At 36.4% G+C, this 288,358-nt stretch overlaps 1 protein-coding gene across 5 annotated transcripts; it reads right to left on the minus strand.

Moving 5' to 3' along the window:
- Positions 1–5,990: 5,990 nt before the first annotated feature.
- klar (klarsicht) lies at positions 5,991–231,983 on the minus strand. 5 transcript variants are annotated; one of them, XM_067790871.1, is made up of 18 exons: positions 231,076–231,983; positions 212,206–212,529; positions 211,976–212,137; positions 64,876–65,352; positions 52,196–52,396; positions 50,136–51,074; positions 42,119–43,144; positions 40,589–40,789; positions 26,478–26,657; positions 25,346–26,399; positions 24,297–24,444; positions 23,768–23,994; positions 23,292–23,689; positions 23,085–23,190; positions 9,013–9,188; positions 8,069–8,520; positions 7,773–7,995; positions 5,991–7,699 (listed from the first exon to the last, which is right to left on the minus strand). In XM_067790871.1, exons 1-18 carry the CDS (start codon positions 231,916–231,918, stop codon positions 6,818–6,820), a joined length of 8,019 nt encoding a protein of 2,672 aa, XP_067646972.1. In that variant the 5' UTR covers positions 231,919–231,983; the 3' UTR covers positions 5,991–6,817. The 5 variants fall into 5 exon arrangements, with proteins under 5 accessions (XP_067646972.1, XP_067646973.1, XP_067646974.1 ...); XM_067790872.1 differs by lacking the exon at positions 50,136–51,074; XM_067790873.1 differs by lacking the exons at positions 40,589–40,789; positions 42,119–43,144; positions 50,136–51,074; ... (3 more) ...; positions 212,206–212,529; positions 231,076–231,983 and adding an exon at positions 35,052–35,209.
- Between the last annotated feature and the right edge of the window lie 56,375 nt (positions 231,984–288,358).

Here is a 288,358-nt window from a genome sequence, read left to right on the forward strand (position 1 = left end):
AGGCGATTCTCTGAAGGACCCGTAAAATTTACGGCTTGCGCAGATGTCGTTGACGTGCCTTCCAACGATTGGCTCTTTGATGGATCGGGTGCTTCGGGATATTCAAACCTGGGCAGTAAAATATCGGGTTGAAATTAAACGCGGAGAACACGGATATGGTCTTTTTATAATTAGGAGGGGTGACCCTACAGGATAAATCTTGCATAAAATATCTAGGAATTATTCTAGACAGTAAGCTGTCATGGAAGCTCAACGTGTAGGAGAGGGTTAAGGCCTCAATGGCACTTAATGCATGTAAAAGAATGATGGGGTGTACGTGGGGCTTATCGCCCTTTTTTCTCATTGGGTTTTTACAGCGATTGTAAGCCCTATTATATACTATGGAGTTCTTGTTTGGTGGAAAACGACACAAAAAACAACCTACCTCAAAAAAAAAAAAGATCAATGCTTAGCATTACGGGAGCCCTGAAAACAGCCCTGCAACGGCTGCACTGTATGCCATTCTGCACATTCCAGGGTGCTCAAATGGAGGACGAGGCGATACATGTGTACACAGATGGTTCCAAAGTAGTGGAAGGAGGAGGGTCTGCAGTATACTGTGCTGATCCGGAAATAAACAGATCCTACAGGCTGCCAGATTACTGTAACGCTTTCCAAGCGGAAATATTAGCCGTAACCAAAACAGTAGAAATACTGGAAGAGAACAGCTTAAACTGCAACCGTGTTAACTTTTATATTGACAGTCAAGCAGCAATTAAGGCAATAATCTCGCTTAGCACAGCATCTAAATGCGTGTTAGGGTACGCTTGCACAGACACCGATAAACCGAAAAATTGCAATCAGCTGATGAAATCGGCCGGGCTGGTGTTAAAATTGCTTCCGATTATCGGCCGGCAGCTTTTTTCTTATATTTTACTTTTTCGCAAAAATACGCTAGTGTTTATGTGTTTATGTGCTTATCCCATAAAGGTCGCCTGTTTTGCACACAATTAATCAATGTTTCAGTCCATCGCACAAATAATTAATTTTTCACAGTAAATGCACGCAATTTATCGGACGATAAAATTGAGCACGCGCGAATTTATCGGCAGTGAAAAACGACAACATTTGACCTATTGTTTACTATATAGTTTGGCAGCTTAATTCGAGGTTATGTTGCGAATAGGGTGGAAGGCACTCGCAGGCCGTGAAAATAGGCACTCGAATGGAGTGGAATGAAGAACAGTAGGAAGACCAGAGTTGCATTGGATCAATCATTGCATCAATATTAAAGATAAATTTAGAAAAAATAATTAAATACTTGAGTATAAGCAAACATTTTCTTTCAATTACTGTAATTAAGGTGTCCTAGATGCTATATATTCCAAATTTATAACATTTTATGTCTGTTTAAAAATTTAACTTCAATTTCCCTAAGATTCCGTAATATGGCCATTAGTGATGTTTGTGTGTGTGTGCAAATTTTGAGCGATCAGCTGTTAGTTGCGCTACTTGGTAAAGTTTACAATGATTTGACCAACTTTTACAAAAAATTTTGCCACTCATAACGAAGCGGGATACAATAATGAGAGAAGCGATTCCTCCTCATCACCGCCTTGCTTTAACTTTGCGCTTTCTAGCTAGTGGCAATAGCTTTGAATGAAAAAGCGTATGAACTAACTAAAAAGGACGCAACGCTTGAAGCTTGCTCCGTAGACGTCCCAATTAGACTGGGCGAGATTAAGCGGGGGCTGTAAAGTGTCGAAAATTATGTGTAGGTCTTACAACCTTAGACTAACAAAGTTGCTTCTATCATTAAAAAGAGAGGACTGTAGACTCATGACGGGTATTCTGACTGGACACTGCCTTCTGGCGTCACATACCTTTAAATTAGATTTGGTCAGTGATAGCAGATATAGGAAGTGCGGGTTGGAGGAGGAAACGATCGAGCACGTTCTGTGATCGTGACCTGCGCTTGCCAGGCTAAGGCTCCAACTGTTAGGAGTGATACACCTGTCAGATCTAGAAGCAACAAGTAGTTTAAGTCCTAGGAAGCTTCAGTATTTGCTAAGAGGACGGAGTTATTTTATAACATAGGTAATGGTTTTTCAATTTGGTCGTTAAAACAAACTTCTGGTAACACTACGTACTCATTCAGTCTATGTGAGGTCCTCATGGACCGGCCAGTTCAACCTAACCTAACCTAGTCTTTATGACAGCATCACGAATGTCGATCGTTCGTTGAATAAAATATATAGCATCACATATATGTCAATACTCCTTTATTGCTAATAGAAAATGGTCGCAATGTGTTTTGAATTCGAAATCAAAACAAGACAGCCTATAAAATTTTTGTGAATTTAGGTACATTCGATTATTGAATACAAAAGCAAAAACGTTTAAACAGCAATATATCGGCACTCTGATGTTTGGAAATGTACCTAGCCTTTTGTAGCAATATAGGAGTATTACATATCGTTAGCTTAATGTGAAAATGTGCTAAGTCACTTTTTACGAATTTTACAGGAGACGAAAAAAACTGAATAATTTTTGAAATAACCTTCTTTTTCCAAAACTGTGAATGAGGATACCTTAGTTGCAATACTTTTGAGTGTAGCTTTGAAAAAGATAATAAAAATCATGTATGCTAACCCAGCAGCTATTTTATGACTTATCACAATTTCCTCACTCAAAAAAATTGTTTCTCCTCACTTAGCACTTTTTACTCAATATGTTTTCCCATCACTTCTCGCTTATAATGATTGAAATAAAACACTAAAATTATATATATTTCACAAAAAATACTATTTATTTGTGAAACTATTTCTAACTATTGGCGACCACCGTGGTGTGATGGTAGCGTGCTCCGCCTACCACACCGAATGCCCTGGGTTCACACCTCGGGCAAAGCAACATCAAAATTTTAGAAATAAGGTTTTTCAATTAGAAGAAAATTTTTCTAAGCGGGGTCGCCCCTCGGCAGTGTTTGGCAAGCACTGAGAGTGTATTTTTGCCATGAAAAGCTCTCAGTGAAAACTCATCTGCCTCGCAGATGCCGTTCGGAGTCGGCATAAAACAAGTAGGTCCAGTCCCGCCAATTTGTAGGAAAAATTAAAAAAAAAGGAGCACGACGTAAATTGGGAGAGAAGTTCGGCCTAAAATCTCTTCGGAGGTTATCGCGCCTTACATTTATTTATTTATTTTATTTCTAACGGTTCTGATCTGGACTCTTGCCGGATGGTGCGAAGACAATATGTAACTTATTTTTAAATTCAAACAAATGCTGTGTTGTGTCTTATTCCATAAAGGCAACTGCCACATACTTTATCTACAAACTAAATGCTAAATCTTTTAATCGTTGTCAAGAGAGTAAAGACTTGGTTGTAATTCTTGACTCCAAACTCTCTCTTTCTAGTCACATTGATTTCGTTGTTTCAAAATTTGTTGCAATGGTTGGGTTCAGCAGACGTAACACCAGTGACTTTAAGGACCCTATGACGTTGAAGGCACTTTATATATCCTTGGTCAGAAGTGGTACTGAATATTGCTCAATAATATGGAATCCTTTCTATGAATCTAACTCCTATAAAACTGAGAAAGTTCAAAAATATTTTACAAAAATTGCTTTACGTATGCTTCACTGGCCAGACGGCCTCCCATCATATACCAGCAGTCACAAATTGCTTGGTCTTCAGGCTTTGCATGACAGAAGAACTTTTATCTCACTCATGCTTGCCTATAATGTAATAAACTTGAGCATAAATTGCTCTGATTTATCTACTTTGTTCATTCCATATATTCCACTGCGTGATCTTCGGCATGATAGATTATTTATCGAAATAACTCATAAAACCGAATTATGCTATGAATGAACCTATAACTAGGACTATACATCTAGCAAATCGATTCAGTAGTGTTTTTAATTTTAATAACAGCTTATATATTTTTAACTAGTCTGTAAGAAAGCATGTGGTTATCGACATGTAATAATTGAAGTAGATTATAGTAATTGCAAAGCATTTATCATACACCAAAGGCATGCCTCAATTGGGTAAATCCAATTTCGAGGGGTTGCCAGCACAATATATAGCTTCTCCAACCCAATCGTCAACTCACCTAACCGTGACGAATCCTGTTTCATTGACAGCCGAGGCTCTGGCGACCCCAAGTTCCTCATGGAACTAGGGGGTGAGGAGGGCGGGATGGCCTAGAAGGTTTAATGTGGTCATATAAATCGTTCCCGAGATGGTCGAGCTAGTAGTAACTGAATAGTGCTTTGTTACCGGAACGTAACGGATCTATACCGACAATGGGCCATGAACATCGGTAACACTCCCCAAAGCCTTCGGGAGTGTCTTTATCGTTAATACAACAACAACAACAACAACAACAACAACAACAGCAAAGCATGTACTTTTAGACTGAATGAATTAAATAAATAAATAAAATGCGCGCACAAAGAAATGACTAGTAATTCAGATTGATATTATTGACAGGTTGACTTAGCACATTTACACATCATTGCCCACAGCACGTAAAAATGAAAAATTTAAATATGATTTTTTTGTGATCGATGTATTTTGAATTCAGTTTTAAAACTGCATTAAAATACAATTTTTCAAAAAAAGTGACTTAGCACATTTTCACATTAAGCTAACGATATATGATTGCTCATCATTGGTAAATCAAACGCACCAAAAAGATTTTCACTGCGTAATTGTATCAAATTATCATACTGAGGAGCAATTAAGTAGCATTATTGCAATATTGATGTAAGTGGGCGGATCAAACACACCCCCGACGTCTTTTCTGGCCCCTGAAAATACATGCACGAACGTTTACTAAGCTGAGTCCAGTAGATCAAGCGAGAAAGCGTATAAAACATAATCACTCAAAAACTTTGTTCTTCGTATCGTTCTTTTTAGACGATGAAATTTTAATATTATGAAATCGGCCTACTTAAAAGAAATGGCAGACGTAAAGCGACGGCGTCACACCAGGGATCTTACAATAAAGTAACAATGGTAAATAATAAAACGAAAATAATCTGTAGGAAGTCCAATGAAAAGTTCAAATATTTTTGAACTGTGTTATTGATCGAATCTTCTGAAATAAATACGCAATTCTTAGTGTCTTCATTGTAAAATAAAGTTTTAGTTGTTTTTTATTTTGTTTTTCTTTTGTTACAAATGTTTTGCATTGCCCATAGAAGTACATACGTATTTATTTACCTAAGAAATTTGCTGAAATATTGAAAATTATTTAAGTGTTGTAAATACGGCAGAAATTCGCAGAGTTGTTCATACAACAATCGAAACTCGACATATATGTAACAATAAATTAGTATGTAGATATGTTTATCGCTAGGAATTACTGTAAATTTAATAGAAAATTCATCAATTACTCATACATAGAAGCATAATTTCAGTAATTAATTTAATATTTAATGTTGTATTAAGCCAAATTTTTGTAAATTTTTTTTTTTTTGCTTTTGTATTCTTTTCAATTAAATAGAAATAAATCATCTTCAAACTGAACTCAACTTACAATATATACGGATTTACTACACATGTATGTATGAGTTGTGTCATTATTCAAACGCAAATCGATTTTGCTAAAACACGATCCGTTGCAACTTTTTTTAAAATAAAATAGAAAAGGAAATTTTTGCGTTTACTGCATTGAACAGCTTAAATTTGTGGGCGTCCAAAGTAGAATGTCAATCATTCGCAAAGAATTGATTATATTAAGTCATGATTTGATTGCTTATTATCATTTTGTATGCTTGTATATCCACTCGCAATTTGCTCTTTCATTTTATTTAATTTTCCGAGGAACATTTAACGGGAATAAATTTTTTATACCATTTCAGTTGTCGTATCCCAGGCACTTCAGTGTTTTCGAAACAAAAAAGTGGCTTCATAAATTTGTTGGTAATAAAAATTTTTATTCATAAAAAATTGTAACGAGCTGGAGGAGTAACTCATCAGATTGCCATGAGCTTAGAAGCCCTCTGGCTTTTAATAGTCCGTTTTTTTCTCTGCTAAACCCATCTTCGATTTGAGAAATTTCAGTATTTCGTCGATTATATTAATGCTATCGGATATCCAACCAGCAAACCGATTCTCCAAACCTTTCTGTTTATTTAACTTTATTTAATATCTTAAAATAAATAAACCTCAATGTGGGAATATTCGGTGGCATTCTACGCCTAAAATATTGTGACGCACATAAATTCGCTTAAATTTATATGCATGCAATTTTCTTCAATATTTTCGACGTCAACAAATATTACTTAGGCAATTTTATTTCTCAATGTACTGACGTTGCATAAAAAACATAAACATTCGCATTTTCCTTTTCCCATTTACTTTTAAAACCTAATTAAATTAAAAGAATTCCCATTCATTAAATTAAGCTTCCTTCCCAAATCGCTTATCATCTACTCCAATACTCTACGCATCTTTAAGCGCATCCATGTGGACATTGCCAAGATGACTTGGCTCTGTTTGAGTGGCTAGTTAGGCATCCAATGGAGGATATGTAAAATTATTGCCCTTCGTGAGCTTCTTCTTACTTTTTACATCCTTATATTGAGCCGTAGCTGGACGTACAAACTTATCGGCTACGTTAGTTTCTTTAGCCCCCCCTTAAAAGCAACCAACTCAGCAACCGAATTGTATTACATCCATGCAACGTATAAGCACATGGGTTAGTATGTATGTAGTATATCTGGTGATGGTTGATATGCTGTTGAATATTGTGTTGCACTATTTACTGTATTTGGTTTGCTCGTTTGTGCCCAGAAAAACCTCGTAGGACACTGTTTTTGTTTACCTCAAATTGGTGGAGGACCACGAACATATCGCAATTGAGGCGTAAAACTCATTGATAAGTTGTTGAGGTTGTCACAGCAATTGGGCTGCATTAGGCAAGCCGCGCAAAAGAATGTGATCAATGCCAATTGCATGGGCACTGCAGCTTTGGCAATACGCCAAGCCCAGCTATTTTGTGAAGGCTTACCCTTATCATCGCCTTTGTCCAAATCAAACTCTAGATCTGGGTCATCGGCAGGATCACCTGAGTCAGGCGCACCAGCAGCCAAAAGCGAAGAGTTTGCTTTACCATTGGCGTCAATATTATCTGATGCAGTGGCATTGTCGTCGGAATTACTACTGGAACCATTCTGATTTCTATTATGCTTGCCACGGCCATTCCTTTTAGTTGTAGCCTTTTGTTTCGGTGAACCTCCTTGGCCATGCTGAGTAACGCCAACCTTTTTCGCAGCGGCGTGTCCATTAGCATGCACATTTTCATCTACTTTGTGCGCCTCACTGCTGTCAATTTCTTCACCCAGTACTGGTAGCGGTAGCGCATCTGTTTGTTGTAATTGCTGCAAGATTTTCTTGTTTTGATGTGTGGCAGCTGTGCGTACAATCAAATCACGGCAAGTATTCTGTAAGTTTTTAAGTTCAGCTTCAGCAGACTCCATGCGTACTGCGATGGATTTCATAGCATCACTGCCAGGTGCCAAAGCCAACTCAAGTTGCTTGACTAGACGTCGTAATACACCAAGCCGACGCTCACGCTCCGATAGTCCACCATCAGATGTGGCGCCACCATCGGAAATTCCCGAGTCGGAAAGTGAACCATTGGAAGCGGTAAACTTGGCAATATGCAATATATGATTTGGATCTAAATGCTCTTGCACCGCAGTAAGCTGTGGATAGAAATATGGTTTTTAATTTTAAAAAATGTACTGTGAGTATTTGCAAATCGTAACGGTTATTTACCTGCTCTTGGCTAACATTAACTCGCTCCGAAAGTAATTTTGCAACAACTTTAACGTTCTGAGCGAGCTCAACAGGGGTTGCTTGGCCTTTATCAAGAGCGCCCTCCAGTCCTTTCAACGTACCACGATCCTGCCCAAGCGCTTGCTGAAACTCATATAAACCATTCTCGAGTTGTCGCCAGGCGATCAGCGAACTTGTTAACGTATCCAATTGTGTATTAATTCTGTGTAAGAGAATAAAGATAAAATAATAATAATTAGTCTGAAAATAAATAAATTAATTTGATTAAAACGTACCTTGCGTCGGCATCATCCCATGCGCTGTACATATCGCTGACTTCATTCTTCAAATGATTGTGGAGTTCATTCTCTGATTTGATTAAAGTATGTATGTCAAATACTTTGGTGTTGTTGATAGTGGTACTCGTACTTGTGCCGACCGTTGTGGTCATAGTGGCTACACCAACGGTTGCACTGCTACCAGCAGCTCCATTGAAGTCTATTGCTATTTCAAGTGATTTTTCTTCAATGTTCTCCAGGGTTGCGTGTGGCCCAAAACTTGAGTCTGCATTCAATGATTTATTTTGTTGTTCAATTTGTTCAGCGCGAACTTTCTCACCAGCCTCCTTCAATTGTTCCTCAGCCAATATATTCTGTAAACGTCTCTCCTGACGTGTTAGCCAACTGTGAACGCTGGCATTTAGGCGGAGCATATTTGTGCGATATGTTTGTAGTTCCGTTTTTTCATTCTACAAAGTACAAAAAAAAATTATAATAGTTTCATTTCATTTCATTCATTCATTTGCTGCCGTCCATAGCAAAAAGGTGGTAAAGTGTAAAAAGTTAAATCGGAGAAAATTTAATTTTTGTTTGGGAAGGCCTTACTTCGTGTTTCACTGCGAATTTTATACTACGTTTCCACCAAACCCAAACTCCGTGCTTGCCAGTTTCGTAAGACTGTTAAAACATGTCTAAAAATATCGCGAAAGCTATCGAAAAACGCGTTTAAACTTCGGTATCAATAATGCGAAAGCAAAAATCAAAATTTGCATTTCTGCCAAGAGATATTTTGCATAAAAGAGTAGGCAAACACGGAGTTTGGGTTTGGTGGGAAACCTAGCATTAAATGAGTATTTATTTAGTAAATGAGTGAATTAAAATTCCTAAAAGGTAGTAAGTGTATTTTACTGCCTTTTTGCTACCGGCTGCAGTATGGTAAATGAATCTTATTTTCAGCTAACCTTAAGAGCTTCAATGGCGATTTGTATTTGTGGTTCCGTATCCAATAATTCGAATGTTCCTTTATTGCCCAACTTGTTTAGCGAATGCTTCAAAATTATCATCTCTTCTTGCATTTTTCTTGCAGATGCAGCATTTTCACTCCAACCCAATAAATCCCCCCAAGCGGCTAATAAATCTGAAAATAATTAACAAGTTAAACGTGTTATTTAAGATGTTTCCATTAAATTGGATACATTGCTGTTAAACAACTATTCAAGCGGACTAAATAATCAACAAACCAAATCGGAGTAAATTAAGTTTAACGCTACTCTTTGAAACGGAACGTTAATGCTCGAATTACGCTACCCATTTGATTATGGTGAATTATTATTAAATATTATGCTAGATATTTAATGACTGCAAGGTTCACAGACAACTACCGTGATACACTGGGTATTGTGCTGAACGACCATAACGAAAAGGAAATCAAGGGGTTGATAAGCGCAATACAAAGCTTTATAGCTTCACAGCTTCTGTCAACCCCACCTGCCTGAGGGCGATCCTGTAGTAATATTTCAAGACTGGCATTTCTGACTTGGGTACGGTTCAGGACCATTTTCAGTACCTTTCTTAAGTATGTATTATTCTGGCGAAACAGGTTCTTTAGACTACCTTGCTACAGTTTTTTTTTGGTTCTTAGAACCACTTTAGTTTTTGTGGTTATACGAGTTTAACATCGGATCTTCGTTTGAATTTCATATGACATTTAAACAAAAGACTGGGGCCTACGAAGTAAAAAACAAAGGAATAATTTGAAAAACTGGGTGTGGTGGTAGCGTGCTCCGCCTACTACACCAAAGGTCCCGGGCAAAGCAACATCGAAAATTTGGAAAAACGCTTTTTAAATTAGAAAAAAAGGTTTTCTAAGCAGGGTCGCCCCTCGGCAAAGATTCGACAAACACTGTTTTCAGTCTACATAGGTCCCGTCCCGCCAATTTGTAGGAGCAACTCGAATTGGAGAAATGCTCAGTAAAAATTTCTTCTGAGGTTAAACGCGCCAAGTACTTATTAATTTTCTTTAAAAGATTTTTGACAGAAGAGATATGAACTAAATTTAGTTTAATTTCGATTCACAATTCGTTAACGACTCAAAATGGTAAATTATTTTATAGAAGACACACGAATCTTTATCCTGGTTCACCAATTTATGTCTTTGTCGAATTGTGAATAGGAAATAAGTTAAGTTAAACTTGAAGATTTGACAAAACATTTTTTCAGTTACAACCTCTTTAACCAGTCTCCTGATATACGACCTTATTGACGACTTCGCTCAGATACGGCCTTCTTAACAAAACTTTTAAGTTGTGATCTTTCTATTAGGATAGGTGGAATCATCTCACTAACTCGTATTTTATTTGCCTCAAAGGTCTTTCAACGTTTCTCATACTACGATTTTGAGCTCAATTAAAATTCATATAAGCTTAAAAAAACGAACAAAATGGATCGCGGGACAAAAAATATGTCTGTTTAAACTAGATTCCGTTCTGTTATTGCATTTCCATGATTATTTCAATTTTCCCATGCAGCGTGAATACCCTTAGCAACTTTGTTTCATTACGCACGTTGATCGTGTAAAATAAATTAAGTATTTAGCTTTCACCCAAATTGTAAATATGCATTTTATTACCTCCATTCACACATATGTATGTATATTCAATATAAAAGCTTATACATACAGAAGAGTCAATGCCAATTTAAATAAGTATGTACATATGTATTCGCGATGTGTACACTTTTTGTTTATAAGCAAATCAAAGTCTAAAGAACTTAAACGGATTTAACAAAAAATGATTTCAAAAGAGATATTAACAGATATCGCCACAAAGCGAAATTTCACAACCACACTTGGCAAGTACCAAAAACTCACTGGACGGCTATAATGCAGCTGAACTCCAACGAAGCTTTGCTTATTAGACGATGCAACAAGTACCCCGTGATACGCTCACATGCGTCTCCGAACATGAATATGGAGTGTGGTAGGCATGGAGATGGGCGCACCTTCAGTGCCAAGTGCAGGCGAAAAGAAAATACAAGCCAATGCCAAGCCAACAACCCACCGACAGCGTACAGCCAAATTTGGTTTGCTGGTGGCAGTCAAGCGTGTTTCGAGTAAGCTAAGGTGGATTGATGTTGTTTAGGCACGCATTTCGAACCAAGACACAACAAACTGCACAGGCAATTGAACAAACGGAATTTGGCTTTGCTTGTGCTCATACAAGGCCATACTAACCATAAATGGAGTTATGATCTTTTGGACGCATTTTTATGCAATTACCAGTTGTTGAACTTGTTGTTGTTGCATGCCACACCGGTTACAGTCATGCGTAAATCAAAACAATCGGAACAGAGGAGAGCGGAAGGAAATACGTTTTTTTCCTCTGATATGGAGGGAGTTTCCGATTTGCCAGCTAATTTTCCAAGCCAATGACTTCAGGTGATTAATCAGTACATACAACAAAAAGCGAATAAATGTTGAAGTTGCTGCAATTACCCATACAATGCTTCCGATTATTTAACTGAGCGGCTCTGCTTCATGACTGACTTCGATTAATGAGATTTTCGTCTTTAGGAGTTGTAACGGATATGTACATAAATACCTGCTATTAATATAATTATAATTATATGGGCATTAGGGTGACCCTTATAAATCAAAATTGGGCTTTTTGCCAGTCTCACCTCTTGATCGAAACCGGTTAATGGGGTGTCGCACAGTGATTAAAGTTCATATTTTACTATATTGTGTCATCTGAACTGTAACCCTTTAACCTTTAACTTTAACCATTTCTAATCGGGATCAAAAGCAATATCTGATAGCTCCAACTATCGAATTTGGTATTAGAAAACAAAAAACTTTAAGTAAATAGAGAAAAAATTAATTAAATAGAGAAATCTTAACATGGAGCCCTGTGCGACATCTCTTGTCTCCAATAGGGACCAAAGTTTATGAGTGATATTTTTGCCCTTGATATTACCGTGTGAGAGGGGATAAAATCAGAAATGTGATTTATGAGGACCACTCTAATATAACTTAAACATAATTATCATCATAACTGCGTTAATATGAATCAATGTCCGTTAATGCCATAAACCTGAGCAAATGATATATTTAAAATATTGCACTTTTACAGGGTAAGAGTGAACAAAAATTAGGGTGATTGACTCGGTTTTTTCGAACCAGTTTTTTCAAAAAAGTACCCTTAGATATGGAATAAAAAAAAGTTTCGTAAATGTACTGCTTTCATGTTATACTTGATTAGGATTTTTTATGTTTGAAGAAATATGAACAATCCAATGACCCTCTTGGAATACAGACTGATGAGTACATAGTTTTCGATCTACTAATTAAATATGCACTTTCCAGTTATAGCAATTTCCCCCTTTAATTTTAATTTAGTGTGTACTTTTATTCGCTATTCCCGCTCCTGTAATAAAAAAAAAATACGTTTTGTCCGCGTTTTTCAAGATTCTAATACTAAATTGAACGCTGCGATGGGACTATTAATTTTATAAGTGCGTGAACCACGTTTTTGGGATACAGTTCAAATTGCACTGTTTGGAATGTATTGTGCTGTGCTACGGCAGCACTTGGTAATAGACCCACTGTCGTCTGAACGATTTCATTTGACCAAACCGGTCCTTCCTGTGGTTTCACGTCTCTTATCTGTTTGATTCACAAGATCCCCGCTATTGCGACTTGAAATATGGCTTAACATCACTGTCGGTTAGAGCTTGCGTTTTCTCGAACTTGTTCGAGAAGTGATTTCTCACAAGCCTCGCCTTCTTGAACCTCGAAATTCTCACAAAGCTCAAGAGCTTCTCGGCATTCAATTTAATCGATGCTTTGGCTCTTTTATTCTAGAATACAAGAGAAAATTTCCACAACACCACGATTGAAAAACACGGAAATGCATAAAATACTGACAATGTAGCAACTTAGTTAAATGTCGAGAAGCTCCCGAGCATTACGAGTATTTCGAGGATCTCGCGAGAAGCCGAGTTCTCGTTTTCTCGATAAAAAATTAGATTCATTGTAAACCTTAACAAGTAGCGTAACTAACAGCTGATCGCTCAAAATTGGTACACACACACAAACATTACTAACGTCCATCACGTTACGCAAATCTTTAAGAAAATTCAAGCTTTGTTTTTAAGCAGACATATACTGTGAAAATTTTGGAATATATAACATTTTGGACACCTTGTTGGCAGCAATAAAGAGAAAACGTTTGCTTATATTCAAGTATTTAGTTATTTTTTGTACATTTATCTTTAATATTGATACAAATATTGAAGATATATTGATACATGGCAACTCTACTCTTCCTGCTGTTCTTCATTCCACTCCATTCGACTGTCAAATAATATAGTAAGCAATGATTAGAATATTATGAACAAAATTATAAAAACTTTCGAGTGAATTATCATTGGAAAGGCAATATAATAAACAAAATAAAAAAAAAAAAAACAGAGTGTAAAAATACTGACAATAAAGCGACTAAAATAAATGTCGAGAAGCTCTCGAGACGCCATAAGAGCTTAAGATAAAACATGGGCAATGACCATTTTATCAAGAGTCGATTCAGCTATGAGCATATGTATATACCCTACAGTGAACCAACAAACTACTCAGAAAAAGACCAGTTGAAAACTACAGCTTTCGGAGTGACACAAACTAGTTCGAAAAAGGGGAGTATTCGAGCCGCCAAATAATAACAGCAGTATTGCTAAAGTTCTACTTAATTGACGGAACGCCAAAAAATATTTTTTTTTTTTTTTTTTCAAAAAACTCGAAAATTATTTTTTTGGGTATGCATAGTGGAACCTTTTTTACTGAGCCCAAATCCTATCGAAAAATCGATGGCGCGATATCGGTTAATAAATCGACCCAGTCTAATATACATACCTACAGTGACGAGCAAAACTCTAACTCGTTATATTACCTTGAACTATAGCAACTGTTCTCTCTTACAGGCTCCTTCGAATAAAATGTTTTGATACATGGTTTTAGTGGGACATCAGTTCAATACCAAAATAACAAAAACTAAACAGGTGGCACCCAAAATTGTAAAACAATGCGAGTGTTACAGTCATTGTGGATTAGGGCAAGTGTTGTTGACTTTTTTCTGAAAGGCACTCGATTAAGTTAGCATTACGGGAAAAATTACGTTGCCATTGTTGTTTCAGTTGAAAACGGTCAATTAGGGTTCTATGCGGGGACGTAAAACATTGAAACAGGGCTTACGTTGACATAAAAGTGATGCTTTGCTCCACAAGATTTTATGTCGTGGCGAAAACGCAACAACAACGTATATCGGTAAAATATTTTCATGGATTTCTACATGTTCTATGGTAATACAAGAAATGTGGTAACATTTCTAAATGGAAAAAAAAACAACAATGTTATTGCAGAAAAAACGTATTTCATAATAACTTAACATAACTTTTCTTCACATGCATATTTTTGCCTGCTTTTTTAGTTTATTTCTACACTCGGAGACTTTCACAGTGCCGTTAGTTAAGGCAGATTTGCAAAGACGCCTTGGTAGTGTTGCTTCGATCTGACGCTCTGACAGGCCCTTAATATAAGAGACTCCCTGCCATTTTCTTCGCTTTGAAGCGATCAAAGGGTTGTTAATCTTCCTTTGACAATTTCTCAACCTTTTGTTTCCCTTATCATTCGACAAACTTTGCGTAGAATATAGTGTGACCATAAATTGAACTCATCTGTCTGGCGAGCATCGCAACAAAAGACGGATTTACATAAAATATGCAAAGTTTTGATAAAATAGGTGAAAATGCAACAGAAAAGTAGAACAATGTTGTTCTTTACAAAAAAAGTGCATTGGTACATTATTTCGCTTAACTCACAAAAATTTATGCAGTACTAATTGATACATGGTATGCCTTGTAAATTGTTTTTTTTTTTTTTAATATCATTTTATTTGTTTTCAATTTTGTGGTCAGTTTCTGCATTTCATCCCAGTGTAGTCTAGCCGCGATACGTCTGGGTCAATCTGATAGATAACGTTGGGTGAAGAGCAGATTGTTGTTGTATTTAAGAATATGTGTATATCATTTTAATTCCTTAGTGTAATATCTGTCTAAATTCCATTAAAGTATATCACTACACTACAAAAAATTGGTATTTCAATTTAAAATTTGGCTATCAGTTTTCAAATTGTTTTTGCTATATACATTTATATTGTTCAGAAAAAAACATTTACACAGCAATTTCAGATAATAATAAATGGAGTAAGGACGATCGACTTCGTTAAATATTTTCATATCCACCTCAAAGTTTAAACATTTAAAGATCTATAAAGCTACATGGCTGTCACCCGATCGAAAAATACGGCACAGAGTATAGGAAACATTTTAAGCACGGGTCAAATTTCTGTCAGAACAAAAAGGCAATCTGGTAAACAAAATTCAAGAAGTGCTAAGATTCTAAAGGGAAGTCGTCTATGTCTTCTTAAACGGAGGCAGCGTTGAAGCACCCAGCGATGTTGATAATGTTCTACCCGCTCTTCACAACAATTGCTACTGGAGTATTTCACGGTTGGTACGGGACAAATCGTACACATTTTTTTTACTTTCTAGACCTTAACTAAAGAAAAACTTTTCAGACAAAGTTTTTAGTGCATTAGTATTGTATGGTACATGTGTAAATTACAAGTAGAAACCTGATCTTGAAAATCGCAAAAAATCATCCGTTTGTTCGGGACACATGCGGACATCAGTCTGGAGAAACTTCAACGAAACTATTAATATTAAAAAAAAAAGAAAAAAAAAATACTATATTTGGCAGTTGTATCAATGTTTATTAAAATCACAAATTAAATTTAGATACGTTTATTCGATTTCCCCTATACTATATGTCGTAGCGTGCTCCATTTCATCCAAAAACCCTGAGAAACAAGTTTTCTCGATTAGAAAACTTTTTCTATGCGGAGCTTCCCCTCGGCAGTAATTTCGAGTGTATTTATGCCGTGGAAAATTTCTCAGTGAAAATTCATATGCCTTGCAAATGCAGTTCGGAGTCGACGTAAAACATGTAGGACCAGTCCCATCCTTTGTAAGAAAAATTAAAAGGAGCACGACGTAAATTGGAAGAGAAGCTAGGCCTAAATTCTCTCCTGGAAATTTACTCCAGTATACTTATATTCACATACATATTCCAGGTACAGACTTCGCCTATGTACAGAAATGAACATTCTTTATTCTTTTTTCAGCTAATTAATATGAAAGAATAAAAAAATGGCTGCTAAGCAATGTTTGAGAATTATTTGATTTTTCAACAAAATTTTTCTATACCAATCTTTTTTAAACTTGTTTTTTCTCAAGCTGATACTAATTTTAAATTATTCCCCCTTGTACGTTGAGATGTGATATATTTAAAATATATTAACATTGAAAATTAATAAGGAGGCAAGTTCGAAATCGGCGAAAATTTACGATTTTCCATGGAATGCTCGTACAATAGACTTTTTCCTTGTACTTCTAAGCCAGATTTTTATTCGCCACACGTAAGACAAATACGTTTAAACAAAATCGGTTGTGGCTACCAATCTTTCAAATACGAAATAAACACTAAAAAACACTTTCTCAGAAGATAAACATTGGAGGGATTTTTTGCAGAAGGCAAAGAAATTTTTCCTTAATTTATTCGATGAATTTTTATAATAATGAAGAAAATTTCCATGCACATTAGAAAGAAAAAAAATTGTTTGAGTGTAGAATTGATAGCTGTGTCACAGATTAACAGCTGGGATGGCTTTTGGGGCGGAGGGGCTCTCCTCCAGTCCGCTCTCCCCAGTGGATCCACCACTGGTGTAGAATGATGATGAAATTTCTCATGCAAAGAAAACCACTACCATGTCATAAGCAAAGCAGTGAAATGCTAACTCTCAATTGTTGACATAGAAACACATAGAAACACACACATACATAAGCATTTCTCGCTATTTGGCTTAGCTTTGGTTTGTCAAATCAATTTCTAAATGTGATTAATTGCACTTTTGATAGTTTAAGCTAAAAATTCCCGCTTATATTGATAAACTTAATTAATACATATTAATTGTCGATACACAATACTATATACAAAACATATGTATATATACATACATATATGTATACCAACCTAGCTCGATTTGTATGGACGAAAGTTAGCCTATATCGCGCCATCGATTTTTCGACAGAATTTAGGCTCAGGAAAAAAAGCTCCACTACGCATACCCAAAAAAATAATTTTCGAGCCTGCAAAAAAAAAACGACCAAAACACTCCCCAAAACCCAAAAACAATTTTTTTTCTTCAAAAAACTGTTGTAAAAACGTTGGCGATAATAGTTTTTTGAAAAAAATATTTTTTGGGTTTTGGTCGTTTTTACGTCATTTTTTTTTTTGCATGCTCGAAAATTATTTTTTTGGGTATGCGTAGTGGAGCTTTTTTTCCTGAGCCCAAATTCTGTCGAAAAATCGATGGCGCGATATCGGTTAATAAATCGACCCAGTCTAATATATATACATACATATATGAATGCAGTATAGTGTTGTGTGGTTTTGTTATTATTTAACGCTATTAATTTTACAATTTATTTCAACTGACTTGTAAACACTTTTTAAGTGCTATTTAATGTTTGTACCTTGTTCGGAAGAGGAACGGGATGTGGCTGATGAAGAGCTGGTTGAGATCATTTCCGAGATGTCTGTTTGTACTGCTGCGTCAGCTTTCATTTTTGATTATTATCTTGTATGTAATTATGTATGTGTTTAGATATGTGTTATTATTTAAGTTGAAATTAATTACAACAAAAAACTTCGATTAAATGTAAGTTACTTTCTTCACTAAGTGCTCAACTTAAATATGGGGTATATAAATTTTCTTTGCTTTTCCTTTATTATTTATGCACACTTTGTAGGTACTTTGTATTGCGCGATATTTAGTGCTCACATTTGATATTTAGTTTTTATCACACGATTCGATTTTGAGCACTTGAATAATTTCATAATTGAATTTGTTTTTTGTTTTACTATTTTTTGTTAGTTTTTAATTGATAAATGAGTGGAGTGGTTCTACATATGCTTTAAAAAGGAAATGTATTGAAAGGGCTGCCACTTCTATTTTGTTTTCATAGCGCTTGTTGAATATTCTTATCAACTTCCCAAAAAAATATTTGGTTAAACAAATATTTGTGGTTCTCATGAGCGTTGTTGTGGTTGTGGCAATCCTTAGCACATGGTCTATATTTGTTTTTCGTTAATTAGTTGGTTTCGTTGGTATTGTTGTTTCAAGTAGCTTTGTATATGTAAATATTTTTTTTCAGTTGTTGTTATTGCTTATGAATGCAAAATATATGTAAACAAAGCCAGCACACCAAATACAAACACAAATGTGGGCTTTGAAACTTCTATCGGTACATCTTAATACACACACATATGTATGTATGATTGTATGTATATATGTGTATACGACGTACGTACCACAGCACATCTAAAAATATGTAACGTAATTTAAATCAAATCCATTTTCTGTTTGCCAAGGGGATGACGTCGTTCCACTTATTGCTCCACTTCGTAGGTCGATTGGCAATGAAAATGGGGTGGTTTCTCTCTGATTCTGCGCTCTCAAAATGATATAAAACGTTTCTGATGTCACTGCGACTTTTTCTGTTTTCGTTAATTTCTTTTATTTATTTTTATATAAATTTACTTTTTATTATTTACAGCTACGTACAAATATCACAGTATTATTATTGCGTTACAAAAAAAAAAAAAGAAGGAGATATTCTTAAGTTTTATTGAGGTAAGTTTATTAACCTTTAATCAGTGGTCATATAAAAAGTGACCGCTTTAAAGAATAGCGTTGACCCGCGAACATCCATCTACTATGCTAACGTGAGGAAAAGACACTGACGACTTTGGGGTGCGCAATAAATTGTTCCACCATACAATTTACAGTTCTAAACAATTTGTTGTTACTCGCGTGACACAGCCACTGAGTAGCAGCAGTTCCCAAACTTGTCAAAAAAAACTGTCAGCACTTAGCACAAAATAAAGTTAAATCTACTCTAAAATAACAAATCGGTTACGCAAAACTTCGTGAACTCAGTTCTGCTGAAGAGCTCCAAGAACCTTTTATACCAAGTAAAACAGCTTAAACATACAAACAAACAGACAGACTCAACTGACCCTGAAGACCAAAACAAACTTACAACATAAATTTAAACAAATTTACATAAGTATTCTGTTAAATAACATGTTAGTAGAGCTTTTCGGTCTCACATTGAAAAAGCTAAGAGCAGAGAACTTGTTAACATTTTGTTTACTATACAAGTAAAGAGAGACGTTCTTGGTTTCTCTGGCTTATTTTCCCAATGTTATAGTTTTTGCTCTTTTTTATTATGATACAGTGAGCTCGTACATATATACATATGTATATACAAATATGTCACACATCCATACACATATTCTTAAATATGCACGTACAATAGAGTGGGTCGAAAAAAATATACGAAAGGCCGCCGATTAAATTTGAACCTTATGCTGAGAGATTTTCTGACCAATCTTTTTATTTAATTTTTATCCTTGCAGATGCAGCAGGAACCGTTTTGGCCGAGCCACAATTAAGTTTTTCATATAGATGCGTTCAACGCAATCTTATGCATGCCACTAACGTCGCCACAATCACGCAAGATGTTCCGTTTGTAAATATAAAGAAGGTTTGGGCTTAGTAATGGTAAGTTTATTTCGCCTTGCCCATTCACATACAAAATTTCGCGAAGCACTGTTGTAAACATTCTCCCTATACAAGAAAAATACTTGCTAACATATTTTGTGTCCTATTCACTTGTTAAATTGCAGTTTTTAATTGTAAAAAATGTTAAAAAAGTAGCAACAAGTGGGAAAAATAATTTCACTTGCAAAGTGTGAAAGCGCCCTAGGTCAAACCAAATGTCAAATTCTTCTTCTTATGCTTTGCTTGCATAAAAAGTTGGAAGTTGGCAACTTTTTTATGTCAGATGGTGCCATTGTCGCTCAATCTGCCATAAAAATACGTGGAATGTACTCATAATGCATAAGATTTCGCTAAAGGCAACAAACTCCACCTTAAGACCAAAATAATGACATATCTAATAAAAAAAGGATATCCAGCAAGTTAGAATAAAATAGCCAATTGCTGCTGTGTTTGCTAGAATCAAAAAAATTAAATTTATATTTCCGAAGCGATTCCGACACAAGGATTTGCTACAGTTTTTTTTTTGCTTATGGGGACCGGCCTAATGTACATAAACATGTACATATAGCAAATTTTAAACACTTTGAACAAAATTATGTTGCTTTGCTTAATTTACAAATTTTTACCGCTGCTATGTTCGTTGATTTATTGGACATTGATTAACCCAAAAAATATTGTGCTGCCTAAACTACCCCCTCTTGAAAATTGGCGAACCAACGAAAAGTTTATGATTGAGACTGATTGGTGGCAGACAAAGCTGCGAAAAATGGCTCTTCTCTTGCTTTATAGCCAATTATATGTTAGTTTCGCCTGCGTGTTTATTAATGAATGTGACTAAGGGATAAGGTAAATTCAAAATAAAAACGACCTTCGTTAGTGCGATATTGTTAACACAACAACTCGAAAAATTGGCGAAAGAATTAATTAAAAATGTTGTTGTTGTGCAAGTTGCGTCAGTTATAAAAATACAAACGAATAATACTTACAACAACAAAGCTCTCAAATATGATTTATGCGACTGAAAAGTATTAACGACCAACTTCCTTATATACCTATTTTTACTAACACTTTTCGTTATTCGCATTGAAAACTAGCACAGTACGTTTTGTATGACTGAACCTTCAAATTCAGCAAACTAGATTAATTTAAACGGACACTGATACAGATTATCTAGTTGTTCGTATACTTTTTTAATATCCGGTTGTCTTGACAGCAACGTTCATTTTCCTTTTTTCCAAGTGACTTGCGGTTTAGTTACGGTTTCGTATTGTTTTTTTTTTTTTTGAAATTGCAGTTTCAGTGGGAAAGGGAGGCAACAGGTGGACACCATAGATAGAAGGTTTTAATATGTTCTGAGTTACCAGCGACTCCCAGAAAGAAGAAAGAAAACAGAAGCTTCATAGTCAGAGAAGAAAGGCTCCGCGTTCATGGAAACAGCCATTGCACGTCAATCGAAACTATGTCTAGAAGGCTTTAACATTTTGCAAAATCTACGTATCTGGCATTTGAGAAAACGTTTAGAATTTAGTTAAAAAATAAAAACTCACCAACTCTAAGGCAAGTAAGCACTTCTAAGTGTTGGGTCATCAATTATATGCTAACCTCATTATACAGAACCGTAAGTGAAAGTTCTCAAGGCAATTCAAGTCGATAAGTCAAGTTAGACCAAACCGCAAGAGACAATTCTCAACCCCAGTTAATGCTATGAATAGTAGTGCCTGTGTCGCGTCGGGAAGCGTGACCACAGAGCATCATGCACCATTCTTCGCTGAACTGTTTGTTTCTATGCTTCTATGGGAACGCGATAGATTTCTGTGATACACATAACTTCCTTAACTGTATTTTACAAGGTAGCAAATCAGGGTAAAATCTTATTTCAGTTTCTTAAGATTCTAATATTTATTTTAGGAAAACGAATCACAGCTGTCACGTAACATTTATAAAATCCATGTAACCTCTTTCGAAAAATTGCTTATGTCTTAGTTAAGAAGTATTCGATATATCATTCTATTGAAGATTAGAGATTTATTTACCATAACATTTGCTCGTTTACGGCGGAACTTTCAAAGATTAATTGACGCCTTACCTGTCTGCATTTTTAATTTGTTTAAAGAAAATCGTTATTACTCGACCTCCATTCAACACACAACTGACACACTAACAGCTAAACTGTGACTAACAAAATGCTTACGAGGCCAAATTGGTGGCAAAGTGTAAATATTTGTTATTACAATTTATATGTAAGTATTTAAGCTGTTATTTTGATGGAATAGATAACAGTGGCGATTACTCATTCGGGTAAGGTATACATAATCGAAAACTCAAATATCAGAGCGATACTCTTTACCGATACCTTCAAATGACTAATTGGACAAAACATACTAAAAAGGAAATGTTAATATAATATTAATTAGTAGAATAAGTCAATGACACATAGTGTTAATAAAATTTACAATATGTTAAAAACTATATTAGCTCTTCAATATTATGCTTACAATACGTCTACTATAAGTTTGGAATGCACAACTGTGGGCCCATCACCAACTCTTCACAGCCTTTTTAGTTAGTTTGCAATTTAGCATTTGTAATATGTAAATACACATGTGAATGTCAATGGTGAGCTTATTTACAAATGTACATTTGACAATACACATGAAGAATGAAACAAGCACTACGATCAAATTAAACTTAACTTTAATTATATACATAATTCACTCAAACTAAGAAGAAATCTACGAATGCATTCAAAAAATTAAACACCTAAAAATCATTTTTTCAAAAATATGCAACATCTTTATTGATAAAAAATTTAAATCTTATAACAGCTTAATAAGTTCGAACATGCTTGTCAAATTCATCGTAATAATACTATCATATTTTGTATTTAAGTCAGCCCTCTTTGTTTTACAAACAAATGTGTGCATTACATTTGGAAAAAAAGTCCATAAACAATTTTATCTTACATATATACTTAGTGGGAATGTAAATGGGTCTGGTACATTTGTATAAATCAATGATTAAAAAAGTGTAAATGATTAAAATAAATTTTAAAGCTACAGTAAATAGGCTGTGGTTGGTTTATTTGTTTTCATTTTCTTTTTAGAAAAATCTTCTGAAGAATGGCATGCTACAGTTGACCAACGAATACAAGCTCTTTAAAGTATTTATAAAAAAACGATAAAGCGTAAAATACATCAGCATGTTACTTAAATCCATTATAAAATCTATTGTTCGCGCTATGAAACGTGTAATGGGCGCACACTTGCAATTTAGGTGAATACAGAGAGCCAACTCACCTTTTGTTTGGCCGGCACATTGTGCAGAAAGTACCGTACCAGGCGGACCGTGCAATACAGCTTCTAGACACCGTATATTGTCACGACAAGTATTGATGATCTCCGTCTGCAATAAGAAAAAAAAAAAATATTAAGTATGTGCGTTTGGTTGCTCTTTTGCGGTTACATGAGGTGAAATAAATATAACAGCAGATATAATTAACTTACATAATCCTCGGGACGTAATAGGTGGCAACGTGTTTTCAATGCGTCGGTATCTTCTAATCGATTGCGGCTTTGATGTAGCAAATTACGCATTTCTTTTTCATCATCCGAGTCATCACAGCTGGACGAAGAAGTGGCCGGTATGACTTTTATGGTTTTATCTAAATTACGCGAAGAGCGACGACGATCATCAACTCTACGACGGCGTGTCGATGTGTCACTTTCGGATGTGCGTCGTAAGGACTGTGCCGAATGACTCATGCCAAAGTCCAGTTTGCGACTAGCCGTGTCGGTTTTTATTTGCTGATGCGCTTTCTCAATACCAATTTTTGGGGTGATGGCATTAGCTGAAGAGGACAATGACAGTGTGGGACTGCGTGTATTTTGTGTATCAGTTGATTCTGAAAGAGAATTATAAATTGAAATATAATCAAAATGTGTAATTTAATATGATGATGTGCATACCGCTGTGATCTTACCTTGACATGATTTGCGACGAACCTCTAATGTTTTACGTCTTCTCTCATATTCCAAGTCAAGTGCACGGCGACGTCTAGCATGATCCACACTGTTGGATATTGTGCCTTGCGTGATAGTTTTAGTGTCTGTTTGTGGTAAAGAATCCATACGTGGCGGCGACAACGAATCCAAATTGTTGGCAGCTGACAGTGAAGAGCAACAATCTGACTGGGAATCGATGAAATTTCTAGGAGAGCAAATAATTTATTTTTAGTAGCTATTCAGATACATACTGCCGAACGATAAAATTGATCATTGCGAGCAAAATGAGCGGGCAACTCAAACAATTTCTTATTTATGCATCAAGGTTAAGGTCTATTGAGGCTCTTTCTATGATCGTAAGCTATTTTACAAGGCCGCAGAAATGAGGAATAATTTAGTTTGCACGAACGTTTTACAAAATGTTTGCCGTACAATAGAATATTTGTACATGTATACATACATACATATAAATACGCACGATATGTAAACAAAGAAAAGTTCACTCACCTATAATCGTCGCCAAATTCCATTAGTTTTCTGGCGGCATCCGAATCAAATCCCTCAGAATAGTTCTCTGAGTTATATTTCTCTTGGTAGTTGTCCCAGGCTGTTTCAGAAAAACTGCTATGATGATCCTCTGTGCCAGTTGTATATTCTGTTTTAAATAACAATAACAGTAATATTTACATTATTTGATGATTTTTATAGTTTGGCATTCATAAGCAACACAAATAGCAAAAGAATAGTATTTATACATATAAAACAATATGCAGGCATACATATAATCGGTTCAAGTACAAAATCATTTATCAAACAACCATAAAGTTCTGTAACCGAATCCAATGAAAAGATATCGATAAACAAAAGAATACAAATACTAAAAGGATTGAGAGAATATTGTTTAATAATTAGATTTCCATCATTCGTGAGTAAAATTTTTTCTTAATTTCGTTCCAAATGCTTATTTTCAATTACAGTACCAACAGCTGGGGTTAATTAAATGTTGATTGGGGCTGCAATTATCTTGCAGTAAGATAATTTAGGTAACTTTAAAAAACTTGAACAAGTTTTCGATGCAATCTTGCACCTTCACGGACTATATGCATATGGAAAGTATTCATAGAAAATAATGCATCATCTCTCAAAGAGGCATAACTACAATTTCTTAAATTTATCGCCTAATGTAATTTATATTGTGACTTATGTACATGCCTCAATTTTGAAGAAAACATTACTTTTAAATTTTTTTTAGTTATACCCCTTTTGAAAATGATGTATATATGTACATTTATGAACATATTTGTACACTGACATATTTACAAATTTCTACAAATTGTGTAGATATATACCTCGCTGCTTCTGTGGCACTGGTGTGGCAGCTTAAAGCATCAAAATTAAAAACAAAACAGTGTTAGACAAAATTGCAGACGAAAAATGATTTAGAACTTAGATAGTTAAAGCTTATGATAAGAATATCAAAATTGCAGTGCAACTAAATCAAATTAAAACGATGACAATTGTTAAGTAATCTTGAGTAATTGAATCGGCGGACTAACCTCCTTGCTGTTCTTCTTCGTCGTCATTAATGTAGGTGGCCAAAGCAGCCAATGATCCTAAACGCTTTTCATTGCGCATGTATGCTGTTGTGTAGGAGCCCACACGGAAGTTGGGCTTCATCAATTGAGCCTCTTCGCCACTATCATTATGTTGCTGTTGTTGTTGCACTGTGTGTTGATGAGACTGCATGTGTGACAGTGTGAATGCGTGCTGTGCCTTAGCGCCGCTACTACCGGCCACAGCACCTTCGTTTGACATTGTGGCATTACCACGTTGTAAACTCAAGAGCGCGCTCGTGATCTCACGAATTTGATGTGCAGTCATCGACTCGCACGATTTCATTAAAAGCGTTTGCGTGAGTCGTGGCACCTCAGTGGTATCCTCTGATCCGGACTCTAGCGATTTCTTGCCTGCCGAATGGGAATTCGCGGCAGCCAAAGCAATATTTGCACTGGATGACATTTTCTTTTTACGCGTTTTACGACGTTTTAAAGAACCCTTGCTATTGCACGGTTTAACTTGTGTTACTTGAGTGGTGGAAGATGATGAGGCTCGTTGACGTCCGGGCGAAAGCGAATCGAGTGCTGATTCGCTGATCGAATGAGTGGCGAGACTAGTTTGGACATTGCTGGCAGTCGCCACAGCCGCAGCGGTTTGCACTGTTTCGGTCGTTAATTGAGACAAACACGACACTGACCAAGGTCGTTCGGATTTGCGACGTGTCTGTGAACGTTTAACAATATTTACATTTAAGCTTTGATTACTGCTGCCATAGCCAAGTACAGTTGTTGGGCTAAGTATGGGCTCGGCAGAGCCGCCAAAGCATTCAGTAGAGTTGCCGCCATACGAATTTGTGCTGGTCTGCATGCAAGTAGCTATGGACTCTGTAAGTCCCTCTGAGGTGTCTGAACCAAGTTGTGGAACTGAATCTGTTTCAGATGCTTCACCCGATGCTTCACAGTCATCGCCCGCTCTTGCATTCACACTGTGCAGTTCATCACTAGGATTTCGATGCAGTTGAGTTGGCGTTGATGGCTGATGTTGAAGCCATTCCTAAAATAAATAATACGAGACAATTAGACCGAGAATTGTGTAAAGTGAGCAATGAAAATTGAATTTGACATCACTTGCCTGTACTCGTTGTTTGATTGGACCTGGCATGACCACCTCACGTTTTTTAACTGTTGACGATAATTTGATGACGGAATGCTTCTGTTTTTGCTTGATCGGCGTCTTCAATGCTTCGGCGTCACGAACTAAATGTTCTGCCTCAAGTACCAGCTGTTTGATTGATTCATGTGAGAGTTTGCCCTGAAATTAAAAAGAACACGCGAATATATAAATAAATAAGACGGAGTAATAATAGTAGTATTAAATAAATTTAAGAAAATTTGTACTAATGAAACAAATAGGGCTGGGAACGTTCTATACTATCAGCGAATCTGCATGTGAATGTCAAAGCTGATAGGCAAATCGTGAAAATAAAAGGGGAATATTAACGATATATTGGTGTGAACCCAATAAACAACACAAACGAAACTCTCAATGGTTTCAGGAAGTACTCAGTTTATCATTATAAATCATTCTCATTTCTGGGATGGGATTGAGAATATACAATTTCTGAATTTGAGTACCAACAAAACTGTCTTAATAAAAATCTGCCTTTTGGTTCGAGAACTAACTTTTCAGATACGATAACTTAGAAAATCTTCCTTGTGTTTAGATTGAACAAAAATGTTTATTGGGTATGAATCTAAATGCATATTTACATAAATGCAGCGCTGATGGGAGAGTCGGAGTGATTGTGCAGTCTATCTTATCGGTTGTTTGAGTTTGCTGTTTATCTGTAATCTCGGAAAGTTATTATGAATTCGTGAAACATTTGACGAGCAAAGTTTTTGACTCATAATTCTAACACTCATGCACATACATACATATATAGTAAATTTATATATGTATCAAGTAGCCTTTTAGGAAATTTTACACAGAAACTGCAAAATTAAATCATAAAACTCATTACTAGCACTTGAGATAGAATGCCAAGCCAAATTTTATTCCTTTTAGAGAAATATTGGTTCGCATATAGGAACGCGCTAGAAGTATTAGACCATTACAGAGCTGCAACGGATTTTGATATACAACGTACTACTTCAGTATTATACTTCTTTTTTCGGATTAGAAATAGAAGAGTTTCAGCACTAGAGGACATTAATGATGAGGTACGATTTTTGAAATGGTGCGGTATACAACACGGGTTGAATTCCAGGTGCCAGACATTGTTCAACTTCCAAAGAATGGTACTCAGTCGTTGGCGTTAGAAGACAAAATCAAAGCGGTAGCCGAAGACAGACTGCATGTAATTAATTTGTTATCGATATGTTATCGAATTATCGACGACTCATCAGGTACAGAAAAACTTCAATATAAAATCCATAAAAAATCTCTAAGGCGTCGAAAACAAGCCTCCCATATTATGAGGACCAATGATAGAAAAAGCTGCTAATTGTTTTCTTTTTAAGAACAATAAAGCGAACTAACCTAAAAAAAGGTCTCACTGGTTTGCTTTTTTTAATTAATTTTTCTGGTCGGGTTTTAGTCAAAAGTTCAGGATAGGATATTTGCTGTTCTTACAACCGTACTGAAATTATTTACTTATGTACTTACGTTGAATAAACAGAATCAATAAAAATTCGATATAAAAAACGTTCTCCAAATCGATAATATAAAACGACTTATCAGTTTCGAGCTCTCAAAACATTTCATGTACCCTCTTTTACTTTTTTGTAAAGCAATGTATGGTTATTTGAATATTTTTCTAAGAAAATAAGACCAACAGGTCGATAGAAAGGAATTCGAATTTAGAAAATTTGAGTCAAAATATGAAATGTTCTTCTTACTTGGTGAGTTAGATTTAAGGCCTATTGATTTTTTGACGTTCAGCCATCAAATGTCCTTCAACTTTGGGTTTGAACGTCAAAAAATCTACCAGAAAATTACTGATCTAAAAGTGATCCCGATTTTTAGATTAAAAACTTTATGCTTTTCTTAAATATAGATTTTAGAAATCGACTACGGAGTTTTTATTTTTACTACAATTTTGCTCTAGGGTAGTTCTAACTGGTCTGGTCTCTGTTGCTTTGTTCCATTTAATGGAAGTTCTACGATTTTTTGTTATTTTTCCCGGAAAGAAATTATCAAATTTTTCAAGTGTCGGACTCACTTGAAAATCGCCTCGACATCGAAAATTGAGCTATTTTTTTGAAAAACGCCGCCGAAAGACATTTAGCATACTAAAACCGACTGAATTGAGCAATAACACTGTTGGGCGTAAATGGGTTAAAACATATGTCATAATCTTATTGAAGGCAGCGTTGCGGTAATTACGCACAGAGAAAAAACAATTGTAAATCGAACAAAGTTGGCTTAGTTAAATAATTTTGTATGGGGCCTAAGAAACTTGTACATCCTACCAAAGTACTTACACAATTTATGCTCGACAATGGAAACAAAGCTTAGGCAATTTATTACCTAATTTATTTATTATTTAATAAGATGATGAAAAAACTTAGTAGGTTAATTATGCCTAAGTCTTAGTTGTGGTATACGCGATTTTGAGTTAATTTTACAACAATTTTTCTCTGTGTGTACTATCCTTATCATGCAATAAATCGATTTGTCAGAAACTAATAAAAACACCTCATTAGTATGTTTGTACATTATACATATAAAAATATATAAGGAATAGTTAGTTGGCGGAATAATTAAACCAAAGCTTTGTATTTAATGAGTTCATAGTTTTTAACAATCGGCAATTTTAAAATAACTACATTTTTCTTGTGTGTAATTGGGTCAAATAAAACCCGTAATGACATACTAGAACCACATGCTTGCCGACACGGGTTCAATTCTCGTCATTGTTCGGCTTACCCTTTATGAAAATTTAAATCACCAGCAAGCTTTCACGTTTGAAAATATGGATGTAGGTTTCCATTGGAGGATAGGTTGGCTATATCCGTTCAAGGCGAATTCGTGTTAAATTATTATTAACATAACGTTTATTAGGTAAATTGTGTGCATGTCAGAACGGAATAAATAGTAATTTTCATTCCAAAAACAACTAGAGCGCAAAGTTGTAGATTTAGAAAATTTAAAAAGGTCAACAAAAATGTATTAAAAAAATTACGATAATTACCAGTTTTAATGATACTTCTGAAAAGCTCTATAGAATAGTTTGGCATTCTGCTACTATGTATGTAAAGTTATTGTTGTAAGCTGTAGTGAAAGCATATGACAGTACTTATATGTACAGCAGCGAACACGAAAATAGCAGTGGCAATTTGTCGTCGATAAAATTCTTTTTTTTTTTCGGTAATTTAAGAAAAAACTTCTTTGAATTTTGTAATTGAAACCATGCATACCAATATCCAAAACCTTTTCCATAAAATTCAATAATTTGACAAAATGTCGAACTTTTTATTTCGATTTTTTTAAATTTTTGAGTATATAGTTTTAGGTCAATAGAGTACAAGTGTGGATATTCACACCAAAACGAAGCATTTTTATATCAAAATCATTTACAAATGCTTTGTTGTGGTGCGGTTATAAGTCTCTTAAATTTCGTGTTGATTTTTGACAATTTTTACAATAACATAAATAGCCTTATAGTCTCTTCCATACTAAGGGCACATATCTTTGTAGACTAAAATTTATGGAGCGCATGCTCAAAAAAATTCAATAAGCACTAATTAAAAAAATCCAAATTTCCTTAAAATGTGATTGAACTTTAAAATTTTTTGAACACGATTTCAGATTGGTTTGTATAGTTTCGGTTACAAAATTCAAAAAAAATCTTTCTTAAATTCGAAAAGGAGTTTTATCGACAACAAATTGCCACTGCTATTTTCGTGTTCGCTGCCGCCGTTGTATAGGCCGCCGTGGTGTGGTTGTAACGTGATCCGCCTACCACACCAAATATCCTGGGTTCAATTCCCGTTCAAAGCAACATCAAAAATGAGCAGATCTCACAGAGTATATTAACTTTGATTGGATAACGGTTGGTTGTACAGGTATAAAGGAATCGAGATAGATATAGACTTCCATATATCAAAATCATCAGTATCGAAAAAAAATTTGATTGAGCCATGTCCGTCCGTCCGTCCGTTAACACGATAACTTGAGTAAATTTTGAGATATCTTGATGAAATTTGGTATGTAGGTTCCTGGGCATTCATATCAGATCGCTATTTAAAATGAACGATATCGGACTATAACCACGCCCACTTTTTCGATATCGAAAATTTCGAAAAACCGAAAAAGTGCGATAATTCATTACCAAAGAAGGATAAAGCAATGAAACTTGGTAGGTGAGTTAACTTATGACGCAGAATAGAAAACGGAGAACGACCACTCCCACTTTTAAAAAAAAATTTGTTTAAGTCAAATTTTAACAAAAAATTTAATATCTTTACAGTATAAAAGTAAATTATGTCAACATTCGACTCCAGTAATTATATGGTGCAACAAAATACAAAAATAAAAGAAAATTTCAAAATGGGCGTGGCTCCGCCCTTTTTCATTTAATTTTTCTAGGATACTGTTAATGACATAAGTCGAACAAAAATTTAACAATCCTTGTGAAATTTGGTAGGGGCTTAGATTCTAGGACGATAACTTATTTCTGTGAAAAAGGGCGAAATTGGTTGAAGCCATGCCCAGTTTTTATACACAGTCGACCGTCTGTCCTTCCGCTCGGCCGTTAACACGATAACTTGAGCAAAAATCGATATATCTTTACTAAACTCAGTTCACGTACATATTTGAACTCACTTTGCATTGATATAAAAAATGGCCGAAATCCGACTATGACCACGCCCACTTTTTCGATATCGAAAATTACGAAAAATGAAAAAAATGCCATAATTCTATACCAAATACGAAAAAAAGGATGAAACATGGTAATTGGTTTATTGACGCATAATATAACTTTAGAAAAAAACTTTGTAAAATGGTTGTGACACCTACCATATTAAGTAGAATAAAATGAAAAAGTTCTGCAGAGCGAAATCAAAAACCCTTGGAATCTTGGCAGGAATACTGTTCGTGGTATTACAAATATAAATAAATTAGCGACAGATGACAGATGATGTTCTAGGTCACCCTGGTCCACACTTTGTTCAATATCTCGAAAACGCCTTCACATATACAACTAAGGGTCACTCTCTTTTAAAACCCTCATTAATACCTTTAATTTGATACCCATATCGTACAAACAAATTCTAGAGTCGCCCCTGGTCCACCTTTATGGCGATATCCCTAAGTGGCGTCCACCCATAGAAATATGGCCTACTCCCTCTTAAAATACTCTTTAATACCTTCCATTTGATACCCATGTCATACAAACACATTCCAGGTTTACCCTAGGTTCATTTTCCTACATGGTGATTTTCCCTTATTTTGTCTCTATAGCTCTCAGCTGAGTATGTAATGTTCGGTTACACCCGAGCTTAGCCTTCCTTACTTGTTTCAATTAGAAAACAATTTCTTTAGCGGCATCGCCCCTCGGCAGTGATTTGGCAAATACTCCGAGGATATTTCTGCCATAAAAAGCTTCTGAGTGAAAACTCATCCCATCTTGCCTTGCAGATGCCGTTCGGAGTCGGCATGAAACATGTAGGCCCCGTTCAGCCAATTTGTAGCAAAAATTAAAATGGAGCACGACGCCTAAATCTCTTCGGGGGCACATCGCACCTTGTATTTATTTTTATTTATACAAGAAAAATACTTGCTAACATTTTATTTTATTTATTATTTGTTGGGGAAATATACAATATTACCCTAACAGTTTTTAGCACGCTGGCTGCGAGGGCCTTCGGTACTTCATGCTTTACATATGGCTTATTACTAAGTATTTTCATATGTTAATATGCGTTAAAAGCTTATGTTATTAGATGTATTCTAACATATTTATACATTTTATGAAGTTGTATATGGTAATCACATTATTATAGGTAACGTTTCTTAATAGTGAGGATGGTATTGTAGTTCCAAATGTCGTTTGTCGTTTTGTAGTTAGTGCTGGGCAGCGATCAAGAACGTGGTCAATTGAAAATAGATGCCCGCAGAACCGACAAGGCGAAGGTGGCGTACCAAGTAGTATATGTTCGTGGGATATTTTGGTGTGCCTGAGCCTGAGTCTAATAAATATGGTGATTTGCTGCTTGGAGAGTCGAGCTGGGTATATTGACTTTTCACCTAGTGGATTTAGAAGGGAATATGAATGGTTAAATTGGGACCACTCAACTGTTTTTTGGTGTGACAGGTGGCAGTCGATAGTTTTGAGAATATCGTTTTTGGAGCATGTGTTGAAGGAGAAGGTGGGATTGTAGTAGGTACTTTTGGCAGCTGAGTCCGCATACTCATTGCCGGGGATACCTATATGGCTAGGTATCCATAAAACTTTTATCTTTTTTGTCCATTTTATTAGTTTTTCCCTAATTTGGGTAACAGTCTGGTCTTCCTCGTTAAATATGTTTTTTAATGCTTGGCAGACAGACAAACTATCTGTGCAAATTAGAAATTTGCCTTTGTTGCTTGCTGCGTACTCTGAAGCTTTAAGAATAGCCAGTGCCTCGGCTGAGAAGATTGAATTATTTGGTGTTAAATAGCCGTTGGATATTAGCGAACCGTCTCTGTGTACTACCGCGAATGTTGTGCTAAGGTCGGTTTTAGAGCCATCTGTGAAGATCGGTACCCAATCTCTAAGACATTGCGAGTGTATCAGTTCCTCGTAGCGTTGCTTGAAAACTAAGCTGTTCGTATTAAGTTTACGGTGAGCATGTAGATCAATGTTTACTGCTGTAGGAGGAAGTTCCCAGGGCGGCTGACTGCTACCTATTCATTTGTTAAAATGCAGTATTAAATTGTGAAAAATGTTCGAAAAGTACCGAGTGGGAAATAATTAAACTTGCAAAGTCTGAAAGCACGCATAGGCAAAGAAATATCTTATGCTTCTTCTTATGCTTTACTCGAGCGCAGCTGAAAACCATTTTTAAACGGTTTTATTTAGTTTGACTTGACAGGCCAGCAGGCCGGCCGGTGGTAAAGGTGGTTTGTTAGCTGACCTAATCATGTGAAAACGACTTCATAGCTTAAAAGAACATTAAATGGAAATGTGAAGCTTCTCAAGGCCAAAATAATGACATATCAATTTTAAAAATCGGACGTCAAATAACCAAGTTACAACGAAAAAACATTTTCGGCTGTATTTCGAAGGATCAAAAAAAATAAAAAAAATAAAATTTTCCGAAACCCTCAACATAATCTTCAAATTTAGAGGCGGACATTGGGAACTTTTTTTTCGACCCAGCCTAATGTATATTCTATCATCTTTAGTATTGTACATGTATTAGAGTGATCAAAAAAAAAATTGATTTACTTTTTCTTACAAATTTTGGCTTTGATGTAAAATATGAACTTCTAAAATATGAGCTTACAATATTTTATAAGATAAGTTCGCAAAGCTATTTTGGTAAATGCAAACATAAGGCGTCCATATTCCAGCAGTTCACTATTCACGAAGCTTTTGAGCCTGTTTGGGAAACAAATATTGTTTTTTTTTTGTCAATCAGCCGAATGTACATATGTGCATGAGTGAGTACGTATGTAATACTATATATTTATCTATAAATTGTACATTGATACAAAGTTTCATACCAGCTAATAAAACCACTTGCAGTAATACGATAACAATTCGCATACAAGTGACCAAACCAGGATTACTTGAATGTTTGTTTTTTTTATGTTTTTGCAGGCGACGACAATAAACGGAAACAATTTTTCAAAGCTATATAAAAATTCGAAAATGTTCAATGTAATAGCAATAATTGCTAACGCTGGCAATGGCGAACGCCTAAGCGTGTAATTGATAAATCAGTGACCAAAGTGAAAATAGTCTGAGGACTTGCAAGAAAGACGGAAACAAAGGAAAAGAAACGAATCATTGAGATATAACTATGCGAATATCAAATCAAACAAAAACAACAAGCATGGACATGTGGCGATTGGGCGGCTACGATAATTACAATTATTAGTTAAACCGTTGGACAGACTTAGACTTGGCTAACACAATCACCAATTAAGCCACTGAACCAATATTTCCTACCAATGAACCAAGCAACCATCTGATTGTATTTCCCGACCCCCACATATTGGCGACTGCACGAAAAGCGATTTGGCAGATGCAATTTTGAAATTTCCTTTGCTACCGAAAAAACGCTACCTTGTTCTTGTGCCAGGTAGTGCTGCCTCCACAAGGAAATCCCCAATTTAATAGGCTCGAGTTTTGTGTAGCACGAACATCCGAAGATCGGCTGATGTTCACAGCCGGTGACAGCTGAAATTTCTCATTAAAGTTTTTAAATAATTGACCAACTTAAATAAGCAATTTGGCCCCAAGCACGATACAACTATTAACAAATGTCCAGCCTATGTGGTACACATATGCCCATACAAATCTACACACACAACTAAAGCTAAAATATGAAAACTCAGATCCTGTGATTGGTTGTCTAATTTAATTGCTTGGGTGCACGCAAATTAAACCGAAACTTTTAACCGAAAGCGAAATCGAAACATTTCGAATTGCGAGTTACCATGAAAATTGAATTTGCGATTATCACATGAACCGTTTTAAAATAATTGGCTCACCATTCATATCCTACTTTTTAGCCTAGTTAGGTTTATGCGAATTATTATTATTATTTTTGTATTTTTGTTCAAATACAGTTGGTTTGGCGTTGTTGGTTTTCCCTTTTGCAAAATTTCTTGTACAACTTTCACAATGAAATGGAGCAGACTAAACGACAGCTGTGTGACTTTGCAGCCAGATACCCGAAGAGTTGGCAATTCGAATAGCAATCGTTTTGCAAATGTACGTAATATAACTTTTGATATTTTTTTATTTAATTTTCATTTCGTTGACTTCGCATTAATAATAAAGGGGTATATATATAGTAAATATTAATAATAAATATGAGCGCATATTGCCAAGTATTATTAGCGCGTATTGACGATAAGATAAGCTAATAAAAAACGATACATGAACCCACACTTCGAGAACATAGGGCTAGAAATTTAGTCGTACATACATACATACACAAGCCCATATATATATACTCACGACATCTAATTTAGAAAACTTTTGCCGTTTGCAGTTCGCCCTTTTATCAGTCACTTTTAACTACTAACGACTTATGGAAGATTTTTTTAAATGTTTAAATTTGCTAATTGCGCTGCTTGTTATGGCAATTGAGGATTCAATCACCTGGACTAATTAAAGGCTCATTGTGATTCAAAAAATCCAAACTTGATTTGGGAAATATATTCCACAGCGTTTCTTGGACGAACTAAGTTCAATCAAAGGGAATCTACAGATGCTATCCCACCTGAAAATTGGCAAATATGCTAATAACTATTCCACCTTCATTACCGACTATACCACCACCCACCCAACATGTAATTAGTAAGTCAGATATTCCTTTTCAATTTACGAAACCGTTTTTATAAAAAAAATTAAACTTTAAGTTAAATAACTATATGCACCGAATTAAGCATCATAAAAAAAGTTTTTTTCTCATAGGGCTTATGATCTTTCCCTAATTAGCACGTATGATCATTAATTATAAGAAGGAACTCGGAAAAAGCGAAAGAATCCAAGGTGTACTCCTACTATAAATATTCTGAACATGATCTATCTATCTAGCGGACTCAAGTTAAGGTTGATTTATATGATGACACACGAAACAAGAGTAACCCGTTATTAGCAAAACTATGGACTGTTTCTTCTGAGGCAGCCCGTAGAGAAATATTCCGACTTAAAAATGTTAGAGTTAAACTGAATGGGGATACGATTTTTTTGTCACAATTTAAGTCGTTACCCACATTCTATCTTGATCTTGGGCAATCCACATCCAGGACACATATACTCAAAAATGGGAATAGTTTTTCGCAGTAGGATTTTTTTCCTGTCTTTATATATATACATGGAAATTTCTTATTTAAATAACGGAAAAAATATTCTAAGACTGAGGACAGAGTGGAAGCGAGACAAGTAGCTATAATATAAACATAGAATGTTATGAATAGAAAATTGTAAAAGCTGTCACCGTGCCAGACACGTTTTAAGCTTGTAAAACATATGCAAATAAAAATTGCGTCTCTCCTAGCATATCTTATAGCGAGCACTCTACCGTCATCCTAATACTTAAGTAATGTGGTTTCAAGTACTTTATGTGCGAAATATGTATACAAGTTGAAATCATGCTTTGACTAACGAAATGTGTCGCAGGTTAGGGGGCTTAGAATATACCAGCGGCAGGTATGCCTGTTGTAAGAGGCGTCTAAATTACCCCAATGATTCAAAAGGTTGCCAGCGCAATTTATAGCATCTCCAACAAAATTGCCAACCTCACCTACCCGTTGAGAATCCTGTTTCTTTAGCAGCGGCTGCTCTGGCGACCACAAGTTATATGGAACTAGGGGCGGGATGGCTTAGAAGGTTCGATGTGATCGTATTAAATCGTTCCCGAGACGGTCGGGTTTGTATCTTAATGGTGCTTGTTTTCGGCAAACGACCATCAACATCGATAACACTCCCCAAAAACCCCTAGGGGAGAGTTTTTATCGCTACAACAACAAGGTAGGCATACCAGCTAGTTTGAGCCGTAGGCCAATTCAGGTACATAAGGTAAAAGATCACAAAAATCTTTTTTTTCGCAAATATCCCGCATAATAAGCTTTAGCAGGTTTTTCTTCCATCACAAAGTTAAATTGTTCGTGCCGTCAATGGTGCCGCATGGAAACCACATTATTATACCTGTAATTACCGTTAAAATGCAGTTTTTGCTTTGCACATAACCTTCAATTCATCTCAGCAAAGGTTTTGTTTTTTAGGAGTCCCAGGTCTTAATAAGGGGTCATTTGAATTGGCATCGACAGCAAATGGTGGTATTTCTGTGGTTTTATTCCAGTATATCGTTAATCTTGGATATCCAATTGTTCCAATTATAATTGTTTTAGCCCATTAAATTCAGAAGTTCTTCTCTTGTGACATTAATTTCATTCCCAGTATTTAAAAACGAAACATGATTCGTTGCCCGAACAATAGCGTCAACAAAATCATATGGAAAATACATATTTTAAAAAGTTTGAAACTGGAGTTAAGGATCTGTTTTGGGATAGATTGGGGCGAAACGAAAGAAAAATATAAAGATATTATGTGTTTACAGCAATAGTTCCCTCAAGTTTATCATGAACATTATAAGAATCTTAAAAAATTACTCTCTTCATGACTAACCAGACGCAAAACGCTCTATTTCAGACTTTACTTCTTCTCTTTCTAACAATGTTTGACTCAATCCTACAAATTAAATAGATTTTCATAAGAGCTGTAAAGAGCTTGAAAATTTATTAGGGAATATCATTTAAAAAATCTTTATAACCTCTCGTATTTTTTATAAATAGTGGGGTTGTTGAAAATAATAAACTGAAACAAGACAAAGCCAATTTGGTGTACGTGAGAGGTTAACTTAGTTCAATATAGCACTTGAGAGTTTTTCTCTCTCATCATTATCTAATTACTTATATCTTGACACATTTTGCAATTATAAAAGAATTTTGTTCAGTTATTATTTTCGGTAGAGCAAGAAGTTGAAAATTTTATCTAACTGAATGTTGGAGAAAGATAACAGCAAATAAATATTAAGATATACATACATACATATATACACGTACTACAAGTGTATAGCGGGCAAAAAAATTTGTAAGCGATAATAGATACGAAAATAGAAAAATATTTAAATTTTGGCACTGGCTGTAGTTTACTTCGGTTTTTTGTGGAGGTTTCAAGGTTTTGATTTCGATATGGCCCGAGGACAATCGGCTGGGGAAATAAAAGCAAAGGATTTCAAAGTTTACAGCCAAAGCTGCCACAATGTAACATCTCCCAAGGTATTGAGGTTGATTTGGGATTTCAATCGCTGGAAAGACAGCATCTAGATACTTTAGGCAGAGCTGTTCTAATCCAGCTCACTTCTCGGCAGTGACTTGAGGTGCCCGTCCCGCGAATTTGTTGGAAAAATTAAAAAGTATCACTATGAAAATTGGAAGAGAAGCTCAACCCCTCTGAGGTATATCGTGTCAATTTTTTATAATCTAAGTATTATCTTACTATAAGCCTTATGACAAGTTCGTAACATTCATACTTGTTGTAATAAGGCCTCAACTAAGCCTTACATTACATGACCCATCAGCGTTATGGATAAGATAATGGTAAATAAAACTGAACACCTTTGATCAAACGAAATGCGATTAATAAATATACAGGTGCGAGTTTTTGTTGGCGGGTACGCAGTTAATTGTTTTGCTGTGCAACTAATACAAATGCAAATTAAGTTCAGCAAATTCATCACTCTAAGGATTTTGCGAGGTGGTACATTTTTGATAAGTCGATGTTAATAAATCACCGGTGTGGCAGTGCACAAATAGGTATGTATTTAAATATAAGGACCAGTTTTTTCAAAGTAAGTTTAAGTTCTACTTAAACCTTATCTCAACTCGAACTTGCTATTTTAGTCGTGTGCCACTGTAAACCTCATCTTATCCGAAGTGGTGAGTGAGTATGCAAACTTAGATTGAAATTTGCACATAAAAACTGGGTCTAACTTCTGCACATACAGACATACACCTGTATACCTACATACGTACATATATTTGAATTTTCGAGTTAAAATGGCCAAAACGCTTGTGGGCTTGGCACTTGATCACGTTTGCAAGGCCTGTCAGGCGGAGTGTCTACGACTTACAACTTGATACTCAACAAACACCGACTTGAACTGGACTCGTTTAAGTGCGTGCCATAACCATAACGCGTAAGCTCACACATTATGCATCACGAGCGAGTTTTCCAATTACGCACTTTTTTGCCTTCGGTCAATTGCAGGATTGCATCAACATTGAGTTGTTGCTTTCTTTGAATTTTTGATTATAAAATTTGTTAATATTGAACGATGATTTTATAAAAATAATTGCAACATGCAATTTGTTGTTTTGCATGGGGGAATGTGTGAAAGCGACCACTTTTGTTGTTTCATTTGTTTAACAAGTACAGCGCCGCCGTAGGCTCCTCGGCATTGTGTTAGATCAGTTGTCAAGACCACAAGCCAGGCTCACCACACCGCACGCAAGAAAGCCAAACTATTTCGCAAAAGTAAATATTGTAAATAAAATCAGCAACATTGGTGTACAATAGACCACCAACCGTGAACCACATACTGCCAACTTAGTGACAGCAAAAAAGATTGCAACACAACAAGACATTATTTCGCTGTCAAATCAATAAAGTTAACACACAGCTTACAAAATGGTGCGCGAGGTGCGAGAGCAGGGATTTGGTGTGACAAATAACATTACGATTGTTATTTCTATTAAATAAATTTTTACAAAAGCGAATGCTTGTACACATTTAAATTACAGCGAGCTTATGAAGACGATTCAAGGCAGAAAGGATTAGCCCCATAAAAGTCGTTTAATAAAATTTCCATAACAACTTGATACTATTAAATTCGGGACTTTTTTAGGAGTGGACAGTTAAGCCCAATTTACAGCAACCTAATGATGCGTGCATGTGTATGTTTGGAAAACCGCAGTAAAAAAATACATGGATTTATATCAGAACCGAATAATGAAGCAGTAATGACTTGCTCATCTTTTGGGTACAATAACCGAGCAATCCAACATGTAGTATTGTTTCCTCGTTTATGCATACATTTTAGAGTAATATACGAACTAATATATGCATACGAATGTTACTCCTAATGTATCAAGGAGATATCATAATTGCTAATACTTGTTAGGGATGTCATAGGAATTTAAAAATTAAAAAATACTCCCTTCTTCATCCGTTTCGAACTCAAATGGAGAACTCGCCTCGTAAGGATAGGCTATGTTAAAGGGGAGTACAAAATGTAAGATGTTCGGAGCTTTGTGGAGTAATCGCTTACTCGTAAAAGAGCGATCAACGATTAATCGTTGGATGATCCATTTTTTTGCTGGGAAGTTCTTAGAAAAGCGAACTTGTAATGAATACACTTTAAATGCAAATTAAACTCTGTATTCTACAGAAAGAATTGTTACAAAAATAACTCGTTTTGTTGTTCCTATCATTTAGCAAATACATTTTTATTTACCTTTGTCACGTTAGTTGCACTGACGCTGTCATTCAGTTGTATCGACTTCAGCGTTTTTGTCGATTTATTATTTGGTGAATGTGGAGGAAGCAGAACTTTTCTGACATCTATCTGTTGCAATTGTTGTTGTTTCTTTGGGGTTTTGTTTGCCGAAGAGCTCATATGCTTATAATGACAGCGAACAGCAGACGGTCGTTCATTCTAAAATAAAAAGAGAAAACAGTTTTAATTCTGAATGCAGCAATGTCAATTTGCAATTTTTTGATTCATAATATTTCTCCTAAAGCTAAAGATGCATTCACATCTTGCAAGTGAAAACAGATTTTCAATTTTAGACTCTAATCAAAATTTCACTTTCAAAGTCATTTTGAAATGAACTTGTGATTACAGCGGTAAGGTTCTTGCAAACATTTTTTTTGCTTTAGTATATCACGTGACTGATTGTCCGGGCTCTCCGTATTCTTCCTATCCCTGTTTTTGCCATCTCATTCTGACCATATTTTTGCTAACGTATTGCTTTGCTCCGCCTTTGCCTTTCGATCTTACTGCCCAAGTCGCGAACTTGGGTTTACCTGCGTACGTCTTTGAAAATAATTTGAAGAAGCTTCTGGCGTGAGCTCTCACTATTTTCTCCCCCTTTCCTTTATCCCTACTCTCTTCGTTTCCTACAACTTCTGTTTCTCCCTGTGCTATGTTCATCTTCATACCAATCTCATACCAATCTCTATATACTATCTTTCTCCCCTCCTTCTTTTGGCCCCTGTTCCGCCTCTATCTCTCATATTCCCGTCTCACTCTCTTACTTTATACGGGTCGCTCAACAACAAATTTCCTGAGCATTAACCTTGCCAAAATACTACTTGATAATCATTTTTCAACCAACCCGATCAACTTTCCGAAAAAAGTATAACAAAGGCAAAAGGGTACCTAAGGACTGAATTTTAAGCGCATCACACCATAAATAAGATCTGGTCAAATTCCCAGAAACATGGCTATTCCATAAAAAGGCCAAGGTAATAAAATGGAAAGCGAATCGGTTAATTATTGTTAAAAAAAATGATATTTAAGATTTTGATTGTATAGGAGTTGTCATACCCCCCAAATTTTAATAAAGTTTTACCATGCCCATGACTTTCCTGGAAGGGTATGCAACAAGTTTACCAAGTTTCATTAAAATCCGATGTATATTTTGGCAGATTTTTAAAAACGTACAAACTAGCAAATATTCAGTTTTTAATATATGTATAAGACAGGCGAACCCGCGGGCTTTATTCTGTCAGAAATCTCGAAATTTTCTATTGTTTCCATGATAACAGGAAGAAACTAAAGACTTTCCGACATACAAGACTTTTGTGAATTGATCTAATATTTCAAATAGAAGTCCCCTTACAGGATTCAAAAACAAATTTAGTGCAATTTGCAGATTCATCTTCTTCAAACTTTATCTAACTGAAAATTTATATTCTACATGAAACCTCTTTACATACATATATTAGAGATGTACATATAATTGTAATAAAAGTCAATCACCCTTTGTTTATTTCCATTTAAAATGTCGATTTGTTCACAATACTGTAATTGTTGTTGCTTTAGTTGGAGTTGTTGTTGTTGGTATTGATGGTTCATCATTTCAGCATATGAATTATTATTGGCATTAGAGTTGGCATCTTTGTCCTTGTTGTAAATAATATTATTGGTGGTGGTATTGTTGTTATTTTTGAAATTATCAATATCATCATTTATTTTATTGCTATTATTATTACGTGAATTACTAATGATTACACCATCATTATTGGCAGTTGGCTGTGCAACGTCGTTCATCGTCGTCATTTGTTCAGATTTGTTACACTTATCAGCAATCGGCAATTCCATTTCGGTGCGATTCATGCGTTGAAAATGCATTTGTGTAATTTGTGTTGTTGTTGTGGCCGATGTCGTCTCGGTAAGCAGATCATTTGATGAACAGCTACTACTTCTGGTGCTGTAACTGCTACTGCCGCTCCCACTACCGTAACTAACGATGCCGCCGCCACTTTTTGTCACAAATCGAGACAACGATGACGACGACGATGGCGATGAAGTTGAAGCTGAGGTTGATGCTGATGCGCCAGATTGCTGTGGCGATGAAGTTTTTGTTGCCTGCACAGAATTCAATTGAGTTTCGGAATATGCGATTTGTTTGAGAATTTGTGACGATGATGAGTTGATGGTGGAAACTTGTGACGTTATGGGGGCCGGTGGAGTTGGTGGCGTTGCACCAATCAATGCTGATGCGTGGGCTTTCTTATTCTCTTTATCTGAATCGTCACTATGGATGCCAATGATTGCTGTTGCTGTTGTTGCTATTTCAGTACTAGATGATGATGATACGGTTGACGATTGAACTCCGTCGATGATGATTGTTGCAATACAGTTGTTGTTGCTTTTTGTGTCGTTTCCTTTATTAGCACATTCGACATTAGCCACCTCGTTTATTATTTGTGTCGGTAAAACTGATGAATACAACCAACCGCCGTCGTCGTCAGATGATGCATCAGCAGATTTCAACAAGTGATGCTAAATGAGGTAAAACAATCATTTTGATCAGCGTTAAACAAACAAATAATAACCGTAAACTAAAAAAAAATGCAAATAGTACATACAAATAAACATACATATAAATAAACAGGCTATAAATGCAAAAAGTTAAAAGCACTGCAAGGAAAATGCCATAATCATAAATATATAAAAAAAAATTTATGCAACCGTGTGTGTGTGTGTGTGTTTATAAGTGCAATAAATTGCATTTAAGTCGCAGTGCGATGAACGGACAGCAGGAGAAAGAGCAATGAAATATAATTAGCGTTTCTGAGCAAATTGTGCATGAGCAATGGCGTTCGTATTCTCGCGCGGATGCTTGTTTCACAGCGAAATCTAACATTTCCATCTAAAAAATAGTCGACATTCACCATCAACAATGCGATACGTTGCACACGCGCGCCAACAAGATCGCCACGACAAATACTTAATTCATACTAAAGATACCCATCATAAATGGTGTGAGCGATTATAAGAAACTTACAGACCAGTCCGACCTTTTTTTTTTTTGCCCTAACTTTGGTTTGACCAAATAATGGTAACACAAGAAGCCACTTTAAAAAAAAATATTGGTCTTTTTATGTTTCTAAAATTCGAATCAGAGTTAAACTTCTTAAACTTTTTTGTACTACAAATATGACCAAACCAAATTTTGTTTAAAATAAAATTATTTGTAGAGTACGAGTATGAAAGGCTTGCTTTCAATTTAAAATTAGAGAAGTATGCACGAGCAGTTAAAAAAAAAAACAAAAAAAAAAAAAAAAACACGGACTGCACGTCGTTAGAATTTGTATTGTCCGAATCAGAGTTGTGTGTTCTACCCACTGAGATATGAAATCTGTATAACAAAGCATATTATAAAACTTTATATGTTTAACCAAGGCGAATTCAGTACCAGGTGTTGTTATCCCAACAGCTGATTGCTTCTTCTTGATTATTTTCCATACAACGCCTTCTACTTTAATATGTCAGTTAATCGAAATCAATTAAAATTGTCTTTTGACTTTACGTTCTTCTGCATGGCGAATTTGTTCAATTCGCTTTGCCACCACCTGGTATGGATTCGCCTTGTGTTTAACCAAGTCTTGTGAAAAAGAATCTATGACTTGAAATATTTTATTTTTAGCATGATAAAAATATTACAATGTAAAACCGGTGGGAGGCAAATTACGTTTAAAATTTTTTTTTTAATTTTCACAGGCCTTCTTAATTTTTTTTTTTTTTCATTTCATTAAATATTTTCAGATAAAGCTTTCGAATTTTTATGTAGAACGTCATTGCATTTCATTACTGGTGGTGAAGCAACCAGAACGGCCATGCGCAATATTAACTCTTTCGCGGCCGACCGATTTTGTGCCCAGATTCGGCAATATGACTCTCGATGTACAAAACAAGTACTAAAGAAAGAACTGGCCTGCCAAAACTCCGAATTCCTGTTATTAAAATCGCATTTTCGGACACCAAAGAAGATTAAAGCACACTTCACAGGGAGATACGCGTCACCCTGTCCCAGCTTCGATATTGATGTATGTCCCTTGTGCGGTATGCCTCCACACGACAAAAAAAAAAAATTATGCAATTCTTATCTGGAACCAAGCTCTTTAACAGCAACATATGCCAGCTCTGTTATAGCTGCTAGTTTCTTTGTATTTCCGTTGGAGTAGTTTGGGGACAATTTATTGAGCGAAGCGAGGCATTTTTACAACAACAATATGATGCTTGGACTAGAAAAAGGCTTCGACGCAAACTTCCGTTGGTGCTGAAAGCAACTTCTTTTAAAGTAAACTAAAGTAAAGTTGGTCAGTTGGGAGGACCTGGAAGGTCACTGTTTTTGATGACCACCTTCTGGGCGTATTTTGGTCAAAGAGAAGGTCTACACATATGCCACATGGTTAATGAACGCCAAGACGAAATTTGAAAATTTAGTATGTACTGTTGAACCGGTTACGATGGTGAAGTTCTAAACCGACAATATATCCTCAATCCCTCTGACAATAGCGCCAAACCTCGAAAAACCAAACCTGCCATCCGCACCAGAGCAGTGAAAAGAAAATTTTTTCGTCCTCTAAATAAACAAAATTACAATAAACCCGAATCGATTGTTTTATTATAAATAATTTATTTGGCATTTAAAAACAACAAACATAAAACAAATTTCGTTTGATTTTCAGCAGTAAGTTTCAACTTTTTGGGTTTATATAAATAATGGAAATCTCTAAAAATTAAAAAACCTAGTAATAAAACGAGAGGTTTTAACTGTAGCTGAAAAAATTTAAAATTTCGCGGCTAACAAAGCGGTTGCAGATTACAAGTATATTTGAACTCATATATCCCCTGAAGACGATCTCCGAAGGAGGCTGAAATATATCGGGGAAAAACAAAAAAACTTTGCGTTTTTTAATACTCGAGTTCCAGTTTTTACAAATTATGTTCTATAGGAATTAATAGGTCGCTGAAGAAATACATATTTATGAAAAAACTTTAGTCCATGAACAATAAATCTAGGAAAACGAAAAAAAAATATATTCGATAAATAAAAATAAGTTTGTGTTAAACTTCCTAAGGCGAGCACTGCACATAAGACGAGTAGAGTAATGTTGCATACAAATGAAATGCCTCACAAATTTAAGCGTTTTGGTCAAATGACACCACAATAACTATAAGCAGAAATTTTTAACGGGTTTTGTAGAAATATATGTATGTACATATATTAATGTATGTGTAAAAACAAAATATTTGCCGCTACTGTGACTCGAAAGCCAAAGCTAAATAATTAGTCAGAGGTGATTGCAATTTCCAAATCATGTTGCGCTTTCAGAGCTTTGCACATTCAATATCGATGGAATAGAAAAGTGGAATTTGATATCTTCATAAATTAACATCGTAGTATATTACCAAGAGAGCCTCACAAATGACCTGGTTCTTTGTATAAATTGATTAGTTTCAATGCACAAAATAATTTAATTCAAATTTTATATGGGCTTGCAATGAATGCATTCTTACAAACAAATTAGAGCTTAGAATAAAAGTAGTGCATTTCTCCTTTTCTTTGGATATTTAGTTCAGATCATATGATCAGTTTCAGATCGTAATATTATTTATGTAGGTATGTTGCACTTATAACCCCACTTAATTGAGTAGTGGAATCTGATATCTTTATAAACGGAAAAAATGGACTGCCTTTTTAGTGCTGAAACAAAGTTTAAATTAAAACATACATATGTATATAGGAGGCGGTATTCTTAATTTTGCCCTGAGTCCACTTAAAGCGAGCCACTCCCAATTAAACTTGCACCCTCGATGTCTTGCTTTATTCGTTAACAAATTACTTCGAAAATTGCAAAAAGATTATTTAAAGCGTAATGTTTTCGTGAAGGTCAGGATAGACTAGAGTTCGCAGTAGTGTGTTCATTGAGTTAAGTCAGTTCAAAATGAACCATTATTTAACTTTGGATGTAATATCCATCAATAGCTACTTTTACATTACAGATCTGGAGATCTCAAGAAATGCCGATGATTTTGAAAGAAAAAACGTTTGAAGATACATTCCCAAATTGAAAATATAGTTACTTTTTTTGGAAATTCAACGGGTTGATAAGAGGGACGTACCGGATCTATGTATATTCCGCAAAAGGGCATCAACATCGATAACACTGCCCAAACCCTTTTAACTCCAGAAGCTAAAAAACAAATAAGCTTCGCCTCAGAGAAAAAGGTGATGTTCAAAATGCGCTCTATTTATTCGAATAATTAAAATAATAACACAGCAGATAGTAAATTTTACGCGTTGATGAATATTTAAGCGAAAACCTTTAGTTACTCGATTACGCTTCTGACAGTAAAGTTTGGCAAAAATATGACCAAGATGTTTTGTTCCTGAAATTGCTACCCGCAGACAAAACGCGCGGTATTTTGAGTAGGGCACGAAATATCTGTTCATATGTAAGATTTCAAAAATCAGAAATCAAATAAGTAATAGTAAAAATAGCGGCTTTCCACGGCAGCCAGTTCTACGAACCGGAGAGCACTCGGGATTTTTCCCGACCAAGGCTGTCATTACAGTGTAACCCCTTTTAATTTGTTGCGTCCAGCGGGTTGTCAAAATAAAATGTAATGTCCAAATTTTTTTCAAGGCATTACTAATCATAAATAATAAAACTGACACAGAACAGCGCCCATATTAGGTTATACGAGCCGTGACACATGGGAGTTAGCGTTGTTACGGTCGCGAAACGTTTGTGTAAAACCTTAATTGTTTTATTCAAAAGGACTTCAAGAAGTTAGAAATATAGTGAGATCAATTACAATCTAAGAAATTAATTAGTATTGACCAGGAAAGGTCAGAGAAAACCGTAACGGCCCCAATATTACAATACTGATAAATTGTGGAGAAATAATTTCCATACCATACATAAGAAAATTATCCCAACTAAGCTCACTAATTTATCTTACCATATCTAATTTTGAAATCGCATCTATTGTGCGATCAAAGAAAAATTTAGTTTTAACTAGTTTTTTTAGTGTATATTTGGCGATATCTTCCCCACGGGTAGTTGTATACAAACGAAATGCCTCCTATCTTGACTGTCTGAACAGCTCCTTTCGTGTAATAACCATATTGAAGTAAAATATTTTAAGGTCATCCAGGTCCAAACTTTGGTAAATATCTCGAAAACGAAGGCTAACATAGAAAAGTGACGAGAACCACTGAATTCAGTGGACTTATTATAGTTTACTCTGACCCATTTTCCGCTTGGTCAACAAAAAAATTCAGATCTTAGTATATTTGAGTTTTCAGTTTCAACGAAAATGTACTAAGTGTTTTACGGCCGCGATGAGTATATAAAGTAAGAGATAAATTAAACGGCTTTAACTTTCTTAATGAAATTTCCGATATGTGAACTAGCGACAAATAGTACTTAGATGCATAACTTATAACAGTTTTTAGAAATAGCTTGACAGTTGCATAGTTTTGGTCTGACTTTTTTTCGTGATACAATCTAATGTACAGTTTCTATATTAGCTGAGTTCCAATGAACACTGATCCAGATCCCGAAAAAAATTTAACATGCAACAACAACGTTTTGATCCTGATCAATTTCGGATCCACAGGGTGGCTCTGCTAATTAGGTTTTTTGACTTTTTAACATAGTAGCACTTAAAGACATAAGCATTAGGGTGTCCGTTCTTTAAATAAATAAATAAATGTAAGGCGCGATAACCGCCGAAGAGATTTTAGGCCGAGCTTCTCTTCCAATTTGCGTCCTGCTCCTTTTTAATTTTTCCAACAAATTGGCTAATTTTAAATTTTTCCTACAAATTGGCGGGACGGGACCTACTTGTTTTATGACGACTCCGAACGGCATCTGCGAGGCAGATGAGTTTTCACTGAGAGCTTTTAATGGCAGAAAGACACTCGGAGTGCTTGCCAAACACTGCCGAGGGGCGACCCCGCTTAGAAAAATTTTCTTCTAATTGAAAAATCTTATTTCAAAAATTTTGATGTTGCTTTGCCCGGGGTGTGAACCCAGGGCATTCGGTGTGGTAGGCGGAGCACGCTACCATCACACCACGGTGGCCGCCGCTCTTCACCGACTTTAATAATTAATTTTAACTTTAAGCCTGAAAACAAATATTAAGGTCATAAAATAACTTTAAATTTATTTCAAAACCATGCTAGAAAAAAAACAATACATTTTCCATTTCCGTATCTACAAAAAAATGTGAAAAAAGAACAAAATGTGCAACTGCTTTTTACACATATCTCCTGACAGAAGAAACATTTTTAATATCAGCCTTCGGACGATGTTCAATATGCGCGCTTAATTTCTATCGCAGGCAACAGGATGTTTTAATTTCTTTTGTTGTACTACCTAAAAAAAATTAATATATTCAATAATATGACCGCTTCGAATTAAAGCTAGCACGTAATTCCCATGGAAAACTAAAAAAATTAAGGCACGATAACTTCCGAAGAGATTTAAGGCCGAGCTTCTCTTCCAATTTGCGTCGTGTTCCTTTTAATTTTTCCTACAAATTGCCGACTCCGAACGACATCTGCAAGGCAGCTGAGAAGCTTTTCATAGAAGAAATACACTTGAGAGTGTTTGCCAAATAACTGCCGAGAGGCGATGGGGACCGCTTGAAAAAATTAATTAATTTAGTAGCATTAAGTTATGAAATACCATTTATATAAATTTCTTTTTTGCTAAGATATAGCTTATTTTACTCGTCCACTACCCTTTTAAAAATCTTTTACATAAAAGTGGGCGTGGTCCTTAACCGATTTCGTTAATTTTTCTGCAAAGCATTCCTTACAGTAAAAGCAACCTCTCTGCCCAATTTTGTTACGATAGGTTTACCGATTTTTGATTTATGATTAATATTTGTAAAATTGATTTTATCACAAGTGGGCGGTTCCACGCCCATTTTAAACTATTTTTTAAAATTTTTATCGAGAGTCACAATATCAGTCCACACGTCAAATTTCAACATTCTAGGTGTATTATTTACTAAATAATCAGGTTTTTTGTGTTTTCCAAAATGCTATATATATATAAAAAGTGGGCGTGGTTATCATAATACACTCTGTGTGCAAAGCACGCTTAGTATAATAAAATGTTAAAATGAATCCGTGCATAAAAACTGTCAATATACATAGTATAGGAATAAGTTAGAGAGGAGTACATACATACATTCAAACACTTACATACATATGTAGTTATGTATATCATACCATAACTGAATTAAATACTAGAAAATAACGAATGTTATTGATTCATAAATGCATTGAGGTAGAACACAAGCGGTTAAGCGGTTAGTATTACCCTAAAGCACCGAACACCAACCCAGCTAAGTAACGACACACACCTTTTGTGTAAAATACCAAAAATCAATATAATTCAATATCCATTAATAGCAATAAACCACTACTTGATGTTTGGGGCTCGTACTCGTACGAAATACTTACTTCGCTGGTTTGTGAAGTCGATGATGACAAAGCATCGGGTTGGGCATTTAAATCGGTGGCATCGCCAACACTGCTGCAATTCGTTTCGTTGTCCGTGTCCAAGTGTTTAAAGTAGAAAACGGCACAATTTTTTGACTTGCGATTCGATCGATTAAATTTGGAGATGTCTATGTGATGTTGTTGTTGCCGTTTGCGTAACACAGGCGGTGATTTACTGGTGTGACTATTTGGTGATATGACGGCGATGCTCTTTTGTTTGATCGGTGTGCTAGCAACCTGTTTATTATTGTGCAAAGTTTGCAATTTTTGTTGGGTCTGCGTTGCCGTCGATGTGGTATTGGCTATGAAGGTAGAAACGGTTGTACCAGTGGCAGTGGGGTGGACAGAGGACGTGTTCATTGGGACTAACAATTGTTCATCGCCATTTCTGTGTAAGTTATTCATTTTCGTTTTCATCGACATCGATAATACATTGGCGGATGCGACGACTTCCCGCTGTTCAGAGACAGCTAAATTTTCGGAATCGTCTTGATGTTGTTGTAAATGGCTACATGTAGCAATGGCAGAATTATGACTATCAGAAGGTATTGGAGTACTTTTACTATAGCGGACTTCTTTTCCGAACGCTGGGCTGCCGCCGCAGTTATTTGAATTACTTAAAATTGCTTCCAATTGTTGTCTGGAACCAAATACGTTGTTGTAACCTTTGCGCTGGGTGGATAATGGGTGTTGCGTTGTCTCCCAATCGCTACTTTCTGAATCAGCTTCGAAATCGGTTAGGGTGGTTGTCCTTGCTGAGTCGCCGCGACTGCCCCGTTTGTCGAATGTTACCAATACGGTGTTATAGCCCCTGCCTGACCAACCAATTCTGGAACGACCAAAGTCAACTTCGTCTTCGTCCTCTTCTTCGCCTTCGTCGTCTCCGTCTTCGCAGTCACCCTATATGAGTTCGTTCGAATTTTGATTGAGACAGATACATATGTATGTACATTTTAAACATAAAATGATAAGCGAAAATATGGTTTGAAAAAAAATAAATAAATAAATAAATAAATGAAAGTTTCTCAATTTATTCAAATTGGTGTCGGTTGCGTTCAGGATAGAATATCGAACGGCAAAAAGTAAGAAAAAATATTAATTGGCAACTGTATTAAACGGTTTCAGAGCATGCGCGCCTTTGTTTGACTTTGAATTAAACATTAGAATTTTGCAAGTGAAAATTTTAGCATTTGGGGCGTTCAGGATTTTGTGCATATACATATTGTATGTAGTAGTATAATTGGTTTTGCAAACTAGTGCAGAATATTTAACAGATTTTTGCCGGTTTCAGATCCGATTTTACAATAAAAACTCAAAATATTTTCTTTTTTATCGGTTTAGGTTTCTCAAGACCGTTAGGTCTCCAGCGTGGAAAATTTATTTACGTCCGCGCTGTGTGACGTTAAGTTGTTCACAATAAAACAAAAAGTGAAAAGAAAAAAATCACACGGAAAAATTTCTTCACGATCAGTGTATCCTCATAGAAATCTTATATAAAAGTTATTTTTGTATTTCGTTTTTATAGATATGTATGTTTATATGTTTTCTTATGACACTTTTACATTACATATGTATATCCGTTTTTTATTGCTAGTAGTATCTCAAATCTACTATGGGGTATATTTCCACTACTAAATGCACAAGACTCGGAACTGCCTCTTTTTTTAAAATAGGCATCGTGAGCTATAGGAAATGAAATATTTTTAATTTCTGAGCACCCAGCATACAACATATTTGAACAAAACGTCATTAAATTTTCTTTAAATCCTCATTTTTTCAGCTTTAAGGTGTTTATGCTGAGCACGCAAATTTCGTTAATATTTTCATTTGATTCATTTCCTATTTCGGGAATTGAGGTTAGTCAAATTGCCACACAAACAGCCCTGTTTTCATCAAACAAACAAAAAAAAAACAACAACAAAATAACAAAAGTCTTACAACACCATTTCATGCAAAAACACATAATGCAAGAACTTAGATATAATATACAATCGTTTTGAGTAAATGTAGAAGAATGTTACCTTAGTGACGTCACAATCGACTTCGGCTACCAAATCGGGACAAACCGATGATGAGTTGCGAGTTATGTCACTATCAATTCCGGAACCAAGAATATTTAAATCATCTTCTGTTGCAGCAGCTCCATCCTCATCGCACTCTGAAGAATTGCAATCTAAATTGATATCGTCGCCAATATAATCCGCTCCATCATCAGCAATACTCTGTGATGAGGAAAAAATAAGACAAAAATATTAAATTAAATGAAATGAATTTTTTGGGATATGATTTGCTCCCTCACGGGATTATAAAGTAATGCCTGCGCTCAAATGATATACATATGTATATGAAAATATTCTGGCCTGGTAGCAACATTTCAACGGTTACGAAAATTGCCAAGCAGTTTGACAGTATTTCGTATTTTGCCGGTATTTTACATAAGTTGTGAAAAAAATCCAGTGATTGTGAAGAGAAAAGTAAAAATTGTAAAAAAAATGGATTAACATGTTGGATCAGCCGATTTTTGACGGACCCCAGAAGCTCCCCGAGATTTAAGAGAATGCATTTTCCTTTTTTTTTTTGTTTGAACTGCTTAGCCTATCAGATCCGCCATTTTAAATTATTTAAAAAAGACTTCAGTTTTAAAGTTTTCGTTACCCCGATTTAAATCCCGAGGCATACTTTAGGCGCTATACCCCGAATAAGTAGCAAAAAATACAAAATCAGCAAAGCCCGGCTTGCATAGTGGAATGCTCTATTTTCAAAAATAAAAATGATGGCATAAATATTTCTTTTACGATTTACAATCATGTTCAAAGCTACTTTCGATTCATTACACGAGATATCGTGCCCTCTGTTGGTGAGGAGCATCATTAGGTATCATTTCGGGAAAATTTCAAAACCATTTCGAGACTGCTTCGGGACAATTTTAAGACTATTTTGAAACCATATCGGGACAGTTTTTTTTTACCGCAATTCTACGGATATGTTTATAGGTTTCGCCTTTATTAACTCTTAAAATAAATACACATGCCGGCTATCCTTTCATATCGTATGCCTAGATAAATAGGGAGCTAACTCAAAAATCTGAAATTTAGAAGCTATGAGTATCTCCGGACTTCCCAGTTAGGTGTGCGGTATGTATATATGTATGTACATACGTGACCTTGCTTTTCTACTCTCAAGTTCTAGTTATTTCGTAACATTTAGGAATATAATTTTTAATTTCTGTACTATAGCAATTTAAATGTCTGTTTATAATTAAGTTTTATTTAAATCTTCCGTGAAAACAACTTAATTGGATGTTTACATAATTTATGTATTAGATATTATGTACATTTTTCGGCTGATCGACAATTTCAGCAGGTTTTTAAATCATGTACCTCACTCAATTGGCCACTGGAAGTAAATGCTTTAGTAAGGGATACATACATACAAACATACAAATAAATCTACACCTCACGCCTTCTAAGCGAAACGATAGATCAAACCACTCTTGCCGGAAATACTTTATGATCTTGAGAATTTCGTAAGAAAACGTAAAAATCAGCATGAAAGAACCAAAAGCAACCTTGAAAACTATTATTTTAATATTGCTTTCTCACATTTTAGAAGAAAACCTACGAGTACATACATAATTAAATAAATACAGGCATGCATTGGCGTACAGCAGCGGCCGTTGTGCGTTTTCCGTAAAGAAAAATAATAATTTGAAACTAATTAAATCAGTACATAATTATAAATGAACAAAGCAAATCGATTTAGGCGTAAAAGTAATTTACATACATTTAAATTTGGGCAATTAACAAGGCGAATCCATACCAGGTGGTGTCAAAGCGAATTCAACCCATTCGCCGTGCAGAAGAATGTCAAGTCAAAAGAAAATTTTAATTGATTTCGATTAACTGACATATTAAAAAAGTACAAGGCATTGTATGGAAAATAATCAAGAAGAAGCAATCAGCTGTTGAGATAACAACACCTGGTACTGAATTCGCCTTGATCAATTAATGGAAAAAAACAAGGCAATTTGGACCAACAATTTCCCTTCAAATTGTCAAAAAAAAAAAAAAAAATACCGAACTTTATTATCATACTTTTAGTTTTTCCTGAGCGAACGTATTGTTATGTAATAAGCATTAGCATTTTTATCCGCCTTATTCGTTAGATGAAGAAATAAAACTACGAAACATTAAGCAAATATTGTTTTAGTTCCACATAATAAAATTGGTGAGAATACCTTGATTGATTCGACTAATTTCAGTTTGCATTGAGTTGGCTGTAAATTGACGAGCAGTTAAATTAATGCTTTAAGCATTATACAGTTAATTACAACACAAAAATCCCGACACGAATCATAATTAAATAGAAAATTGGCGATGCAAAAAAAAAAACAAAAAAACCAATTCCAATGGAAGATTGAAGACATCCACTAATGGAGAAATTTGTTTGCTATATAACAATGATGTTTTTGCCAAAAACTAGAAAAAAACGAAAACCGACAAAAAAGCAATGATGTTTCCTCACCAATATAACAAATGAGGCGTTTCAACTGACAACAGAAATTACAAAACTCCAACTTAAAAATTACCTAACTGTGATTTGAAATGCCAAAACAAATTAAAGTAAATAACTGAAATGTGGCGGAACAAGATGAAAAATTGACGTTTCTGTTTTTTTAAATTAAGGCTTTACATACATAATTAGATATTGAAGGCAAGTAAAAGAAACAAACAACAAAACGTAAACGTTTTTAAAACTCTTCAATCCATCAATTGTGAAACATTTTTGAATGTTGGAAGTTACAGGGCTTAAAATAACTCAATAAACTTACTTGAATAAATGCTTAGGTTTGAACGTCGGACTTACCTATTTAAATATCGAAAAAATAAAAAATAAAAAAACAAAAACAAAAACAACTTTTTCTTCTTCTAAATACTTTTATATGTATTCGTATTTAAGTGGTTTTTCATTTTCCCAAACGTGTCTAAAGGTTTTCAACGATCTCACAAGCACACCTCGTCACAAAAACATAAAACTTATAACGAAACTGCAGCATCATTATTTTATAATAAACTGTGAGTGTTACAAATGCATGCACGTAACTGTAAATGCTGTTAATAATGACATAAAATTGAGCAAAATAATCGAGTATCACACAATATTCAACAAACACTTCGCACTCATCCGCCACCCCCACTCCCACAAATGATTTTAATCCATGTAAATTAAATATTAACGATATTTTAAATATGTAAACACATACTTGCACAAATGTTTGTTTTTATGTGTGTGTGTTTATATGTGAGTTATCATCCCCTCCTAGGCTTCCGTGTCGTGAGAAAAAATATCAAAAACGGGCAAAAAGATCATTGCCGCAGTTGGTTAAGTTGGGAAATCAAATAACATTGTGAAAATTGTAATTTTTTGTCAGAAATTGATTTATGGGTTCACAACAACAACAACAACAACAACAAAAACGCAGCATCAACAGCAAAGTATTGTTTAACGTTTGCAACATTAGCTTTGGCGGCTATGTTGCAGCATTTTTATGATGTGTGTGTGTGTGTGTGTGTGTGTGTGTGTGTGTGTGTGTGTGTGTGTGTGTGTGCTGTTGCATAGCATACCATTGTTCACTTTCTTTATTTTTTATGCTTTTGCTCTTGTTTACATGAAATTTATATTTTTTTGTGAACATCGGAAGGTAATAGCTTTACAAACAAACTACAAAAAATTGCTATCGTGATATTTTACTGAGTTTGTTTTTAAATTTACGTACTTGGGCCACTCCATCTTAAATCGTCAAATAATGGGTTAAAATTATTTTCGACTTTATGATACAGAATAGCATATCAAAAATATAGATCTCCATCCAAAAAGATTTTTTGCAAAAAAGATATTAATTGAACTTTTTAGATTTTTTTATTTTGTAATTCCATTCGAAAAGAAATGCGATTGGTTTTTTTTTTTTTTTTTCAATTTCGAAAGGCACAGAATAAGGCCCCAAGGCCCGTGTCATGATATCACTAGGTTAGGCGAGACATTTAGCTCACCTTGAGAAGTCTGTGAAAGAGCTGCGCTCATGTAAGCGACCCTATGTCAATTAACGCCAAAATCCTTAACCATGTACAAAGAACTTACTTGTATCAGCCTCGAATTAGTTAGTCTTATAGCAAGCAGAGACCTGGGCGAAAGCAATAAACGCGGTACTGCATACATATAAACAACGTAAGAGCCACTGCGAATGCGAACAACAGAAAAGCAGGATAGAAGGTATACTTGATGACCTATCCCTTTGCAGTGTTCTGAAAACATGACCTGCGCAAGTGACAGAGGGGATACAGTCCCATGTGGCCGTGGGAGAAAGAGAGTTCTACACGAGTACCGTAATGAGTCTTAAAAATCCTGGACAGTGCATTAATCATTTCCTCCCTCCACGAAAACCAAACCAGAATATAGTAATAAAATTTTATTTTTTAAGAAAAAAAATCTAGAAAAGATTTCGGAAATAAATATCTGCTATATACTATCGCCACATAACCATGTCGCGGTATTATTTTTTTTTTATCATAACATCTGGAGACACAACGCCAAATTTCCCAGATTTTCATAAACATTTATGCTTAAATTGAAAAATTTGCCAAATCGTCTCTACATTCTAAAACCAATGAAAGCTTATGACCAAAATCCATAAAAATCGGCTCAAGTCGATTTCCATCTCTGATCGATTTAATATGGAATGATCCACACATTTTTATATATATTTTGATCGGAAGCATTTAAGTGTACTTTATCCATTAACTGGCTCGGCGAACCAGCACCACGTTAACTAAAATAGTTCAATTATTTACAAATATTTTCTATTATTTTTTTTTAATAACGTTTTTAAGTGATTTCTCTTTAATACTTATTAAGCGTTTAAAACGACTTACATATACGCGTTGCATTATGATTTAATTTGTTTTTCTGTCATATTGACATTAACGTGAAAATATTAGATGGCAAATCGGCGTCTACTGCGTGTCAAAGCCGCATTTGATTTAAGACCTTGTGCACATCAAAATTACCAAATACAACCACCCAACCAGTTCAACACGCAACTTAACAGCGCAAGTCTGAGGTCATCGATACACTCATTTGCCCAGCATAATTGCCAGACATCAAAATCTAACAAAATCTTGATATGTACTCACTCGCAATCAACTCAGATCAGGGCTCAATTAATGGCTTTGGCAACAACCAACGACTGCCAATCTAAACTCTGACACCTAACATACATTAATGTCAGCGTAATAGCTTTTATTGGCTAACAACAACAATAGACATCTACAGCTTTATGGGCCAAAGCATAAAAACAGCACAAAATCGTTGTAAAGGAAATTGTCACTTTTGTTTGATCGCCTTGTACGCAAAGTCTGTGCGATAGGTAAGGGAAATTGTGACCGCTGTTGCTTTCGTTTTTTATAGTTGTAGTCGATTACCAACTTGAACAAGTGTAATTTAAGTTCATTAGCCTGTCATTTGGCTTCATCTTTTATATCTTTTATATTGAATAAATGAGAGTGACATTCGATCTGGGTAAGCTCTTCCCCAATGATTTTGCGGTTAATGTTTTGTCGAATATGTACACATACATATATACCATACACATATATATATACCTATGTACTTTGAGTGGTCTTGTGCTGGATACACTTCATATTGATCACTAAACTTTTACTCTTCAATCGATCAACCATGCCAACCAAGCCTTGCCTCGCAGTAAAGCCTTATAAAACTGTGAAAGTTTTGGCCGAACCAAGTCTATTGAATGTGATTTGATTGATTACATATTTGCCATCGTGTGAGTAGAACGTCGGCTATCAAATGGCAAAATGAAAAGCGAAGCTTCAATTCTTAAAAATCACTACATTTAAAAGCGGTGAAAATAACACCTTAGAAAAGCGTTATTTCGTCCCAGCGGCTGTGAGCAAATGCGAAGATAAATGCACTCAGTAAAAACCTGTTAAAATCACCAACAGCACTAATGGAAAAATATTTGCAATAAATGTGGAGCAATGGAAGTTAGTGCACATTCATGATGCAGCCACACAAACACGCATATGTATGTACATACACTGAAAGAAATGGTGCTAGTAAAATCAACAAATCTGTTCTGTTGTTCTTAACTTAACGGAGATTCGGTGAAATTGATCGAATTACGGTTAATTCGACCGAGTTCTTTGTCCAGCGAACAAATTAGTTTAGTCATTTTAACCGAAGAGAAATTGTCGCTCTTAAGTTAACTAAATTCTGTAAAATTGAGAGATTCCTAATCAATCTGATTTTTTTGTTAACACAACTGATCTCACTGGTCATTTCAACAGCGATCAACAGTCAATACATGAGCAAATTTCAGAGAGAATTTTACGCTCACTGCGCTCTCTACTTTGTACTTGTTAAAAAAAAACACCAAAATAAGAAAACCACCAATCGAAAAACACACAAAATGGGAAAACAACAAAAAACTAGTTTTTCAGTTATCAATACAAAACGAAAAACACTTTTTTGAATTTACTGTGAAAAAAATTATGAGATACCGGGACACCTATTTATCGGGTACAATTTGCAACTTATCCTCCAAGCGAAATACAAAATTGCGCCCTCTTGTTGCAAAAGTTGTGTTTCAATGAACAGGATTTTACGAATTTTCACTCACGTGAACGTATCTAATAAGATAATAAAAAAAATTTCTTTTTTAATGTTGATGTTTCCGCCAACATAAAAGTTTGAGTTGTTTTGGAATCATTTCAACTTAAAGTGTTACGAAAATTAAACTTGCCGAATTATATGTAAAGTTACTCCAGTGGTGAATTACCTTCCTGCGATTTGATTCTTTACTTTTCTATAACTTACAAGTTCTCTATTTAAAATGTTATGTCAAACATTTATAAAAGTTTTGTTCGGAACAATCAAGTGTGGCAACTACATGCGAGAGAAGAAATTGGGAATGAGCTGAGCTGCAACCGAAAGAATTGAGAATCAGTTTTGTGACTACTATTTTCATTTCTATTTGCAAAGCGAAGTTCAAAACTATAAACTAAATAAATTATAAAATATAAAATTTGGTGAAAGTGTGTTTAATAACACAAAATAATAAAGTGTATGTTTAATGTGTGCCAGCATATTTGTTGTGCGCCCAATTGAAGTTCGGTTATTAAGTGCCACCGTGGTGTGATGGTAGCGTGCTCCACCTACCACACCGAATGCCCTGGGTTCACACCCCGGGCAAAGCAACATCAAAATTTTAGAAATAAGGTTTTTCAATTAGAAGAAAATTTTTCTAAGCGGAGTTGCCCCTCGGCAGTGTTTGGTAAGCACTCCGAGTGTATTTCTGCCTTGATAAGCTCTCAGTGAAAACTCATCTGCCTCGCAGATGCCGTTCGGAGTCGGCATAAAACAAGTAGGTCTCGTCCCGCCAATTTGTAGGAAAAATTAAAAAGGAGCACGACGCATCGATCTTAGATCTCGATAAATAACCTCCGAATATCGCGCCTTACATTTTTTTTTAGTAAGTGCGTACATATGTATGTATATGTAGCAAGCATGCGTATTTATGTGTTCACATATTTACGTACATATGTATGCATATGGCAACATAGGTACTTTCGTACAAAGCTATCGCAAAATTTTTTTTTGTTCATTTGACTACTAAAACGGTCAATTCCCAATCAACGATTTGTCCGCAGTTGATTCAACATCTTGTTGCGATGGATAAAAGTTGGCAGAAATTTCGGTTGGTTTTGCTAGTCTTTTTCTTTCAGTGTATGTACCAATACCAACAAAGGTGGATAATAAGCGGGCAAACAAGGCACATAAATATTTAGCGACGATGAACAAATGGCTAGAAGTCGATACAGCATACATATTATTAACAACAATCATGTTAAGTGTGGGCTCCGTAAAAAATTGTGCCACTTTTGATCAGAGCTATTAGGCACCGACGGGGATTTGTGCATTTATGAGCAAACAAAATCAAAAGCAACCTTTAAAGCATTATTGAGAAAAAATCTAAGCTGAATAACTTCGAGTCCGCAAAGGCTAATCTCATCGAATGTCTAGTAATAATTTGCTTAAAGCCATATAACCAGATATACTTAGCACCTTTGACATTCTTAATGAATCCATTTCCAGCTAAAATAAAAACTGTCTGCAAGAATATACCATCCCCAGTAACTTTGGCAACGGCCACTCTCTCTTTATCAAGGGAAAGTAGTCCTTGTGCGAATCGCTGCTAAAAACAACGTCCTAATTTGACTGAGACTCAAGGATTATGCTGAACTGACACACCTTTAGTATAATAAGGAAATACACCTGGAACAAGAATATTAAACGCAGATCACTGATGGTAATTTTTCTGCGGGTTTAGGACCCATACCCAAAATAAGTTTAACATATATTTGTGAAGTGGGCAGTGCAACCAGCGTAAAAGCATTATATAGAACAAGAAAGCCCACACAAGGGCTCTCTTAGTTAATGTTAGCGGAATCGGTGCATCAGTTCACACGTGATGATATAACTAAAGAAAATAGGGATTCATTTTTATATATGAGGCTTATATCGTCCATTATTCCTACTCGAAAAGCTTGATATCTCCAAAAATAATCAAAGGTGGTGAAAATGTTGTCATTGTAGAGTACATTATCTGTGCACAAGGAGTGACCGTATTGCGATTATAGACGGTGTCGAAATATTACTCTTATTTAATTCCGCTTTTTTCATTGATTATTAAGATCGCCAAACCTCAAAGTACAAAAAAAATTTTTTGATGATTCTTGCAACATTTTTACCGACCTTATCAAAGAAAAGATGGCTGTGGGCAGAGCTGGGTAAATTCAATTCCATTACATTACCCATTACATTCCTCAGTAATTGGAAAAAGTAATCAATTCCTTTCCTCCACAGCAAAGGAGTTGATTACATTTCAATTCCTCAAAAAAAAAAAAAATAAATTAAAAAATACCAAAAGTAATTTCGTTTTTTTGAGGCTCGAGTACAAAAAATTTTTTGTTTGTAATTGGAAAAAAAAAAATACTTTGCGCAATAGTAATTTCTTTCCCAGTACTTTCAAAAGGAATTGCAAATGTAATTGAAAATTTTCCAATTACATTACAAGGAATGGAAAAAGTACTTTCGAATTTCTCATTCCATTCCTAAAGGAATTGCGAAAGTAATTGAAAAACTACAAGTTAGTTTGTGTATAGGAACTTACTCCGGTTGATATGGGTGACTTTTCGGGTCACACTTTTCATTATTTCATCAGATTTTTCTTGTGACTGGTAACTGAAACCATTTGGAAACAACAGTGATATAAAATCGGTATCCTCTTAAAGTTCCCAGCTAAGTAAGGGCATCTCCCTTCCTTCCTTGCCACATTGTTTAAACAAGTAACAAGTGGCGAAAATCTTTCTTCTGAAAAATCGCTGGTATGAGGCACCAAAATATAGTCGCTCTCTTAATTTCAAGATATCTCAAAAATTTAGGCACTAGTTTGCGTTCAAACAGACATACGGATAGCAACAGTTCCCTATCCTGATCATTTCGGTATGCTTATTTGTTTGTTTTTCTCTTCTCCTTTAAGGACTTACAATTTCCCAGAACCAGATCGAACTTATATACCATTTAATTTTCATGAAAACAAAAATATTGGAATAGATTTTGCAGTATTTCAAAAGGTCTGCTGCTAGAAACTCTCGGCACTGCAACCGGTACTAGTAGGAAGAAACGTCGAATGGCAGAATGAAGAGGCAATGTTCGGCGGAAGGCGAAAAGTCTGCTTTCAAGATTCTGAAAGGACCTAGTCCTAGAGCAGCCGCATAGACAAGATAAGTAGCTGTAGGACAGGTGGCCCCAATAGCGAGAGAGCAACTATCTCGAAAGCTGCAAGTCAGAGGAAGGACATCAAAAGTGGCGAAGTGCCAACTAGGGAAGGAGAAGATAAGCCAAAGGGAGATAAAGCTAAGACTCCGACTTTTCCCGAGAAGATAAATGATGTGGCAAGGTAGTCAATGACTTTGGCGCTGGTTGATCGTAGGAATCCTTCCGGACAGATGACTCTTAAAGGTGGAGATCTGTAGAAAGGGAGCTTATTAATTTAATGCTTAAGATGACACGGGAGCAACCACGTAAGGCCCTGGTGTGAAGACGAAAGCGTCCGCGAGCTTGCTGTGGCTGGAGGAAGTGGTTCCAAACCTCCAAAGCCAAGGCACGAACGCGAAGTTCGAGGTGGTGGATAAAGCGCAAATCCCCATGGTACCAAAAGTTAATGTATGGATACCATGCGTCCTGAAGTCGAGGGATACACTGCGACTTCTGCAGAATCAGAACCCGAATATACCGACACAGGATTGGACATTGGATCTATACATTGATTTCCATTGTGCTGCAATATCACCAAGCTCAGCGCTATGATTCTAGCTCCCCTTATATATGTTTCAAAATTAATTAAAAGATTTTGTAAAGTCTTTATATAACCCAAAAAAACACAATGATAATTTATCCATCGTCTTTGGCGATACAACTCTGCTGACTCGAAGACAGGCGTGAGCGGTTTTTGCTGGCAATTTTGAATGCCCGGAATTTTTAATTCCCCGGATGAGGGGAGCATAGACACAAACACGACGTGTGACCCGTTACCATCACCCCACAGATGTTGAAGAAGCCATAAAAAGCCAAACCTTCTAAATCAATAGGTCCAAATGGAGTAGTCATGCCAATGCTAAAACATCTTGGCGCTGAGGGAGAAAGCTACCTGACGCACGTTTTCAAGCCTGGGAAACCGGCTAACGAAGGTGAGTTATAACGACCGGTATCACTCCGTTCACCAGTAGCGAAGACATTGGAAACCTTCCTGCTCCGTCAGTTTAGTGCGAATCTTCGCCTAGCCACTCATCAGCATTGCTTATGCAAAATACATAGCACTACGAGCACTGTCAAAAGCTTTTGACACAGTCAACCACGGTACTATACTCCAAGATATAGATAGAAGATTCATTCACCCTTTCCCCTTTGTATAAAAAGATAAACTGCAAATTATCTGAACCTAGCCGACCAAATCCACGGTCACTGTTTTGCGACGTGGAATATTGGACGTTCACGTCGATGGTGTTGTGCTACCGATTGTCAGCCGTTAAAATATCTTAGGAGTAACATTCGGTCACACTTTCACCTTCAAGACGTATGCCACCTAAAGTACAAAGCCGCAACAAAATCCTCAAGTCGCTTGCCAGTAGCACTCGGAGAAAAGATGAAGAAACGTTGCTAGCCACGTACAAAGCAATTGGCCGCCCACTCCACAGCAAATCTAAACTAAGATGATACAATCTTACCATAACCTTCCTCATATATGACGAGAAGAAATTAATTGCAAGTCATTGAAGGCAGTGCTTGTGTTAAAAACATTTTCTTATGGTCCAAAAAGTTACTATGGCCTCATAAAATCACCGCTTGAATGGCAAACATATTTTTTAGACAAGAATTTTTCAATTACTTTTGCAATTCCTTACGAAAGTACTGGGGTAGAAATTACATTTGAGCAAAGTATGTTTTTTTTTTCAATTACAATTGTTTGTACTTGAGCCTTAAAAAAACGAAATTACTTTTGGTATTTTTTTTTTGACGAATTGAAATGTAATCAATTCCTTTACTGTGGAGGAAAGGAATTGATTACTTTCCTCAAGTACATGTAATGGGGAATCGACGGGTATTGATTACCTAAAGTAATCATTACTACCCAGCTCTGCATGTGGGGACATACGGCTGATTTGACAGGTGCCGTATTTCCTTATAACGTTGGCGGAGATGACTTCTTAAGTCCCTGGGAGGCGGGGTCTCTTCAATCAGATGTCTGTTGGGATGCCTAGGTTTCTGGCTATCCAACAGAAATTGTTTGTTCAGCATTTCGTTTCTCCTTCTAATGGAGAGTACTCTCGTCTTGGCAAGGTGCCAGAAAAGATTTGCAGAAATGACGGGGTCGACGGATGTGGGGATCTAGCCCAAAACACCCCGTGCGCTGCAACCGTCCGTTGCACGTGACACACTGTCAAGAGTTTGACCGGCACACGCAGCAAAATAATTTTTCTGGACCGGAACCAGATTCTGGGATGACACCTTAGGGATGACACCTTAGTGCCAGCCCTTGGTCGGGAAAATCCTAAGTCGACCCGGTACATAGAACCGGTTACCTTTGGGTTCCATCGCACTACAGCGTAATAGCCAAAAATATATAAAAATTGACGTTGCCCCACAAAGTAACTTTTACATTTTTCGAAGGGGATAAATACTTTTTATTTTACGGACCGATTCGATGAAACTGTAGCATGATGGAACGCGAAAACTCCCAAGAAAAAATAATTACCAAAAGGGCTTAATGGAAAACATTTTCCGTTTTAATAGGAACCAATATTCTATCATAATATACAACAGCTGCTTAGGTCCACTAACAGCGAGGCAAAGTGTTCTTTGTAAATCAGAGATGGCTTCTCAGGTTAAACTCATACCATTTTGACACATTTTTTAATTAACTTTGAGATAAAATGATAACTTGCCGTTCTGCCAGTTTAAACTAAATTCAAATAATAAATAATAAAAATTCGTCTACCGAAACTTGCTCTTTTCTGTCGGTTAAGAATGGCGATTATGACTGGATGTTAATAAGTAAACTTACATTATTCGATCCTTTCTTACGCAGCAAACCATCCAACCAAAGCTGTACCTCGTATGCCTTTAAATATAACGAATAATAACGGTTCTGCAAACGCTCCAAGCTATCATTAAAAGTCTTTGAACTCGATGCTTGTTCCGGACTTCCCGAATTTGACCTGATCGGCGATGACTTCTTTTTCGGTGATAACAATGACTTTTCTGCGGTTTCAATGCCACTGCTGCCGCTGTCGCTACTCAAAAATTCGTCATTCGCTTTTTCAGTTGATATTTCATTCGTTGTTGTTGTTTCCGCTTCGTTGGATGTGAGTGATGAATTACTTTCTTCCGCAACGGTTGTGCTACAACTATCGATCGATTGCAGCTGTTGTTCCTCTTCTTCTTGCTGTTGCAGATGCACCTGCCCTTGATGCTTTTCTGATGCAGTACGAATGCAAGCGCTCACCACTCGTGCATGTGATACAATTTCATGATATAACACCTGAAAAGAAATGAAAGTGCAGACATGTTAAATTTTTATAGAAAACAAAAAAAAAAAAAAACACAATGCGGAAAGTCGATGAATGAGATATTTAACTTAAACTCGATAAGAAATGCACATACATAAATACGAATATATTTTTGCAACGAGACATCTTCAAGAAATGAACTTTTACATAGATTTGTTGGTTAATTATTACGGAAGATCCGCTGGCAATTGAAGAAGATATCTTCGCAATAACCAACCTAAGGCATGGACGGACACTAACGGGGCATTTCATAAGTCCATAATACATACAAACATCCCCGCAAATCGATATTTTATTTCAACAACTTTTATTTGAACACTAAATCAGCTAATCGCATCCCATCGTTGTAACAACCCAACGCCCACCATTCGCCCCCGTATGCAGTTATTCTTCTTACTTAGGCTCACCTAAGCCAGGCATGCTTAACCAACGAAACGATATCATTTCGTTACGATAATCAACGTTAATAAACGAAACGAAGTCATTTCGTTTCGTTTATTAACGTTAAGATCGTCAAATTAACGAAATGATTTCGTTTCGTTTTCTGCCATATCAAAACGAAATCAAATCGTTTATGTTGATTATTAATTTCAAACTATGCTGGCAAAGCTGATTGATGGCGGAGTCATTAAAGGTGAAAGCATTATCCAAGCTGATTGCAACTTTTCTCATGAATTTTGACAGTACGAACATTTCTCAGAGTATTTTTGACATTACCACCAACGAATTACACAAACAAATTACATAGAGTTTGTGTGTGTATGTGCGCTCGTTGTTGCCACCTTACGGCTTCACCATGGCTATAGCATTGCCAGCACAATTCAAACATAAAGTATCACGTTTCTGTTAACGTTTTTAACGCTAACGAAAGCTTTTCGTTTCGGTTAAAAACGAGAGACAATTTATCTTGATAATTTCTTTATCGATAATATTTCGAAGTGTTTCAACGGAAACGGTGGAAATTTTTTGATAAACGATTAGCTTAACGTTAAGGTGCATCCCTGACCTAAGCTTTCAAAGAGCTTAAGTATCATGCAATAGATACGTACATACATACATTCATACATACAAAGTACACAGATATGAAGACACAAACTACGATTGATTGTCTTGTTTATTGGAGTCTTTCATTATCTTCGCTCATTGTGTAAGCACAATTTGACCTTTTCAACTCTTGCATCATGATCGCATATTGAACCCTGACAATCATATACAAGTAAGAAACATAACAATTCATTTACCATTTATTTATATTGTTACATTGTCAATGGTTGCCGGAAATAAAAAGGTGAACAAGCTGATATACGATATAACCCATTATGACAATCGCAATTGATGACCAAACTATGACAGTAATAATGAGTGCGGAGCGATGGTGGAGTATCTTGCAAGTGTTGGGCGCAGCTGTGTATGTCATAATGTAAATTTGAAGTACATACACTTATTTAGTAACAAGCAGACCCGGCAGACGTTGTTCTGCTCTATCTGAGGCCTATCTGAATAAGTTTTAAGAAGTTGTTACTTTTTACTCTATCTCCCCATTTTTCTTGTCCTTTTATTCACTCCTGGCGGCCACCGCGGTGTGATGCTAGCGTGCTCCGCCTACCACACCGTATGCCCTGGGTTCACACCCCGGGCAAAAGCAAGATCAAAATTTTAGAAATCAGGTTTTTAAATTAGAAGAAGATTTTTCTAAGCGGGGTCGCCCCTCGGCAGTGTTTGGCAAGCGCTCCGGGTGTATTTCTGCCATGAAAAGTTCTCAGTGAAAATTCATCTGCCTTGCAGATGCCGTTCGGAGTCGGCATAAAACATGTAGGTCCCGTCCGGCCAAGTTGTAGGGAAAGTCAAGAGGAGCACGACGCAAATTGGAAGAGAAGCTCGGCCTTAGATCTCTTCGGAGGTTATCGCGCCTTACATTTATTTTTTTTTTTATTCACTCCTCCCTCTGCCTTACTCTTTCCCACTCTTCGTTTTTCCCGTCATTTCTTTTCCGATGACAATATCTAACTCTTATCTCTTTCTCAGTCAATTTTTTTACTCTTCCATCTAGCTCTTATTCTTCTCCATTCCTTATTCCCAGTCCCAGTTCCAGTTACAGTCCCAGCCCAAAAGTCCCAGTCCCTCTCCTAGTCCCAGTCGGTGCCTGGTGCATTTTCCGGAAAAAAGTGTCGTAAATACTAATCTAGGCAAAGGACTATATATCAAATTTCAGTCCAATCGAACCATGAATAGAATTTGTTCGAATAGATCGGCACTGGTCCCCTTTCCGGGAAGCAACTTCACAGGAACACTCTTCGGTTTGCCATGAAGCGATCCTGCAAATTTGAATAACAGAGACAGAGACATACCAAACATACCTAAGAAAACGTTTGTTTAGAATTCTAACGAAATGTTTAAAACTTTTAAGGAAAGAGTATTTTTCAAAGATGTATGAATGAATTCGTAACCATTTATATTGCATTACTCGGCAACACGCATAAATATGAACATACATATGTACATTAGAGTGGTATTAAAAATTTGTTTTTCGCAAAAAGACTGCACCGGCCCCTCAATTTATTCCTTTGTATGTAAGTAATAACTATCACAACTCCTGGGCAGATTACACCAGTGTAAGGCGTGGAACATTTCCATTTAAAGTGTCAAAACTCATTTTTTTTTCGAGAATAATGCCCGACAAAATCTTATAAAAAGTTGTAAATATGCTGTTTTACTTACAGTGTATTTATAACAAGAAAATGAAAAAGGAAAACAATTTTTGGAAATAGGCGTGGCACTTCCCATTTTTCCGTCAAGCATTTTCCTACGTTTCGGGAGACCATGTATCAAGTCAAAATCCGGTACACAAATTTCTCCCACATTGGTTAAGGACCACGCCTATTTTATAAACACTTTTTTTTTTTAATTAACGATCATAGACCAATTAAAAGGTATTATCTTTGCCAAAAATATCTTCATATCAATCATATTTTACTTTCAAAATACCATTATAACAAAAAATTTAAGAAACTAAAATATTTGAAATAGGTGTTTCACCACTCCTTCTTCGATCATTCATTATTCTGCGTTTCGATAATCATTACTGGCAGAAGAATTGAACTACATATTGTGAAGAAATTTTGTATCCTTATTTTTTATGAAAATTTCTTACAAAATTGGACAAAATCATTTAACAAACACCTCCTTGACGAAACTGAATGTCAAAAAACTGAAACTAAATGATCTGTACGTCAGGGCAGTACGGTTATGGCCGTCCAATAACGCGCCAATCGATTCTTCGCACAGCCAACTGGTCACAACAACGGAGTTTAAACCGCTTTACATCTGGTTCGGTCCTTCCAGCGGAGTGGGGGCCGTCCTCTTCCTCTGCTTTCATAGGCGGGTTCCGATAAAAAAATATTTACTTGACCGGAGCGTCGTTTTCGCGATGTCATTCTCATAACATGACTTGGCCAGCGTAGCCGCTGCGTTATATTTCGCAGGACAGCTCATAATTAAATCTTCTTCGGTACTCGCCATCGCCAACGCGTAGAGGTCCGTAAATCTTTCTAAGAACTTTTCTCTCGAACACTCCCAGAGCTGCTTCATCTGATGTTGTCACGGTCCTTGCTTCTGCACCATATATCAGAAAGGGTACGATAAGTGACTTGTAGATCATTATTTCTATTTGCCGATAGAGGACTTTACTTTTAAATTGCCTACCCAGGCCACAGAAGAATTTATTGGCAATACTGAGTCTTCGCTGGATTTCAGAGCTGATGTTGCTGCTTGTGTTAATGCTGGTTCCCAAATAAACGAAGTCTTTTATTATTTCGAAATTATGGCTGAATCTTTGCTCGATGACAGTAGGTACATTTTTTTTGTCCTTATTTGACATCAAAACCATCAATTTGTTGATTTCTAGTCTTTAGTTTGGCAACGCTGACTTTAATAAACCTACTTTTTCAAAAATAGATGCCGCTGCCTGGCCTTTAGCCACATGTTTTAAATGGAACACAACAGTGATACCCGCCTATCATAACTCATTTGTACAAAAATATTACGACCTCTGTTTCTCCAGTCTCCCAATAATCCGGAGCATTCTCGTGATAATTGAGCGGGATACGGAGCTAGAAAACTCACTGGATGATGGCTTATATGTGTGAAAAATTATTTCATATGTATATCTTAAACAAAAAAAGAAAACACTTTCAGAAAGATTCCCAAATAAATGAGGTTAAGAATTAATCTGATGCAAATAAGTGTCAAAATTAATGGAGAACCACAATACAGTTTTAACAAACATGGAAGAAGAACAAGAAAGATTGTCTAAGTTCGGGTGTAAACGAACGTCATATACTCAGCTAGAGATCTATGGTACAGTTCTTTTATTTCAGTATTTTTGGCCCTAAGTATTATCGAAAGAGGTGTGTTTATTTAATGATTTTGGGCGCCTAAAATATTCCTCTTTGTACAGGAAATAAATGTAAAGAGATTTTTCACAGTAGGTCAATTCTTCTTCATTGGTCAAAAGAGGTTGCCACGCCCATTTAAAAACGTTTAAGTTACGTCAAACGGTCTTCGGGTTATGGCTTCAGAAACGGTACGCAATGCATGATCAAATAAAAGGCGCTGCAACGCCACTTTTCAAAAATTGTTGCCATTCATTTAGTTGCTATAAATACACTTTAGAAGAGAAATAGTATAATAACAACCTTTTATAAGATTTTGGCTCTCGAAAATTACAAAAAATCTGATTCTGGGTTTTTTTAATGAAAGGTGCCACGCCTTAACCTGAACTTATATGCCCAAGAGTTTGGAATTTCATTACCTACATACAAAGGAATAATTTGAGGGGTTGGTACAGCTTTTTCTTAAACATTTATTTATTTTTTTTTTTTCATAAAAAAAAATGTCCAGTCTAATGTACATATATCAAGCTGACATGAATTGAAAATACATCAATACACCCATACATACCCATAAATGTACTCCCGAAGTTAATAATAAATAGCGAATGCTTTGTATGGACGTATGTGATGCATAATGTTCCACTCAACGCAAGTTTGCTTGCACAGTTCACAGCGAACAAACACACGCACTGCATTTTTTGGCAAAAATGTTACATTTGTTAAAAAAAAAATCTTGCTCATATAAGAAAGGAATCAAGTTTTTTTTATGCAGAACGAAGGTAAATATTTCAAAGTTTTACTGCAAAGAAGAAATATTCTGATCGATCCATCCATTTTGAATTTATAGCTGTGTAAACAAAAAATTTTATGATTTTTTACTACATTTTGGCATTTTGCCACGTCCCTATAATATATATCTTCAAATTATCTTGAAAATCTCATGTTGCTAAGCTTTCAAACGCAAAAAACCGTTTTAAAATCGGAGCGTTCTATGTGAAGTGATGGGCATTTATAGATAGATATAGATGAAATTGCACAAAAAAAGATAAAACAAATGATGACGTTTGTTTTTATTTTTGTTTCTTATTTTGAACCGGTTGTTATGTAGTTGGAGAGATTTTGGTAAAAAAACACGATATTTCAGAAGTTTAGTTAAAAACTCCATATCTCGGCTGCTGACGCAATAGATTTTTATTATAACAGGATGATTTTAAGTTACATTTTGATATGGGAAGTTCTTCCAATCTAACGAAAACATTTGGTTATTACAACAAACAAAAAAAAAAAAAACACTCCGTTTGCTTGCTTCTATAATATACCCCAAAGCATTTATAGCGAAAAGAAATTTAACGATCAAATATTATTTCAGATTTTCCAGTGTTAATCAGGTATGAGATAGAATTTTGTTTACATTTTCAATTCAATATTTTTTCTTAATACGGAAATTAAGCAGTTTTAAATTGTTATTAAGGATAGTATGTAGCGGGGCCTGTTGTTGTTGTATTAACGATAAAAACACCCCCTAAGGTTTTGGGGAGTGTTATCGATGTTGATGGTCCTTTGCCGAATATGGATCCGGTACGTTCCGATAACAAAGCACCGACCATCTCGGGAACGATTAACACGACCACATTAAACCTTCTAGGCCACTCCGCCTTCCCCACCCCCTAGTTCTTGGAGGGGCATACAATCATATTTGTAACAGCATTCTCCTGGCGTAGGTTTGACAATTGGGTTGCGGAAGCCCTGAAGTTATAAAGCTTTGTATTGCGCTTATCAGCCCCTTGAATCCCAATATCGATCACACCTTCGTCTTTTTCTGAACTATGACCATTTTTAACATTTTTAATGTGAAGCTGTGCAGGTATAAAACGGGAGCTGGAAGGAGTTGACTATACAGATTTTATAGACCGCATTCTGTTCCTTCGTATTCCGAATGTTGCCAGATTTCGTGGTAATTTTCTGTAAAACTCAATGCTCATGTTTTTGCAGAGTAGGAAAACAAACCTCCCTACAGCCCGTTTATCATATTTACGTTACCGGCATTGAGGCACATTTGTTCAGCTTTACAAGCCAATGTTCTGAGATTGCAAGCACCAGTCGCGCGATCCTCGCTACTTTTTATGGTATTAAAAAACATTTGGTCAACATCTGCGAATGATTCAGATCAACGCCATTTCCTCAATTATTACGCATCTACGTGCACCCGACCGCGCACAGACACACAACAAAGCACAGAATTTCAGAACCAACATAAATAAAAATATAAGACGAAGTAACTTGTAAACAACAAAGAACTAATGTAAGAAATGTAAGAAAACCCCACAAGGTAATTTAGGCAGGCAAACACAAGTCGAGTGCTTCCTAAAAGAGCTTTCTGCATTTAAAATTTATATACATTAAAACATACAATAAAAATACTTTTATGAATTTTATAGAGAAGATACAAAAAAGCTATCATAAGCACCTTCTAAAAAGCACAAGAACGTCCTCAATTTGCGAGCTGCTTTAGCAGCATGAGGAGACTTTCTGACTCGTTCAACACTTTGCTGGGACATACCACAATGTACAATTCGTATATGGACCAAAATAGTCGAGGTATGCGTCATAAAGCCATGGCCCATGTTATTTATGAATGTGGAACGCCGCAAAGCAGAATAAACAAGGCGACTTCTGAAGACACGCGCCTCACGCATAGATTTCGTTGCCAATTTTCCGCATATGAGGCATACATACATATATACAGAATATGTTTCAAATACACATACATACATTAATATATAAATACAAAGAAAATATAGCATGCGGGATAGTAAGAAATACCATGGTAGACTAACTGATCCGATTAGAATCTTATACTTAGATATAATTGTAATCGCTTTAATGACTGTATCTAAGAACTTACAACAGCGAACAGATAATTAGCCTCGAGCCTTTTTTCGGAGTTCTCTGAAATTTCTTTTGTGTATGCAGTTTTGAAGCCCATTTGATTTTACTCTGATAAAGAAGAAGTTAAAGTTCTCTCAAAATTAGCATTCTAAAAAAAAACTCCGAAGGGTGTTTCAGCTTTTCTTCCATATAAAAAAATGTTTCACGCTTTGTATGGGGGAATATCTTAAATATTCCTCGGAAGATAAATTTGTTAAAAAGCATTGTTAGTTTTTAAAGACCTATAGCTCGTACTTTGTTAGACTAAAATCGATTGGGCTACTAAACTGAATACCAGTGATTGAAAATGCAATATTAACCTTTTTTCTTGCTATCGCTCCGGCTCTAAAAGTGAACAAAAAATAGAGCAGAGCCGTAGCATAAAAAAGTCATAGCATTTCTATTGCCCAACAGAGCGAATTGCAATACATTTTATTTTTGCTCCCGCTCTAGCACAAATAGCATTTGGTGTGGAGTTTTTATTTTGCTTTTTAATTGCCGACATTTCATAAAAGTTGCCACTGCTATTTTTCTGTTCGCTGCTGTACATATATTAAATATATTTGAAAGTCGTCTTCTATCTGGATTTCAAAAGCTTCAGACCGGCTGAACGGGATAATCGTGATATACATATATTCACAAAATAGGCGTATTAAATGAAAGTTATAAATCGGGGTATGAAAAGCTATTTTAAAAACGTATTTGGTTTAAGAAATTTTAAATGCAGATCAATGTAATCATAAAATGAGTTCCGATATCCAGCAGGGTTCACGCCATTTGAACTACTCGAAAGCTATTTAAATTAAGAATTGAGAGCTTTAAGATGAAAGAGCTTTTAAAATTATAAATAGCAAGTAAGGGTGTCTAAATTCGAGTGTAACAGAACATTATATACTTAAAGCGAGTTTCAATCGTACAGTTCATTCCAGATAAATTACTTTATCGAATTTTGTTACAAGGGATTTATTTTTTTAGGCTCTGGCACCGCCCATTAAATAAAAAGTCTCCCAAAACTATTTGTCGCTAAGATATAGCTTATTATTCTAGTCGACGACCCTTTTTAACATCCTTTATATATTAAAGTGTGCGTGATCTCGGTTCGTTTTTACTAGAAATATTTCCTGCTATTAGCAAAATATGTGCACCCAATAATCTTATTACGATCCGTTAACTTTTCTTCGAGTTATGGCTCCCGAAACATAGAAAATTGCTTGGTCATAAACGGGTGGTGCCACGCCCATTTTCAAAAATTTGAATTTTTTGCTTTTTCTTGTTATAATTCCACTTGGGAAATTAAACACCATTGTTATAAAGCTCTTTTTTACAAAGATATAACTTATTTTATTCATCCAAGACCCTTTTAAAAATCTTTTATATAAAAGTGGGCGTGGTTCTTAACCCATTTCATTAATTTTTCTCCGAAGCATTCTTTACAGTGAAGGCAAGCTCTCTGCTGAAATTTGTATGATAGGATTAGCGATTTTTGATTTATGATTAATAATATTGGTAAAATTGATTTTATCACAAGTGGGCGGTGCTACGCCCATTTTCAAAGTCTTAATACCAGTCCAACGATCAAATTTCAACGTTCTAGGATTTACTTAATAATCAGGTTTTTGTGTTTTCCAAAATTATATATATGTATGTAAAAAGTGGACATGGTTATCATCCGATTTCGCTCATTTTATATAGCGATGGGAGATGAGTGCCACGAAACCCATATACCAAATTTCAATAAGATATCTCAATATTTACTCAGGTTATCTTGATCACAGACAGACAGACGGACGGACGGATATTGCTAAATCAATTCCTTGTTTCATCCTGAGCATTTTAATATATGGAATTCTATATTTATCTCGATGCGTTTACGCCGTTACGATCAACCGTTATGTTACCAAAGTTAATATACTCTGTGTGCAAAGGACGCTGAGTATAAAAAGTAGGAGTGGCTTTCAGCGATTTCGCTCATTTTCAGAGCAAACAGTTGTAGCTATGAAAAAAATGTTTATGCCAAATTTCGTTCGGATTGGGAGACTTTTGTTCGACTTATGGCATTAAAAGTAACAAAAAAGGGGTGGGTCACGTCGATTTTCAAAATTTGTTTAAATTTTGTTTTTAGCTCAACATTACCACTACTGAAGTAGAATACCAGTCAAATTGTAGTCAAATACCATAGAGTTAGTGCAAACTTTGTTAAGGTTAAACCTTTAGGAAAAGCGGGCGTAATCTTTAACCGATTTTGATTATCTTCATTCAGTCCATATAATTTGGTAAGGGTTGTGTCTCTGCCAAATTTCAATGTAATATCTTTAACGGCTTTTGATTTACGTCTTGTTAAACTTCCAAATTTTCTTCTTCTAAATGTTCCACGCCCATATTCCAAAATTTTTCGGAATTTATATTTAGCGCCATAAAGCCAATTAACTAACCTACCAAATTTCATTAGCTAAGTGGTATTCGTTTTTGAATTATCCCATTTTTTCCATTTTTCAAAATTTTCGATATCGTAAAAGTGAGCGTGGTTATAGTCCGATTTCGCTCATTTTCAATTACAATCTATTTTGTATTTTTTTTTATACCGAATTTGGTGAAGATACCTCAATATTTGCTCAAGTTATCGTGTTAACGGACGGACAGACGGACGCACGCTGAGTATACAAATTTAATATCAAAATTTAAACATTTTTACATAGACGTGTTTACATACATACATTTGCAAACATTTTTCAAGCATGCCAATCACAATAATCAGCCAGACCAATTTAGTGAATTGACCCCCGAACTCCATCGGCCACCGATTCTCCTTGCTGTAAACATTAAGGTGTGGCATTTATTTTTCTCATGGATTTGCAGCAAGAAGGCGCCCAGACTAAACAATTTCTTAGAATAAATGACTAATATATGTTTGTACATATCAATCTATAACAGCCAAAAAGTCTTAAGTGACAACGACACACTCTTGCAGTAGACGAATATTTATTACTTTTGAAAAGGTTATAAAATGTCATTTAGGGCCATATTTGCTAGAGCCATGGTTTCGGGACAGTATATTCTAAAGCTTTGAAGTTTAGACAGCTAACGCTGATGATGGTAGTCTCTCGATTGCAATCAAAAGTGGAAAATTTGAAATTAAGTCATTTTGGCTGTTATGGTTCGCTGCTATACAATACTTACCGTCAATTGAAATAGGAAACAATAGCAAAAGGCGAAGGTGATGTTTGCTTTTGGCCAGAAAAATCTAATAAATGAGTAATTGAATATGCAGAGCGCAGTGAATGCAAGCAAATATGAATAAAGCAAAATTGTTAATAGAATGCATTTTGCAATGACTCAAGGTCGTATTGTCGCTGCAACAAAATATTCAATTTCAGTTGTTTGGCATTGTGACAAAAACTTATCTTCGTTTTTTTTTTTTGTTTTAACTGTCCTACCGTATGTCGCTCCTACATACACGAAGTGGACACACCTACTGACTACCTTTATCTGCAACCCTACTTGCTTGACTCACAGCCACCAAACCGAATGAACTGGACGAAGCGTCTGACCGACATAAAACGAACGAAACCGTTTTAAGTTTAGTTTAAGTTTGAAGCTCAAGGATAAAGGGTTTTTGATATCCGTAATTAATTAATAAAAATCATTTAAATGAAGTCATAGAAATAATTCCTTTCATTTTAACACATTCTTTTGAATTTAACGTTTATATAAAGTGTAAATAAACATATTTGTTTGTGAAATCATACATATGTACATGTTTTATTTCTACATGTAAGAAAAGTGTTATCAGGCTTACCTTGGGTTTCTACAGTTTTTTTTAAGTCCTTTTTTTTTACATAGTACGTATGGGAAAAGAAGTTTTTTTTTGTGGAAAAAGAAACCCAGCCCTGTGTGTTATAGACATGCACATACTGTGTACGGCGGCAAAAACCGCACTGAGACTCAGGGCATATGGGTGCTGGAACGATACTCAGAAGAGGCATGGCAGTATCCTTACTTTACTTCGGGTGGAACCATTCAATTCCGAAATAGATTATTAACCTCGAGTACAGCGTTAATCCTATCATTTCAAGGAATGATTGGAAGTGGTACGGTTCAAGCTAATATCGGCATACAAATATACACCGATGGCTCCAAAATGGACTCAGGTGTGAGGTCTAGAATTTTTGGCATTCTCTAAAGATATCTTCATCATTCAAACTAGTAGTTCTGACAGTCAAGCAGCAATAAAGGCACTGGCTGCACACTTCACTAGCTCGCAGCTAGTAGATGCACGCAGGCAACTTTCAGCTACATTAACCCACACCCTAGAAATATCCATTATCTTTATTTTATAAACATCTCAGGCTGGTTGTAGAACATATCCGATGTAACACTTAGTAGGTTCACTCGATGCCATTGTGTTTTTTATAAGAAACCTTTTTTCGCAGAACTCTTTTCTACGATGTGTAAGCTTATTTTGTACTTAGTTTTCGCTTTAGTACTTAAAACTAAAATTAGCTTTATCACAAACATTGAAAACTTTCTATAAAATTTGAAAACTTTCTATAAAATTTGAAAAATTTCAAAATTGTATCATCGAATTTTCTTCACAGTATTTGAGATTCATATCTGCATTCGCTTCCGCAGATTACCAAAATTCCGTATTCACAACATCCGTAGCATTTACGTAATACAACCAAAAGGTTTTCAAGGTTCCATGGAGTAAATTAATTACTCGCATAATTCATACTTATTATTAGATTATAATTAAATCGACTAAATATGCAGATGGCCTTATTCAAAGTTTTGAGCATCGGAAATCTTTAATTATTTACAAATACAAATTGTATGCAAATAAAATTAAAACATGAACAAAAGATAGGATGGAGTCAGTGGCACAGGGATGATTATAATTTTATATTAAATCATGACACGATCGAATTATATGTAAGACATATACACATTAGAGTGACCAATAAAATAAATAATTAAAATAAAAAATGTATTAGTAGTTTCTTGTTTTAAGGCTTGCCAAAGTATTCCGGAACAAGAAGCCGGCTTTACGAAAGCTGTATCTGTTTATCTATACGATATTATGCCAATTTTATTTATAAGTAAGTTTTTGAGGGAGTGAGTGGGTCAATAAATTTGCAACGCTTTCAAGACTAAACTGCTGAACCGATTTTACAAAAATTTGCTACATATTTTTAGATGCAAAGTCTTATACGGTTTATCAGGTATTGTAAGGAATGTGACAATATGATTACCAATCAACATCGATATTTTAAAGAGATATCACACAAAATGGGGATCCATATTTTCCCAAATTCGGGTATATGATGTCGGCAACAAAACTGGTTAATAACATTTATAGTGAATGGATATATCAAACGATAACTAGGGAGAAAAATTAACCTACAGGTTCTGCATTTGAAGATTTTTCGAAAAAAAAAAAAATATTTGAATAGCGTTGCAGTGTAATGTACACACATCCGCATATGTAAATACAAATCCACATACACACACATTTGAATCGCACAAGAATGACAGATCATTATTTGTTTATATTTATGTATGTATTCCAACATGATTTTGCGCTCTACTGTATGTAGGTGTCGCTGGGAAGCTCCAAATGAAAGAAAATCAGTATTTTATTGTTGTAAAAATAATAGCAATATGTCTTTATTGAATAGACAAGAAAAAGCCGCCAAATCCCCGAAGCGTTGGTGTGTGATACGCCGACCAAATGGACAAATTGATACGATTGACTTATGTATGTCAACTGTGAAATAACGGAAAAAAAAGTTTTTGTGAGAAATTTTCTTTTGTTACAATTACACTAAGCCGTTAATAAAAATGTTTATTTTTTCTTTTCTTTTTTCGACATGACGAGCGATGGAAGTGGAAATGTAAAACATCAAATTCTCATTAAAGTTTGACATAAAAACTAACGGTGTGAACGATAAACAATGGAGTTACTCAATGTAGCATAGTGCCATGGACAAGGGGAGCATTTCAAATCAATGTTGATTTGTGATGTAAGAAGGAAATCAATCAACATCATTGTTCCTGCATAGGACTTAATGTCTAAACACGCATTTGTATCCGCTCAAAGATCCCAGGAGAAACAATTTTAAGCTTTCCCTTTAATAACACGTTGCAAAATAACTTCTGAGCTGAGCTCGCCTGCCAGTCTTTCCCAAGAAATGGTGCTAAGCAAGTTAGCGATTTTCCATTTGTATGATTTTAATAGTGCTGGCTCTATTTCAAGAAAAAAAATAATAATTAGCGACATCGTCACGATTAAAAAGGCCTCTAAGTACTGCGAAACAGATTCTATTTGCTATTTTTGCTACTTCTTTTTTGTACTGGGATAAATCTGTGTATGCATCATGTACGTCGGCAAATCTTTTGGAACGCTTGATTCGGCATCAACTTTAACAGTAATAACATAAGCAACAGCAAAGACCATAAAAAAATTACAAAAGCTGACATAATCCAATCGAAATGTCACGTTCACGCTCCCAGTAGCGGATGCAAGCTACTTGGTGACCTTACCCAATAAACATTATAGTCCGGGTTCCATCAATGATACAGTTAAGGAAATACAAAAAATTGATTTCGATTGCTCTACAATCTTTGGTTAGCGTTAATATACTTTTCATTTAATAAATAATTTATTTTGAGACAAAAACTAAACAAATCAAATTACAAACTTTGTATATTGCAAACAAGTTTTATAAATTTTTACACGAAATCGCGTGGGTTATGAATATTTTGGAAGTTATTATAAGCAGATTTTTCGATACATCTTACAACGGAGCTCGACAATGATAAATTTTTTTCCATAGGAATTTCTCAAAACTATTAAGTTTTCTAAAAACATAAGAGAAACCTATCTAATAAGCATGTAAATTTTCAACATTTTCATGAAAACTCATAAAATAAATTGAGGAAAAAATTTCTTAGCTTATTGTGAAAAATTTCTCCAATTTTTATCTTCTGAGGAAGTTTGTTTTGAGTTTTCATTTCATATTTGGCACATTGGTTTTCACGACCGCTAATGTTTAAGCGTATTTAGACTAAGCCTGCCCCTGGAATATGTGTGTGAATATAAGTAAACTGGAGTTAATTTCCATGTATAAACATTGCTTTAAATAAGCACGGCATAAATTTTTCTATATAAAATATGAGGCGCGATATATCTCCGAAAAGAGTTTATGTGCTTCTTATAGTTATACTACAAATAGGAGGGACTGGTTCACCTATCTTTCGCCGACTCCGAACGACATTTACGAAGGCAGATGAATTTTCACTGAGAATCTTTTTATGGCAGAAATACACTCGAAATCACTGCCGAGGTCCGAACCCGCTTAGAAACAGTTTTCTAATTGAGAAAACTTGTTTCTAAATTTTTGCAGTTGCTTTGCCCGGGACTTGAAGACAGGACTTTCGGTGTGGCAAGCGGAGGAATCTGCACTATATAGTATAAAGAGAAATCACACGTGTCCCGTAAAAACAATTCATTTTTAACTAAAATTTAGCTTTCGATTAAACATATTTAAAAATGTTTGTTAGTTTAACTAAATATTAATAATTATTTTAAATATTAATAGTTCGGCTGAAGTTTCCCTGAAACGGATGCTTTAGCGATTTTTCACACACGTATTGAAATATTTCAAGAGTAGGTTTCTATTTTTATTTAGGTATACACCACACAATGCTGATGCACTGAAAATGTTATAGTTTTTCTTAAGTTAAGGTCTAAAAATAAAAAATAAAATGTATTCGAGTTGTCCCGTGCAATGGTCCAGTCGCAATTATTGTGAGGAGCGGGTAGAACTTTATCACCTTCGCTGGGTGCTTTTAGGCTGTCTCCGTTTGATATGACGTTACCGACTTACCTCTAGAATGTAAGCTCTCTCTGAACATTGGTTACCAGATCGCCCTTTTCGTTCTGACGGAGATTTGACCCAGGCTTCAAACCTTCCGTTAAATGGGTAACATTTTAAGTTTTTCTCATACTCTGTGCCGTATGTGGCTTTATGGATCTTTACATGTTTAAACATTGCGCTGGAATTGAAAACATTTCAGGAAACAGCGAAATCGATCGTTCTAATTATGTACTTTTTTTAATCGCCAAATAGATTAGAAAAAGCTGTAGATACTATAGTTCTCGAATTGGTATTTTTCATTTTTATATATATAATGGGCGCGGTAATCAGCCTATTTTGAAAAGGAAAGATGGTTATAAATAAAATCACAACATCTTCAACCGTGTTTGAAGTCGATGCAAAAGATTTTCAAAAGATTCGAGTGGCCTTAGAAGGCTACGCACTTATTTTCAAGGTAGTTAAATACAGTTTTTAAGTCAACCTTATGAAGTTTCTCATATAAAATTGTTGCATTGTAGCTCTATAAAGGACGTAAAGGCCCCGTTAAGTACTGAATTATATTTCATTTTGAAAAAAAAAAATTACAATAGTATTAGTCGCGGTCAAAGGAAGTAGTGTGTTAAAATTCATTACAATACATTTCTCTAAATGATAACCCAACGGCGAAATAGATTTTTTTTATATTTAGATTTCAATTTTTTTTCGGTTGAGACTACCGATGTTTTCGGTTGACTTAAGTAGGGTATCCAAAAAAAGAAAACGCTACTCACTACCACTGATAAACGCGACAGTGGCTTCCGAGTTATAGCGCTCTTAGATAATATGGCAGATAATTATCAAATCAAGAAAATTCTTTTTCAACTATGGAATTATAATGTAATTCTTATTCTTGTAGCGATAAGGAGATTCCCGGAGGTTTTGGGTAGTTTTATCAATTTCCTTGCCGACTATTTATTCAGTTAGTGAAGGTTGCCACAGCCGCGCCTGCTAAATAAATGGGAGTTGTAACAGTTAGGGGATGTGACAATCGTGAAAACCTTTTTAGTTTTCAATTTTTTCTTTGTATGTTTTGTTTTGTATTCCCAGTTGCTGAATTTCTATCTATCTTACTACCTAACAACTTATTTGTATATTACAACACATCTCCACAACTAAACGATAAAGGCTTGGTTGAAACGGAAAACTTATGTCGGGCATAATACAATGGTAATCGGTTTATTCGCGTTTCATGATGCAGGTGCGCGATTTGTTGTATAAACCAACTGTTTGTCAGTCGCCCACCGTGGTGTCGGCGGCCACCGTGGTGTGATGGTAGCGTGCTCCGCCTACCACACCGTATGCCCTGGGTTCGCACCCCGGACAAAGCAACATCAAAATTTTAGAAATAAGGTTTTTAAATTAGAAGAAAATTTTTCTAAGCGGGGTCGCCTCTCGGCAGTGTTTGGCAAGCGCTCCGGGTGTATTGAAAAAGCTCTCAGTGAAAACTCATCTGCCTTGCAGATGCCGTTCGGAGTCGGCTTAAAACATGTAGGTCCCGTCCGTCCAATTTGTAGGGAAAATCAAGAGGAGCACGACGCAAATTGGAAGAGAAGCTCGGCCTTAGATCTCTTCGGAGGTTATCGCGCCTTAAATTTTTTGTTTTTTTTGTCAGTCGCCCAACTAAATAGACACAAGTGTAATCACCGCTGACTGCTTCACCGCATTCAGATTACAACCAACAAAAATTGTACAGGCTGCTGTCAGACGTAACACAGCTCCATCCACATTGCGTCAGAAGCAAAACTGGGATAATCTACGGTGTTATTATATGCAAAGACGTTATGAAATCATGCGAAGTAAGAACCTGATTGTGGCTTATACAAATGCCTTAAGTATGATGCGAACAACCAAACAACAACATATGACATCACCATGTCAATATACGACAGTTGATGGAATTGTTGGAGGATTTGGCACGAATCACAGCATCCCAAAAAGTTTTAAAATTACAATTACTTTAAGATTGCTTTTATTTCATTTTTTTTTTATTTACGTGGCTAAGAATAAAAAGGAGCTTTATTAATTAATTATTTGTTAACTTATTTATATTAATAATCACAGGTTGTAAAAAAATTAGGATATTTACATGATACAGACAATATTAAACGCGTACTCCATAAAGTAATAATAAAGGTGGTGTCAACAACATAACCTCACTTTTTCCGCAGCTCTTTTTGACAGTATTCACGTGTATTACAAACGTCATCGATTTTGATTGCTTCATTTCTCGTACAAATACTTCAAAGAAATGAGTTTTCTGAAAAAATGTTTCTATATTCTGTAGGGGAAAACAAAGTTACGTTAATATTTTTGTCAAAAAAATTCTGGTAACGGCTTATACATTTTATAAAGCGCATAGTAAAATCTACTCCGATAGTAGTAGAATTCAAAAGCAGTTATGTATGAAAGACAACCCTCAAAAATATGCATGCCGAACTTGTCAGAATAAGGGAAAACGTCAACGGGATGAGAACAGCTGAATATTCATTTCATCATGGCGTACTCTTTTTACTTCCTTTATATTAGGTAGGTTGAATGTTTGTCCGCATACAAATCGTGCAATCGATTTTTAAGTAACTTCTTATTGAGCTACAAACGTGAAACTTTACACATAGGTTAGAACACCGTGACGATGCAACAAAAGGAAAAAAATCCGTTAGGTGGCGCACGGATCGAAATAATTAGATAAGAATTTGAAAATTTTCAAACCAGCTTTTAAGTAACATCTCGATGAGCTAGAGACTTGAAATTTCAAACTTAATTCACAGGTCGATGACAGCCGATGACACGATACAAAGAGATTCGCTAGGGGGCACACGGGATGATATTCAGACCAATTCTAAATATTCTCGCGGATTTTTTTATTCCCGCGGAAAAATTCCTTCAATTCTTTTCTCCTAGGGAGAAGAAAAATTGGGGAATAGGAATTTGGAATTTTCGAGGTCAGCTGTTTTGTCAATTGAAATTTCGTTGCGCATTTTTTATTTTGTTTAAAAAATTGAAAAGTTTAATTATTGTTGCGAATTTGTTTGAAATTAAGAAATAAGGTATAAACAATGCACATTATTGCATTTCATGTGGTATTCACTGAAATGAGTAATGAATTGGTGCCACAGCAACATCAACAGAGGAGCATAAGAAGAAGACGGCGGGATAACACAAATCCGCCGGATTTGCCTGCTTTCATTCTGCAAAGCAATTTTCTGGCGGCCACGTCGAGTTGAGTTCGCCTTTCGCCATATGCCAAAATCTACTTAAGCCTTCTTAAAAAATCCTTACGCAATTTCTGGATGGCTGCATCAAATATACAAAGAGCTCTTCCGTTGCTTATGATATACTTTTCGACTTAAAATAAAGAATAGTGTGATTGTTGTTGTTGTTGTATTAACAGTGACAATATTGTGGTAGAATGTAAATACATATTTTAGCACAAATTTGTACAAATAAGTGTTCTTTCTTAAAAGAACGAATTTCCTTTAACTATTTTGATGCATTCCCTTTAATTTAACTTGTGAAAAAACTCCTATAAAATGGCAAAGAAATCTCCCTCTCCCTCACATTCATAATACCTACTTTTCTCCCATAACCGGTTTCCTCTTTTTCGAACATTACTCAGAATGGGAGGAAAGGGAGAAGTGAAAATACTCACAAGGAATTTTTATTTAGAATTGGGCTGATTGTAACGAATTTACTGAAATTCCGCTTATTTGCAACCTTCTACCTGAATAAATAACTCCACTATTCAATAATGCAAAATGGCCTTTATTAAAGTAATTCACAATAACGCTTATACTTCGCAACTGATAGCTTGCTTAAATGAAACTGATTGTCGTGCCTCAACTGTTGCTGCTTTTTATACTGTTTGGTTTCCTCGTTGACATATTTCTAGGCGCTTCTATTTCTAGAATTTACTAGTTAGTTATCAGCTATAAATGTCTCAGCTATAACTACAGATGCACTTTTATAGCTTCTCTCATAGCCCGTGCGCGTGTATATGTGAGTGATACTTGCGCAAATGATTGCATACTTTTGGGAGTATCTCAGATATATGCATGTGTTTGTACGTTACCTTCCGCTGCTCGTATGGGCATCTGGGTAGACTTAATGATTGATTTGTTGATGTGCATACAAGTCACTTCTCAGTATCGGCTTAGGGATGATAGTATCCCTTAGTGTTGCTAATATTCGTCACAATATATTTAGAAAAATCGTACGAAACGGAGGGAATTTGGGATTGATTTTTATGTAAGTTCTCATTGAGCTAATAGTGTACAACTTCACAGATAGGATAAGACGCCGAGAAAATTTAAGAAAAGGAGAAAAAAATTCCGTTCGGTGGCGCACGGATCGAAATATTTAGATAAGAATTTGGAAATTTGGTGTTTTGAGATCGATTTTTAAGTAACTTCTCATTGAGCTACAAACATGAAACCTCAGAGAGAGGTGAAGACATTGCAACTGATTGACTAATAATATCTCCTTTCCTAACAACTTTCCAATCCAAGTAATGTGCGCTCCACTTTTATATTTTTACTTCTCATAAATATTTTTGCAATTTCTATGTCAAAATTTAAAAATCAAAGTTTAGCAAGAATATGTCTTTATATAAGGAGACATTTTTCGCTGATTTTTGTCCATTTATATAAAGGAAGTGCTAAAAATTTTTTTATTTTAGTTTTATTTATTTTAAATTTTGTAGTTATTTAAAAGAAAATTGTCATTGTAAAGAGGTATACTTGTACTTGATTGGATAACGGTTGTACGTAATAGCATGTTATGCGGTTGAAAGATGACGATCCGGCCAAGAAAGTGTTTCTATCGGAACCCGCCTATGGAAGCAGAGAAAGAGGGCGGCCCCACTCCGCTGGAAAGACCAGTTGGATAACGATTTAAACTCCTTTGGTGTGACCAATTGGCACCAGTTGGCAGAGAGAAGAATCGACTGGCGCGCCTTGTTGGACTGCCATAACGGTTAAGCGTCAATTAAGTAAGTAATAGCATGAAGGATTCCAAAAGATATAGACCTCCTTCAAAAAAGATGTTGACTGGGCTGTCCGTCCTTCCGTTTGTTAACACGATAACCTCAGTAAACATTGAGATATCTTTACAAAGTTTGGTATATTGGCTTATTTGGGCAAGAATAGATTAGTATTGGAAGTGGGCGAAACCGAACGATAACCAAGTCCACTTTTTCAATATTGAAAATTTTGAAAAATGGAAGAAATGCGATAATTCATTACCAAAGACCGATACAGTGATGAAACTTGTTATGTGGGTTGACTTTATGAGAAATATAGCGCTCTTAACAAAGAGGCAATATTTTCATTGCTGTTTCTCAAATTGATAAAAAAGATCTACAATTCTCGATGACATAAAATTGTGGATACGGCAACACGAAAACAAAGCAAAAGCTTTTGAATAGATTAGAGATCGGAATACGGCTGATGTCACCGATTCCCAAATAAGGTTTGCTTGCCAGAACATCTGCCATATTTTACAGAATCAAGAATCGTTCGAGTGACCAAAACATAATCGCCCACGTTCCAAAAATCAAAACGAAGCGATCAATATACAAAATGGTTATAAACAAAAAAAAAAAAACTAAGATGAACCAGAAAAAAAGTTTAGAAAAGAATAAATCAAAATTAAAACAATTAAGGGTGTCTAAGTTCGGGTGTAACCGAACATTATATACTCAGCGTGAGTTTCAATTATACAGTTCATTTCTAAAATATCATTGAAATATCTGAAATATCATTGATACAAAACAATTTTTCGCTAAGATATAGCTTATTATTCTAGTCTACGACCCTTTTAAACATAAAAGAGGGCGCGGTCTTCAACCGATCCCGTCCATTTTACTAGAAATATTTCCTGCCATAAAGAAAGTATGTATTCCCAATTTTATTACGATATGTTAATATCTCTTCGAGTTACGGCTCCCGGAACATAGAAAATTGGTTAGTCAAAAAAGGGCCCGTGCAACGCCCATTTTCAAAACCTTTAATATTTTTGACCTAAAAAATTAAAATTTCAGTAAGATATCTCAATATTTACTAAGGTTATCGTGTGCACAGACAGACGGATCAATTCCATTTTTCATCGTGAGACTTTTGCTATATGGAAGTCTATATTTATCTCGATTCGTTTATGCCGTTACGATTAACCGTTATGTTACCAAAGTTAATATACTCTGTGTGCAAAACACGCTAAGTATAATAAACCAAATTTGAAAACGTATAAGCATTGGACACGATATTAATTAGAGCGTTTATGTTCCTCACTACTTACAACTACGATATTTATACGAAAATTATGGTAAGATTTCTTACAAATAACAAATGTGCATGTAATATATATGTAATAATGTGTAATTTTGAGTACTTGCCACTAAATTACTCTAATATTTACGAAAATGAGCTTTTACAACACTTTCGGTTTATAAATTTATAAATTTACGGCGCTGAGTACCCAGAAGCTAAATTCGTGTAAATCCATGTAAATTGATTGACCAGCAGTTGACCCCAAAGTCGATAATTCACGCGTTTATGCAGACATTTCAGCTTTACTACAACAATTTCGGGAGTTTGATAGTCAGTGCAGTAGCGACCGTAGGACTCACTCGACTATACTTACGGAAACTTAACCACAATTTATAGTTCATTTCGAGCAATTCATTAAACGATATGAAGGCGTTGGAAAATGTATGCATCATTCACACAAAATCATGTAATTTAACAGAAAAAACGTGCAAAAGTAGCAAATGAAAAAAAAAATTATGGAATAAAGTTTAATGAAAATTAGGATGGCTTAATCCGCGCTGTAAAATCTTTGCTGGCTTTAATATTGTTTAAACTCTGGATGAATTGTTTTTATGCATGTCTCAGTGCAATTGCCCTCCCAGCATGAAAGCTCGTTACATAAAACAAGGGAAAAGAAATTTTGCCAGCTACCCGTTAGTTTGGCCGCAAGCAAGACGGTGGTTGAACTCTCGCCAGATCGAACCGATAGACATTTAATACTTTGGCGACCTTTGCGGATGCTTCAAATTGAAAATTTCCTCCACACGCTACAGCAAAAGTCTATGAGAAGCTTCCCGAAAGCATCCCATACGAAGCTCTACTCACTGCTAATCACAATATTTGCTAACGATAATCAAGACACAAAAACAGTAAAAATACATAAAAAATATTGACGTCGAGGTTAAAGGGCAAAACCAACAACGAGCAGCGGTAGTTGAAATCAAGCCAAGCTAGCGGCTTTGATGCGACTTGATGAGCAAAATTCGAAAGATATTTTTTTTATTGTTTTTGTGTTTTGATGATGCATTTAGTTTGCAACATTTTTTGGTGTTGCACATTGCAACATGTCAAAGTCGCGGGTGCATCTTGATGGCAATTTGTCATGACAATTGAAAGTTGTATTTTGCTGTCAGTTACTTTTTGGCAAATATTTGTGCACAAGCTTTCAAATGGGAACCCTCTCGTAGGTGTTGCAATATTACACCTCTCTCAAAACCCAATGAATATTTGTGCATTGCATTCGCATTTGGAAGCCATAGCAACAACACCTTTGGCGGCACCACCAACACGTGCTTCGATTATATTTTCATGAATTAGCGAATGAAATAAAATCCAATGAAATTTTTTTGGTAGCAACAAAGTTATTACAAAAGCCATCCCGCCAGCCAGCCAGCCAAGCCTTCTCAGTTGGAAACCTAAGCCATTCAGCCACTTTAATGATTTGTGACATGGTGGATGGCATTAACGGTGCCAAACAGCAAGTGCGCCACTGCGCACGAATACGCTTAATGTTGTTGTTATTGTTGTTGCTTTCTTGTTAATGTTGTGGCCACAAGTGCACACACTTCTGGGCGTCACGTCATGTATCGGCCCAAGGCTTCTGCCGTTGACGCTGCCGCTGCTGTAGCTGCTCCCAGCAACACACCTACGACTGCATTTGCCATTAAAATCGACACAAATTAGTTGCCAGAGTGAAGGCGAAAAACATATCTAGATTTGTGCTCGTTGTTCGTACGTGCCTTGCCACATACTTATTTGGGTGCATCGACAACAAAGCGCCTGTCAATGGAACAATGATCGTGAATGAGCTGTTAGTTGTGCTAGGAACATCAAACATTAAAAAACAATAAAAACACAAAGCACAAATGAAATAAAATCAAATAAGACATAACGCAATTTGCCTAGAGCCTACGATATTCAATATTGGTGTTGCAAGTTGCAACCAGCGCACACGTCAAGCAATTTATGAGGAAAAACATATGTATTTCGAAAAATCGGTAGGGACGATTCCCTAAAATCTTTTACGAAAATATTTATTTACACGGTACAACAACAATTTTGCAACAACATGGTATTTTTCGAAAAGGCGACATCGCACTGATTAGTTGTTGTAAACAAACTAATAGTCCAGATTATCTAGTTTACTTTTAACTTGCATTAAAAGGTTAACAAGGTGTCCTATAGACATGTGTGCAGAATCATGAAGATTTTAAGCTTTGAATCCTGATGAATATTGCTTCCTTTTAAAATAATTAACATTTCATACCAACAACCGGAAATTCTCCATTTCTCCTTCCACAAATTTTTCACATTATTCCCGGAGGCATCACAAAATTGCTTCGTGTTTATGAATCATGTTCCTTAAGATTTACTTTACATTTTCGTTTTGTAGTAAAAAAAAACTATGAAAGGACTAATCATGGAGAGTTGATGTGTTAATGCGAAATGGGACACCAAGCTGGTATTTCTTCCAAACTTTTTGGAACTTGACCAAGTGTAAAAAAATATAACTCAGACATGGTGGACTATAAGTATGTATGTTCTGGATGTCCGTGTTATGAAAAATACCATGCTTACTATATTGCAATAAAAAGTTAAATTTCTTTTGAACTGTGTTGTGGGTTGTTTTAGTGCAATATATAGCTACTCAGCTTCTTCAATCCATGTGTAAACTTCATGGTTTATGTAAAACCGGATCTTTTCACCTTCGCACAAATTTTAATGTTTGACGACACCATACTAATATTCCATATAAGAGAATGGGCCTCTTAACCGCATTATATGTTTCCCAACTTAATGCGTACACTTAAAAAAATGTAAGGCGCGATAACCTTTAGGACGAGCTTCTCTTCCAATTTGCGTCGTGCTCTTCTTGATTTTCCCCACAAATTGGCCGGACGTGACCTACATATTTTATGCCGACCCCGAACGGCATCTGCAAAGCACATGAGTTTTCACTGAGAGCTTTTCATGGCAGAAATACACTGCCGAGGGGCAACCCCGCTTAGAAAAATTTTCTTCGAATTGAAAAACCTTATTTCTAAAATTTTGATGTTGCTTTGCCCGGGGTGTGAACCCAGGGCATACGGTGTGGTAGGCGGAGCACGCTATCATCACACCACGGTGGCCGCCAATGCATACACTTAGTCCAAACAAAAAAGTTCTGAGGATCGGTAGTCGAATTTCCTCAAGCCTCTTTTAGTTTCTAATGGCTAGGGGAATTTCTTTCCAATGCTGGCGCAGATGCTACCTACGGCTGTTTTTCGTCATCGGCACTATCATTGCCTTGGCTTTCAGGTTGCATCATTTGAATTCAGCTAATTTGGATTAAGATGAGTTCCGCGGCTGTAGCCACAACTACCTAGTAAGCTCACTGCTTATATACATAATAACACAGCGACATCAAACTCACCATGACATGAAACGCCTTATGAGCGTCTGGAAACATTCGATAGCCCTATGAGAGAGATCAGTGCTTTCCTGACACTACGAATATAATCCACAAGATTTAGCTTCACATTTTCCCAATTTTCTCTTTGCCAATCCGCTCTCTGAGCGTGACGTCACATTATAAAACAAAAATCATATGTGTGAGTTTAACTCTCGCATCCAATAGCTCTAGTCCTATATATATTCCAATAAACTTGTCTTGCACTAATTCAGGTTTTACTTAAATAAAATTTTGTAAAAAATGGTTAAATATGTTCGTGCATTAACCCACTGTGCGGGTGCCTTTATCGAGTTTGCATTTGTGATGTTTCTTCATTGCGTGGCTGACAAAGCAGTCAAAAATATAATTTGCCTTTGATGAGAACGCAACTGCATATTGTCAAGTGGTTGAGCCCCAAAGGTAGAGCTGTAATTATATTTTAGTTGTGTGGGTATGTGAAATTACACATAAACACCCAAAATAAAAATCACCAGCTTTAGGTGCTGCAATTCGATATACCAAGGAAAAGCATTTCGTGTCTGACTTATTGCGCAAACTTTTATACTTGAATTGGCGCCACAAATCATGGCTAAGCATGCAATGTTGCTTTTAACAACAACAATTTAAACAGCAATTGGCACAACGGTAACAAGTAAAACTATGGTGCACTTAGGCTCAACAAATGTGGTGCTTGTGCTCACACATTCTGTCATATTTCGACGAGTTTAGGTTTGAGAGACGATCATGCGAAAACCAATTGAAAACAAAAATTTAACAAAGTTATGCATGAGAGGCTCTTTGAACATGCAATTGCACACATACACATCACACACACACACACACACCCATACCGCACCGTTTTTGGGAAAACTGTTGCAAATTGGCCAAACATGCTAGGGAAGATTGCCAGCGCGCGATATTCATTCGGTCAACGCTCATTGGCATGCAACAATGGCCACGTAACACTTGATTCACGCTTCACTCAGCAAACAACAAAACAAAATATTACTTCAGACGAGCGGGCGGTCACTACTGAAAATATTAAATTCATATTTTCAACACCTTCGCGCTAAGTGAAAAAAGAATTCAAACTGTGCCGTTACTTTTGAAACTTCGTCGATCAGGCACTTCGCTGCTCAGAGAGTTGTTATGACTTCATTATTAATTTCATTTGCACGCGAGCATCATTAGCAGATTATTTTAACGTAAATTTACTCAATTTTAATAACAAAAAACTCATTCGCAAACTGCAAACAATAATTTTTTTATGATCCTATCTTGTTGATTAGGTGGAAGATTTAGTTTTATTTTAAATGGTTTGAGAGCGAAAATTAATTTGCTTTGTTGCAAAAAAAAAATGTCAACACTATTCAATATTTTATCACTTACGGTTTATAACAGTTACATATACAAACGCAATCGTGATTGAGTATCAGTGCTTACCTAAAACGAGAGAAAAGAAAACAAAAATTTAGAAGCTATAAATATATGTCAAATAATGAAAAATATTCAACTTATTTAGATACAAAATGGTTTCTCAAAAATACAAATTTTTTTTCTACCTCAGATAATGGAATTGCCCATTCACTACACAGCTATGATCATGAGAAGTTGCCACTACAATCGGGTTGACCGAACGGGACGACCCAGATTCATATCTTGCTACATGCTCGTGACAATCCACTCCGAGAACACTGCCTCAATTTCTTTGGTTAGTAGTTTTTCGTTGCTACAAGCAGTCCATAAGCTGAAAACCTCGAAACCGTTTTTAAGAGCTGAGTTTTTGATGTCTAATAAGTGGTATAAATGTAAAGGTTGGAATGTCCAGATGTTTGTTTTTATGACTCAATCGTAACGGAACTGCTGGAAAACATTTCTGGCAGACAAACAAACATTGTCTGGAGAGATCTTATGGTTATATTCTTCCGAAAAATGGGAGTCCAAACCCCACGGGATTAGTTAAGTTTCAATAATTTTCAATCGTTTTATCTTTAAGTATATTGACCATGACCAATGATATAATAAAGTATATGTGCCATATGAATCGAGGTCTTACAATTTTGGAAAAGTAGAGAGTACCACCCCCTTCTGGCTTTTGGAAAAGTATCTTTAAATTGTCAAAGCTTTAATCCGTCTTGGTTTAGGTCATTAACATTTGGTGCGTATTTCGGTATATAGAACGAAGTCGATGCAGTTTTGGAAAGCCAAAACAGTGGCGCCCGATTCCTCCTCCGGAACTCTTTTTATAGACCCACGATATTTGATGTATGGTTTATGTTGAATGGATCTAAGCAGTTTTGGCAGTTTTCGGGATAATTGGAGGATCGTTTCGGAACTATTTTAGAACAATCTCTGTATAATTTGGGGCATTGTTCGGTTATTTTCGGAATAATTTGTGAAGTATCTCCATAATCAATCTGTTATTCTTATGAGATGAAAATATGTGCTTAAGGAGTTTTTCATTTTATGTAGATTTTCTGCATAAAATGATATGATTTTTTTCAAAAATATATTTATGAGGACTATTCCGGTAAAATTATTGTCCAAAAATATTTAAAAGAAAACTGTAGGTCTGGAGCCTAGAGTACAAAATGCTATGGAATATGCAAATGTGGAAAAAGATGAGAACTCGTGCAGTACGCCTGATAAATATCATAAAGTTTCGTAAGTACTCAGGTATGGTAAGAAGAACAAGCTTTCTATGCGCCAAGCAGTACTTTAATCAAAGCTTCCAAACCGAACCTTTTCAGTGCGCCGAGATTGTCAATTCAGATACGAGTCCATTATACAATACACAAAAATTAACAACACTTCGGTCCACTTCTTTGAAGCTGCAAGCCCAATTTCATTTTGAATCAGTTATGTAACTGTTATGATAAGCGTTACACACGGAGATTGGGTTACGCTTCCGCTTTTTAGCAACTCATTACACATAACTACTTTTGACAATCTGATATGGCTACCAATATGCACAAATTGGATTACACTTATGCATACATACAAACACACATAAATACTTAAATATTTATGCAAGAGCATAATAAAAAAAATATTTGGGAAAAAATGGAGCCCACACTTGCTCACCCAAATCACAAACTTCATAGTAACCAAATTACTCGCCTTCGCCTTTGCCGCACTACCTTCCGGACACCAAGAAACTGGTATCGATGCAGTTAAATATGTATTTGTGTATGTATGTGTGCAAGTATATATCAACGCTCACAGCATAAGCAATTTGCATTTTGTCTTGCATAATTTGTGGCAACTTACAACAAGCTCAGTTGGCGTGCGGGGTTTTGGTGTGCTTGGGAGCCTTCTCGCAGTTTTGGTTGTGAGAGATCGAAAGCAAAAAAAACAGAAATTCTGGAAACAAACAAAGCCAAAGGTCTCTATGCAACCATTCATCTTCGCATTCCTTGGATCGTTAATTCATATGCCTCCACACATACATACATATAATTACATATAGGAAAATTAATGCATGCAACATGCAACAAGGCAATATGACTCGTGTCAATACCGTTCGTCGTTATGACGCCATTTCTCATCCCTTTCTCTTGCTTTCTTGCCAATTGTCGGCCTTTTGTGTGCGTCAAGTGAATATTTTATTTGAAGAAACCAAACAAAAACATTAAAATACAAAACTTTAACTAAATATACAACAATGCTATAAAGCAAAAAATGGTAAGTGGTTTTGTGTAATTGTGACAACAATGAGATGGAAAAAGCCACGATGGGCGGGGGATGGCTACATCGACACCAACACACAAGCGCACGAGGCGAGATGCGTTACTGCTCGTAGCGGCACTGCGGCACCTCAACTATGGTCAGGGGCATGCGATCGCCCAAGTTCAAGAATTGTATTTCCTTGCAACATTTTGGGCATTTTTCATATTTTTCAATATTTTTCATAGTTATATACAGTATTTTCTGTTTTTTTTTTTTTGCTTTTTTGTTGTTCACACTCAACTCAGTACGCCGCCGTCTCGTCTGTTCTATTTAAACGGGCAAATTAGAAGCTTTTCGCCATGGACATTGAACGAGTATTTGCTGTTGCGAGCAGGTGACATTTAAAATCGTTCCTGCCTACTCGAATCAATTTAGTTGCGGTCACTGTGTATGGTTTGGAATGCACGAATAAGGGCGAATTTTTATTTTTCAATCGCATAGAGCTGAAAATCGAAACATGCCAAACGTGAACAAATTTGATTTCGAAGGCTTGTTTGCCACTCCTCATAGATTGTAGGGCCGCAGCCATTTTTCACGCAATATCCACCGGATTTATGTTGAACATGACGTTTAATTCCATTGTACTCACACAAGCACTTTGGAAAAGATGCCGTTGTTCAGTGCGTTCCACCAGATCAGCACCAATTAAGTGGTTTGACTACCATCTCATAAAGTGAGTCCACGAGCTGTTGCGAAAGACCCCATCTCCTACCGGTAGCCCGCCCACACTGGGTCTACAGTAAAGTTTCCTATTGAAAGTAGTTGTTAGATATTTGCCTTGTCAGGGAACACTATGGACTAATTCAGTTTATGTGAGGTCCCCACGGACCTGCCAATTCAACCAACCGTATTAGGGATACCAGCGGCACTAACCCCCAATGGGTGGAGTTTGGAATGCGGGGATCTTCCATATATTCAGCACGACCACATACGAAACATCACGCAACGTGTCTAGAAATTCCCCCTAATCAAGATTATCCGACACATCTGTGTGGCCCACTGGCTTCTATCTTCATCAGAACTTACTTACTTACTTACTTAATTGGCGCTTAACCATTTAAACGGTTATGGCCGTCCAACAAGGCGTGCCAGTCGCTCCTTCTCTCTGCCAACCGGCGCCAATTGGTCACAAAGGGAGTTTAAATCGTTTTCTACCTGGTCCTTCCATCGGAGTGGGGGCCGCCCTCTGCCTCTGCTTCCATAAGCGGGTTCCGATATAAACACTTTCTTGGCCGGAGCGTCATCTTCGCATAACATGGCCTAGCCAGCGCAGCCGCTGCGTTTTAATTCGCTGGACTATGTTGATGCCTGCGTATAGCTCGTACAGCTCATCGTTAAATCTTCTTCGGTACTCGTCATCGCCAACGCGTGATCCTTCGAAGAACTTTTCTCTCGAACACTCCCAGAGTCGCTTCATCTGCTGTTGTCATGGTCCATGCTTCTGCACAATATAGCAGGACAGGTACGATAAGTGACTTGTAGAGTATGATTTTCGTTTGCCGAGAGAAGATTTTACCTTTTATCTTCATCAGAAGCTAGTTTAAAATCCATTGTAGAGTAGCCCGTATATCCCTGAAACGTGCCTCTACTCATCTCTCTCTCGACTGTTGGCCCATCCAAAGCCGCTGCGACAGTTCTGTTGACAAAAGTTTGAAACTGAGCCTATCCCTTCCACTCCGAAATCAACCAAGTGTAAGTTTTAAGAACAGTTGTCAACAGTTGCTACTTAAAATACAATTTAGATATCATAAGTACACCATCGGAAACTGGTGCCTAACTACTTGGTACATTAATGTAAATTAAGCCAGAAAAAACTGCCGATAACTTATGTATTTGGTGAAAACTCCTTATGTGAGTAAAAGTGTATTCATATTGCGAGGAGTGGCGCCCATTGACTTATTCTCACCGGCATTATTAGTTAATTACTGCTTTCAGATAATGGATAACTAAATACATAATACGTACATTGTACCGTTATGTTTATATACATATGTATGTACCAGATGTATGTGTATCAGCGGCACAAACAATACGAAACATCACTTCGCCTTGGGGCCAAACGGGCCCTTGCTCTCTACATCCAAACATTAAAATTCGTTTACGCTTGTAGAGAATATAACAACAACTATTTTTTAGCTGCTTTATTGCCTTTATCAACACATTTTTTGAAAGAAGAAGACATTACAACATTACATTTCGACACAAATTCAAAAGTTGTTGCCGAAATGGTTACCAATAACATAACCATAACTCCATTCGTCGTGCCGTTCGGACGTGTTTTAGTTCGCTCTTTGAATTTTTATTTGTTTCGTTTGGCTTTTTGCTGTTTATTTGTTTTTTCTGCCAATATTGGCGCAATGGACAAGTACTGTGGAAAATGTGACAAGTGCTTTGGTCGAAATGAGTCCCTAATTGTGCCGTGCGGTGGATTTTGCAAGAAGTTCTACCATCTTTCTTGCTGTGAGGGCAGTTTGTCTGAATATGATTTGGGCTTGCTCATGAAAAATCGACACCTCAGTTACTTATGTACGGAATGCTTGAATTCCTACGAAAAGTTTTGTAAGGCCTACGACACTGTCCCAGCTTCACACAAAGTTGGCCGAGAATCCGCATTGCTCGCTATAGACGTGAAATTCAAGCTTTTGTTTGACCAGATAGCTGAAATAAGAAACGATTTTAACACCCATGTTAAATCCAACAATAACAAATCGAACGAGCACCGTATGGATGCGACGACTGATACTATTAGTCAAATAAAACCTGCTGTCAGCTCTGTCAATGCTACTAAAACGTTGAGCACTGATATAAATAGTTGCGCGCTCACACCACTTGCCGTGCCAATATCTCCTCTCGTTCAGCCAATTCCGCAATGCATGCAATGCCATCTAGTTGCTCGATCACCTGTTTTCGCAAGCTCATATACATTGCCTTCTACTGCTAACACTGAAATTGCAAACCTCCCCTCCTCGTCAAACACCACAATCCCTAACTTGTCCTATGCCCAACAGCTGGCGGCACCTTTTGTTGCTGGTAATAAATCTACACCTGCTAAAGCTGACACCTCTGTTAATGCCAATGTTGCTAACACAAATGCTGCTAACTCGAGCGCTTCTGTTATTCCTATCAATGCTAGTGCCAATGCTGCTAACGGCAACGCTGTTAATGCTGGCGTTACAGCTAACAATTCTGCTAACACCCACCTAACATTTCCTTCCAAAAGCAAACCTGCTAAAGCCAATACCAATGCTAAGTCGAACCCTGCAGCTGAAGCCAATGCCGCTGCAAGCCCTAATACCAGATTACACTCTGCTAATGCTACTGCCGCTGTTGCAAATCCTGCTGATATGAGCAGTGCTACGGATTCTGTTGATGCTTATGGCCCTGCTGCAAACACTCTTAATAATGTGGATAGTGCTGTTGGCCGTCAAACTACCGGTGAAAGGAACAGCCTTATACTGTTTTCACACAGAAACTTAATGATCTCATTTCACCTGCTAATGAAATGGTAAATTTTTTGCTTTCACACAGAAGTATCTGCTCGATTAGTATAAAGGATGAAATGTCAAGCGAATAAAATGACAATGCTATATGACAGACAATCATGGCGGAACGATACAAGGGGGGAGCATGGTGATATACCTACAAACAAAAAAAATTCCATGTACTTGTAAATTCGATGGACAAATATCAAAATCGTACTGCGCCGGTAGTTGATGTATCAAATCAAATAAAAAAGGTTATAATCAGCTGTTCGATGCGGCCACCTTGTATCGTTCCGCCATGCAGACAATAACATTTGCTTTGACAAATGACATTTTTAAGCACTGAACACACCAAAAACTAAGAAGCGGAAACGGAAGCGGAACGCTGCCAACAGAGTTGCATTGTGCTTTTGACTTCATTAGGCATTCGATTAGCTACTAATGAAATAATAATAGATTCGAATTTTCTAGGGAAGATTGAGCTCAATAAGCGTCTTAATGTAGAAAACTGCCTTTATTATTCAATAAGCCGTCTGTGTGAAAATAGTATTAGGAGGACCATAATTCATGGCTGCAATGTACGCACCGAGCTCGAGGCTGTTGCTAAAAAGAAATGGGTTCACATTTTGCTCCTTCAAGCTGACGGTCTCCGAAAAAAATATCATAGATTTTGTCTCAAAGCATGCTGGAATTGAATAGATGTTCTCCTGTCCTCATCCCGGATGGACTACGATGTTTACGTTCTCGTCGAAACTTGGCTTAATGAGGATTTCTTCGATGAAGAGTTTTTCGATCCTATGCCCTTTATAACTTATCGCAAAGACAGAGATTATATCAAAACCGGGCTGATAAAAGGTGGTGGTGTTTTGATCGCAGTGAAAAGAGGAATTACTTCACCGCGATTCCCTAATCGATCAGCTGTGTGTCTGAATCTCTGTCTCTTCGTGCTATACGCTCATCTGCTGTTCATACATACCGCCAAACAGTTGTGATAGTCTATATAGTGCTCACATCGAAAACATTGTCAACCTTTGGGAAACTAATGGTGATGCTAATTTTTGTATTCTTGGCGATTATAATATGCCGGACATCACATGGCTGAATTTACAGAATAATGACATTTTAACTCCTACAAATGTTACGCGCTTACATGAAATTTATCTTATTGATAGTTTTTTAAGTTGTGATCTTATCCAAATTAATCATTTATTTAACGCTCTTTCTAGGTTCCTTGATCTTGTGTTTGTGGACGAAAATTTAATATTTGAACTGTCTGAGAGTACTCTCCCATTATGGGCGTCCGATAAACATTATGTTCCGCTTGCTATATTTATTCAATACTTTGACGCGATTCCTGCTTCTACTCTCGCGGACAATCTTTCTTTAAACTTCCGGCGAACTAATTTTGAGGAGCTTAATAATGCTTTCCTCGAAGTAACTTGGGAAAATCTATTTAATTCTCAGGACGTCAGCGCTTGCTACGATACATTCCTGTATAAGTTGTGTGAGATTTTTAATATCAAGATGCCTCCTCTTGGGCCAAAACTATACAAACTGCCTTGGTACAACAAAGCTCTAAAAAATCTAAATAATAAACGAAATAAGTATAACAAGTTGTATAGGGCTAATACTACGGATACGTTCCTCAAAGAGCAATATACAACTAGTGTGAAACAGTTTAACGTTCTCGATAAATTTCTGTATAAGCAGTATATGGGAAGGCTCGAAACGGATCTAAAAGTAAATCCTAAGGCTTTTTGGAATTTTATTCGCTCCAAACGTGGCTCTTCTAATATTCCCACCTGCATGCACTTTAATGGCAAGTGCGTCTCTGGATGGTTCTGTTGAACTCTTCGCTGAATTCTTTAAATCTAATTTTGAAGATGATGCTGCTGTTCCGAATCTGCTCTCGGCTGTCAATGAACGATTAGATTTTGGATTGCTCATGATCTCCAATACCGACGTTGGTAATGCTATGTTAACACTAAAGCCCTCACTGAAATGCGACGGTTATGGCGTCTGCGCGTATGTTCTGAAGAACTGCAGCGTATCTTTATGTTCACCTCTTTGCTACATCTTTAATTTGTCTCTTTCATCTGGCATTTTTATTGATATGTGCTTCGATAACAACGATTTTCAAAACCGGGAATAAAAACGATGTTTCAAACTATAGGCCCATTGCTAAACTTACTGTTTGTTCGAAACTTTTCGAAAAAATAATAGTAGATAAACTATCCTTTATAGTCAAACGCATTGTTGAACCCAATCAATATGGTTTTCTGCCGGACGCTCTACTGTAACTAACTTGGCGTCTTTCTCGGATTTCTGTATATCCGCATTCAAAGAAGGATCTCAAGTTGATGTTATATACACGGACTTCTCGAAGGCCTTCGACAAAGTCTCTCACCAGATTCTCTTATATAAACTTGAGTGTATTGGCTTTCACTCTGTGTTTTTAAGCTGGTTGAAATCCTACCTGACGAATAGACTCTTGTGTGTTAAGATCGAAAATCTTAAGTCCCACTCATTTGTCGCAACATCTGGAGTGCCTCAGGGAAGTATTCTCGGTCCACTCCTGTTTGTGCTTTTCATAAATGATATTGGTTCCTGCTTCAAAAACTCCAGTTTTCTGCTATTTACTGATGATCTTAAATTTTTCCGTAGAATCAATACCCCTTCAGATTCCTGCCTTCTGCAAAGTGACCTTAATAATGTGGATGATTGGTATGTCTTTCTCAAAATCCATGAGCTCCTGTTCTTCGTTGTACTCTATTTCAGGCAAACAGTTGGCGCCAATTAAGGAACATGTTGATCTAGGCGTTGTCTTTGACTCAAATTTCACATTCACCAATCATATATTTTATGTGCTCCCAATGGCCTAAAAGAACCTTGCTTTTCTTCGCAGATATGCAAGGGACTTTAAAGCTCCGTATACTAAGAAAGCCCTATATATATCGTTAATGCGCTCCAAACCTGGAACCCCATCCAATATCTGGAACCCCATCTACAGTAATCATTCGGCCAGAATAGAAAGAGTTCAAAGAAAGTTTGTCCGTTTTGCTTTGAACTCCATACATTTTGATAACTCCATACATTTGATACGCTGCCTTCTTATTCTTCTCGTTGTCAACTGATCAATCTGCAATCACTTGAAGCGAGGAGAACGGTGCACTTGGTTATGTTTGTGTACGACTTAATTGTGGGCTCTTTGGACTGTGCGACTCTTCTTGCGAAAATTATCGTTTAATGTACCGCAAAAAAATCTGCGCGCATTCCTGCCTTTTTACTTGAGTTCTTGTAGAGCAAAATACTTTTATTTTAGCCCAATTTTCCGCGCCCTTACAGAATTAAATAAGCCCTCTACTAGATTAAATATGGATTTTTCTGCGTTCAGAGATACATTCAAGGCTTCCACTGACTTACTCTTTACGTAATGCTGTACCTATTGTATATGTTTAATATTTATATTTATTGTTTTTTAATATGTTATTGTATCTAGTCTGTAAGATTTTTGATCATAGACTGAATAAATAAACTAAACTAAACTAAACAAAGATATTTAAATGCCAATAAAGCGGCAAACGGAGATTACTTTGTTGTATTAATTTTTGTAAAGATCCAAAACCGTACAACTGTACAACCAACTATAAACAGACATACAAACAAATGAGCTGAAAACAAATTGCAAACTCTCATTTATCAATTAGCACGAAAATTCAATTATTTTTGTTGCCGTTGGCGACATTCGCTGGAACGCGGCTAAATTACGGTGCAATGCCTCGGCAACACATTCATATTTCTTAAACCAACATACAAATTATATGTACAAACGAATAATTTGTAAAAAACGAAAAAAAGAAGTTCAATTCAAAGCGGGCGAATGGAAAACTGATGCCACAAGGTCATCTCAGCTATTAACGCGGCTAATTGCATGCCAAAGTTTCAATGAAACACGGCAACGGTATCGTCAGGCCATGAGGCAACAGCCACCAGCAATTGTTGCAACATTTAACATAAAAAATAATAATAAACAATTATAGTTTGTAATTTAAGAAACAATAATTTAAGCTACAATTGCGCGTTTTGTTTGGTGTATAACAATTTTTAATGTGTAAAGAAAATTGTTGATGTTTTTATTCATACATTTTTGTGTTCATAAAACTTTTTGGATGGGACGTCGTTTTCAGAAATCAAAGACTACAAAAGATTAAGGTAACGGTAAAGGGCATAGGGCACTTGATTATTAGTATTAAGCGTTCAATTGTCACATTTATGCGGTGGTCATACAACATTTTGGCGTCGCTACCCTGCAAAAAAAGAGGTAGACTGCCACGCAAAGGAACACTTTGACACTAGGGGTTTAATGAATACCACGGAACTGGTTCTAATCAGATACAGAGCGGGACAGTTGGCACTCACACTCACACCAACAGCGCTTGAATCTGAGATTTGTTAGTGACAGTAAAATTCGAAATCGGACCATTTCGGGTCTATTTTCACATTTTTTCAGCACATGTTCGTGTCTTTTTCGTGATGGTAGGGAAAGTTTTTTATTTAATAGCTTTTAGAATTTAATTTTTATAACATACAGCCCAATTAACAGGTTTAAGCTACACTAGAGCTAAAGGGTCCCTCAACTCAATTCCAACTGTTCTATAATTTATAATGTTTCAATTAAAACAAAACTATGACATTGCCAATCACCGAGCGCCAGATTATGGGTGTTAATGTAGGATTGTAATATTGAAAATTAAATTAAATAAACGTCAATCCATATACAGCAGCGACCAGAAAAATAGCAGTGGCAATTTTAGTCAAAACTCTACTATTTTTATTTTCGATATTTTAAGATAAAGTTAGGTTGAACTGGCTCACATAGACTGAATGAGTCCGTAGTGTTACCAGAAGTTTATTTTAACGACCCAATTGAAAAATCCTATCAAAAAATCAGGACCTATGTTATAACCCCGTCGTACAAATTTTATCGAGCTCTTTCTCCTCAACGTTTAATCGTATAAATACTAATTCTCAAAACTAGCTTAAGCGCAACAAACAAAAGTCTTCACATATGTGTATGTATGTAATCTTTATTATTCGAATATCGCTTCTTGATATCTACTCAATTCTAAACGTATTAATATAAAGAGCAGCTTCAACGTATCTATTCAGAAAATTAGATATTATTTAGGTATTAATTTCCCACAAAGTATAAGTTGCCACACAAAGCGACCGCTCCTCTAAACGAAACTCACACAGCGAAAGAAATGAACTCATAAAAGCCATATTTCTCATCCCTACTTTAATTATATTGTGGCCGTTTAAAGCAGAATCTCCTATTTTTTTTTCTTACTAATATTTCGGTTTACCGCACCTACGCGCGTTGAAAATTTATTGGTTTCTTTGTTGGAAGAAACGCTTTCTCTATTCGTGTGCTTTTTAATGCGATTCAATGGTGGATAATGAGGACCGCACCTAAAATAGTTTAAATGTGTAATTCAAGACCATCTTGATTAGCGATGGCGCAACACAGCATAGCACAACACAGAGAGCAGCGCACGAGCCACAGAATTGGCTGCACCGAAACTTTGTTTGGTTGGTTGGTGTAGCACCAGAAACTGAAGTTTCTATCAACATTCAGCATAAATGAATGAATGATTGTGCGAATGTGTGTGCGCCTGTTTCGGTTGGCATAGAGATTTTCATGTCGATGAATTGATTATAACGCAATAAAACTTGCTGTTGCTGTTAAATGCAGCAACAAAGCAATCACGAAGCAGATATATTTGTCTATGAACAATACATACATACATACACAAACACAAACACAAACCCAAGGAGGAAAAAGTAGGAAATTAGCTAAATTCGTTGCAGTGCAAATGGCGTTGACAGCCTCGGAAATTGAAGTATCGCTCTACCCCGACACTATTTAAGAATTAATAATTTTTATTGTTATTATTAGAAAGTTTGAATGTTTATTATAAATTGAGTAACGCCTACCACAATGTGAAAAGCCAATCCATTCATTATACATCCCAGTCATTTTTGTCTTAAACAATGAAATAAAAATCGTCGCTGCAGCTGAAAAGATGTTGGGCCACATCCTCATAATCAAATCAACATGTTTCGTTAGCTTTCTCTCACACCTCTCGAGCTATGGCGCACAGAGTTGCATCTGCAACGTAGTAATTCCAATGAGATACCGCCCACCCGTACAACGTTTGTTTAAGGTCAAAGTTGGCAATAAATATCAGCAGAATCTAATGAACGTTCAATACGAGTGTGTTCGTTATGTCTTTTCCATGTTTGACATGAATCAATTAAATTTATTTAGCAAAGCATAATGCGAAATTGATTTTAAGGTATCACAAGCTTTAAATATTGAAACACACACACCACACAAGAAACAACCGACTCTGCATCTACTTCATACCCAATAAGCAACAGAACAAAAACTCTGGAAGGTTGAAGAAAATGTTTTTTCTCAAACCTTAAAATTCAACTCAAGTACAATTTATTCAACATTATAGAAGAAGGTCTCAATTCCATACCTTTCCGGCCACGCTCGAAATTGAGAATAAAAAATTCATCAAGCTGAAGCAGCGAAAATCCCACATATAAAATTTGCTTTTAGGATTGAAACAAGAAAAAACTTTGAGCCACATGGGGCTTGGGGCTTTTCGAATTGAGAAATTTCACATTTCCAATGGAGTTAAATCGAAATGGCTTTCTCCAAAGTTTTTCAACTTGCAATCAATTTGAAAATTAACGTTTGTTGTGCTAAGACAAGCCAAGACAGGATGATCTTCTACTCCGACATCGGATTAGTACGAATATGAGAGTTTTAGTATAAAAACTGCAAAATGGCATTTCAAAAAGTGAAAAATAGAAAATCGGGGTGCAAAATAAAATGACAACCTACAAATATTTGCACTGCTTTTTGTTACTGTTGAATTTAACCCCATGCTCCCCATTTGCTAAGAACAAAACGTGGCATCTTAATGCGAAATTTTCATTATTTGCGATGAGCACCAAAAAATTTTACAACCATAAGCGGTAGATATTACTTGCTGAAGAGGAACAGAAGGGAAAAAATAAACAGAACGGTTTCCTCCTTAGTAACTATTTGCTCAAAGCAAAAGCACAACAAAAAAATACCCATTTCCATTTCAAAAGGTGAAGAAAAGCAAATCAGCTACTGTAGGTGCCACCGAAATCATTTTTGTTGTAAGCATCATTCCTTCACGCGATTCACTCAATGCAAATCTAGAAGTAGAGTTACATACAAATCTGCAAATGCGAGTGTTTGTGTGTGAAATTTGCTAAATGGGCCAGTACATAAAATGTAACACTCGGCCCCGAGCATAATGAAGCAGTTCAAATCGAATGCGTGCAACAGAGCAAAAACAGCGATGCCACCATTTCAACAAAACGAAAACTTAGCTCATTTATCTTTCTACATTCTAATTCGTCTGTATGTATGTGAGCATGCAGAATCGAATGGAGAAAAACAAATAAAACTTCAAATAGTACCATAAATAAGAGTTTATTATACTCTTTGCTGGTATTGTTGTTGTGTTGCATCGCCGCAAGTATAAGTAAATTTGGAATCAAGTGCCGAAATGCTAACAACTGACTGGCCGAAATGCTAACAACTGACTGGCCGACCGACTATTCGTCCGACACCCACTTTAGCCTTCAGTGCCGCCAAATGGCTTCAACGATTCTTCCTGTCTGATTTTGCTGACGCGCTTTTAGTTTTCGTGTTAACGCTTTAGTCATTTAGCCAACTGCAATGGAAATCATTGTCTAATGCACTCTGTACCAGAGAACAGCAAAAATCGAACACAACAACGTTCGATTACATTCGGCAACATGATCGTGTTCAATGATCCAACTTGCTTAAACGAACATAATCGACATTGATTTAAAATCAACCAACTTATTGCATGCGTGAATATAATCAATTCGGGCGTTTGCTCGTTTGCCTCAACAGCGATTACATTCATCGGAATGAAAAGGCAAATATGAAAACTCCATGCGTCTGAATATTTGCATGATTCTTCTGCCCTTACGTCACGGCGACAAGCTACATATAAACATTGCTTACGATTCTCTTTTTTTGCGGTACTAAACGATACTAATTCTCGTGCTTTGATTTTATTCTCCCCTTGCCTTCGTTTGATCAATACAATCGTACGCAAAACCTGTTCGGTCATTCGATCGCAAGCATGCTAAAGCTGTAGTCATTGGTGCCATTTGTCGTATCGCTGTAGTCGTATCCCTAACGTAATCAGCTGTTTATCGTTACGACGGTAAACCAAAAACCAATTGGTTGGCTACGATGCATTGATTCTCATAAGGTTGATCGAATCAGCTGTTATAAGGATACCGATACGGTTACCGATAAAGCACCAATGTCTGCAGCTTAAAGGAGTCTAGTAAAGACAGATGCTGAGTTTATTCAATTATGAGCTTATTCAATTATGAGTTTATTCGCATGATTGAATGTGAATGCAAGTTTTAGTTTTTGATTAAATCAAGAAAATTGTGATTTTTGCAGTTCTCTGCTCTGTACGTCAATCCAATGGATTTTGCAAATATTTTTACAATATTATTATTTTTTTCTTTCTTTTTTTTAGTTTTTTCTTTGGTTTGATGTCTAATAAGATTGCATGGAAAATGGTGAGGTGTTTGTTGTCAGCGTAGCAAAACAACAACACATAATTATACATTACGTACCCGAACAACGAAAAATTTGGGTTTTCGCGCTTTCCAAAAACTGTTACAGTCAAACAAAATCAAAATTGATAATAACTGCTGCTGAGTCGCCTCACATACTTATACTTAAAATTCCGTATACCCAATTTTGGATTAGCAGGCAAGTGTCCAACTTTGAGGTCTTTGAGGCTGCTGAAGTGGAAGTAGGAATGGGAGTGGGAGTGGGAGAGGAAGTGGTTATGATGGGGATGGAGGCGAGAGTGGCAGTGGGTGTGGACGTGCGAGTTAGAATGGGAAAGAAGGTGAGAATAGAAGTACTCCATAGCAAAAAGGCAAATTTACCAACCAAAAGATCAGTAAATTAATTTTCAAAGGCAATAAAGCTGTATAAAATAAATATTACTGCTTTTATTCTCTGAAATTTGGTTATACATCGAAATGTTATTATTTAAAATTCAAATAACATTATAATAAAATTTTACTGTAAGAAAGATTTCAAAGCAAAAAAACAGTGCAAATCAAACTATTCTATGAATAAAATAATTAAAAAAAATTTTTTAAGTTAAACGGTTTTATTGAAAACAATACTTACATGAACTAATAATAATACGAAAAGCTAGAAAATAATTAGGTAGGTCCTAGGTACTAGTCATCACACTCCTTATCAATCTATGGCGTTGATCAGACAATTAAATAAAAGCGTTGGGCTTGTAGCTTTTCGGGAAGTTACTTAAATTTCAATTACAAGATTCGTTCACAACGGCCGTGCAGCCGTGCATGCGGCCATGCGGCCTGTCAACTCAAGCTAAATAAAACCGTTTAAAAACAGAATTAAACGGCAGTAAATTTCATGGCGGCCGCCATGGTGTGGTGATATCGTGCTCCGCCTACCTCACGAAGATCTTGGGTTCACGCGCCGGGCAAAGCAACATCAAAATTTTAGAAACAAATTTTTCAATTAGAAGAAAGTTTTTCCAAGCGGGGTCGCCCCTCGGCAGTGATTTGGCAAATACTCCGAGTGCATTTCTGCCGTGAAAAGCTCCCCAAAGAAAACTTATCTGCCTTGCAGATGCCGTTCGGAGTCGGCATAACAATGTGTATGAAACATTAAAAGGAGCACGACGCAAATTGGAAGAGAAGCGCGGTCTAAAATCTCTTCGGAGGTTATCGCTCCTTAGATTTATTTTTTCTATTTTCCAAATCTCATTTTAGATTTATAACGGTATTTTATTCGAATACAATAGGCAATGTCTTTGCGAAAAAAAATATTTGAGGAGCCATAACTCGAAGGAGAATTGATTTATCGTGAAAAAAATCGGTACACTCGGTAGAGAGGAATACTTCTATTTAATGACCATGCCACTTTCGATACTACTCTCAGCTGAGTATAAAATGTTCGGTTACACCCGAGCTTAGACACCCTTACTTGATTGTATTCGGTTATCTATTCATCGCTTTTTGTTTAAAATTTGTTGAATACAATATATGGTAATTTGTTATTTAACTCGCACGAGTGCCTCTTTGTCGCTAAAAATGTGTGTGTATGTGTGTTTCTTATAAGTTTTTATGGCTCGCCCGGCCGTATGCTGCGTATGAAGTCAAAATCAACCTGACTTGAGCGAAATTTAATTTTTAGCTATGATTGACTTCCTCAATTGGACTTGAGGTGAGTAGTACAATACAATTTTTCATTTGTAATTGTGCAAGCAAATCATTGTAATTGCGCAAAATCAAGATCTCAACAATTGAATGGTGGGAAACTGGCCGTTTGCTATACATGACGCACGATTAGCTTGCGTCATCGCCTTTTTATGTCTTCTTGGCGAAGTAAAAAAGTTGCAAACATAAACAATTTAGCAAAATTTGAAATAAATATAAAAAAAGTAATAAACAAATATAAAACAAAGCTAGAAACGAATCGATGTCTCTATTTCAAATAGTCATTTGGACACGGACCGCTGCTACCTCAAAAAGAAGGCCAACCAACCAACCAGTCACTCAGTCAGTTAGCCAGATGTGCTCGTGGTTGTCGTGTTGTTAAGATCAATTCCTCAAACATGTGCATGGCTTGTTCAACAAAACCCCTCAAAGTCAACAAATTCAAGTCATGAATGAGGAAAAACGCCACCTTCGGCTTCTTTCATCGCCCAGCCCCAATAGGGGGAGGGGTACAGTAGGCCAGCCTGAGCCGGACACTAGACACGTATAAGCGGATTTATATTTCCTATACCAAATAGCCGATGCACACACAACAACACGCATCCAAACGTTTGTACCTCCATGAGAAACGTATGTACAGACACTTGTCATGAACGGGCACTGCCGCTGAAGAGTTTAGGTGTGCACATTCACATGCTTTTCAGCTTTGCACTTTTCGAATTCTGCTATGCGCTCGCTTCCACTTAATTTACCATGTCAGCCAAAGCTGCAAATAGCAATAACAACAATAATCTAAAAGGTACAAGAGGCTATAAAGTGACAATATGCAAAGTGATGTCAAAAAGAAAATGCAAACATATCAACATACTTATGTAAGTATGCAAGGCTTCACGTACACAACAAAATTTTCAAGCGAATAGTTTTTGACAAACCGTTTAGAATTTATCGTTTTGAACCCGACGAATCTTAACAAACAGTGAAAGCGTTGTGCGCCTTTGTCATTCGTTGTGCTACAAACATTTTGACCCTTTTTGCCATAAACACCGTCAGCAATGTTAAATAAAACCAATAGCAGCAAAAAATATTGACAATCATACATTGTCGCCACTCATCAGCATTTTGTTGCACGGTATTGATGGCAGCAAGCAGAGGAACTCAAACAAGTAAGGGAATCTAAGTTCGAGTGAAAGCGAATAATATATACTCGGTTGACTTAGTTTCACCATTTCGGCATTATCTAGAGTGGGCGTGATTATTAGCTGATTTGGGCAATTGGATCAGAAATATTCTCGTCACTATCCGTCAATACTTCTTCCGCGAGATATATGTAATTTCAGAAGCACTAGAAACTGCTTGCTCAGGGCAATGCCACGCCCATTGTCAAACATTGCACTATAGACACATTCAGTCTATGTGAGGTCTTTATTGACCGGCCGGTTCAACCTATTGTAAAACTTTTTTTCACTTTTCTTTTTACAATTACACTATAAAAGTGAAGTCATTGATGTTGGAAACTTTTTTTCGCATGGATATTGTCTTTTATAATCATCTACGGATGAATAAAAAAAAATATAAAATAAATAAAAGGCGCGATACCTCCGAAAAGATTTTAGGCGGAGCTTTTCTTCCAATTTGCGTCGTACTCCTTTTAGAAATATACTCGGAGTGCTTACCAAATCACTGCCGAGGGGCGACCCCGCTTAGAAAAACTTTTTCTAATTGAAAAAAACTGTTTTCTAAACTTTCTATGTCGCTTTGACCGGGAGTTGAACCCATCATCTTCGGTGCGGTAGGCGGAGATGCAAAGCGGCAAATTGTGTCTGATGGCAAAGTGACAATGTTGCCGATGTCTGCCGGCAATATTTAAATTCATCCAAGCTTGAGCAAAAGTAAAAGTGAAAGATTCACAGACGTTTTAGCGAAAAATTTACATGGCTTGTAATTTGCAACTGAATGCCGCCGATGAAGCGTCATTGTTTATTTACACAAACTAATAAATATTCATCATAAAGTAAATAAAATTTTTGTTGTTAACTTGTAATTCGTACTGAAGTTCAGAAGTCGTACGACGTGACAACAAGACTCAGCGAACTTTGGTTGTACGAATGTGCGTTTGTATATGTGCGCTTATGTTCATATGTATGCACTTGAATTGGCTGGATAGATAAGCCATCAGTATGACCCACCGACCTTCTTCTTCGAGTGATCTCCTTGCTTCCGTTGAACTTGAGAGCTCAGGTGTCAACAAATTGTTGACAAGGCGAAGGTCAGAAATGCCAACAACTCAAACTCTGGCTGGGGCTAATGGCCGATAAAAATAAGTACATCGCAATGAAAAAAGCAATCAAGTTGGGTTAGTTTAAAAAATATTAGAAAAGATCATAATCATAACCTATAACTTTCAACTGCTAATGATCTTTTTTACGTAGATACAAATTTACTATCCCTACAGAGATAAAAACTGCAAAATATATTCAAAATGAAGGGCACCACGATTCATATATCGGCTGCTGCTGAGTGGAATATAGGGTTGTCTCGGCTATTGATTCGAAAATGCCATATCTCAGCAAAATTTCCTAGCATTAATTCAATACATTTTGAGTTAAGATAGGGCGTTTTGGAATTTGCAACCGAAATAGGGTGATACTCCACTCAAGCGACGATATCTGGTGGTGAAAAATTAAAAAAATATTTTATTCTTAATACGGCTCTTAAGTAAGCAGTTCTAAAGAAAACCGAAAAATCCATGCAAAATGACAATTAAGGAATGCTTAAGAAAAATTACGTTTCTAAAATTTTCTTATGCAGTACACAGCTCTTAAGAAATTTTTACTCTTTTCTTAAGATTTTCAGGAATAAATTCAACCGACAATACTTCTTAAGCGTTTACTTAAGCGCTGCGCAAAGCCCCTTAGAATCAAAAGCAGAATCTGCTGGATTAAGTGCGACCAGTTGGCTTATTGTGTTAACATTGAAATGCGACAGAGCCCTTCCCTCTTTAGATAAGAGAGAATTTAAACTGTCTTATATAGCACAGAATTTCCTCGGTTTCAGCAGAGTCTAGTTCCATTATACAGTCGATGAAGTTCTTAGCCAGAGCTAAGCATCTGCAGAGGAATTTGTCTATACTTGTATCACTTTCTCGCCTCTACAGGCTTAAATCGTAGGGATGCGCTTCATACGTTTAGCATGTGACTACTAGCAGAGAGACAAGCGATATTCCTCAACTGGGCCCCACCACTGCTGGGGTGCGCAGCAGCGAGCTTCTTTAAAGATTTTCTGAAATCTATGGCTACCCTGGATAAAGTCTTGTTGCCCTGAAGGTATTGAATCGCCGCTTCACTATCAGAGGTAATTGTACGCGTGAAGGATTCTAAGATACTAGCCCTTGAGCGGTCTTTTTTATATATATGTGACCCGGCCTATGAAAAGGTGGCTTATGACTCAAAAAAGAAATTGCGAGAAACAGCTGTTAAAGATAAACAATGCATTTCTTCAGTTTTTTTTTTTTGAGTCATAAGCCACCTTTTCATAGGCCGGGACACATATATATTACTGCGTTTTGAGGAATTGTAAAAATTCGATGACCGTATACTTAAGAGAGCAAAAAATCTCCCGGGTGGATACCAATGCGTTCAATCCTAGTTTCAGAACAGTTATAAACACGCTCATATTAGCTTCACTTAAGTGTTTGTGTGTATGTACCTAACCGTTGTTGTTGTTGTAGCGATAAGGGCACTCAACGAAGGCCTTGAGTAGTGTTATCGATATTGATGATGCTTGTCCGGATGCAGATATGATACGTTCCGGTAACATGCACCATTAAGGTACTTGCCCGACCATCTCGGGAACGATTTGGTATGACCAGATGAAACCTTCTAGGCCAGAGACTCGGCTTTTAAAGAAACAGGATTCGCCACGGTTAGGTGAGGTTGACAATTGGGTTTGAGAAGCTATATATTTCGCTGGCAACCTCTTGAATCAATTTGGTATTTAGTCGCCTCTTACGACAGGGATACCGGCCGCGTCTATACCGGTGGTGTGCATATGTTTGCGTGTAATTGGTTCGTTTTCAATAAATCAACGTTTCATTTATTTGATGAAATCTGCTTCCTCACACTTTAAAAACTTAAAACTTTTTTGAATTTGGTTCAGTGTGGTTTTTACTCAATTGTTTTCAATTTGTAGTACAAAATTTTGCTTAAGTAGCCAAAGGGATTATTCTACAATACTTTTTCACAATGTGAGCATCAAACTAAATGTGGTACTGGCGCTGTTTTAGTGAATTTTATTCAGTAACTCAACCCGTTTCCAAGTTATAGATCAAAATGTGACCGGGTAATATTAAATTTTGTGGGTTCACAACAAATGCAATTTGCTCATTCAAAATTGAGTATAGAATATTTGGAGCAAAACCGTTCAAATTAAAAAAAAAAATTCACTTTTTACTTTCATTAAACCAGAAAATTTGTCGATATTTGAAACAACAAAAAATTTTAAAATATTGACCAAAACGTTTTGCAGTTGCGTTTGCTTTCGAAAGAAATTCTAACAATATGGTTGCTGGAAATAAAAAAAAAATATAAAATAATGACGATATGAATTTTAACTTTCCCTCTGTCTGAAGCATTCGCTTTGATTGTCATTTGGCTGTATTGTAATTGAAGGGAACGGAGACAATAAGCCGAGGCAATTGTTGAAATAACTGAAAAATTAGCTGTATATGGATTCGTGTACTTGTGTAGCGGCTTAGAATTTTGTCACAAGGGTGACTGAAAACCGGTTATATAACCACCAATCAATTAATAGCATTTTCAAATGGAAAATAAGGACTTGTTTGCGTGACAAATATTTAGTTGTTTTTAGAGTAATTTACATACTATTTAATGAGTTTTCAACCAACACATAAAGGGCTAAATTTGGTAATTATTATTATGGAATGCAAATCTACACATGTACAAATAAAATTTAATAGATGTGGAAATTAAGTCACACGTTAGCCACGACATGCCTAACCATCAATCATTTTTTATTCCCAATTCCCAAATGTCGGTTCATATATTATAACAAACCTTAGGGCATATCCCTACTTAGAGCTTTATTCGAGATTTAGGCATTTGAAATGTTTTCTCGTGAAATCTTGCAAGTTTTATAATACAAAATTAAATCTCGAATCGCCGAAAATTTTAAATAAATCTTCAATCATTACAATATTTCAGGTATGACAACCTACAATTCAATTGTCATGTAATTTTTTGATAGGAAAATATTTTAAGGCAGAAGCATTTTTTAAATTGATAGATGACAGATGTTTTTTAAAGATTTTCATGTTTGAATTTTTATTGCCAAACGTGGGAAAACATAAAATGTATTAAAATATAATATTCAGATATGTATGTTTTTCGCCTTGTAGACATTTGAAAATATAAATATTTAATTCGAAAATGTAAATTTTTTAGTGGCTGAAAAAATCATAGCACAGGTTTACAAGTATGATATGTATGAGAAGGAAGCAATTCCTTTCTCTTTCTAACACACTGCAGTTTGACACTTCGGTCAGTGTCAAACTAGCGTGGAACCCAGTGGAACCTGCGTGGAACATGCGTTTGACACTGAACGAAGTGTCAAAATTACCGGGGTTGCTGTCGGGGAAAACGACGCAGGGAAACAAAAAAAGGAGCGGAATATCAGATATGGGTTACTGTGATGGTAAATTTTTTTTGAACGAATTTAGTATGAAAATGTAGTGAACCTATATGGGTCCTACAGAAAATTATACAAAAGTCTTGAATTGGGGTATCTGAGGACGCGTAGTTATTCCAGCATTAAGAATACAAACATGGGTGCTAAGTTTTTCTACCCGTTCAAAAGTTCTCCGCGAAAAACAGTTTGAAACCGAGGTCGACTGCAATAACTCGTCCAAAAATGTGGGAAGAGAAATGAAAAGACGCGTTTTGTCCTGTTATCAATAGTCCAAAGGCGAAAAAGTATTCGAATTATTGGAAGTGAGGCAAAAACGCGTCTATTTATACCTCCGCCGACGGGTTTGGTCGTCTTTTAACAATCGTCCCCGGTAATAAAATATCACAATTTGTGAATTTAAATTGTCCAAAACATATGACTTTTAAAGTGAGATTTAATTAAGTGCTCGTTTGAAAGTAAATAAGGATATTTCTTTGGAATATAATGTGACGAATATTAGCAACACTACGGGATACTATCATCTCTAAGCCAATACTAAGCAGTGACCTGTATGCACATCAATAAATCAATCATTATGTCTATACATATGTCCATACAAGCAGCGGAGAGCAACGCACAAACACATACATATATCTGAGATACTCCCAAAAGTAGGCAATAATTTGTGCAAGTATCACTCACATATACACGCGCATATGAGAAGCTATAAACGTAGTTATAGCTGGTAATTTTATAGCTGATACCTAACTAGTATATTCTAGAAATAGAAGCGCCTAAAAATATGTCAACGAGGAAACCAAGCAGTACAAAAAGCAGCAACAGTTGAAGTACGACAATCAGTTCGATTTAAGCAAGCCATCAGTTGCGAAGTATAAGTGTTATTGTGAAGTACTTTAATAAAGGCCATTTTGCATTATTGAATAGTGGAGTTATTTATTCAACATTTTAGTGATTCGAACATTAGTAGAAGGTTGCAAATAAGAGGAATTGCACTAAATTCGTTACAATAACAATAAAAATTTTACGCAGTTTTCGTTAGCAGCTACTACACTTTTTTTGGACCTAAGAAGTACAACAGTGCCAAATAGCATCCACAAAAAAAACAAACAAGAACAAGCATTTTATCAGGTGAGCGTGGCTGTGTATGTGCGTGCAGCTACATTTCCTACTTGTAGACCTTTACAATGGAAAAAATTCATAAAAATTTAAACTGTGCAAAGTTTTTCAATATGAAAAAATAGAACGTCAAATAAAATTACAGTGGAGACAGTGCAGGTTAAAATATGAGATTTAATAAATCTTAACAGCTCTAATTAGAGATATGCTATTACATTCCACATTTTTGATTAACTAGAACAAAAACTAAAAAAAATAGTTTCAGTATGAGAGCTTTTGAACGTTAAAAAAAGTCTAAAAAATTAAAATATTTCGAAATATTTAAAAAAGTTCAGCAGAGGGCATTGTTACCAAATTAAAAATAGAAATACTTGGTATAAGACACATCGTCTTAAGCATACAAACATACATACGTAAACGCATTCCAGAGTTTTTTAAATGATGAGCAAATCAGCCAATTTTAATAAAATCATATCGGCAAAAATAGCCACAATACAAAGTTAGTACAATATTTAAATTTTTTTCACATTGCAGTAAGAGGAAGCATATGAATGGATATGCATTGGAGCAAAAAAAAAGAAATATTTTTTTCTCAAAACTACGCACAACTTTTGTTTAGAAGCCATATAAAAGACCATCCGATATTAATTTTAAATGGTCGGCGTTCAATTCTCACTATCTCAAAGCATTTTTAATACAGTAACGCGTAATCAGAAGATGTGAAGTCAAGTTTCTGCATATAATTTATACGGGCAAATAAAAAGGTGCATTGCGGACCATCTATTTTGGCATCTAAATAACGCTTTTGAGCGTGGTTTCCCGAGAAAGGAAAAATAAAATAAAATTTGAACACTCTAATGTTCATAGTATAGTAGCGTACATTTTTTGTTAAAAACACGTTTTAATAAAAAAAAAAAAAAACAAAAAAAAACGACCAAAACATATCCGCACCACCTCAAAAAACGGGTACCGGTGCCTGTACGTAAAATTATTATTATTTTTTATTTTTTGGTAGAATACAGATACATACATATAAACATACAAGTGAAAATGATGTAAGCATGTTAAAAAAGAAACAACTAAACTTTTTAGGTTAACTATAATTTTATTTTCCACAAAAAAGTTCCACTTCGAGGAACGCAAGTTTCTCGAAACAAAGCTGGAACTATTATTTTGCAAATAATCAATAAAATAATTAATAAACGGGCGGCCACCGTGGTGTAATAGCAGGGTGCTCCGCCTATCATACCGAATGCCCTTGGTTCACACCCCGGGCAAAGCAACATCAAAATTTTAGAAATGAGGTTTTTCAATTAGAAGAAAATTTTTCTAAGCGGGGTCGCCCCTCGGCAGTGACTGGCAAGCGCTCCGAGTGTATTTCTGCCATGAAAAGCTCTCAGTGAAAACTCATCTGCCTTGCAGATGCCGTTCGGAGTCGGCATAAGACATGTAGGTCCCGTCCGGCCAATTTGTAGGGAAAATCAAGAGGAGCACGACGCAAATTGGAAGAGAAGCTCGGCCTTAGATCTCTTCGGAGGTTATCGCGCCTTACATTTATTTTTTTTTAATTAATAAAATAACGCCACTTTAATTTTTCCATTCTTGTACAACATATGATCACATCTGATTTTATGCGTCTGTTCAAAACTGATCTAGAGCAATCTAGATCACAAAATTCTGCGACAGCTTTTGTTAGAGCAAAGAACAAATTGTCAGTTGTCAAAACCAAAATTGCAATTTACAAATTAAAGATTTAAATAATTCAAGTAAAAGTTAATCGAATAGAAAATTTTAAAATTAAGAAATTTATAATTATTTTCGTAATTTCGCTCATATTTTAGTTAAATCTAGCATTGAAATGAATTACGTATCGGCTGTTTTGATATTTTTTTCTTGGAGTCACGCCAGCTTGCTCTAATGGTTTTTGACAGCTGCTCTACCCTGCTCTGGTCTGCACTTATTTTGGGTTCGATAAACAGACCTATAAACATAAACAATATATTTTGCGGATCGCCTGCCGTAGGTGTTCTAAGTTTACAAAAAGGCGTAGTTGCTGAAAACGGTGAGTATACCGTGCGCTCTTTAGCGGCACCGCTTTTGGAAGAACCCAAGCCTTTAGTGAACCCTGAAAAATTTAAACTTTAATCCTACTTGATATTTACAGAGTCCAAAGTTAAGCGGCAACTACGCGGAGTCAGTCGGTCGCCTTTTAGTTCAACTAAGTAAGGGATTGCTTTGTTTTATTATATTTAAGCTTTCAAGGACCACGTTCTTGCTTTATAAATAACCATTATCAATAATGACCAATAAATCGGAGGTAGTTAGAAGGATGAAAAAACTATAGACTCTCTGAACATAACCTTCAAATTTATGGTCAATATTTCTCCAATCTCTTTTACAAGCCATTCTGAAGTACAGTTGCTTATGTGAGTGATGAGTGCATAGCGGTGGTAGCACCTCACAGCTGATCGCTCACATACACCAATATTACTAACGTCCATATTACGAAAATCTTTAAGGAAATTCAAGTTAAATTTTAAGCAGACATAAACTCTGATAATTTTGGGATATAAAGCATTTAGGGCAACGTTTTTGCAGTAATTAAGAGAAAATGTTTGCTTATATTCAAGTATTTAGTTATTTTAAATAAAATAAAATTTAATTAAATAAAATAAAGGACATATGCCGCACTGTGGGGCTAATGGAAAAAAGGTGTCTCAAAATGAAATTTCCTTGTAACGGTTTGGGTTGAAGCTATCTAACAAAAATAAAGCCTGATTCTTTGCCGATATGAGAAAAATCGTATATTGATAAAAAAAAAAAATCAAAACTCACTTTCAAACAAAAAGATCATTTTGCGTTTTTTTTTGCCGTTTTTTAATTATTAAAAATAATCTAAAAGCTTTTGTTTGCTTTAAAATCAATCCTATTATAGCTCTTGAGTTGCTGAACTTCTAGTTCAAAAAACAAAATACAGGCTACAACAAAAATTTTCACTTTAAAGGTCGCGATTGAAAGGTTTTCGGGCATTTTATATGAGCAAACATTTTAATCGTTACGAATTAACAGGAAAATCTAAGGCATTTTCGCCCTTTTTCATATTGGAAACCAAGTGCACTTTAAGACAGTACTTGAGATTTTTCAGATATAATAGGTAATTTGTAACGATATGAAAATTCAGTCATATAAATTGTAAAACAGGCCGATACTTAAAGTGAAAATCTTTGTGAGAGGAAATTTGATTTTGAGGCAACTCTTTCCAGTTCATCCCATAGTGTGCCGCCCGTAATTGCGAAACATATAATAACAGTCGAGATAAAAAAATTCAGGGCATATTTCTTTTCTTTTCCACAATACACGCACAAACATTTTTGCCTCAATATTTATGTATTTTTGTTTTATTTTGGCATAAAGTGACACAATAAGGCAGAATTAAGATTTAGGTGAAATGTGATGACATCAGAAAGAATGATCTCACAGAAAAGAAAAAAACCTAAACAATAGAATACATAATTATATGTACCAGGGTGGTTAAGCTACTAATTATCTATCCATGGAATCGTGACTAAATTACAACTATTTTACAATTTTTGTTGTTATATCGGCCTACTGATTTTTAAGATCGCGGGTTCGAATCGAGCTCAAGGCCTAACAATAATTTTTTATCATTATTATTGTTATGATAAATTTTTTCTTAATTGAAAAAATTTTTAAATTAGAATAGAAGAAAGAAAAAATTTAGACAACTGCCAAAGCTCGTTGTATAGATCCATTTCGGGAACTGCTAAATTCCTTCATCGGCAACGTTTAGGCGCCGCTGCTATAACCATTCAGCCATCACAGCGGTTTTTTGTTTGTCTTCATTAATCCTACTTCTATTCTCGTTCGTGCCAATTGATATTCACAACACTGCGACATCTGTTGCAGAATGGATGTGAAAATTGGACTTGTTTTATGGCAATGCCGCCATAGTGTCATATTTTATTGACACTTTTTCCCCGTGCTCTGTAAAAAAATTAAATACGTACAGCTGCGAGCAGGAAAAGAGCAGTGACAATTATTTGTATTTTTTTTTATTTATTTATGATTGTTCAAGAAAAAGCTTCCATGATTTTTGTAACCAATTTGAAAAGGCTTTTCGAAAAATTTTGAAAATTTGAGGAAAATTTACAAAAATTTCGATTTATAATTTTGGAGTTTTTGAATTTTTCCCGGTTATTAAATTGAAGTGCCATGAATTGCCCATTTGTGTTTCAAATCAGCTTTTCTTTTAAATGTGTCTACAGAAAATCAGACTACATATTATTTTTCATTTCTCAAATCCAGTTAGTAGATTAAATGTGAGCAGCCAGTTAAGCGAACATTTTAAAATATGTAAATAATGCAATGTACCAATCGTTTATAAAAATGTTTGAAAAAGGCTATTGAGCAAATGATTTAAGTAATCGAACAGCGATTAAACAAGTGATCTGACGAAGCTTTGTTTAGTATATGGAAAAAATCTGAAACACGCTACTGAAAAAAAGTTACCGAAAATCAATGCGAACTTTGAGGGAATGTGACCATTTTCGGACTAAAATCAATTGGAATACAAACGTGCAAAACGTTCCCAAAATTCTTAGTAAGATTTCGAATAATTTCTTGAAGATTTTTGTAAATTTTTCGTAAACGTTTCGATCTTGATTTGCATAGTTTTCGTTATATAATTCATTAAAGTTATTTCTTAGTTAATGAGCGAAAATAAAAAAAAAGAAACTCACTGATACAATTTGTGAATCAACTCTATTCCCATTATTTTGTTAACAGGTATGTACTATACATATATATTTATATACAAGAGGGCCACCGAAGTTTTTTGATTTAATAGTGTCTCAGCGAAACAAAATTGACTGATGATTTCAAGTGTGGGTTAAACTGGAAGTAAGGCTGGCAATACTTCATGATGGAGAGTCATCAAAAGCAACTTTAAAGGTTGCTTAATTTGATACAATCTTTAAGCATTTTCATGCAAAGCCTTTTTTTTTTCATGGAAAGCCTTAAAAGCTCTAGGTTTATTATCATTAGGTCACGATGAACTGCGAACTTTATTTTTACATCTATTGCGCTTGAAATTTCAGCCTAATATTGTATGTGGGTGCTTTCAATGTATTAAGCTCCTTCTTCAGGCTTTCTACTTCAAATTAAGCGTCACGCCACCTAAATGGGAGGGTCTATGCTTTGTCGGAATAACGCATTCGCAGAGAATGTTAACCGACGTTAATCCTCCAGCGCACACCAGCGAAAGATTTGGCTCTGCTAACAGAAAAGATTTTTGTAACCATTTTTTTTTTGAAATTTGTATTAAAAAACCTTTTTATTATAAGATGTTTTTACATTGTTCCAACTCAAATATATCTTAAAATGCAATTTTGACAAACTCGTTACTTATTTGAATGCTTCAAACCGATAACGATCGTTGCTTTCCAAGACCAATAATAATAAATTCCGAAAGATGCAATTTTCAACGGATTCCAGTAACATATTTTAATATGTTTTTCATAACAGTTATGTTTCTTAACGTTTTTGTTGTTGTCTGCAAATTTTATAAATACTTGGCTGCTCACATTGGCAACTTTTTTTTAATAAATCATGAAAAATAATATATCGAATGAAATCGAAAAGCGTATAAACATACAAAAGGTATGCAGTTATGTTTGCATTTTATGTTTTTAATTGTCATGGAATGACGATTATCTGCAATTTCTAAAAAATATTTTTTTTACCCGCAGCCATAATTGGTTTTATCGAAACGCGCTTTACAAACGAACAAGTTTACATATAATATCGGCACTTTTGAGAAAGCTAAATGACAAATGTAAGTATGTGTGTATTAGGGCGGGTCGATTCCCACTTTGACCCATTTAGAGTGCTCCACTCGAGTCCAAATGTATGACCGACCCCCACTAACTTTGGAGGCCCGACCCACCGATACCAGTGGCACACCCCCTGGAACATCTCCCCCCAGGTAGGGGTAAATTTTGAAAAATACCACTTTGACCCATTTAGAGTGCTCCACTCGAGTCCAAATGTATGACCGACCCCCACTAACTTTGGAGGCCCGACCCACCGATGCCAGTGGCACACCCCCTGGAGCCCCCCTGGGCGTTCACCATACAAACATTTCAAAAAATCGCCGGTTTTGCACTTTACATGAAAAAATCAGCTAAATGGCTATGTTTTTTCTTTATTTTTATTTATTTATTTATAAAAATATTTATTATTTATTTATAATAATATCAATTTTTTCTCTTAAGAAATTTATTTAGTCAGAACATATGTAAATGAAAAAATTAATTTAAGTGAGTTATTTTTAAATCGACACGCCCTAGTGTGTATGGATGTATGTGTATATGTATTGTGACATAAACAACCCCAATTAACTTGAAGTTATTGGATTGTTTTTGCAGATCACTGTATTCGCTGGATTTAAGTAAAATTAGATAAATGCAAAACATTCAAAATGGGCAAATGTCAGCCAGTATACACATACATACATACATACATACACGCTCATATTATGAGTACAGACTTAATAAACATTTTAATCGCAAGTTAAACTTCCATAATAAGCTACACAACAGCGCCAGACTAATTTAATACGATAATAACAAAAAACATTGACAACAACATCTGTTGCCGAATTACTTCACCATCTTGACAAACAAACATACAAACATACACACATACATCATTTGTTTAAGGTAAATGCACAAGAACTCGCATTTAAATGAAAATTGTGAAACATTTCTATATATGTACATATGTATGAAGATATCAATTCATTTATAAATATTCCGCTTGCAATACATGGGCAGAGATTTAATCTTTGTTTAAATCCAACATGAATGAAAGGGTTAACACCAGATGGTTTTTACTGAATTTAAAATTTAAACAAAAAATAAAGATAACGACCCAATTTTATTATTCAGTTTATACCTATTTGCCTCAGAATCTGCGCACCGAGATTTAGGTGTTTGCAACTTACATTCGGTGTGCGGGATTTGCCAAACAAATCTCTGGGTTTGGGAAATTTTCTATTCTTATAAAAAAATTTCCGAAACATTTTTCATTATCCAAAATGCTATCTAATCTGGAATCTTAATTCAATCAGATAAAACATGACATGAGACATGGGCTTTATATTTGCCAGGCTGAAAGCTTTAAAGTTCCTCTGTGTCTTAAAGCAGGGTGCCGTGGTTGACTGTGGCAAAATTTTAGACAGCTCAAGCCATAACATATTTGGTTTATGGTATCTAAAGCGGTGGCAGTTCTATGCAATTAACGAAAATCATGAAAATGGTCAGCTAACGGAAGATATCAGTCGATACTCCCAGGCTTTAGTACCGGTTCACGTTGCCTGTTGGCAATCCTCTAGATTAACGAAGATGTCTATGCCTATGCCGCCTGGGCACATTGATTTGGAGAGCTTGGCTTTTTGGATAGCTTCGTTGATCTTTCGGATCTGAAAAAACTTCATCGCCAATATCAATTGATATCTAGTTGTTACAAATTGAAAATTGGTATCTTTTGACATAAAAGATTTATACCCATCATTGCCACTATCGGAGACATTGGACATAGTTCGCTCAACGATAGAATAGTTCATAATACAAAACTCAAAGTGAAAAGTATGCAAATCGCATATACCCTAAGAACCACTTTACGTCAAAACTATTTTCAATTCATCAATAAAATATACATATAGACAAATAGACGGTCTTGGAATGGGAAGCCAGATATCAGCCATTCTTATGGAAGTTTTCATGCAAAATCAGAAAGAAAAGTACATACCGGAGATGAAGTCCAAATTAGCCGTGTCATTTTACGCTAGATACGTGGATGACATAATATGCGTTTTAACTACTAATAACGAAGAGCTAGTACTGGAGTGCCTCAACAAGCAGCACGGGAATATAAAATTCACAATGGAAACAGAAAAAGACGGAGGAATCGACTATCTAGACCTCACGATATATACTGATAAAATTGCCAAAGATTTAACTGCGACATATGTGACCCGGCCTATGAAAAGGTGGCTTATGACTCAAAGAAAATAATGCAAAAGAAAAACTACTAAGAATCTGAAGAAATGCATTGTTTATCTTTAACAGCTGTTTCTTTTTTAAGTCATAAGCCACCTTTTCATAGGCCGGGTCACAATAATATATTATACCTAAACAATAATATATTATACCTAAAATCACCCCCAACAGCATAAAAATGCCTCATTAAGGCAATCGGTTCATAGACTTGAAAGAACGCCTCTTACACAAGAAGCATATAAGAGAGAGCTTGAGGTAATATATAACATTGCGGCAAACAACGATATAAAAAAGCACTAGCAGATAAGCTCAGAAGGACGCACGGAGAACGAATGAAAAGGAAAATAATAACACCTGTGCGACATATATGACATATACTTGAAAAGCAACATATAAATTGGCAAACTTTTTTAAAAAATACAACATTAAGACAGCGTTCAACACATCGAACAATCTAGGGCGAAAACTAAGAACTAACACTAACTCAGAGGATCCGTTTAGCAGCTGCGGCGTATACAAGCTTAACACGGAATGCAAACATTATACCAGTGTCCAACTTCGCGAATCACATGGTCGAAAATGAATGTTCCCCAGCAAACATCAATAAAACAGTCAGTGTCTTCACATATAAGCAAAAGGTCGACGTCTGAACTTACTCGAAACCATGGAAATCTACAAACAGAAAATATTCGACTTTAGAATAATAAACGAACAAATTAACACAATTTCTGAAACAATATTTGAGCCTTTAAAACTTGTTTACAAGAAACAAAGTAATCACACAGATACAACAATACAACAGACAAACACACGAAAACAAATAAACACAAAACAATAAACGCACCAAAGCAACAAACCCACATAGAAGGTCAAACGACTAGAATTACTGACTTTTACCTGCCTAAGTCAGCCACACAAATCGATCAGTGAAAACCAAGTTTGACAAGGGATGACGGAAAATCGTTCCAATATACATTAGTTATATATATATTTTTGGGTTCAAAAAGGTCTTCACTGTTAACGAGGGTAGAACAATATATAGATCTATCTTATGGGCTTAATTTTAATATCATAATGAATTTTTTGTTAAAACAAAAAATACGAAGTACTTACACCAAATGCACTTGTTTGAACGGATATTCCACTTATAATTTCAACTTAAATTTTTATGGCATGCCTTCAGAATTGTAAATGCGTCACCAGTTCAATTTTCTAGTACCTGCTAAAAAAAATGATTCGCAGCCACCTGTTAAGTGTTTTTCGCGACTATTTGCCAAATTCATTGACCACCGCATTCACCTGAGTAGCCACTGGCTGGCGGACAGAGAGCAGCAACCAACACCAAATGAAGGCGGCATTACGGTTTGATGTCGTCTTATCTTTCTGCCTGCATCTATGTGATTATTCACTAAAACTAGCGTCATGGACTTCGATGCTGGTGTGCAATTGAAATTGGATTTACGCATTAATTCCACTGCAATGGCAACCCTAACTATTCATATTAAATGAAATTAATTTTAATAAACAATTTTTTTTTAGTTGGCTGGCAGGCAGGCGGAACAGAGTGAAATGAGTTTCAAACCGCGACTATGTATGTATTTATTTTTATAAATGGTTTTAATGCTAAACAAGTAAGGAAGGCTAAGTTCGGGTGTAACCGAACATTACATACTCAGCTGAGAACTTTGGAGACAAAATAAGGGAAAATCACCATATAGCAAATTGAACCTAGGGTAAGTAACCCTAGAATGTGTTTGTGTGACATGGGTTTCAAATGGAAGGTACTAAAGGGTATTTTAAAAGGGAGTGCGCCATAGTTCTATAGGTGGACGCCTTTTCGAGAAATCGCCATAAAGGTGGACCAGGGGTGACTCTAGAATTTGTTTGTACAATATGGGTATCAAATTAAAGGTATTAATGAGGGTTTTAAAAGGGAATGGCCCTTAGTTGTATATGTGAAGGCGATATCGACCCATTTTACAAAGTTTTTTCTAAAGTTATTTTTTGCGTCAATAAACCAATCAAATTACCATGTTTCATCCCTTTTTTCGTATTTGGTATAGAATTATGGCATTTGTTTTTCATTTTTCGTAATTTGCGATATGGAAAAAGTGGGCGTGGGCATAGTCGGATTTTTTATGCCAAGATAAAGTGAGTTCAGATAAGAACGTGAACTAAGTTTAGTAAAGATATATCGATTTTTGTTCAAGCTATCGTGTTAAAGGCCGAGCGGAAGGACAGTCGGCCGACTGTGTATAAAAACTGGGCGTGGCTTCAACAGATTTCGCAGAAAACAGTTATCGTCATAGAATCTGTGCACCTACCAAATTTCAAAAGGATCGGCAAATTTTTGTTCGACTTATGGCTTTAAAAGTATTTTAGAGAATTAAATGAAAAAGGGCGGAGCCACGCCCATTTTGAAATTTTCTTTTATTTTTGTATTTTGTTGCACCATATCATTACTGGAGTTGAATGTTGACATAATTTACTTATATACTGTAAAGATATTCAATTTTTTGTTAAAATTTTACTTAAATAAATTTGTTTTTTAAAGTGGGCGTGTTCGTCATCCGATTTTGCTAATTTTTATTTAGCACACATATAGTAATAGGAGTAACGCTCATGCCAAATTTCATCATGATATCTTCAACGAATGCGAAATTACAGCTTGCAAAACTTTGAAATTACCTTCTTCTAGAAGTGGACGGTGCCACGCCCATTGTCCAAAATTTTACTAATTTTCTATTTTGCGTCATAAGGTCAACGCACCTACCAAGTTTCATCGCTTTATTCGTCTTCGGTAATGAATTATCGCACTTTTTTGGTTTTTCGAAATTTTCGATATCGAAAAAGTGGGAGTGGTTGTGGCCCGATTTCGTTTATTTTAAATAGCGATCTGGGATGAGCGCCCAGGAACCTACATACCAAATTTCATCAAGATACCTCAAAATTTACTCAAGTTATCGTGTTTACGGACGGACGGACGGACATGGCTAAATGAATTTATTTTTTCCAGGCATGCTTAACCAACGAGCCGATATCATTTCGTTACGATAATTAACGTTAATAAACGAAACAAAGTCATTTTAAGAACGTCAAATTAACGAAATGATTTTGTTTCGTTTTCTGCCATATCAAAACGAAATCAAATCGTTTATGTTGATTATTAATTTCAAACTATGCTGGCAAAGCTGATTGAAGGCGGAGTCATTAAAGGTGAAAGCATTAGCCAAGCTGATTGCAACTTTTTTCTTGAATTTTGACAGTACGAACATTTCTCAGAGTATTTTTAACATTACCACCAACGAATTACACAAACAAATTACATGGAGTTTGTGTGTATGTCTGCTCGCTGTTATCACCTTACGGCTTCAGGCTATACATTGCCAGCACAATTCAAACATAAAGTATCACGTTTTTGTTAAAGTTTTTAACGTTAACGAAAGCTTTTCGTTTCGGTTAAAAACGAGATACAATTTATCTTGATAATTTCTTTATCGATAATATTTCGAAGTGTTTCAACCGAAACGGTGGAAATTTTTTGATAAACGATTAGCTTAACGTTAAGGTGCATCCCTGCTTTTTTCGCCCAGATCATTATGATATATAGAAGTCTATATCTATCTCGATTAGTTTATGCCGTTACGGATTACCGTTATGCAAATAAAGTTAATATACTCTGTGAGCTCTGCTCAGCTGAGTATAAAAATGGCAGCCGATAATCAGTTTTCGCATGTTTTTTTTTGTTTATATTCCAAATTTTCTTTTATTTGCCCACATTTTGATAACAGGAAATGCCTTTGCTATGAAATCGCTATCAATGGCAGCTGCTTATCTTTACGTCCAGTATGTTGTGGCGGTCAAAACAACAACAGCAACGACTCACGAGATATCAGATTGGCGCGCCTAGCGAATATTTTGGATCGATTCGCGACCGGCTATAAAAAATACTCCAAAAACGAAGCAAAAAGGCTCAAATGTTATGCCGTAAATGTAATTAACAAAGACGCATGTTGAAGTGCAAAGCTTTTGTTGTTAAAAATTTTGTTGTCGCTGTTGTTGTAGTTGCTATCATTATCATTGCGGCGCGCTATCGGGTTAAGCAATTCGTGACACACACGTTTTGGTGCATTTTATGTGATTTTTAGTAATTCGAGTTTAGTTTTTTGTTTGCTTTGACATTTAGCCATATCGTGTGTGTGTGTGTGTGTGTGTGTGTGTGTGTGTGTGTGTGTGTGTGTGTGTGTGTGTGTGTGTGTGTGTGTGTGTGTGTGTGTGTGTGTGTGTGTGCGTGCTTGTATGTGTTTGAGTTTGCCACAATAGCATCAATAAAAATAAAGTTGTTCTTAAATTAGTTGCTGCTGTTGCATGATAAGTTTGTGTTGTTGTTGTTGTCGGTTTGGTTGCCACCAACGGCGATATACATCGAGTATCGATTTCGCTTTCAACCATCAAATCTTGGTTTAACGTTTATTGCCTTTGGTGGGCTTGGATTGCTTCGTTGCCGATTATTACACAGAAAATGCGCTTTGTGCGCTATTGCGATTAAAAGCTTGACAAGCATAACAACACAGCAACAAAAAGTGTTATGCATCCTTTCACTTTGTCACAAAAATTACAACAACAATAATGATCGCATAAAGAAAATAAAACACAATACAGAAGCGCATAGCAGCGAAGCAAAACTGTTGTTGACAATTGTGTAACAACGATGTCATTAGTGTCAGTTGACATCGACAACATAGACGACAACAACAACGACACCAACAATAACAATCAACAGCAAAAAAGCAAACAAATAATGAACAAAGATAACAACAGCGCTCCTTCCATTTTTGGTGGTTGAGGTTCTTTCTATTTTATCAGTAAAAAGCAATCGCGTAATAAATTTTTATTTATCGTACAAAATATCCACATTTTCGGTACGTCCGTGCATACTTACATACATTTTTATGTATATATAGTAAATTAACTATGAGCATATATAGTAAATAGTATGACAAAGCTGGACGATTTACACACACAAATAACAAATATATACTGACGAAAATAAATAAGTTATAGTAGTAAGTCTTGATTCCCCATTGTAAATTTTTTTCCCATGTTGAAAATATAGCCAAACTCGATTCGAAAAGCTTTATGGTTTTGTGGTTTCGAAACCTTGATATTGGCTTAAAAAATCAAATATTTGTTGGTACATCTGTATGCAATTGCAGGCCTGTATATTTTTATAGTCAGCTGAGCAGAGCACACAGAGTATATTAACTTTGTTCGCATAACGGTAACCCGTAACGGCATAAACTTATCGAGATATAGACTTCTATATATCAAAATGATCTGGGCGAAAAAAGAAATTCATTTAGCCATGTCCGTCCGTCCGTCCGTCCGCCCGTCCGTAAACACGATAACTTGAGTAAATTTTGAGGTATCTTAATGAAATTTGGTACGTAGGTTCCTGGGCACTCGTCTAGGATCGCTATTTAAAATGAACGAAATCGGACTATAACCACGCCCACTTTTTCGATATCGAAAATTTCGAAAAACCGAAAAAGTGCGATAATTCATTACCAAAGACAGATAAAGCGATGAAATTTGGTAGGCGGGTTGACGTTATGACGCAGAATAGAAAAATTAGTAAAATTTTGGACAATGGACGTGACACCGCCCACTTTTAAAAGATGGTAATTTAAAAGTTTTGCAAGCTGTAAATTGGCAGTCGTTGAGGATATCATGATGAAATTTGGCAGGAACGTTACTCCTATTACTACATGTGTGCTAAATAAAAATTTGCAAAATCGGATGACGAACACGCCCACTTAAAAAAAAAATGTTAAGTCAAATTTTAACAAAAAATTTAATATCTTTACAGTATATAAGTAAATTATGTCAACATTCATCTGCAGTAATGATATGGTGCAACACAATACTAAAATGAAAGAAAATTTCAAAATAATAATGTCATAAGTCGAACAAAAATTTACCAATAGCTTCTATGACGATAACTGTTTTCTGTGAAAATGGGCGAAATCGGTTGACGCCACGCCCAGTTTTTATACACAGTCGACCGTCTGTCCTTCCGCTCGGCCGTTAACACGATAGCTTGCATAAAAATCGATATATCTTTACTAAACTTAGTTCACGTGCTTATCTGAACTCACTTTATCTTGGTAATAAAAATGGGCGAAATCCGACTATGACCACGCCCACTTTTTCGATATCGAAAATTTCGAAAAATGAAAAAATGCCATAATTATATACCAAATACGAAAAAAGGGATGAAAAATGGTGATTGGATTGGTTTTTGACGCAAAATATAACTTTAGAAAAAACTTTGCAAAATGGGTGTGACACCTACCATATTAAGTAGAAGAAAATGAAAAAGTTCTGTAGGGCGAAATCAAAAGCCCTTGGAATCATGGGAGCAATACTGTTCGTGGTATCACATATACGTATAAATAAATTAGCGCTACCCGACAGAAGATGTTCTGGGTCACCCTGGTTCACATTTTGGTCGATATCTCGAAAACGCCTTCACATATAGAACTTAGGGCTACTCGCTTTTAAAACCCTCATTAGTACCTTTAATTTGATACCCATATCGTACAAACACATTCTCGAGTCACCGCTGGTCCACCTTTATGGCGATATCTCGAAAAGTCGTCCACCTATAGAACTAAGGCTCACTCCCTTTTAAAATACTCATTAACACCTTTCATTTGATACCCATGTCACACAAACACATTCCAGGGTTACCCTGGGTTCATTTTCCTTCATGGTTATTTTCCCTTAATTTAGTCTCCAAAGCTCTCACCTGAGTATGTAATGTTCGGTTACACATGAACTTAGCCTTCCTTACTTGTTTTTTTCCATATTTTTAAAAGTGACGTACGCCTTTTTCTCTCCTTTGCGGTTGGGGTAAAATAGAAAATGAAAAAATAAAAGATAGAATTCCAAGAAGCCAAATAAATTACTCAATGTGGCATTCTCGTGTATAGCGTAAAGTCAGGAATTCAAATCAAGCCAACTTTCATGCCTCAATGTTGCTTGAGGGTGTGGTTTAATAGTTGTTTTCAATCTAGCCGTCGAACAAAATTCTAGCAACGCTATTGGTACATTCACTCAATGTGAGGTTCTTAAGCCTAACCTCACCTAACTGCGGATCCCAACCTTAAAAGATCTCTTGGATATAATATCTTAATTTTGAATTCGTAAATTATATTAGATTAAAACGAGTTACATAAAAATGGATATGATGACTGCTTCCGCCATGACAATCGTGCATTGTTTTTGCAGCCGCGCATCTACTTGGTTGTATTTTGCTTGAAGAATACGAAACCAAATCGATCAAGTTGTTATTGAAGGTAATGCGCACCCCACGAGGTCCAAATATAGGCTCAGATCACTACTAGTACCGCGCATAAGGTTTCATCTACCGTATTTTGCGAAAGACTGAAGTATTAAGTCAACGAATGATAAGGTCGGCTTCAGTTTTGGTAAGTCAAGTCGACAAGTCTTAACCAACTTTAAATCAGATCGCTTTGTCTGAATTTAATTTCCATGCAAAGCTAATATGTCTTTGTGAAATGATGTTGAACAACATCACCAGCTCCTTAGGGACTGGAAAAGATCTCTGTGAGCCATTCGAAACCAAACTCCATTAGAGCGATTTCTAAAATCTTATGCTGGGTATGATAATTTGCAGAAGATTTAAATCGCATGACACAAGCTATTGTAAGAGAGCACAGTTCCTGGCTGTGGAATGAAATAAAGTCAAAGAATATAAGGTCGATGTGTTTTATGGACATAGGGTCAATTGACTTAATGAAGCTTTTTAAATTAAACTTAATTTCCGTTTAACAAATTTCGGTTTGATTTTATGACTATTTCGAGAAAACCCGTAACCATACCGCGTAATTTTTTATTCCAACTTTCCATTATGATTTTACTTGAATAAGTTTTTATTGGACTGAACCTCTTTTTTATCAGATGATGGCAGCATCACACACATTTTTGCCCTTTGTGGATATCACTGGTGAGTTCCGGGTAAAGGCACATTCGTTCAACCAGATACCTCCCAATTGGTCTTCAATAAACTTGCTTTCCATAGGAACTTACGTAGGAGCCAGAGATACACTTACTTTGCCTTTTTAAAACTGTCGAAATGCGTGCGCTCAAAATCTGAGGCATCTTGTTTGCAGTCTCCATCCTGACAGCTACTTACTGCAGACGAAGCTTGTTGCTATTACCAAATGAAGTAAAATCTAGTAACATAAGGGAATTTAACACATATTGTCAATTAGTGTAGAACACTGTCATTCTAGTGCAAGGTGGGCAAACTTTCGAATCACCAATAGCATTGCATACATCTCGAGAACTCTACGCTGGCACTAGGAAGCTTTCCAACGTATGCAAAAAGTAGCCGAAGCTCATACTGTAACGCATCACTCAACCAAATATGTAAGTGCATCGCCGTTCAGATGTTGCCTTCGCACTTTAAATACGTTAACAGCGTCAGATACAACTGGTACAATCCTTGCGTTGGTGTCATTCGTCTGCTACCTATCTCTCACTACATTTGGGCGGTCAACAGACTCATAAAAAAACTTAATTTAGATTATTTATTAATTACTATACATATATAGATATAAGCTAGGCTTAGTATAAGCTGCAAGAAGAAATAAATAAATAAATATTCGTGGAGCCTGTTTTCGTGAAACAAGAATGACTGTCGTAACGTGCCACGCAACAACTAAAATAGCCCTAGCGTATATAAAGAATGACTATGGTGATTGTAAAGAGAGCCGTATTTCTTTCAATACTTAAAATTTAAGATGGGTTGGACTTCGTTTGATTATTATATTAAGTGACTTAAGTGTTCTACGTACTCATTGGCTCTCCTAGTCCAGGAACATTGAAAGTACGTAAATGACCATATAGAACATTAAAGACACAATTGTAAGCTGCACTATATAGCAACAGCAACAAACAAGTTTTTTTTTTTTTTTTTTTGAAAATTTATAAAGTTTATAAGTTTGAATGCCGACACCTACGCATGAGTGGCGTAAATTACAAACACGCTTTTTCAAGTGGTATTCGAATAAAAACATACTTTATTGTATTTCGGTACAATTAATATTAAGCAGATGACAATGAACCTACTCAGCTCGGGCCATGGGTGGTATTCTTATTATGTAGTGACCCAATATAAAAAAAATATGCGGTAAAAGTTATACCAAAATACAAATAATAACAGCAAGCTCTAATAAAGCGTTAAACATTTCTCTTACGATTTACAACAATAATAACAAAGCGCGCCCAATATACTAATAAATATTGATTAAAAAAAATTAATAGCATTTATGTATGTCTTGCAACACTTACGCTATGGATTCCCATGGTGCATTGTAAAAGTGTTGATTAGGCAAAAAAAAGGCGTTTTCTAATGGAACAGTTTTGAGCGCAGCGGGATGGCTAGATTACGTTGTTGCTTTATAGCTTAGCAGCAGCAGAAAGCTAAGGTGCACACAGCCACGTCAACTATGAGCTTGTGACTTGGACAACACACAGTCATGCATACGCACATGCATAGAAAGATGTAAATTCACTTTCATTCTGCATCAAAAGGTATGAACTTCGATGAAAGTAAATGAAATGATGTGACCACAAAGCAGCAACACCAAGCCATCGAGTCAGCCAGGCAGGCAGTTGAGTCAATCAGAGAGCACACTTGGGTCGCACAGCAGCAACCATTTGGCAATTGACAGGCGTGATGGGGATTTTAATTAATTTTTTTTTGCTGCATGTTACTTACTTTGCTGATGAAAAGTGAAAAGTGACGTGCAGAAAAGCGATCCCAAGCATGTAATTGCCAAAACTAACGATTTGTGCATTGCCAATTGCATGCGACCATTGTGAAAGGGTAAGTGTAGGGATGCCCAGTGTAGTTGTGGAGAAAGGTAAGATAATAACAGTGGACAGGGTTAGCCCTCAATTTATACTTAATTAACTTGCCATTAACCTGCTTTTTTTGTAGTAGACTCAAATCCAGAAGCATTTGGCAACTAACCTAGGTCTCAACAGAGTTCGAAAAATCGAGTTCGGAATTGACATTTTCTACAACCTTTCATAATTTTTGCCCCTTTTTTTATTAAGATAAGATTTTTACTAATTTTCAGAAAAATTATTGGAACGAAATTAAATCGATATGACCTTCTCCAATGCTCCTTGACTCCTATTCAAATTGAAAAACGTTGAGTCACAAACCATAAACAGCGCTGTTGATCTAATTGAGAATTGAAATTTTTTCAAAACGGTTGAGATTCTCTTTTAATGCTTACTGTGTACTAAGATATTTAATTTAGATATATTCACACGGACATATTACATTTATTTTGACAATTATTTGGATACTTACACGCTAATACAATTGGCTCATTAAACAAATATTAGACATTCATTATTTGTATAGCGATTAGATATAAAAACAAATGACAAGGTAACGAAGTAAACGAAAGGGGAATACAAATGGTAGACAAAACGGCTTCTATTGAAGACAAATAATAAATGCAAACACAACCTTATATACCCAATAAACAAGCTCATAACGGATTCAGTACTAGTTTCCACCAAACCCAAACTTCGCGTTCGCCAACTTTTTTATGCAAAATCTCTTGACAGAAATACAATTTGAAAATTACTGATAACGAGGTAAGCCCGCGGCTTTCGATACCCTTCCCGAAATTTATGTACTTGTTTTAGAAGTCGATCAAAACAGTCAAACACGGAGTTTGGATTTAGTGGAAACGTAGTGTTATATAACCTTTGTAGCGTTCTCAACAAATAGCCACATTTTTAAATAAATTTTTTTTATCTCTGAACCCCAGATATTTGATATGATAAAGGCGTTTAATTACCCTTTTGTCCTTTTTTCGCTATCTCACAGCTTATCAGCTAAATCTTAAATACGAATTTTCAAAGTTCACGGAAGTTATTTAAAGATAAATGGGAAGTTCACCAAATTTGCTCAAAGCGTTAAATGAACAAGTGCTGTAATAGAAAGTGATACATTTAGGCCATTTTCGATTGCAAAAACTCGTTTGCATTGGAGTATATTAGAACATGAGTAGCAACCCTCGTATACATGATTATGTTGAAAAGGGTAAATAATTTTCTTTCATTAGCACTGAAAACTTGCTGCAAGAATTATAGAACATGTTGGTAGTTTTGTATAGCGTGTTGTTGTATTATTTCATGTCATATATGCATATGAAAGTGTCAACGCCCTCTCTTCTATTTATGAGCCAACAATGTGAACCACAAACAGGGCCATAGAGCACGAATACATCACAAAACAGGAACGATGACAAACAAAAGGCCGGTCACGTCAGGGTAAACAAGGCACACTTGCACAGATACAACAACAACAATAATAACAAGTGAAGATAGAACGTAATTAAAATAATTGTGGCAATTGCTTAACGCGACAACAATAAGCTCATAACACGTCCGAATGAACAGAACGAGAACAAAGTACTTTCGGGCATATTGGACAACAACATCTATGTACATATATATAATATACATATGTATGTATGTACATACATATGGAGTATCTATTTTACTATGATGAGACTATTGTAAGCATTTATGTATATTCTCGTTCGCGGTAGCTAATATTGGACCGTGGAAAATTAGTTCATGGAAAGCACAATGAAGTTGCACTAAACGGTAATGGACGGCTAGAAAAACCAAAAAGTGTGAAAAATCTCTCATAACTGTGGTGGTCACATTTTACTTAATTATGTTAATCTAGGTACATATGTATTTAATGGTTATGGAACAAAATAACGGGAAAGCGCATAGATCACAAAAAAAAACATTTATGTAGATATTAATTGAAAAGCAAATAACTTTAAAAAACAGACTCGTTTTAAAGATTAACTAGAAATAAGTGGCTATATTTCGTAAAAGAAAGGGGTTAAAAAGATAAAAACTTTGTTATCTAACGCGCAATAATAAAAACAGAATTGAGAATCTTTTCCGCCAGCAATTTTCGTCCCGGTCATAGAAATTACAGTCGAGTGCTCTACCTACTGAGCTAACTCGCGTGTCTTCAAACCAGCACACACACGTATGTAACGAACAACGGAGTAAGAAGAGACATCATGTTTCATATAGTCCAAGAGTACTCGTTTACAAGTATGTAATCCTATACTTGTACACACTCATATTGCGAGGCTAATCCCAATATCCAACGAGTTATACCTGTATGCCCGTTTGAGCGGCATTTGTTAAAGAAGAGTTCGGGAAGCCACTGCCGAGGGGCGGTCCCATAAAATGTTGAGAGTAAGTTCACAGAATCACATGTCTGCGCATGAAACCTTAGAAGAAAGTTTCCAATTTTTGCAAGGGAGTATTCCGGGACTACTCAAACGATGTTCCCAAGTTGTACTATGATTGAATAACAACGTTTGAAAATATCCAAATTCAATCCATAGAAAATTTCCACAATTTTCAAATTTTTTTTGTTGGTGAAATATGTCTTCCATTCGATAAGAACGTAAGACATGGCAGCACGTGGCTAGTTGAGTGATCTTCCTCTTTTCGGTTACTTCTGTATGGCCATTAGGGTGGCCCTTCGTTGTATGGAGGGAAAAAAAGTGTTTGGATTCTTGATCTCACACCCCTAAAAATATGCGAATAGCTCAAAAACGAATATAAACAAAGTTTTAGGACAATCAAAAAAGATTTAGAGGTGGCGCAAAAGGCTTGAAATCCTAAAAAATTACGATTTTTTACAATTTCGTGTTTCAGGCTTCCATATTTCTAAACCCTACGAAAATGTTGTTGCTTTTCCACACCGTAATAAGATTTGTATTTTCTTACTTTTCTAAAATGGCCACAATCTTCAAAATCGGTCGATCAATAACAGAGTTACAGGGCAAAATATATATTGCTTTCGACAAACAAATATGAAAAGTAAATTAAGTATGTGCAAATGTGTTTATCAGTGAATCGTGGTATTCGGGTAAAAAACGCTCAAATAAACATTTTTATACACCAATACATTATCCCTTGAGGCCAAACTTGAAGTTTATTTATTTAAAAAAGTATACACATATATTTTTTTATAAATTTTCTTTCGAAATGCGTGATGCCACAACAAATTTAAGCCTGCACTGCAACTTCTTCTTGCAACAATCATGTCGAAAGAAATTAAAAAAAAAATATAAAGAAAGGAAAATATATATTTTAAAATTGCAAACAACTACAAAAAATTTCTTTGACGTTTTCTTATTAAAACTATACTGCTCTTGAATGAACAAATTTTGAATAGTAGGTTTTTTTAAATAGATAAATTGCGGCACTTTACATTGGGATGGAAAACCACTTCCGGAAATAACAGGTCGTGAAAAGGTGAAACGACTTCCAGTTGTTGTTACTTACAGGAATGGCGAACAGTTAATAGGAGCTCCAAAATTATATGCTGCAACAGGCTCGGAAATAGCTGATACGTTGTATGAACTGTTATTTGAATGGGATCTGAAGGATGATATTGTGGCCTGTTGTTTTGATACGACATCGGTTAACACAGGCGTTATAAAAGGAGCTGCAACGTTATTAGAAAAAACTTGAGCGAAAACTTTTGTATCTACCTTGTCGTCATATTTATGAAGTTCTGCTGAGAGTTATTTTCCAGTAAATACTATTAAGGACGTTCAGTTATTTCGGCGATTTCAAGAAAATTGCAAAAACATCGACAAAAATAGTTTTAGAGATTTGCTACAAAATAACGAATTGAAATTACGTTTAAGCGATAGCAAAGATACTATTTTAAAAAACCCTCTATGGAATAGTTGAAAAAGAAAATAGTAAAAGATGAACATAGGAAATTATTGGAATTAACGTCTATATGTCTAGGAGCAAGTGATGGCATAAAGTTTCGTGTACCAAAGCCCACTCATCATGCTCGGTGAATGTCTAAGGCATTGTATTGCTTAAAAATCTATTTATTTCGTGAACAGTTTAAACTAACGGAGTATGAAGAGAATTTGATAGCAAGTATATGCGCGTTTATTATACAATTCTATGTTAAGCTTTGGTTTTCATGTAGCAATCCTCATAGAGCACCTCTTCAAGACTTATCTTTTATTAAAGAAATTTACAAATACAGAAATGTTAATAAAAAAATATCTGACATTGCAATAAAAAAACTTTGTAACCACCTATGGTACCTGTCTGAAGAATGTATTTCATTGGCATTGTTCGAGACGTCATCTCTTGTACCATGAAGAAAAAGATTGTGGAAATAATCAAAAGCATAGGAAAACTGCGAAAAGGAAACAGAAAATTTAAAGAGGTTACACTTAAGGCCCAGCGAAATCAATATATTCATAAAAAAGAACTACACGATTTTGTAACAGGAAATACAATTGATTTTTTTGGTCGGTTTGGTCATCTCAATTTCTGGAAAAATCCACTATACTGGGGGGATACAGGAAGCTATTAAAAAGCTAAGGATACTGTTATAAATATAAAAGTAGTTAACGAAACAGCAGAACGGGGAATATAATAGAATACTTATAGAAGAATATGATAGAATACTTACAAATGACGAACAAGAAAAACAATATTGTTTACAAGTTGTAACTGATTACAAGAAACAATTTGAATCACATACTAAATCATCCTTAATTAGATCCTAGGAAATTATATCATATTATATACGTGTCAGCTAAAGTTTCACAAGATATATGTATATGTTTTAAAAATGTATTTTCAAAAAAATGTATAATAAAAAAATTTGAAACAAACTCCTTTACGTATACTCATTATATGTATGTATACACATTCTTGAAGTAGTGGCACCGTGTTTAAGGCATAACTTATTTTATAACTTTATTATTTTACCAATTTTTGTTGTGTTAGATTTATTTGAAGGTCAAATATCTCTAGAACTTACTAATAACACGATAAATTACGTTTCGCCCATAACAAATGAAGTAGGGTTGACCAAATTTAAGAAATTGTAAAAATTCGTCATTTTTCAGGACTTCAAGCTCTTTTCGCCACCTCTAACCCTTTTTCGATTGACCTAAAACTTTGTATATTCCAGTTTTTAGGCTATTCGCATATTTTTAGGGGGTGAGATGGAGAATCGAAACACTTTGGAAAATAAGGGCCACCCTAATGTCCATCTGCTGAGTTACTGTTAAAAAGGTTTATTTTCTAGTTAAAATATTCTGAATTTTGGATGCGCATATATTTGTACTAATAAGTATTATGATTTGCCGATATGAAAACCCAAATACTAAATCTGAATGTACATTTGCATGTCGGCTTGGACAACTAACGAGTTTTAATTCATCAACCAAATAAATTTATACAACACCTGAGTGAGTCGCCACACCAGCGACTGCCTTTGCGTGATCTCACAAACGAAATTTTCTTTTCCCGTTACGGAAGTTATGTGCATATGTGCCACATATTATTATTATATAAGTGGCATGGAATTCATACAAACCATGACGATTTTTAGTGGTGGTGCTTTGCTCACTCTCCCATCGCACTTTTTACATAACCAGTGCAAGTCAAAAAATTACAAAACACCGCTATAATTACTTTTATATTCATTTTTTTGTTTTGAACATTTTTTCATTTATAATTTTTTTGTGCTGTACTAAATTGGCCACAGAGGGGGCATGTCACCGCCATCAACATTAGCTCAGACGTCCCCATTTTTTTTTTTAGATAGATCGTTATTTAGAACGTCTTAGCTGCGCTGTGCACAAGGGCAGGGACTCACGAAGTCCAGTTAGGAAATAGTACGCAACACAGTTGAATGGGCCACAGTTGGCATGTGCGGCAAGAAGACATTGGACTGCGCCCGTGCTGCGGTAATTTGCGCCATGGCGTCATCAAAGTCGTCTGGTCGCTATGGGCAGTGGAACACTACGGTACCGCATACACAGATATACAAACATATATTTTAAAGAGCCTTTATATATATACACACATACATCCATGTGTATGGAAACATTGCTTTGTACCTGCATACATATTTATCGACAATGCGACGATTTGCTGCAGGTGAAATAATTCAAGTGTGGCATGCAACACGGTGCAAAAGTCGTAAAGCAAAAAGTGGAAACAGACGACGGAGGAACCGCAGACCACGTTAAGTTTACGATCTTTCAAACAGACGTACGCGTACGTACATACATAATTACTTGAATGACATAAATATGTAAATATGTTTTGTTATGAGCCACACCTAAGAAAGGATTTTCAACGCCCGACTGCAATTTAGAACAAGTTGCTGATTATTCTTTAATGGCAACAAAATATTTCAACGAATGTTGCTACTTCATTGTTTACGGTTTTATGTGCATTTTCGAATGTCTGTGGGTGTGTGGATACATGCTAAAGTACGCCCTCAAATGCATAATGAAAAAAATGATCTGATACGGATTTTCGTTTTAGAAATGTTATTAAATAGAACTTCGACTTTGAACGGAATTAGCAGGCAAACTAAACTAAATTTGTGTTCATATTAAAAAGTCGATTAAAAAACCCCAGCCATGAAGGAGAATGAAATATTTAAAATAGCCTAATATACTAAATGCGGCATTTGACACACGGAGTCACGCTTAGTCCCTTTGAAATTGTAAATTTTGGCCGATTTTCTAATTCTAAGTTTTCAATGCCGTCTTAATGTACGGAGCTTGAAGGAAACAATAAAAAAGAAAGAATAAAAAAGAAAAAATAAAGTAAAAATCATCAAGATTTCTTAATGGGAAATAAGAATATTTAAAATTATTTAATAATTTGGGAAAAATTTAAACAACGTGACATCAGGACGGATAAAATTATAAAATTAAAAATTGCTTGAAATAAATGTTTTCATACATTTAAAGCGATACGGGCAATCCCCGGTTAACTCATATAAGAATATTTAAAATTGAAGAACGCCGTACAAACAATTTCAATGTGTATTATAATTTTTTCCAACCCTGTAGGAAAAAATATCAATTTCTTAAAAAAGCTAAAGCAAGTAACTTTGAGTTGACTGCAAAAATTCAGCTATTAAATGGTTGTTCAGTCATAGAGTTGGCATGGCAACCACTGTAACTGAGAAATTATAAAAAAATCAAGAGGAAATATTTCTGTCAGCAAATTGTTTGTTAAAATAAACTGTAAAACATAAGAAAAATGTAATAAGGGAGTTTAGTTTTTTGTACAAATGGTCTAGCATCATTGCATTAGAAAACTGGTGAAGTATATTTAGACAACACACTAACAAAACCGGCAAATATTGCTACATCATTGCAAATACGCCAAATAATAAACCGTAGTTTATTTTTCCAATATTGAATAGCAAATGAGCAACAGGCACTACAAAACCAAATTAGGAAAAAGAATAAATTTTAAATTAAAAATGTGGCTCACTATCCGTAGCTTATATTTGCTATAGCAACGTTTCCAACGTCAAATACACAAAATTTTGAACTCCTTTAAAATCTTCTCGCCGCATTGCATTTTATTTTTTGGAACTTGAAAAAGATTTCTTAAAATTTCCAAAAAAAAAAACAAACGATATAAATAAATTTTCTTTGGACATTTTTCAGATTAAATAATTATAAAACCGTCTCTTTGGAAAGGCATTCGAAATGTGCGAGTTTATAAAATCAACTGTTTTTCATGCCGCTCTATGGTTTGTGCATTTATAGAAAAATATCTCTAAGAAAACGGTACGAAACGAATCATAATTATTTGTAACAACTTTTAAAATCATGAGCCAAATACTTACCATTAAATTTGTGAAAGTGTAAGCAAATTGTAATTTTATTGCACCTTAAATTTTGTTCAGCTGGAATAAGTGAACGTAGGAGAAACTAAACCTAAGGTTGATCTCACTTAATCGAAATATTCAAATTAATATTTATAACTTTTTAGCTCGTTTGCCTAAATTTACTATTGTTTTATTCAAAATTTAGTAGGACCAATGCACAGATGAAAAAATGCATGAATAAATTCGACTGCAATGCTAATTATAATTGTAAAACTTTGATTGTGAGTTAAGAAGAGGAATTTATTAGCGCCGCCAATTTTAGTCAATTCGTAAATTGCATTTTGTCAGACTAAACTTTCTCCTTTATTCATCGCACTCAAAGTGTTTCGTTATGGAATTGCATAATTTTGTTATATGAAACGAAATTTTATCGTCAGCAATTTAGTGACTATTTTAACGAGCGATTTCTGTAAGGGCTGCAAGTTTTTTTTTCATTCGTATCGGCGAGTTTTTCAAAGCTCACAACTTGTACGTATGAATGTATATAAAAGGAAATGCAAAAAGCCTAGTCATTAAAAATTTTCAAAGATACACGACTGTTTATACCTGATTGCAATTTGCACATTATTTTTTTAAGACCAAGATTCCGCTATAACTCTTAGGCCCGGATTTTCAGTGCGCATTTAAGCTGTTGGTAAAATTAATCGCAGGCAGGTTTAAGCTCTGGTTAACTTTAACACGCACTGAAAAACCGAGCCTTAACAAATTGAGACATTTCTTTTAATAATACCCAATTACAAAAAATATTAGAACTTAATCTTGAAACAGAGTAGACCTTTTATTTTTCATAAAACAGTATTCATCTTCTTATTGATAGGGAGTCTTTAATAAAGTTTACAAATCTTGGAAGACAAGTTTACAAATCTTGGAAGACATACATAAATAAATGTAAGGCGCGATAACCTTCGAAGAGATTTAAGGCCGAGCTTCCCCTCCAATTTACGTCGTGCACCTCATAATTTTTCCTACAAATTGGCGGGACGGGACCTACTTGTTTTATCCAAACGGCATCTGCAATACAGATGAGTTTTCACTGAGAGCTTTTCATGGCAGAAGTACACTCGGATTGCTTGCCAAACAAACTTTCAAAATGTGTATGTTACTTTGCCCGGAGCGTGGACCCAGGATCTTTTGGTGTCCGAAAAAATGTTGCTCTCTTTGCAAAGATAACACTTCATCCTAACAACTCAACTCTCCACGAGCAGTTGTTCCACATTTTTTTTTTTTTATCCCAGAAGTGAAAATGCATAGTAAATCTTTAGCAACATGTTGCATCAACACGCAGCTACTTTCTCCAGGGAAATGTAAAAAAGTAGTGAAAGAATTTCCAATTGCTGGTATGAAATACATATTAGTTATATTATAGGGACCAATGTTTCTCAGGAACCAAAGATTAAACCCTTCAGGCTTCTGCAACTGTGGCCGAAGGACTCCTTGATTCCACTTTAACCTTTAAATGCGAATTAAGTTACGGTTTAGCAAGAAACGGTTTAGAAAAAAAATTTAAATATTCGTCCTTTGTCCAGTACCAAGCGTGGAATACTCCCTTTGACATTTCCTTGGATATTGTAACGAATTTACTGCAAATCCTCTTATTTGCAACCTTCTGCTAAGTTCGAATCACTAAACTGTTGAATAAATAACACCACTATTCAATAATGCAAAATGGCCTTTATTAAAGTACTTTCAAAAATAACACTGCTACTGCTCGACAGACGGAATGCTTAAATCAAACTGGTTGTCGCGCCTCTACTGTTGCTGCCTTTTATACTCTGTCACTTCCTCGTTGCATCTTCTAGGCGCTTCCAGAATTTACTTAGTTACTGCTATACAATTTTAACTGCAGATGCACGTGTATAGCTCTCATATGCGCATGTATTTGTGAGCGACACTTCCCCAATTATAACTGCATACTTTTGGGAGCATCTCAGATAAGATATATGCGTGTGTTTGTGCGTTGCTTCTCCGCTGCGTGTACGTACATATGTGTAGACATAATGATTGAATTATTGATGTGCATACAAGTCACTGCTTATCATCGGCTTAGAGATGACAGTACCCCTTAGTGTTGCTAATATTCGTTACAATATTAAAGCTACTCACAGCGAGAAAGGCCAAATGTTTTGCAGGTTAAATAAATAAACTCTTGCTTGGGTCCGAGATGAAATCCAAGCTCCTTTCATACCAAAAAACAAAACCAACTTTTTTGATTTAGTCGGAGTCAGAGTTTTTACGGCTTTGAGCTTTAACTTGATCATAACATTTTCCTATGAAATTGCTGAAGAACAGAAATGTTGGCGGTGACATTAAAATCGCGTAAAAACACAAAACCATAGAAACCGTAAATGCCAGCCTTTGACAAATCAATTTAAAAATGAAAGTATGCACTGCAAAAATCTTTGTTACAGTATTTTTAGTAGCATTGGAAAAACGAGGCGAAATAAAAAATCAATTAAACCAAGCAAATTTACCGTCGAATGGGTTGATGCATAAAAAAGCTTCATACGGACTCAATGACGTAGCGAAATTAACCAGAAACCACAATAAATCGTAAACCATACGAAAAAGTTTGTTGGAGAGAATGCAAATGACATTCAACCAAAAGAACAACAACGAGATTTAAGTAGCGCTGCAGCAAAAGGAGCAACAACACTAAACCAACAAACATGAACATGAAGAAAGCAAATACTCAGGGAAGCATTACAAGTATTTCAACTTCATCAACTCGGTTACTTGCGAGAATGGAGAAGAAGTAGAATAAATTGAAAAAATAAATAATAAAAACAAAAGGAACGCTACATGTGAAGAGGAGCAGCAAAATAGAAGATGTGAATCTCGAGAGCTTTTTTTCTTACTACATGTTATACAACAACAAAAAAAACAACCTAACCAAGGTAAACAAGAATCACTTCAGACATACAAAAAACCACAAGGCACGTAGTTCTTTTCTCGTCTGCAAGAAATTAACAAGAAGAAAGAATAAGTACTTAAAGCGAATGGACAAATGAAGAGGCCGATACTTGCCTGCCAAACGAAGCTGTTCAACGGTAGGACAACAAAACCAGAAGACCACAAGACGACAAGGCAACATGACACATCTCTTTTGGGATATTGGCGAAAGAACACAACAGAGAAGCATGAACAATGAAGGCTCCTTCAAAAGGCTGCAATATGAAAACAAGAACAAACAAGTAAGAACGGGACTGTCTTCGGCTGTGCCGAAGACTTCATACCTTTCATGAATGGGGCTGAACAATAATCTTATCCCGCTCGTAATCTCTGAATAATCGGATGTATAAGATAAGAAATATATAGTGAACAGATCTACATACCTTAACGATTTTTAAGATAAATATAAAATAAAAAACAGGTAGGTACTTTGTGTGAGGATCCAACGTTTCAGGTTTTTTGTGGTCTGCGTGTAAAAACTATGACTACGAATCACGTATTTCAACAATATATGACGTAAACGTAACTATTTGATGAAATTTGATGAATTTTGAAGCTTCTAGCCGTAAAAAGGGGGCAAAAATTAGAGTTTATATGGGGTATATAATATATATACCACCGATCTCTATGATTTTTTCAGACAAAAATATATGCTATATACGTAAGCATATGGTGAAATTTGAAGCGTCTAGCTGTTAAAAAGGGGCAGAAATTGTGCACAGTTTCTTATCTGAACAATCGGTTGTATGAGATATATACTATATATACCACCGATGTCAATGATTTTTTCAGACAACAATACATGCTATACACGTGAGCATTTGGTGAAATTTGAAGCGTCTAGCTGTTAAAATGGGGAAGGAATTGTGCAAAGATTCTTATCTGAACAATCGGTTCTATGAGATATATACTATATATACCACCGGTATCTATGATTTTCTCAGACAACAATATATGCTATACACGTAAGCATTTGGTGAAATTTGAACATATCTAAACGATTTTTAAGATAAATATAAAATAAAAAATAGGTAGGTAATCTGTGTGAAGATGCAAAGCTTCACGTTTTTTGTGGTCTGCATGTAAAAACTATGAGTACGAATCACGTCTTTCAACAATATATGACGTAAACGTAACTATTTGATGAATTTTGAAGCTTCTAGCCGTAAAAAAGGGGCAAAAATGACAGTTTATATGAAGTATATAATATATATACCACCGATCTCTATGATTTTTCAGACAACAATATATGCTATACACGTAAGCATTTGGTGAAATTTGAAGCTTATAGCTGTTAAAATGGGGAAGGAATTGCGCACAGTTTCTTATCTGAACAATCGGTTGTATGAGATATATACTATATATACCACCGATCTCAATGATTTTTTCAGACAACAATATATGCTATACACGAGAGCATTTGGTGAAATTTGAAGCTTCTAGCTGTTAAAATGGGGAAGAAATTGCGCAAAGTTTCTTATCTGAACAATCGGTTGTATGAGATATATACTATATATACCACCGATCTCTATGATTTTTCAGACAACAATATATGCTATATACGTAAGCATTTTGTGAAATTTGAAGCTGGCAGCTGTTAAAACGGAGCAGAAATTGCGCAAAGTTTCTTATCTGAACAATCGGTTGTATGAGATATATACTATATATAGAACCGATCTCTATGATTTTTCCAGACAACAATATATGCTATATACGTAAGCAATCGATGAAATTTGAAGCTAATAGCTGTTAAAATGGGGTAGAAATTGCGAAAAGTTTCTTATCTGAACAATCGGTTGTATGAGATATATACTATATATACAATCGATCTCTATGATTTTTTCAGACAACAATATATGCTATATACGTAAGCAATCGGTGAAATTTGAAGCTTTTAGCTGTTAAAATGGGGTAGAAATTGCGAAAAGTTTCTCATCTGAATAATCGGTTGTATGAGATATATACTATATATACAACCGATCTCTATGATTTTTTCAGACAACAATATATGCTATATACGTAAGCAATCGGTGAAATCTGAAGCTTATAGCTGTTAAAATGGGGTAGAAATTGCGAAAAGTTTCTTATCTGAACAATCGGTTGTATGAGATATATACTATATATACAACCGATCTCTATGATTTTTTCAGACAACAATATATGCTATATACGTAAGTATTCGGTGATATTTAAAGCTTCTAGCTGTTAAAATGGGGCTAAAATTTGCGAAAAAATATATATATATATACTATATATATATACTATATATATATACTATATATATATACTATATATATATACTATATATATATACTATATATACCACCATATATATACTATATATACTATATATACCACCGATCTTTATGATTTTTTCAGACAACAATATATGCTATATACGTAAGCATTCGTTGAAATTTGAAGCCTCTAGCTCTTAAAATAGGGCAGTAATTACGAAAAGTTCCTTATCTGAACAATCGGTTGTGGGGGATATATACTATATATACGACCGATCTCATCAATTTTTTCAGGCAACAATACGTGCAATATACGAAAGTATATGGTGAAGTTTGAAGCTTCAACCTGTTAAATTGGGTAAGATATTACAAAAATCCTCTTTTTCTGAAAAATCGGTTGTATGGAGGATATATGCTATAGTGGTCCGATCCGGTCAGTTCCGACAAATGTCTAATCGGACACCCAAATACACCCGCTCACCAAATTTTATCAAGATATCTCAAAAATTGAGAGACTAGTTTGCATACAAACAGACAGACGGACAGACGGACATGGCTAAATCAACTCAGCCCTTCAACCTGATTATTTCGGTATACTTAATGGTGGGTCTATCTATTTTCCTTTAAGGACTTACAATTTTCGGTTTCGTGACGAAATTAACATACCATTTCATTTTCATGAAAGGTATAAAAAATGCTGCAAGTAGAAAGAATGAGTTTGTATATTTAAGGCACCACAAAATATGCGCTGAGATGGTTAAAAGCTTGAGGGCATTCTCCTGAAATTGGAGTCTTTAGCGGTTTGCGTCAATACGCCACTCTTGCGAGCTAAGCAAAATGGCGACGATGTATCAATGCAGTATCAGCAGCAAACAAAAGCGACAAGATTAGAATACCATATGTTGGTGACAAAAACAGATTTGCAGGAGAAGAAAGGTGTTACGAAATGGGTGGGGATGTTTGTGTGTATGTAAATCAGAAACCGCAGAAGGAATAAATATACGACAAATGAAAGCGTTGGGCGCGTGAAATTTTTAAAAACGTGAATATGTCGATCGTTTCGCCCCCTAGCAGCGATTTTTCGATAGGTCGCTTTTCATTCTTGTATGTATTATGTGCTCCAAATATCAGTCAAATCGGACCACAAATACGATTTTTGTGAATATATCGATGCTTGCGCCACCTAGCGGCGATTTTTTCATGGTTCGCTTTCTATTCTTGTATGTATTATGTGTTCCAAATATGAGCCAAATGGACCACAAATACGATTTTTGTGAATATCTCGATCCTTACGCCACCTAGCGGCGAATTTTTTTCATAGGTCGCTTTCTATTCTTGTCTGTATTATGTGTTTCAAATATGAGCCATATCGGACCAAAATACGATGTTTGTGAATATCTCGATCCTTGCGCCACCTAGTGGCGATTTTTTCTTATTATTGCATTGTCATCAGGTTCCGAACTATATTCCAATTTTCAAGCTTGTAGCTTATCGGGAATTTACTTAAATTTCAATTACAAAATTCGTTCACAACGGCCATGCATACGGCCGTGCATGCGGCCGTGCGCGGCCTGCCTCTCTAGTCAACTAAATAAAACCGTTTAAAAAACTCTCGATCGCATTTACTTCAGACGGGCCTTGAATTACAATCGCGAGAACATGCACCTACCTCGTCCAAGGAACCCAACAATCAAAAATTGACTTTAGACATACATGGGTACAAATCGAAACATCTGAAAGCGAACGACCAAACATGTTCAACAACAAAAAGTTCCAGAAAGGTAGATGTAATGCAATAACGTCGCATTAGTATTTTCTAAGGGGCCATACATTTTTCTGCAGCATAAATCTGTTCCGTTGAATCTAGGCAGGAAAGAAAGCAAGTTTTACAAGAACGACCTAAAATGACTGCATACAGTTCTATTGAACCCTAAAATTTACTCACAACATCAATGATCGAACTTTCGTTGCTGTTGCAGAAGCTGTATGCGCTACTCATCAACGAAGACTTCGGTACCCATCAATCCTATGAAAATAACGGAAGTTTAAAACGATGTTATAGCTCCGACACATAAGCACTTTTTCATATAGATGAGTTTAACACAAGCTTGTGCATTATGAGTAGATTGCACGCATTTTTATGGAGAACGGTAGAATGAGCGACACTGGCGCCATCTGATATTGAAAAGTAGCCATCTTCCAAATTTTGTTCCAAGCAAATCATAAGAAGAAGAATTTGACATTTGCTTTGGCTAAGGGTGTTGGCACACTTTGCAAGTGAAGTTATTTTTGCCATGGTTGGTAAATTTTCTAACATTTTTCGCAAATAAAATCTGCAATATAACAATCCATTACGACACAAAATATGTTATCATGTTTTTTTTTGTATAGGGAGAATGTTTACAACAGTGCCTCGCGAAATTTTGTATGTGAATGGGCAAGATGTAATAAACTTCAATTGCCAAGTCTGAAGTTCCTTCATATTTACAAACGCAACATCTTGGTTGATCGTGGCGATGTTATTGGAATGCATAAGCTTGTGTTAAACGCATCTATATGAAAAATTTTATTGTGCCGCGGCCGTTAAGTTAACTGAAAATTGCTAACATATGTACATATATACGTACATAGATATGTATGCCCCTGTGTATGTTTGAAAATCATGAATGGCACGCACTTACTAAATTATACTTGTAGATATTCCCAGCAAAAATTGTGTAACTGATCATAGAAAAACAGCGGCAGCGCTGCTTGATCCGATTAGTGAAACGCCTTGTAATAAGTTTATTATATTGCAATAAAATGTTTATTATAAGACCTGTAGCGCGATTCACAAACTTTTGCCGATTCTTAAAATCGGACTTTATACCGTAGTCAATTCCTGGTTGCATTGTCGATTGAGTGATTCATTAACTTCGTTTTAACAACACTTTTTAAGTATCGTTTCATTTTTAGAAAACGTGGTATCTCTGGTAATGAATTGTCGAAAGGTCAATCAGGAATTAATAAAGAAAAGTAATAATTTGTTCGCGCTATAGTATTTTTGACATATATAACAATGGTATTTAAGTTGAATCAAAGAGCACGATAGTTGCCAATTGTGCACATCGGCAGTGATAACAGATGTGTCTATGTATTTTCCTGTTTTGTGCATGTTAATATTAAATAGAGCAGGTTACCGCAACATTGTTTAATAATTAGGTACACCGAATAGATAAGCGCTTTTTCATTAGCTCTTCTGCAGCGAATCGCACTATCGCAGGACTATCTTATTAAGATACGGTACTAATTCTAATTCTGTCCCCTCGCAGTACTTTCAACTGACATTTTTAACATTGTGATGTCCTAGGAAACGGCAATTGTCCCTTTTTGTATACGTTTCGTACATATTTTAAGCTGGTTGCTGCCTTTGAGTTATTAATTTAAATTAATATAGCTCCGCCTTAATCGTTGTAAGAACAAACGTGGCTACCAGCTGTGCCGCTCTGCATCCGACCAGAGGTAGCCATTGAACCTGTAGTGTGAAGCTACTGCTATTCGTGACTGTCTCCCATTTCCGATGCAGGGTAAATAAGTAGTATACCGCCAGCCCGTACTTAATTTTTATATAATAGTCCAGTTTATTTTTATATCGAGCCCTGTACTTCTGACAGAAACTTTTCGTTCAGTTTTTTTTTCATAAATGAGAGAAAAGTAAGTTTTATATCTAACAAATTCAGCGAAAGTCTGATATGTGCCATTTCAAACACAAATACTACAAATTGCAGCCAAAAAAATGTTTTTCACCCGATTTGTGGTGGAGAGCGCACCGAGAAAGGGATGTGGATACGGACAACTAGGTACCCGTTATCTTGGTTCGTCGCACTCTGGTAACAAAAAATTTACTGCCGGCAATTTGTATCTGTGTATGAACTGGAACTAAAAAGAATGTTTCATACAACTCAGCTCATTACTTTTTTCAGGTTTCATGTTGTAAACCATATAACAATAACAGTCAGACATAACTATATAAGAAGCATATTTTTTAGTGGGTATCTATGCGCATTCATACAACAAGTCCCACATATTTAGTATATACATACATATGTATATGTATTTGAACAATAAACCGAACGAAAACGCAAACTAAATCGATTTTCAAAAGAAGTAGAAGTGGATGAAATATAAACAAACAAAAAAATTAAGGAAATGTTGACGTTTTAATGCATACATCATCACCTACACACTTATGTAAGTGTGTGTGTGTATGTGTAATTGTTTTGTTTTTCAATGCATAGGATATGGTACAATTATTTATTGACGATAATATGTAGAGTGAAATGTAATATGGGGTGAGGGAAAAGCCCTCCATGAAAACGCAAGTGCGATTGTTGCACGCAGGTACAGCATTTCCGAACACAAACAAATGTATGTACAATGAAGTTCGGTGTTGAAGGGTGGACGCGTGTTGCAATCGAACAAACGAACCAACGATCGAGCAGCTAGTTCACATTTTTAACGCAATTCTTGTGTTTTGCTGATAGGACGAAAACATGTAGAAGCATTAGGAACGTCCAGAACAAACATCCAACCTTTGAGTAATTCATACTTCTCAATTTGATACCCAACATCACAATCTAGCTAATCTCCAACTCAAAATAAAATACACAGTGGTCCTGGCCCGATTTTCTTTTTGAACATGATTGAGGAATGTTTCCCAAAACTATTACGATAGCTCATAAAATCGAAGAGAGGGCACTTTGTAGTGTAAATGCATTTTTTCCCCAAAGTACATTCCCTCGTCACTCGATACACAAAAAAACCTTTCGAACAAGTTATTTTGCTTTCATTGACATATACTGAATTATTTATTGAATACATTTGTAATCGCAGAAATGTATTGCCATTAAAATTCCTAATAGGCAGTAAGGCCATTTTATGTAGTGCCTTTTTGCTATGGACGGCAGTGTAACTAAATAAAATTATTTAATCGTATTTTAGACAGTAAAACTACCCTTAAAATTTATGCAAATAATGCGAAACCAAATGTTTTAATAGACATTTTTTGCGCTCAGCACGAATCTCTTTTCAACCATTTTCCATGATACCCCCTTTTTGGTAAAATGGAGTCGAAATCCCCAAAATTCTATAATTTTAGCACATCCCTGAGCTTAGGATGCATCTCTATAACTTGGGTTTCAGCTCTCTTTAGGAAAGTCCGGGAAATATTTTCTGATATAAAACATTATTGTAAGATGTCTAAATTAATAGATTAATTTTTCAACAATTACCGAAAAACTCAAATTTGCGAAACTTGTCGCTAATTTTTTGAAAATTAGCTACTCTTTAACTAAATACGGGTACCTAATTCGAAGTACTTAGAGTTCATTACAAAATACAAAAGGACAAATCCAAATCCGAAACATTATTTTGAAACGATTAAATTTCATGCTTTCTAATAAATAAAAATTACAATGCGTTAAAGGGCGCCCCTAATGCGTTTATATGCGGTAAAGATAAAAGGGGGACTCATGAAAGCATATAAACTTATAAGGTGTAAAATTATATCCATTTACACACGCTGTTATATGAACGCACCTAGTAATACTCTTGATAAACTTGATTGTTTATCAGCTGTATTATTGCCAAACAAAATTTTTTTGATTGTTATACAAATTAAAAAATGCCAAGATTAAGTGAAAAATCAAAACTAAAACACCTTTACTTGCTGATGTTGGAGATTTCTGATGAAAATGCCTGCTGTAATGTCTGCAAGGTTGCATTCCTTTTAGTTTATCGCGTTTACACAATGAAATATGCGCGTAAATTTATACAAATTGTGTAAATGATTTTTCATACAAAATTTGACAGCTCGTTTACGCACTAGATAAATTTATACGTTTACACACTTTATAAGGCATTTATACGGTTACATGAGTCCCCCTAAAGTTTTGTGTGCGTTTTGTATTTTTGAGGAAGGAACTAAATGTGGTGGTGCGTCTACGGATTGTCTATACATACATACATATGTGTTTTTATGTATGTAGATCTGTGTATGTGAATGCATTCCAAACACAATTAAAACCACAATGAGACTTTTGCAGTTGCATGTGGGCCTGCGAATGAAAACATCTGTCTGATTTTTGCCTGATTCTTTGTTTTGATGCCTGCCTATTCCTCTCCGGTCGTAAATATTTGTTGGTATACATTGGCTGGATAGCGGTCAGGATACTCGCACTTAAAAAGCTTTGATTTTTTCCCGGAAAAGCATTAATTTCTGTCAAGCAGATGTATGAAATGTAACAGAGCTAAGAGAAGAAGCATTTATTAAAATGTTACAACTCGCGAGTTTTTTTGTTGGCTTGGTAAACTCAGAATGCATTGAATAAAAGAGCTGTAAAATTGGGTTATCCATACATACATATATACATAGTATGTGATTAGTTCCGGTAATTACTCTTAAGAATACTTTATGCTGCAGGATTCTTAATTGAAAACTACCTAATTGGTAAATTTTTCAAGGACAAATTATTTTTGTTCAATTAAAAAAAAGTTCCCTAATACAACGCCTTCGACAGCACGAAAAGGAGCTGCCTATATGCCGCTATGTCTGAATTTGGTTTCCCCGCAAAACTTATACGGCTGTGCAAAATGACGTTGAGCAACACCATCAGCTCAGTCAGATTTGGGAAGGACCTCTCCGAGCCGTTCGAAACTAAACGAGGTTTCAGACAGGGTGACGCCCTATCGTGCGTTTTCTTTAATTTGATGCTGGAGAAAATTATACTAGCTGCAGAACTTAACCGCACTGGAACAATATACTATAAAATCGTGCAGTTGCTGGCATATGCTGACGACATCTTCGGCATAAACACCCGCGCTGTTAGTTCTGCTTACTCCAAACTGGAAAAAGAAGCGGTAAAGATGGGTTTGATGGTTAATGAGGACAAAACGAAGTACCTGCTGTCATCGTGCAAAGAGTCAACGCATATGCGCCTTGGCAACCACGCTACTGTTGGCAGCCATAATTTCGAAATAGTAAAAGACTTCATTTATTTGGGAACCAGCATCAACACTAGCAACAACATCAGCACTGAAATCCAGCGAAGAGTCAATATTGCCAATAAATGCTACTTTGGACTAGGTAGGCAATTGAAAAGTAAAGTCCTCTCTGGGCGAACGAAAATGATACTCTACAAGTCACTTATCGTACCCGTCCTGCTATATGGGGCAGAAGCATGGACCATGACAACAGCAGATGAAGCGGATTTGGGAGTGTTCGAGAGAAAAGTTCTTCGAAAGATTTATGGACCTCTACGCGTTGGCGATGGCGAGTACCGAAGAAGATTTAATGATGAGCTGTACGAGCTATACGCAGACATCAACATAGTCCAGCGAATTAAAACGCAGCGGCTGCGCTGGCTAGGCCATGTTATGCGAATGAAAGATGATGCTCCGGCCAAGAAAGTGTTTCTATCGGAACCCGCCTATGGAAGCAGAGGTAGAGGGCGGCCCCCACTCCGTTGGAAGGACCAGGTGGAAAACGATTTAAACTCCCTTGGTGTGACCAATTGGCGCCGGTTGGCGGAGCGAAGAAGCGACTGGCGCGCCTTGTTGGACGGCCATAACCGTTTAGACGGTTAAGCGCCAATTAAGTAAGTAAGTAAGTAATACAACGAAATTCGTAGCGCTTCCAGGTGAAATTTCGGGCCAAGGTTCATATGATTTATCGATGCATAACCGCATCCTAGTACTTAAATTCTATATTTGGAGTTCTTATAAAATGTTTCTAGACAACGTAAATTAGATCACAATAGAAATGAGAACATATTCTTATGTTAATTTCCGTACTTCTTGCATTGTCGCCTACAGTCAGTCGGATCAATTTTTGATTGTTTTTTTATGTTTTGAAATGCTTTTATGTATGTTTAACAACCTAACAGCTCCGACACATAAGCACTTTTTCATATAGATGAGTTTAACACAAGCTTTTGCATTATGAGTAGATTGCACGCATTTTTATGGAGAACGGTAGAATGAGCGACACTGGCGCCATCTGATATTGAAAAGTAGCCATCTTCCAAATTTTGTTCCAAGCAAATCATAAGAAGAAGAATTTGACATTTGCTTTGGCTAAGGGTGTTGGCACACTTTGCAAGTGAAGTTATTTTTCCCATGGTTGGTAAATTTTCTAACATTTTTCGCAAATAAAATCTGCAATATAACAATCCATTACGACACAAAATATGTTATCAAGTATTTTTATTGTATAGGGAGAATGTTAAAAACAGTGCTTCGCAAAATTTTGTATGTGAATGGGCAAGGCGTAATAAACTTCAATTGGCAAGTCTGAAGTTCCTTCATATTTACAAACGCAACATCTTGGTTGATTGTGGCAATGCTATTGGAATGCATAAGATTGTGTTAAACACAACTTTATGAAAAATGTCATTGTGACGCGGCTTTAAAGACGTACGCGTCAGCTGTGCAATTGTGTAGATGACACAAATCAATAATGGTTGCCCTGTAGGAAATGGAGTTAAATTTAAACCAAATTGGTGAGAATACAGTTGAATTGGTATAAATTGGGGAATTGATGTGAATTCTGGTCCTTTCAGAAAATGTACTCTAAAGGATTAAACCTAGCTTATAGTAAGCTGTAAAATGGTATATAAACCGAACTTTGAGATATCATTAGCACTAGGATTCCTGTTGCTCTTTTCGTGGCGGCAAGATACCCAATTCGACAACCACTTTCCATGGTCCCTTTACTTACTTACTTAATTATGGCCATCCAAAAAGTGCTAACTGACGCCAATTGGTAAAACCAAGGAAATTCAAATCTCTTTCCACCTCGTCCTTCCAGCGAAGTGGGGCCGCCCTCTTCCCGGGCTTCCATAGGCTGTTTCCGGTAGGAAACCTCATAACAACGAAGCCGCTGTGATTTAAATCGCTAGACTATGTTGATGTCTGCATAAAGAACATACTGCTCATCATTAAATCATCTTCGGTACTCGCCGTCACGGAGGACTTTACTTTTCAATTGCCTTTAAGATACCTATTTCGCAAATAAAAGTTGCAAGGTATCAGCCTGGTATGGCTATTATAAAACGCTTCCAGATAATTTAAATTTTCGCATGGTAGCCGAAGTGCTGAACTTCAATCGCTATGAGTATAAGATCTCTAACTTCCAAAATCAAGGATTAATAGGCTTATAGTTTTAAAATAATTAAAAAAATGTATTAAATTTGGGGCGACCTTTGGAAGCTTTTGATAAAACAAAGGTCACTAATTAATTTGGAGCTAATTTTTTTGTTATAATTCGCTTACTAACAAACAGCCCTAATCAAGTATAACTATACACATACATGTTGACATCGGATGCTAAAGATTTCAAGTAAATATGTAAATTCATTTACTGGATATTTCAATTTATGACGACGTCTACTCATCTCATAATTAAAGCACTCAAGTTAAATATTCGTTTTTATTATTATTAAGTTTTCTCATTTGTGTTTGAAGGCCTCTGCTTCTCGACGCTTTGCTAATGCCTGGAGAATTGGATAAAAATAATTTTTGTATTTTCTTGATTTTTTAATTCGACTTCCAACTGATGACTCGATTTTAGGCAAAAAAAAAAAACTGATGCGAAGTGAATCCGACAGATACAAATACACGAATCCCTTGCCAGCTCATTATTTTGGCACATTCTTTCACTCTTTTTTATTGTGTTTGAGATACATATAAAACATATAAAAAATGCGAAAATCCTAATTTTAAAACCCAAATATAAAAAGACATGCAAATGTGCTAGGGTTTCTTGGCAAATCTTTGGCATTTTGGCCACAAATCGATGTACTGAATTTAGGAACTAAGCTATTTCTGGCCACGTCTCGGCCGTCCAGCACTCAGAGGCATAAAGATAAAACATGCGTCTCTACATTTATAAAATTAAGAATATGAATGTACAGATGTAGAAATGTATGTATGAGGAAACGAAAATATGTATGGACGCAAATTGCGAATACAAAATGAAATGGATGAAATGAGGCACATGTTCGCCGCACGTAGCCTGTACGTAGAAGTACGAGGGTAATCTCGAAAGTTTTTAGAAACCACATTGCAAGATAAAAATACGCCCATTCGATTTGACTGGACAGCGCCTCAAAGAAAACAATTTTGAATAAGAGTCAAGATTTCGCTGCTTGTTTTCGTGTGTTAATATGCCGCGATTTTAAATGGAACTTAACTCAAAAACAAATTTTTTAACGGCGTTGTTCAACTTTTGTACCGCTACAGCACCTGCAAGAGATTACCCATACTACCTTTCCAAGCTACAGACAAATCAGTTTCGGAGATGTGTCATATTCAGTGTAATTTTTAGGCCAGGAGACTTTGGGAAGTGCTCCCTTAGTCCGACTTATTTACGAACTTTAAATACAACCTACCTTACATGGGCTGTTGGTAGTTAAGGAACTCTTGAGTTGTCACACAGCGAGATTCAAACTAAATTAAATACCAATGTGGACCGACCCAAGAAATTACCAAAACAAGAGTCGGAATGTTTCTATATTTATGAGACTCAAACTACCGACGAAATGCTTTATAGCCAAATTGTTTCTCAGGTAAGTATGTACTCTGGGTCCTTACTCCAAACTTCGAACGATAGGAAACTTGAGTCGATACGTATGAAACCGGCCTAAGTCCACCAAGCCAATTTTGGAAAACGACGATTCTTTCTTTCTGCGTAAAACCATTTAGCGAAAAAAGACAATGAAAAATTAAGCCGTGTTTGAAATAAACCAGTTTTAATGTTGGACTTAAGCGCGTTTGAAATAAGCCGTATATACTTAGTTGGTTTTGAAATTGATCTGGACTTGAGAAGTTTTGAAAAGCGTATTATTAATTGATTGATATTCTCTTCCTTTTTGCTTTATTCGATAGCAAAATTTTAATACACTCGCTATTTTCAACCATTTTTTCTTTAAACACACTCACTTTTTTAACCGTAATTTTTGTCACAAAATAGAATCGCAGAGCGCACTACGATTAGTCAGCTTTGAAAAAAAAAAATTGCTAAACTAGAATGCATTCTTTAGTCTAATCAATATGACTTGGACATATTTGTTTATTTCAATATAGAGATTGACCTGACAAATCAATAAAAAATCTCGAAAAATGTCACATGTGGACTTAGGCAGTTTTTGATATGTATCGACTCACTTGGTCCTATATTAAGTATAAAAAGTATTAATTTTGAAAATACGGGTTTTTTGATTCAAGCTGTGGGAGGTTTTTCCAAGTGAAAAAGTACACTGATCATAAGGACAAATATTTATAAAAGAAATCTTCAAATGTTCGTTTATTAAAGTGTGTGAAAATGGGTTTCTATAATTTGCAGGGCTACCCTTGTATGTACAAGCAAGAGAACGATAAGTGGCAAAGCGATTCGTTGGAGGGCAGATGTGTGACCCAAGATGAGCAATGGACTCAATATGCAAGTTTTGCAGTAACATTAAAACGCGATCCTGTGTGACGCCATCGACCAAATGATGCCAGGCCGAGCAAATAAAATGAGAACATTCACATTTCTAGTTGGAAAAAAGAAACTAATTCGAAGGTGATTTACCTTTAATTCCTTTTCTGGGGTCTCTGTGTGTCTTTTTTCGACGTCTTTCTTGCTTTTTGCCGTTCTTACGAATCCGAGTTTGTTTAAGTGGAGGATTCTACTTGACAGCCACTTTTCACTACATATGTTTGTATGTGTGTTTGTTCGTATTTACTTTTTACACGCACTAATACGTTTATAAAATTATATATAATATATATATATATATATATATATATGTGTTTGGAGACTCTAGCGCGTTCAGATACACAAATACCAACGCAGCTGTACAAATTTATTGGATTTTATTTAATTTCTTTTGTTTCTCTTATTTTTGTGTGGACGGACGTTTGGTTGGTTGGTTGGGATTTCAGGCATCATTATTAGGTACGATCGTATGGAGTTACTTTAACTATTTATGCTTGTAGTATTTACCGCAAGTCTGTGCTACTAACTATCAGATCTATAAAAAAGGCACTTTATATGTTTTTGTTGTTGTTTTAGTTATTAGTTTCTTTGAGTTGTTGTTTGTTTTATATTTTTTCCAGTTCTACTTTGTCAGAACCAGACGCGCATTGTACCGATTCTTGAATTGTGTTCAGGACATGCCAAAGCGATATAAAAATCAAAAGACCGAATGTTTTCTTCCTTATTTTCAAAAATTGTCTAGAATTCACCTTCCAATAAGATGGAAGTATTTTGTTATAAAGGGACGTCGTTTATACATAAATAAATGCAAATTCAGAACGTTTTTTTTTAACACAGCTTTGTTATTCACATAGAGTTAGATGAAATATTATTTTTCATTTTTTAACCTTTCATTTTTTTTTAAGGGTTTGTTGGTGTTTTAATATTACAATAACAAGTAACGTTTAAACAAACTTATTTTGAATAAAAGTAGCTTCCCGGCATTTTCTTTCACTCAACAAAAAAAAAAAAGACAAAACAAAAGTAACAGAGACGTCCGCGTTACGACCGATTTTGTCGACGTTTCGTGTGAAGATTTCGCGTGTTACTAAAGTATCTACACATGGCGCAGATACATTTTTGTTCGTTTGCTGGTATTGCACGACCGATTGAACAATCAACAAAACAACCAAACGAACCCAAACAACAATTGCTAACCACCACACACAGATACAACGCTTCTTGGCAGCTGCAACGGCACGAAACTTGAGTGAAGTAAAAAAAAAAACTCGCCAAAGATATTCAACACAGCCGAACATTGTGGATACAATAGAATGAAAATGGTTGCAACTCGATGAGGCGACATGCTGCCGAAACATGTTGCGTCAATAAAAATGTTGAGGCACAATTTCTAAACGGTTTTATTTAGCTCGACTCTGTGTAGCGAGCGTTGTTTACGAATTTTGGAATTGAAATTTAAGTAACTTCCCGATAAGCTAAAAGCACGAAATTACAATATAGTTCAGAACCCGATGACAATGCAATAAAAAGAAGAAAAAATCCCGCTAGGTGGCTCATGGATCGATATATTTCAAAAAATCGTATTTTTGGTTCAATTTGGCTCATATTTGGCGCACATATTACACAAGTTGTCAGGAAGGTCCTTGTAATAATAAAGGCATTAAATGAACTAAATAAAATGAGAAATAATAGGCAATTAAATAAAAAATAAAAACTTGAAAATGAAATAATAAAAAAAAAATGTTTAAGTTAAACGGTTTTGTTGAAAACAATATCTACATTAAGTATTACCCTACAAAAATCGTTGGATCATGTGGTCCAATGGAGTACTTACCATTATACTCCACTGTAATGCAGCAATGGACCAACTCACATTTCTACACGAACATATTATAAGCCGATCATTGCTCGTTTTTAACGATTGTAATCACTGCACGATGTTTATTGGACTGTGGGTACTCCATGGATTACTCTGATGTAATGCGGAGCTGGATCCCGTCCTAGGACATCGCAATGTTAATTGGACCATATTTTTGGTATGAATTGTGGTTAATTTTGGAGCACTCGGTTGGTCCAAAGCGAGTACTCCATACATTTTTGCAGGGTAATAATACTAAACGCGCCTAGGTACTAGTCATCACATTGCTCATCAATCAAGGGCGTTGATCAGACAATTAAATAAAAACGTGAGGCGCAGCATAACATGATTAAGGTTCAGTTGGTCTTAGTTATACATATATGAAAATATCATTTGTAAAGACATGAGCGGTTGAGTATCAATAGAAATTTGACGCGACCCACGCTTTTTTTTATTTGTCTAATCAACGCCCTTGATTGATGAAGAGTGTGATGACTAATAAGTACCTAGGCCCTACCTAATTAATTTCTCACGTTTAGTATCATTATTACTTCATGTAGATATTGTTTTCAACAAAACCGTTTAACTTAAACATTTTTTTTATTATTTTATTTATTTTAGTTTGGCTAAAAGTGTAGTTCCCAACTGGCATCTAGGAAATATTTTTTGCCATTATTAACTTAACCGAGTGGTTTTTGAATTGGAGCTATTTTTACTAGATAATTATGCAAATTAGTTCTATCCCCTTTATTTAGTTTTTTCTTCGGCAACTTTGACAACAATAAATATCAGCAAATGTTGAGTTAGGACAATTCTGAGTTATTCCTGGTATTACGTTCTTCGTACCAAAATTTATTACTATTACAGATCGCTATTATATTCCCAAAAAAATGGACTCGCCTCTATCATTGATACCGTCCCCTTTTCATATCCTGTGATGCGCAGTCGCATTAGCGACTATAACAAGCCGTCCTCTACACCCTTATGATCCATGTAGCAGGACGCAAGGATAAAAGACGATTCTTTCCTCGTCCATTGCGGCTACCGCCAGAAACTTTTCCTCCAGATGACAGCCATGGCTCTGGTATCAGCGCCACATCAAATGAACCCTCCTCAAGAGTCAAGAGTAGTTGTAAGACGTAGTAGTAAGACTCGCAGCGCCATTCAGTTGTTAGTCTCTCTCTCGAAATTGTCCGCCGCTGCGCTCACGCAATAGGTTCCGGAGGTCCGTTTCTACTCCCCCCCTATAAACCTAAAGTGTTGTATGCTTATTTGTAAGACCCACAGCATCGTTCAGCTGTTTGTCTACTTCTTTTGACGCTATTTCCAGGTTATCGAGGTCCCTTTATACCTCCCCAGTTTCTAGCGAACTGTGGTTGTTGTTATGACTGGCAGCACCATTGAGATGATTTTCCGACACCTCCACCGCTGCCCAACATATGTGCTGCCCTCGTCATTTGACGCTACTTTCAGGTTTTCAAGGTCCTTTTATGCCTACCCTGCTTTTAGCGTATTGGGGTTATTGTCCTTAGAACTCCTCTTTCTAGATCGTTTTAACGGGTGCTTAAACTGTTTATCAAAATTATTTTCCTAAAGAACGATGGCTTATTGATGCATACAAAACTGAATTTTTCACTGTGAACAGTTTGACGTGATCAGCTTCAAATCAGTTTATCGATAAGTGGTTTCGTTTTGTGACAGAGGGTGACACAGAAACAGAGATAGATATACTGGTAGCAATATCCTTATTTTTGATAGGCTCATCCGTTTGACCTTGGCATCCAATATGCCTGACACATCGAGCAAATAACAAAATCAACATCATTCGGTGTACTCTAAAAGTTTGTTAAAATTTTTCTTTTTGGTCTGCATGCTGCTCATTATGAAATCGCTTATTTAGATATGCAGAAATAATTGGAGAAAACGTATTTTGTAGTCTTTAGTTCTTTGGAAGGTCTAACTAATGTAAAAATCTTAACCAAAGGCCGGCTTGACGCAGTGAGCTATTTTGATGTTATAAGGCATTTATCTGGTATTATCTTGAAACAAATTTTTCTTTTTACTTTAGGAGTTAGTAACGTAGGAATAATAGTATTTACATATATGTACATACATATATTTTGGTCGTTTTGTATGTATGTATGACACATCAGTTTCATAATTGGGAATCACTTAATAATGGGAATGCTTCCCGCCAACAGACTATTTATATGGTTTAAAGATTTAAAGTGAGCTGAGGGGTGTAATCAAGGCTTTGAAACTTCATGAAAATATAATTTATTTGTAAGTGTGTTATGTTTACGTTCATATACATACATGTATGTACATATGTATACGCACACATGTATTCGAATAATGATTTATGTAAGCTTGGCTAATGTTTCTCAAGATTTATCATTAATCATCAAAACTTTTCATTGCGCCATCCACAGTGAAATACAACTCCACTTAATATCGTAACACAAAGTAACATTTATTCAATACGCAAAAAAAAAAAAAAAAAAAAAAAAAAAAAAAAAAAAAAAAAAAACAGAATTCAAAAAACAATAATAAACATCTTTATAATTAATATTATGCAAACTTGCTTCAGCACAAAAAAATTCGGATAAATTAATAAATTATATAGCAAAACAGTAAGGTTAAGTTTGGTAACCGAATATCTCAAATTTTAACAAAAACAAACAAACAAACACCAGTTGGAGGTGTGGATTTGGTTACACAATTTGAAAATAATATGACTATACGCATTTATAATATGTTTGTATGTCCGTATGCATTTTTGTAGATATTCGTTAATGCATTATAAGAAAGTCATGTCAAAATGAATGTAAAGGACACAATTTATTCAGTTCCCAACGGGATACATTTCATGCTCATCTCAAAGAGGCACATCTGGTGGGCAGATACATATGCCTTTGTTTTGTCAGCAGAGTTCTCTTAGTTTCTTTACTTACATATCTTGACTCTCAAAACAACAGCTATTCTCTTCTTTTTATTTCTTGTATTTCACTTCAGCGTTTCCATATTGGACTGATTTAAAACATCTGAACATTTTTTTTAAAGAGAGCACAATGTAGTATTCCAAAGAGTTACATTCTGAGTAAGTGAAGGAAAGCCCTCTCTCGGCAAACGAAAATCATACTCTACAAATCACTTATTGTACCCGTCATACTATATGGTGCAGAAGCATGGACCATGCATCAGATGAAGCGGCTCTGGGAGTGTTTGAGAGAAAAGTTCTTCGAAAGATGTATGGCCTCTACGCGTTGGCGATGGCGAGTACCGAAGAAGATTTAACGACGAGCTGTACGAGCTATACGCAGACATCAACATAGTCCAGCCAAAGATTGATCGAAGAGTAAAGATGTTGCAGGGACGAAAAATAGTGTGAAGCAAGCTTCACAAAACCTCTAGCAGGTCACATTCACCACTTACCACATCAGAATTTGTTAGCTACCACTGTCTGTATTTGTTATTTAATAATTATTTGTACACTTTTTATTCAGCTAATGTGTTCAGAAGTTATGCGAATGAAAGATGACGCTCCGGCCAAAAAGTGTTTCTATTGGAACCCCCCTTTGGAAGCAGAGGTAGACGGCGGCCCCCACTCCGCTGGAAGGACCAGGTGGAAAATGATTTAAAATCTCTTGGTGTGACCAATTGGCGCCGGTTGGCAGAGAGGTCATAACCGTTTAAACGATTAAGTGCCAATTAAGTAAGTAAGTAAGAAATTCTGAGTTATAACTGTACCTAATCAAAAACGTGCGATATGGTTTTCTGCTATCAGCGCTTAACAGCTCATGTTTAAGAAAGAAGCCGCAGAAAACTTCATTAGAATAATTAAAAGAGGAAAAACAACTAACAACAATTACAACAGGATTGAGACTGAAATCGCCCAGTTGAAAGAGTTTTATGCATACACGAAGTATGTGTAAAAAAGTATGTGAAATTCATATATTTTGATTTGAAAACATATTTCTTCGCACATAAAGTATGCGTGCTGTATGAGTGAAAAAGTATGAGCAATTCATGAGCACTTAGGTGGGAAACGCTCTAGGAATGCTTGCGATATGCATGTTGTATCAATGAATTTTACTTTACGCATACAGAAGTAGTTCCAACGCTCCCTGAGAAGTACGCTCCAATTCATATATAACATACTGAAATTGAATGCATACATTGCCAATTGTGCGCTGTCTATCTTTTTAACTTCAAAACCCTCGTTTTGCGAAGCATAAAGCATTTCTGGGAAGCTATTTTTTGTAATATTAGAAAATATTTAAAGCATTTGCCCTCTCTTAACAAATTTGTTCAACATTCTCCATATTTGCTAAAATTATATAAGGAAAACTTAACGAGGACCCCATACAATAGAAACCACGACCTCTTTGGCTGCAAATGTGCACATCAAATGCGCTCATGATGCGCATATTTTTTTCCGCTGGGTACATAATCAAAATGATCAAATTTACGAGTGGCAAAATTTTTCATCAACAGACACTTCATTCCGCCTCCATCAAATATCAAAGATCAAATAAATAATAAAAAAAAAGGCATAATTCAATGAAAGAAAGAAATAGTGCAAACGGACACAACAACAATTTTGTGACTCTCAATTTAGCATTCAACTCGTAAAAAGCATTGTTTTGTTTGCATGGCAAGTCGAGATTTCATGCAACAATAAATATGTATGTATTTAGGAATTCTTGATTCAACTGAATTAAATTAAATTAAATTTTAATGCCGTTAAAAAGCGCAGAGATGCTGCTGAAGATGGCACGTCTGCGGACAATCGGGCATCTGTGGATTTGGAGAACGCTGCTGTTGATGTGGACAATGTGTGATGTGAGCAAACTCAATGGCATCTTTACAGTGATTTCAATTAAAGTTTTATTGTTGATTTTAAGTTTTTGCCCGTTTTTTGGATTTTTATGTTTTACTTTCTTCTTGAATTCGAAGAAAGAAGTTGGTCAGTAAGCCAAACTTGTTTGGTTTTAACGCTTTGCTGAGCCGCACTCAGTTTCGTTTCATTTTGTAAATCTTGACTTACTAAATAAAAACCTTTTAGTTTACTACCTTCTAGAGACATGTCTACTTACATACTTACACACAAACTTTGCCCTTTTCACTTTGTTTATGTTCATCATCACAATTATGTATATTCATTTATGCAAGTTCCACTTACCTACAAAGAGAAACAATAAAAAAAAGATAATTTAGCAACTTTTTCTGTTTTATAACATATCACATATGCATACATATAATTAATGCAGCTATGGGCGAAGAAATAGCGCACCGTCTCGCTATGCTATAGAACATTAACATACATAAAAGTGGTATTTATACCGGAATTGTTAATTTTTAATGGCTTTGGCTACTAAGTTTAATACATTTTTATTGATTGAAGCCTTCGACTTTGACTATTTGTTAAATATATTATGTGCTTATCTTTATATTCAGAAAACTACACGGCTTGGAATTGTTTCCTAAATTTTAAACCATTAATCGGTTTAAGCAATTTTTGAAACGTTTTTCTACTAAATTGAAAAACTCTCAACTAACTACTGGGTTTTTTTCATTCAGTTTGAAATTAAAACTTATTTAAACAATAAATCTAAAATCTTAAAATTTTTTTAAAACAAAACGAATAGTGTTTCAAGTATCTAAAAACAGAAACTTGTATACACGTCTGGTTTTAAATAAAAACCCTCAAGAGTTTAAATTTGGTGCTGAAAATTTAAAAATAAAAAAATCTATTTGTGAAAAGTGCTGCAAGGCATTCATTGATGCTTTTTTGAATAATTTTGTTATATGTACATACGTATGAAGTGTTATGATACAAAAAAGTTGTATATTTAGGCTTATCTTTTTAACAGTGTAGGTACAGCAAGACCGCACCTAAACCATACACTGAAATCAACAATCACAATTGATCGCCCACTCTCACGTACGCACTGCCTTTTATATTGTGACGAATATTAGTAACACTAAGTGATACTCACATCACTAATCTGATACTAAGTAAATAAAGCCACAACAACAATAAAGCAAGCTTCCACACTTGTATGTACGTAAACAAATTAATCATTATGTGCACACATACATACAAGCAGCAGAGAAATACTCACAAACGCATGTCATCATCAGCTACTACTTCGCTCACATATACACACGCAGATGGTTACACACTACAAATACACGCGCGTATGGCCAGTGACCAGATAGAGGATTCTAGAAGTAGAAACGTCTAGACATTTGGGCAGAGAGTATAAAGGCAGCAGAAGCTTAGTAGTCCGTAATCAGTTTGATTTAAGCACGCTATCAGTTGCGAAGTATAAGTGTTATTGTGAAGTTTTTTCAAAGTAGTCTAATAATACCATTTTGCATTATTGAATATTGGAGTTATTTATTCAACAGTTTAGCGATACGAACGTTAGTAGAAGGTTGCAAATAAGCGGAATTTCCCTATATTCGTTACAATATTAAGGCAGGGCAAAACAGTCCTTTCCCAACAACTACTGTCTGTCCAGGTTAAGATGGATGATTTCACTTCCCAGTTTGAGAAAAACCATGAATTTACTTTCAAAATTAGCTGCTAATTACTCATTTCCACGACATGTTGTCATCAAATAAATAATAGTTTAAAAAAACACGCTTTTATAGCTAACCGAACTAAAAAATAGAAAATAATTTTCAATTAAAAAGAGTTTATATAACAGTAGTAGAAGGTCAAACAATCATTTATAGTTAATCACCTCAAAATAAAATTATAATAAAATTTAAGTTATTAACAGCATTTGTCTACATTTCATATCTTTCCTCTCAGATAGTTGCCAATAGAATGATTGTAACATTCAATATCAAGCACCCCGCTTTTTACTGTGAATTAAATTATTCTGTTAATAACTTAAATTTTTAATTGAAAATTATTTTCTATTTTTTAGTTCGGTTAGCTATAAAAGCGTGTTTTTTTAAACTATTATTTATTTTTAATTTTTTAGTTCAGGTAATTTTAAAAGTTTTAGGTGAGAGTGATGAAACCTCGAAACGCCCACGGCACCGAAAAGGGCCAAGACGCAGGGGGCTGGACGCAGTCTTTCGCCGAAATTGCCAAGGGTCGGCAGATCATTGGCATTATAGACGAGAGCAGCAAAGATGGCAGGATCCCGAAACAACAGTGGAATTGGATCGAGGCCCCGCTCGCTACGGCGGCCGTGAAGATTAAGAAAGACAACCCTGGTCCACCGCCATCTTACACCGATGCAGGGTGGTTCCAGGGCAATGTCAAGCTAATTGCCTGTGACGACGCCAGGTCGGTAAACCTCTGTAGGGCCGCCGTCACGCTGATAGGGGTGGTATATCCGGGCGCTCGCCTCAAGGTAGTGGAGGCGCGTGATATCCCCTCACGACCAAGGGCTAGAGCATGGGTTCCATTGACGCCAACGGACCCAGCTGACATCCTGGAACTGCTTCAGGAGTACAACCCGCCACAGGATTGGAAGTCAACCCGGATAAAACCGAGCTTGTCCTCTTCACGAGGAGGTACAAAGTACCAAATCTTACCCCGCCAAGAATTGGGGGTACGTTCTCAGCGTTTAGCGATCAAGTCAAGTATTTGGGAGTCATTCTGGATAGGAAGCTATTATGGAGTGATCATATAGTGGAGCGATCCAAGAAGGCAGCAGCAGAGCTGTTCACCTGCAAGAGGGCAATTGGCACCTCTTGGGGATTCTCCCCTAAGGTGACCTACTGGATTTACACAGCCATTGTGCGCCCGATTCTTCTTTATGGTGCCTTGGTCTGGTGGCCTGCACTAGCTAAAAGTACCTTATCTTAAAATGCTTCAAAAGGTGCAACGGAGTTCGGAGCTCTGCATTACCGGGGCTCTCGGCTCCACTCCAGATGCCGTTACATACATACATGGATACATATATACATAGATAGATACAGGCCAAGCTAATAAAAGCGTGTTAAAAAGGGCTCCAGAATGCTCTTTCGTAGATATGCCATGCATCCCTTTCTATCATTAATAAAGGAATGCGTTCTTCGCATTATGTGCAAGGTTTCAAATCTATGGCCATTTGGGGTGGTCATAAGTTTAATTGATCTTAAGTCCGTTAACCTTATGTCACCCCACCATCACATTATTGCATTGTCATCGAACCTTGATACGTGTGCAAAGTTTCAATCAAACTTATGGCCATTAAAAGTGGTAATAAGGCCAACTGACTTTATGGCCGTTGACCTTATGTCACCACACCACCACATTAATGCATTGTCATCGGTCCTTGATACGTATGCAAAGTTTCAAATTAATCAGACTTCTAGAAACCGGTGAAAATTAAGGTCAAAGATTCCGTTACATACAGGCCAAGCTAATAAAAGCGTGTTAAAAACTAAACCACTTTGTTCTTGTGACGGGTGGGGCAAGTCACATCAGAGTCGATGTATACAAGGAATGTTCCGAAAAGAAAGTGCACACTTTATTTTCTTTGTCATTTCACCAGTTTGCCCTTTATTTCCCTCAATTTTCTTCTAATGAAAACTTGCATATTTAGACTAATTGAGATGATTAAAGGAAGGAAGGATTAAAATAAATCTCTTCATTTTCACAATTTTCTTTTTAAGAGCTTTGATTAACTCTTTTACACTTTTTTCGAGCAAATTAGCCTTTCATTGCTTTATTATTTATTTTTTTTTTTTTAAGTTTTTGACGGTATCATTTCATTAGGCGCAATTCTAGGGCAATTGGATGGGTATCCTCTTTAGTTAACTGTTAACACTTTGATGAAATTTACTGAGACCAAATTGTGTCAAAATAAAGCTGGCACAATGCTTGCAATACTAAGGAGTCTTACGTTACTTGGAACCGTCCTCGTTTTTATTTCTTGAATATAATGCCCTTATGTGACTAAAACAGGTTGTCTACAAGCCTTTGTTAGGCTGACTTCGTAAATGCATATTTCAAAGCATAAGCTGCGATTTATTGCGCAACCAATGCAAAACAAAAATGTTTTGTTTCAATGCTTTCCATCACAAATGCATGAATAAAATTTATCATGCACAAAAATGCCAACCGATGCGCATTAAAAAGAGTTGCTATGCAAAAACGAACACACCGCATCATCATTAAATAAAGCTGTGTTGAAAACGAACATTATGCTTTATCATACTGCATTGCAATATGCATTTACGAAGTTACCCTTATTTAAATTGGCCGCACTGGAAGGTGTACAGTTAAATCCGTCGGTTTAATGCAAAATTGGAACTATAAAACATTATTTCATCCATTTTTATGTAACTTATTATCCTTTTTAATTAAACGGTTTTATTTAGCTTGACTTGACAGGCTGGCTGGTTGGCTTGCTGGCACGAATTTTGAAATTGAAATTTAAGTAACTTCCCGATAAACTACAAGCTTGAAACTTGGAATATAGTTCAGGACACGATGACAATGCAACAATAAGAAAAAAATCGCCGCTAGGTGGCGCAAGGATCGAGATATTCACAAAAATCGTATTTGTGACCCGATTTGGCTCATATTTGGAACACATAATACATACAAGATAGAAAGCGATCTATGATGTCCGATTTGGCTCATATTTGGAACAAATATTACATACAGTCCGGTAGAAGTGACGTCAAAATATTTTGGAGTTGGAGGAGGGACAAGCATAAGTGGCGCAGAGACGAGTAAAGTCTTTGGAAGGATTATGTATTGAGGACTTAGATTGTAACAAATTGTCAGGAAAGAGTCCTTGTAATAATGAGTCACTAAATGAACTAAATAGAATGAGAAATAATAGGCATTTAAATAAAGACTAAAAACTTGAAAACAAAATAATTAAAAAAAATTTTTTAAGCTAAACGGATTTATTGAAAACAATACTTAAATGAAGTAATAATAATACTAACAGCAAGAAAATAATTAGGTAGGTCCTAGGTACTAGTCATCACACTCCTCATCAAGGCGTTGATTAGATAAATAAATAAAAGCGTTGGACGCGTCAAATTTCTATTGATAGTCATATATAAGACCAACTGAACCCTAATCAGGTTATGCTACACCTCACGTTTTTAGAAATTTGACGCGGCCCACGCTTTTTTTTATTTGTCTAATCAACGCCCTAGATTGATGAGGAGTATGATGACTAGTACCTAGGAACTACCTAATTATTTTCTTGCTGTTAGTATTATTATTACTTCATTTAAGTATTGTTTTCAATAAAACCGTTTAACATAAAATTTTTTTTTAAATTATTTCATTAATTCTGTCATCAAACGTTCATAATGAGATCTTTGATGCTCGTTGTATTTCTAACAGCAAACACCTTCCCTTGTTTTGATACTTGCTACTTTTTAAGGATTTCAAATGATGTTATTAATTAGCTAATTTTATCATTGTGCCAATGGTCCCCGATATTTCCCTTTTTCACCGTAATTTGTTAATCTCTTTAGATTTAGTTCTTTATCATTCTTGCCGTTTTTTATCCTCGAAACTCGCCTTGTACATTTTTTGGACCAATCTTATGCATACAGGGAACATTCTCTCAAACTCAATATAATCACGCAGCTGGGCGGAAGCTCCGCTCTCAGTTTTAATCCGGATTTTCGCATCTATTTAGTCATCATATGCATGATTCTACTGTATGGTATTTTCGGTCGGTCCCAAGTAAATCGGGGCTCTGCATTTTTTTTTTTTTTTTGGATTATTAGTTTAATGGTTAAAGTTTAAGCTTAATAAAACACCGGATTATCCCTCCATTGGTGTTAATCCATAACATCAGGTTATATATTCAGAAGTTTGCTGTCTTTAGATTGTTGTACAGTTGCTCCACCAACACACAGGTAATACACTAAGGCCAGAACCATGTGCGTGGGTTTCTGCGTAATTGAGGTTATTATATATACTGATTTAATGTTTTACTCCAAGTACGATAAATTTTTTAGTTTTTTAAATGTTTTTAATTAAATTTTTTGTCGTCTCGATTCCCGCACTATCCGCCATTTTATTCTCTGCCGCATGAATAGCGTCCTTTTATAGCACGCGGTTGAGTTGTGGGGAAAAACGAACTTGACGCGACGACGCACAGTGTTTCGTGTAAAACAAGGTAGCTGGACAAAATTATTTTATGAGATTTTCCGTTTCATATGCAGTCATTTATTACAACTACGTCATTTTTTTCAGCCATATGTTCTTTTTTTATTTATTTCCAAAATTTTACTTCATATGCATACATTTGCTTATTTCATATACAGTAACTCATGTGAATAAGTGACATAGATCCAAAAAAATTTAAAGAACTTAAGAATATTACTTTATTGTACTTAAATTGAATGGACTACAAATCTCAATACTCTAAAAAATTCTAAAAATTCGGAAAAAAAATTAAATTTTTTTATGAAAATTCGTCGAATTTTTCAAACATTTTTTAAATATAATTTAGTTTTTGTTATAGATCCTGACAAATTTTCTTATGGGAAATTAGTTAAAATAAATTTTCGAAAGCGAAAATTGTAAGAATTGTCCAAAAAGAGGTGTCTGCTTATTTATGTGAGTGACTGTACATATGTACATACATATTTTGTATTTATTTGAGTATTTATCCTGGCACTACAATTTTTACAAAATTATTTTATAGTACCAGTCAGGAATGTAAAAGTGAATTACAATAATAATAATAACAATGTAAATAATTAAATTAATTATGTGAAAATTACTTATTACAAAAACTTAAAATTAAAGTATCATACAAAGTAGAAAAGAGAATAGATTTAAATTAAATAAAAACTGATCCAACAAAAAGTTATAGGGTAGGTTATCTTTTATAATTACCCTTCAAAAAACGCGAGTACCCCATAAATAGTGTAAGGAATACTCCTTTAGGAGTATAGGAGTGTTCCAAAACTAATCTGTATTCATACAAAAAATGTGCTCCAATTAACATTGCGATGTCCTAGGAGAGGAGTAGGTGGTCCCACTCTCGCTTTGTTTGTGAGTATTCCATAGAGTACATACGTGAGAGTACTTTCCAAAGTACTTTCACTCCAGTAATCCATGGAGCACCCACAGAGGATCATATGCCAAAGTCCTAAAGAGGAATTGTGTCGGAAAGAATTATCGAAGTGAATTTAATTTAAAATGAAAGTATAAGAAGAGGGGCAATACAACTTTTATATTTTATACTACGAATATTCTTATGTTATTTAGCATTTGATTGAATAAAGAAACTAATATTTCTCTATACATACTATAGTATGTATACATAAAACCAGTGCACGGTTGCATTTTATCAGAGTTGACATAGTAAAATTTTATTATCAGTTATTTGCATGCAATATTTTACTTTTGGCAACTCTGTTCGATCGTTATCGTGTCGTGATCACGGTCATTAAAAAACGAGCAATGATCGGCTGATGGTGGTCCCCAAACGCATTGCAAAGGAGTATTGTTAGAGTACTCCAACATGAAGAAAATGGAACACGTAATCCAACAATTTTTGCAGGGTATGTTATTATTCGCTATCATCACTTTCATTCGATGAGTCACTTGTGGAATAGTCATGAGCATCAGCAACACTACTGTGAAAGCTTGTAACAACTGGGGTATTTATTGACTCCTCAACAGTATCGGCGGACAGTAAATTTAAGACTTGTGAAGTCAGACTTTTAAATTTTTTCTTAGGTATCTCCCTAAAACTGTTAACTAAAGGATCCGATGTTATAAGCAACATATTCATAAGATCTCTATTCGTGGCTTCACGCGACTGCTTTTGTGTGTTATCATCCCTGAATCGTTTCATATCTTTGTTACGGGCTTCCTGTGCTTCCTCAGAAAGTTGACCAATAGGTAAAATTGCTGATTTTATAATACCAGTACTATCACTAAGATTTTATGAACTGTAACAGGCATATTAAACCATGGATAGAGATCTATGTATAGTTTTTTAGTCTCGACCGGAAATTTTTCAAATCTTTGGATATTTATATTGTACCCAGATGCTAATGCGCAAAGGAGAGTGTCGAATCTTTTGATGAGCGTAACATCCAATCCCTTAATCTCAGCACTAGCCTCAGAATTTTCGAAAAACCTACGAGCAGTGTTGCCGTCATTGGTATTGCCGAAACCTGGTTCTGGTTTATCTACTATCAATCCAAGTTGTGCAGTATTTATATTACATTCAGGTATTGGCGTAGATGCTACCAAATGGGGTTGTTTTGTGTAGCGTTCCTGTGTGGATATACCTGCATTAGGATTGCTTTGTATGTACCTGTTTTTATGCCTTGGTGACTGGTGCAGTAGGATGTGGGAGGTTGAAGTCAGTGATCTTCGCCTTTTTGCTTTTGGTGTGCTCTTGTTGACCTTGCGCGTTTATTTTTGTGTGTTTTATGGCTACGTGTTTGTTCCCTGTACTTGGGAATTGGTTTTGCCGTTTGTAGATCAGCTTTAAAGGTTCAAATATCTCCTCGGAGCTGGTACGTACATACATCCTATTTTATATGTAGAGTTAACTAAATCTACAAAAAAAAAAAAATTTAAAATAGATGTGCAAAGAATTCGCAATGGTTATTCTTTCGACTATTAGAGAATACTTGCGACTATAACTGTAAAATTTAACCCGGATGTCCGCGGATGTATGTAACTTTTTTTTCCCTAAAGTTAAAAATATAGAGAAAAAATACCCTTTCTTCTTAATAACGGAATGTTAAATATATTGAGAATACTCTAATTGCGAAAGAATTACTATTAAAAAATTTTGCTTACCTTCGAACTTAGAATCCATCAAAAAAATTATATAAAAGTGTTCACTTAAAAAAAATATGAAGCTTAATATTCAACAAGATTTTGCAAATTAACCAATGCATTTTACGGCCACTCCTGCCTTCTTACTTCAATTACTCAATATATATGAGCACAAATATCAAAAAAAGCAAAAATCCCGTTATTTTGTTTGTTTTCTTTCATTTCTCATTACACTTTTCTTGGAATAAGAACTTTGTTTTTGTTCAGCTAGCTTGTTCTACGCGAAACACTGTGCGACGTTACAAAACCAAGTGGGGGCTCTGCATTAGTGGCGCTCTTGGTTCCACTCTTACAGGCGCACCCATCACTATGCTGCACGTACTACCGTTAATTTCGGCGGCGGAGAAAATCGCAACAGTTATTGCAAAAATGTAAAAAATCAGGGAATATAGACCATGGTAATTATTCACACTGGACACTGTGTAATAGATACACTCTTCGCTAGGATTACGATAAATCTCGCAGTTGCAGTTGAAGCGGTGAGCTACTCTCGGTCAACCATTTTACAATGATCTTTGGAGGTATCAAACCCGTAATAAGCGCGTTAGATAAATTTATTGATTCTACGAAATGGTTCAACTCACTGTGGCACAGCAAGAAAAAAATTTTGTTTTTGAGACCAAGGTTCATGATATTGCGCCTACATCATGGCGAAACTATACAAGGTGGCAGCACGGTGACAGCGGATTTGTACTTTTTTAATTTGATTTGATACATCAACTTCCGGCGCAGTACGATTTTGACATTAGTCCATCGATTTACAAAAACAAAGTACATGGAACTTATAATTATGTTTGTAGGTATGTCACCATGCTGCCACCTTGTATGGTTCCGCCATGGCCTACATATTAGTCAAAATAAAAATCAAAGCTGTTCGGATAAAAAAGCATAACAAAAGGGTTTAAGTTGCTTTTGGTGTCAAATCTAAAACTTAACGATTTAAAAATCCATTCACTCGAGTCCTTAATTGAAATTTCAAATTTATGAACGGCACATGAGAATCTAAAGCCAACTTTTTTGTCTAGTTTGTGTTTCGTTAGCTCTGACGTGCCTTCTATATATATATGTGTATATATATTTTTTTTAGCCTTGTTTGAACCCATTGCAAGAAAGCATGAATTCAAAGCTTTTTTGTTGCCGCTCACAATGCGCCAAACAACTGAAAGAAAAAGTTTGTTGCCGTTATTATTGATGTTGCTGTTCATTCTGTTGCTGTTGTTGCTGCTTTCGGTGTTATTGTTGTTGTTGGCACGCTACCAATTGTTTGACGCAGCAGCTGTGCAATGCACTTTTGTGGTGTTCACTTTCTATTCTTCATTTATGTTCTCTGTTCAAATGCACGAGAAGTGACAACCGCATCCATGCAATCGTGAGTTTCTTTTAGTTTCATAAGATTGTTCAAATGTGTATGCGTATGTGTGTGTGAGTTTGTTATCATTTTTGTGCTGCCAGCACCAGAAACGCAGCGACCAGAACTTAAAAGTTGCATTTTTAAATGGGAAATAACAAACTTTTTTTCTTCTCATCTTCTCCAACTGCAACCGCAAACACTTTCCAATTAAAGCCAACTTCTTATCCGCCCCACTTCCAACAACACCAAATATTATTAAAGAAGCTATACATAGAATATGGCACTGCCGGTATAAATGTAGCAATTTTCACGACTTTGTTGCTTTTGCAGCCATAGCAACACCCATAGATACCGTTAAACAGGTCGTTTTAATATTTTAAACGGAAATTAAAGAAATTTAAATCGAGGACAACCTTGCCCAAATGACATGAAAGTTGTTTTTGTGCAAAAACGGCAACGGCAGGAGAAGCAGCAGCAGGAGCAATGACAACAACGACAATATAAGCAACAAGTTGCAGCGTGCAAACAACTCCTGTCCAGTCGCCAACAATTCCGATTGTGATCTACGAGTGCTGTGCTATGGTGGTGGCTTTTAGAACGGCCGAAACCGATTGTCGTGGTGAATGGGCGACTTTCAACAAAGAGCAAAAGCGAAAAACAAAAAAACAGTCGTCGACTGCCAGCCCACTTTGATAGATTTCAGCTCCGTTACACTTAATAACAACAACAAAAATGCATCTGCACATAAAAACAAAATAGCACGCGATATGCAAATTAACTTAAAAATGGGCTAACATTATTATTATGGCATGCCATAAATAGCTAGCAATAAAAATAGGAAAGAAACGAACGGGAGAGACATGGAAGGACCAAAAGCATGAGTAGTTTGACAATCATGCAAAATTGGAATTAACTGCATCGTTTCGACTGAGGAGTTTAGGATAATTGGCCTGATTGGCATAATCACACACACACACACAAACGCAGACGCACACATATACAAGCAAGCTAAGCATCACTTCGCTCCACCACAGGGATGAGTGGGCGTGTTGCTACTGTGCCCGCTGTTGTCACTGCAGATAAAGTTGGCAAAAATTCAAAAACCATCAACAATTTTGGGCATCCATTCCTCCAGTCGCTTCCTGAGTGGGCGGTGAAAGTTGGCAGCACAACAATCGACAATTGCGCTTTTGATGTTACTGTGACAATAATTAGAGGCAACCGAAGATGCGCCCCCGCCGACTTGCCAATTCGCAAACTCCCGTCATCTCCTTGCCATCGCCAGGTCGCCACCATTCATGACATCAAATCAAATCAAATGTTGCAAAATACATAAAACGGTAGAGATCAGCACAAGAAGACATCAACGTTTCAAAGTAGCATAGCGCGGTCGTTCGTGAATCTGCAATAATTTTCAATCACCAACTAACATTTAACTAACTGTAAAATGTGACCTTATTTCCCTGCTGCTTGTAACGGGATTGAAGCAAAGCGACCAGTGCAACAGAGATGGAGACGAAGGAGACACTAGGCGATCTCAACAAGTTAGTAGATGCGCTGTTGCCAGAGATCAAAACAAAATCATAACAGCTGCATGGAAATTGAAGCAATGAACTGCAATAACAATAACAAAAAAGAGGTCACGCACGCCACGTCACATGGGAGCCATAAACTACCAACAGAATGCGACCGTACCTGAGTAAGTGCGACTGGCATGCAAGAGACACACATTGGGGCAGCCATCACCAGATCGAGCCACTCAGAAGGAAATCAACAAAAACACCGGCATTTTACAACTCCATTACGGATGCAACAAAAACTAGGGCGAATATGCGCCTAAGAGCAAGACAAAAAAATTGCATAAAAGAAAAGCTTTGTTACGATCACGCGCAGATAATCCTCATATTTATAAAGTCACAGTATCCACAAATGCGAGTCGTCTGTTTGATATGTGCTGTTGTTGTTGTAGGAATATCCCCCAACTTACACCCTGCTTGCACCAACAAAGGATGCAACCGATTTGCTTTTCTCTGCGCACCAAAAAAGGGTTCTGTTGTTTCAGATGATTATCTTTTTAACTGCAATCGACACCTCAGCCACGCCTACTTATCACTTACATAAACAACGAAGCGCTCTTAAAAATTTTAGCACACATTCGTAAATATTGCCTTATGTAAATGAGATAGCGTTGCGACACGCGCATGACCCCAGAAGTCCTAGCAGTAATTTAAACTCGTACGATGAGTAACATTTGACCCAGTGAACTAGATTTTTAGGTTTCAAACAAATGAAGTTGAATAGAAATAGAAATTATGAGACAAAAGGCATTGAAACATTCGCAGAGTAGCAACGTGGCACGGCAGGTGAGCTTTTTAGCGGCAGCAATACCTACTTTTCTGTATTCAACGCCATGCAGCAGCGGAATTGTTTTGGTGGCGCGTTCGTAGAGGGTAACCAAGCAGGCAACGCTTCTGTCTATCTATCTGTCTGTCTGTCTGCTATGATTTATGCGCAGCTCTTCCGCTATTTACCATAACTTTGTTAAACGTCAACCGCCAAGCAACTAAGCAACTAAACCCAACCAGACCTTGCCTTCCAGCCGCCAGCTGCTGTTTGTTGTGCCATTGCGTGTTTCTTCAATAGATTCAAATGTGCGAGCAAGCGACGATGAGTAAACTATAAAAAAATAAATACCTTAGCGAAAAAGGCAGAAACAATGACGCTATCATCAGTTGCCAAAGTCAAAGTTGAAGTAAAACATGCGAATGTAGCTGCGCATGCGCATCTCGATTTCAGCAAATTTTCACAACCACCAAGAAGCGACTTCCTTTACAAAACCACCAACCACAGCTTGAATATTCCTACTGTGGGCTTATAGCTTTTCCACTTAACTTCACAGCTAGTGTCTTTATACCGATAAGTTTCATAGAAGTGGTCGGGAAAGTAAGTGTTGCAAAAGGTGGAATTTATGACTTTAAACTGGGTTAGTAATTGAACCGCAAACTATGCCCTAAAGAACAGTGGTTAAAGTTAAGATTCGTATCTATTGAGTCTTCATAGGTTAACTTGTATTTAGAACCTTGTTAAATGTTTCCAGCGGTACCCAGATTTATATTTGAAATCGCAAGCTAATAAATTTTCAGTTCTGGATATAAGAAAACACAAAATTAAGATAAAATTTTTTGACTCTCCATAAAGACCATTGTGCGATAACCCTTAATCGATAAAAAATAATAAAATAAGATACTTGGCGCGATTTAACTCCGAGAAGATTTAGGCCGAGCTTTTCTTTCAATTTCTGCTGTGCTCCTTTTAATTTTCCCCAGAAATTGGCGCAACGGGACCTAGATGTTTTATGCCGATTCCGAACGGCATCTGCGAGGATGTATTTTCATAGAAAAGCTTTTCATGGCAGAAATACACTCGGAGTGTTTGCCAAATCACTTCTGAGGGACGACCCCGATTAGAAAAACTTTTTTCTAGATTTTTGATGTTACTTTGTCCGTAATTTGAACCCAGGACCCTCGGTGTGGTAAGCGGAGCATGCTACCACTACACAACGACGGCCGCCTTTATAAATATCCTTCACGGTATTTTTGACGTTAGTATTAACTTTCATCTGTGTTATGTTGCGACAGAAATTTTCCAAGATTTTTGTTCAAAGATATCAACATACTTTAACAAAATTTGTTAAAATTGATCGCATTATAGTTAATTCAATAAAATTTTTTTGTCAAGACAACCAATTTGTTTAGTCATTTCAACAGAAGAGAAAAAGAGGTCTCAGGTTAACAATATTCTGTATAAATTACTGATTCTCAAGCAATTTAACTGATTTTTCTGTTAAAAGAACTTATTTCATTGGTCATTTCAACAGCGAACAACTGTCGAATTATGCTATGTTTGATCTACCACTTTGTTCTTATGATCATAGTGCCACAGAAATACATACATATCTGTCATATCAACAGCCTTCACACTCCTATTCTAATGTTGACGGAAAGTTGTTATTTTAACAGTTTTTAGTGGCATTCTTGGGGTGACAATAATAGTTGTTAAGTTAACTGAGCAGCCGAATTTTCATCTGCCATATTTAATCGAAATCAACACACTCATGAAGACATTTTTATTTTTTTTTTAATTGAAATTGAAACATCCTATTGACACACCCTATATAAATATGAAATACGCATATATGAACATCCGAAGTCATTATGTATGAGACTGGCATTCAACTTCAACTGCATGAGGTTGTTGAAAAAGCTTCTGCTGCTTTTTTTATCTCGAGCATTGATTGCGTTATTTGAAGTGCGAACCAAAGACTCTAATGGAGGTTGTAGATGAGCGGCTCTATAAATATGTATGTATGTATGTACATAAATATAATATGTTGCTCCATTGTTGCAACAACCAAACAGAAACAGCAGCAATAAAAAGGAGTGCCAACGAATTATTATTTATTTGTACGAATATTAATATATTCAACATTGGAAAAAGCCAAAAAAGGCAGTTCGTATAAGTTGTGAAGTGGAAGGGAAAAGAAGAAGGAACCGTTGAAGAAAGACCACCCACACGTTCTTCAGCTAATGTCGACAACTCTGGGTAAGAGCAAACGTTAGCAACTTCAACTTGACTTTTGGCTTTAATCGCATGAGCTACTCTTCTTCTTCTTTTTCTACTTCTACTTCTGTGCTGCACTACGCCATGAATACTTGTAACCGCCTACTGGCAATTAAAGCCCCTAGGCAATGGACCTCAAAGGCGTAGTTCATTTGTCATTCATGACAGGGTGTCAAAATACAATTTACCTTCACGGTGTGATTACATTCACTCACACATAAGCATACTCAAGACTTCATGTATATTATGCAAATAAAAATAGAAATTTTACACAAAGTCAGCCTCATATTCAGCGAATCAACCACAGCGCGAAGAACATGGGTTTCGACATTCGTTAAAAGCTCCACACCACTCTCATGGGTCAGTTCAAACTTTGGTCTGTGATAACCTTGCACATTTCTTCTTTTTAGTTGGTTTATCAATGCACGCATCAGTTTTGTATCTCTGTGGAATGCTTAGTGAAAATTTGTTCCAATCAACTTCAGCCACAAATATTTCCTCTTCAACACATCCTGTCATCATATAAACTTTCACGACATATCAGCGCATTTCCGTGGTCACAGAGAGTGGTACATCGGCGTATGGCACATCTATATCTATATAAGTATGTATGTGTTGTTATGTATCATTATTTGTCTACAACAATTTCAAAGTCATTCGCACAACCAAAAGAAAATGTGCGATCAATGCAATTCCAAAGCAACTCATCGACCATCGTTCCCAAGGAAATGCGCGGAATTCTTTGATTTTCCACTGAAAAATTTATTATATGTACTCGTTAAATCAAGGCTGTGAGCCGGTAAAGAAAGTCAACCATACATACAAGAGGACAAACCGATTTTCAAACGTCAGACGAGTTGTTGCATAAATGCCCTTATTTGTGATTAGCAGAACAGAAACGAAAGCTCTCGAGAGAGTATAAAAAAGATTGGTTTGATGTCTTCCCAACTGCATGAAAATTAAATATTTCTATATGTTGATGGAACAACAAATAAAGGGGATGCCAATTAGACATTGGAAGAGTGTGCGAAACATATCTTATGTCAACTCATGAAGGTAAATTACGAGTTATTTAAGAAATATTATTCTTAGCTACAACTTAGATATTTCTGTAGTCTTATGCAATAACCGCTTAAGTCGACTTAAGAAGAATTTGAGTTATGAGTGATATGGTGTTCGGGAGTTAAAGCTACACATTTGTGTCCAACCAGTATCCTTCTGAGTAAAATAATAGAGAAGTTATTAATTAGCAAGTGCATAACCGCCGAACTCGAAACTGTACCAATTTATATTTGCATAAGTAGCTTATGTGTACTTAAGAAGAATCGTAAACATTTGTTTGTGTTGCATAATACGTCTATGTCGAGATAAGCGGTTATTGCAAACATATTTTAACACAGCAGTACAATTTAGTATAAAGTTGAAATAGCTTAAGTCGTAGTAACCCAGCCAGCATTTTTTGAAAATTTTGAACAAAAAATATTGAAATATCATACCCCAAGATGATTAAAAACGTTTAAATTTAAAAGCATTTTCTGTTCGAAAATTAACGTATCGTCGGGAGAAAAATGTACCATAAATGTGATTATTCTTGAATAATCATTTATGATTCCTATTTCGAAACGCTTTTTATTCATATTTGATATTATTTTAAAATTGAGCTTTAATAGTTTTAGAGTATTATTTGACTGCTTTTCACAGTAATTTTCTGATCATATTCGTGAATATATTTCAATCGTTTTGGTTGAGATTTTTGAATCATTTTTGAATGCCATTATAATGCATTTATTCTTCATATCTCATTCAAAATGGGATACTACATAATAATCTTATTTCACCAGGGGAAGAAAGCATGCGAAAGTGAGCTATTCGAACCACAGCTAACTCGCAAACAAACTTGACCGATATACACCTGCGACTACAACATCCAACATCAGCATTATCGTCTGCGTCTTAAAATACGGATACGATACGGGATGTTGGAGCCGTATCCAGGTATGTATGTCAAGATAGTTTCACTTACCTGGGGTTCAAATAGCTCACAACCTACATACATATGTATGTATTGACCAATCATTATGTATTTTCTGGGAAGCTGAAGGGGAGAAATGGTTGGGGAAATATTCGTTCACGAATAGCATTACATTATTTTTGTCTTGAAGAATATCTTTTGCATAAATAATAAAATTTTTATATACATATTTTTTCTTAGCTTCATGATTGAAAAAATATGTGTATGTGAAAAAATAAAATTTTTAATGAAAAGTAAAATTTCAACAAGTATAAAATTCATTATTCAGTCAAGATATATATTCTTAAAAGATTCAGAAAGCTGAATGAAAAATGATTATAAATTTTTGATAACCTAAGGTAAACACATTTGATTCAAATATGATTCCAAAATGTGATTGAAAAGCTATATTCGGTTTTTGATCATCAAAGGTAAGCATATTTGATTATTCTTTTTGTTGGTTTTTATGAAATATTAAAACTTAGTCATTAAAGGACTTCAAAAATGATTCCGAAAAGTGATCGAAAAATGCTTTTCAGTTTTTGATCATCAAAAGTATTCATATTTGAATAATTCTTTTGTTCAATTGTATGATAACTCATTATTTAGTCAGAAAGAGTAATCAAATTGTATTGATATGTAGAGAAATTCAAAATTGAATCACCTAAATGCTGTGTGGGAAGCGATTATTGCAAAATGGAAAACTTACAAAGTAGAGCGATAATTATAATTAGGTTGTTATTGTAAATTTATTATGTCGCGAATAACGGACCTTTATCGAGATAAGCGGTTATTGCGCCCATTGTCCAATGTATTTATCACTAATTTTCATACCAGATATTTCGTTAAAAGAAATAAAAATGAATGAAAACACTTTTTCCTTCCCTGCATTTGATCTCACAATTTTCCGATTGCAAGCAAGTCACTATACTCGTCCGCCAAACCCTGTTCTTGAGCAGCGACGGATAATTGCATAGTCTGTGGCGTAGCTTAAAACAAGATTAGGAGCTTTAACTGCGTTGGTTGGAGTTGAAGTTCTTCACCAGTTTAGGATTTGTTTAATATTAGTATTCCGCACTAAGCATGAATGCGTTAGTAAATAACATTTGAAAGTGTTCCATTAGAGTGAAATTTGCAGTGTCAAATCAGTACCATTGAGTGAGAATTGGACCACCAAGAAATCTATGGAACTATTTCAAGCACTTAAGAAGGTTCCTTCTCGCGAAAAAAATCCAAAGTTAAAGAGAATAACGGTAAAATTTTCTTAAATCCTAAAGAAAAAGTAGTAGCATAAAGAGTTTACAAGCCTACATCTTACAAATGCCGCAGAAAACGTAAGACTAAAATATCACCTACTCTCCAATTCACATTTGTGTATAATCTAAATGAAAGCGGAAAAAACATTCAAGTAAGTCAAAGGTGCTTTCGGAAGTTCTTTGAAAAGCGTTGTGAAAAAGAAAATCGATAGTCCCAACTCAAGTTTTCTTGATAGACGTGGCTCTGGATGGATAAAAGAACACATTAACAGCTTTCCAAGCTATGAGAGCCACTAAAAAAGAAGGGACTCATGCTGATAACACTTTCACGCCGATTTAACGCTTTCGAAAATGTATGCATTAATTCGTGACAAATATCCATCTCAATAAGTGAACTTGTCTTCATATAGGAAGGTTTTCAAATGTACATAAATTAATAAGTATATTTTTATGTAGTGTGGTTATTTTTAGCAATAAAAATTTAATTTAAAATCTGAAACTAGATACTTGTCAAACATGTTATAAATTGGGGGCAAAAATAGTTGTTGCTAATCAAAACAACAACAAAGATCTAGTTCAACAATTGCATAATGAACAGGAAGTGCACCAAGAAACAGCCGAGTTGGCTTATAACGCCAAATAGGTAGACAAGAGAGCTACTGGCATAAGAACCTTTACCTTCAAGCTTCAGCAGTCTTTGCCAACTCCTTTCCTGCGCAAAAAATTAAGAAGCTTTTATAAAAGGCAATTGTGGACTTTAATTTAACAGTACACGATGGCACTACAGGATCTCCATATTGCTACATGTGGCACGAAGAAATATCAAGACGCGGAGGAAATCAGATCGCTTCTTGTTTATTCGAACATTTTAAGAACCTGCAGGAAGTGAATCATGTTGTGTTCTACAGTGATACTCTTGGCAGAATAAAAACTCATTTATGTCCACAATGTTCACATCAGCAATTCAAATTTCCCATTAGTATTACCAGAGAACCAAGCCACATGGGGTGCGACGTAGGTCACGCGCTAATTGAAAGAAAAAAAAAAATTACAAATGCCACAATACATCATCCCCAAGATTGGTATATTTTTGTTAGGTGTGCAGGTACAAAAATATTTGAAATGTTATAGAAATGGAAACAATAAATTTCTATAATTTTTCCGCGCTCCTAAAATCAAAATTCTTTGGAGATATGTTAAATGGTTACGATATAAAACACCAATTTCGCTAAAATTTACTATACGACTAGTCTAAATTAAATTGAACCTTTCAAAGTTTTTAATATTCTAAATAATGGTTCAAATACAATTAATTTCAAAGAGATTCCACTGCTTAATGAAAGGGTTATAATAAATGCGGAAAAGAAAAAGATTTGCAATCCTTATTACCTTTCATAAGACCTTGTTTTCACTCATTTTATAACAGTCTTCCCTCCACTGAAACAATCAGCGATGTACATCCTGATTATTTTGATGAAATATCAGGCGAAGAATAAAAACTTCGCTCACTATATTAAATATAAACATAGATGTGAGTGAGATGCCCTCGAATTTTTTCTTTTACTTTTTTTAATTTAATGGAATGAGTTTTTATGTTAAAAATTGTATTTATTGTTAAATAAAACTAACAAATGAAATATTTGTCTCCAGACTGTATATTTCCGTTTTCTTGTGTCGATATAAGTTACGCTGACATTTAAATAAAAATCTGCAATAAGGTCTTAAGTCGATGTAAGATGTAAGTATACATATTTCAAAATTTGCAATAACCCACTAAGTAATACAATTGCAAAAATTTCTTTTAATATACATTCGTTTTAAAAAAGAGTTGATGGCCTTAATTAACCTTACTTTAACCTATCTGATTCACGAACTCTTGATTGAGTACCTGTTTTAAAATTTTTCAAATATGCACTTTAACCTTAAATATCGATTTGCAGCAAACTAAAATAGAAGACTTAAGCGGTTATTGCAAAAGGGCATAGATTTGGCTGCATGTAAAAATCGATGCGCTCATAATGAAACTTCCCTTACTTCCAGCAAGAAGTTAAGCGGCCACAACCAGTGCTCATTCGCAATTAATTGAAAAGCTAATTTACATGAAGAAGTTTATAAAAGGCTTCAAAAGAAACATAAGGTTGGTTTAATTTAAAATTTTACGCAAGAAGCTCTTTAAGTCTGTTGTTCTTGGTTCCAACATTTAAAAATTTTTACTGGGGTTATATTATATATAGAATATATTGTAACGAATTTCAGGGAACTCCGCTTATTTGCAAACTTCTGCTTACGTTCGTATCGCTAAACTGTTGAAAAAAACACTCCAATATTCTGTATTACAAAATGGTCTTTATTAGACTGCTTTGAAAGTACTTCACAATTAAACTTCACTTCGCAACTGATAGCGTGTTCAAACAAACTGAATTCGTGATGACTCAGCTTGTGCTGCTTTTATACTCTTCGCTTTCCTCGTTCACCCATTTCTCCTAAGGTATAGTAATTTCGTGAACCTGATGCTTGTTTACCAGCTATATACACGTATATTTGTAATTTGTATCCATATGCGTGTGTATACATATGTGAGCGGCTGATGATGACATCCGTTTCTGAGTATCTCTCTCTGTTGCCTTGTATGTATGTGTGTAAACATAATGATTAATTTGTTTACGTACATACAAGTGTGGCAGCTTGCTTTATTGTTGTTGTGGCTTTATTTACTTAGTATCAGATTAGTGATGTGAGTATCACTTAGTGTCACTACTACTCGTCACAATATCATACCAAAACCTGTAAAAAAGGAATTTTCAAAAAATCTGTTGTTGGGTGTAAACTTATAGTCCAGTGCGTACATGACCTTTTTTTGCACTTAAAAATTATTGCTGTAGTTACGGTTCTTTCGTTGGTGCTCAAAACCCTAGACAGATTAACAGATGTGTATATAAAATCGAATATGAACGAGGAACTATTCTCTTTACCTCAACATGCTTACGCCAAAGGCAAGTCACTCAGTACTGCATCGCCCCCCTCAAGAATATAGAGAAAGCCCTGGGACACCAGGAATATGCCCTGGGTGTTTTTCTGGACATTGCCGGAGCTTTCAACATTGTCTCGAAAAGAGCAATCATGGACAGTGTCAACTCAACTGAAGTTCATCCGGCTTTAACAAATTGGATTGGTAAGCTGTAGAATGATGATGTCGCAATGTAAACAGAGGAACATCGGAGTGGGGGTTCTATCACCAATGCTGTGGATGCCGGTTATAAACCAATTGCTTAGGCGGTTCGACGGAGGACCAGGCAAACTTACGGCATATGCAGATGACGTTCCAGTCATCACAAGTCGCAGATGACTAACATCAATCAGCTCTATGATAAGCCAAAGCTTGGAGGAGTGACAGCCACACAAAAAAGTACGTATACCAAAAAACTTGACGGGGTATGCAGATTATCAATGATTAGCATAACGGTAGCCCTAAAAACTACCCCGACAGCAGCATTGCATGTCTTTCTACACATCCCGCCTGAAGACCTAATGGCCAAAAACATCACGTTAGCAACTGCAACAAGGCTTAAGGCCTCGTGGCAGCTTGAGTGTAGGCTGTATTACCATACCAGTATTCTTGAGGAAGCGGGCTTTAACTGTTGTCGCGTCAATTTATATATTAATAGTCAGCAGGCGATTAAGGCATTAATCTCACACAGTACTTCATCAAGAAGTGTTCTAGACTGCAAAGAAGCATCGGAGAAACTTCGCTCAGCCGGGATCATACACTGTACTGGGGTCCCGGTCAGAAAGGGATGGAAGGTAACGAAAAGGCCGATGAGTTGGCAAAGGGTGCAACACTCGCTGAATTGACGATAGATGTCCCAATCCGTTTGGGTGAAATCAAAGTAGACAGGAATTGCATATGATTCATCAAGCAGGAAAGGCGTGGACAGAAGCGCGGGGATGCAAAATTTCTAAGATCATGTGCAAAACGATATAAGACTCACAAAGTAGTTAATATCTCTGAAGAGCAACGACTTAATGCTCACGATGGGCATACTAACTGGACACTACCTTCTGGCGTCACATGCTTACAAGTTAAGCCTAGTCAGTAACAGCAGATGTGGGAAGTGCGAGCTGCAGGAAGAATTGTTGAACCAATTCTGCTAACACTATGGACACATTTAGTCTATGTGAGGTTTTATTGACCCGCCAGTTCAACCTAACCTAGGGGTCTTTGGAACAAATGTGCAAAATTTGAAGTGTTCCAGCTTTGGCGTCCAAGCAGGTGCTCGTCCTTATAAAAAGGTTAAAATTGAAAGGAACTTAGAGTGCTCGATTTTATTGGTATGTTCAGCAGGGGCGATCTGTACGAAGTCCCCTTTCAGCAAAATGGCGAAGGCAAATGTTTAAGAAAAAAATATCTTAATTTGCTGTAATGTGTAATTTCATATGATGAGAATGTCGGTTGGGTCATTCAATGACAAAGGTTTTTCGGACAATGGCCTGACTAATGAATGCAAATTTGTATGTAGTGATGGTTAGAAAGATTCGCTTTTTATGAACATCTGGAAATGACTATCTTCAGTTGGTAATTACTTTTCAATATTAAAGGAATGACACACACTATTTTATGGATATTGATAAAATAATGAACTATGAAATGATTAGGTTGAATAGCCGAGATATTATTTTATACAACAAATATGTTGAAATATCGTTTATGATTACAAAAACTATTTCAACGTGCATAACTTTTCTCATATAGTGCAATTTTGGAAGAAATAGACTTCACTGATTTGCTAGGGGTAATTCCACCGAAGAATACACCACGTATAAAAATTTAAATAATTAAATTGTATTTTAATCTGCCATTAATTACAGGCGGCTAGCTTAAATATTTGTTTGTTGCAAAAACAAATTCAGATCAAAGTTTCTTTGAACAGCGAATTTAGAAAAGAACTTTGTAGTTTATCCAAAATTGGGTAGTGAAATCAGCCGCCTTCAAAGGATTTGGTTTCAATGCCCCATCCATCCGTCACTGTTAAAAATTTATTTTATCGCACAAATTCATTACTAAGTTTTATATTTCGGTAACTTCGCCTCAAAACGACGTCCGCATTAAAAAAATGGATTTTCAACTTGAATGATTCCAGAACTCTTAGCGGCTTTTCTTTCACCGCTCAGTATGCACTATAGTCTGCCGAGCTTATCGGTGTATACCTTGAATTTTGGAGGAGCCATAGACGTTACTAAATGTCATTTGTCAAAGTCATACAAGTTTGAAAGCGCCACCCACCTCTGCATAAGAGACTCCTTTTGGGCTATTAAATCACAAAAAGATGTTTCAATTTTCCTTTTCATAATCTTGTCAAGTTTCGCAGCTTTTATGCCATAGTTCTGTAAATTCCATTTGCTTAAATTCGAGGAGAGATGCACGTACTCAGCCCATTCTAAATTTCATTTGGGTTTTGGCAACTTTTCACATCCGTGCAGGTAACCCGTCATATTTTGGGGCTTTATTGTTTTTGGGAATGACAATTCTTACTTCGGCAATTTCATCGATTGGGTTGTAATGTTAATTTCTATTTCGCTATTTATCAATAAGAAGACTTTAGCACGTTGTATTGTTCCTGTAGAAATTTGTCCTGGTCTGGAGAAAGAAGTGAGGTAACGAGAGTGAAAAAGTAAGGGGAAACCAGTGTTAACAGATTGACGACGCCGTCGTCATTTTGACGATTTTCAACTAGAATGACGCTTGGACGATTTTGTAAAGAAAAATTACGATTTAAGACTGCCTCTAACATTTCCGAGCAAGGAAAAGTCAAATTTAAACAAAATTGTGTTATTTTTATAGTGAACTGTATGATCAAATTAAAAATCATTTAGATTTTAACAATGTTGTACTACAAAACTTAAGTTTCATGGATCCAAAAGAACTTGTTCTTTGCATCTGATCTTGCAACATTCTTAACACACAATAGATCAGAAAATTGTTCAGGATATTGATAGCGAGTATAGGTAAATGAAGTTTTTAGAATTTAAGACATATTTTGAAGACATTTCTAAGGTTCCCCCAGAAGTTTTTTGGAAAACTATTTCTACTACTAAAAGAGCTGACTCTACATACGCTGCATTCGTTGCAGATATAATGAGCTTGTCATACTCATCAGTCAATTTAGAACGAATTTTTCTAAAATAAATTTAAACAAAATAAAAATCAGAAACCGTCTGGAAACTGATACATTAAAAGGAATATTGCTGGCTCAAAATTACAATTTTTGTTGTTATATCGGCCTACTGACTTGTAAGATCGCTTGTTCGAATCGAGCTCAAGGCCTAACAATAATTATTTTATCTTATTATTGTTGTGATACATTTTTTCTTAACTGAAAATTTTTTTAAATTAAATTATAATAGAAGAAAGAAAAAAAATGTATCATAACAATAATAAGACAAAACAATTATTGTTAGGCCTGGAGCTCAAGATTATTTAAAATTAAATAACCTTTCCTGTCATAATATTGAACCGCAAATAAATATACTAAAAAAATTAACGTGAAAGTCTTTAACTAAGAAATGAAATAGACTGAAAACAAGTAACTTTTATATGAAATTCAAAATTTATCTTTTAAGACGTTTTTGTCATTTATAAAATAAAACGAAATAAATTAAAAAGGCTTTCATATGTTGTGTGGCAACAAAAAATAACAACCAAAGAAAATTTTCAGGAAAGCGCTTTTAAAGATAATATTGTTGAATGAAACCGGCGATCTCATCGTACGGCACCTGGTAATAACCCAATTTCGTCCTAAATCGACTTTGGTTGTTGCCATAGATATGACGATGTTTTGGGCGGCATTTCACGACTTGGGGGAAAAAATATATGGCAACGATGGGGGAAACCGTTTAAAATAAATGGCGAGTATTTGGACATAATTGGGTGCATGTACTTTGCAAATAAATTATGTATCTATTTTGGGAAAGTGGGTAAGGCCACTCATCTTAAAAAAAAAACAAAATAATTTGTTATTACTTCGAAAATATTTACTTATTATTATTGTATATATCCTGCGTAGGAGAGGAAGAGGCAAAAGGAAATAGAAGAGAGATGGGAGAGATGTGGTACTGAGGAAGAGAAGTAGGGTAAGAAGAGGTGCGAAAAATAGAATGAAAAGGAGAGAAGAGAAATAGGAAAAAGGGGAACGATGAGGGAAAGGGATAAATAAAGAGGGAAGGGAAGATGTATATCAAGCAGTAAATTAATAGATAGATAGAGAATCTGGGGGAGGAATGGTAAAAAAAAAGTCAAAAGAAAAGGAACGGACGATTAGGAGGGTACAAAGAAGTGGAGATTATGAGAGGCAGCAAAGGAGTAGGTTGCGGAAAAAAGGAATAGGCACAGAGAAATTGGCAGAGTGCTATTATCATGTGTTGACTGTGATTACCTTGGCACTATTTTTATAATTTAAATATATTTTATCGAATTTTACTTTATTTTTGTTATTCATTTCTTATTTTTGTATTTGTAGTCTCTTGTCGATAGATCCCATTTAAAAGGGAAAAACCGTGGGCTATATTTTTCATTTTCTATTTATACAATTTTCGGCTAAGGGCTCCTACGTGAAACAACAATGTAACTACATGAGCATACCCAACCACCAACCACGTGAGAAAGGTGTTAAAGCCACTATGCGCATGCGCAATCACACAGCATTCATTAATGCATACATTTTAGGAATTTGTGCTCCAAATGTAATAATTCGTTTAATGGAAATATGCACGTCAGCACATTGAATGCCATTAATTTCTCTTTTCATGATATCCAAATACAATTGCATTATTTTATGATAATCCAGTTCAATGTCTCCAGTCAAGTAAACTTCAGTACCTTTGCCAAAGTAAACCCAATTTATACACACAAATTGTGTGTATGTATGTATGTATGTGTTTATGTAAAACATGGTAATAGAGATATGTATGAGCCCACATAAGTGCGATGTTGATACAGGACTGACAGACTCACTTGAAGGCTGATGGCTGGGTTTACTTTCGATTTTTTATTTAATTATGAAAACTTGGATTTCACTTTTTCTTGAGCTAAAAATCAAATTGAAAACGAATAAACTTTTCAAAATGATAAGTCCATCAGACACGTAGTACATAAAAACTATATGCGAATGGAAAAACAAAGAAATCGTAAGCAGGGCAATCAAATGTGGCCAACAACAAAAAACCACCAGCGACACCACATAAAAGTGAATTATGGCAACATATTTATGAGCGACTGAGAAATGCTTTACTTAGTTTTTTAAGGGCACTGCGCAAGCGGATTGCCAGTTGCGCAATAAAATGTCCAGTTAGTAAGCGAACCCACTGCATTGGTCGTTGGACCCTTAAAACCCCAAAGTGCAGCAAAAGGAGCCAAACGAAAGCTGCGGTCTCATGTAGGGTCGTTTGTTTTGCGCCACCGCAGAATGTCAGATTCAGAGCAACCGAACAATGATGCATTCATACAGAAACGACCATGTAAATGGCAGAGGCAATTTCTATCAAATTTTGTCTATTAAATTCTTATTTAAATTTTTTATGAATTTTGTATCTGAAATTATGCAAAACAATCTAGAAAACGTACGCGAAAAAATTTTTGTCGCCCAATCAATTTTAGTCTGATAAAGGACAAGCTATTGGTCTCTCAAAATTCGCATTGATGTTTGACAATTTTTTTCTGAGGGGTGTTTTAGATTTTCTTCCATGTAAAAAATATAAGTTTCTGAGGTTTTTCTTAAATTATCAAGTAGCAAAAAAATGAAATTTATTTGACGAAATTTTATAGAAATTTCTTCTTTCTGCCAATTTTAGCGATTACGTGCTTTTACTGAAACAGGGTTTTTATCAAATCGTATCAACCTTACGGTGGGTTTATGTTGGAGCCTCAATGCTATCATAGGTGTTCCTGACCACACTCCGAGTCTAACATCACAGCTTCAACCTTAAAAGTGGGTGAGGCTTCCCTTTACGATTTCCGGAGCCCACCTTCTCCTTCTTGTAGCGATAAGGAAACTCCCCGAGGTTTTAGAATTTTTTATGGTTCTTAGCCGGAGGCTTCCCTTTACGATTTCCGGAGCTCACCTCCTTCTTCTTGTAGCGATAAGGAAACTCCCCGAAGGTCTAGAATTTTATGGTTCTTAGCCGGATATTGATCCGGCTCCTTCTGGAAAAAGTACCATTAAGGTATTACACCCACCATAGCGGGAACGATTTGATATGACCACGTTGAACCCTCTCGAACAGCCAACGTGAGGAGCTTGGGACCGTCTGAGCCTCGCATGCTAAATAAACAGGATTTGCCACGGAAACGTGAATTTGACAATTGGGTTCGAAAAGCATTAGATTACGCTGGCAGCCCCTTGAATCCCACGATGCTCACCTCACATGATACCTGTCATGATATTAGCGATGCTTAAACGAGCTTCGTTCGGAGCTTTTAAGATATGACAAAGCTATTTAACTTTAACTGCATCTCGAAATTATAGAGTTTTTAGCTGGGTTACGCACAACAATGTAACAAAGTACACCACCGATAGCAACTAAGTATGAAGATAGTATACAATAGCAAAAACAGTAGTGCCAGCTGCAATGCAAAGTACCACAATTTTCACACTCCCTGCCACGATTCAAAAACTGTATTATATAATAGAAAGTACGAAGTAAGAGTTTGCACTGCTGCATTTAGCACTCCAAGTGGCTGTCGGGAAAAAACCTCAAGCACTAAGCGCCATGGCGAAGTGAAGGTGCATGCACCTCATGACATGCGACAACTGTTTTGCTCCAACGACACAAGGTAATTGAGATTGCATAGCATGGCATGGCATAGCAAATGAGGCAGTATTGAGAAGGCGCATTGTCAATTTACTTAAAATTTTTTTTTGAATTGGCAATCTAACAACAAACGAATATTAGCCAACCACCGTCCAATGCCCAATGTCCAATTCCCACCTGCCGCAGCTCGCTGCCAACCAACCACCTACCGCTTAGCGTCAGCAAAGTGTGGCAAGATGAAGTCAATGAAGGTGCGATAGATAAGCACCCATTGACTCGAACTGAGTACCTGTGTTGTTTAGCTAAGCTCGCGTATTTGCCAATGCCCAAAAGCGCAACAGTTTGTCGGAATACTTCATTCAATACATTGCTATGGTTTCCTGATTCAAGTCAAAGTGCACGCGCCAACAAACGTGGGTAGTTACAATTTTGGCTGTCAAAGTAGTCATGTCAATAACTGAATTACTCATTACAAAAGCAAAAACAATAACAACCATCACCACTACGACTTCATATTCACTTTCAAAGTACGAGCTTTTAATAGAGGGATGTAAGGAACACACACATCCCCGCATGCGAACGGGGGAAACGCTTCGATGTTCCACCAATTGGAATTAAAAATTGTTTTGTTTCGAGTGCATTCTACATTACACACACATTCTCACCTACACTCCTTTGATTTTATGGTAATTGCTCAGTTTTACGTAAGGGAATTACTGAACCAAGTCTGAGCTCGTGTAGGTATTAGCAAAACGTTTTGTGGGCTATCGATAAATTGTTGCCACCGCCACGATTAGCGATTAAAATCTCCGCACAACTGGCCATTCATGGCTCAAAGCTACTGATTAGATAAAAAAAATTGCGAGTTGCATGCAACAAAACGACTACATGCATACCAACACACATACTTACATATCGACGTAAATGGCCGAAAAACAAATGGATTTTGTAATGCACAGCGCTTTGTGACAAGTCAAGCGTAAAAAATTATATTTCCTTGCCAAAAAGGCAGCCAATTTTGGTCATAAGGATGCAACGCGGATGCGGGTGCAAACTCTTTAGCAATGCACTGTGGATAAAAGGTGACAATTATTGGATTAAAAAAGATACGAATGACCTTTTAAATTAAAGTGCTCCTCATAACATCGACTTTAAGAATCCCAACAACTTTCAGAAACGCTGACAATACAATATCAAGAAAAAATGTTTCTAAGATAAACAATATGTGCCGGAAAGTGAAATTTGTAGCATTAGGATAGCGATTTACTTGAGAAAACCAACTCATTTTTTGACGGACCTACATAGTCATATACCGACTCCGAAAGGCATCTGCTAAGTCAGAAAATTTTGTTAAGAAAAAAATGGCAGAAATACAGCGAAAGGGCTTAGTGAACCACTGCGCGGCACATCGTTTAAGAACCGTTTACTTCCCACTTTACTTAACTAGACCTTATCCATACCAGAAACAAATAATGTCGGCCCTTTTGGTAATTATCGGTAACAACCGTTAGCGAACAAGTTATATCGTCGAGCTATCGGTTTGTCATCGCCGAGTCATCTGCTGTTTGGTGCTATTATAGTGTTATCAGTATCTGTTCCACTGAGGCGTCGATAAAAAATCGAGGACACGTCGATAACAGATTGGTAATTCTCCGATAAGAAATCAACAACTTACCGATATCAAATCGATATATTTCTATCACAACCCCATAGCTCCTCGATAAAATGTTACTAACTGATTGATAACCTTTGTTATCGATGGAAAATTTATAACACTTCGATAATAAATCAATAACTCGTCGATAACACACCTCTGTACAACAATCCGACAACTCGTCGATAAAAAATTGGTACCACACCCATAACCCGTCAAAACAAACCGATAACTTATCGATAGAAAACCGCTAGCACCACAATAAAAATTGATAAAATGCCGCCCGCTTCAGGCTTCGGTTTCAGTTTTGCCTTCGGTTTTGACTACTATCTTCCTTTCTCTTTTCTCTTCTTTTCCTTTTTTATACTCAGCGTGCTTTGCAAGAGTATATTAACTTTGATTTGATAACGGTTGGTTGTACAGGTATAAAGGAATCGAGATAGATATAGACTTCCATGTAACAAAATCATCAGTATCGAAAAAAAAATTTGATTGAGCCATGTCCGCCCGTCCGTTCGTTTGTCCGTTAACACGATAACTTGAGTAAATTTTGAGGTATCTTGATGAAATTGGGTATGTAGGTTCCTGGGCACTCATCTCAGATCGCTATTTAAAATGAACGATATCGGACCATAGCCACGCCCACTTTTTCGATATCGAAAATTTCGAAAAACCGAAAAAATGCGATAATTCATTGCCAAAGACGGATAAAGCGATGAAACATGGTAGATGGGTTGACCTTATGACGCAGAATAGAAAATTAGAAAGATTTTGGACAATAGGCGTGGCACCGCCCACTTTTAAAAGAAGGTAATTTAAAAGTTTTGCAAGCTGTAATTTGGCAGTCGTTGAAGATATCATGATGAAATTTGGCAGGAACGTTACTACTATTACTATATATGTGCTAAATAAAAATTAGCACAATCGGATGAAGAACACGCCCACTTTTTAAACAAAAATTTTCTTAAGTCAAATTTTAACAAAAAATTGAATATCTTTACAGTATAAAAGTAAATTATGTTAGCATTCATCTGCAGTAATGCTATGGTGCAACAAAGTACAAAAATAAAAGAAAATTTAAAATGGGCGTGGCCCCGCCCTTTTTCATTTCGAACAAAAATTTACCAATCCTTGTGAAATTTGGTAGGGGCATAGATTCTATGATGATAACTGTTTTATGTGAAAATGGGCGAAATCGGTTGAAGCCACGCCCAGTTTTTACACACAGACGACCGTCTGTCCTTCCGTTCGGCCGTTAACACGATAACTTGACCAAAAAACGATATATCTTCACTAAACTAAGTTCACGTACTTATCTGAACTCACTTTATCTTGGTATAAAAAATTACCGAAATCCGACTATAACCACACTCACTTTTTCGATATAAAACATTAAAAAAATGCCATAATTCTATACCAAATAAGAAAAAAGGGATGAAACATGGTTATTGGCTTGGCTTATTGACGCAAAATATAACTTTAGAAAAAACTTTGTAAAATGGGTGTGACACCTACCATATTAAGTAGAAAAAAATTAAAAAGTTCTGCAGGGCGAAATCAAAAGCCCTTGGAATCTTGGCAAGAATACTGTTCGTGGTATCACATATGCGTATAAATAAATTAGCGGTAACCGACAGATGATGTTCTGGGTCACCCTGGTTCACATTTTGGTCGATATCTCGAAAACGCCTTCACATATACAACACAACTAAGGCCACTCACTTTTAAAACCCCCATTAATACCTTTAATTTGATACCCATATCGTACAAACGCATCTAGAGTCACCCCTGGTCCACCTTTATAGCGATATCTGGAAAAGGCGTCTACATATAGAACTAAGGCCCACTCCCTTTTAAAATAATCATTAACACCTTTCATTTGATTCCCATATCGTACAAACACATTCTAGAGTCACCCCTGGTCCACCTTTATGGCGATATCCCGAAATGATGTCCACCTATAGAACTATGACCCACTCCCACTCTTTAATACCTTCCATTTGATACCCATGTCATACAAACACATTCCAGGGTTACCCTCGTTTCATTTTCCTACATTTTCCTTATTTTGTCTCAAAAGCTCTCAGCTGAGTATGTAGTGTTCGGTTACACTCGAACTTAGCCTTCCTTACTTGTTTTCCCTTAACTTTACCACGTACATTGTTCCCACATTATTCCACAGCGTAGTGATTACACTTACGAGGGATAATCTGCAGAGTGCATATTCTGAGCAAACTTCCCCTTCGGGTTAAGGGTTTAGAATATACCCACGATAGCCATTCCGGGAGTAAAAGGCTTTCCGGAACTCACAGTGGAGTTGCCGTGCGTTATCCGGATGTCATTATCCATAAATTGAGGATTTGGGTGCAAAAAGGGATCAAGATATAGAAAGAAAGAAAATGCCCAGTTTTATGCCCAAACCAAATATTTTTTTTTATATCTCTGACACTGACTTCGTGAAATCCAAAATGTCAAGCTCTGTGCAATTTTTTTGCTCTGATCATAATAAAAATTTTATTACTCATACTCCCATACAGTGTGCATCCCCATATAAGCTATGAAAACGTCTCCCGATTTCGCTGAAATTTTATATCTACCATTTTTTGCATAGAAAGTGGGACACACAAAACCACTGTTAATTCTCTGTTGCATGCAAAAAGGTAACATCTATTTACCAATTTATTTCGCCATTATTGGAAAATCTCAAAACATAATTTTCAAAGATCCCTTTTTGCACGCAACTCCTCAATTATAAGAGGTTTTAGATAGGCCTCGTACCTCACCAATATAGATTATATATTGTAGCACCTAATGTTGTTGTTGTTGTTGTAGCGATACGGTTGCTCCCCGAAGGTTTAGGGAGTGATCGATGTGATGGTCCTTTGCCGTTTACAGATCCGGTACGCTCCGGTAACACAGCATCATTAAGGAGCTGGCCCGACCATCTCGGGAACGATTTATATGGCCACATTAAACCTTCAGGCCAATCCGGTATTTTAGTCGCCTCTTACGACAGGCATACCTACCGCGGGTATATTCTAACCCCCTGACCCGCTGGGTTACGTATACGGGTAGCACCTAATGCAATCTATTGGTATCAACGGTGTGCCCAGAAGTCTTTGGTGAAAGCCTGTGGCCCGGTGATTTACGTAATCAAATCCGCGTGTTTTAGAACACGAAAACTAAAACACTTTCGGTCAGTTTTCTTTATCACAGGAAGTCCAGAACCGTCCACATTAAAATGCCTTGCACAATCAGGTTTTGTGCTGTTGGCTGTCTACTATCTTACTATCCTTTACAAATTCCCTGCTACATACATCATGCATTCAGTGTGGTAATGGGTCAAGTTCGGTTGGGAGTAAATTCGTCGAACCAGGAAATCTTCATTTATTTCTTGCTAAGCCATATGAACTTGGGAAAAGATACATCAGCAAGCGTGACCCCAAAAATCTTTGTCCTGGACGTTGGAAAAAGTGAACCGACTCCTCTTCCTCCTCCTTGTGGCAGCTATGATACATTTTTTTAGTACCATTGCTTCAGATATCTGAGTCTGATAGTAAAAAATATTTGCATACCTAAGTTGGTCATAAGGACCTCGAGAGCTCACTGTGTTGTAGTTGCAGCTTTGTTCCATTTAAATATTTTCAACGAATGGCAGTTCTATGAAACATGCTGTTTTGATAGGGGTGTGAGAAATCATAGCAGAGTGGGATTGATCGGCATTCTATGTAGGCAAAGTTATTTTTTGTGCTTAAGTGAATAAAACTACTCCTTCCAACTTTGGGGCCTGCTTTTTTGTCTTTTCCTAACTTTCCTTTTGGTAGATGAATCTATTGTACTCTTCACACTCTGAATCTACATTCGGTGTCAGGATTTATACAAGTTTAGACTATTATCCTTGTCCCGTAATGTAAAAATGAAGTAACATCATAAGTACATTCGAAGATGATAATTGATAATAGGTAGATCAGCGACAATTTCACCTCAAAGTTGTCTTCCACTATACTGCTTATTTCCCCTGCGAGGACAGGCACCTTGTAGTGGTGCAGGGGCTTACGCCGATCACAAGTTGTCGCGAGTCGGCCGGATGGGAGCAGCCTCGCTACTCACATCCGACTGATTCGTCGCGCATGCGAGCGGTAACTAGGAACTGTCACCTCCTAATCCAGGGTGTTATGCGACACCGTGCCCATTGGACTGGTTTGCAGCCAGGAGGTTTACAACACCGGCTGTATTATAACGGCGCCTCCCTGACACCGGGCCACCTTGGGGAGTAACTATGGCCTTACCGCGTCAAGGGGCTCTGCCGCGGTGGACGAACCGAGTTCCCCTTTTATACTGAATAGATCACTACGCTTGCCACGGCAGGCATGTGATCGTACGAACAAGATGATGAATACAAACACAAATAAAACCAACAACAACAACAAAAATCAACAAAAACAAATTGAAGGGAGGGATAGCAAGTTGACAGCAAAGAGTGGCGGTAACAACAAACGCCGAAGGGAAAAGCATGGCGAGAGAACCTACTCCCTAAGCCACCTAAACCTGACTGCAGAAGAACTTGCCCTTTTTGAGGAGCATGCCAGGGACGACGATGACCAAACGTCCGGAAGCGAGACGGTCAAGAAACTCAAAAAAGACACGGCAGGCAAGAACCAGCACCAGAGTGGGCAGAGCACCACCAAGACGAGTAGCGAAGGCAAACATCACAGTGGGTTAATCACCACCGTGAAGACTAACACAACCAGCAGAAATCAGCAGCACAGTGGGCAGAGCACCACGAAAGTGGAGAGCAGCGTCAAACCACAGCATGGTGGGTTAATCACCACCAGTGGGCCAAGCCGGGCAGAGGCAAAAATCGCAGCCAGCAACAGCCTTTGCGAAACCCGGCAAAGGAGACCCCGAGAGGAGACGCAAGAGAAGCGGGAAAGTCGAAACCGCAAACGCTCACCCTCAAGGGAGAGACATTGCCATAGCAGCAGGGAGTCAGCAGCTAAGAGACACCTGGGTGAAATGCATGATCGCCAGTACCCAGGGGAAAGAAGACGGTCCAAGTCAAGGGACGACAAAGCCGAACGTGACGGAGGAAGGAAGAGGTCGAGTTTAGACCGCGGAAAACGATCGCCAAAGGAAAGTGCGAATGCCAGAGCGAGGTCATCGTCGTTCGAGGACTCTGGCACAGAGCATCGCCATGTTGCGAGCTGGCCCGAACTGGGGGAGCCAGGTGGCTTCGATGACCCAAGAAGAATCGGGCTAAGTGGCGCAGGAAAGAAGTGGTACCTTCGATACCTGAAGCAGGGAAGGACCCCGGACAGTGCACGCGAGAAGGCACTGCAACACATGAGGCCGAGCAAGAAGAACCCATCCGCCTGGAAATCAAGGCGGGGTGAGAGGGAAACGGCAAGAGGCGAGCACGCATCGCATCACCGCGGGTCACATAACCGCGGGAATCAACAAAAAAGCCGTAATGAGAAGCAAAGCGCTCCCGCTGACAACCGAAGAAGAGGTCAGGCACGACGGGAGGACGCAACGCAGACCAGGGGACAGAGAGCTTACCCCACACCGTCTACCTCAAGAAGAGCGAATGCGCCGCTGCCAGCACCTGGTACATCAACTGCGCAGGGGAGGCCCAAAATGCAGGGCTACTCGGATGCCTTAAAGGGCATACGGATGGCGGTGCTTCCAAAGCAATACCCGGCGGAGGTCTTGAGCCAGGAAGAGCTGACGCGGCTGCAAGACACGATAATGATCGAGGTATCGAAGGGATGGGGAAAGCAATCTCTGGCTTTCTGCGGCGTGTACTTAAGGCCAGGATTACTCCTTGTAGACTGCAAGGATGAGGAAACAGCCGAATGGCTGACCAGAGTCACACCAACTCTGCATAGTTGGGAGGGCCCTGCCCTTATTACGAGGAAAAGGGATGATATACCGCCGACGCACACCGTCACTATGTATCTCCCCAGAAGTAGCGACAAAGAATTCGCACTTAAACTGCTGAAGGCACAGAACACCTTCTTAAATGTTGGGATGTGGCGTATAATCAGCAGCAGTGCTGAGGAGGGGGGCTTGCGGGTAAACATGGCAATTGACGAGGCATCGTTCATTAAAATAAAGGAAGCTAGCTTCAAGGTGAACTACCGGTTCAGCTTCGTCCCGGTCAGACCTTGGAAGCAAAAAGCCCAAGCCAGTGTGGAACAACCCCCCGTTCCAGGACAAGTCCAGAGCACTGGGGAGCAAAGCGAGGAGGTAGCAACAACATCCAGGGCAGCAACATCCAACCAGTGCCCAACCAGTGTCTCGTCAGCCACAGGGTCAACAACCGGGTTAATCACCGGTAAAGAGCATACGCAAGCTCCATCAACAGAGGAGCTCCTGGAAGGTCTAAACTTAGAAGACCTAGGTTTGGAGGACAGAAGAGAGGAAAACCAGCGGCTGTCCGATGAGGACGAGCCGGTAAGGCTTCAGCACTGACCGGCCCATACACAAAGGTTGCCCAGATCAACCTGCACCATGCTAAAGCTGCTTCGGCAGTAATAGCACGCAGGTTTGCCTCGGAAGATCTGGGCATAGCACTCATCCAAGAACCTTGGGTGTACAAAGGTCAGGTGAGAGGCTTAAAAGAGAGAAATAATAAGGTAATTTGGGATCTTTCTCAAGAAAGACCAAGAGCGTGTGTAGTGCTTAACAACTCCATTAACTATTTTTGCATTACAGAGTTTATGAGTCAAGACCTCGTAGCAGTTCAGGCGACGATGGTAATACAAGGAGAGTCAACAGACATCGTCTTCGCAGCGGCCTACTTTGCGGGAGACAACTACGAGGTCCCTCCAGAGGGTGTGAGGAAACTGACGGAATACTGCAGATGGGCAAAAATACCGTTGATCATGGGATGCGACGCGAATGCGCACCACGAGGTATGGAACAGTACAGACACCAATTCGAGGGGTGAGTCCGTTCTTGAATTTATTATTAGTAATGACCTAAGCATATACAACGTTGGGAATTCACCAACCTTCATCACTAGGTCTAGAGAAGAAGTCCTGGACATAACCCTGGGTAACGATCTGGCTGATGAGCTGGTCTCTGGATGGGGGGTTTCCTCTGAACCCTCAATGTCGGACCATCTTATTATCCAGTTCGTCATCGGGGCTATGCCCATAGAAGGACCACCAAGGCGAAACCCCAGGAACACAAACTGGGACATGTTCAGGAACATAATACAGGGAAATCTTCCTATCATAGATAGTAGGAACAGAGGAACAAGTTATATGGAATTGGAGACAAGAGTTAATAACTTCAACCGTGTCATTATTGAAGCGTTTAACTCTAGCTGTCGAGAATCCAAAGGCCCAGGAAATAAAACCCCCTGGTGGTCGAGGAAACTCTCGGAAATGAGGAAAACCGTGCGCAAACTCTTTAACCAAGCGAGGCGCACGGGAAACTGGGAGCAATACACAGCGAATCTAACAGCATATAACAAAGAGATTAGAAAAGCTAAAAGAAAGAGCTTCAGGAAATTTTGTGAGGGTATTTCGGAGGTTCCAGAGGCGGCAAGGCTCCACAAAGCCCTAGCCAAGGACCAAAGGGAGACACGACTATCAATTAAGCTCCCTGATGGAACCTACTCAAGGACTGAGGAAGAAAGAGCACGTGCCCTGCTTGCAGCTCATTTCCCGGACGCATCCTCGGATACCTCAACGGAGGAGGCTCGAGAAGGGAGACCAACACCCACAGATTGGAACCTCGCTAAAGAACTCTTCAACGATGGCACAGTTAAGTGGGCAGTAAAGTCTTTCCAGAGCTACAAGTCTCCGGGAGTGGATGGTATATATCCAGCCTTTCTGCAGCAAGGCGAGGAATTGATCCCACACCTGGTCAGGATTATGAGGGATAGCCTCGCACTGGCATACATCCCGACGATGTGGAGAAGAGCAAAAGTGGTCTTTATACCTAAGGTGGCTAAAAAGGACTACTCCATTCCTAAGTCCTTTAGGCCTATAAGCCTGACATCCTTTGCTCTCAAAGCAATGGAGAAGATTGTAGACCATGAGATTAGATCAAAGGCTCTCGTTAGAGTGCCACTACATAAAGATCAGCATGCATACAGAACAGGCAGGTCGACAGAAACTGCACTGTATCAGCTGTCCACAGAAATCCAAAGTGCGCTCGAGTGCGGGGAGATAACTCTATGCGCATTTTTGGACATAGAGGGGGCTTTCGACAACACGACACACGAAAGTGTGAATCGGGTACTCGAGAGAAGAGAGATACAGCGTCCAATCCGTATGTGGATAAACGCCTTATTGCGCACGAGGATTGCCGAAACCTCAAGTGGGGACGGCACAGTAGAGATTAAAACAACGAAAGGATGTCCACAAGGGGGCGTCCTGTCACCCCTGCTGTGGAGCCTGGTAGTAGATGAACTTCTACAGAGGCTCTCAGACAACGGAATCCGATGTCAGGGGTACGCGGATGATATTGTTATCATTGTAAGGGGCAAATTTGAGAGCACCCTTTGCGACATAATGCAAAGGGCATTGAGGTTAACGAAAGAATGGTGTACTGAGGTAGGGCTAAGCATCAACCCTAACAAGACATCCATTGTGCCCTTTACCAGGAAAAGGAAACTGGAAGGGATTAGGCAAATCACAATGGATGGAGTACAGATGGAGTACACGTCTGAGGTGAAATACTTGGGAGTCACGTTTGACTCTAAGCTCTTATGGAAGAAACACGTCGACAACACCATATCAAAGGCTACAAGAGCAATAATGGTGTGCAGAGGTATTGCAGGAAGATCCTGGGGATGCAGCCCAAAGATCCTAAGATGGATGTACACTATGATAGTGAGACCTATCATAGTGTACGGAGCAGTTGCGTGGGCATCAAGAACAACCATGGTGACCGTACAAAAATCGCTCACGAAGCTTCAACGCTTAGCGTGTGTCTGCATTACGGGAGCCATGCGAACATGCCCGACGGCAGCAATAGAAGTGTTGCTTGAGTTAACACCTCTACATATAATAATTGAGCAGGCAGCCAGGAGTACTTTAGTAAACATAGCTAAAGAGGGATGTGGAAGAGGCAAAGTGATACAGTCACGGAGCATGGCGAAGCTGCAGGAGCAGATTCCACTTATCCAACTTCCCAGAGATGATACGAGGAAGATAATTAAGTTTGAGAAGCGCTTCAAAATAGAGCTGGGGAACAAATGTACGTGGGACACCTCCAGGATTGAAGCGCTTCACCAGGAACACACTATAATATGGTACACCGATGGCTCGAAGACACCGGAGGGCATAGGAGCGGGGATCTTCGGGCCCCGAACCAAAATATCCCTACCACTCGGAAAATATCCGAGCATCTTCCAGGCCGAAGTTGTTGCCATAAGCCGGTGTGCAGAGATAAATTTACAGCGGGGATATACCAACGAGAAAATCGTTATACTCAGCGACAGTCAGGCTGCACTCAAGGCATTAGCTTCGGTTGAGATCAAATCATCAACAGTCCTTGAGTGCGTGGAGAGGTTAAACAATCTAGGAGTCAACAACACCATCCGTCTAGGATGGGTACCTGGACACAGAGGAGTGGATAGTAATGAGCGAGCCGACGAGCTTGCCAAGTTGGCAGCATCCGGAAAGCCAATAGGACCCGAGCCTATGGTGCCAATAGGGTCACATACAATAAGGGAGGACTTTATACAAAAGGAGGCGTGCCTCAGAGAACAACACTGGCGCGAGAGTCCAGGACTTCGGCAGGCAAAGGCACTAATAGGAGGGTACAACTCGAAGCGATATAAGGCTATGATTAACCTCCCAAAAAGTAGCCTTAGGATTGTAACAGGTATACTCACAGGTCACTGTAGGCTAAAGAGCCACATGCATAAATTAGGCATATCAGCTAGTAGCCTCTGTCGCTTCTGTGATGTCGAAGATGAGTCTGCAGAACACATCCTGAAGGAATGTGAGGCAGTCGCGAGACGAAGACTTAGAATCCTAGGATCATCCAAACTAGGAAATAGTCACATACACTCTCTGAAGCCGGGAACCATTCTGGATTTTCTCAGGGAACTCGGCTTGGATGAAGTGTTGTAAAGAGAATTGAGGGCACTATAGACCAATAGGTCGCAGTGCTTAACCTCACAACATCTATCTATCTATACTGCTTATTTCAGTGTCTTCCTTTCTAGGACAAAGTTATGCTCGAAGGGTCGGCAAGGATGAGCATTGATGATGTGGTAGTCAGCAATACCCGACGTTTCTCCAGATCTTTCGCTGTCAAGCTTCTGTTGTTGATACTGTAGAAACGCCCCCCCCCCCCCCCCCCCAACTCTTAATACAGCTACCAGATTGAACCTTTGGGTGCTGAGTCCGCTTCGTCGCAAATTCTTAAATTTTATCTGTACCTAAAGTTATCAGATTCTCTGCGCAGACGAAGCAAAAATCCGCTAATGCTACACAGTACTTTGTGTTGTTCTTGTGATTATTTTGCTGCATTGTCACGTTGATCATTCAACCAAGAGGGCAAAGCCTAAGTGAAGGTGGAAACAATTCGATACAACTAAGTGTGTCTAAGCATTGGCGTGGTCCAGCACAATTTCATTAAACTTTGCCCCGTCGACTGCTCGCCCAAAAGCAACACTAAAATAAGAGCGATTTAGCAATCGAATCGGCTAACAAATCCATTTTTGGTCTTTCTGGCACGCGCCACTACTATCCAGCGGCTTTGGAATAACAGTAACAATAAAACTGTTGCATACCAGCAGCAAAACAACAAATAATTGTACCCGCTTTTTGTAGTTGTTGCATCGTGTTTTTATGGTGGTCATAATTTAATGTCTCTTTATTTACGATGACTCTCTAACCGCCATTGCCAACAACAAAAATCCAACAGCATCAACAGCTAACAATCAGAAACCCGCAAGCATCACGTAGCACCATTATCAACAACACTATCCTCCATCCTCCTCCAGCAGCCAAATCCAATCCGCTGCCTTTTGAATGGTGCTGTTCGCTGAAGCGTAGTAAATTCTATTGTTTTACAAAACAGCGCGCGGGGGTGTTGGTGTTCGTTTCCCGCATTTGCTTCATATTTGCCAGTTACTGCGCCAAAATTCATTTACTCAATTCCGACTGTGTCAGGAAAGGAAAAGAAAAAAACGAAAACCCCAAAAGAAAGAAATCAACTTGGTAATTGTACTTAGTAGTTACAATCACATTTTGCATAAGACAACTGTTGTGATGTTGTTGTTGCATTTTTTTCGCTCAATTTTACATGGAAACAATGAATGCTACGCTGCGCTCGGTGAATCGATTGTGAAGTGAACTCCTGTCTTAAGGCTCACAGCTGAAGTCTGCTTTTGGTCATAAAGTACTTGGTAACTTTCGCAGTTTGCAACCAATCTTATTATTATTGTTGTTGTTGTTGTTTGTAGTTAATCCAATCGGTCATTTCTCGTACACGACACCATTTAGAGATTTCGAAATGATTTCTGGGTTTCTTACAAGAAATTTGTTTATGTGACATTGGTTTGGAGGGAATTGTGGTGTAATTGAGTTCGCCCACAGTCGGTGAGCCCTTAAAATTACTTTGGATTAACTTTTTATTCCAACTACAACTACAAATGGTACACCTAAACCTAAACCAAAAGCAATTTGCACGAAATGATTGAAACACAAAAGAGATGATTTGAATTGAAATTTTGAAATCCATCATTAGCATCCATCTACGCACTCTGAACTCAATATCTCGACACACCCGACCGCATAATACATTTTATGGGTACACAACACTCAACACACTGCCGGAAATCAGTATAGGTGCATTATATCGCTACCTCTGGTCGAATCACCCATTACTGGTGTCCAATCGATTGGTAAGGCTAATGACGGCGGAGCAGGTGTCTGGTGAAAAGTTGCAGGTGCCCGAGGGCCTTGTAGGATTAGTTGGCAATGGTTAGACAAGTGAGTAGCGATGCCAGCGGTGCACCGACCTGTGGATCGGTGGATCGGAACCCAATGCAGCGATATTCAAATTGTATGGCGCGTGCCGAAGGGTGAGCCGATGTTGAATGACCGGTTGAATGATGACAAGCAAGCCAGATGCAGCGATTTTTTTTTCGGGAACCTAATTCCGACGTCGCAGAGGGCCAGTGTTAGGGAGATAAGGTAAATACAAAACTGCAGTGATTCTCGAAAGAAAAGGTCTGCTCTAGGAAAATAGAAAATGTGTGAGCGTTAGTACGTTCAAAGCTGAAATACGGCTATACCGGATACAACGTAAAGATAGGATAGCGTTACTGTGAAGTTTCTTTCCGGGAAGTGGACCAAGGACCGATCTATTGGAACAAATTCTATTCTCGGTTCGATTTGTCTGAAATTTGGGGTAGCCCTTTGCCTACATTAGTATTTAAGACATTTTTTTTTTTCGGAAAATGGAGCAGGGGGAAATGGATAGATGTAGCGGAAAACAAATGAGCTAAAAGACGGAGTGAGAAAGAGACGCAAAAAAAGATGAAGGTAGAGGGAAGAGTGAATAAAAAGATAAAGAAAAGGGCGAGAGAAGGTAAGGGAGAGTAAAAACTACTTAAATTTGTGCAAATAGACCAATCCTAGGACAGAGCAACGTTTGCCGGGCCTGCTAGTAGCTAATAAAACAACAAGAGGAAGGGAAATATTATGGAAATGGGACGAAATTGGGAGAGGAGTGGAAAAGGAAGGAAATACGAAGATTAAGATAAAAACTGGAGATGGAGGGTGAAGGATTAAAAGAGGGTGGAACGAAACAGCGAGCCTAGCCGTCTGGGTGAAGAAGAGGTAAAGGAAAGGTAACGGTAAGAGTAAAATTAAGAGTAAGACTATAGAGAAAAAGAAGAGGCGGGGAGGGGAGAGAGTGCGGACTTTTCAATCCATTCTGCACAGATTAACGAGTTTTGGAAATTACCACTGTCAGACTTTACACTAACACTGGACTTTTTTTAATAAAGAATACGCATTTTGAACCTATGCAGATGAGCGGCAGTGTACATATTCATTACAAATAATAACTCCACACATGACATACATACATTCTATAAGTTTATTTGTGTAATTCATGGTTTTTGTTTCCACGAAATCGAGTCACTAACAAAAAAAAAAAAATAAAATACTGCAAACTTTCAAAAGTAATTATGGAAAAATCGAAATATTTTGAACCGAAAAAGGCAACAACAACTAATGAAATATTGGATGAACGCCACTTCATTAACGCCACAAAAGAAATCAAACTAAACAAAGACTTAATGGACTTCAATTTTAGTTTAAAAAAAATGTTTAATTATGAGTTAAATTGAGTATTGCCGCCTTTTCATTAATTGCACAATATTTAATATTGGCTATAATGGAATTTGTTGGTTTTGGAGTTGGCGTACGAAAAGCTCTGCAAATGGCAGGAATTGATATGAGGCGTCACCACAAAAGAAGTGAACGGCAATTTTAAGCACATTTTTGAGTGCTACCACTACAGCATCCTAAGAGAGACTAAGCCCTACATATGAAGAAACAAACACAATAACAAAATTAGAACATATGAAGCTAAATATGTAGGTTAACACAATATAAAAGATAAATTTCACAATTCTGGACCAAATACAAACTCCAAGACACCACGCGGATTTAATCGCCCACAAAGCGGATCTAAACCAGCACAGCATCACCACAGCACCACTTAAATACCGCAACGACCCTGAAACTAGAAATTTTAATTTTTTACAGCTTTTACTTTTTACTTTATGCCTAAATGTGAACTTTCTTATGCCATTAACATATCTGAAAGAAAAAGCATTTCTCTTCTCTGTCTGTCTGTTTGTGCCCTCCCCTCCCCGCCACATCTATCTAAAATTCCATTATATGCCACAACAATTGAAGATTTCCTTTCAAAATACCTTTTAATAATTGGTTTTGGAGTATTTTTGCTTGACGTTCTTAACAAAAGCTAATAAACTTAAAATAGTAGAAATTTTTCATGTTGACGCCTCAGCTAGACGTCATGGGTTGGCAGTGACTATTTCCTCATTCACGTTCAATTTGCTTTTTTTTTCTTTCTTTCCGCGGTTTCACATTAGAATTTCATATAGAAAGTATGTAAGTATGTATGTATGCTGGAGAATGTGTTGGAAGATTCAATTCAGAGATGCCGAGTGGATAATTATTGGAGACGAGTATGCCAGTGGCATTCGATTGTGAACGTGCTAAAGCTCTTACATAGGTGAAATGGCAACAAAGTCTCAACAATTATTGTTCATGGTTTTTCTTTGTTGATTATTGGTGCTAAGAATTAAGTGCAAATGAACAAACCAAGCAACATGTTGACCTAATATTTGCAACAAACAAAGCCAAGAAGAAAAAGAGAAAATTTTAAGTTTGATAGTTTAAAATACATGGAGTAAATTTAGGGTCACCCTCAATTAGCTACGATTCATACCTTATTATATTATTTAATTTCAAGAGAATTAACAGACTTGGTCCTACCACGAATTAACTTTCCTCATACTAAATGAAAATGGTTTTGCGGAACCGGAACCGGAACCGAAATACTGTAATAAAAATCACCCTTCCACACAGATAACTTGCATTCTGCTGAATCTGAAAATCTATCCTAGCCACATGGTATGATAATTTGCATTTGTGCTATTTGGTAACTGATAAGGACTCATTAACACGTTTGACTTAGCTTTAGGAATCTTTCTGAGCCATTTAAAAAGCAGCCATGAATATGCTTTCACCTCCATCCTCATATTTTGCCAGTTTTACGCCTGATTTCTTAATATTAAGATAAAATGGAGTAACCATAAAATGTACATCCCTAATATAGAAGATGTATGAGCATGTAGTACAGCATATATAATAGGGTGGAGTGATACCCTATGGATTTTTTTTTTGTAATGGCCTAGCAATGAAAAGTTGTCTTTATAAGAGTTAACCAAAACCACCAAATATTATTTTCGTAGGATGGCGTTTTGAGGTGCCCACAGCCCCAAGAAGTTCAGCAAAATAATCGCGATTTTACAAAGCTCATTATTTACATATTTATTTTATTTCTTTTTTAATATACATAACTTTCGTAGAATTACATATTATAACTAAAAACGACAGATTTTAAATGGTGTTTTACAGTTTTTTGTTGATAATAGTATGTTTCTAATCAAGTGTATCAATGAGTACGATAACAACAAGCGAAAGTAAATCAATGACAAAAAAAGAAAAAAATGTGTACCTACCGTCTTTTTCAAAGTTTATTTGCGTTGGGGCACCTCTAAACATACGATGATGAAATAAAAATTTTCAACTTTATTTCTGGTCTAGAAAGGCAACTTTATGGAGGTCAGCCAAAAGCGATTTCGAAAAAAAAAAATTCACCCCACCCTAATATATAAGTATGTATGGATATTCGTGAGATAAGGTCATGTCTTCGAAAATGAGCTCAAAAATATTCATTTATAGTTTGAAGTGACAACATCACTTATTTAAAACATTTTCCAGCCCAACTGAGCCAGCTGCAGTTTAACACGCTTTTTTTGGTTTATAGTCTCTTCTTTGCTCAATTTGTTACTAAAACTAGAAAACAATGAATCACAAAATTTACTTATTTACTCATAAAAATATAAAGAATATGCCAAGAATTACTAAAGATGTATGTAGTATGTATGAGATGTACCTGCAGCCCGCCAAAGAGATGACGGCCTCTTTGCCCCAGACCTCTTGTATTAAAAGGAGCAGAAATTTCACTCAAAGACAATTGTGCCATTCATGAAACTTCATCCTTCTCCGCAAGAATAGTAAAGAAGCACGTTTATAGGTCGCTCCATGCAACCACAGCGGGTTAGGGAGTAGGCATTACTATCGTAAAAAGGGACTTAAATTCACAGACCTAGGAGGCTCGGCATGGTCACATCAAATCGTTCTCGAGATGGTCGGGCTAGTACCTCAATGATGCTGATTTCCGAAAAGTACCGGATCAATATCCGATAAAGGTCCATCATCAGTGATATTACTTCCCAAAACCTCAGGGGTGTTGATTTATCGCTACAAGAAGAAGAAGACATCTGTAGAAAATTTCTTACGACTTGACAATTCTTGTTCCAGTTTGGGCTCTTTAAAGCGATAACATAAGATCTTTCAGCTCTATTTCATAGAATAATATATGAATAATAATATTGTAAAATAAGTTCAAATCTAAGCAGATTTTATCCTCCTTGTTATGCCGTTAATATAGAGATTTGCACGTTTTCAAACAACGCCTCAAAGGAGTATTTTCGAAGTCCAAAAGCTGCCGAAAATTACCGGTTTAAGAGGCCAATATGTGTCATATATCACTCATATTTAGACTCAAATTGTATATGAATTTGAGCTCATATCGGACCACCATCGCAAGAAGTGAATTGCTTTCATATGAGACTCCCAAGTGCGCTCACAACGAGCGCAAACGCTCCGATTTAGGACTCTTTTCTGATTCCTTCATAACTCTGAATTTTTGGTGGGTATACACTATACCTATAGGTTGAAAGCACCCCGACAAGCAATGAATTTAGCTCAATTATCAACGTGGGCCGCCAAGGAGAAAACAGCTCACAAATAATTGAAGTAAAAGTTAGGCGGCAACCGGTGGTAGGAACCATCAAAACTTAAAATGGTTTAAAAAAAGTTGTTTAACACATTTATTTGGTAGAAAAAAGTGTTATTTTGAAGACCATATCGTCTCCAAAATTTGTGAATCGCCACCTATCACCTCTCTAATTCACCCTTCGCGTAGCATATACGAGGATCTGTGCATTGTCCGACATGGTCGTAACCAACCATTAAGCTACTACCAAGCTGCCACAAAACCTTTGGGGAGAGTTCCTCATTCGAGAGTTCGTCGTTGTCCTTAAGACTCAAGAGGCGCTACCTATTCCAAATCTACCTTCCTGTACCTTTTTTTGTATGTAAATTTTACCGATTCGTTTGCAATTAGTTCGTTCATCGTGTGGGTTTTTTTCACTGAACCCATTTCAGTTTCATTCAATGATGTCACAAACCTTTTTGGGAGTTTCTACACGTTGCGGCCGCCGTGGTGTGGTGAAAGCGTGCTCCGCCTACTACACCGAAGATTCCGAGTGTTTGCAGATACTGTGCGGAGTTCGCGTAAAACATTTCGGTCACGGCCCGCCAGTTAGAAGAAAATTGTAAGAGAAGTTCGGCCTTAAATCTCTTCGCGCCTTGTATTTATTTTTTAGGTCAAAAACCTGCCAACCTTTCCCTGTGCAAAATTAATAGCTGTGTACAATATTCCCCAGTCCTAGGGTTGCCATATTCAAACTTATATTCTTCTTTAGAACGACTTGTTTTATTTGGTTAGTAGACGAAATGACACACCCGTGGACACCGTTTTAAATCTCAAAAAAGCGGACAAGTTGTTTAATCAGTTTTGAAAACCTACCGCGCTTCGTTTTCATTGCGTAAATATAACTAACATCAAAAACTGCCTCAATCAAGGTCAAAGCAAACAGAATTCCAATTTATGGGCACCTTCTGCTATTACCAGATATGTTGCAGGGACGAAAAATAGTGTGAAGCAAGTTTCACAAAATTCTAGTAGGTCACATTCACCACTTATGCTACGTTTCCACCAAACCCAAACTCCGTGTTTGCCAACTCTTTTATGCAAAATATCTCTTGGCAGAAATGCAACTTTTGATTTTTGTTTTCGCATTATTCATAACGAAGTTAAAACGCGTTTTTCGATAGCTTTTGCAATATTTTTAGACATGTTTTAACAGTCTTACGAAACTGGCAAACACGGAGTTTTGGGTTTGGTGGAAACGTAGTATTACCACAGCAGAATTTGTTAAATTACCACTGTCTGTATTTATTATTTAACAATTATTTGTACACTTTTTATTCAGCTAATTTGTTCATAATTAACATTTTTACTCTCTTAAACTACAATCAGTGTATTTTGTGTGCTTAAATTATGTTAAAAATTGTGTTAAAGTTTGTGGTGTGGTGGAAGTGACCTACTAGAATTTTGTGAAGCTCCGCTGCTTTCCACCGAAGTTCGCGCATGCAAAAAATTCAAAAAATTTGCTATTACTATGGTCGATGTATTTGCTGAATGGCAATATACAGTTGAAGCATTTTCATGATAAAACTGTGGCGTCACCCTGTGCTGCTGTTCACAATTTAAATATTTATGTAGACTGCTTTACTTACCGAATGCTCTGCTAAACAGCGCTGTAACTCAACTGTCGTTAATGCAGTTGCTACCGATAATGTAGGTGCTGTTTCCAAACGATGTTCCATTTCACGTAGCCACTTTCGTAGTTCATTCGGATCATCCCACAGCATTTCACGCCGTTGTGTTACGCCCAACAACTTAAAAAATAGAAAACAAATTTTAGTTAGTACTAACGAATTACATTATACTTGGGGCACTGCATTACCTTCAAACAACATGCCGATTGTTCACAATCCACACCACTAACATCAGTCTGTTCCGCTAGATGTCGCTCAGCCTCCTTACATGAATCCAATAAATGAGTGTCCATAATATAATTATAGTTGGTTTGTATAGCTGGCCACAGATCGTCTTTAGCTGATCCCAGTCCCATTGTGGTGCCACTTTGTAAACTGGACGAACTATAACTGTAACCGCTGCCCCAAGAGTAGCGATGGTTGGCAAAACTGCTGGTGCTGCTCTGACTGTGACTAAAGCAGTTTGCCTTCACACCCAGCGTGGTGCCGACGACGTTTCGTTCGATGTTTTTCTATAAAATATAACAGAAAGAAAGCAATTTTGTTGTTGTACATTGTGGTGAGCTTCAACATTTAATTTACAGCGTAAGCCAATGGTGGTAAATTGGCATAGTGGAAAAAATACAAACAAACAACATATCGTTTAGCCGTTTAGCTTAGTTCACAAAGGGCCTTACCAGTGTTGCCATTTTAGCTTTTTTCAAGCTAGATTTAGCTTTTTTTCTCTGTTTAGCATGAAAAGTTGCGTTTTAGCTTTAAACTCTTTTTCAGCTTTTTTTAGAAAGTTTTTTAACTTTTTTCAAAATTTTAGAAAATCTAGTTTAACAGTCTTATGTAGATAAATTTTAAGAACATTGAATGAATTTGGGCAAGATTTAAAAACTTTGAGGGGCTAAGGAACAGATTAGGGCATTATGGTGGGCTGAAATCGAAGCGTAGTAACTTTATTAAGGAAACATCAACCCCTAATATCACTTTCGATTCTATGACTGTTTCATCTGCTTCGAAACCGCTTCCGAGCGAAATTGAGTTTTTGATTTCAGAAACATTTAACTGGGTTTTTAAGTCCACATGTAGACAAAAGAGCTATGCAATGATACATATATGCTGCGTAAAACGACGGACTTGACCCGTTGCAAATCTCATCCACACGAATGGGATAACTCCTTGTTTTTCTGTACTTATGTACATACATATGTATGTCAACAGGCATAATATTTATTTGAAAGATACCTTTGTGTGTTATACTGTTTTCACACAGAAACTTAATGATATCATTTCACCTGCTAATGAAATCGTAAATTTTTTGCTTTCACACAGAAGTAATTGCTCGATTAGTATGAAGGATGAGACAAACAATCATGGCGGAACGATACAAGGTGGGAGCATGGTGACATACCTACAAACAAAAAAAATTCCATGTACTTGTAAATTCGATGGACAAATCGAACTGCGCCGGTAGTTGATGTATTAAATCAAATAAAAAAGGTTACAATCAGCTGTTCGATGCGGCCACCTTGTATCGTTTCGCCATGCAGACAATGACATTTGCTTTGACAAATGACATTTTTAAGCACTGAACAGACCAAAAGCTAAGAAGCGGAAACGGAAGCGGAACGCTGCCAACAGAGTTGCATTGTGCTTTTGACTTCATTAGGCATTCGATTAGCTACCAATGAAATAATAATAGATTCGAATTTTGTAGGGAAGATTGAGCTCAATATCCGTCTTAATGTAGAAAATTGCCTTTATTATTCAATAAGCCGTCTGTGTGAAAATATTATAAGGCTTATAGCTCATATAAAGTAAAACTTACGTAAGGAAATAAGCCATAAGGTATAACAACTTTATTATAAGGCTTATGGACCAACAAAAGAAATGCTTACTTACATACGGCCTTATTAAGAGAAACTACTTGCGGTTATAGGACCTTTTATATAAGGCTTAGGTATATATGGCCCACCCAAAATCAGGCTTACATAAGGTGTTATAACAAGGAAGAGAAATAGGGATTAGTGTAACAAAGTATAACCTTATTATAAGTTTTATTGCACATATAAAATTGCTTGGACTTATAATAATAAACCATCTGATTTCAAATTCCCTCATTCATATTCATAATGATCAATTTCCAAACTTTATTTAACCGGGGGTCACTCATCGGCAGTCGTTCGGCCAGCCCAGAAAGTGTTATAAAAGTATTCCCTCCAAAAATATATTTGCCAGATATCGTTTGGAGTCGGTGTAAAACACATACCAAAAACTTGAAAAAGCGGTAGCGTACAATGTAGAATTAACATCTTTCATCGGTTCTTTAAAAGGACAAAAAGTAGATTTACTTATTGAAAATAGGTTTATAGGCGTTCTTATTTTGCAAACATATAACGAAGACTTAGACTATACTGGAGTTTTATTTATAAAAATACAAATGTATGCTAACCATTTTTTTTACCTTTATATTAAGACGCTTTCATGTTTGTCCCCTCATTTCCATACGAATTTTTGACCCACGGAAAAGCCTTTTTCGGTAACTTCCCGTTGAGCTAGACACTTGATACTTAGAACATAGTTGAGATCTGAGAGACATTATAATACAAGTTTAAAAAAAAATCCGCTAGGTGGCGCACGGATCGAAATATGCAAAAAATTAATTTTAAAATGGAAATTTTGCGATCGACTTTTAACTAACTTCTCGGTGATCCAGAGACTTGAAACTTAGCACATAGTTTGCGAGTCGATGGCACTACAATTCATGGAAAACAAAATGCCGCCAGGTGGCAGACGAATTGAGATAAACGAAAATCCCTGAAAAAACACAGGGAATCTTTCAATCGACTTTTGAGTAACTTCCCGGTGAGCTGGAGATATCAAACTTGAGCCGTAAGTCAGAACCCGGTGAAAATGCAATATTTTATCAAAAAAATTCCGCTAGGTGGCGCATGGATCGAGATATTAGTAAAATTAATTTTAATTTGGGAATCTTTCAATTCATTTTTAACTAACTTCCCGGTTACCTAGAGACTTGTAACTTAGCACATAGTTCGACACCCGGTGACAATATAATTTATGGAAAACAAAGTTCCGCTAGGTGGAGTGCTAATTGGTATAACTACAAATCCCTGAAAAACGAGGGGAATCTTGCGATCCATTTTTGAGTAACTTGCCGGTGAGCTAGACTCTTGAAACTTGGGCCGTGGGTCAGAACCCGGTGACAATGCAACATTTGATCAAAAAAGATTCGCTAGGTGGCACGCGGTTCGAGATAGTAAGAAAACAAATTTTAATTTGGGAATCTTGCAATCGATTTTTAACTAACTTCCTGCATATCTAGAGACTTGAAATCTGAATATTAAAACTCGGTGACAGTGCAATGTTTGATCAAAAAATTTGAGCTACGTAACGCACAAGTCGAACTATTTAGAAGATTAGGCCATACCTTCATGGCTAGCCTCCTGAGTGTTGCAGGCGTTGTAGAATTCCACCTCTTTGAAGGCCCAACTCAATGCACGTCCTTTACCACGATTATTTTAGACTTTGAGGCGTATGCGAATTTCACCACGATTTTCAGCTGTACAAATTAAGTAGCTGACAAAAGAGGTGGAATTCTGTTGTTATGATGCCGGGTGGAATTCTGTTGTTTTCGCCAGTGTTATCAGCGAAAATTCCACTAATTCTATTAAATCTTGCTATTTTGAACAAATAAATAAAGATACGAATTTTCACTTAGGAATTACTTAAATTACTAATCAAAGTTGCAATTGCCTTTTTGAAGGCAGTACTAAAAAAATTGAAAATAAAAAGATGATAAAAAAATTGTAAGGACTACCTTTATATAAATGGACCAAAAAAATAGAAGGCAATTTTTCCTTTAATACAGACATAGTCTTATTAAATTTTGTCTAAAAAAACTTTAACAATAGCTCTTGTAAAAGAATATTGGGATTTAAAATTATAAAGGTAGAGCGAGAGTTTAAATTTTAAATAATCAATTAGTTGGTCCCAAGTACACGGTTTGCCTTAAATTGAAAGATTGCGCTCCACCTTTATAGTTTTAAGTCAAAATTCATTGTGTCTGTATTAAAGGAAAAATTGCCTTCTTTTTTTTTGGTCCATTTATATAAAGGTAGTCCTTACAATTTTTTTATCATCTTTTTATTTATTTTTTTAGATAATTCGAGTAAAATTTATTTGAATTTTTTTATTCTGTTATGTCTTTTATAAAAAAAAAATTAATAAAACGCATAGAAAGTTGCCTTAAACTTTTAGCTTTTTTTTTAAGCCTTAACAATTTTTATTTAGCCTTTTTTAGCTTTTTATTTTTGTAAATCTAGCCTTCTTTCTAAAAAAGTTCTGGCAACATTGGCCCTAACCAACAAATTTTACAGCAGCAAAAACATTTGATTTTCACATTCACTGAATGTAGATATGGGCTTTTTAAAGCGCTGTATCCAGATCACAAGAAAACGCTCAAGAAATTTTTCTAATTTCCTCTTGTAAGCCAAGCTTGACGTGTTTTGTTTTTATTTGGGAGTTTGTATTTCTTTATTATTTCCTGTATAAAATTTCTTCCAAGATCTGTGCTGAAACCATAAATATAAACCTGTAAGCATTTCTTGGACCCTTGAAGAAATGCCCCGGAAATCATTGCAAGCTTCAATTGATTAACGTTGAACGCATTTTGAAAGCAGTTTTATAAAGAAAATGAATAACAAAAAAGAAAAATACAAATTTTCAACATAAAAACACTTTGGTTTGCAAGGAAACAATAAAAAAAAAAACTTGAGTATTTTCTTGTGATCCGGATACCGCGCTTAAAAGTGGAATAACTCCGTTTCATTGGCACAAGCCGTTTTAAAATTTTAGTGAGGACCCGTATATGACACGGAAATCTGTTAAAAACGCAGATAAGTTGTTGTTGTTGTTTTAACCACACTGCCCAAGGGTTTTGGTAGTGTTGTCGGTCTTGATGGTCCTTTGCTCGATGTTAGTCCAGTACGTTCCCAGGGCTGGGCAGCGTCGCCCACACGAGCGCTTTGACGTATGCATAACCTGCTGAAAAAATAGCCGACAGTCATGCAAAGCGGCAGTTTCGCACTACAGATTTAATGACTACCTCCAAACTGGTGCTAATCGGATGCACAGCGGGACAGCGCTTAAGTCTGAACTTTATGTAAAGTCTTGAGCAAAACAAAATTGGTTTTCATGCGAATAAATTCAAAGAAACGGTCTTTTTTCATCGGGGACGGAAAGGGTTTTAAAAAACGTCTGATTGATTTAGGTTTATGTTCCCACCGTTTGGAATCGATTGTATAACGGCAATTTGCGCAACCGTGTGTTTGTTTCGTCAGTTACAAAATTTGGATTAGCAAAATCAAAAATGTTTTGAAATAATTTTTTGTTACTTTATTCGTATTCATCTTCAAGCAATACATACATGTACATATGTATATCTTCCACCCCGCTTCGGTTCTAGTTTCCGATTAAAATTTTGGTACAGGTTCAGATTAACTCACTTCCGTGAAATCCCCAGTACCTAAATGTTTTTACAACTTTACTTTTTAAATTATTATTGAAGAAAAGTGAAACATGCGTAAGCACACTTTTATCCATTTCCTAACCGTTGAATCGAACCTAAAACCCATTCGTTGGAGGGTTTATACCAGCGACGAGCAATCGCATTCACACCATGTTTCAACTATATGGTTGGCTCATCTCTATAGCAACAACATACCTGTGTCCAAATTGTCAAAATCTGCGTGTTCGTGTTAGGCGAATGGAATGGAGAGAAAACATAAAACTTTGAAACTTTTGTGCGTTGTAGCTGAATTAGATGCATTTACTAATATAATGACCCAAAGGGATGTAAAACTATTTTTTTAATATAAAACTGACCACCACGGCAGTAAATTGCAACTTGCTTTTGAAAATCCAGTTACGCCAGTGAAATGAAAAAAATACAATCAGCTGATGAGAGCTTATCTTAGTATGACATCCTTTTTCCAAATACATAATCGATACTTTTGAAGCGAGAACTGAAGGGGGTACCGGAGAAAATTTTCCAGGTTTTTGTCTTATATATTTATTCAGAATGCGTGCTGTGGAAAAGCTGGTGCAGTTTAAAAAATCCAAGTTAATCATTGCGCATTGTAGATAAATAAATATTGAACGAAATTGGTAAGAATTATGAGAAGAATTTAAAATGTAAGGTTAAATATTAATTTAAAACATCTCTTAACAACCGCATTTCACAATTACTGAAATTACAGAGTAAAGATCACTGTGAAAATAAGATCATTTATTATTAATCTAACAAAAAGAACAATGGAGATTTATATTGCCAATAGTTATGTATGTAAGTGATTCGATTAGCAGGCAAGTTAACGTTTTTCTGTTCATTTACAATGACTAACGATTCGCTGAATATGGCAATTCAATGAGTTTCGCATCAAACTTACAAATTCATAGAATATTTCACGAGGATTGATTAATTTCGACCACTTTTCCAATTTTTCTATTAATTAGTTTTAAGCGCTAAAATGTTTAAAAAAGCTGCATAACTTTTAATGAGTTTTTACTAACCCCCCATCCTCCTCCTTCTCTTTTCCACAGCTACATATATCCCTATCTCTCTATCTTCGTCTAACTCTATCTCTTTCTTAGTCCATTTCCCCTTCCCTTGTTTATCTTCTCTCTAGCTCTTTTTATCCCCATCCCTTAATCCCAGTCCCAATCCCAGGGGGTGGCATGTATTTTTGAATGCTGTTTCATAAAAAAAATATTTTTTTATTTATTTATTTAAATAAATAAAAAAATAAATGTAAGGCGCGATAACCTCCGAAGAGATCTAAGGCCGAGCTTCTCTTCCAATTTACGTCGTGCTCCTATTGATTTTCCCTACAAATCGGCCGGACGGGACCTACATGTTTTATGCCGACTCCGAACGGCATCTGCAAGGCAGATGAGTTTTCACTGAGAGCTTTTCATGGCAGAAATACACCCGGAGCGCTTGCCAAACACTGCCGAGGGGCGACCCCGCTTAGAAAAATTTTCTTCTAATTAAAAAACCTTATTTCTAAAATTTTGATGTTGCATTGCTCGAGGTGTGAACCCAGGGCATACGGTGTGGTAGGCGGAGCACGCTACCATCACACCACGGTGGCCACCGTTATTTATTTAGTTATTTAAAATCAACTAACAAGAGTGGTCGACTAACAAAATACATAGGAAAGTAACATAAAAAAATAGCGTAAAAATATATACAAGTATAGAATTAAAAATGGAATTAATTAAAAATTACAATTTTGTTTAACGTTGAACAAGAACTAAAATTAAACTATCGTTACAAATTAAACAAGTAAACTTTAAGATATCAGTTGAGACAAAAGTATAGATTGCGTAAGGCAACAACATTCGATACTAATGCAATTATACAAGTCGTTATAGTACGAGCACCAAACACGTATAGGAGAATTTTTGCCAAAATTTATACGACACAGGGGTAAATGGAAGGGCACGTAGTGTCTGGACGCCCTAGCAGGAACTGCAAAGTTCAATCGGCTTAGCAGCTCAGAGGAGTCAACCTCACCTAGAATTAGCTTATGCAGGAAAATTACCCCGAGTAATATTCTACGACAAACAAACAAACAATTTTGTCTAAAAACAATTTAGGGGTGGACCACCCTTACCATTTTGGGGTATGAAAAATAGATAAGATCCGATTCTCAGACTTACTCAATATGCTCACATAATTTCATGAGAATCGGTCGAGCCGTTTCGAGGGAGTTCAGCCACTCAAACGGCGACACGAGAATTTTAGATATAAGATTGAAAAAATATTAATTCAAATAAAATAAAGCAACCAACCACCTCTGCTTCTTAAACAAACGCTTATTTCTGAACATCATATACCGAACTGGAGAAATTATGTAATTTCTTAGTACAACGGAAGTGAAGTTACCGGCATAATCAGCATCAACTTTTCTCTATAAGAGACGAAGAAATGAAAATTTTAATGAACACAAATCAGGTGTACTGGAATTGACCCGAATATTTTGGATTTTACACACACATATGTACATACATATACATAGCCGTAAACAATTGCATATACATATGTATGTATGCAGGTAATAGGCAATCGATATTTGTTGTTAAGAAAAACGATCATGAAAATTTGGGGTTAAATTATAATGGTTTGTGTTCATGGTAATGATAGGTTCAAGTACTTCTGCACATTTTTAAAAGCTTTTTAAAACGATTTTGGGATTTTTTTTTTTTTTTTTTGTAAACACCAACAAAAAAATAGTGTAAGTAGTTAGAAAGCAATAAACTTGACAAGAAAATCCCGAAACTGCGGCCTACTTATTCATATTCCTGCAATTTAGAATGGTCCTAATAGTTCATAGTTAGACGCCAGTTACTCACGCCATGGCTTGGCCAGTTCTTTCCAGTTGTTCTTCTGCCATGCAGACCGGTAACGATAAGACCGTAATGCGTCGTGTTCCGTCCAGCAAAGCACATTCTTTTTATACAGCGGAATGATCACATCTAATAATGTATTCATATTTTGTCCCTGTATACCCCAAGAAGATTAAGGCCGACCATTTCTTTCAATGTTGTGTTCTGCTTTTTCATTTTTCTTTCCAATTGGCGGACCTAATTGTTTTAGGTCGACTCATATAGTTGTGGACCCTTGGATGGTTAGTTCGGCACATTTTAGCTACACTCCGACTGCCGTCTTCTTAATAGAGATTTAATACCTTATACAATAAGGTTGAGGACCAAATAATATACATATGCGGTAAATGAGGCGCGATTTCGCTTATTTGCGGCTTATATGCAACTAAATACATATATACATACTTCATATGGATATATGTATGTATGCAAGCACATCAGTAGCTAAATACGACTAATATGTATAGTTCAAAGCAGTCCAAAGTCGCTTACAAACGAAAACAAAAACATACAAAATAAGTAATACAAAAAGTATAAGTTTGAGTCCAACCGAACGTTATATACCCAGCTGGTACACAAACAATGAAGTAGAAATTCAAAGGAAAATGTCGCGAATATTAAGTTATATGAAAAATTAAGACCTAGATGTCTGAAAATTTTCCTTCATCACAGGATATATTGAATTAGTTTAAGTGCTCTGCAATTAAGGGTGATTAGATTTCGAAAAGATATTACTTTTTCAAAAATTTCGATATCGAAAAATGGGCGTGCTTATCATAGGATTTTGCCAATTATCAATGCTAAGCTATTCTAAGTAGAGGACATGTCCTCATCCGACTTTGTTGAGAAATTTCATTCCATAAGTTAAGTTTGAAGAGGTAGAGTGAAACATTTTCAAAAATTTGGGATCATTTTAATATTAAATTTTTAACATACAAAACATCCCTTATATGTGCATGTATGAAAATGGATGTGGTTTTCTGCCGATTTGCTTGAATTTTGGCGCAAGTATACTTGGAATTAATAGCACTAATCCTTAGTAAAATATCTCTGTAAACTAGAAAAAATTTTGAAAACTTAATTTCTGTGCAACTTCTGACTTTTAAATGTAGCTTCCACACGTATCGTTATTAAAATTTGGCAGACCCTACTTTCAAAACTTCTGTAAAAAAGTGGACGTGGCTTCCAAACGGTTTTGTCCATTTTCAGAACAAAAGTTGTCGTCATTTTCTTTATGAAGGGTCGATTACACAAGGGGATATTGCAGAGAAATTAACTACAAAAGGAGGGGGACTTTGCTCATCATATCACTACTGAGATGGAATACCAGTTGTTGTTGTAGCGATAAGGACACTCCCCGAAGGCCTTGGGGAGTATTTCGATGTTGATCGTCCTTTGCCGGATGCAGATCCGGTACCAACCCCGACCATTTCGGGAACGATTTGTTATGACCACATGCTACCTTCTTGGCCATACCGCCCTCCCACCCCCTAGTAGATCCATGAGGAGTTTGGGGTCGCCAGAGCCTCCGCTTTTAATGAAACAGGATTCGCCACGGATAGGTGACAACCTCACTGGGTTTGGAGAAGCTATATATTGCACTGGTAACCTAAACCCCCTAACCCGCTGGGGGTGGAATACCAGTGTAATGTAGTTACATGCTATGTAGATATTCAGCCCAATTCCAAATACTCCCTCGACATGTTTTTCTAGCGGATTTTTTTATTGTCGCGAAAAAATTACATAATTGCTATTCACATTATATTGCCGAAAACGAGTAATGTATTGGTGCCACCAAAGAAGATAAATATAATAAGAGCCGTCACTCGTTATTTTTTAGGCATTTACTCGATGTAAACTGCGAGGTAGTCGCTACTTTTGTTTTATGAGGGACATTTTTGAATTGCCTTCCATTTATCCATGCGGTGTTGCCACTTTATGCAAACGTGTTTTTTGGAAAGAGAATTAAATAATTAATTAAATACAGTCGGAAAAATAAACACAAATACCCCATGAAAATGTATAGAAAACATACCTCATAGAAAACATCGAGCAAGTGGCTACGAGTAGAAGATTGACGTCTCTTATTATAATTTATCCTCTTTGCCACAGCCACATCCACAGAGGAGCATAAGAAAAAGGCTTTGCGATATAAAAATCGGCTGGAGTAGTAAAAACCCTTGCGCAAGTTTTGGATTGTTTTGCTTTAAAATAACTTAAAATAAAGAGTATTAAGGCACATTACTTTATTTTAGCACAAAAAACTGTACAAATTAGTGTTTACTTGAACTACTGCATTTCCTTCAATTTAACAAGTGAAGAGATTCCGGTTTTCAATTTTTCAAATATTGTTTGGAATAAGAGAAGACGGAGAAGTGAAAAACTTCCAAGGATTTTTTATTTAGAATAAGAGGAAGGGAGGATGGGCAAGGTTTTTTTTTAAATCTGATTGTTAAGGTTTGACCTTTAAAAAATGTTTTTTTTTTTTTTTTTAATTTTTATACACACGGTATATATAATAGAAGAAACCGTCCTTTTAAAATTATGTCTTCAAAGGCTTTAGAATTGTGGATTGCAAAACTTTTAAATGTGGACGGTACTACGCCCATTTCCCAAAAAGGTGAAAAGGGGTTGATATCGCAGTGCACCACAGATAGGAACCTATATTGGAACTTATGCTCCAGAAACTTTTCGATTAACTAATTGTATCATGTGCTTTTCGGGACCGGTTTCCCTTTGAGCTGAAGATATATATAGGTCAAAGTAAGCGTTTGATTTACTTCCATTAAGTCAATCAGTTGCTAAAACAATGTTTTCTGAAAGACACTCATACACTTACCCAAGTACCTCCAGATGCGGCAGACGTTGTTCTGCCCTAACTTTGGTCTATCTGCATAGCTTTTAGGAAATTGTTACCTCTTACTCTCCCACCCCCTCTATCCTGATTTCTCTATCCTTTTATTCACGACTCTACCCCCTTCTTTTCTCTCTAACTGCATCTCCTCATAAATAGAAGAAATATCCCAATCGATCCATCCGTTTTGAATTTATAGCTGTGCAAACAAAAATTTTATGATTTTGTATTATAAAAGTGTTGATTTTAGACTTTTTCGGGCAATTTTTATAATTTTTCTCTCCGTAGGCGCCATCCTCGTATTTGAAGGAATATTAAAAAAAACAAAAGAATTAGCGAAATCGGTCCAACCGAAGCGTTCTCGAGATTCGCGCTAAGCAACAAATTCAGCGACTTATTTTTATATTGTAACGAATTTAAGGAAATCCTGGTTATTATGCAACTTCTGCTAACGTTCGAATCGCTAAACAGTCGAATAAATAACTCCAGTATTCAGTATTGCAAACTGGTCTTTATTTAGATTACTTTGGAGTACTTCATCACTTCACAACTAATAGCGTGTTTAAATCAAACTCAAACTGATTCGTCACTCCTCAGCTTGCGCTGCTTTTATACTCTCTGTTGCCTCGTCCGCATATTTCTCCTAAGGTCTAGACGTTTCACATTCTAGAACTGTTGTTGTCGTTGTTGTTGTAGCAATAAGGTTGCTCCCCGAAGGCTTCGGGGAGTGTTATCGATGTGATGGTCCTTTGCCGGATCAGATCCGGTACGCTCCGGTACGACAGCACCATTAAGGTGCTAGCCCGACCATCTCGGGAACGATTTATGTGGCCACATTAAACTTTCAGGCCATCTCCTCCCTCCCCACCCCCAAGTTCCATGAGGAGCTTGGGGTCGCCAGAGCCTCGTCTGTTAGTGAAACAGGATTCGCCGCGGATAGGTGAGGTTGACAATTGGGTTTGGAGAAGCTATATATTGCGCTGGCAACCTGAAGGGTTGCGCTACACACCTCTTGAATCTGGTATTTTAGTCGCCTCTTACGACAGGCATACCTACCGCGGGTATATTCTGACCCCCTTACCCGCTGGGGGTGAATTATAGAACTGTTCTAGAACTGTTCTTATATGCGTGTGAATGTGTGAGTAACAACTTCGGCTGATGACTACATGTGTGTGTGAGATATCTCTTCACTTCGAGCTGCTGGTTATGAGTGCATGTACATACCTTTGGCTGGTTACTGTATTTGTGTTGTCCCCCCTGTGGGTTAGGGGTTTGAATATGCCCACGGTAGGTATACCGGTCGTAAAAGGCGACCATAATACCATGGGTACCCAATCCAATCGAAAGGTAGCAGGGTGGACGCGGGTATCACCCTGTGGGACCCTAGGCAAGGTCTTTATAAAAACTGCTACCGCGGGAGCAGGAGAAGCCAGTGTGATCTGGTGCACTGCATCGAACGATGCTTTGTACTCAGGTCTCACCTCCTGTCCTGGGATGGCCCCCTTGTGGGAGCATCGCGGTGGCTGTGGTTTCAAATAGAGTTCACTTATGACACACGCTCTGAGTAGACTTGTTTTCCCTTGGGGACCTAAGACCCAAGGGAATTCGGTCTCATGCTTGCCACGGCAATCCCAATTTCATTGAGAAACTGACCCTGAGGGGCAGATGATAGATTGGTCACATCCCTTAATTTGTGACAACCGGAGATGCCGGTTAAATAAGCTGCAAAAAAGTTGACGAAAGATGGTGAAGGAACGCATGTCTATCGTCAGCCGAAAAACAATCGATAATTGTACGAGTGGGCCGGTGCTCATCTCGTCTTTTGAGATGTTTGAGGCTGCTTTAGACTGCGTAAGCGAAGGAGGCGTTCGCTGTGTGGATGGCCACATCCTATATGTGGCAAGATTTGACGTTGTCAAATCACTGCAGTGTGGCGGACTGCAATGCAAGGATGTTGCTGGGGCAGGTACTCGGTCACTTACAGGTCTGTGAGCGGAAAAGGTTGGACACATCCCTTAATTGTGGTAGGAGTTTATTTGGAGGCATATCGGAGCATAATTGTTGCGTAATTGAGTGGAAATTGGAGCGAAATTAGTAGCAAAAATGGAAGCCAATAGTAGACAATATGGCACACAATGTCTGTCAACGTAGTGTGGCCTCAAGCGATGTCGAGGGGCATTGTTGAGGCGGGCACTCGGCACTCACAGGTCTGTGTGCGGAAAAGGTTGGTCATATCCCTTGTTTTTAATTGTGATGGAGTTTTAAGACGGAGCATAATTGGATGCCAAGCTCACTCTGTTTGTCAACGTAGTGCGGCCCTTTAAGCAATATCTAAGCAAAACCAAGCTCCGTCGTTAACAATGTATTTATACATTGTTGTAACACTGCAGGACAGAAAAGGTTGGTCACATTCCTAAATTGCGACAAAAACACAATATCTCAATCTGGTTAACTTGTTAATCAGATATCGAGATATCAAAATCAATGAAAGAGGGATTCTGAGGCAAGCACGGAACTCGCGGTGGAGTTGCCGTGCAACCGGGTGTCATTACCCGAAAATGGAAGAGGAGGATTGATAGTCCTCCTCGGCCAAACCAAGGCTGGTTGACTTGAACACCCCAGCTCACCGATTTGGTACCAACTTGTTGGGCCGAAGATCAACGGACATTGATCTGTGTTTTACACCGGAGGTAAGTCTTCACGACAGGGACTCCCGTAAGCACTCACTGTCTGTATTTGTGTTGTGATTATTTACTAACACAATAGTGATGCTAATATTCACCACAATATTAGCTGTGTTTACGTTTACGCTTAAACTTTATATTGACTGGCAAGCGACAAACTTTAAATACACCTCTGAAATTGCTACGCATAAAATTATCCTGCAAAAATTGTTGGATTACGTGTTCCATTTTCTTCATGTTGGAGTACTCTAACAATACTCCTTTGCAATGCGTTTGCGGACCACCATCAGCCGATCATTGCTCGTTTTTAACAACCGTGATCACGACACGATGACGATCAGAGTTGCTAAAAGTAAAATATTGCATACAAATAACTGATAATAAAATTTTACTATGGCAACTCTGATAAAATGCAACCGTGCACTGGTTTTATGTTTCTTTATTCACGCAAATGCTAAATAACATAAGAATATTCGTAGTAAAAAATATAAAAGTTGTATTGCCCCTCTTCATTTACTTTCATTTTAAATTAAATTCACTCCGATAATTCTTTCCGACACAATTCCTCATTAGTACTTTGGCATATGATCCTCTGTGGGTGCTCCATGGAGTACTACAGTGAAAGTACTTTGGAAAGTACTCTCACGTATGTACTCTATGGAATACTCACAAACAAAGCGAGAGTGGGACCACCTACTCCTCTCCTAGGACATCGCAATGTTAATTGGAGCACATTTTTTGTATGCATACAGATTAGTTTTGGAATACTCCTATACTCCCAAAGGAGTATTCCTTACAATATTTATGGAGTACTCGCGTTTTTTGAAGGGTATTACTACTAAATTTCAATATGCATTATACTCAGATGTAACTGAAATAAGTGTCCATGTTTCACCCTCTCCACTAATTCCATGTATTCTATGCGCGTCCACTATATATCACAACTGATTCAGCTATATGTTATACACAGAAATACAACAGAGGGTTGTGTCTCCGCTTTTCGGTACACCCTATAGCTGTAGCTAGTTGTTTAACCACTGCCGCTAGATGGGTCTCGTAAGCATTATCTATGCGAGGATAGGCGTTTTTTTCACGCGCCAACGAAACGTATACTTGTGTAAAAAAAACACGGCTATTATGGATTATATCGTTCTCGAAAAAGTGATTGAGTGGTGAAGAGTCGATTCGATGTTGAAAAAACATTTCGAGCTGGGTATAAAAATATATGAAACGCGCTCAACAAAAAGAATCAAACTGGTTGAACAAAATATTTTTAAGTTTCTTTTCTTCTGCTTCTTCTATGTACGTATGTATGTATATTATTTGCAGGTATCGTTTGCTTGGTTGTCTCAAAGCAGCTGCCGGTTGTGGTTGAATATGACTTTGTTTTGTGTTTTGCTTTTGTATTAGTCACAAATGTCCAAGGCGATTGTTGTTAGCATTTACTAATGAACAATTGTTGTTGCTGGTTTTGTTTGCTTTTCCATTTCTTGTCTGCGTTTTATTGCTAGAAAATAAAAAATAGGAAATTCCCAATTTTCACGTCACAATGTCAAACGAACGCAACATTAAATGCAGCATCGATGGAACATTTGCAACAAAGTAAAAAAAAAACGCAGTGGCAGATGATCGTCAGAAAAATTGCGAGAAAATGGCACATTGCATAATTTACAAAGCAAGCAACTGCGCGTGCGCACGCAAAAAATGTACGCCAAATCCACAAACACCAACAAGATTTCTGGTTGTTGTTGTGGCGATAAGGACACTCCCCGAAAGCCTTGGGGAGTGTTATCGATGTTGATGGTCCTTTGCCGGATGCAGATCCGGTACGTTCCGGTACCAAGCCCGACCATCTCGGGACCGATTTGTTATGACCACATGCGACCTTCTTGGCCATACCGCCCTCCCAGGAGGAGTTCAGGGTCGCCAGAGCCTAGGCTGTTAATGAAACAGGATTCGCCTAGGATAGGTGAGGTTGACAATTGGGTTTGGAGAATCTATATATTGCGCTGGCAAACTGAAAGGGTTGTGCTACACAACCCCTTGAATCTGGTATTTTAGTAGCCTCTTACGACAGGCATACCTACCGCGTGTATATTCTGACCCCCTAACCCGCTGGGGGAAAAGATTTCTGGTAAAGATGCACCGTATATTGGAGCGGGGTTCGGGACACGTACCTACACACATATGGACAAACAAACAGACAAATCAATGCAAGCCAATGAATAATGATTGAAAAGTGAGCCTTACGCGCAGTCGCACCAACCGCGCAACAACAGCAGCACAGGTAAATGGTGCAGCACGCGGTACATTTACTTTCCAAACTGCATAAAGCCTATTCAGGACTGGTCAAATGTGTTTCCATTTCCTTAATGCATTCACCTAACAATTAATGTTCGACTATTAATTAATATCTTTACCTCAATTTATATGTAAACGCGAACACTGTGAGCTCTTCTGCCTGTAACTCGCAACGATCATGATGCGTCCCGTTTTAAACTTCGCACAGTCACAGTCACATACATCGATTGCCTAGTTTGGGTGGAGACAACAGGTGGGCAGTGGTCACATTTTTAGCACAACGGTTGATCATAAAAAGCCACTCAGCGGTGTGCCGTGTGTCACTAACCGTTTAATGAACACTGCACAACAAAAACAAAAAATTAACAAGAATTTCTGCTTGCCAATTTGGTTATTGTATTGTAAGGTGTTGTTGCCGTTGGATGTTGTCTTCCTTTGATTTTTTCAAAGTTGTTCAAACTTCAGCTCTGCCGTTTTTACTACGCCAATAAAATTGCAATGATCGCAAGTAGAAACTGGAAGATCTAACGGTTGTGCTGTGTGTTATTTGTATGTACCTAGTGAAAGAGGCGCTAAAGCGTGGAACATGGTTAAGGAGATCGTAAAAGTTGACATATCAGAGACCGAAGCAAAGTATACCAAAGTTCTGTATGAAAATAATCCAAGTCGGCCAATTTTAAACTCGAAATTAATAAATACACTTTTCTAAATAATTTAGGTCTGCCATCAGTTTTTCTACATTGTTTCCTGTATTCGTGATAATTGCATCAAAATTTGCAAGTTTTTCTGCTATACCCATTGGTTTGTCCTGAAAGATTATTTTCTTTAGCAACCTGCATATAAATTAATTTCAGTAATGTTAAACCAGTAAAGAACTATCGAATTTAAGGCCCAAAGTATTAACCTGTAGATTAGCGGCAAATTCAATTTCAGCTTATTGGCGCTCCAGCTGGGAAGTTTCCAATGAATAATTTTTTTGAGCCAAAAACCGTTAAGCTATTAATGTGTCGGATGTATTTAGCATTTGTCAAACTTTGGCGATGTGTTTGGCTTACGTCAAAAATTATAATATGATAAGGGCAAGATTTTCCAAATGCAACGATGCGTTGTCCAGCCATTTTAGTTTAAAAATGGTTAACCTCAAAATTTGAGATGAGGTTTTTGTCGTAAGCGCCGTCAAAAGTCACTTAGGAATTCATACATGCATCTCAATTTACTTGATGACACCAGGGGAATTTAAATCTTTTTTCCCCCCTGCTCTTGCCGCCCTCTTCCACTGCTTCCATGTGCGCATAATACGACCTAGCCAGCATAGCCGCAATGATTTAATTCACTGGACTATGTTGCTTAAAACTCGTCCAGCTCGTAAGCCTTTCGAAGAAATTTTCACTTGAAGACTCAAAGAGCCGTCGCATCTCAGGTTGTGTCCAGCTTCTGCACCATATGTCAGGCTTTTCGTTTATCATGAGTGAACTTTACCTTTCAATTGGCTACTCAGTCTATATAAACATTTATTCTTTGCTGCTTATTGCCAAGACACAAGTCCGCTGACTTGCTTCATGACAGCAGGTACTTGATTTACCTTAGTACCCTTCCTTTCTGCTTCTTTTTTCAGTTAGGAATAGGCAGAACTTACGCGCAACTTTCTTAAGCAAAATACAATCAAACAAATTTGCTGGACTCAAAATAGTTTATAAATTATTTATTTTATATTTCAGATTATTTGATAATCTTCCTGCCTGGAGTAGGCTTTTGAACTGGAAAAGTCGGTTTTAGCCTTCCATTTGTCGCCACGAATTAATTGTTTTTAAATGAAGCGACGACGGAATTTAAGTAAATATGCCCATGCGCGTTGACTTAACTACAAAAGTAATACATATGTACAATGTACATATATGTTTACATTAGGGTGGCCTAGAAATACGCGAAAAGCCCAAAAATTATAAAATCTCTCTCCCCAGCGGGTTAGGGGGCTTAGAATATAGCCGCGGTAGGTATGCCTGTCGTAAGAGGCGGCTAAAATACCAAGTTGATTCAAAGGGTTGTGTAGCGCAACCCTCTCAAGGGGTTGCCAGCGCAATATATAGCTTCTCCAACCCAATTTTCAAACTCACCTGCCCGTGGCGAATGCTGTTTCTTTAACAACCGAGTCTCTGGCCTAGAAGGTTTCATCTGGTCATACCAAATCGTTCCCGAGATAGTCGAGATACTACCTTAATGGTGCTTGTTACGGAACGTATCGGATCTTCATCCGGCAAGGGACCATCAACATCGATAGCACTCCTCAAGGCCTTCGGAGAGTGCCCACATCGCTACAACAACAAAATAAAATCTCTTCGGTGGTGATCGCGCCTTGCATTATTTTTCATTTTATAAGTGTTTACATTCCTTTACCCTAGAAACTTTTACTCGTTTTCAAAGCAATTTAGATATTTTCACTGCCTTACATTCTCAGATAAGGCGTTCTGAAACAATTTGTGAAATAAGGCGTATTTGAAAATTTATTCTAAGATAGGGTGATATATCAGTCGATATCGCAAGATTTAAATCCCCCCCCCCCCCCCCCCCCCCCACACACTCACTCATTACTCTCTTTAGTTTTTGTATATTTAGATTTTTTTGAAAGGGAAATCTTCCTTCCTTTTTGATTAGTCTCAAAGTTTGCAGGTACAAGTGTACACTCTAGTGTACATTCCTACGTTTATATGTATGTTTGTATGTATTTATGTACATATAAAGTTCAACTTAATGGCTTCATTTACCTTCAAACTGTTGTATGGACGTTCGACCCTCAGCTGAGCTTTAATTACATCACGACTCTCCGCCTTCTCATCATCGGGTGGTAGCGACGTCATTGACACGGACGTCTTCATGTTAGCTTGGCCGCCATTGGCGTTTATGTTATTTGTCTGTGCACCGTTGGCGGCATTCATCACTTGACTTCGAGCCCCACTCGTGGCGCCTCTGGTGCTGTTATTGTTATTCGCTTTGTTGTTGCTATTGTTGCGTGTTTCCTTTTCATCGCGCTTTTTACTAATTTTATTGTTTCGCCTCTTTTTGGCAGTGGTACCAGCTCCGTTGTGATCATTACCACCCCCACTTGCACCGTTCGTGGGTATTGCTGGTACTGCGAATTCTCCCATTTTTTTAGTGTTTGGAGTTTTTCCTTCGTTGGTAATCGTCGTTGTTGTGTTTGCTGGCGCAGTCTTTGTTGTTTTTATATTTATATTGGTTGTTGTTGTATGCATATTTAGAAGTGTCTCTGTGCTCATCTTTGCCGCATCAGCGTCCACCATGGCCATATTTTCAGTCTCTTCGTTGCTATTAGCCACCACTTCCGCCGTTGCAGTTAGTGCCGTTACATTTGGCCCCCCAGCTGTTGCTGCGATAATTGGTGGCGTCATCATTGTTTTTATTAGTGTTGTTGCGTTTATATTTTCATTATCGCAATTTTCACTAGCATCAGTACTTTGGCTCTTGCCCTCTCCTCCTTCATCAACATGTTCATTTTTTTGGTTTGCATCATCGGCAACATTTTGAAGTTGTTGCAGTTCTTCACTCTCGTGTTTTTCAACGATTTTCTTCTCCATTGGTAATGATTCCATTTCCAGTTTCTAAGCTTCTACTTCAAATCTTTTATCAATCTTTGATATTGCTGCCCATCCTCAATCTAAAAAAGCGAAGACATAAAAATATTTAAATGGATTTGTATCAAGAATCTTAATATATAAAAATGAAATGTGGATACATGTGTGTGAGGGTTTTATAATAAAATATGTCTAATGCTCTCTGTTCTCTAGGTCAAATTTAACCGCAAACCTTGTAATATCGTGTTAAAACGGCTTGTCCTTGGTAATTAAAATAGGGAACAGGGATGCACCTTAACTTTAAGCTAATCGTTTATCAAAAAATTTACACCGTTTCCGTTGAAACACTTCGAAATATTATCGATAAAGAAATTATCAAGATAAATTGTATCTCGTTTTTAACCGAAACGAAAAGCTTTCGTTAAGGTTAAAAACGTTAACAAAAACGTAATACTTTATGTTTGAATTGTGCTGGCAATGCTATAGCCATGGTGAAGCTGTAAGGCGGTAACAGCGAGCGGACATACACACAAACTCCATGTAATTTGTTTGTGTAATACGTTGGTGGTAATGTTAAAAATACTCTGAGAAATGTTCGTACTGTCAAAATTCATGAGAAAAGTTGCAATCAGCTTGGCTAATGCTTTCACCTTTAATGACTCCGCCATCAAAATGGATAATATAGCATTGCCAGCATAGTTTGAAATTAATAATCAACATCAGCGATTTGATTTCATTTTGATATGGCAGAAAACGAAACAAAATCATTTCGTTAATTTGACGTTCTTAACGTTAATAAACGAAACGAAATGACTTGGTTTCGTTTATTAACGTTAATTAGCGTAACGAAATGATATCGGTTCGTTGGTTAAGCATGCCTGATAGGGAATAAGTGAAAACGGCAATTGTCTACCGGTATGGCAGATTTGATATTAAAACTTCATTTGCCAGCATGTCGCAAATATTTTTTCGTTTGCCAACTCGCATGTGAAACAGCGGGAACGAACACAAAATTTGAGGTCAGGTTTTGATGACACACTGCTTTATCAATTTCAAGTCAGTTACGTTACATAATGGTCTGTTTGACACCACATAGCCAGTGGGTCAATTCGAGGTAGTTTTTGATGCCAGTTATTTCGTAATTAAAAACAAATAAAAAGAAATTTTGGTCAAATTTGCGCGATGAGTTCGAAATAGTGTCGCTATGGTTTAAAGGAGGGCGGCAATCTGGGTGTCACACTTATGTACATACAAATTTGGAGTTGCGAGCCAAGTATTAAAGAGCATGATTGTAGTTCGTTTGTTTCAGTTTTCCAATAACGCTCACACTTTTATGCCAAGTTCACAAAGTAATCTTCTGGTTTATGCAACTTGGGCGTGTAAAATTCTCTCCCGAGACCGTGGTATGCATAGCTTCAAAGTTGAATATTGTTAACATATGTAGTTTTCCTTAGATCAAGGCGCGTTATAGTGGGAGTTGGAATGAGAGTTGTGGTTGCAGGACAACATTTCCTCCGAATTTTTTTTTTTTGTGATGACTGTCTTCCCTCTTTCAATATCCCTCAAGATTATAAATATCATTCACACACACACACACCTTCTATAGTTTTTGTTGCTCACCTTCCCATTTCAACTTCCAGCCATTTGTAGCTATTAAAGTCAACAACAAACAATACTCGTATTATGAAATGGTTGGCTAGTTTCGTGACACTCTCGATCTCTAATAGTGGACCACCTTCCAAATAAATTTTCCATTATTTCGAAGCATGTTTTTGCTTGTTTGTTTGTATTCATATTTTTGGCACATGTAAAATTAAAATCTCAGGTTTTCATGGTGGCACCAAAGCCCAAATTGCAGCGACAATAAGACGCTTAACATTCATATTGCGGTTACATTGTTGGGGTAAAACTACGTTAAAGTTATAAAGCATTACGGACAAATAAGCACGAGGAGTGGGTATGGAGGAAGCAAGCAACAACGAACAGACATACCCTGCAAAAAATGTGTTAGGCTTTTATGAATCCGGGCTGAGTCACAAAGGAGTATGCGACTATAGCCAGCTTTGATGTCTTTATATGGGTTGGAGTGATCCCTATTGTTTGAGCATGTCCTATGGAGAGACGAACTGTACCTGTTTATGCCTGAGCGTAACTGTAACTGTAAACTGTAACGATATTTAAATTTTTTTTTTCGTACAGTTATAGAAAAAAAGGAAAACCCCAGTCTACTATAATGAAACTTAGGGTATACGCTGGAAGATTAAACGCCAGTTCACATTCTCTGCGAATGCGTACTTCTAACAGGGCAGAGACTCTCCCATCTAGGTGGCGTGACTCGTATCCTTTTGTGGCATACAATAAAGCCAGAAAAGGATCTTAAATACATTAAACGCCTCCACATAAAGAAATAGGGACGATAGATCTAAGTAAATAGTGCAGTGAATAGAGGTCGAATAATAATAATAACGGCATACTAGTATTTTTTGATCGGTATGGGGCTCCGAATTTCTTCAATAATTCCTTTCAATTTCATAAATTTTTTTGTTTGCTTTATTTTTTGTATATTTTTTATATTTCTTTGGAGTTTTTTTTTTTTTGTTTTATAAAATGGGCTCGTCATAACGGGCCTAATATCACTGGCCTATGTATGTCCTCGCGGCAGGCACTTCAACCTAAAAGTGGCTACATAAATTTCAAGCTGACTAACCCCAACTGTACCCCAAAGAGACTAGAGGGGATGATGACCTATACTTCAATGTAGATCAATCGCAGACCACTTTCTTTAGGGATTAATTGCATGATTTTTTGCAGGGTATTTATGAACACACAAACATACAAACATGTGGTTGTGGAAGATAGCGTTGCAACAACCATCCACTAGCACCTCATACAGCGGTTACAGATCTAAATTTAACCACAAATGCAACTAAATGTCAACGAATATCTACATATGTACAGTGGTGTGCGCAATAGTAAGGTCGCAATTAAAAGCGAAATTGGAACTTTTGTTTATTTAAGCGGTTTTCCAGATCATAATAAAACGTTCAAGAAATTTTTATATTTTCCTCTTGTAAGTGAAACTTGAAGTCCTTTTATTTGAAAATATCTATTTTCCTTTTTAGTTATTCGTTTTCTCTATCAATCTGCTTTTCGAAATGACTTCTGAGGCATTTTTGAACATTTCTCCAGGGGCCTATTTATGGTTGCAGCACAGATCTCGGAAGAAATTTTATAAAGGAAATTAATAATAGTAAAAGAAAATACAAATTTTCAAACAAAAACACTTAAAATTTGGCTTAGCAGAGGAAATAAAAAAATAGCTTTAGCGTTTTCTTGTGATCTGGATAACTCGCCTTACATTGATTATTTTTAAACCCCGCTGAGCAATGCTCACAGAGTATATTAATTTTATAGAGATAAATATAAACGTCTTTATATCAAAAAGATCAGGGCGAAAAATATAAATTCATATAGCCATTTCCGCCCTTACCCGTCTGTGAACACAACAACTTGAGTCAATTTTGAGATACCTCATGGAAATTTGGTAAGTAGGTTTCTTGGCACTCATTTCACATCTCTATTCTTTTAAAGAGATCGTTGGCGAATATAATAGGCAATATCTCCGCGAAAAACAACTTTAGATCAATGCTATTTTACATCTAAAATTTAGCAAACAAAAATTTATAACAACACAATTTTGAAAATGGGCGTGGCCCTAAGGTTTCTAGAGCGCGAACTGGAAGAGGAATTGACGTATATTGCCAAATGAATGAAAATGTCGAGAAAGTTGAGTTTTAAACATACAGACGTTGACACTATTAGTAGTACGTACTTTTGGCAAATTTCATCAGTATGGGGTTTTTTAACTAAAAAATCTTTATGTGCGTAAAAATTACCCAATAAAAAAGAAAATCTTAAAGTGCGAAAAAACACCTTCAAGCATGTTCAAAATGTACTTATTATTGCACACAAAACTGCATAAATGAGGGCCAGCAAAAAGTTAACTTTTTTTATTTACTTTTTAAGGCACACGCGTTGTTTGTTGTCAATTCTATTTTGCAAGGAAGGAAGAAACTGCATTCAACAACACTTCTAAGGCTAAATATGTGGAACTGCCGACTAGAGCAATCGATCTCGAATGGTTACAAAACAATAGAACGGATACCGGGATTTATTGAACGGAATTTGAAAGGCTAGTATAAACACATGGCAACCCGAAGCAAGTGGGCAACATATTTAAGTCAGCCAGCTGAAAGACCATGCGAAAAACCAATGTTTATGGGCCGTGACTTCCAATACATTAAATTACTTATTCTTTTACTCATTTGTTATTACTTTCATATATATAAGTATTTATTTACCCCTTGAAGGTGCCCTGATTTTTTAACTAGCGCAGGAATAAATAAATAAATTTGAGAACGTGCGGGTGAAAAGACTCGGAATCCCGAGATTGATTGTCCTAGCGGTGACTCACCAGTAAATTGAACCGGCACACATTGTGATAATGGAAACGAAATGGAAGTAGCAAAATAAATGCAACAAAAACTTTGATTAAAACACTTGGTAAAGTACTCATATACATACATGGCAACATAAAAAAATCAGTCATACGCATTGTAAGGAACTTTTGTTGAGTACCAACGCGACACGCCCCAAACAAATATTTAGTGGCATTGGCTGATTTGCACTCATCGTTGGCGCCTTGTAAAATTTAGGTGCGATCCAACACACGAATGAGACAAATAATGAAATTGAAAGATGATTGAAAATAAAACAATCAAAGCATGGCCCCCGAATCAAGTGTGAAGTTGCTAACACAAAATTGATCGTCCGATAAACGAGATCGAAAATCAAACGTGCAAAGGTTTTGATATTCAAAAATAACCAAACATACATATATACATACGTTTAAATATTCAATATGACAACAAAAGCTTCAAGAGCTTAAAAATGTTTAATCAAACTAGTTAAACAAAAGTTAATGTGCGTTATTATTGACCACGATCAAAGTAAGGCACATGATTGAGAAGTTAAAAGAGCTCAAAGGAATGTTAGTATGTACATATGTATGTATGTAAGTATGTGAATGTGCGTATTTTTATAAGCAAAATTATTTATTCATTCATTATTAATGAGATATACCGCGAGCAACATTTTTGTTTAATTAATTATTCTACTCAACAACTCAACAATATTGACAAATTAAAAATAGAAAGAGAAAACTAACAACAACGTACTAAAAATTAAATATACACGTTAGGGTGGTTCTCATAATATCAAATAAACGATATTTCCAGTTCCACATCTTTAGCCGATAATACCAAAGATAGATACATATGTACATATATCCATAAATTTTGGTCGATGTTGGAGACGGTTAAGGGCTTTCGCACAGGAGCCAAGCTTCAAATTTCTGAATGAAGATTCAAAAAATTTAAATTAGGTCAAATTAGACCAGAATATAAGAGAAGCAATGCAGGAAGTTATAACAAGCTGAAAGTCAGTAAAATTGTTTAAAATATAATAATACATAAGAAACTTCTCACCATTCCAATGTGTGGAACAATTTTTATCCAAGGTCAAAGTTCAAAAAAATTAGTTTTTCGCTATTTTCAGCAAAACGGTATGTTTTATCAAGTAAAGGTATCTAAGTTCCGGTGTAACCGAACATTATATACTCAGCGAGAGCTTCAATTGTACATTTCATTTCAGATAAATTACTTTTCTACATAACACGTGGCACCGTCCGTTTAAAAAAAATGGCACCGCATTTCCTTTTACAATCAAACTAGATAAGTGAAATATCATTGATTCAAAACTATTTTTTGCTAAGTTATAGGTTTTTATTCTAGTGTACGACCATTTTAAACCTTTTAAACTTGTTTTATATCTAAGATGCCGTGGTCTTTAACCGATCCCGTCCGTGTTTACTAGAAAGAAATATTTTCTGCTATACGGAAAATATGTATACACAATTTCATTACGATATGTTAATTTTTCCTCGAGTTATGGCTCCCGAATAATAGAAAATTGCTTAGCCATAAAAGGGGCGGTGCCACACCCATTTTCAAAATATTTTAGTGTTTTCCAATTGAATGTTATAATTCAATTTATAAAGTAAAATTCTATAAACACAAAGCTCTTTTTCGCTAAGATATAGCTTATTATTTTCGTCCACGACCCTTTTAAAAATCTTTTATATAAAAGTTGGCGTGGTCCTTAACCGATTTCGTTAATTTTTCTTCAAAGCATTCCTTATAGTAGAGGCAACTTCTCTGCCGAATTTTATTACGATAGGTTCAACGATTTTTGATTTATGATTAATAATATTTGTAAAATTGATTTTATCACAAGTGGGCGGTGCCACGCCCATTTAAAAAAAATTTTAAAATTTTTATCAAGAGTCTCAATATCAGTCCACATGTCAAATTTTAACCTTATCCAATCAAAGTTAATATACTCTCTGTGCAAAGCACGCTGAGTATAAAAATAATAAGTTCATCTACAAAAAACGTCCCAATAATTTTTTTCCTAAGAGTAACCATTTCTGCTATAATACGATCCAAAAAGTTGTAAAAGTTCTGATCGTCACAATATGCACAGGTTTTCACACCACCTTTCAGTACTATACTTAGTGCGTTTTTTAACGTGGTTTTTTGGTCTGATTTGACCTAATTAAAATTTTTGAATCTTCACAAAGAAATATAACAAAATTTTATACACACACTAGATGTGTGAGAAGTTTTTTAATTTTACCTATAATTATATTTTAAACAATTTTACTGATTTTTAGCTTATTGTAACTTTTTGCATCAGCGAATGTCTAGATTGTCCGCGCTTTTTGTATCTAATACTCAAAATTGATAGTACTATTGTTGACGACATCCCATCTTTTGCACATATCTCACTAGTATTTTCCATTTCTTCACTTCGAAATTTGTGAATGTGGCTAATGTCAGCGATAGTGGACGTCCACGTCGTTGGCATTACTCTGCCGCCTCTCCCACGCTTTAGTTTCAGAGCCGTAACAAAAACAGTCTCTTGCCGGCACCACTTGGGGCAAAGACAAACAAACGCTTATAGCCAAGCAGGCATGCTTAACGAACGAAACGATATCATTTCGTTACGATAATCAACGTTAAGAACGCCAAATTAACGTTAAGACTAAAAGGAACAAAGTCCTGGCAAAATATCGCGAACCGTGGTTCTGGTTGCCACTTTGGTCCATTTGGACCAAAAATGGTCCGTTCGAACTCCATTTGGTCCTTTTTAGGCAGTAGGCCCGATTTTGGTACTTTTCTTTCTTTCTCACTAAGGTAAAAATTCAAAATATTGCCCAAAAAATTCGCCACACATTCATTAACCCCTCTATAATTCTAAATTTACTTCAATGGAACTCTCACCATAAAAAATTGCTCAGTCAATAAAATATACCGGAACAATCAACATTTACCTAGGAGATAATTTAAATAAATCAAAAATAAATGTAAGGCGCGATAACCTCCGGAGAGATTTTAGGCCGAGCTTTTCTTTTGTGTCGTGCCCCTTTTTAATTTTTCATACAAATTGGCGGGACGGGACCTAACTGTTTAATGCCGACTACGAACGGTATCTGCGAGGCAGATGAGTTTTCACTGAGAGCTTTTCATGGCAGAAATACACTCGGAGTGCTTGCCAAACACTGCCGAGGGGCGACACACAGTGTAATTTGGCGTCACATAGTGTAATTAAAACAAAAAAAAAAAATAAGTCAATTAATCGCTTTTATACACTTTATGAAATATTTATATGAACGGGGACTTTTACAATTATCACCGGGCTTTGCATGCGTTTCATTTATGGACTCATAAAATTGCCACATTTCACTTCTTTTTATACTCAGCTGAGCAGAGCTCACAAAGTATATTAACTTTGTTCGCATAACGGTAATCCGTAACGGCATAAACTAATCGAGATAGATATAGACTTCTATATATCAAAATGATCTGGGTGAAAAAATAAGTTCATTTAGCCATGTCCGTCCGTCCGTCCGTCTGTAAACATGATAATTTGAGTAAATTTTGAGGTATCTTGATGATATTTGGTATGTAGGTTCCTGGACGCTCATCTCAGATCGCTATTTAAAATGAACGAAATCGGACTACAACCACGCCCACTTTTTAGAAATCGAAAATTTCGAAAAACCGCAAAAGTGCGATAATTCATTACCAAAGACTTATAAAGCGATGAAACTTCTTTGTAGGTGCGTTTACCTTATGACGCAAAATCACGCCCACTTTTAAAAAAAAATTTATTTTTAAAGTCAAATTTTAACAAAAAATTGAATATCTTTACAGTATAAAAGTAAATTATGTCAACATTCGACTCCAGTAATGATATGGTGCAACAAAATACCAAGATAAAAGAAAATTTCAAAATCGGCGTAACTCCGCCCTTTTTCATTTAATTCGTCTAGAATACTTTTAATGCCATAAGTCGAACAAAAATTCACCAATCCTTGTGAAATTTGGTAGGGACATAGATTCTATGACGGTAACTGTTTTTTGTGGAAATGGACGAAATCGGTTGAAGCCACGCCCAGTTTTTATACACTGTCGACCGTCTGTCCTTCCGCTCGGCCGTTAACACGATAACTTGCGCAAAAAACGATATATCTTAACTAAACTTAGTTCATGTACTTATCTGAAGTCACTTTATCTTGGTATAAAATATGGCCGAAATCCGACTATGACCACGCCCACTTTTCCGATATCGAAAATTACGAAAAATGAAAAAAATGCCATATTTCTATACGAAATATGAAGAAAGGGATGAAACATAGTAATTGGATTAGTTTATTGACGCAAAACATAACTTTGGAAAAAACTTTGTAAAATGGGTGTCACACCTACCATATTAAGTAGAAAATGAAAAAGTTCTGCAGGGCGAAATCAAAAGCCCTTGGGCTCTTGGCAGGAACAGTATCGTGGTATTACATATATAAATAAATTAGCGGTACCCGACAGATGATGTTCTGGGTCACCCTGGTCCACGTTTTGGTCGATATCTCGAAAACGCCTTCACATATACAACTAAGGGCTACTCCCTTTTAAAACCCTCATTAATACTTTGAATTTGATACCCATATCGTACAAACACATTCTAGAGTCACCCCTGGTCCATCCTTACTTGTTTTACTATAATTTGCTGTCATCTTTCACTCGGTATTAAAACGGATTTTTAATAAATTAATACAACCAAATTTTCGTAGCCAACCAGTGATCAAAACGTCGTTTACAAAAATATCAATTCAAAATCACGTCGCCTGAAAGAGCAAACTAGCTAAAAGTAAACACAACCAAGTGCTGCCAGAGGTGATTGTAATTCAAAAGAATCGAATGAAAGAAAATCGCCAATCACTGATATATTTGGATAGCAATAGCTATCACTATTAGCGATTTTTCATTCGCGGCGCTGCAATCATCGATAGTGAAATATCGTCCATCACTAGAGTAAAATTATTCCCGTAGGTGCTAGCAGAGCCCCATTAACGCCTGTGATCAAAACTCACACTTACTGAATCCAGGCTCTGATATGAACCTAAAAATTAAAGGGAAAAAGTAAGCATCTATAAAAATAGCACTAAAAAATTGCCTAGTTTCATTAATGATTTACACAAAGTTCTGCAACACAAGAACGCAAATTTTTAACCGTTCTTTACTTAAACCTAACGGCACTATCCATTATATTTCATTGCAATCAACAACTACTGCTAGAACTAAGAGCTTTGTGACCAAAACTAGGTTCACGACGTTTGGTTGGTGAAAGACATAGACTTATCCTATGTACATATATCAAAATATAGTACCATTTTTGGTTGCATGCACAGCACATATTTTTGTTTGTTAGCTTGAATTAAAGCAAAATCTTCACTATGTTGAGTAAACTTTTATATGGAAACATCCTAAAATGTTGCATTTTATACCAATAAAATAAAACAAAAATGTTGTCCTCTTTTTTCGATGAAGTTTGGTCCCAAAAGATGTGTGTGGCAACCGTGCTCAGAACTGTCACTTGATGGCATCCCAATAGACATCTGATTGAAGAGGCATAAGAAGTCATCTTCGTAAGCACTATGAAGAAATCCGACATCCAAGAAGTCAGCCGTATGTAGAAATGACGCAGAAAAAGGTCTTCAGAGATATGCACAAATCGTCGTCAGATGATTATGCCAACAGTTGCCAGGTGAAACGCGTTCTCAAAGATAAATACCCTAAACTCGCAGTTGATTAAAGCAACCTCCCCTGGAGACGCGCGCCAATTTCGATCTGGGTACTACAATAGGTTAAGCTCTTACTTATCCAAAATCAACCCGGACATACCCAATGCATGTCCCGCCTGTACAGCACCAAACATCTTTTCAATTTCAACGCTTTTACACCCATCTGCAACCCTGTTGAAACATCAAGTTTTCTCGGACTCCTGTTAAAGGATATTGATGAAAATATGCACATATTTCCTATTGGAACCTAAAGTTTTAAGTGATACCGTCTTTCGTATTGCCGTTCAAAAGGGTGGAACTGGTTAAATTGGTTATTTGAAGACCACCCTAATACACAAACGCCCGTATGTGTATTTTCAAGTACTGCGATTATTAGAAGTGTTGTCAGTTACTTAAACTGCAAGCAACGGCTGACGTACTGAGAATTTACTTTCCGGAAATGAAAATGAGTAAAAAGTCAATGGAACAAACGAAGAGTAGCCTGCCAGCCTGCAACATGAATGATGTCATCCACTCAAAGATAAGCTTCCAAGTGTGAAGTAATTGTACCATAAAATATGGCAAGTGAAACTTATATACAAACATACTTTGACCGGACTGTCAAGCAAAAGAAATTCGCGAAGTAGTGGCGAAGGATTTTAGAAAAGCGATTTTGATGTCGATATAAGCAAAATGTTTTTCTGGTTAAGTATTATACTACGTTTCCACCGAAGTTAAACTCCGTGTTTGCCAACCTTTTTATGCTAAATATCTCTTGACAGAAATTGAATTTTTCATTTTCACTTTAGAATTATTGATATCGAGGTTAAACCGTGTATTTCGATACCTCTCTCTATATTTTTTGGTATGTTTTAGCCGCCGTATGAATTAGGCAATCACGGAGTTTGGGTTTGGTGGAAACGTAGTATTAGGTAGGTATATGGCGAATATCTATGTCTCTCTGTTTGTACATAAGTACCAATGGGCATTTCTTATTAAAATGTAATTTATACGAAAACCTACACAAGAAATTAATAATGCAAAATTTGTTCCTAAGTTGCTTCCTAAGAGATATCAGTACCGTATTAAGTGCCGCAAGCTGATCGAAGCATCTCATGACAATAATTTTCTCCATACATGGCATGTCCCGTCTCGCAACTTCGCTTTACCCATTGTAGTTCAGTAGATTATAATTCTTAATTAAATATTTGGCTTCACGCGCAAACTATTACTAGCAGGTATGTATGTATGTATATATTTACATATGTATGTATGTATGTAATATACATATGATAGAGATGAGCGTGGGACTAAATATTTGATCCCAACCAATTGTTTTGTCTCTGTCACTGCAGTCCCGATCGTAATGGTGGGAGTCGCTTATAAAATATTTGAGATTTGTTCATATTTCTAGGTTGGGCAGCTCGATCACTATGTATTATTCCTTCCGACTTCCACTGTCAGCCCTTGGGAGGCTTATTATATTGAGAACGGGTGAGCAAGGAAGGCAGAAGATTCGGAGGGTCAACCAATTGTTACCGCTACCGATGGGGCCGTGAGAAACGGGTACGCCAATATTTGGCGCCCATCTCTAGTATTGTGTAAAAACAAGAAAAATAAACAAACAAAAATTATCGAATCACGTAAACCAAACATAATTAAAAGTTTATCTTTGGACAAAAGCTTTCATATTGCTCAAATTGTTAGATAAGAAAACGTTTACTATAAAGAAATTTCATCACAAAAAAGCATAACAAAAACTCAAAGCGCGTGGGTAATAATTTAACAATCAATGAGATTTGTAAAAACCTAATTCAAGATCAAATTGTGTAGGTTTCTTTGGCTGCATCCTCAAATTTAACAACCTATTAGCGATGTTTTAAATGCTAAAATGTCGTTGTTTCAAACTGTAATAAATATAATCATAATAATAATAACTTCGCTTGATATACTTTCGTGGACATTTGGGCCGTGCTTCTCTTACAATTTTTGGCGTGCTACTTTTTTCCTAACAATCGGCGCTATTGTATTGGCATAACGGGTGCGACGAGAACGTCCCCTACTGATGAACTTAGTACCCTAGCGGGAATCCCATATTAGAACTAAGTGATGCCCTACGTTCAAAATCTTAGGGAACTTTCGAGTTATCCATTGTGGACAGAACTCTCTGGAAAACAGGGAATCCATAGACTAGCCCTAATTCCAAGGTCTGGTTCACGGATAGATCGATATTTTATGTCGCAAAAACGGGAGCTGGTATCGATAGGCAGAATCTCAAGGAATCTATACCAATAAGATCCTATTAAACTAGATTTCAGGCAGGCGTTCATGTATATATGTTTTTGGTAGAGAATGTCTACGGAGAAGCTAATCCCCGAGGAGTACCTTCATTATTTCAGACAGCCAGGTAGCCTTTCAGTCTTGGACAACTACTCATAAGCTAGTGGATGAATGCATTGGAGACCTAAACGGTTCGGGAGCCAAAAATAAGGTTTTGTATGGTGTACCCGGGATGAGAAAAACTGCCTGGTATTTTGGGATTCTGAAAACTACTCCATCTACCAATAATCAGTCACAGTGACAACAACTTAAGCAACCAACAAAAGCCACATTACATCACGCTCATAAAGATTTTCAGCCCAATTCTAAACAAAAATTCCTTGCGAGTTTTTTCCCTTCTCCCATTCCTCGTGTTCTAAATAAAAATTCCTTGTGAGTGTTTTCACTCCTCCCTTTCCTCTTATTGTGAACAATGTTCGAAAAAGCGGAAACCGGTTATGGGAGGAAAGTAGGTATTATGAATGTTAGTGAGAGGAAGATTTCGTTGCCATTTCTTCGGAGTTTTTTCTCTAGTTAAATTAAAGGGAATGCTTTAAATTAGTAAAAGTAAATTGGTTCCTTTAAGAAAGAACACTTATGTATTTGTACAAATTGTTGCTAAACTATGTAAATTCTACCACAATATTCTTCATTTTAAATCAAAAAGTATATCATAAGCAACGGAAAAGCTCTTGGTATATTTGATGCCATCCAGAAATTGCGCAATGATTTTTTAAGAAGGCTTAAAACGATTTTGGCATATGACGAAAGACGAATTCAACTCGACTTGGCCGCCAGAAAATTGCTTTGCTGAATATAAACTTTACAACAACTAAGGCATGACGTAGCTGAATGCGTTTGTAACCATTTCAACTATCGTAGAAGTGCGGGTTCGACTCCCGCTCCCGGGAGAAAAGGCTTTGAGGAGATTTACAAGGTATAATCGAAACAGCTGTCGCCTTGTCCGTCCTGATGTCACGTTGTTTAAATTTTTCCCAAAATTATTAAAAAAATTATAAAATTAAAAATTGCTTGAAATAAATGTTTTCATACATTTAAAGCGATACGCGCAATCCCCGGTTAATTCATATAAGGAAGCAGGCAACTCCAACGGATTTGTGTTATCCCGCCGTCTTCTTCTGCTTATGCTCTTTTGTTCATGTTGCTGTGGCACCAATTCATTACTCATTTCAGTGAATACCACATGAAATGCAACACTGTGCATTGTTTATATTTTATTTCTTAATTTCAAACAAATTCGCAACAATAATTAAACTTTTCAAATTTTTAAACAAAATAAGAAATGCGCAACGAAATTTCAATTGACGAAACAGCTGACTTCGAAAATTTTAAATTCCTGTTTCCCAATTATTGTTCTCCCTAGGAGAAAAGAATTTGAGGAATTTTTCCGGGGGAATAAAAAAATCCGCGAGAAAAAAATTCCGCGAGAACGAAATTCCGAGGGAATATTTAGAATCGGCCTGTTTAGTTCCAAAGTTTGGACATTCAAAAAGTAACAGTGCTAAATTGTGACAGTGAAAACCACGTCATACAACCTCGATGTACAAGCGGACAGCTACGCAAAATCAAGCAATCAGCAAAACATCGCCAAAAGCTGCATCTTTGCAGCCAACCTGTAAACTTTTCAACTCAAAAGCAAAACGTAAATATGTAAGCTGTATGTCATTTGAATGGGCAAAAAAGGGTGCCACTCATGCGGGAGTGACGAAAAATGTAGTGTAAAGCGAGTTTTTCTTTTATCGGTGATTGATTTTCCAATAACAGCGTACAAACCTAAACAATTTGACACACAAACGGGATCATTTTTTGGAGTTTATTTTTGACTGGGCCGGTCACATTGACAGCAAAACTTAGCAAGGATAGGCTTGCAAAAAATTTATATAAGTTAAATGAGTATATTGAACTATGTATGTAAACACAAGTGTGTACGTATAATAAGCGTAATTTTTATATTTTTTTGAAGCTTCTAAAACTGGCTCGAACAGCGGCTACATACAGACAAAGCCTGTTATCAGACTTGATGATTGCAATTGTGTTAACACATCTGTGCAAATAAGTTTCTAAATTTAATTACAGCTCCCACTCTCTTTCTTACTCATTGTGATTTATCAAAGCTGAAAGCCAGAACTCTTCTCCGGTGAGTCTAGGTATTTCCAGCGATATAGGATTAAACTTTTTTATCTGATATTTTATTTTCATAGCAGGTAAATGATATGAAATTCTAAAACGCCTGGCTGACTTGAAACAACATATCTGTGCAGCATGCGGGTGGGCTTTATTGGTATTAAGAGCTAAAAGGGATAGTACGGGCTTTTCCAATAAGTATCGAAAAAATATTTCTCCAGCCTTCGAGAAGTAGTTCTCAAATTGATATCCAACGTCATTCTCTAATTATTTTCCAATCGTAGAGAAATTAATATAAACTTTTATTTCCCAAATCTGTATATCCCACATTGGATATCGAGTTGGGTGGAGTTGAAAATATTCTCCAAGGTGCGACTACCAAAGCCAACAGCTGTTTATTGTGCAGAAATAAACAAGTGATTGGTAGCTTTAATGAACAGTTATAAATTGAAAATAATTTATGTATATTTTACTTTATTTTCATGAAAATAATGCAGCATTCGAATCTCACATTTGACTCTAATTAAAGAATCGCACTTGAGTAAAAGTTTAAAACTATATTTTGCTCAACATGAGTAACAGCGCTTTTTGCTTTATAAAAAAAAATGCATTTTTGTTGCGAACGCTATGATTTTCAACTTGGCCTACTATTAATAACAACGCTTGAGAATTCCAATAATCGATTGGCAAATGTTTAATGAAAAAATCTATTATGACAGATTCAACTATTCGAATTTTTGTAATTTTTCAGTTCGGCGATTGGCAAAGACAATGTGAAGTTATTGTAAGCTCACACATTTTGCACTTTGCTTTTCTGGCACCCTCGGAACTAGAGAAGGAATTCCATATCGTTTTTTTTTTTTCGTTTTTATGACATTTTAAAATTTAGAAACTGTCTGTATTGAATGCATGCTATGCTGACATCGAATCGATTTTCAATCAGTGCAAAAGTTGCTACTCGACTAATCTATTGTAGCAAGAGCCCTACAGATGACAGACTTTCAAGTCTGTAACAATGCGAACTAGTTCCAAACTAGCGCAGAACTAACGCACTAAGAGGCGGTAATGGCAAAGTAGAAGGGCCTTTTTTCGTTATTATTTAATAATAAATACTTGACTTGACTTTCCCTTCTGGAATATTTAACTTTCTTAAATTTTTCTTTTACATATGCCGAGTCACAGCGACCAATTTTGACAGAAAAACTTTTCATAGCAGATATACATGTTTGACAAACCACTGCGCCTCTCGACCTCGCTTAGAAATTCTAATTGAAGAAACTCTCTTTCTAAATTATTGATGCTGCTTGGCCCGGAGCTTGATACGAGGACCTTCGTCGTACTGTTCGCCTTCGTCTTCGTCTTACCTTTCACTTTCATCTTTGCGTTAGCCTTTGTCTTCATGTTTATATTTGTCTGCGTATTTGTCTTAGGCTTCATCTTCTTATTCGTCTTCGGGTCCTGGTCTTGGGTTTATCACTCGTCTTTTTCTTTTTTTATGTCCGTCTTCTTCCTTATAATTATCTTGGAATTTCTTACCTTTACCGTAATTTTTCTTCAGTTGTGTCGTCTTTACTTTCGTAGTTAAGTTTGTATTGTAGATTTAACAGTTTTGTCGAAACGAACAATATTGATTCGCCAATGTTATTACAAAAATGTTTATTTTTGACAATTATTCGCCATATTATAGCGTATCCGCCGAACATTCGCTGCTCATAATTCAAGAAGTTGAATGATAGCCCAATAGGTTTAATATTTAGATTTTAATGTGAAAGCGACGAGAAAGACGTTTGTTGATAACCAACGTAAATTGATATTTTTCAACACCTTTTTGGATCGCTTAGATTTGAGATATTTGCCAAACCCCGATTCTTCCCATATTGGCAAATAATTAACCTTTCAGTCGACTTTTGTTTGATCGGAATTGGTAAGGAATTTGATACAGCGTAGAAGATTTGACGTAAATTTATCTTTTTACAGTCTGAAGGTCCTGATAAAGCGGATTCATATCCAGAAAATATTCGTTATTCTGCACAGCACACCTCAACCTACGCCCACCTGGTCATTTGGCGCGCCAATTATATTTATGTCATGTAATTTTTCATGTTGCAAAATTTTGTACAATTCTTACAAAATTTGTGTACGTAATTTCGAAGGTCGTCGAAAAATTGTAACAAGTGTTTTATTTTTCTTATTTTGTATCACTTTTTTATTTTGCTTTGTGTCTTCACTTTTGCTGACTTGGACGCTGATACCATGAGCCAATGGCCCGGGTGAGTTGCCATTAATCAATGCCAAATGCATAACGCAGTGGCAACGTTATGCAAAACCATACTAAGCGCTCAAGGGAATGCAGACGAGCGAAATGACGGAAGGAAGGGGACGTAAAATGCAAACTGGGAGAGTAAAAATGGCAAAAATGAAAGTGCAAATGATAATACATCAAAACACACATGCGGCGGTGTTCAACTCACGACTAAGTCATTTGTTTGTCAACAATTTTTCAACGGCCTTTCGAAAACAAAAATATTTACTTCGATCAAACCGACTCCGTGCCACCGACTACCGGCCAACGGCAACATTGCAATATCACTTACACAAGTAACTGCACCGAAATAAATGTGGACCATAAATCACCTCCCACTACCTTTGTCATAGTCGTCACTTCGAGCTAAACTCTTTCTCCTTGTCGATCACGACCACAAACGATCCAAGTTTATACTGCCAATATCAACAACAAAAACATTTATGGCTGGCGCGGTGTCCGACAACCAAACATGAAATCAATAAAATTCCATCAAATCAAAGACACACATACACATACACAAACGCATTTGAGAAACACTTACTCCCACCAACTAAGCGATGACAGATTTGTTACCTCATCAAAAAGAGACTAAAATGCGGTGTGGCAACCAAACTCTATTGACAATAAAGTTTCGGTCACTAAACTAAGCGAAGAGATTGTGTTAAATGCTCACAATTTCCAAATTGCTTATAAACGAGCGAAACGCCGATAGCTAAAACAACAAGAAACTTTTTGCGAATATAGCACTTTGCCCGTTTGCGAATATTCACCCAATTTATTTGCAAACATTTCATTAAATTTCTATTCGCTCATATCCATTCAACGATATAATGACTCATGGTTGGCGCTGCTAAGCTTTTAGTAATAGTGCGCCCTGCGTGAATGTCTGCAAAATATTCGATGGTCCTTCATTAACCTCAGATAAACTCGTCTTTGACTCACTCACAATGTGAGCATTCCGCTGGCCATAAATGCCCAGCAAGAAATTGTAGAAGCGGTCGTAGGGAAGGCGGATTTACAACCCGTACACTCAGACTTCGTCTTTGACATATATAAACCAAATATTACTTTACGAGAAAAATTATAAATTGCTAAAAAAAACGCTAACTAAAAGTTGACTATTTTACAGGATTCCAGAAAGTAACTCACTGCAAGTTAATTACAAAAACCCAGGTATTAACTGGTTGGAAAGTAATGCAACGTTGTCATGGCAACCACTATAACGGAATTCAGAAAATTATTTGTCAAAAAAAGTTGTGAATTATTAAAAAATGTTTTTTGGTTTTAGGTGGATGTAATTCATCGCAGATCGGTCATGTTTTTTAGTATAACAGTTAGATATAACATCGCCCCTCGCTATGTTTAGTTATTTACTTAGTTCATTAGATCACAAATGGAGGTGCATGTAAGGACTGGTAGAGAAAGTTTTGAAAATTAAGAACTACCTACTTGTAAGCAACAATATACACCTCTACATACATATGGGCGATTCTCCGCGAGCTCTCAGTATTACTAACCCAAAATTTTGGAAAAAAATATTCGATTTTCAAATATTTTCAATCATTATTCTATTTTATAGCTAAAAAACGTTCCCAAAGTGGACGAGCTGCAGCTATTAATTCTGTTCTTGATACTGAAACCTGCCACGATTGTGACATTTTGACAATAAATTGCTCATTAAAAAAAGCTAGTACGGCTCCCAAGATTTTCCGTAAAATTTTAAGGTTGTGTCAGCAAACTTTAAAGAAAAATGGCATAATAGACGGTACTTTAACTTAAAACTACAAAGATACAAGTGCCACATTTGTGATACGATTTTTTGATACGTACCGTTTTTCCAGTTCTTCAGTGTTTAAAAATGGATATTAGTTATTTTAAGACTGCAAACATTAACATGGAAATATGCGAGGACACTTGCTAATCAAAATTCACACTCACATGTCAGAAACCAGTGTGCAAAAAAGCAGTACCAACCTAAAGATTTGAATAACATTTTTTACTCAAAAACTCATGGACACTTTTCAAAATCAAATTACAAAGCGAAAACAGAAATGGTATCATTAAAACAACATTTAATATTGCAGATTAAGTCAAGTATTTAATATAATGACAGTTTATTACTCGTGTAATTAAAGATTAAAAAGTTACCACCTAAAATGTTATGAAAAATGTGGTTGTGAACATGGCACGGTTGTGACATTTGTAGGGTGTTATGAACTATAACTTCATAAAACTGATGACCAGTCAATAAAATTCTATATGAAACTTTAAAATAAACATAATTTTAACTCAATTTCATAATTTAATTCATAGAAAATGCTTTAATATATTTCAAATTTCGAAAAGACACAAAACTGTAAGCTCGCGGAGAATCACCCATATATCATATACCTTTAAATAACTATGTTTGTAATTTCTACTTTTTTATACTATTTTTATACTTTTCCTTCATACTCATCATAGATATGTATATAAAAATATTATTAATTGAAAATTGTGATTTGTTAAATATCAACATCAACATTTAATATTCAAAATAAAATATTAAATAATCAATTAAGTACCAGTAAGAAATAGAATAAGCTCAGAACATTGCTTGGTACCCAGTTCTACTACTTGCAGTAGGGAGAAGACATTCCTAATAGGGAAAACCCATCCAGATAGAAAAGTTTGGCTGAAGGGTTCTGATTTTGCAGGCTATTTAAGAATGCGCGCATAAATATCGCCGTTTCTTACGATGTAAGTCATCAACACCAAAATTTGTGAAGAAATGTTTTCAAGAGAGTCTTCTAGCCGGACTTTGCTCAAGCACATTACGCTCATGTCACCCAAAAGTAGTTCGAAGATAACAATGTAGAATATTTTAGGAAAAAATTAAGTCCACCCAATGTACATACCTAAGTTGCAACCAATTGAACTACATTGGGCTCTGATGAAAGCAAAACTTTTGAAAATAGGGAAACGAACAAGAACCGTTGGCAAGTACCGAAGAAGATTTAACGATGAGCTGTACGAGCTATACGCAGACATCAACATAGTCCAGCGAATTAAAACGCAGCGGCTGCGCTGGCTAGGCCATGTTATGCGAATGAAAGATGACGCTCCGGCCAAGAAAATGTTTCTATTGGAACCCGCCTATGGAAGCAGAGGTAGAGGGCGGTCCCCACTCCGTTGGAAGGACCAGGTGAAAAACGATTTAAACTCCCTTGGTGTGACCAACTGGCGCCGGTTGGCAGAGAGAAGGACCGACTGGCGCGCCTTGTTGGACGGCCATAACCGTTTAAACGGTTAAGCGCCAATTAAGTAAGTAACGAAAACCGTTACAGAAGTACAAAGAATGTGGCGAGCAGTATCTCTAAAAGTGGACAAAACGGTTGTTCAAAACTTGATGTCGAGTATCTCTAGAAAAGTTGGGTCTTACGGACAAGAGCAAATAATAAAATTTCATTACCTGTCATCGATGTAAATCTGTATTTCCATACTAATAAAAACAAAAGTACAAACAAAAAGAGTGTTAGGACTTTATTGGTTTTTTTTTTTAATTTTGCAGAAATTTTTGTACCGGCCCTTATATTTAAAATTCACCCACTGACGCACGACGTGTTTCAGAAAGGAACGATGTACGGAGTGCTGGATAATTTTATTTATTTCGACTTTTTCTAATTATCGCCCGATCCTTTAACGGGTTTTACCTCTGTTTGTAGTTTTAACGTTGGCATTTGACACATCCCTACCATACAATTTTCCCAACAAATTGATATATTAAATCTTATTGATAATATATAAATTCGACTCATCTAAAGATAAAAATTAGTATTAAAATCAATCTTCAATTAACAAATGACTTGGAAATGATAAATCGACGTTTTTGAAGAGCTACCAAAATCTTCTGGCAAAATAATTTATAAAATATAAAACATTCATCAGGTAATTTTTAGGCAAATAAAACGATTTAACCTCTTGCCAAAATGTTTAAGGCTGACGACAAAGTGGAAGCGAGAAGCGAAGCTATAATTGAAAGATAGAAAGCTATGAAAATGATTTCTAAAGGAAATTTGTATAAGCTGTCACAGTGCCAGAAACGTTTCAAGCTTGTAAAATAGATGCAAATAAAGATTGGTTCTCGCCTAGCATAGCTTTTATTGAGCAATCTGCCGTCAGCCTAAGAGAGTTGTTTTTCGTGCCTGTGCCAGTAACTTATCTTACAAAATTTGCTTTTAACATGCATTAGAAACGTATTCAAATAAAGTGCGATGAATTTATAAAAACTGTCGTTTGAAATATAAAACCATGAAACTTGACGTCAACTGCGCCATCTAACATAAGTTGTGACGCTGCTTGCCAGTGATCCACCTCGTTTCTCTTTGTTATATGAAGATTTTTTCCATTTAAAGAATAAAAGCAAAATAAATATTTCATTTGCGAAAAATCCAAGGCATTAGCTGTGACGATGAAGGAGGGCAGGAGAGTCTTGCTTGGAAAGTACTACTTGGTCAGTAAGCGAAAAATTGATATGCTTATTTTACAAGCGCTTTAGTTATTTCAAATGTGACGAGTGATTCTCAACTATCCCTTAGTGTGATTAGATCGTATTGTATGTATATAATCATTTTCACATTGAAAGCAGATTTACGTACGTTTGTACTAGCGATGGGATGGCAACGCAATATTGAGGCCCGATCTTATCTCTACATCTTTTGTACACTGAAAGAAAAAGACTGGTAAAATCAACCGAAATGCGGGTCAATTCAACCGAAATTTCTGTTAATTTTTATGCATCGCAACAAGATGTTGAATCAACTGCGCACAAATCGTTGATTCGTAATTGACCGTTTCAGTAGTCAAATGAACAAAAAAAGTTGTTGCGACAGCTTTGTACGAAAGTACCTATGTTGCCATATAAATAAATAAATGTAAGGCGCGATAACCTCCGAAGAGATCTAAGGCCGAGCTTCTCTTCCAATTTGCGTCGTGCTCCTCTTGATTTTCCCTACAATTTGGTCGGACGGGACCTACATGTTTTATGCCGACTCCGAACAGCATCTGCGAGGCAGATGAGTTTTCACTGAGAGCTTTTCATGGCAGAAATACACTCGGAGCGCTTGCCAAACACTGCCGAGGGGCGACCCCGCTTAGAAAAATTGTCTCCTAATTGAAAAACCTTATTTCTAAAATTTTGATGTTGCTTTGCCCGGGGTGCGAACCCAGGGCATACGGTGTGGCAGGCGGAGAACGCTACCATCACACCACGGTGGCACTTACTAACCCGAACGTCAATTGGGCTTACATCAAATATGCTGGCACACATTAAACATTATACACTTTATTATTATGTTTTATTAAACGCACTTTCACCAAATTTTATATTTTATAATTTATTTAATTTATAGTTTTGGAATGAAAATAGTAGTCACAAAACTGATTCTCAATTCTTTCGGTTGCAGCTCAGCTCATTCTCAATTTCTTCTCTCGCATGTAGTTGCCACACTTGATTGTTTCGAACAAAACTTGTATAAATGTTTGACATAACATTTTAAATAGGGAACTGGTAAGTTATAGAAAAGTAAAGAATCAAATCGCTAGAAGGTAATTCACCACTGGAGTAACTTTGCATGTAATTCAGCAAGTTTAATTTTCGTAACACTTTAAGTTGAAACGATTCCAAAACAACTCAAACTTTTATGTTGTCGGAAACATCAACATTAAAAAGGGTAGTTTTTTATTATCTTATCTTATTAAATTCGTTCGCGTGAGTGGAAATTCGAAAAAGCTTGAACAAAATGTTACTAACTTTGGAAAAATCCTGTTCGTTCAAACAAAACTTTTGCAACAAGAGGGCGCAATTTTGCATTTCGCTTGGAGAAGTTGCAAAATTGTTCCGGTATCTCATAATTTTTTGCACAGTGAATTCAAAAAAGGGTTTTTCGTTTTGTATTGATAACTGAAAAACTAGTTTTTTGTTGTTTTCCTATTTTGTGTGTTTTTTCGACTTGGTGGTTTTCTTATTTTGGTATTTTTTTTTAAACAAGTGGCACCATCGTCATAAGTACAAAGTAGAGAGCGCAGTGAGCGTAAAATTCTCTTTGAAATTTGCTCATGTATTGACTGTTGATCGCTGTTGATATGACCAGTGAGATCAGTTGTGTTAACAGAAAAATCAGTTAGATTTAGCAGGAATCTGTCAATTTTACAGAATTTTGTTAACTTAAGAGCGACAATTTCTTTTCTGTAAAAATGACTAAACTAATTTGTTCGTTTGACAAAGAACTCGGTCGAATTAACCGCAATTCGATCAAGTTCACCGAATCTCCGTTAGTTAAGTCAAGAACAACAGAACCGATTTGTTGATTTTACTAGCACCATTTCTTTCAGTGTACTACAGACTGCCTTTTTTCTAAAGGTTTCCTGATTTTGTTCTCTTTGCAGAAGAGCTCTACACCCTACGGCAGTATGGCATTGCCCCACACCCGCCTCTACCAGCGGCTATCGTGTAAATTTTCAAATGTGTGCCATGGGTTTCGATATCCCGATTCCATCTCTAATGTATGCATCTACGTACGAACGACATTATAAGCACTATAAATCGGAGTTGGCGATACATTGATCCCTTTATGAATGCACGAATATGAAACATATATATACATACTTACTCATTCATATGTAATTTAAGTCGACCCTTGATATTTAACGTTTGGATTCCGTGTGATGAATGCGATTCTTTTGTTGCGAAATTTGCAATTTGAGATTTAACAGCGTCGACGAAAGCGTGGAATTGTAAAAAGCGCTTGGGGAGAATAGGAAGTGGAGGAGCTCGCTTACGTGCCCGCCAGACACCATTACCGCTACAAATTCAACCGCAACAACAAAAACAAACCATAGCACGTAGTGACACAGTCAACCAACAACGCAGCAGAAGTCATAACCGCAGCTATGGTGGTAATTTCGTTTTGAGGTTTTTGCGCATGCGTCGTGCAGCGAATAGATTTTGGTTCAACTGCAAAACATACATTTTGTGGGGCGAAGGTAATGTTCGCCTACTTCTATGTGGCCGATGCAAGACTGTCGAATCGAGTTAGTTTTTGTGGTAATGCTGTTGACCCAAATAACAAAGTCAGCGGTAGTGCCAGAAACGTGTAAATTAACCTGTCACCCCACGATTGTGAAAATTTATGACTCCAAAAAAATGTTTGTCTAATGCTATTATACTTAAATAAATGAATTACAACATTATTAAAGGAGTGCAATGAACTTTTTAGAATTTATTCCATAAATAAAACACGAATGCAAATGAATGAGTTGGATATTATATGAATAGCCACCACGTCACTAAGTACTGATTTTGCACAAGGCCGTAGTTAAATGAAGGTCAGCAGGCGTTCCGGAGAACATAACCTCCTGTGGCTAGGTCTATTAATTTGAGGTGAAAGGACTATCGTAGATCGCCTAAGCTTCATGGTTTATCTCGGTAGAGCTTGGACAAGCCACCCTTACTTTAATTATGTATGAAGATCGCTTTCTGTTGCAAAACCCTTTTTATGTTTTTTTTTCGCTCAGTCTTTGTCCGCAGCGTAACATTCGGTTCCAATTTTGGTCCCATTTCGATATCGCTTTTTTCGCGGGTTGGGCTCATTGCCTTTTCTTTCCTTCTGTAACCGTGATCATAACCTTGAGCATCGTTATAACCATGCACACCACCTGTTTCCCCAGATCAGCTCCTACTGATCTGTGCACTCCAAAAAATATTAGTTCCATTACTCAGCCAAAGAAGGCTTGATAAAAAATTTAAATTCCAGTTGTATGCCTTTCCTGAAGAATGTGATTTGTTAAGTTGATCGCTGTTTTCCACTGTGCGATATGAAAGGAGATGATCATCATCATCATTAAATGCCGCTTAACCGCCCAAGCAGTTTTGTCTGTTGCGTAGAAACTAACGCCAACTGGGAGCACCAAAGGAGCTCACGGCTTCTCCCACAGGTCCTCCCAATTCATGAGGATTTCTGTTCCTCTGTTATGTTGCCAAATGCATGTGCTGACACGAATATTTTCTGCGCTGCAGCTTCTTCTTTCGTTGTTTTAGTGTATCCTGGTTCTCGAATCCTTCTTGGGCTCTTGGTCGTTGCACTCTTATTTCATATTTGCGCAAACCTTAAACAGCTCATCGTTAAACCCACTTCGATAACGCCGGCAGCATCACACATTTACCAGACAATTTTTCTTCTAAATATGCCAAGAGCTATCTCGCATTATCTCTGCACCTTCCACGATTCCGAGCCATAAACGGTACGTTGAACAGCTTATAGACTCTGAAATTGCGTAATGAGTTCAAAAAAGTACTCATTGGCAGATGTCGGTTTGATTTCCAGGCCGTCACTGTTTACGCTGGTTTCTATATAGACGACGTCCTTCACAGTGTCGAATTCATATCCATCAACAGTGACTGTCAAGGCGCAGATTTTTTCAAACCCTTTTACGTATAGTCGGTGCAAGAAGAGACTTGTTGGTGTACTTTTTGGCAGGTAGCATTAACACAGCTATACGATTTGCCTTATTCCCTTATTCTCATTTTAGAAATTTTAGAAATATTATCTTTTGCAAAAATGTATAAATAAAACATGAAAATGCTATCTTATCAAACAATTTATATTCAATGAGGGCCAATGATTGTACACAAATGACATACCCTGCTGGGAAACATCCAACAACTCTGAAAAAATACTAGTTCGCAACTATATCTTGCTGACTGCTTTCAACGTAGTCCGATAAAGACTAACATGTAACAACAAAAATACAAACTTTACTGTTTCTGACAACACGGCTCGAACCCACAACCAATTCTAAGCACCGAGTACTGCACCATGCGTGGCGACATTTTAATTATTTTCAATTTACATAAAAGATTAAGGACATTTTTGGTTAAATTTGAACTAGTTTGAGACTGGTATATTTCTGTCCGAAACCTGAAAGTTGTATGCCTCATACCCTGGGTTTCAAACTACTTCCAACTAGTTGGTTTGACTGCAGGCTACTAATGTGAATATATTTGAGTAGAAATTCAAGCCGTAATATGTGCCATGCGGTTAACTCACATTTCCCACAATTACTGAACTTGCAGGCATAATAATTTGAAACGAATGAAAAGGTTTTTATCTATTTGTAGCTTATCGATGGAATTATCAAACGAAGCAGACGAAAGCGAAACCAGAAAAAGCACGGCATTCCACAATTTCACTTTTAGCCAACAACAACTGGAGCTCGAAGACTACACGCAACAATTCGCAAAAATATCCACCCCTACCCCTTCTCTGATGGACAAACTATACTGACAAAAACCCGAAAAATAAAATTCTACTCTCGATTACAAATAAACAACAAAAATAAACATCAAAAATCAATGAAAAGACGATCTTGTCGATGGTGTTGTTTGTTGTTGGTATTATTGACGATACACAGATAAATGTTGTAGAAAGTGATTGGCAACAACGAATAAAACAAAAATAAGAAACTAACTGTAAACAGACAAATACTCGCATTGCATGGACAATATGTGAATTATTGCAATTGACAAACGACAACAACAGCAACAACGAGGGATAAAAAGACGTTCGCATTTGGGACCAACACTCGGTACAGCAACAGCGATGGAATGCCCAAACTTTGTGGCAAAGTAAAGAAAGCACAAATTTAGAAAACCATATATATGTTGAGATGTACAAGTTCAAAAGCTCGATTACCCGAAAATGGACAGCTGACAACAGGTCGTTATTGCAGCTGCGCAACTTTTTTCCCCCGCGCATGCGCAATAAACTAATGCAACGAATGACCTTGTTACAACCAATTTAATATTGCATCCATCATCGGCAGCAGTAACATAAACAACGCGGCCGCTAGCATCAGCCTCTGCGACAATCTCGACTCGATCTCATTTTTAGTACATCTATAGTGATGGTTCAAGCCATTGACAACAAAAGCCCTTTTACACAAGAAAATATAAGCGACCTTATACCAGTTTTGAGTTTTTATTTATGTATTTAATATGAAATATAACTCAAATAAGATTATCCCACATATCTTATTTGGAAAAGATGAGATTTGGAAATTAAAAGTAGATACCATTTGAGTTTTTCTTTGATGCCCATTTTAGGGCTTATCTCAGTCCTCATTTTAATCCGAAACCGGTTGAGCTATCCAAATCAAAAACCCACTGTAGAGCTTGTTACCGCGTTCCTTTTAATACCCATAAAGTAAAAACAGGTTTACATACCAACCTAATAAAACCGCACTGGGTTTTTTTAGCGCACGCAAACAACCGGCGTTTTTTGCCCTAACCCAAATAAGCATGCGTTGCGACAATGTGAAGCATGTGTGCAAACGTCAAATCTAAATGTCAAGCAGAACAATAATTGGGAATCGAGTTAGGTTTTCACGCAGCAAATTCAATTTGGGTTGATCTCATACAAGTTGTATGTGCATGAGACGTTGCGTGCGTTTATATTAGGTTGGCTTGTTTTGCCAATCATGGTAGAAATTTTTAATGATATCTTAGAAATTTATGAACGATTTTTTTGATACCCATATTGTCGGAACAAGTATGGACTAGGGATGCCATTTTTTCGAGTTCTATAATCGCGGGATTTTCGGCAAAACTTATTTACCTTAGACAAACTTTCTCGAACATTGCTACGAATTTTAAATTAGTTTAAAGTTGAAAAATTGAAATCAAATCTTTCGTCCAGCAGAATAGCTAACGTTACTGTAAATAACAAAAGAAAAGTAACATTGGTGAACGAAAATGGTCCGTCATATGATTTTTATAAAATGTACGTAATATTTTCTACTGAAAAATTATTTTGGTAATTTTTTACAAAAATATAATTCAGTCTATAAAATACAATATGTAAACAGAGTTCAAAACTACACGAGAAGTTTGCGAAAATTCTTTAAAGCTAAAAAAATTTGCATAAAATTTAGTTTTCTTAGCTTTTTTTAGGAAATATATGGAAAAAATACTCAAACTAGAAAACGAAATTTGTTTGAGATTGTTTATTGATATCAGAGTGCTCGTTATTAGATTTTCACGAGTATTGCAAAGAACACGAATCGCCTAATATGAGCGAGCAAGAGTCTTTTTTTTCACTTGATCCCTTCATAGAACGCGAATTGACCCCCAGGGCCCGTATCATGTTACATATACGATCACGCATCGAAAAGCAATTTAACTCAAACCATAATTACCAATCTGTCAAACTATTAGTAAAAATTATAACTTTTCTATGGATCTAAAGATTGCTTTTAGCCACGATTTCATACATTTCCTTAATGCGATTTACCGTTTCAGAACTATTGCGATTTCGATCCCAGGTCGTATAACGCAAAAAAAAAATATTTTTAAGTTTATTGGTAAAAATAACGTTACTATGCAGCCTTGCTACAAACTGCTAAAAATGTTAGATAATTTATAATAATTTATTCCCTATGAAAAAGCTCTTAAGATGTGGAGACATGGACATTTTGTGATACTTCGTGAGATTTCCCATATTTTTTATGTTGATATTGGAAAAGCCAAAAGTATTGAAATGAAATGTCGGAAAGATCGATCCAGTACTTTAGTCGTGAATGCGTTGCCAACATGATGACTCACCCACTCACTTCCAAATTTTCGATTTTATAATATAAGTAAAGGGCTCCGGCGACTAACAACGAGATTGACGTGTCGGTGGTTGACGCTTGCCCCGCGACTATCAAATAAAAAGCCGTCAATCAACATTTGCATTGAGAAACCGTAGCGTTCGGTCGTGAATATGTCGTCATCGGATGATGACTTTTTTTACTTACAACTACAGCAGTTTTATTAAATAATAAAAAAATTAATAAATATTTTTTTAAATAATAATAAAAGCTTTACATTCCATAAAGCTGGTAAACATTGATAATTTTCAATAAATTTTAATATGAATTGCTGTTCTTCCGCGCACTTGTTCATTTTGAATGTCGACACAAACTAAATACAACAGTGCTGTTTTGTCAATCACACCCCGCGACTATCAAATAAGCTAGCGTCAAATGAAAAAATCAAAAATTTTTGATTTTTATCAACGTGTAGCCGACAACAAATACGTGTGTCACGAAGCCACCCGACTGCACTAACACACACAAAATTCAGTCAATCTCGTTGTTAGTCGCCGGAGCCCTTAAGAAGTTCGACTGCCCACCATTAAACTTTTTTCCGACATATAAATTATATTTAGCGTACAGGGTAGACCCAGCTGATGCCGTATTGCTTCCCGCTTCTTGACCCTCCTTGGCAGTCTCTGCTTCATCCTCTCCGTTTCGTTTCCTCTTCTCGCCTTACTATTTTTCTCTTAATAAAACAAACAAAAAATACAACCGTAAAACATTCCACGACGAATCGAAAACCTCCTTTTTTATTTCGGTAAAAATTGTCTTAACACAATGAAACGAAAGCTAATGACAATGAATGAAAATAAAGATAGCGGCTAAAGCAACAACAACAATAATGACGTTGGCGCACAAAAACTATAAAATGTCAGCTAAACAAACTGCATAAAATTTCAAGTAACTAAGCAAGAAAGCAACACCAACAACAACTTAAGATACAAAAATAAATAAAGCAATTATATTGTGCGTGTGAATTCAAACTATTCAATCAGTGAAATTACTCGCTTTTGATTCAGAGTCTATCATAAACAATTTGATGCACATGGCATCTATAATTATAACAAATTTTCTTACTTTATTCGGTCAATGGAAAACTCTAAATATGCTTTACACTTTTCCATTCATAACAAGCGGAATTTATGTTTGGGAGATTGTCACTCATTACGGGCTTACACAGTGAAGCTTATGAGGAAAATCGATTTTTGATTGTAAGATTTTGTTTTATGATTGACGAGTGGTGAGCGTTGATGAAAATTCGAGCATCCACAGATCAAACATTAGTCAGAGCAGTGGCTAAAATGAGTAGAAAGACCATGAAAGTAGAAAATTCTATGTCAAAAATTATGACTGCACTTCTTTTTTAGGATAGCTACAAGGTTTTGGGTAAGATAAGTGAAACCGCCGTTGTAAAAAGAACATTTTTTACAAACGTGTAAATGAAATTATAAATAATAACAATTTAATTTCAGAGGATAGAGAAGTTATGTGTACGGAAATACTCATTCAATATTTAAAAGTAACCGTGCAAAAATCGCGAGTACTCCATGCATGCATGTATGGAGTACCCGCTACGGACCAACCGAGTGCTCCAAATTAACCACAATTCATACAAAAAATATGGTTCAATTAACATTGCGATTTCCTAGGACTTCAGCTCCGCATTACATCAGAGTAATCCATGGAGTACCCACAGTCCAATAAATATCGTGTAGTGATTACAATCGTTAAAAACGAGCAATGATCGACTTACAATATGTTCGTGTAGAAACATGAGTTGGCCCATTGCTGCGATACAGTGGAGTATAATGGTAAATACTCCAGTGGACCACATGATCCAACGATTTTTGCAGGGAAAGGACTGGGTGGCATAAACGCAACCATTACTGAGTCTCTAAAGCTTAGACGAATTTCATGTGCCATCGTTGCAGCGAATGTTTTTCAGTCAACAATTATGTTTTACACAATTTCCACCGGATGCATTGGTTTATTCGGTCAGTAAGCGAAATATTAAACCGGCTTAAAGATTATGAACACATTTTGACAGCCAACGATTAATCTGCACCCGCTCTTGTGCCAATCACATTGTAGCATTTGCCACACAAATATCAACGAATTTAACGGATGGATCAGCTGGTGGATTTTCAGTGTGAGGCGCCACCTGTAACAAAATAATTCATTACACACACACACACAGCTTAATGAGAGGCGAAGGTATGCGTTTCGGTATGTGCGAAATATGTACAACTGCGAATAGAATTCATATTTGCAGATAATGATTTTGTAGACTGAAGGCGAGATGATCATTGGGGACAGAGAGATGAGAATCGCACCACTTTTACTTCACATCCATACAAACATTCCGAAAATCGTATAAATGTTTTTGTTGCAGTATTTGAGAATAGTTAAAATATACACATACATATTGCACATGAATATCTGAAGACATATCCATACACACATACAAAAATATATGAATATTAATCGTGAAAATTTGTTTTATTATCGAATTTTATTTATGATTTTTTTATTAAATCGGATAAAATTGAATGGTGGAAACTTTTAGGTCGATCATTTTGCAGAGGTTTTTATATCTTTAGCTTTATTCACAAAAGACCTGACCAAAAAATTTAAAATATCACAGGAGCAAAAAACTCCGCCCAGGGGCTTAAGGAGTATCTCCGTAAGCATTATGAGGAAATACGACACCTGAGAACTCAGCCGTATGAAGCAAAAAACACAAGCAGGTCCTCAGTGAACTCCACAAACAGGCGTCTGACCTTTATGCCAGGAATTGCCCGGTGGACCCAGTACTCAAAGAACAGTATCCATAACTTGCGGAACAGGAACGCACACTCCCCAGGGAAACGCGAGTCACTCTAGCTCAACTACGATTTGTATACTGTAACAGGTTAAACTCTTGCCTATCCAGAATCAACCCCGACACTCTCACATTATGGTCCACCCCTGTTGAAACAGCAAGTTTCCTTGGACTCCCGTTAGAGGATATGGATGACAATTTGTGATCGGTCGCACCTATTGGATGGGGCGAAGCACTGCTACAACAACAACGAAAACAGGGACAAAAAACATTTTAATTCACATTCACTACATACAAATATGGTTTTTTAAAAGTGGCATAACCCCGTTATTATTCGTACAAAGACTTGAAATTTTTAACAAAAGCTGTGAAAAATGCGGTATCGAAGAATCTGTTTATTAGGACTTTTAAGAATTAAGCTAAAGAAATATATGTGGGTACAGTTAGCTGTATTGTGCGCTTAGCTCATTTTAAAAATGTGCTTTGGAGGAATTAATAAAACTGTTCCGGATTTAACACAATTATTGATTTAAAAAAAAAAATAATGCAGGAATGATTATATATAAAAGTTGAAGATGTGTAAAATTAGGGTGGTTTGACGTAGATCACATATGAATTTCGGTCCTGATTGGAACCCTACGAAGACTAAATACATATGTACTTATATTAAAATCTGAAGTTTAGTCGCTGTGCGCCCCCCCCCCCCCCCCCTCCTTAACCGTGTCGTATCGGGACCAAAATTTATATGTGACATTACTGACTTAAGTATTACCATCTGCAGGGGTAATATCGTTAACTTGATTTATAAGGACCACCCTAATGTGACCTATTCCTAAGAATTATATTTAATGTTGATACATTTTTGTGAAGAAATTAGCACATACATAATATACATACATACGTAAGTGTCATAGAGCTTGATTAGCACTATGCAAACGAAATTTAAAAAAGTTATCCAGATTTGTGCCCTACTCTTATCGATGTTGCTTGCGAGCAAACTCGAAATGGAAAAGAGTCCAAAATAAACAATTCCTCGATTCCGTTTTTTTATTGCCACACCTCACACAACATTTTAGATGCATAAATCAAGAAAAAGTATCGTATTTAGTGGACTGGTGGACACCAAAAATAAACCAACGCCACAAGCACAGATGGTCATGAACATACAAAAATAATAAAACATAATTTTGTGCCTTATACTGGAGAGGTAAGAACAAGATATCAGACGCTGATACGACAGCAATGGAAGTTTTACCCTCAACAATGCAATACAAGTAGGGTGTTACAATTGGAATTGTGTCATATTAAAAACTTCAATATGCACACAGTGACCAGCCCAACGACACCTAACTACCCTTATCGAACAAACCCATAGCTGCACTTGTGGCGTGCGAAATGTCAATAAAAATGTTTGTGGATGGGATCAAGAAAGGAATTAAAAAAATTGAATAAATAAAAACATGCTAATTATCGCTGTACCCACGTTAGCCAATTGAATCGTTAGGCCGTCAAACTCAAAAGTCGGGAAATAGATGCGGGAGTACTCCCAATAAAACTAGGAAGGTGTTACTTTGCAACAAGAAAGTAAATGCAAGTGCAGCATGAGGAAACGCTCAATATTTTCTAAAAGTGAGCTGCCATCAGGCCGTTGGGGTCATACTATTATGGTTACTCTTTCAGAAACACTTTCCAAATGGTGGTAAACCACATTTTTGTTGATGTGCGATTTTCCGTCATCCCTTCTAAATTTGGTTTGGACAAAAAACGGTTTCGGCGTTGTGCCATCTTCAGTTTTCATTCCAATATACACAACTAGCCACGCTCTTGGAACATCAACAAAACGAAATCAACACATTTTTTGCCTTCAATTTATAAAAAAAAATTGGCAAAAAATGGAAGGCGACAGCAGATCCGATTATAACTTGCAAATTTCTTGAAAGCTTTTTCTCCAGGGAGTGCAATTCGAACCCGCCTTCATACGATGATCGATCTGTTGACAACCACACTCGATAAATATGTACAGACAAATTTCCACATACAGCTGAATTCAAAAAAATACGAAATGGCAATTAATGAATTGTTTAAGTGCAACTCAATATTAATAAAGAAAAAATTCAAACAATTTGCTACGAAGTTACATACAAACATATGTAAGTGCAACGTTTAGGTGTGTCTGTAAGAAGAGGAAAGTGGAACTGGCACTTGCACTGCTGACCCAGTTTCCGTCGAAACATGTCCCAAACCTAAACCGCTTGTAAAATGTGGCCAAAAAACGCATTACCTCGTAAAAGGCACGCACGCACGCACCGACCATCAGTCGGTATGGCAGTCAATATTAAACAACAACTGCAACAAACTCAATTCAGCAGGTCTTCGGATTGCAGCGGCTAAGAAGAATTCATTGATTCATACTCTTCACCACACCATCTAACTCAGTCGCTTGCAACCAAATGTTTCTTCATCAGCATTGAACTATGGCGCTTTGGCAGGGGAACCAAAAAAAAAATATTTGTTTGAGCTCAAATTCAGCCGGTAAACAAAGCTACTGGAAAGTTTAAACTTTAAAACTCGTATAACTGTAATATTCAAACAAAAACACTTGCATACTAATAAAATTCAAACTGCACTTGTTTTGTGGTGTTCCATCTCCATATTCCATTAAGTTTTATGATGATCTTAGAAAAATCTGAAAAACTTTGTGTAATTTGATTAATTTGATTAATTAATAGGTCTGTGAGACTTCTTTCAAAGCCTAATTAACACCTTCGTCATTGACAGTGATATGCGAATGTTTTTGTTTTTTTTTTCGTCATGTTAATGCGACAAAATATTTACAGTGGCTCAATAAATAATTCGGACACCTAAGTGATATAGCTTTAAATAAAAAATAAACAATAAATACAATTCTTTTTTATTTAATAATTTGGGAAAAATTTAAACAACGTGACATCAGGACGGACAATGCGACTGCTGTTTCGATTATACCTTGTAAATCTCTTCAAAGCCTTTTCTCCCGGGAGTGGGAGTCGAACCCGCACTCCTACGATAGTTGAAATGGTTAGAAACGCATTCAGCTACGTCATGCCTTAGTTGTTGTAAAGTTTCTCCCAATTGCCTTCTTTTGCATATTTTAATCTTTTACACATTGTATACTTCGTATGCAATTATGTGTTAAAGCTATGCTTGGTACGGCGGTTTTTCAAAGAAACTTTGGTTTTGTTGCTTTTTTTGTTCTATTTATAGAACTACAACGAATTACCCAATTTTGCCTGTTGGTATGATTTAATCGGGGACTGCCCGTATTGCTTTTTTTTTTTAATGTATGAAAATCTTATTCCTTTCTATCTGGTATATATTTTCATTCTTTAGTTATATTTTTTCAAAACAACAAAAAACATTAACAAATTGCAATTCATTAGTATAAAGATAATACAAACAAAAAAAAACTTAACAAAAATTCATGTCCAAAAAGAACTCGGACATTTACATATATAAAAAAAAACATTTCGGTATATATCGTTTAAGAAAAAATATATAAAACTAATATTTAGTCGGCAAGCCTTTATTTTTTCTGCCAGCATTCAGTTTTCTTGCATGTTAAGGGGTCTATCTTCCCCCACTCTTCCTAATAGGATCTTCTTGGCCTTTCTTGTTTCTAATTACGTGCTTTTTTTTTTTTTAAGCTGGTTTAGCAAATGAGCCCAAAGATGTTCAAGAACGGCTATGTCTACCCCAGCGGGTTAGGGGGTCAGAATATTCCCGCGGTAGGTATGCCTGTCGTAAGAGGCGCAATAAGGGTGTAGCGCAACCCTTCAGGTTGCCAGCGCAATATATAGCTTCTCGAAACCCAATTGTCAACCTCACCTATCCGCGGCGAATCCTGTTTGACTAACAGACGAGGCTCTGGCGACTCCAAGCTCCTCATGGAACTTGGGGGTGGGGAGGGAGGGAATGGACTGAAGGTTTAATGTGGCCACATAAATCGTTCCCGAGATGGTCGGGCTAGCAGCTAATGGTGCTGTGGTACCGGAGCGTACCGGATCTGTATCCGGCAAAGGACCATTACATCGATAGCACTCCCCAAGGCCTTCGGGGAGCAACCTTATCGCTACAACAACAACAACAACAACAACAACGGCTATGTCTGGAGATTGAGGAGGTGTCTCAAGCACTTTTGGACAGTTGTACATTAGCCATAGACGGACATCAAGTGCCTTATGCTTCCCAACTTAGCACATTGCACCAAATTTTCTATCATAATTGTTAGGTATTGTTTGTCTTCCATACTGCCGTTAATGAAGCAAAAATTTTAAGTACCAGCAGCGGACATACAACCCCATACCATTACCAAACCGCCCCCATGTTTAACTGTCGGCCGTAAATTTTTGTAGCAGCTCTTCATTAGGCCTATTCCAAACATATGATTGTCCGTCGAACCTGAACATACTACATTTACTTTCGTCTGAAAATAAAACGTGCTTCCAGAACTCGAAATCCTTATCCCCATGAATTTTTGCAAATCTTATTCTTTTTTTCGACTAACCTCGTTGATAAAAGGTTTCTTTCGGGCAACTCGTCCATTATAATTATTCTTTCGCAACACGGTTCGTATAGTATCGGGGTATAGTTAATATTGAGTTGTTTGGCATATTCTGTTGAAAGCTTGGGAGCGTTAAATTTGGATTTTTCTTGATTTGCTGCACTATCCACCGTTCATCTGTAACCGAAAATAGTTTTGTCCGTCCATATCCATTTCTTCTTATTTTCCACTGATTTCGTTTTTTTAAACCGTTTTACAATGTCTCGTATAGTCGACCGAGGTCTGTGCACTACTTCTGCGATTTCCCGAATAGTTTTACTTTTCATGGTGGAAAATAACTAGTTTTCTTACTTCAATAGAGCTTTGTCCACGCTGTGGACCCATTTATATTTCAGGTTATTACGCTTGATCTTTTCTTATAACTTTTTAACTGAAAGAAACTCTATGGAGGCGTTCCCATTTTTATAACGCCAACCAACTTTAATTTTGCCAGATGCTCGACTTCTTTTTTAAAATTCTATGTGAATACCCATATAAAAATATAAAAATTAAGTGTCTAACTTGTATAACAAACGAAAATTTTGAACTTGAAAGCGCAAGCTATGCATGTCCGAGGCCTTTATTGAGCCACTATATATTTTCTATGACGAGTTAAATAAAAATTCAAATAACTTGAAATTATAAAAATAAACTTTGATGAAAAAAGGGTTTGTTTTTACAATGAAAACTAACTTATTCCCCTATCCAAACACCGGTTTTTACAATTTAACCGGCAGGTGTGGGCTTTCGTCTCTTTCTAATGTATTTTTAAGTTTTTCTGCTAGCCTGTCCTCCTGGCTGAAATATTTTAAAGCAACTTCTCTGATTTAAACTTCGAGCCCTCAGCATTGTGCAGAAAACTTTTAAGGAAGGTGAAAAGGAATTTGTATCCTGCTGTGAGGTGACACGTGAGTGGATAATCTTTAGTTGTAGTCAAATTTAAATCATATTTGAAAAACATTAATGGTGCTTTGCTAGAATTCGCTGAGCCGATTTATTGTGCAGAGTTCGCCATATTTGGCGCGTAAGCAACCTGAAATGCTTTTAATGTAGTGACAAGTCCACAAAATTGTTGTTTATTTCATACATTTTTTTTTTAAACGTTTCGTGAAAATGTATTTTTAAGGATACCTTTGGGGATTATTCTGAAGCTCCTCGCACTAAAGCCGCTCGGTCTGTTCTATAGTGGGTCGGAAAAAAGAGCCAGATTGCTAAAAAAAATCGATTCCTAAAGAAAAACATATACTCAAACCAAACGTATAGAGCAGACTTTGTCCTGCCCGAAAACTGGTTTGGTTACATTTAAAAAGTGGACCTCGCTTCCCCACTTAACCCTCTATCCCGCTATCTTCTACTTTATCTTACATTTCTCCTTGTGGTTCTTGTCAAACTCTTATTTCATTTATCTCCCTCCCACTCCCAATTCCTCTACTTCTCCCACCCCAATTTCTTGAACAGAAACAAAAAATTTCATCTCAGTCAGTCATCGACAACCGTAGATACTTTCAATCACCTAGAATGTTCATTCGTCCCACTGTGCGTCACTATTTTCAATGAACGTTAATTTGGCTTTGTAACTGATTGGCCGTATTGAGGTCAAGTTGTAATTTACCGTTCAATTATCTTAAATGGTAGTTGAGACTCATTTGCATGCTAAATAAAGCCACAAGTAATAATAAAGTTGTTATAATTTTTATAATTTATTATTTAATTCGTCTGCTCTAGTTATTTAATTTTTATATTTCGTTTTGCACATTTATATAACCAAACAAACCAAATCAAATAAATGTGATCCTTCTCCATCGCACGCCCCCAAGCAGAAAAAGGAAATAATCTCAAATCATCTTGTAATTATTTAATATGTCCATGTCATCCATTGTCACTCCACAACACTATAAACTACTACATATTAGATAAGTACTTTCTATGTATGTATGTGGTATATAATTGTGCAATAACTAAAAGCATAAAGCGTTCGCTGGAGTACTTGAGAATTACACATCTCACTCACATCTCGTTCCATATTATTCCCATTCAATGAAGTGCCAGTAATAGTTTGTACGTATTCTTACAGACTATCTTCTTATTATCGGTTTTGTTGTAACCGATAGTGCGTTACGGAAAATTATGGATTCGTTTCTAGTACAAGAGGTTTCATCGCACCCCCAGACGACTGGATAGTAGATGGGATGATTATTTTTTAAATAGCGTTTTACAACATACACTTACTTTGGTTGCGTCTCCTTAAAAAATATGTATAGAATGGATGCCTGTTTACATCAGGGCAGTCTTGGTTTGGATGAAGAAAGACAGTATTCGTTTTATTGATAATATCGCCTTTTAATAACTATTTTTCTATTTTTTTTTGCTTACAAATGTGTATTCTAATGAATATGAAGGTCGGTATTTTGCCGCTAATTAGGTGCAAAGAAAAAAATTGCTTGCCCTATTCTAAGTGCTTTTGTGGGTTCTGACTGATTTACACTTCACCGATTGACATACGACTTATCTTGTATTTTGCCGTTAATTAGTTGCGAAAAGAAAAAGTGTGTCCTTGTTTATTAAGTGCTCTTTTTGGTTCCATCGCTAAGTGAATTTTTTGATGTTTCTGTTTTCTTGGCGTTACATAAAAATATTAAAGCATTCTCTTAAAACCGCTTTAGAGTAGACATATCGAAGCGCAACTTACCATGAATACCTTACCGTTAATTAGTTGCGGAAAGGAAAATTGTATCACCCTCTTTCAAGAGCTCGTTTTTGAGTGCTTCTAAGTTGGCGTGAAGTTAACGAAGCATCCTCTTAAAAACTGGCTTACGCTTTAGGGGTCGAAATGTGACGTTGCTGGGTTTTTTGGCGCTAAAAAGAAAAGCACTTTAAAAAGAATGGCATAATTTTTCCTTTTGCGGAAATATACCGAATTTCGATCAACTCACTCTAAAGCGGTTTCAAAAGAGTACTTCGATATTTTCATGTAATATCAAGAAAAAAAAAACCTTAAGCAAACAGTTTTCTATTCGCACCTAATTAGCGGCAAAATACCATCTGAGTCACATTTCGATATTGGGTAGTATTTTAAATACATATCGTTGGCTTAATGTGAAAATGTGCTAAGTCACTTTTTACGATTTTTACAGGAGACGAAAAAAACTGAATAATTTTTTGAAATAACCTTTTTTTTTGTCAAAACTGTGAATGAGGATACCTTAGTTGCAATATTTTTGAGTGTAGAAGCTTTGAAAAAGATAAATAAAAATCATGTATGCTAACCCAGCAGCTATTTTATGACTTAGCGCAATTTCCTCACTCAAAACAAATTTTTTCTCCTGACTTAGCACTTTTTACTCAATATGTTTCCCCATCACTCCTCCCCTTTAATGATTGAAATATAACACTAAAACTATATATTTCACAAAAAAAACTATTTATTTGTCAAACTATTTTTAACTATTGGCGACCACCGTGGTGTGATGGTAGCGTGCTCCGCCTACCACACCGAATGCCCTGGGTTCACACCCCGGGCAAAGCAACATCAAAATTTTAGAAATAAGGTTTTTCAATTAGGAGAACATTTTTCTAAGCGAGGTCGCCCCTCGGCAGGGTTTGGCAAGCACTCCGAGTGTATTTCTGCCATGAAAAGCTCTCAGTGAAAACTCATCTGCCTCGCAGATGCCGTTCGGAGTCGGCATAAAACAAGTAGGTCCCGTCCCACTAATTTGTAGAAAAAATTCAAAAAAAAAGGAGCACGACGTAAATTGGAAGAGAAGCTCGGCCTAAAATCTCTTCGGAGGTTATCGCGCTTTACATTTATTTATTTATTTTATTTCTAACGGTTCTGATCTGGACTCGTTTACAGGATGGTGCGCAGACAATATGTAACTTATTTTTAAATTCAAACAAATGCTGTGTTGTGTCTTATTCCATAAAGACAACTGCCACATACTTTATCTACAAACTAAATGCTAAATCTCGTAATCGTTGTCAAGAGAGTAAAGACTTGGGTGTAATTTTTGACTCCAAACTCTTTTTCTAGTCACATTGATTTCGTTGTTTCAAAATTTGTTGCAATGGTTGGGTTCAGTAGACGTAACACCAGTGACTTTAAGGGCCCTATGACGTTGAAGGCACTTTATATATCCTTGGACAGAAGTGGTGTTGAATATTGCTCAATAATTTGGAATCCTTTCTATGAATCTAACTCCTATAAAACTGAGAGAGTTCCAAAAATTTTTATAAAATTGTTTTACGTATACTTCACTGGCAAGACGGCTTCCCATCATATACCAGCAGTCACAAATTGCTTGGTCTTCAGGCTTTGCATGACAGAAGAACTTTTATCTCACTCATGCTTGCCTATAATCTAATAAACTTTAGCACGAATGGCTCTGATTTATCTACTTTGTTCATTCCATATATTCCACTGCGTGATCTTCGGCATGATAGATTATTTATCGTAATAGCTCATAAAACGAATTATGCTATGAATGGACCTATAACTGGGACTATACATCTAGCAAATCGATTCAGTAGTGTTTTTAATTTTAATAACAGCTTATATATTTTTAACTAGTCTGTAAGAAAGCTGTGGTTATCGACATGTAAGAATTTAGGTAGATTATGGTCAGCACAAAGCATTTATCATGCACCAAAGGCATGTCTCAATTGGGTAAATCCAATTTCAAGGAGTTGTGTTCGCAACCCTCGCAAGGGGTTTCCAGCACAATATATAGCTTCACCAACCCAATTGTCAACTCACCTAACCGTGGCAGCCGAGGCTCTGGCGATCTCAAATTCTTCATGGAGCTAGGGGTGGGGAGGGCGGGATGGCCTGGAAGATTTAATGTGGTCATATAAATCGTTCTCGAGATGGTTGGGCTAGTACCTTAATAGTGCTTTGTTACCGGAACGTACCGGATCTATATCCGGCAAAGAACCATCAACATCGGCCCAAAGCCCTCGGGGGGTGTCTTTATCGTTAAAACAACAACAACAACAAAGCATGCACTTTTAGACTGAATGAATTAAATAAATAAATAAAATGCGCGCACAAAGAAATGACTAGTAATTCAGATTGATATTATTGACAGGTTGACTTACCACATTTTTTTAACAGCTGACGACTTACCACATTTACACATCATTGCCCAAAGCATGTAAAAATGAAAAATTTAAATATTTTCTTTTTGTGATCGATGTATTTTGAATTCAGTTTTAAAACTGCATTAAAATACAATTTTTCAAAAAAAAGTGACTTAGGACATTTTCACATTAAGCTAACGATATATATTAACCTATACGAAATTTAAGAATATTTTTCCCAAACGCCGAACACTGCTATTAGGCTGTAAACTCCTGAACCTGAAAAACATTTTCCAATTTAGCTATCCTTTTTGAGAACCAATAAACTTTTGCAGGATGAGTACGAAATCGGTTTTAAAGTTGTCTGTCATTTTTATTACCAGCAATGGCATAATGTTGTTACCAGACCAGAATAGATCCATTAATCTCGCATTCATTAAAGTTTTCTTTTTAACTTAACCACTTGAAGAGAAAAAAACACTCAAGGAGGGCGCATGTGGTTCCGCTTTGAACTCGTAATTCACCGATAAGAAGAGTGTAATGTACCGTAATTGCGAGTACGCATGCGTATCTATGCATGATCTAGCATTTTCAATAATATTCTTTTTATAGTTGTTGTTGTTAGATGTATGTATACGTAATATTCACTTGATGCTGCGCACTGGGTGCTGAGTGTTTCAAGTTCTAAGTTGCCTAAGCATGGGCGCGTCTACACAGTATTGCAGTCGGCTTTAGTAATTAAAAACGTGTTGTTATTGTAAAGTGGATGCCGCATCGTTCTGTCATTTCACACAAAGAACATTGATTACATTCAGATTCAAAGGGGCTAAACTATAATAAACAAGTGGTTAATGAAGTCGCAGTACATGGATTGACTTGTTGTTGTTGTTAATGATATTGATGCTGCAACGGCTGATGTAGTCAACAACAACAACCACACTGAAGTCAAAACTTACCACAAAAATATTGATTGATCATTCTAATTTATTAGATTTTTAGAACAAACGATGTATTATTAGAGTTTTTGCTGTAATGCGGTTCTACTAGAGCTAGCAAAAACGTAGTCAATGCATTATTGATTTCAATCGCTTAAGCCTCAATTACTCATACTTAACAAGAAAAAGCTTAGTGACGAGCTTTACTTTGACAGATGGGTTCAATGTGTGACTTAGTAGGTGCAGGCTTGCTACACAGAATTTATGGAGTGAAAAGTAGAACAAAAGCTCTTATCTATCTAAGTCGAAGGATTCATAGTAAATTAGGACCTAAACCCACTTGTCTTTTTAACTCAGAGAGAGCTACCCATGAGATGTTTAACTCATTAACTCGTTTTGACAAAACAGATAAATAGGAATAGGTCCAGTTCTATAACAAACACCTTATAATTATTCTATATTTCTGAAGATGGCTTAGTGACGTCGCAAAATGTAAATCTCTGTGCTAGTTTGTCCGTCTATCACACCGAAGATCCTGGGTTCACGCCACGGGCAAAGCAGCGCTGAAAATTTAGAAAAACGTTTTTTCAATTAGAAGAAAGTTTTTCTAAGCGGGGTCGCCCCTCGTCAGTGATCTGGCAAACACTCCGAGTGTATTTTTGGCATGAAAAGCTTCTCAGTGAAAACTCATTTGCCTTGCAGATGCCGTTCGGAGTCTGTATAAAACATGTAGGTCCCGTCCCGCCAGCAAAACGATAACAGTTGACTCTTACGTGATCTTGACATTCCCTTTCACGAACAGCTGCTGTGAAAGCGAAAACAAACAATCGGGAACAAAGGACGGAAACAAATTTGACAATTGCTTTCGTGTGGTAACAAAATAACGTAGTACCATTAACAGACGATATCGCCAACACAAGTATCGCTCGTGAAGCGTCTCGTTCGCCAAACATCCGTTTCTGCACGCATCTCCTCAATTCTGATCAAATAATTATATGGGTATTCACCTCGTATCGTTTTCTTATGTCAACTCCTGGATAATTATGATCGCGTCAGCAGCTACATAAAACGCTTTGAGAATTTCCAAAATTATGAAAAAACAGATTTGGCAAGTAATGTTTAAACAGTAAGCCGATAAGATATCAAAGATTGATATGTGTTTTACTAGATCTATGGCCCATTGAGTTTGAGATAATGGCCAATCTTCAGATAAAACTTTGATTTTAAGACATAAAAATTGAGACGCACTTACATACATATATACAATAGCGACATAAATATGTGTGAATTTATGAAAAATGTAGAGATATGAGCATGAATACGAATTAAGTTAGAGCGGCGCACTTATTCAAAATCCCACGCACCTATGTACATACATATGAGCGCATTGGGCGTCGTATGTTTGTGTGCATGTGTATGCACATTTGAAATGGCAAAGCAAGGAATCTGTCTGCCAAATGGGACAACGTGGTCTTTATTTTTATGAGTGACTTTTCAACAAATTCAAAGAAAATTACGACAGTCTCGAATGCGCGTCAAAAACTAGACGTACATACGTACCGGCATATGTACATACATATGTATGTATGCATGAACTAACGAATTCGATTGCAACTGTATATTGCATGTATTGCATAACGGCGAATATTATTAGCAAACCTGGTCCATGCGTTCAACATTTAAGTGGGGCCTAAAATGGGTTAAGCGCCTCAATGCATAAATTGGCTTTAGCAGTACACATATACATATACACAGAGATACATATGTATGTACATATGGGAATACATAACTGAACATGTTCAAACTCATAAATATGCTATGATTATGATGTACGTTTTGTATTTATGTACGTAAATGAATACGTAATTAAAAACATGGCAAAACTGATCGAAATTAAACTCGAAAAACATAAATTACTAAATACAGTTAGGTTGAACTGTCCGGTCCATGAGGACCTCACAGAGACTGAATGAGTCCGTAGTGTTACCAAAAGTTTGTTTACGACCAAAATCAAAAACCCTATCAGAAACCAGGGCCTACATATGTTATCAAATAACCCCGTCCTCTTGGCAAATACTAGACGTTTTCTAGGACCTATGGCACTTGCTGCTTCTAGAAGTGCCAGCTGTATCATCCCTAATACGAGGAACGTGCTCCATCGTTTCCTCCTCCAATCAGCACTTCCTACATCTGATATCACTGGCCAAGCCTTATTTAAAGACATGTGTCGCCAGAAGACAGTGTCCAGTCAGAATATCCGTCATGAGTCTACATTCCTCGCTTTTCAATGATAGGAGCAACTTTGTTAGTCTAAGGTTGTAAGACCTACACATATGCAATCTTCGACACTTTACAGTCCCGCGCTTGGACCCACACCTTTCCCGCTTGGTCGATCATGTGCACCTCTCACCTTCTCCTATGGTCACCCAATCTAATTGGGACGTCTACGGAGCAAGCTTCAAGGCATGCGTCCTTTTTAGCTAGTTCATCCCCCTTTTCATTCCCATCTATTGCCATATGCCTTGGGACCCAATATAGATGCATAATTCTCCCTGTCACGATTCTTTCCAGGAATTGCTAACATTCCATCACACAGATGCTGTGCTATGCGACATAAATGCCTTAATTGCTACTTGGTCGTCAACATAAAAGTTAACACGGCTGGAGTTTAAGCTATTTTCTTTCAGTGTTTCCACTGCGTTACGGCTAATACTCCCGCCTGAAAAACACTACAGACAACTTGTAGGATCTGTTTAATTCCAGATCAGCACAGGATACGGCAGCCCTTACTCCTTCCACTTTTTTGGAACCATCAGTGTACACATGTATCGCCTCGTCCGCCATTTGTAAGTATTTATGTATATATCACTCACAATTAGATATTAAAAGCTTAGTGAAAATGAAATTTAAAATCCTACTGTTAAATCAAAATTACCAGTATAAACTAAAATTTATAATGAAAATATATGAAAAATGATTAATTACCTTCAAAAAATTTCAAATGGCGCTCCTAAAATGAGAGATCAGCATGGCGGACATATATGTAGCTGAGTGGATAGGAGCGCTTGCCTTCTATGAGTCTTTCTAGCAACGACTAATTCTTTACCAATAACTATTTTTCCAACTGGTCTCTAAGGTGGCAATTCATTGGGTGGCACGCTAACATCACATTTTTGTTTTACGGACAATTAATATCTTGCTAACTTCAGAGTGGCGTTAATTTTTTGCTATGTAAATATTGTCTTGACAACTGAAGTTCTCTAGTTTTTAAATCTATAACGAAAAAATTTACCTTGCTGATGCTTTTTTGTTCGGAGAATGGAAATATTGTGGGAAAGAATTAAATTCAAATCGAATGCTCGTATGCCAGTTTTTGATTCATTTAAAACACAAAAGTTCAGTACAGATCAGGACGCCGATAATTTGACTATATTATCCACAAATAGCACCCAGAGTACTTATTATCATAATCGCAATAACACATAGACATACATACATGTCTAAATATAAATACGCTTTCACATATGTATACCAAAATGTACGCGTGGCATTCAATGGAATTGATACAGCATGGGTGGGAATTAGGACACCGCAAAACCCAACCCAAACCATCGCGATCAAGCGATGTTCATATGCCAATGTTTTTGGTGTAATTTCTTGTTATGCCGGTGTCGAAAATATTTTTATTGGACAAGAGGAGCAAACAGGTTCGTAATCATCAGCCATAGGATAAGTAATTGCCTTTTTGTTTGTTTCACTCTTAGCGCATCTGCATTGAAGATGCCACACCACGGTGGCGCATCCAAGTCAAATTTGTGTGCAATGCCGTAAAATCAGGTGCAATTTTTGCTTGCAACAAGTTTTTTTCGTTTTTTCTTCTCCTCATGCTATTTTGTTGAGGAAAATCGCGACATGCAGTCGTTGCGTATGTGGGTCACTTGATGGATATTAAGGTCGTATTCAATTTTGCGAATAAAAAATCAATACGAAAAAGCCAAATTCAAAGTGGAATGCACGATAAAGAGATGTACAAGATGTACATGAGCACTTTTATTTTTCATAGATTTTTTTATTTTTTTGCGTAGAAATGGAGAAATTTCAAACAAGCGAATTATAGAATCGAAATATTTAAAGCTCGTACAAGTTCGCTTTGTGTTTCGTGTTTTTTTTTTTTTATCACCAGCCATGCAGGGCTAATTTTTATATTTGAGGGTAAATGGACGTTACTATTAGAAAAAACTCGTATTTATTGTTTGAGATGGAGAGAGGGCGAGAAAAGTAGAGGTAGAGGCCGTGAAGTGTTTGTCAATAACAAAACCATAGCAGATACGACGAATAGGAGACCTGTGAATTTCCTTAAGGCTTTTAAATTAACCAGAGCTCGCACAGATGATATAATTTTAATAATAAAGAAAATAGTTTCATGTTATTTGAGAATAACGTCGTGGGCTTCTTATCGGTAACGACCGATACCGATGAGTTATTATTTTATTATAAATAGCGAAATAATCGCCGAGTGATAGATTTGTAAAAGGCTTGTTATCGCCGAATCATCGGCTTCTTATTGTTTCTTATCTACTCTTCATCGATGTATTGTCGACTTTAAAATGAGGTTTTTTCGATATTTATTTTACAACAAACCGATGACTAGTCGATAACAAGTTGATAGCACGCCAATGACAAATTAATAACATTGGGATACGTGTTCGGTAATAAATCGATCACTTTTTGATAAAGGATTGATAACTCTTTGTTTAAAAATCAATATCTGTTCAAAAATAAATCGATATTTTCTCGATGACATTTTCGAGATAACTTTTCGATAACAAATCGATACCTTTTTGATAACAAGCCGATAAGTCGTTATCGATAACAAATTTATAACGATAACAAACAGATAACTCGCCGATAACCAATTTTTAACACTCCGATAACAAATTGAATAACACGCCGTGCTTATTCGGTTCCGGCTTCGGTTTTGATTTACAATCTTTCTTTTCGTTTCCTCCCATTTTCCTTTTGATTCCTTTTCTTCTCTTTTCTTTTCTTTATTTGATTTGCTGATTTTGCTCATAACAACTATACAACTAGCATTTCTCACACATTACGCTGCAGTGTATCGATTACACTTACGCTTACACTCAGAATTTCCCCATACCGTTAGCTAAGATTTTTACACATCAAACATTTTCTCAAACGGATGAATGGATTTACATATATTACAGGCCGCAATTTCTCCAACCGTAAGCAACACATTTTCGCACAAATGCCCTTACCCGGCTATTTAAGTAGTTATATGTATGTATGTATAGTGGAACATCCAGATTACTAAAGGTCTAAATTTTCATTGTAATTAAAATGGTTCAGTGATAACATAAATACGAACAAAAATGTTTGTTGAATTTATTGCAGTAACAGGTGCCAAGTTCAATTGGCATTGGTCAACGCATAATTGGAAAACATATTATCCCAAAATCCATTATATGCAAAATTGTAAAAGTGTTTAAATGACAGTTAACACGACTAAAATGAACAAAACAAAAGGAAAAAACTCGGCATTTGACTGCATTTTTCACATTCACGTTACGTAGCTCTTTCAGTGAAATATAATGGCAAAATATGCAAACAAAATGTAAATATGTATATATGTACATGTGTAATTCAATATTGTACCATGCAACAAATGACGCTTTTTAAATCGAGATCAACATAAATAGCGAGGTGCTACGAATGGGAGGCCACCAGGCGGATCAATCGCATTATTCATTTAGCCACTTGTTCGTTCGCCTATTTAATTCAATATAAGAAAACTATTAACGTCAATATATAGACGTTAAAACAAATGTACGAACAACAATTCTTTGGATCCTATCAACCAAACTCAACCAAGAGAATGTCACTTGTTTGGAGCTAAAGGCTTAACTTAGCTGGCGAGAGTCCATGGAGCTTTGTTTCTTTATTATTTGTTTGTGTGTGTATTCAGTGCTCTATAGGACAGTTCGGCAAATTAGTCGTACGAGCAAAACAAATAGTTTGCTAAACAAACCCCATTGACAGTGACAAAGCCAATCCCACAATAGATCGCCGAAGAGTTGCCGGTTCAATACAAACATACCAACAACAATGTAAACAATGAGCGAGTAAATATAAACATATCACAGATTACAGATACATATATATATATAGCGGAGTGACTAGTGTAACATTCAAAAAATTTAAAACTCGTCCGTTTAGTTGTGGCTTATCACAGAAATGCTATTCGCCGGATTTAGCCTTTGGTTGACACGCGTTCAGTATTACATCCTAAACGCTTTTTACAATGGCGCACAAATACACATGTACATATTTCTGGGGCTGTTGAATTGAGGCCGGAATCCAAGCCATGACTTGAACACGACCACAGGAAGAATGAGGGGAGAATTTCTTTATAAAGTCTGGCATTATTTGGTTACAGTTCGGCAACTTGCACTTTTGCTCTCGTATGGCTGGCTATCAGACAAGCTGACACACACAACCCGGCCAAGCAAAGTTAGCTCCAAATTCGCGTCACACCAAATATTTTAGTTTGGGGCACAGCGCACATGTGATACAAACATTCATTCATTCATTCATACATACATACATACATAGGCGAGCTCGTCTCGAATTACTGCCATAGATGGGCAGAAGATAGGCGCGCTTTTTCCTTTTCAGTTAAGAAATCCTAAACACTCAAATAAAAGGGAAAGCCAACGAGATACAGACAACAGTCAGACTAGACTACTCAACCAATGAAAACAAAAACATTACCTAAAGCTCCCATATCCTAAACAAATTTTGCATTTTGTTATTGATTATAATTTATAATTTGTTGTTGTTATGCTAATGTAAGCAACTTTAAAGTATTGTGTGTTAAGCAAAGTTGATTAGGGAGGGGGAGATTATCGATGTAGGATTTTATTTTATTTTTATGATTAAAACTTAAACACTGTAAGTGAAAAGCTAAGAAGAGAAATCCACACTATTGATTATATTCGTGTATTCAAATAATTTTGATGCCTTAGACGGTATTTTAGATGCACTGGTCTATACTTGCAGATTTAACTATGCAGATGAGGTATGCCTGGGTACGCTGTCCCTATCAACATAACATGACCTAGCCAACGAAGCCTTTGGGCTTTTGTTCGATGCACTATCGTCATATCTGCGAAGAGCTCACACAGCTTTTCATTACACTTCCTTCGATATTCTGCATCACGGACAAAACCATAAATCTTCCGGAGATTGTTCCACCACGATGTAGTTCTGCTGACAGAATTATCTTCTCCAGCCTTGACAGAAATCGCCCAAAATACTTTCGAAAAAGTTTAGGTACGCTGTATTAAAGTATCTGAGAGTTCTCGTTGATTTTTAAGGATTTTTCTCTGCAGTTATTTCTATAAATGCGGGAATTTAATTTGCACATTATGATACTAAAAGGTTATGGGCTTTAAAACTGCTAAATTAAATGTTTGCTTAATGTTTAAGGGAAAACATTTTGTTTGCCAAAATCTTTTTAGAAAAACAAAATCGGTTAGAAATTACGACTTACAAATATTAATGCAACAAAATGTTCAAACTGTTCCCACTGAGCGTTGCCCTTTCCGATAATTTATAAGAATCTCAAGATTTTCATAGCCTACACCTGTCCCTCCGCCCTTCTTTCTCTTACTCCGTCTTCCTCACCCTCCATCACCTTCACCCTGAAGTTTTTCAGATATTTTTTTTTTACAAAAAGTCACAAGGCCGGTCCTTAAGCGCAAAAAGCTAAGCATTCGGACTGACTGACGGAAATCTCCACCACTTACATGAAATATTATTAAAAATTTTATCTTTATATGTATTGTAACGAATTTCGTACAATTCCGCTTATTTCAAATCTTCTACTAAGGTTCGAATCACTAAACTGTTGAATAAATAACTCCAATATTCGATAATGCAAAATGGTCTTTATTAGACTACTTTCAAAATAACATTTCTATTGCTCGACAGATAGCGTGCTTAATCAAAACTGATTGTAGCGCCTCTACTGTTGCTGTCTTTTATACTCTTTGATTTCCTCGTTGCATCTTCTAGGCGCTTCCAGAATTTACTTAGTTACTGCTATAAAATTATAACTACAGATGCACGTGTATAGCTTCTCATATGCGCGTGTATTTGTGAGCGCCACTTCCACAATTATAATTGCATTCTTTTGGGAGCATCTCAGATAAGATATCTGCATGTGTTTGTGCGTTGTTTCTCCGCTGCGTGTACGTACATATGTGTAGACATAATGATTGAATTATTGATGTGCATCAAGTCACTGCTTATCATCGCCTTAGAGATGACAGTACCCCTTAGTGCTGCTAATATTCGTAACAGTATATTAGTTTTAGTGATATGGTTTACAGTTTGATACTTTTGACGTTCGATGCCAATATATTATAGTCGATACTTTTATGGCGATCGAATATCATCAATTAAATAGACATGTATGTTTCTCCTTCGCTAAGTGGTTTCGCGAATCGAAAAAAATTTTGCGCTAAACAATTTGCAGTTAATTTATTCGAGAAAGAGGACAACTACACAATCAAAGCTGCGATTGAACATTCCTGTGTGGGATTTACTTAGGACGGTTTGACGGATGTTAAATGTATAGCTGCTATCTTGAAACACAAAGTTTATGGAACGTCAAACGAAGCGGGAACTTAAGAGCTCGTCTGTCAAAGTAGAAGCTCATAGCAGATCGTTCTTTATAAATCCGGCCTTATTGCAACATTTACTTTGAAAACGAGACTTTTCTTCGATACTATCAAGTACCCGAACTAGTAAAGCGATACTTGATATGCCAAGAAATTAAATACCGATTTAAAACCGAAATTTTGAGGTCCGACATATTGAATGAAAACGAAAGGCGCTGGCGTCAAAAAATCAATCAATCTAAAGCCAGTTCATTATAAAGTCTATCACACTGTACATAACTAAGTTTTGAAAGTGATTTCTCCGTTTGCCTCGTCATTTAAGAAAAGTAAACATCCAACTGGTCCTTAGTCGATTGGAAAAAATACAAATAAAAATCAAAATATTATCAAAATCATTTAACGCAACACCATCAACTCCCACGAAGCTTAAGAGCCTTTTAAATGCCATTCAACGCACACTTAAAGCTCACAAAAAAAAACAAAAAAAACATAACAATCTCCAGTCGGAAAAACGAAAGTGATGAATTGAAAGACAACGCACCGCCACCGTTTTTTCTAAAAACTTCTCATGCCATGCACCAACGCGTTAACAAGTTTCCAGTGCCACCGAGTTTATCGTTTCCATGAAATGGACAAAGGCAATGCTTTCATAGATCATAGATCTCATCGATTTCAGATAAAATGTAGATGGCTGTCCATTAGGCCGGGTCGATTTGAGGGGAGGCAAAAAAATCACCCATTGCTCTATGAAAATCATATTCTAGGAACCAAAATAAGAAAATTTGCCGAAGGAACCATACCTCTAAAACGAATTCTGATGTCCCCCCTTTGGGTCGTAGGGGCAAATTTTGAAAAATCCCACTTTGAAATGCCAATGTTTTTTCTTTTTGGAGTTTATTTTTCTCTTTAGAAATTTATTTGTTAGTCAGAACATATGTAAATGAAAAAATGAATTTAAGTTAGTAATAGAAAAGAAATTAAAAAAAATTATTAGAAATTAGCGTTTTTACAACCCCCTTTTAAAACCAAGGCATCACTGTGATGCATTTGCATTTCGTAAACATAGTTGTGTGGGTTTTTTATTCAACCGTTTTAAAAAATGAAGGTATCACTGTGACACAATTGCAGATCGTAAAATTGCTTGTGTTGTTTTTTTTAGCCAACACAAGACACAGCAGGTAGAATTGAAATTGCCCCTACCCAAAAGTTCGACCTAAAGGGGGGGAGGGGGACATCAGAATTCGTTTTAGAGGTATGGTTCCTTCGGCAAAGTTTCTTATTTTGATCCCTAGAATACGATTTTCACAGAGCAATGAGCGATTTTTAAATCGACCCGCCCTACTGTCCATGTGTGTATGTATGTATGTATATATGTACGTATGTATGTAATGCATGTATGAGTTGTGGAATAACATTTGTTCATACATACATATGTGGGTAATGCTTAACTGTCCTCCCGAATATTTGCTGTACATCAGGTTTTGCACTAACAGCACCGGCAGCAGTAGCAGTTTATTTTAGTTTAGGTCAACGTCATTGGTTTGGCAAGAGGAGATCCTCCCACTGCAAGATCGCTTTTTATAATCACATGCTGCTGTAATATTATGCGAGACAAATTTAAAGCGTCCAAAAGTGGCCGAATGTTTGGAAGGCAATCGAAAGCAAAGTGAGTGGAACTAAAAGTTGTTGTTGTTTCTGTTGTTTGATATTACACATATACATATACAAAACATATATTTTTAGTAATTATGAATGACGTATAATGTAACTGGGAACGCGTATAACAAGTTTCCCAGTACGTTCCGTAGTATCCGATCGATCTTGTGGAACGATAATGACCTTGTCCACCAGCCGATACACCAATGATTTCCGATCACAACAACGTTTTATTAATGTAAATGTCAGTGTGTGCGTTCTGATAATCAAAGTAATTTATCAGCTACTGAATTGATCGGTGTCAAGATATGCCTCAGCCGTTATATTTGTATACACATGTACATACTAGAGGTTTATGCCACAGGTTTTTTTAATTACTCTCTGACCTTACAGAAATTTTGAAATATTTATGGTTGTCAAATTTCTCCCAAATGCTTAGATTTAACACTTCCTGAATTTAAAGATTAAAATGAGTATATTTATTGTATAATGACGTTTTTATTCAGATACATCTTGTAAGAGCAGCTATTTTATGTCTATATTTTAGGCCACTAAAAATATACTTCCAGTATTCATATAAAATACATACCTATTTGAAATTTTCTTTGCAAGATTCATAGTTATTGTGAATAAAAATAATTTTGTTTACGTTGTGCGGGCTGAGCTGTGACCGTTTATTTGTTTGTAGTAAGGCCAGCAATAGAAAAAATCCGTTCACTGGGTGTACTCGTTGCCGGAATACACAAACCTGTTTGTGCCAACTTAGATAATAGTGGCATTGCAGCAGCCTTCGGTATTTTTTGAGTCACCAATAAGGGATTTATACATTTTAATTAAAAAATTTACTTTCGTAATATTTCTGTCGTTGCAGTAGTCCGTGACTCAATCCAGTGTGCTGAAGCGCGGTTCCAGCAGCGCTGCGCACACTGATATATCATTTATTGGAAATCTATAGTCTAGTTTGATTCTTATATTATTTTTAATTTTTTGAATTAAATGCAACTGTGAAAAGTTTGCATTATTCTCATCCAAATCAATGTCGACGTTCTCAGATAATATTGTCACTATCTCCGTTCGAATAATTAATGCAAGAGAAATAGATGGATATGAATCTCCAGACAAAATGTTCACAGCATCTTTGAATTTTTGTAAAAAGTCCTTCAACTTGTACATAAGCTGTGCTTCAGCTTCTAGTAAAATCAAGTCAGTTTTATTACAGTTTTTCAGCAATTTATTTATTGCGGCTCTTTGAGACCCAAGACTATCAAGCATTGACAGAACGCTGTGCCATCTTGTTGCGACCGCGTTTTTTAGAGTGACATTTCTTTTGCCCATCAAACTACCATGTAAGTCATTAGGATTGTTGATGTGCTTATACGTTTCTAACGGAACATCGTCTAGTGGACCAAATCCGTCATCGTAGTCGACCCAACACAAGTCTTCGGAAGCAAGGAGTTCCTCCAAGTTGTTAATATTTGCTAAAATTTCGTTTTGTATTGTATCAGCTTGGCATCTTAAAACATCTGTTTTAAAACGAAGGGCCCTTGCAATACTTTTGCACTTCGCAATTAAGTTGCTTACTTCAGGGACGGAATTATAGCCATCTATAGTAAGCAAATTATGTAGCCCATGCCCAAGGCAGAAATGGTTGTTGATGCACCCTAAATCAATGGCTTTTTTAATGTTACTACCTTGATCAGTGACAACAAAATTGGTTCCCAGCTTTAATTTGAAAAAATCTGTTACTTGTTCAAGTTCTGTTAAAATGTTATTGCCAGTGTGAGACTTTGAAATGTATTTTGTTTCCAAGGTGAGATTTTCCAACAGGAAATTTTTGTCGAGATAATGAAAAGTAAATGTAATATAATTTCTTCTTCGAAAATTATCAGTCCACAAATCAAATGTTAGTGCAAAATGTTCCTGGCCAGAAATTTTTTGTCGAACTGTGTTTAACACGCATTCATAAACATCATCTAAAGCTGTTGTTGAAATGGTTTTGAAATGTGGTATATCACCATCAGCTAATACAACTTGGTATTTTTTTAGGAAGTCTTTTATTCCATTATTGGAAATTGTATGGAACGGTACTAAATCTCGTGCCATCCACAATGCCAAGTCTCTTCCCAATAGCCATTTGGAATTCGTTGAAGATTTTTAGTCTTTTAAGTGCCTCGTTAGATTCCCTGTAGAAACGTTTTTGCTATATGACTGGATCTTGGAACTAAAATATTTGTTACTTGTGAAATAGAAAAAGTACTAGGTTAAAAACTTACCAAGAAAAAATTATGGATGAATCCTCATTTTTCTGTTTTGTTAGACAAAGGTTGCAAAAAACTTTTTCTTTTTCAATAGTTTTTCCAACTTGAGCCTCTTCTAACGTTCCGAAAAATTGCCAAACACTGCTTTTACGTCGGCTACTTGCAATTTGTAGTTTGATTATGTAATGCTTCACTGCCTTTTCCATCTGTAAGTTACAGGCCGATAAAGCAGAACGAAAATGCATAAAATTTAAGAACAAATTAGTTAGCTTTTATGCATTTTCACATAATAAACGCTTTCTTACATAACATATTTTTATTATAAGTCTTCATTAATTAAAGATGTTGATACATCAAACAAAAGCTACTTGCACTATCTACTAATAATAAAATGGGTAATTCTATACGACAGCATGGCACTGCTAATACGCGTCCAAAAATATCGAGAGGTGTCGAAAGACGCGCATTAATCTCGAGAACAATAATCCGAAACCGGAAAATAAAAATTTTATCTCTGTCCGGAGATATTTGCAGTTGAAGTTGGCGATTTTCATGTGATTGTTGTAATCGTCCCCACAAAAAAAATTGTGAACGCAGAAGGACTTCACCGTGGCGGTAGCCAAGGTTATACCACACACCCGGACTTGGCATGGCGTAGCCCAGGGTTATTTTTTATAAGCGCGGCCGAAGGCCGCCAACGCAGAAAGATGTTCTGGCCAAAAATACTATGGATTTCACCCCCAGTTTAGGAGGAACCCGCGGGTCTTTTTTCGGGTTTTCGTTAATATCTTTTGAACGAGTTAAAATTTTAATTTTCCGGCTTCGGATTATTAATACCGAATTCAAGGCGCGTCGTTTGACACCTCTCTCGATATTTTTGACGCGTATTAGCAGTCGACCCCTCAACAAGTCTCTTACCGAAAACTTACTTTTATTCCCACAACTGAACTGAAAATTATGTGCGCAAGGGACTTACATTATTTGGATTTACAAGTTAAATTATATTTGTAGGGATGTGATAGCTCTCAGATAATCGATAAATCTCACTGAAATTTATGCCCCTATTACGGTATACAACTCAACTCTCATTGGGTTCAAATTTCGCAATTTGGTATTACAGATGATTACAACTCACCTGTCAAAAAAAATGTCGGTGGAGTTGTCTATTCTAACAACTTTTTGTGGCATTACCGTTTACTTCCTTGTGTTGGTGTAGTTGTCAAAGGCATCAAAATCTGACAACTGATTAATGATTGTTTCAGAAAATTTTGAAGTTGTTTGGAAAGAATATTATAAAAAATGGAAAGCGGGTTTTTAGGCCTTGTAAAATTAATTTAAACAAATTTTATAATCAGCAGTTCTGTGCACATTTATAGTAAAAACAAAGTTTCAACGAAAGATTGCATTGAAAATCTTATTGACCTTATGGAGCAACATCCCGAAGTCGGACGAGGCCAGCCGCAGTTCGGATGCAGCCAAAATACAACCAACTACTCCTGGGAAAACGCGATTTTTGAACTCTGCAGTCATTTGTGTTTTAATCCACTTCGCACAAATATGCTCCTTAATAATATCTAATACATCTTTAATAACTTTAGATGTTGTAGGTTGTGCCAGTCCAACACTAAAATCATTTCCACAGAATTTTTGATAGCTGCCGCCAGCAAGGAATCGGAGTGTAGTGCATAACGCGATTGCAGAAATGGCCATTCATTTCGTTTAGTAAGGAGCAAAATGATTCCTTACTTA

Source organism: Eurosta solidaginis, chromosome 5, assembly GCF_040869045.1.
Source record: "Eurosta solidaginis isolate ZX-2024a chromosome 5, ASM4086904v1, whole genome shotgun sequence".
NCBI lineage: Eukaryota > Metazoa > Arthropoda > Insecta > Diptera > Tephritidae > Eurosta > Eurosta solidaginis.

What these genes read in the sequence shown, in the direction of transcription:
- klar (XM_067790871.1), bottom strand. Translation starts at nt 231,918, where the DNA reads ATGGAATCATTACCAATGGAGAAGAAAATCGTTGAAAAACACGAGAGT. An exon ending in GCTGTTTAGCAGAGCATTCG is followed by an intron (nt 65,353 to 211,975) that starts GTAAGTAAAGCA and finishes ATTTCTTTTCAG; the next exon opens with GTGTTATATCATGAAATTGT. An exon ending in GTGCAACTAACGTGACAAAG is followed by an intron (nt 26,658 to 40,588) that starts GTAAATAAAAAT and finishes TTTTAATTTCAG; the next exon opens with GGCAAACTCTCACATGAATC.